General features: G+C 38.6%; 17 protein-coding genes across 22 annotated transcripts; 6 read left to right on the top strand and 11 right to left on the bottom strand.

Moving 5' to 3' along the window:
* Window positions 1-7,111: 7,111 nt before the first annotated feature.
* On the bottom strand, window positions 7,112-9,275 carry LOC6647558 (inactive hydroxysteroid dehydrogenase-like protein 1). The gene is made up of 5 exons (XM_002069498.1): window positions 9,110-9,275; window positions 8,005-8,127; window positions 7,828-7,938; window positions 7,281-7,729; window positions 7,112-7,207 (listed from the first exon to the last, which is right to left on the bottom strand). The coding sequence occupies exons 1-5, from the start codon at window positions 9,273-9,275 to the stop codon at window positions 7,112-7,114; spliced, it is 945 nt and encodes a 314-aa protein (XP_002069534.1).
* A 19,018-nt stretch (window positions 9,276-28,293) lies between these two features.
* On the bottom strand, window positions 28,294-37,315 carry LOC124459687. Its single transcript, XM_047009185.1, has 2 exons — window positions 37,089-37,315; window positions 28,294-29,267 (listed from the first exon to the last, which is right to left on the bottom strand). Exon 2 carries the CDS (start codon window positions 29,231-29,233, stop codon window positions 28,367-28,369), a length of 867 nt encoding a protein of 288 aa, XP_046865141.1. The 5' UTR covers window positions 29,234-29,267; window positions 37,089-37,315; the 3' UTR covers window positions 28,294-28,366.
* Window positions 37,316-38,371: 1,056 nt separating this feature from the next.
* Window positions 38,372-39,397, bottom strand: LOC6647559. Its single transcript, XM_002069499.3, has 3 exons — window positions 38,894-39,397; window positions 38,726-38,833; window positions 38,372-38,667 (listed from the first exon to the last, which is right to left on the bottom strand). The coding sequence occupies exons 1-3, from the start codon at window positions 39,251-39,253 to the stop codon at window positions 38,476-38,478; spliced, it is 660 nt and encodes a 219-aa protein (XP_002069535.1). The 5' UTR covers window positions 39,254-39,397; the 3' UTR covers window positions 38,372-38,475.
* A 1,019-nt stretch (window positions 39,398-40,416) lies between these two features.
* On the top strand, window positions 40,417-41,334 carry LOC6647560. The gene is made up of 3 exons (XM_002069500.4): window positions 40,417-40,855; window positions 40,919-41,026; window positions 41,082-41,334. The coding sequence occupies exons 1-3, from the start codon at window positions 40,496-40,498 to the stop codon at window positions 41,274-41,276; spliced, it is 663 nt and encodes a 220-aa protein (XP_002069536.2). The 5' UTR covers window positions 40,417-40,495; the 3' UTR covers window positions 41,277-41,334.
* Window positions 41,335-55,056: 13,722 nt separating this feature from the next.
* LOC6647561 (glutamate dehydrogenase, mitochondrial) lies at window positions 55,057-57,046 on the top strand. The gene is made up of 4 exons (XM_002069501.4): window positions 55,057-55,498; window positions 55,556-56,148; window positions 56,199-56,606; window positions 56,669-57,046. The coding sequence occupies exons 1-4, from the start codon at window positions 55,120-55,122 to the stop codon at window positions 56,891-56,893; spliced, it is 1,605 nt and encodes a 534-aa protein (XP_002069537.3). The 5' UTR covers window positions 55,057-55,119; the 3' UTR covers window positions 56,894-57,046.
* Window positions 57,047-57,186: 140 nt separating this feature from the next.
* LOC6647562 (hatching enzyme 1.2) lies at window positions 57,187-58,522 on the bottom strand. Its single transcript, XM_002069502.3, has 2 exons — window positions 57,600-58,522; window positions 57,187-57,536 (listed from the first exon to the last, which is right to left on the bottom strand). The coding sequence occupies exons 1-2, from the start codon at window positions 58,416-58,418 to the stop codon at window positions 57,267-57,269; spliced, it is 1,089 nt and encodes a 362-aa protein (XP_002069538.1). The 5' UTR covers window positions 58,419-58,522; the 3' UTR covers window positions 57,187-57,266.
* Window positions 58,523-59,116: 594 nt separating this feature from the next.
* Window positions 59,117-62,024, bottom strand: LOC6647563 (cell division cycle protein 16 homolog). Its single transcript, XM_002069503.3, has 6 exons — window positions 61,828-62,024; window positions 61,243-61,753; window positions 60,896-61,184; window positions 60,577-60,834; window positions 59,865-60,513; window positions 59,117-59,803 (listed from the first exon to the last, which is right to left on the bottom strand). Exons 1-6 carry the CDS (start codon window positions 61,921-61,923, stop codon window positions 59,444-59,446), a joined length of 2,163 nt encoding a protein of 720 aa, XP_002069539.1. The 5' UTR covers window positions 61,924-62,024; the 3' UTR covers window positions 59,117-59,443.
* A 2,710-nt stretch (window positions 62,025-64,734) lies between these two features.
* LOC6647564 (cytoplasmic polyadenylation element-binding protein) lies at window positions 64,735-78,741 on the top strand. Of its 3 annotated transcripts, XM_023178691.2 has the most exons (9): window positions 64,735-65,363; window positions 73,464-73,656; window positions 75,059-75,465; window positions 75,948-76,084; window positions 76,203-76,476; window positions 76,536-77,260; window positions 77,332-77,512; window positions 77,572-77,957; window positions 78,014-78,741. In XM_023178691.2, the coding sequence occupies exons 1-9, from the start codon at window positions 65,346-65,348 to the stop codon at window positions 78,420-78,422; spliced, it is 2,730 nt and encodes a 909-aa protein (XP_023034459.1). In that variant the 5' UTR covers window positions 64,735-65,345; the 3' UTR covers window positions 78,423-78,741. The 3 variants fall into 3 exon arrangements, with proteins under 3 accessions (XP_023034459.1, XP_023034458.1, XP_046865140.1); XM_023178690.2 differs by lacking the exons at window positions 64,735-65,363; window positions 73,464-73,656 and adding an exon at window positions 73,871-74,803; XM_047009184.1 differs by lacking the exons at window positions 64,735-65,363; window positions 73,464-73,656 and adding an exon at window positions 73,872-74,803 and having other exon boundaries at window positions 75,059-75,174.
* A 5,939-nt stretch (window positions 78,742-84,680) lies between these two features.
* Window positions 84,681-87,117, bottom strand: LOC6647565 (peroxisomal membrane protein 11C). The gene is made up of 4 exons (XM_002069505.4): window positions 86,967-87,117; window positions 85,396-85,760; window positions 85,281-85,340; window positions 84,681-85,219 (listed from the first exon to the last, which is right to left on the bottom strand). Exons 1-4 carry the CDS (start codon window positions 87,033-87,035, stop codon window positions 85,003-85,005), a joined length of 711 nt encoding a protein of 236 aa, XP_002069541.2. The 5' UTR covers window positions 87,036-87,117; the 3' UTR covers window positions 84,681-85,002.
* A 1,410-nt stretch (window positions 87,118-88,527) lies between these two features.
* On the top strand, window positions 88,528-96,437 carry LOC6647996 (jmjC domain-containing histone demethylation protein 1). Its single transcript, XM_047009180.1, has 5 exons — window positions 88,528-88,710; window positions 88,785-89,057; window positions 91,260-91,420; window positions 92,215-93,635; window positions 93,701-96,437. Exons 2-5 carry the CDS (start codon window positions 88,941-88,943, stop codon window positions 96,061-96,063), a joined length of 4,062 nt encoding a protein of 1,353 aa, XP_046865136.1. The 5' UTR covers window positions 88,528-88,710; window positions 88,785-88,940; the 3' UTR covers window positions 96,064-96,437.
* Window positions 96,438-97,126: 689 nt separating this feature from the next.
* Window positions 97,127-99,087, bottom strand: LOC6647997 (protein Red). Its single transcript, XM_002069507.4, has 2 exons — window positions 97,444-99,087; window positions 97,127-97,379 (listed from the first exon to the last, which is right to left on the bottom strand). Exons 1-2 carry the CDS (start codon window positions 99,013-99,015, stop codon window positions 97,269-97,271), a joined length of 1,683 nt encoding a protein of 560 aa, XP_002069543.1. The 5' UTR covers window positions 99,016-99,087; the 3' UTR covers window positions 97,127-97,268.
* Window positions 99,088-99,188: 101 nt separating this feature from the next.
* Window positions 99,189-103,375, top strand: LOC111519170 (adenosine deaminase-like protein). Of its 3 annotated transcripts, none has more exons than XM_047009182.1 (5): window positions 99,189-100,754; window positions 100,813-101,880; window positions 101,943-102,114; window positions 102,189-102,785; window positions 102,849-103,375. In XM_047009182.1, exon 1 carries the CDS (start codon window positions 99,257-99,259, stop codon window positions 100,271-100,273), a length of 1,017 nt encoding a protein of 338 aa, XP_046865138.1. In that variant the 5' UTR covers window positions 99,189-99,256; the 3' UTR covers window positions 100,274-100,754; window positions 100,813-101,880; window positions 101,943-102,114; window positions 102,189-102,785; window positions 102,849-103,375. The 3 variants fall into 3 exon arrangements, with proteins under 3 accessions (XP_046865138.1, XP_046865137.1, XP_023034308.2); XM_047009181.1 differs by having other exon boundaries at window positions 100,279-100,754; window positions 100,813-101,804; XM_023178540.2 differs by having other exon boundaries at window positions 100,279-100,754.
* Window positions 103,376-103,840: 465 nt separating this feature from the next.
* On the bottom strand, window positions 103,841-105,671 carry LOC6648000. The gene has a single exon (XM_002069510.3). The coding sequence runs from the start codon at window positions 105,138-105,140 to the stop codon at window positions 104,244-104,246; it is 897 nt and encodes a 298-aa protein (XP_002069546.2). The 5' UTR covers window positions 105,141-105,671; the 3' UTR covers window positions 103,841-104,243.
* A 1,406-nt stretch (window positions 105,672-107,077) lies between these two features.
* LOC6648002 (irregular chiasm C-roughest protein) lies at window positions 107,078-182,040 on the bottom strand. Its single transcript, XM_023178369.2, is given in 15 exon segments — window positions 107,078-108,637; window positions 131,065-131,314; window positions 132,314-132,347; window positions 134,347-134,460; window positions 135,034-135,207; window positions 136,429-136,587; window positions 138,139-138,302; window positions 140,533-140,653; window positions 140,755-140,866; window positions 141,072-141,220; window positions 141,611-141,805; window positions 141,862-142,005; window positions 142,107-142,347; window positions 145,721-145,848; window positions 181,363-182,040. Coding segments are annotated over 15 exon segments (3,282 nt in total). The 5' UTR covers window positions 181,526-182,040; the 3' UTR covers window positions 107,078-107,503.
* On the bottom strand, window positions 126,803-131,024 carry LOC124459686. Of its 2 annotated transcripts, XM_047009178.1 has the most exons (2): window positions 130,230-131,024; window positions 126,804-130,160 (listed from the first exon to the last, which is right to left on the bottom strand). In XM_047009178.1, exons 1-2 carry the CDS (start codon window positions 130,630-130,632, stop codon window positions 127,285-127,287), a joined length of 3,279 nt encoding a protein of 1,092 aa, XP_046865134.1. In that variant the 5' UTR covers window positions 130,633-131,024; the 3' UTR covers window positions 126,804-127,284. The 2 variants fall into 2 exon arrangements, with proteins under 2 accessions (XP_046865135.1, XP_046865134.1); XM_047009179.1 differs by having other exon boundaries at window positions 126,803-131,008.
* Window positions 153,608-154,723, bottom strand: LOC26530115. The gene is made up of 4 exons (XM_015177525.1): window positions 154,652-154,723; window positions 154,509-154,580; window positions 154,064-154,192; window positions 153,608-153,985 (listed from the first exon to the last, which is right to left on the bottom strand). The coding sequence occupies exons 1-4, from the start codon at window positions 154,721-154,723 to the stop codon at window positions 153,608-153,610; spliced, it is 651 nt and encodes a 216-aa protein (XP_015033011.1).
* A 30,981-nt stretch (window positions 182,041-213,021) lies between the features above and the next one.
* Window positions 213,022-213,730, top strand: LOC6647842 (caltractin). The gene has a single exon (XM_002069515.3). It carries the CDS (start codon window positions 213,135-213,137, stop codon window positions 213,612-213,614), a length of 480 nt encoding a protein of 159 aa, XP_002069551.1. The 5' UTR covers window positions 213,022-213,134; the 3' UTR covers window positions 213,615-213,730.
* The last annotated feature ends 24,081 nt before the right edge of the window (window positions 213,731-237,811 follow it).

Here is a 237,811-nt window from a genome sequence, read left to right as displayed (position 1 = left end):
TTTTTTGGGCGTAAGCCCCTTTCGTTTATGTGTGTGTGTGTGTGTGTGAGTAAGTTTAGTTTGTTTAACTGCAAAGAACGAAAAGAAGAAAAAAATGTAAAATAATAATAAAAACAACTTCCTAATTGCAAAAATAAAAATCAACAACTGCCACAACACAAACGATAACATAACAACAACAACAACAACCAATGCCAATGTTGGGCATCAACAGTGGAATAACATCAGCAAAATTCTTGACCAGTAAACCAAATACAGATTATACAAAAATCTAAATAAAAAAGTTTTATATTGGCCAAAATGATAAAAAAAAAAAAATCATGGAAGAAGTTTATATATTAGAGCAAATAAAATAGAAAGTAATTCATAAAGATCTGTAGCAAGTTGAAGTATTTCAGTATATTTCTGATCCTTTTAGACCCGATTTCCTACTGACCATTGTGAGCACTGCGAGGCAGAAGCGTCAACGATTGAGGCACAGAAAAGAGAAAGCATCGCAATGCTACCGAGTCAGCAGACTGGGCATAAATTTAACGGAACGCAACACACAGCTCGGACTCGGATTTCCGTTTTGACCAAACCGCCATGTTGTTATGCAGCCTGTGCCTTTCTCTCTCTCTCTCTCTCTTGGGTGGGTGTGGGTGTGTGTGGATCATAGTGGTGGTGGTGGGGGGTCTGCGTAAAAATATAGTATAACAAAATGTAAAGAGGACCGACATTCGGCTGGTACAGAGGCCCAACGAGAGGCAAACAAACAAACAAAATGAAGTTATACAAATGCTGATAGCGAAACGCGATGTTAGCCTAGAGCTGCCAGCTATAGCAACAGCAAACAAACAAAAATGGCGGCTCATATTAATTTCTGCTATCTCAGTGACGTTTTACATGCGTACTGACTTTTGTTACTGCAGTTTTTGTTGTTGTTGTTGTTGCTGCTGCTTGCAACTCTTTGTAATAAATTTGATTTGTTTAGCAATTTGTTGCATATCGCATTGCGCATACGCCCCGTACATTTGTATGTATGGACATACATCTCCACCCAGTCACGTCTATCGTCATCATCCCGGTCACTGTCCCTGCTATATCCCTTGTTCTGTTGCTTTAACGATGAATAACGTGTTTTCAGTCTTTTTCCCTCCATTTTGATTTCTTTGTTCCTTCTTTGCTCTCTGTTTTTTGTTTTGCCTCCATCTGGCACACTTTATGCGACATTTACAATTTCATTCTTTAAAACGGCAAAATTTCTTCTAATTTTCTAAAATTAAGTAAAGGACAAAATCTTAGCAATGGCCAATGAAAGTTAAAGGGGTAAATGTATAAAGCCTTTAGCTGATTATAACTTAACGATCAGGAAACTCAAATAATATGATATACAAGATATAAATTCATATAAAATAATCAGTTTATTTGAAAGTTTTTGTCTGATTTAAAAGCTTAAAAGAAACTCGTAGTTGACTATCTTTTCAAATTTAACATCTTTATTATTTAAAATACATTTTCAAAAAAATGTAACCTCCGAAATGAAAAGCAAACTCATTATTCATTTGAGATTCCACACTTTTGCGGATGCGAATACTGATGGTGGTGATGCCATCATCACTTCATCTAGTACTTCAGTGGGGGAGAAGCTGGTAAACGAGGTGGCCAGAAGAAGGTCGAGGGGCCTTTGCGACACTTCGTCAACTATTTATAACTTCAACTTGGTCGTAAAATTTATGTACATCGTAAACACGCGCAAATCGAGGCGAAACACTGACAAAATGTTATGAAATCAAATTTCCACACAAAGCGTCCCTAATGACGTCTTCGTAGCCGTCGCCGTCGCCGTCGCCGTTCCCGAAACGGAAAAGCGCCCATCGTAGTATGGGTGTGGAGTAAAAGAACAGTGCTGGAAAATTGTTTAATTATCTCAACGCTCGCTGGGTGCTTAAATTGTAATGGCGCTGACCTAATTGAGTAATAATTAAAATTAAGTGCATGCTAAATTGTTATTAATTATTAAAATGCAAGCGGGCTAAACCATAAAGTGAACCAGAAGACTTCCCATTTTCCAAATTTCCAATGATTGTCTTTCCCTGTTTTTTTTTCTTTTGCTCCTATTTTATGGTTTCTTATTGCTCTCTCGCTTTCTCCCTTACTGTTGTCGAATAATTTGTTGCAAGTGTTGCCAATTGCCACAGACAACATTTGTTTTCTGGGAGGAAAGTTATGAAACAGAATCCAAGCCAAATTACAATTGCATTGCATTTGCCACTCCGGGAATTATATCTAATGGAAATCTATGGGGCAAAACTACGAAATAATTGTCGTGTGATTTTGCAATTTCGTTTCTAATTAGTATCTAATTAACTTGCCACCGTGACTATAATCAAGCGGAGTAAATACTCTAAAATTAATCTTATTACTTTTTCTAGAACTTGATTCGTTTTCGGCAAGATTAGAGCAGGATTCTCTATAGCAACCCATACTTTGTTATACCCCCTACAAAACTCTCAATTTCTATGAAGAGAGATGGTGATGACATGTAACAATTCGAGTCCAATAGTTGTCAGTTAATTTTCCAAACCCTTTACGATATCCTAACTAGTCCTAATCGAAGTCTGTGTTTCTGTTATTTCGTTTATGAATAACCAGCCAACCATCATTTGTTTCAGTGCATAGACCAATAAATGGTAAAAGTTCAGGAATTGCAATCTGATAAACACTCGTTGAGAGACCTCTGCAACTTTGCTTGTAGTTGATTAGTTTCCATTCTGTTATGTCAAATTTTGAAGAACTTTGTAGTTTGCAGATATTTCATTTCGCTCGAGTGGCAATAGGAAGCTTTTTCGGCCTCTACTATGTTGCAAAACTACGAACAAAAATTTATAAACCTAAATTCATTTACCTGAATTCAACATTTAAGGTTTTACTTACCACATGATTTTTCAAGCACAACAAATCTATTGCAGAATAATAAAAGAAACGATTTGTAAATCAAACTCATTACAATTTAAACAATTTCTTTAATACCTACCATCATTTCCCCTTTTATAGCAGAATTCTGTAAAACGATTTAATGAATCAAATTGCTTAAAAATCTCTCATTGAATACCGACTAATTCTTTTCTGTCGTTGATGAACTTGACACATACTAAAATAAGAAAATATTAATCAGACAAACCTAAAACCAATCAGTTATATTACGAGTTACCTGATTTACATCTTATGTCTATCATGTCCCCTCTGTAAAAAAAAAATGCTTATTTATCAGACTTTTTTGAATTAACATCTAAAGTTTCTACATATCAAGCAATTCTCTTTAGTCGCTGAATATGCCTAGAATAGAGAAACATGATTTATTTATCTAAAATCAAATCTGTTGGTTGTCAACTTAAAAATCAGTAGGTTTTTAGACTTCACTTCTTAAGTTGTTACCGAGTTATTCTGTTTAATCGATGAAGAGTTTGAAGGAGCATTTCTACTGGCCTTGTGTAACTTATTTTTTAAAGGAGTCGAGAAGTTCTACGAATAAATGATTTATGTATAAAAAAGAGTTATAGAAAATGGATTTTTTGTATTTGAGTTAAATACTATCCCACTTACCTGCACTGATACAGGACAACTGTTGCTGGTACAACAAGACAATTTCAAGAGCCACGAGCACCAAAATGATAATAATGAACACAATCTCGTATTTAACTCATAGGTTTTTGTTTTATTTACATGTGTTAAGCAGAAGCACAATTATTTCTTAGCAGCTGCATACGATTTTATAATCCAAACTATTTTTCATTATTAAAATATAGTCGGTTGCTTTATTTTTCGGTCTTTGGTGTAAAGTGAAACTGGGTTTGTGCTTATCAAAAAAGGTTTCAATGATTAACTTTCTAATTTCTTTGTTTTCTTCATTTGTTGTTGTTTCTTGAATATAAATTTTAGCATACCACAGAAGTGTTTCATGCTTATCGCATTTAACTGTTTTGTTATACATTCATTTGAAAAAATATGTTTTCGTTTTAAAACCATAGACATTATCCGTATAATGTTGGCAACCAACTAACAGGGGAATTTCTTTAACCATGAAAGATACTCACAATTCCATTAATTTATTTAACGTGCTCAAATTGAAATTGGGCGGAAATGGAAACAATTTGAATGTCATTAGGAGCCACACAAAAAACACAACGCACAACAATCCGCACACGGTACACATTCGGTACACTCACATACAGGAAACATAAACAGACTTGCAAAAAAAAAAATAAAGAAAATAAATAAAACTTCATATCTGATTGAATAATAATGTGTGCTTAAGGATTTAATGCGCTGCTGTGGCAGCTGCTCGACCCCCGCACCACAGTCCACAGTGACTTCTGTTTGGAGACCTTTTTTTCTTCTAACGCTCTCGGGGAAAACGGCGGACAAACAAGGACAAAAAAAAACAGCCAAATGCAAAATTACAAAAGCAACATCATTTGAAGCCCATGTCGACGACACCAACTCAGGCCATAAGGGAATTTGTGTTTTGCCTGATGCTGATTGCCAAAAGGAAGCCAAATCTAAAGAAAAAAGCGACAGAACGAAAGAAAAACTCAAAACACATTTCACTACTCTCTCTCTCTCTCTCGCCTAGAAATTCGGTTGAACTACAATACTCTTGCTTCCCCAAACAATGAGGTGAAAAAGAGAGAGATAGAGAGAGAGAGAGAGAGGTGGGAGAAATGGAGGTGGATAAAAATTGAATTTTCTTATCTCACGTTTTCAAATTAACCCAACAGTGCCACAAACCTCATACACACACAAGTCTGGGCCACCCCTCCTGTTGACTTGTCACGCTTATTTGAATTTCAAATACAATTTTTCCCTTTTTGCCCTTTTTTCCGTTTTGTTTTATTTTGCTTATGGGTTTGCTAGGGTTTTTTCTTTGCGGACTATCATCATTAGCAGCACATTTAGATAGACACTCAAATCCACACATATGTGAGCGAGTTAGCTCGGGAAAAAACCATATCACATTAGCCGCTTAAGTCTGATTTTTACTATCAATTTTTCGGCTTGCTTCTTTTTTCCCCTTCTTCAGCTTCATGGTGTTAAATGTCATGACATTAATGACAATTTACTGCTAAGTGAGACGGCAATCTTTTTTACAACCAAATCATTCTAAACTCTTAGAATCTTGCTCAATCTCTTCTGTAGTTACAATATGCCAACAATTGCCCATTTTAGAGGCTTTTTGCATTGATGTAATGATTCTTAGACTAATATGTAAGTATGTTAAACTAATTTTCCATTTTAATTAGTTCTCCTTCATTATATGTAACATTTCTATATAAGATCACTTTAGTGTTAAGCGATTATAGTAGTTTTAGTTGTTAATCATTTCCGGAAGTAACCTGAACCATATTACTTTTCGTGTTATTTAAAAGTATGCCTTTACAGAAAACCAATATTATGTTTTCCTAAGTCCACCTTTTCCCGACTTTCTTTTCTTTTTATAAACAAAAAGAAGAAAATATTTCTTTTTTTAAGTTTGCATTTGAAGCGAGAGTTTTTTCTTCAGCAATACTAAACTTTACAAACCTAAACTCAAATCAAATATATGTATAATTACTAATTATTTTAGTAAATTTTTTTGTATCTTTCAAGTTCATTTTGTAATAAGTCTAAACAACTACATTCTCTTGGACTGCAATTTCTAGAAGTATAAGTATTTAATTCCACTTGCAGTAAAAATATTTTTATGCTGTTTCTTTTTTTATCTAGCTATTTAACTTAAGTTGCAGACAAACTTGGCCAATCTGAACTGCAAGTCCGCTTCAAAATAAAGTCATTTCGGTGTAAATTGTTTCTTGTGTTGTGTATTCATCTATTTTTAAGATTTCTCTTCACACTTTTCATTGAGCAAATGCATAATAAAAATAATCTGCTGCCGACTCATAAAAAAAAACACTGCAATACATAAAGATAGGAAAAGGCAGCAGCAAAGAGAAAGTTGCCAGCAACACCAAAAAAACAGACAGCAACAGAAAATCGGTAAACTTTTTTCAAAATGAAGAAGTTGAAATTTTCTCATTAAGAGTCAGACAGTTTCAGTTACTGTTGCAATTGTCATGGACGTAGCCGAGTCCAAGTCCCCTATAAAAAGGATGAAATGAAATTCAATTTTATTAACTATTCGATTTTTGAATGGCTAAGTATAAGGAAAAACATATTTCAAAGTATTTAATTTAATTTAAGAAACATTTGGCCACAAAATTTTTAGATGCTGAATAAAAATTCCTTTTGAGAAATTTGAAATAACTAATTTGCCTTAATTTTTCAGTTCTCAGCAATAAAAGTTTTAAAAAGTAATATTAAAATGAATTTCCCATGAATTAAATCAAGACAACTGAACATACAAAAAATTCTAAAAAATTTGTTGATTCAATAAAATAATATTTCGATAGAAAGACTTTTCGAAAACTTAGTGACTACGACCATGGAAAAATGCCACTCCTTTTTGTTGTTGTTGTTGTTACGTTAAACGGAAATGCATCAGTGTCAGTTATGTCCGTCGTTGTCGTCGTTGTCTACGTCATCGTTTTCTTGCAATTTCGTTAAGAAGTGCGCAAAAGTTGTTAAATTTTACGATTTAATTGCAAAACTATTAAAAATTACGTTGCCACGCTGCTCAGTTTCGCTGGGCTCGGTTTGGGCTCTCAGCCATTTTCAAAATGTCGCAAAGTTTTAAGTATCCAAAATGGCGTACTTAATGATGCCACACACACACACACACACACTCAAGAGATGACTTGAACTGGTATCTGTGCTGCACATTCACTCTGAACGATGATGGCAAGCGGCAACCGCGCCAGCTGTCAATTTCTCCTTTTTTCCAAAGTCTGCACAATTTTTGTTGGCAGTCGTAAATATAATTTGCTTTACTTAAAAAAAAAAAAAAACAGTTTATTAAAGTTAACAATTTTTAATGTGATTTTTTCTTTTTAATATTCCTTCCCAACTATTGCAATGAAGTTATTTAATGTTGATGAGCGTAAAAAAAGTACGGGAAGAGGGTCAACTTATTTAAATGACTAGGTTTAACTATATTTACGTGTGACACTTGAAATAAAATTAAGTTTAATTAAAATTATTTCGGCACCAGTGCTTCCTTTCGAAGTTTGCCCAAGACATATTGTGATACCCTCATTAGTATACGCCACGGTACCATTTTCATAACGAAATACTGAAAAAGTAAAAGTTTGACAAAGAATTTTAAATTCAATTCGGTGAGTGAAAAAGTCGAATTTGCTTATTACCTGCATTGAATGTACCCAAAAGGCGTTTGTATCATTAGTTTTGCCAATTGTGCAAACTGCTGCCCGGGCATATGAACGAGCATCGGCCATGAAGAAGCCGCCCTCCATTACCGTCTTTGAATAGGCATTCATATTGGTCTTGACAAAATTGGGCTTAACCAATTGCACTGTAACATTCGTCTTGGCCACTTCCCTTTGCAAGGCGTAGGTGAAGGAACTTACATACTTTTTACTGGCCGCATATGTGGAAAGTAAGGGTTGAGGAGTCATCTCGGAGCCGGAACCCACATTGATAATGGCCCCCTTATTAGAGGCTTTCATTTTGGGTAGAATTTTACGCGTTAATATGGTCAATGAGGCCATGTTAACATTTATGATGTCCCACAGTTTTGACTCTGGTATCAAATCAAAATAATCCGGATGATCGGTGACGACACCCACATTGTTAACTATTAAATAATCAAGATGGGGATATGAAATGAGTAAAATAATAAATAATCAAAATGGGGATATAAAATAAGTAAAATACTATTATCAATCTGCTTACCCAAAATGCCAACATCAATATCAGCCAACTCATTTTCAATATGCTCATAGATTTCACGTCCCTTGGTGAAGTCAACAATAATCACTTTCGTTTGAACTTTTGTTTCGTTCTCTAAGTAAATTTAAAATAATTTTCATAAATTTCTATTCAGTATGTATTCAATTATGTGTTACCCACCAATTTCACTGGCCACCAATTCTAGTTTAGCTTGAGTACGTGATACAAGGACTATATTCAGACCCTGACGTGCCAACTCTTTGGCATATTCCTTGCCAATGCCATCAGTGGCTCCAGTCACAACTGAAAAAAAAAATATAATCAAACGTAAACTCAAAAGATCATTCAAGAAAATGTCATGGGGTATTTTGTTTATCACTTAACTACTAAACAAAAAATGCACTTTGGACCTTTCATTCTCCGTCTACTACGTCACATCTTATCAAAAATGCAAAACGAAATTATTTCTTATCACAATTTTCATGCTTTCGGCAATTCATGATTAACATTAACAATAAAATATAAATTCATGATGAGATTTCAGAAAGAAAGAATGATTATGGAATCATGTTCTGTTAAAGTATTTAATGAGATTACATACATACATATATATTCGTTATTAGTTTTGAATACAAAATATAGTTGACTATATACCAAAGATGGCGAGGCGCCCTAAGTAATTCCCTAATTAAATTATATATCTGACAATTTATTGTGTTAAACGCAATTTAACAATAAAATATAAATAGCTCTTTAATTTGTCCAAAAATCAACAAAAATTGATGCCACACGCAAATGAACTTCTACTTGTTAAACAAACCCAGTTAATTTGATATCAATGTTTGAGGCAATCGAAATTTCAACTCATGCTGAATTGAAAATGTTAATAATGAATGAAACTTAAGTCAGTAATTGCGCTCTGATAATATCGAGTTTCATTCAATTCAATGTTTGAGGCAATCCCAAAACACACATAAATGCAAGTCATGTTTAATTGAAAGGGTATCAGTTGTACACATTTCTTATCAGCTTAAAATTTAACAATTCTATTTAAAGCTAATCGAGTTGTGAATTTGCTATAAATTGAGCTTTTCATCTTAATTTTCGTTCCTTATATAGCCGATTTCAGACTTCATTCAAATATTTGAATTTATATATATGTATATACATTCTTATAATTAAGCAAGTGTGGAAAACTTTTCGCTAATAACTTAAGTAAATAATCAATATTAGAAGTCTCTTAAATCATTTTTCTTTTAATTAAATTTCAATTTTTAATACTTACCAGCCCATTTGCCATATTTTTCAACCAAACCTTTCGGTGATTTAGGTATAAAATAAGGTTTTAATGAAGCAAAAATTATACAAAATAAGGAAATGAAATTATCATATAGAAAATTGAGAATGGCTAAAGCGCCAATATAGAAAACAATTGAATAAATGACCGACATTGTAAAAAAACAGGAGAGCTATTATTATTATTATTGAACTAAACATTAACTATGAATGCGCAAAGAGTAGTCTCTCTTATATATGCCGACAGAGTGAGAACCTAAGCGATACGCTGTGGATCGTAATTGGTGTGGACTCTATTGCTTATCAAAGAGAAGTCACCTGTTGGTTGAATGACCATTTGAAGAGAATAACGGTTTAAGGTAAACAAAACATAGTTAAATATCAAACTAAGTAAAGAGATTAGTCATGTTTAAAGATAATAAGTAGATAAGTTTTAAATAGTTTCAAATTACTTTAATTTCTATTCCAATTCTTAAAGTGAAATTGAGATATTCAATTTGATATCAGTTGTTTGCAGGAATAATATCAATAATGCTAGACCATCAAAGATAGTTGATATTTTATAGTTGTTTCTAATCCAACATGTCTCGGTGTCTGATCAACTCTGAGTTGTGTTTTACTTTGGGCATTCTCGACTATTAAATCTTATTGCAAGCTGAAGTTGCTGTATAAGATTATAGTATTCATAATTATAATATAACTTCATAGAAATAGAAATGTTTGTGGATATGTTAGTTAGACTACTAATGTGTTTAATACAAAGGAACAAATGGAAAAATTTTAGAGTATATTGACAGAACAATAATGACAGTTGGCATTAATTATTATAATTTTAACTTTTATATTTAAAAAATGTACTTTCTTTTTATTAATTTAGCTATTTTTCCTTAGCTTCATATAAGATGATCTTGAGAGTTAGTACATGATGCAATCGGGAAACTATATACTACATGTGCATAGATAAATATTATGCATTTTTTTCCAAGTGCGAAATATAGAAAAACCAACAAATAAAAGGCCAACAAGTACTTGTCTGCGGTAGATTATGTGCAGTGCACTCATGTATATCGTCATATTGTAGATAAACAATAATTACGCACATTTAAACACAGGCAAATTAACTTGAACCCAAGCGCTTGTGTATGTGGCTCACACACACACACACACACATGGTGGCACACTGTCTGTCGGTCGAGGTCAGAGTTGATGTTGCTACTGGTGTTGCTGTCGCTGTTGGCGTTGGGTCTCTTCTGGTCATTACAGATTTATCGCAGCGCAATGCCAAACATAATGTAGGTGAGCAACGATTTATGCACAGTTTGCTGAGAGCGACAACAGTAACGATGCCAACAAATCACAGCCAGTAGCCAACAACAATACAAACAAAATGGCCCAACGGCAATAAGTATCTTTGTATGTGTCTGTGTCTATGGATTATGTGTGTGCGTGAGTGTGTCTGCTGATTGCCTCCCATATATGTACATATGTATGTATATATGGTACCCGGAATAGGATGTCCACGAGTCGTTGATGTCTGCTTTGGTTTTCAGTTCAGTAGCATATCACACTTAATGTGTGGTGGCGTTTCGGTTAAACCCAAATGCGGAACCGGAAACGCCCCACAAATCGTGTCCTAATGATCTGCATCTTATTTAATTAATTGTTGATAACAGTTTCATGCCCAACGGATATGCGTCACAGATTCTGATGACCTGGTCTTTGGTATGAAGATGACGTAAGTAAATTTTAGGTTTCATGAACTCTATAAAATTTATTCCAAATGATTGTAAGAGTGAAACCAAATGCACCTATAAAACCAGAGGGCCGGGGCTAACTTTGACCGCGTCAAAGCTTGTACACCCTTGCTAGTTTTTTGTGTAAAAGGTCTGAAATTTGCGAAAGAACGGCTTAGGAAATAACGAAGATATTGATCAAAGTCACTGTTCACCACCGATTGTTCCTATGGAAGCTATATGGTATAGTCGCCCGATCTTAATCAAATTTGGCACAGTCATTAATAGTTATGCTAAACTGAGAAATATAAATGTTTATGACAATTGCTTCAAAAGTAACGAAGTTATTGACAAAAGTCACTGTTTTCAACCGATCGTTCCTATGGGAGCTATATGATATAGTCACCCGATCTTGATCAAATTTGGCACAGTCGTTTATATGTGTAATTAACTCACCAATATTAAATTTCACGACAATAGCTCAGAAAATAAATAGTCACTGTTCGTGACTTTGTCATTTGTATGGGAGCTATATGATATAGTGATCCGATCCGGCTGAATTCGAAATATACAACGCCTGCAGTATATACAAGCTTACATGCAAAATTTCAGCTCTGTAGCTCTTACGGTCTATGAGGAGTTTGCGTTGATCCAGACGGACGGACAGACGGTCAGACGGACAGACGGACGGACGGACGGACGGACGGACGGACGGACGGACATGGCTATATGAACTCGTCTCGTCATGCTGATCAAGAATATATATACTTTATATGGTCGGAAATGCTTCCTTCTATGCGTTGCACACTTCTGACCAAAATTAATATACCCTTTTTGCAAGGGTATAAAAAGGCAGATATTTGAATGTTTCTCCATTTTACAACAACATAAAACTTATTACTACTAAAAACATTTGAAGTAACATTAACAATTAAATTAAACGTTAATGCTGCAAAGGATTTGTTTTGTTTAATGAAAAATCGTTTATATGCATAAGCGACTTTTATAGTGCAGCATACTTTTGGGTGCACTTACCAATCAGTAGATGCTTGAATCAATAGTCAGTCATATATGTTTGCAAAGCATTATTAATTTTTTGCTACAATGATTCAGAGATTTCTGCTTCATATTTGCATAAAAATTTCACCCAAAATGGTAACCGCCCCGGTATCTCAATTCAATATGGTTCAACGCAAAAGCCATCAACGCTATCATCATCATCATCAAGCCCACTCTCACACACACACACACACACCCACACACACACAATGAGGATAATTAAAATGCTCGAAATGTCAGCTTAACCCACATGTGACGATAGCAAACCAAAACGTTCGCGACCTGAACTCAAAAGATTCGCACATCGACATTTATACATACATTATATATATATGTATTCCCATTCATATCCCTATCCGGATACGCAACGGTAACCAGGGCAAGCCAATGTCATTACATTGCAATTATCAGTTACAATAAAAAGCGGCCACAACTCAAAAATTTAATTGAAGCCTCCGGCCGAGGGCGTAATTGTTAAGTTTCATTACGTGAAATCGTTTCATGGCCTTGTCCCCGCCGCTCCCCATTTGACTCTGGCTCCAGTTTCTCATCCATTGGGGGATTATGGAAAACAGCAAAAAAAAAGCTGAAAAATGGCAAAAACTGCAACGCTTTCATTACGCATATTTGTTTCGCTGGCTTCTGTTTGGTTCCCCGTCGAAGCAATTACGCATGAACACATACGCAAGCTTATGTCTATATATGTGTATACATAAATACACACACACATTTACATCTGTACGTGTCTGTGTGTGTGTGTGTGTGTGAGCATGTATCAATTAATTACTTTTATCATTCCGTAAAATCCAACAAAAAGCCTTTGACCATTGTAACGGCAAAGGTAAATATTTGAAACTCTGGGAAAACTCTTAAAATCAAATACACAAACAGATGTTCAGGTCAAAAAGCAAACATTTTGAATTAAAATTAATATTGTAATATAAATTGAAATAATCTTTTCATTGGTATGAAAATAGCAATGCCATAAATATATTAATAACAAAATGACAATCTACAAAAAAGGTTTACAGTTGAAAATGATGAAAATTCTTCCAGACCAGAACAAACATTTAGACATAATGTTATTTTAGTTCATACAACTTTCATCTTGAAATCGTAAACAATAATAAAATCTATTCCTTAAAAATTTTAAATTTAATTTAAATAAAAATCATCAAGTTTTATAAACTATAGGTTTTTTAACAAATTATGAAGAGCAGTAATCAAAGTTTAATAATGTTTTCTGAGAAGACTCTATTCGGCAGTTGTAAATCTACAAATAAAACAATCTATTCATAAGAATTTAAAAATTCTCTTTATGTTTTTTAATGCGGAAAAAACATGAAGCAAAGTAATTTATATTTTAAAACTTTCTAACATTGCAAAAATAAAAAATTTTCAAATATTTCCTCAACTAAAACTAACTAGGTCTAGTCCTAAGCTGGATTTCATTTGCATATGTATGTGTAAGTATGTACATATTTGTGTCTGTGCTCTTCACCTATATTCATTTCGTTAGCACATACTTGAAATATACACAATGGCACAAACACACACACACACACACACTCACTGATGTATATGTATTTTAGGGTAACACATTCACAAATATCCCCGCCCATATGCAATACGATATATTGTACTTACGTATGTATAGGACATTGTTTGGAAGCAGCAACGATAACAACAATAACAACAGCAACTAGTGCACTAATGAATATTTATAATGCAGACACCGCCACTTCACATCTCACCTCTGGCTTTGCCCTCGCCATCACCACTATTTTCTATCTCTATCATCTTGGTTTTCCTCCATTCCATTTCTCTTTTGGTCCCGGTCAAAGAAAACTCATTTTAATTTATTCCTTCGCACGACTTTCATTTGTTTCACTTTTCATCATGGAATTTTCCTAACTCAATGGGGTGCGGAGGCTGTGGAAAAACTTCTCCAGCAAAATATATGTATTTAGTTTAGGTATACACAGGAAAAAGGGAAAACAAAAACAAATGGACATACAAATATCGTTAAATATATTTTAAATAGCTTAAAATACATTTGCATAGGAATTTAATTTCACTTTCTGAAATTCTTTCTTTTAAATAGAAGTTAACCAAGTAACAATTGCATTTAACGACTGATTATTTTTGTTGTTTTCGATATTGATAGACAAATACCAATTAAAGATATGCCAACTCACGTATTAATTTTATGATTTTTAATTGGAAATCTAATAAACTGACATATTTCTATTGTTTATTTTGCCTGTCTCAATAAACAAAATTGTATTTTCTTACCAAAATGGCAATTCTGTTGTGTTGTATGTACATACATATATTTGATTTACATCTTTCCCCAATAGTGAAAGATTCTATGTAATTTTACTCAATTTACATTAAGATTTGATTTCATGCAATCTGAATCACACGCTGTGTTTGGTATTTGTTTTTGTTCTCGGTGAGAAATCAATTTCACTTAAACAATTATCAATGGTAAAAGGAATTTTAATTAAATTTTAAGACCATTTAATATTATTTACGCATTCTGCAAACAAAAGTATTTATGTGATAATTACAATAAAATCAATTTTCGGGGAAATATGCAAAATGTCTAGGAATAAATTAAAAAAAAATTAAAATGTTTGCCAATGTAAATAATTTTAATTGATTTAGTTATTTTATTTTTCTATATTACACATATTCTTAAAGGTGTTTGAAAAGTTAGCAGAGGAAATGTCGATAATTTTAAAAGTATTTCAAATACTTTAACTCCAACTTTCAACTTGGCATCAGAAATTGTTGAGATATCTGGCGCAAAATAAATAAATACATAAAAATGTTTCAAGATTATAAATTTTATGCAGTTGTAAACAATTTGAGACAAGCGGCCAGACCGCAGACATAGACGCCGAGTTTCGTAGGCGGCCAAAAGGATCTGTGCAACTGGAGCATGGAGGATGTGCCACAGTTGCATAAAATTGTATACGGAAAACTGAGACACCACAAAATGGTACGGGAGGCAAGAGGGAGACGTTGCGAAACGGAACGCATCCTTGCATCCTTGGCGGACATTTCGGTTGCGAGGCACGTTTTAAAGGCTTGATTTATGCGCACTAACTTGGATTTTACAGCGCGTACTCCCACGCCCTCACGCCCCCCCTCCCCCTACACACATATATCTATCTTGCTTTCTCATGGTGCTCGTTGCATTTGTGGTTGCCGCTGCTGCTTCTTGTAGGTTTTTTTTTGTTTTCTCTTAGCTTCTCTCTCTCGTACACGCTGGCGCCTGTCAGTGTCGTAGAGAAAGGATTATTTAGAGTCAGCAGCGGCTTGCTAACGTCTCAGCGATAAGAACGCAGGACGAACAACGACAATGGCAGGACGACGGCCGCCTCCTGATGACGGCAAAAGCGTTCCCGATCAACGAAGCGAAGGCAATGTGATGGCCCCAGACCAGCAAAGTGGAGGCCATGTAACAGAACTTCAAACTACTATGAGCACAGTGGGCTAAAATTTGATTGATTACCGCTTAATAAACAACAACTAAGCTAGTAATCTGAATCTGAACAAATTTTAACTCTTAGATTTTATTTTTATATGAAAATAAATGAGGAACAAAAGCAAGGACTGAGATTTATATGGATCCTATGTTGGATCAACCTAATGCAAGGATTCGGATCACTTAGATCAGAGATCATTAGCCTTTCAATAGGAGATTTGGTATATCATATTGTCCCAGTGTGCTAGATGTGTGGCTGTGTGTCAGCTGTGCGCCATTTCCACAAAAAAAAAAATATCAGCCACTTTAGCCGCAGATAAAGCTATTCCCGCTTCAAATACCCAACGATGCCACACAACCACACACACACACTCACACACACACACACACAGCTTCTCTTCACTAAGAGAGAAGGCATTTGGACGAAGGAGAATAAAGGCAACATCATAAAATGCACCTCAATAGATGGACGAGGGAAAACGTAATGCAGACAAAGATAGGGCAGATTTGGGAGTCAGTGCGTCGCCTTTATAAATTTTTGTCATTTAAGGCAAGTGTGCGTGTGTGTGTGTGTGCACCCCTATGCGCTTGGATAAACAATTTTATAAGCATTTTCTTTTCATATGCCAAATGAACATCCGCTAAACCAACAAGCACGTTGTGGCAATTCTATTTCCGCTGGCTTGGCTTGGAGTGATTCACGTATAGAAGGGAAAAGAAAGTGCATAAGCAAAAGATAAATAGATTAATAATCTAATAAAAAGAAAAGTAAATTTCATGTTGATTGACTCAAAAGGCAGCAGAAAAATATAAAGAAAGAGAGCGCAGGAAAACTAAGAAAGTAATTGAGTAACTTGTCATCCTCAGACAAATCAGCCCAAAGTCCATAAAGGCAGATAGAAGAGTATCTTTCAGCCAGTGACTGACTTCCTCTGCATCAAAAAATATGAAAATTAATTAAAAACTTTCTTTTTGCTGCAAAACAAAGCAACAAAACAGAGTAAAAGCAAAAAGAATATATGTAGAGATGATGATGTTACTGTTGTTGTTGTTGTTGTTGTTGTTGTTCCTGGTGTTGATGCTGAGGCCAAAGGTAGGGAAGACAGTTGCAAATAGAGTGTCAGCAGTGGCATGAGAGAAGGATAGGAGAAGGCAGAGCAGAACTTTCGGGTCAACGCGTGCGCCAGACGTTCCAGCCATTAATCCATCCGCAATGCACACACACACATACACACCCACAACTAAAAGAGGAGAAGGGAAGTCGGAGTCAAGTTCATAACGCGAATATAAAAACGCTGCAGGATATCGCTACAACAACAGACAATTTCCGGACAACTTATACTTGAAGACATCCAGGCCACACCACACCACACCGAGCCACGCCCCATTCCCATGCTACCCTTGCGCCTCTTTTCTCCCATGCATCCGGTTTTGTTTGGCAAAGTTTTCTGCTTGGATGATTCTCAATGCTGACCAGCAGTAGCAGTAACAGCAGCAGGATGCCTGCTGGCTCAGCTGTCCCCAATGGGATGACGAAAGACGCAAAGGCTCAGTCGCGTGTTATAGCCAAAAGAAAAAGAAAGAAAAAAAGTAACCAAAGAAAGAAGAGAAAAGAAAAGTGCAAAGAAAAAATTAAATTATTAAAACATCACCGGATGTCCATTGAGTAAACCAAGGGAAAAAAGGAGCTCTGAAAACGAAAGGAAAACTCAAAGGAATCTCTGCCAGCTGTTGCCAGAGCTTGACTTGGCCTGTCTTGGCTTGACTCTCTCATTGGAGGACACTCTACTACATAATCTAAAAATGAGCAAAAAGAAAATTGCAAGCCTAGCCTAATTTCCGGTATAATCATGCCAAACATCACACCTCTATGATTCATATCGACTTATGCTAATTTTTTCCATCATGACTGGGCAAATAAATATGCTTTTCAAATTTCATGACATTTTATCAGCAAATTTAATGCCCACTAAGAACAAAACGAGACTGTCGAAACTAATGTAAGCTTAATCAAGAAATGAGAATGTTGATAAATTTTATATATATATAGGTACATATAAGTATGTACATATGTGTGTAGATATTATTATATTATTATTAGTCATTATAACTATTAGTAATATTAGTATTATAGTATTATTAGTCACACGATCTGATTATTCCAAAACTTATGCAGACTGTTGTGAAGTTTAAATTTATTCGATGATTCCATATATTCATTATAAAACATTGTTTAGATTTTAAAAATAAAACAGCCAATTAGATCATCACTTCATTCCAACTTACCTATGACTTTAAAAGGTAATCAGATGACAAGTCCAAGATAATTTCAAAGATATGTTTGCAATAATTGCTGCACAGTGTAAACATTTCATAACTCTCGATAATTTTGTTTAAAATCATCAAATACTAAGCGTAAATATGGAAAATAGAACCATCAAAGCACCCAACAAGAACACATTTCTCCACCATAAAAGCAGCTCCACAAAGTTAATGTCGACAGGTGTCGAGTCGTGTACACTCTTGGAGCTTGTTAGGAGGAGTCAATACTTTAAGCAAATATGAGATTACAAATACAGATTCAAACCTATACACACATACATACATAGATATCAGTAATATCCTTGAGGGCAACTTGGTGGTACTGCTGAGCTGAAAGTAAACACAGATGCGAAATCCATGCGAGCATCCATTATGTTCAGGATTATGGGAACTTTGAGTGTCACCTGGTGGGCTATCAGCCGCAACATTTGCAGGAGACATAAATATGAATTGTAGGAGGGGGGGCAGATATATACATTCATTTAAATTGATCATCCTTTTATTTTATTTGATTTTTCTTAGCTGCACTTTGTGTTTTAGTACGATATCAAATATTCTTATATGGTTATCTCAGCGGTTAAGGTTTTCTCAATTTTTACTTAAGAAATAAAGGATAAGAAAAGAAAAGGAGCAACATTCTCACATGGTAGCCTAACTTGGCCAAATAATTTGTGCGTTCTGAGCTGCTTCTGAGCACAAACCACATGAAAAGTTTTTTAGACAACAATTTTGCAAAGTTTCACACAAGTGTAAGCCATGGCAAAGTAAGGAATAGAGTGCGGGGAGTAAACTGTGAAGTCTGAAGGGAATAGGAATAGGTAGACCAAAATACCAAATGGCAATGTCGAAGATGTGGATGCGGATGCGAATGCAGTTGTGCCCCATTTTGTATTTGCCCACTTAGACAACGTGAACGAGTTAAAATTTATAGGTATTTCGGCTAAAATCTAGCCAAAAGTATAAACCACTTAGGCAGAAAAAGAGGCGGCAACCAGTAGACCCCACGCCTCTCAAACCATTTTCTTTTTTGTGTCCTTTTTGTTTCGTTGGAAAACTGCTGCACTTGGAGTACTTGCAACATAAATCAGCTAGGGGGAACACAGACAAATGCCAAGTTTTTTGGTGGTTCTTGTTAAACATGAGCTGTGTGTGTGTGCACATTTGTATGTGGGAGTTAAAAAATCTAAATAAATGACTAAAATGTTACCCATAGAAAAATAATGTTCTGAGAAAAAATCTGAAGCATCTATATATTAAATTCTCATTCTAAAATCACGTCACTCATATGTATCACAAAATAATATACAACAATTCTGACTAAACACATTTTCGATAGAAAGCCTAATCTTAAATCAAACCACCAAGACGCAGAAGGCAAACATATAAATTATAAAGCACATTGTACGGAAACCATTACTTACTGAGTACTTATCGCCGAAGCACGTGCCAAGTGAATTCCAAATATTTGAAAGAGCATTTAAAAAATGAGTCCCACAAAAATAGTCTCATTTTTATTCGCTTTGTCGTTTATATTAGTTTGTGTAATCATTCTACTTCTAGTACATCTTCAAGGACTATCAACCAAATCATTAAAAAAGCTGGAAAATTCTACAACATCTACTTCTAATGATGGATTCATGGAAGAGGAAATTTCTACGGTCAAAAACGATATATTACGCCCACGGTTTCTGTCTTCATTAAAGGTAAGTGTGAAAAATAAAATATATAAAATTCGAAACTAATTTAATTTAATTTAATTTCTCTTTTTAGCTTTCCAAAATCGACTGCAAAGGTCTGGTAACGGGTGTTTATCCCAATGAAATTCCTGGTCTTAATGTAGACTCTATTCTTTGTAATGGAGATATAGATGGTGGTGGCTGGATAGTTCTTCAAAAACGATTTGACGGCAGTGAAAACTTTAATAGAAGTTGGATTGATTATCGTAATGGTTTTGGTAAAAAAGATGCTGAATTTTTTATTGGTCTCCAACTAATGTGGGATTCAGCTTTATCCCGGACGAGCCTCTCAAGCTGTGGAGATTCAACCTTCACCAAGTCGAAGAGATTTAATTCGCACACACTGGGTTTTATTTTCATCAGCTTTATTGTACTTTATTATTATTAGTTTATTAGCTTAGTAGTAAAATTATTAATTACTTCACAATGCTTCTCTTTATTTTTTGATTTCACTGCTCACACTTCGAGACGCAACTTTACCGGCTTGCTCTATTCGACTCCTCTCTTCGGACTGACTGACCACTCCTCACCATCGTATATCGTTTTTAATCGATATTACATCGATACCCGTTCTCACTCGAAATCACCTCTACCATACCGCGATCCTACACTAATACATCGCATCACCAAAGAATCATCTCATCAACTCTATATACAAATGGAAGAATTCGATGAAACTTTTCAATTTGCAAGTTATAATGATTTTCGTATTGGTGATGAAAACACAATGTATAAGTTGGAATCATTAAACGAATTCAATGGAACAACTTATGATGAAATGGTATATAATATTAAAGAAAAGTTCTCTACTTACGATCGAGATAATGATAGAGAACAAAACTATAATTTTGCTTCAATGTATAATGGTGGCTGGTGGTTTTATAAATCTGAAGGGCCGTAAGTAATCAATGGTTAATTTATTGATTTATTTTAATATAAACATTATGTGTCATTTCTTAATTGGATTTATAGCAACCTCAATGGAAAATATTATACCGAGGCAGTGAGTCAAGATGACAGAATGAGATGGAATGGAAAAGATTCTATCAAATCAGTCCAGATGCTAATTAGACCAAAGTCTTAAGAATTATAGACAATTTATGTACTAAACTTAACTTATAAAACTTGTTGATCAATGCAAAAAAAGTAAATAAATAATAAACTAATCTTAAGAATGTCTCTGCCAACTGAAGGGTCAATCAATAGACAAAAAACGACTCAATAGTTTGTTAGACTATAAATTACAGCAAGACCTTAATTACGAATTCAACAACATTTGCCTACAAGGAAAGTCCCAAGTATTAAGCTCCAATTATACATCCTAATCTTAAACGAAAGGACTTGCCTAGTATAAATATATGTATCTCATACGCTTTGAAAATACACCATCAATTATTTATCATTATCTAACCTTATTGTCTTCACTGTGATGTGATTCTATTTTTCTTGTGTTTATTTTCAGATTTTCATCCAAGCATCATTGGCTTTTAAACGGTTTGAAAATTGAAAGAAAAAAAGAATACAAATGGGAAATACAAAAACATTAACTCATACATGGTGGAGTGGCTTTCAGAACCATAGGCTGCCATGCCCACCCCGCCCACAGGTGGAAAACAACAGCAAGCTGAAAAATGAGAAAGTAAAAAAGGATTGCATTTAATTCCTGTGGTCATCCACATGGAGTGGTCTGGCTCGCCTTTTAAACACACGAGTGGCGAGAGAAAAAAAAAACACCAACAATATACAAAAAAAAAAAAGGAAAAATGTAAGCTACAACCTGGAAACTTCATTGTGAAATGGTGAAACAGGTGAGGATAGTTGAAGGGGCGCTTAAGAGAGACAGAGAGAGAGAGAGAGAGAGAGAAAGAGAGACAGTTGGTGCAACCATTTGCAAGTGGATGCAGTGAATCCAACATGAGTTGCATATTTGCATACAAAAAGCTTTTGTGCTACTTTTACTTCTGCTGATGTCATCTCATTGAAACAAAATAAGTCTAGAGACCACATTGATGCATATTTTTTTATACGCTAGCCATTTAAAAATTTATATATACATAGATCAAAAAGTCACTAGATAGGAACTAAAATATAATATACACATATATTTGTTTACAAATTTTTGAAGAAACCTTATAGATATACCCAGATATCGATTGACTTCGATATTTAGCTTTCGTTAGAACTATACCTCGAATTATAACTTGATTGATTTCGATTTTATCAATTATTAGACAATTTTTATTTGTTTTTATATTATTGAGATCCAAACATTGTTTTGTGTTTGATTTTATGTTGATTTAATGTTTAATCAAATGTTTTTTTACCTTAAGTTGGAAATTCCAAGCACCTAAAAACAAAATGGAAACTATATAACTGAAAGATGCATCTATAAAGGGTAATTGATTCAAAATTTGATTCCAAAATCTAAAAAAATACATAATCTAAAATACATAGTTGAATTATAAATACTTATGTAGATATTATGAATTTTTGTTTTGTTTTAAATTAGAAATTGTCTGTGCAGATTTTTTTATACTTTTACGTTAACCACATAATCAGGCCAAGGGACTTTATGTTGTCAATTTGTGGTTAAAAAGAAAAATACCCAAAAACGGAGCAGAAAATTGAAGACTACCGCAGATAATCCCCTGTAATTATACCTCAAATCGCTTAATTTTGCAAATCCACCACGATAATTAACGGAAAGTGTCATTAAGTTTTAAGCAGAAAATAACAGCAACAATGTCCAACTCTCAGACTTTGAGGGGAAATTGGAGCACGTGGACTTTGTCAACAATAACAAGCAACGTAATTACGTTCCACAAAAAACACAAACAACAACCTCAAAACACAGAAGGACTTAAATACGAAAAAAAGGAACACGAAACAAGGATGTGCGGCAATATAGCAACTGAGCTGGGACTTTGAACAAAAGGACAACAAGGACGACACCGACAACGACGAGGACGATTCTGGCGACTTACACTAAACATCCATTTGGGTATTAGCCGACGAGGCGGAAGCCGCACAAAGCGCGCAACCATTTGGCGCCCAAGTGTTTTCCACAGGGACACACGGCACGGCACGGCAATGCTCCAAGGGCCACGGGCTATGGACTATGGACTACTGTCTCCTTTTGGCTTTGGCTCCGGCTTCGTGTCCGTGTCTCTGACTGAAATGACCACACTAAGTGCAGGTTTACACAGGCCAATGATTATATAGGCGACTGGCAATAGCCATTGCGATGGCGATGGCAATGGTGATGGCGATCCTTATTACAGACTCCGCTAATTCCCGCTGGAAACTAAACTGTCACCCACATTGTTGCTACTCTTCTGTTGTCCCTGAGACTGGCAAAAGCGCATGTAAAAGGGCATCAAAAGCAGTAACAAACAACAACAACAAAAACAACAAAAGAAAACGCGATGATAAATACGGATGCCAGTGAAGAGAGAAGAACCAACAGCAAAAAAAGAAAAGGAAGTGAAAACAACTAAACAAGGAAACAATGTGAGTGAGTTAAAGAACAGAGAGAAAGAGTGGTTTAGGGGGAAAAAAAAAGAAAGAAAATTTCTGAGAAAAGTAGCTTAAATTGCTTCTCGAACTGCCTCCGGTTTATTGTTGTCATTGTCAATTGTGTGAACGAAGTTTCAGGATATGATAAAGATATGGCAAACAATGCAATTGCCAAATGGTTAAAGATACTTTCTCCTAATTGATTCAAGGGGGGAATTACAAAAAACTAATCAAAAAATGGTGAGTTTTCTTTTTCGATTCTTTATTAATGGAGGACATATTCAAAAACTCTTTCAAGTTTTTCTTTCTCGTATGTCAGACATCCTACTCAGTAAGCAAAAAATCAGTAAATTAAGATCACGTGACATAACTTTTAGTTTCAAACTATTCTCTGTCAGAAAAGAGTTCCAAAATAATTGGAGGTTTAATCATTATCGATTACTCTTCTACATTAAAAGTCCACCCTACAAGTTTAACATGTTGAATATGACAATATACACAAATTCAACTTGACAGCCAGACATAATAAACAAGATTTCCAATTTATTTATCAAGATTTTAATAAAATTGAAAACAAAATACGCTTTGAAAGCAGAAATATATAAATTAGATATGCATAAGTCGTTCTGCACAAAATTTAGTTCTGCTGAGGTAAATAAACATTATCAGATAGCTTAAGCAAATGGTAAAGAGCAACTTTAATGGACATATAGTTACCTCCTTTCAAACTGGTTTTTTTTTGCCTTCAATCTAGGTTTCGTGATAGCTCCTGTATGGATACTTTTGCAGCTCTTGTGGGTCAGCTTAGGAAGCCATTAAACTTAGTTAAAGAATTTTCTTTTCATTTTCTTTATTCTGGGTTGTTAAGAGGAGCTAACAAACGTCAACATCAGAGTCAGACTCAGAGTCAGCAGTTCCGACACCAAACCCAAACAAGTTCAACTTGCAGCAGCAAAGGAACGTAAATAAGTAACAAGAATATCCAATTATTTCACTTCTCCTTCTATTGCTCTCTCACTCTCTCAGTTTCTCTCTCTCTATCTGTATCACTATGTCTTTTAACTCAAGGATGTCAACAGCAATGATGGCAAAAGTAGCAAGGACATATTTTCTTTAAGAAGCATAAACAGAAAACGATTAAAATCCTTTTCGTCTTAGCTGTTTGAGAGCCCAAAGGCTTTAATAAATTTCCACATAATAAAATGAAATCTTTTTGCCCAAACTTGCTGGCTATTAATACATTCACACATAGACACCCCTGCACACACACACACACACACACACACACACACACACACATATGAGGTTAAGACAAGGATGGAACAAAGTTTATATTCAATTCCCAGGATAAAATGCGCAAAATGCCTAGAAATCCATTTACCTAAATCCTCTATTTAGCATGCATTCAGGGCATTTTCATTGTTTTTTATACGGTTTTTTTTTCCTTCCATATTCTTGTCTCTCTTTCTCGCTGTCTTACTGTCACACTGTATGTCCGTTTCTGTCTCTTTTTCTTTGGTTTTCCCCTTCGTCATCAAATTTCAAAGCTAAGCATTTAGGAGCGAAGGTTTGCCTGCAGTTTATTTTGATGGGTTTCCACATTTTAGTTTTTTTTTGGGCATCGATTGCTGACCCATTTGTGTGCCCAGAGGGTTCTTGCTCTGGTTTCCATCCTTATCGCTTATTTTGTTGAATATTATCGAATTTCGATTGTCTTATACTCAAGCCTCAAGCGAATCAACTTTGTGTATGTTGGCTTTTTTTTGGCCCAAAATTATGCTTAGATTTCTGAGCCATAAATGGACATCCCAGCTCATTCTCTTCTTGTTGCTGGCAAACTTTAACCTACAATTTTTGTGGTTGAAGAGTTTTCCTTCCTATCTTAACCTTGAATTGGCCATGTATTGAAGATGTTTATCTTAGAAAAGTTATTAAAGCTTCTAAAGTACAGTATAAAAATGCAATTAGAAAAATAATTTTAATGCTTTAGTGCTCGAATTGCAGTATATAGTATATATATATATGTTTGTGTGTGTGTGTGTACCTGTATCATTCTTCAACTCTCATATTTTTCTTGGAAGTGAAGGAGTAGGAATTAGTTAGGGGAGAGTGAATAAGAATTGATTGAATAATTGGTACTGCCCTTTTGGTCCTTAAGGTTTTCATGTTTAGATAATTATTAGCATCTAATTAATTCTACCAATAAATAGAAACATAACAATTAAGTTCACCAAAAAGATTCAATTGTACTCTTGAGTCTTTAAAGTATAAAAAATTGTTAATTCAGCTTTTTTCCCTCCTAAAAGTCTTAAGTTTTTTAATTCAAGTCATTATATTTTGTGAAGTAGTCAATCATTGTTCAAACTGTCGTCTGGTAGAATGCATATCGAAAACTTTTGGTAATTAATAATACAATTTTTGTTTTGTTTTCAATCTTGTTGCAATTTCCCTTCGGTGTGTCTTAATTGTATCTCCTGCTTCTGCTCACTACTTTTTGACATTTGCTGCTCAACTTGTCTGACATCAAAAGAGCTCAAAGTGGCTTTTACTTTGCAACATTTTCCATTATTCGGTTGACTGAGCTCATCAAAGTAGCTCGCCACGGAAATGCAATTTTTTTCTTCCACTTTGATGATGGGCTTGCCATTGGTCTTATCTTGGCCAGTGGGAAACTGCTCTTAATTGCACATCTCATTTAATTATGCAAGCAGAATTTATACTCTTACTCATTTTTTTTTTTACTTCTCGCTCATTATGCTATAAACTTTAAGGGGGAAATGTATTTCGTCGACCTTTTGAGAGACAACGAAACGAAAGGAAAAGTTTTCTTTTGTTCCAGAGTCCAGAGCTAACTAATAATGCCCTAATCCGATTTGGGATTGAAAATTCATAGAATTTTCATAAAACCAACAGTAACAACTGAGCATAACAAAGATGTGGAAAAAAAAACAATGCAAAAAGCAAAAACAAAAAATAAAAATGAATGGTCACAGGACGTGGTAAAAAATAAGAAGGACTGAACTCAGCAGCTCGGACGTGATCATCGACAGAAAACAAAAGCGGAAGCGACCCAAGCGAAAAATCCGCATAAATTTCAACTAATTACAATTTCAGTGTCCGGCATGGTGCACACATCCACACCCACTCTCACACACACACACATACACAGAGGGAGAGAGAGCTTGGCATTTTTACAATCGATATGAAAACCATAACAATTACCAATACAAATGCCATATACAAATAAAGGGAACCAACAACAAAAAAGTAAACTCAGGAACTGACCCACACACAATGCAAAAAAACGAAAAGAAAACTATAAAGTCGAATATGAATGCTCTATATATAATTCATTCTGTCTTCCTTATTAGCTCAATTGAAATGAATTATGCAAATTATAAAAAATTTAAGAGAACAGCAGTAATCTAATTTATAGTTTGAATTAAAAATAGAAATTAACATGTATAAACATTAAGCAAAGTTTTTTTAAGAGTATACAAGAAGAAAATGTGGAAAAAACTAAACAGATTAACTTTATGGCGAATGAGCGTAATGGCTGCGTATCTCGAGCAAGAGAGGAACAGGACCATTTTGTGGTCAGGGCCATGGCCATGGCTAACAATGAAGGAGAAGTTGCTCCCACACCAACTACTCTCTCTTCCGGCTCCTCTTGTCTACATATATCTCCAGTCTCGGTATGTGTATTTGTACTTTTGGCTTTCTGTTGTTAAACCCATTTTCGGTGGCCACCAAACGCCAGCGAACATAGTCGACCACAGTGAAAACTCATTAATTTATTCTTCTTTCGTTTGCTGAACTTAAAATAACAGCGTTAATCCGCTTAGCGGCTGTGCCATACGACTAAAACAACACCAGGCTCAGTTGTCGTCAAGCCTCAGTCCTAACCATTCCAGGGCCATGATGGAGCCATGAGGGCAGGCGGGTTGGCGGGTTGGCGGGCTGGAGCTCTTGCTCTTTATGGCAATCAGAAAACTGTGGTTACCATTGTGGATCCTGCTTGCTGACAATGACAATGCGAGTGTCGCGCCGCCAAACAAACAAAATGAATTAAGGAAAACCGCAATGACATAGTTACAGTGGCAAACACACACACACACACACACACACACTCACAGAGATAGAGAGAGAGAGGGAGAGCTTGTGTCTATGAGAGACTAGTTTTAGGATACGCATATCCCTTATGAATTCAAATTGTGTGCAATTGTCAAAAGTGCTCAAGTTGTAAACTTATGTAGCTACCAAAATTGTTAGACAAGATGAAGGCACAAAAGTCAGAGGCAAACTACTAACACTGACCTTTGGGCTAATAGTTCTGACTTAAAAGCTTAAAGTCTCAAATGAGTGAAGGATAAGTAAACTTCTATGAATTGGTAATGTGTGAGAAAAAACTTTCACCTAGTCCAAGGAAGTAAATATTCTAAAGTCATGCCCTTTACAGGAGTAAACTGAAAAAGGTCTCTAGATTATATTCCATTCTATTGTCAAAGTCTATTAATATTTGATATGCTTCATTAGAATTCATGTGTACTTAGTGCATAGGAAAAAGGGCAAAAAAAAGGATATTAAATTCCGCTGAAATTGCTACAAGAAATTAACCCGCTTCACATCAAAGTCAAAGGCAAATGCCTAAAAGAGAGAGAGAAAAAGCAAGCAAACTTTGATTTAGTCATTTTCTTTTTCGCTCCTTTTTCTTGCCGTCTTTTTCATCTGGATGGTTTTCATTATTTTTTTTTTCTAGGGCAATCTCGTGTAGTTACTTCAGCTATCCATTTATCACAGTTTAGACGTGCTGCTGTCAAAAAAGAACACCCGATTGGGCGGCCAAAATGGTGGCCAAAATGTCCTTTTAATTAGTGTTTAATTGAAATGCAAACTGGAATTTTAATCGAAAATAGCTGCTTGACAAAAGTTTAGTTTGACTTTTCAGCACATTAAACAGTTTGCATTGTAAGTGAGTTGCCTGAATAATTGAATTGCTAATCAAGAGAATCTAAGAATTCATATATTCAGCTCTCGAAATCCTATTAAAAACTGTATTCGTAGGGGGGTTGAATTTCCTAAGTAGGCAGCTAAATGAATTTTTTCCTTAAAATGTCTTCCTTCAAGAAATTGGGCACTGCAGCAATCTCACTTCAATGTTCTTTTTTATTCACTTGTAAGTTTGACACTAAAACTAGCTTAATTAAGAGCAGGGCACCAAGCCCCGCTTGGAGCGAAGTGTGGGGAGTTCTTTCGTGGGGAGAGCGATGGGCACCATCGGGAGAGCGGCGCGAGGTGAAAGCTTCCGCCTCCTTTAACCCTTGTGTTGCCCGGTTGGGCATAAACATGCTCCCCCCCTTGCAGGAGTGCAAGACCCAGGCAGTTTAATGGCACGCTCCGGACAGGGTCCAGCCAAAAACTGTGCGCATCGCAATCGGCCGCCCGCCAACCCCAGGTAGACTCCCTTCTAGCATGACCTCCGTGATCACATCCGCGCCCAGGACCAGAGACACTGACGACGGTCGGTAGAACGTCTCATCCGCCAGGACGATGCCCTCAAACTTTTTGGCGATCTGTGGGTCCACCGGAGCGCTTGGAGTGCGGCAGCACAAGCCATCGACCACCTTCAGGATCGCCTCCAATCGCCATCCTTCACTGATTGGGGACCGGATCACTGCTGCCACCGCTTTCTCTGCCCCTATATTGACGGCTGTCAACTTGAAGGCCGTGGCCAATGACGTCGCCATCGACGATACCGCAGAACAAGGGTCCACCAGGGCCTTCACGTCGAAGGTTTTTCCCTCCGTCTCAATGCGCACCATCGCCGTGGGCATCAGATGCGGATTGCGGTGCTGCAGCAGTGTGGTCAAGGTCAGTTTCGGATCGGAGGCTGGCGTTGGCGCGACCCTTCGTCTGGAGGACTCGGGGGTGACTCGGCGTACGACGGAGCTTGGAGTGCGTCGACGTGGCTGTTCATGGAAGTGAAGCAGCGTGTGGTGATCCTCCTCACAGATTCGGCACTTATCACCGCTTAAGCAGCTTCCTCCGGAATGTTGGTGGGCCAGGCAATTGGCGCAGTACTTATTCGCCAGCACTGCCCTCATCCTCTTCTCCACGTTCAGCCGCAGGAAGCGACGGCATCGCTTCAGAGGATGGATTCCGCGACAGACTCGGCAACGGAAGGACTCAGTTCCTCGCGAACATCTGCGCTCCTCTTTCGATGCCTGTACTGAACGCGGTCTCGGAGCCATGGAAACGGGATCTAGGTTGACGAATATCAGGAAGCTGCCGGGACAAATAATGAAGAAAGCGGATTAATGTAGGACGATAAAACACATATTACTACTGGCAGCTCGGCCCTTCTTCCTTGGGAGGAAGGACCAAGTGCTGGACGCTACTGTAGTTTTACGTAATGGGTTTGAATTCTTTCTTCTGGAGGAAGAAAGATCAACTTTGCGACGGGACGCTTCACAATACCGCGAGCGGTAAGCAGTTCGACGACGCGGACATTGCCGTCACTGCCAGGGTGTGTCTGGTGGATTCGCCCGAGACGCCATTCATTAAATGGAAGATTGTCGTCTTTGAGTACCACCAGATCGCCCACTTCAAGATTTTTAGAAGGGAATCGCCACTTATTGCGCTTATGTAGCTCCTTCAGATACTCGTCTTTCCATCGGGTGCAGAAATGCTGACTCACGGCCTTCAGACGCTGCCACCGGTTAATGATAGACGGTACCTGATCCTTGATTTCAGGTTCCGTCACGGATAGCAATGGACCGCCAACTAGGAAATGGCCTGGGGTCAAAGCTAAAGAGTCGGTGGGGTCTTCAGACATAGGAGAAATCGGCCGCGAGTTCAAACACGCCTCTACCTTAGCCAGCAGCGTAGAGAACTCTTCAAAAGTATACCTTTGGTTGGAAGTGGCCTTGTAGAACAGAGTTTTAAAACTCTTAACTCCAGCCTCCCACAACCCTCCCATGTGTGGTGCCCCGGGAGGGATGAAATGCCAGGACAGATTCTGATGGCTGTAGTGGGATAATATTTTCTGCTGGGTAGAATTTAGGAAATCTTTTTCAAGCACTCTGGATGCACCTACGAAGTTTTTCCCGTTGTCGGACTGCACTTGCTGGGGACACCCTCGCCTCGATACAAAGCGAGCGAATGCTGCCAGAAATGCTTCGGTACTCAAATCCGAAGTTGCCTCAAGGTGAATGGCTTTGGTGGAAAAGCAAACAAAGACACACACATATCCCTTTGATATGCGGCAAGCGCGGCCGGTGAAACTCTTGATGTCGAAAGGACCTGCAAAATCTATACCGGTGGTCGTGAAAGGACGTGCGAAAGTAGTTCGCTGGGCCGGAAGGGTGCCCATTAGCTGTGATTGCAGCCTTCTTTTATAAATCACACAGACTTTGCATGAATTGACCACCGATTTTACTAGATTCCGCAGTCTTGGAATCCAGTATCTCTGTCGGATGAGACGGACTACCAGTTGGCTGCCCCCATGGAGAGAGATCTGATGCGTGAAAAGCACCAACAGCCGGGACAACGGACTTACTACTGGCAACAGAATGGGGTTACGCTCATCGTAACTAAGGGCCGCTGCTTGTTGCACGCGCCCACATGCTCGGATCACACCTGATGCGTCAATGAAAGGATTCAAATTGAGAATGGTGCTAGACGTGGGCAGAGATTTCTTCTGCTGTAGACACCGATGTTCCGTCGGAAAGTAATCACGCTGAGTGACTCGGATCAACGCCTGGAGTACTTGATTGATCTCGCTAGAGGTCACCTCCCCGGAGTAATCGTTTGGCAGTTTACGACACCTTCTGCCGAAACGGATCACATATGCTATCACTCGTAAGGCACGTGCCAGATTGGAAAAACGAGATAATATCTCGTTGGCTGGCTTAGCGATCGCGACGTGGACCTTCACTACCCGCTTCTCCAAGGCAGTGTCTAGTGGGAGTGGTGTCGCTCGCTGCCAGGACTCTTGTGGTTCCCGTAGCCATGGTGGGCCGTGCCACCACAAATCCTTGTGTACCAATTCCTGCGCACTCAGGCCGCGGCTAGGGAGATCTGCTGGGTTGTCCTCTGAACGAACGTGATTCCATGGGGCGTCATTTGTTGCCGTCACAATCTTTGCTACCCGATTTGCGACAAACGTTGTCCATGTGCAGGGTGGCTTGTTTAACCACGACAGTACGACGGTGGAATCTGACCAATAAAAAGCCTCCGCATTATCAACTGGAAGTTGCGGAAGAACTGCAGCTGCCAGTTCCGCTAAAAGTGTAGCTCCGCATAATTCAAGGCGGGGCAATGAAACCGTTTTAACCGGGGCGACTCTAGATTTCGCTGCAAGAAGGCAGCATGATATGCCTTGGTCATTGCTAACGCGCACGTAAATTGCGGCACCATAAGCCCGCTGTGACGCATCGCAAAAACAATGGAATTGGATGTCGGAATTTGGGTCATGAAGAACCCATCGTGGAATTCGGATCTGGTCAAGGAAGGAGTAGCTCTTTGTAAAATCCTGCCACCTGTGATGGAGTTCACTGGGCAATTGATCATCCCACCCTAGCTCTTGTAACCAGAGCTCTTGCATAAACACCTTGGCTTGAATCACAAAGGGAGCCAGCCAGCCAGCGGGATCGAATAGCTTGGCGATCTGCCCGAGGACTTCTCGCTTAGTATAAGCTGACTTGACATCTTGGGGTGAGATGACAAAATAAAACTCATCCGTAGTCGCTTTCCATCGGATTCCCAGTGTTTTCGCTGTGCTGGCCTCTTCGATGTCGAGGAAATCAGCATTCAGTAAATGACTCTTTGGAATACAACTGAGCACGCTCTTCACATTCGATGTCCACTTGCGCAAGGGAAAGCCAGCTGAACCAAGAGCGTCTTGAAGTTCATTGACCATTGCGATTGCCGTTGTTTCATTATGAGCCCCTGCCAGGACATCATCGACATACATATAGGACTTGATAATATCGCTAGCCAAAGGAAATTTGGATTGTACATCACTTGCGAGTTGCTGAAGTACTCGGATGGCTAAGAACGGAGCACAGTTAATGCCAAACGTGACGGTATTCAGCTCGTAATCACCAAGTTGCCCCTCTTTATTTCGGAACAGGATCCTCTGAAATGGCGTGTGGATTGGATCGACCATAATTTGGCGGTACATTTTTGTGATGTCGGCATTGAAAACTACTCGGAAAAAACGCCACTTGAGAATCTGAGTAGTGAGATCGGACTGAAGTACCGGACCAGGGTAAAGTATGTCGTTGAGACTTACTCCGTTGGTGGACTTGCTAGAGGCGTTAAAAACTACCCGTACCTTTGTTGTGGTGCTGTCGGGCTTGAAAACCGCATGGTGTGGCAAATAAAAATTGTTATTAGTGCCGTCAAATGGAACCTGACGCATGTGGCCCAAGTCCAAATATTCTTGGATGACGGCGTCATACTCAGTTTTTGCCGGAATATTTTTAAGGAGTCGGCTTTCGTTTTTTAGGAACTGAGCCAATGCCCCTGGTCTGGAATGACCAAGGTTGATGTTGGTTGGATCTCGAAACGGAAGTGAGACCGTATATCTCCCCGCAACATCTCTTCTTGTGGTCTTCTGGAAATTGACCTCGCAAACAGAGTCAGAATCTTCTACCGGTTTGCCCGGTAGATCCTCCACCTCCCAAAACCTTGTGAGAAGAGTTTCAAGTCCCTCCTCTCTGCTAACTGCGACCCTCGTGGTGAACGCGGCACATGAACTGACGGGGACCCCTTGCAACGGGCCTGAAATGACCCAACCGAATCTCGTCTCTTGAGCCATTAAAGATCCGCACACTTCGGTCTGGATGCCGGAAAGAGTCACCGCTGGTATTACATCAATGCCAAGGAGTAGATCGATCTTTGCCTTTAATCTGAAGGAGGGGTCGGCTAGAGGAATATTGGGCATTCCTTCCAGTGTGGCTTGGGCTATCGTACATGACGGCAAATCATCAGCAACTTGGGACAAGACAAACGCTTCTATCTCGATCTGGACTGGAGGTCCATGCGATGACCGAATGCTTATGTGACAGACCTTCAAGGTTCTATTGACCTTTCCGTTAATGCCTGTCACTTCGGCCCTGACAGTTTGGAATGGTAACTTCATGAGTCGGAACATTCTTTCGGATATGAAATTGGCTTCAGAAGCCGGGTCTAATAGCGCCCGTGAAGCATAAGTAGTGCCCTTGTGCCAAAAGTCCACGATCGCTGTACCTAGCAACTTATCTCGTGAGGACCTTGCCTCAGAGGTAAAGTAAGTCCGGACAATATTGTGCGAACTGGGCTGAGCTGGGACCGACGTTGGATTATTCTCCGGTCGGGCGTCCTTGTGCAAGAGCGTATTGTGACGCCCCTTGCACGTGAAGCAATTGTGCTGACTCGGACAATCTTTTACTTGATGTCCTCTTGCGAAACAGTTCAGACAAAGGGACTTTTTCTTTATGTATGCCACCCTCTCTGGCACCGTCATCTGAAGGAAGCGGGGACATCGACGCACCGGGTGATTCTCCTTCATACAGAGATCACAGGATTTTGGTTTGGTGGTCACCTTGGCTTCAAATGTATTAGCCTTTCGGGTGGCTGGAATCGGATTTCGTGGAGGTTTCGATGTGGGAACCGAAATAGCCATTGCAGTTGTATTTTCCACCGCTTCGAGCGTACGGAACCGCTCAGTGAGGAAATCGTCCATCATTTGCCACTCTGGAATGGCAGTCTTGTCTCCCAGAGATTGCTCCCATAATGAAAGGGTATTCTTTGGCAATTTGATGGAACAGAAAAATACGAACATGCCTCCCCAAGTGGTTACTGGCAGGCCACAGTGCTCAAAAGCGCGAATGGATGCCTGCAGAGCATTCTGATGATCCTGTAATGCTTTTCCGGACTCATGGGAAATTTGAGGCAGGTCAAGAAGTGCTCGGAATTGGCTGTTCACGATAAGTCGCTTATTTTCGAAACGCTGTTTAAGTGCATTCCATGCCGTTTCAAAACCATCATTTGTAAGCGGGAATTTTGCTACAATGAGGTTGGCTTCACCCCTCGTTTTCGCTAGGAGATGGTACAGCTTTTCAACAGGGGAAATTCGCGAATCGCTTATGTAGATGGCTGTAAACAAGTCACGGAACGTGGGCCATTTTAAATAATCTCCCGTAAAGACTTCTGTGTCAATGGGTGGCAATCGACAGCCTCGTTCTGCTGGTGCAGAGGTAGGCGCATGACGGTTCGGAGGAGTCGGAGCAGACCTTTCATGGATAAGCTCGTTTAATCGAGCCGTGCATCGCTCGTAAACTTGATAGCATTTGTCATATTTAGCTTGGATGGCTAAATCTTCAGAGTTATCGTCTTTACCATCTATGAGTGCCTCGCATTTCTCATATTCCTGCTCGACCTTCTCCCACAACGCTTGAACTCGATCACGACGGACTTGGAGCGTAAATACGCTGACCTCGGACAGTGACGTGACGTGGTTGTCGACTTCAAACTGACTTAGTTTATCGCAAATGGAACCAAACTTCTTCAAAGCCATGGTGGAAGCAGCTAAAACCCTTTTGGTCTCGGACCGAGTGACTCTTGGGGCGGTTACCAAAATCTGTGGAAGTGGTACCAATGATTTGACCTCTTTTTGGCTTGCTCGTCGTGGCTCTGACGTGGCTTGCTGAAAGGTCGTGCTCGATGGTGCGGACTTGAGAGTTAGTGGACTAGAGAGGGTCTGAAATGCTCGGGAAGGAGGAGTAGTAGGGCTGGTACTCCTCTGGCGCTGACCTGGAGCAGCAATTGAGGATTTGCTCGGGGCTGCAGTGTTCTCAGCTGCTTTCTCGTCTTTTGACGGGCTCGTGCTCATAACCCCAGAGAGTGGCGGTTATAAAGTGGTGAGCTGGCTTGGCACGGCTTGAAAATTAGCCAAAAAGACGAACTGGAACGTTTGGGAAAAACTGGAACACTACCAAACCACTTGAAGAACGGCTTTGAAACGCCTTGAAATAGATTGAAAAAAAAACCAGAAAACGAGCTGGTACGTTTGGAATGACTTGGAACACTGCCAAAAAACCCTAGGAACGGCTTGGAACACCTTGGAATTCAAATATAACTACAAAGATGCGACTTGGAGCGGGTGGAAACACTTTGGAATTGAAATCGAACCAAAGATAAGACTTGAAACGCTTGGAAACACTTTGTAATTGGAATCTAACTCCAAAGATACGACTTGGAACGTGTGGGAATACTTTGGAATTGCAATATAACTCCAAAGATGCGACTTGGAACGTGTGGGAATACTTTGGAATTGCAATAGAACCAAAGATACGACTTGAAACGCTTGGAAACACTTTGGAATTGGAATCTAACTCCAAAGATACGACTTGGAACACGTGGGAATACTTTGGAATTGAAATATAACTCCAAAAAAATACGACTTGGAACACGTGGGAATATTTTGGACTTGAAATGTAACTCCAAAAATACGACTTGGAATACGTGGGAATACTTTGGAATTGAAATATAACTCCAAAAATACGACTTGGAACACGTGGGAATATTTTGGACTTGAAATGTAACTCCAAAAATACGACTTGGAATACGTGGGAATATTTTGGACTTGAAATGTAACTCCAAAAATACGACTTGGAGCACGTGGGAATATTTTGGAATTGAAATATAACTCCAAAAAATACGACTTGGAACGCGTGGGAATAGAATAAACAAAAACGCGGAACACAAATTTTTACCAATTAAATATTATTCGATTTTTTCCTCAACGTGACCCTTCAACCTATATACCCCACAAAGTGCCTGCCAACCTAGGGTATACAGCACAGCTACTTTTGGTCGTTTGCTTTGTGCCGGTCTTTGGCACATGAGCTTGCAGCTGTGCTGGTATACTGCAGTTAAGCGGTACTTATGTATGCTCGTATGTATGTATGTATATAGGCTGCAAGGGATAGCGGGATTTGTTCGCGGTGGTGGAAAAATATATTTGTGTGCGAAAAAATTAGAAATTTTGTGGAATGTATGTATGTATGGATATGTATATGGGAATCAATATGTAAAATTTTATGTATGGAAAAAATATGTATATGTATATGGATATGAATATATATATGTAAAATTTTATGTATGGAAAAATATGTATATATATGTATGTGTATGGATATGTATATATATATGTAAAATTTTATGTATGGAAAAATATGTATATATATGTATGTGTATGGATATGTAAAATGTTGGAGTATATATATATGTATTTAAAAATTTCTTTTTCTCTTTTTTCTTTTTTTTTAAATATGAAAATATGGAATGGCGATATGCAGAGGTGTGAATGGATCGGATTTCTTTATATAAATTAATGTTTTTTTTTTTTTTTTTTTTAATATGATTTCTTTTGCTGTGTCTAACCGATATGCCCCCAACTTTATAGGGTGTCTGGTCACCAGAAATGTCTAAGTGTGGCTTTTATATGTGAGAGGGTGGTTCACTTTCGTTTTTTTTTTTTTAAAAATCTTTATTATTTGTATTGAAAATTTTCTTCTCTTCGTTGAAAACCACCTTTCACTGCGCGCACACTTTTCCCAGGAGTGGACTGTATTTGCACAAAACCTTTATTTTTGGATTTAATGTAGCACTGGATATGTTTGTAATTTTTGTCACATTCACACACTCTGCTTGCATATACATATATATCTTATATGTAGGAGATCACTTTTTTCGTAGGTTTGATTCACTGCATACATACATATGTGTTAATATTTTTTTGAAATTGCGAAAAAATATATATTGGAAATAGGCAAATAAAATATGGCGCCTTATATACTTGGCCTATATATGCCAAAGTGCGAGGAAAAAACTTGAAGTGGGCGAACCAATATGGCGCCTTATGTACTGGACACATATATATGTATGAAAATTTGGGGACCAAAATTTTCTCTCCTTTGAGGAGGAAAAATTTGCGCGAAAGTAATTTTTACTTGGATTAGGAGAATCAATGGCAACAATTATATGTATGTGAGTATGGGTACGGATGCTGGAGGCATGTACATGTACTCATATACCTATAATTTGCAAAAAAATTACTTAGCTTGAAATATGGATGAAATTCCACCGATGCTAGTGGTTCGAGAGGATCTTAGTATCCGGCTCGAAGGACCAAATGTATTCGTAGGGGGGTTGAATTTCCTAAGTAGGCAGCTAAATGAATTTTTTCCTTAAAATGTCTTCCTTCAAGAAATTGGGCACTGCAGCAATCTCACTTCAATGTTCTTTTTTATTCACTTGTAAGTTTGACACTAAAACTAGCTTAATTAAGAGCAGGGCACCAAGCCCCGCTTGGAGCGAAGTGTGGGGAGTTCTTTCGTGGGGAGAGCGATGGGCACCATCGGGAGAGCGGCGCGAGGTGAAAGCTTCCGCCTCCTTTAACCCTTGTGTTGCCCGGTTGGGCATAAACAAAAACTAATGTTAAGTTTATAATTTTTTTAGCCAATATTTAACATGTTTCCTTTTAAGGAAGAATTATTGCAAAACGAATCAAAATAGCATTAAAATAATCACAAAACTTTATGCAATTTTAAATTTTAATCAATCTTTAATCAAAAGAAATCTTTATCGAAAAATGTTTTTATTTTAATTCAAATTTCTCAAATAAGAAATGACCAAAAAACTGGTCAGTTTATTTATCAACTGATTTTGACTTTGATATTGGACAGGGGCAAGACAGATATCCTTATGCCTCTTTGAGGATGAAAATTTAAATAGTTTACGATGTTAATCTAGTCAATTTTGAGAAACCCACAAATTTGTTGTACATTGGCCCTAAAATGCCACCTAAAGTGAAAACTGAATACATATTCAAATGAATCGATATACATACCTTCATATATGTATGTAAGTCAAATATGCATTTGAGAAATTATTTTGGCTCGAATGCCGAGTTAATCGCAATGCCAATGAAATTCATTCAAGTTAATAAGCTACTTAACCGACTTTTCATCACCAGCACTGCACAGAGTAAGAGACTGAGTGTGTGTGTGTGTAAATGTGGTGTATGTGTGGTAGCCATGGAATGCATATAATTATTTCCTATAGCAAGTGCATATTATTGATATAAAGTGGAGAGACGGCTGAGCATATTCTGCATAATTAGGTTGAGTGCCATATGCACTGACCACAAAATGGAATAATTAAAGGTCTACCAAAGGTACAGAGAGGTTAAAGTGAGTGTGGGAATGGTGAAATGCAATTAAAATGGGATTATATATTATTCTCTTGGTATATTAGCCAAGTAGAGAACTACTTATACTTAAGCATAGTTCAATAGACTTTGAATGACTTTGAACTTAAAATTCAATAAAATTAAACAATTTCTAGATCAAAATAGCTAGCCATATATTCGTAGAAATCGATGTATTACAAATTTTAAAATATATATACGATTTCCATCGATTTCTTATTAATTCCATTCGATCTATGCATTTTTCCAGAGTGTTGATAGATTGATGCAATGTGCAATCGTATCATTAACATCGACTGATGGAAATATCAAGCCCAAGAACTCCAATAGGCAAGGCTGTTCCGATACAACAGCAGAATAATCTTCATATGAAATGAGTCCATCTTTGTCTACATCGAATTTTCTGATGATAAACTCACACATATCCTAATAGGAAATGAAAATAATTACATGTTAGAGATATTGAGCTTAATTCTAAACTAACCGCTCTAAGTTCATTGATTTCATCTTCATCGTCGCCACTGAAAAAATGCTCCACTGCATTGACAACTTGTTCGCGATCGATATAGCCAGTTCCCTTGGTATTATAGACCTAATGAAATCGATAAAAAACTCCTTGACCTAATTCAATTATTTAATTAATAACATTTACCTCGAAAGCAAATTGCATTTTGGTAGACAAATCCTTGGTTGTATATAAAGTAAACAATTTTATCCATGCCTGGGCACTCACATATTTCACATCGGTGGTAATGGCCAGCAATATACGATCTATAAGCTTCACATTCGATATATTGAATAGAACCAAAAACAGATGATAGAATTGCTTTTTTTTCATCATTTTGGCTGTCGGTCCATTCCTCAAAACGAATTTGTAATAGACAATCAGCAGACAAGTGACATCGGTGTGTGTTAGATGCGTGTTGACCGAACACTCTTTGGCCAAGCCAGCGTATAAAGCAGCAAAACGGCTATTCTGCATGCTATCGATAGTCCCATCTAAATAATCCATTTTCTCTTCCAAACGAATAATAAATTCAAATATTAAGTGTATCTTGCAATTGATATTTGAAAAATGTGCCCGATGAAATTGATGTTAAGCAAGTTTTCTACTTAAGATTTAATTGAAAAGTCAAGGAAATATTGATGAAATGAGAATTTCTAATTTTCTGATATGTCTGAAATTTCTGATAACGAATTTGGTTTATTTTATAAATTTTTCAATATTAAGCTCGACAAGTTTCTCCAATTTGGACAAATGAAATAATTGGAACTGCTATTCTTCAAGGCCGAAATACCTCGTAAAAGACCTAGAAGACAAGTTGGGATGGGATCAAATCGAAATATGGGTGATCCAAAAATGAGAAGAGGTCATTTATGTGTTTAGAATTCAGTTGATCGATTTGAAATTATAACTCCATACCTTCTTTTAGTAAGGATATCATAGACTCAACTGCCTGGAAATGTGTTAATTGGATTTAATAGCAATCTAACTAAACTTAAACGTTCAAACTCATCTTTAATACGCCCAAAATTCTTGTCCAGTTAAACAGATTTCAATTTGATGTATTGCCACATCTTGTTTCGCCTTTTTAATATCAAAATTTTTATGCGAATTAAATTGTTACAAATCGTCCTACTCAACATTTGCAGATTTAAGTGTCTTTTGAATACCAAAATGCTAAAATGAATCAATCAAAAAATAAGGCGAAAAATGTGGAAATCTCTTTCTCTTTAAAGGCCCTGTGCAAATCCGTTAATACTTGTTGGTATATTTCTTTTTATTTTCTTTTCTTTTTGGAGGGGTTGTGTCAACTTGCCGACATTAAGGATCTTGTGAGTTTTCCTCCCCTTTCGTTTTGTCTGGGAGTGTGTGTAATGGAATGTGTGGGTGTGGGGGGGTGGATGGGTGTGTCGGTTGTTCGTGTGTGTATTTGTGGATTTTTTCCGCTTGAAAGGTCTTAACACCCAGCTCGGCACTTTTGTTTGGATTATTATATTCGCATTTCTCACATGTGCTCAAGCTGATGTAATTTTTATGTTTCATTTTATTTTGTTAAATTTTGCTCTTGTTTTGTTATGGCTTTTAAATTGCTCAAGTAGGCTTTACATTGAATTTCAGTCAAATGCAAATTTCAGTGAACAAAAAACCGAAAGACGAAAGCAAAACAAAACAAAAACAAAAAAACCCAAAAAAAAAAACAAAAAAAAAACCAAAACAAAAAAAAAAGCGTTAGTTAACAAATTTACCAAAATGAATCGAATTGACTGTAGTATGGATGATATGGCCAATACCAAGTTTCTAACAGCCTATGGTAGCCTGATCAAACAGTTTTGCACATCAACAGATTTTAATTATAATGAAGTTCTTGGCCTTATGGTTGTCTATTATAAATTTGTCAAGTTCAATGGGCCAACAGCGAAAAAGATGACCAAAAAGCAATTCTATGAGCTGTTCTTGGTGCTATTCCGTATTTGCGATATGTCAATTATCGATCGTGTATTATTGTGTATTACAAACGATGTGCGTTTCGTGATTCCAGAAGCCTGGATGCAATTATTTTCGGTTTTTCTTTCCAAGGACACGAAACTTCGTTCTCAATTCGCCTATAATGTAAGTTTATTTATGGCGGCATATTCTAGTCCACAAATCAAACGATTTGGTCATATATTCTAGGTTTATACGTATTCCGGCACTACTAAATTGAATCGTGAGGCTGTTTGCTTAGCTGTGGAGAAATTTTTCGAAGGTGACGATGATGATGAAGTCAATGAGTTAAGAGCGGTATGTAACTTTCTCTTCGATTCGTTTTATTATGTAATAATCGTATGCCTTGCAGGACATGGTTGAATTTGTTTTTAATAAGTTTGATTTGGACAAGGATGGCATTATATCTTATAGTGAATATGCAGAAGTCGTACAGAATCAGCCACCATTAATAGAATTCCTAGGACAAATCTTTCCCGACGATAATGATCTTACCTTAGTAGCTTTATGTACTAATATAGAGTCTAAGTTTAGAAGTGATGATTGAGAGTCATTATAAACTCTAACAATGTGAAACCGAAACTAAATCTTTGTTATGATGATAACTTTGCTTGCATTTCTTTGGTTTTAATTGTTCATTTTCAGTTGGTTTCTGTGCCTTGTTGTTAACATTTTTACGGTTCAGTTTATTAATTTTAATGCCAACGGCTAATTTTATGCTCCACAACGAGAGAGAGACCGAGAGGATGAGGAAATGGTGGGGTGGGGAGGGGTATAGGGGACAACATATGCTGTTTAGCCCACTTACACAAAAGAGTCGCAAGTGTTGAAAATAGGCGCTTACAAGGATTTCGCTGTAAGTTGAGCAAAGCTTTACAATGAAGTAATTTTCTATTAAGTACACACAAAAGTTGAAATTGCCTTTCGAGTGGCGGAGGCGGCGGCGGCTGCTGCTGCTGCGGGTCCTGTATCTTCTGGCATTATGTTTTGTTTCACTTTCAGTTCTCATTCTTCCTTTTATTGTTGGTATTTTTTTTTCTGCTGCTGCTGCAAATCTGTGCGAATGTAATTGTCTGTGTCGTTTTTGTGTGTTGCCAGTTTGTGTTGTTTTTGTTGTTGTTGTTCGTGTTTAACTCTTTCTTCTTGGCTAGTAAGTAAGGATATACAATCCCTAGGCCCTAGGCAAAAACTTGTTGTTGCTGCTACTCGTGTTGTTTCTACTGCTTGTTTGTTGACGGCAAAGCATTTATTTTGCGGCTTTGTAAAGCAATTAAATATCCTATTTCTCTTTCTCTCTCTCTCCCGCCTTGCTTGTATCCTTTTAGCCATCTTTACCCCATCCCGTAACATATGCGGGCATACATTTTCATCCCATCCATTTTATTCCCACACTTTTGTTTGCGAAGCCAACATGAAATTTTCTAATTAAATTGCCCAAATTATATGTTACATGGAATTCACATATGTGTAAGTATGTATGTATGTATTTACCACATGCACATACATAAGTGTAAATACATGCAGATATTTTGTTGATTTTTAGTTAAACTATCTTATCTCTCACCTAAAGCAAAACACTTTAATTATGAATTTCATTTTAATACTAAACTAGTAATTTTATGAGCCGTTTCTGTCAGTGATTGAGGCTTTTGTTTGACAGAATCCATCTCCACAAAGGCTTGACCCATGGAATGTGTGACAAAAGAAGTTGTCCTAGTGGAGACTAATAGAAGTAATTTTTGGGTTCCATGGTGTCTTTCTTATCATCTATGTTCCATGCATAAAGAGGTTGTTCTTTCTATTTTGTAATGCCACAACACAACTTTCTCTTAGAAGCTTTTTTGGTGTCTTCCTTATCATACTTGGCCGATATAGAGCTCAAACTGTATGACTACCTCACGTGTCACAAATTTCTCCTTTATTGAGGTAACAATCAGTTAAAAAGAACAGTGGAAAACCAGTTTCAGTTAGCCCCTATTATAATTTAGGTCATTAAAGATTCCAAATTCAAAATTTAATAAAACTTTCATCGAGTTTATAATTCAAAACTCTCAAGCTTTTACTTAAGAAGATAAATTTTCTGTATATAGCATATCCCTTTAACTTGTCCAACTATTTCATTAATTGTTAAACATTTTTAGTCTATAAACTACCAAGTATTTTGTTTGTATTCGAATGTTTCGAATGTGTGACATATTCATCAGTATTAAGCTAATTGAAATATATATTTTTTTGCACCACCAATTGTGTGTTAATTTCGTTTGGCCATTTGGAAAATGCACAATTTGCATTTAACCAAGTGTTAATGCACTGTGTGACTACATAAAATGCCAACATGCTGCGAGTGCAACAAGATTTACTGTAGGAAAAAGGAAAAAAATAAGAGGAAAAACACATTCTGCAGGCGATAAATGGACTGACGAATGCAAAAGGATACAGAAATGACCAGCACCACTGACTATCAGTGTGTTAGTGTTTGTGTGTGTATATTTTTCTTTCATTTTTTTTTTTTGTGTATGTGTGTGTATGACAACATAACATAAATGCGAGGAAAAAGCCTGGAAAACAAACATAGCAGTCCGCTAAAGGGGCAAGTTAACAATGAAAAGAAGAAAAAAATGAAATTCCAGCAACTCAGTTAAAACGTCGACATTTTTTTTTAACAGTCAATGCAACAGGAGAGACGCCTCGCGCAAGGAATACACAAATAGCAAAAGGACAACAACAAGTGAGAAAGGGAGACCCCTTTTTTTCTGTTGGCATTTGGTTGAGGCCTAGGCTAGCAAAGGGTCAAGTCCGTGACGTGGTCACTTTTCATGTTTCTGCCCCCCATTTCGACCCTTGTCGTCTGGCAATGCGAAAGTCACGCGTTCAACTTTTTATGCCCGGCGGACAACTAGCCATGTCATTGACTGGGTCGCCACCAGTCGATGGCCAATCCGATTTCTGACATCTTTCAGAATAAGAAGAAAAAAAAGGCCAATACAAAAAATTGAAAAACATAGCTGGCTTATATATTTGTTACCCATACGCTCTGTTGCACGCAAACGAATTTATTTCCTTTCATTCCCATCCATGAGAAAGAACTTTGCTTTTTGAGCCACAGAAACCGCACAGAGAAAATTTGTTAAGTGTTTCAACAGTTTTGAGTTGCTGAAAATGTATTTACACACACTGATACACTCACTCACTAGCACACACAGAACTACAGGCATTACTTTTTCCTTCTGCATTGAAAAGTGGAAATGCCGCAAATTGTGAAATGCCATGTTGTCATGTGGTTAAGACCAGAAAACTTTTGGCTCCGTGTATTCTTCTTTAAATTGCATGAATATTGCTATCCTAACTAGAATTTGAATAAAAAATTCTTCAGATTTCTAATTTTTAGCTGTGTGCTAAACTTGGAAATCCAAACAAATTAATCATTGAATTTAATATGTATTCAAGTTATTAGAACCCCAAAATATAATCTTCTATTTACTTATTTCAGACAATTATAAGCTCCGGAGCCAAAAATTGAATACCTTACTTATATTTCAACAGCTTTTTTATCTAATTGAAGTCTTGGGAACATTAGGATCATGAAAAGTTATTCGTTTCTATGTTAGGGTCTTGTATGTTTTCCTTATTATATTGTCTTCCCGTCATATTTTAAAACGTCATATACAAATTCGAAAATGCATTGCAACTGCAATGAATGAAGACTTAAGTCTAGTGTACTACAGTGTATCTTGATTTGTACTTTACTCTTTATGGTCTTTCTCACTTTAATAATGTAAAAATATATAAAAATTACCAAGGAGACAATAGAGATTACTGCGGTAATAGAAACTTTACCAGCAATTTTATGATTTTCATTTCATTGCAGAAATAACGTATTGAAATTCATTTTAACGGCAACAAATTGCCATCTGTTTTTTTTTGTGGAGAAGCCATTGAAAAAGTACCTACTAAAAAATCCTTAATGCCTTTATGCCTGAAATGAAAGGAAAATCTGTGTAACAAAATGTTAAAAAAAAAAAACCAAAAACGAAAAGGATATCCGCGCATAACATCTAACGATAACAATGATAACAATAATAATAATCATCATCATCGTCGACGTCGTCGTCCTTCTCATCCTCCTTAAGAAAAGAGAGAGCGGTGGAAGAGTTGGAGATGGGAGCTGGGAATTCCTGTTGTTATATCAGTGTAGAAAAGGATACAAGGAATGAAATGTGTGCAATATTTACATCTATTGAGATTTCTCTCAAGCGACCTGGAATCGTTTTGATTGTCACATTGTCATCATCTGCATATTAAGTACAAGTGATTACACTTCTCTCTGTATGAGTGTACATACATGTGTGTGTGTGAGGGGTGTATTTGTGTGTGTGAGGATTTGGTGGTGCTGCTGGCAACGTGATGTGTGCGGCATTGAAATTTCGGCATTTAAATCTAACCAAGCAAAAAACGAGGCACGGACACACAACACAGAGAACACACAGAGAACACACAGAGACACTCACTCACACACACACACACCCACCGACAGTGAAAATACAAAAGCCATTGAATAACGATACATATGTATCTCTTGTTAACGAGCACAGCACGAGTACACGAATGTAAATGCTTTTTTTATTTCGCTTTCTTCTCTCTTTTTTTTTGTTGTTTTGTTTTGTTCTGTTCTAAAAGTGGATTGGTTGGAAATCAAATCAGTTTGGTATAGAAGCGGAAACGGAATCCATTTCAGGCACGTGAAGTCCTTTTGATTATCCTGGTTTTTGTATTCAAACGCGGCACAACCTCAAAGAGAATAAAAAAAAAACCCAAAATGTCATTCAATGTGAGAAATGAGCTAAAAAGGAAAAAAAACAGTTGGCTTAATGCATTGAAAAGTTAACTAAATTTTCAACTTTTTGCGAGATTTACGCCAATTTTCATTTGATCAACAAACATTTTTGAAGGGACAACTTTATTTAGGTTTTAAAACTTTTCAAACATATGTGGAGAACTTAAAAAAAAACTGAAATGAAGTTAGGAGGACTCATTACTATTTTATGTTGGGAAAATCCAAAACAAAATTGTTGTGTTTTTTATTAATCAATCCTTGACCGGCTAAATTAATGACCTATGTTAAATTTCATTTATTATAATTCCAATTCTGACTGATTCCAATGGGAAATCATGAGATAAAACATAACAAGTTAGGTTTATTACCATTATTCTACTTTTTGTCTGGTTTGTTTAAGTTGTTATTAGGTAAAAAATGTTTAATTTTGAAAATATGGGCAATACTCAGATCAATTTCCATCGCCTTGGAATAAAAATATGTTGATTAAATGTCCCCTATATGTTTATTATTCTAAGAGAGGCCTTTTGGATAACATTTCGTTGTTTTTTGTCAAATATTTGTGGTAGATGAGATATTTTCTTCAAAACTGCTGTGAAAGTCGTTAAAAAATATAGAAAAAATTTGAGGTTGCTCTACACTTTTTCTAGTTCTTAGCCAAATTAGCAGCGTTACGGGGAAAAAATAATATAAAACAAGGAAAAGGAATATTGTGGAATTCTGAGGCATCTAAAGTTAAGATTATAGATCTATTGGTTTAATCACTCTCAAGAAATACTCAAATTTGCATAATCGATCAGTAAATTAATCGTGAAACTTGAAGTTGGCATAGGTGTAGCTTTGCCATCTACAAATGGATCAGTAGAAAATACAAACATAAAATATATAAGTCTACAAAATAAATGTCGCTTTCAATTTAGAGTCTCACGTTTTGCTTAAACTTTTTGGCATATATGGCCATACAAAACGTATTAAAGCTATTTTGTTAACTAAGTTAAGAAGGAGTTGGTTTGCACTTGAGGTAGACCAGCCAAGTAACTACAGTTGATTAAGGTAATTATAAAACTACTAAACTGCCTTTTACCACTGAAATTTCTTCTTAAGTTCAAACTCTATATATTCTGTGCGAGAATCGCAAGCCATTCAAGTAAAACATTAACTTTGAAAAGAACTAACCACTAATTAAGTAAATACTTCAGTATTTGCCACTCATAAGAAGTAAGTAATTTGATAGCCACACACATGCACACATGCACACACACACACAGAGACACTTCTAGACACAATGAGTATGAGTTTGTTGCTGCTGGCATTGCATTCAATGCTCTACTTTCTTGGTTTTTCATTGTTTCTCGCTCTAGAATTAAAACTAAGCACTTCAGAGCACACAATTCGCATAAACAAGGGGAAAAAAAGAGAAAGAGAGACACACACACAGCAAGCAGGGGGAGAGAATGAGAAAGGAAACAAAAATGGTAGCACTTGAAAAATCGTAAAATTGAAATTATAATTGCCACTGCAACTGACTCGAGAGAGAAAAGGTTTTTTTCCGCCCCTCTTCCCCTTCTTTCTTTCTCTTCTTTGTGTTGCACCGCGAAAATTGTCCGGGCTTTGGTTCGGTTCGTCTCTGTCTTGTTGTTCTCTTGTATTTTCTGACCTGCCAAAGATGGTCTAATTGCGTTTTCAACTGATCGCTGGTATCGTTAAAATGCTTGTCAAATAATAATTACACCAGACCAGGCATTTCTCCCCCCTCAGCTGTATATACGTATGGCAATAAAATACAAAGAATGCCAAGCAATTTGCTTTTTAATTGCACTTGCCATATCACGTTCACTTGCCAGAGCTATGCAATGTTATGCCTAAGCTGCTCCCATTTGACATACAAATATGTTTAATATACGAGTATGCACATATACATATGTATGTATATGTGTATATGTATATGGGATGTCTATATAAATAAGGCAAAAGGAATTTCAAAGCTTGTAATCTACCCTCTTCTGGTTTAACCTTTCGTATCAACCTTTTTTGTGTGCCAAAAAGTGCATGTGGCAAGCCGGATGTGTTGCGACATTTTTCGTAGCAAAAAGCGCTAAAATATTTCCACACATATTCTCTGAAAAGGGAACAACATTGAAAAGCAGCTCCCGCTGTCTCCCTCTCTCTCTCTCTTCCGCACAACTAACCCCTTCATCCAAGTAACAATGCCCTAGGAATGGCACTTGGTGTTTGCTACATTTGTGCAACAAACTGTAGTTTGTCTGTTACGGATTTGGTCAGTTTTTTTTTCCACTCTTTTCCTTTCATGCTGCATGATATTCAAAAAGTTGGAGTTTCCATTTTTTCGGGTAGAATTTTTATTCCATTTCCGTTTGTCCGTAGGTGTTGTTGTTGCCCGGGATTTCAGGATTGAGAAGGCGGCTTAACAATTTGTCGATAATTCCACTTTTTGAGGTCGCTCATTGAAAATCAATAGTTTTAGGTTCTTCTTAATCCAAGCAGAGTTCATATGAAATTAAATATCAATAGATTGCATGATGCCCAAAAATGTATGCTATGTTTTTTTGAGCTAGTCGAATTTATAGTTTTACTTCATTTTAAACACTTTTCAACTTAATTTGTGGTCTTTTTAATAGCACACATGAATTTTCCATCACACTCTCTCTCTCTCTCTCTGCCTCACTCTCTCTCTCTAATATTTTCACACTCTTTCATTGGGTCAATTTCTTGCAGTTATTGAAAATGCAACACAAAATGCTGCACTTGAAATTGCAAATTATTTTTAAGTACGAAGAAAACTGTAAATTGCACAAAAGCCAATTGTGAGTATTAGGAAATTGGTTTGTGTGAGTCTTTCGATGTGTGTGTGTTTTAGTAAACAGGACAAACAGGACGATAACAGCATTGAGAAAGAGGAGAATTTGCCAATCTATAGCAGAGGACAGGAGCAAACTCTGATGAGTATATGTGGTCTTTTCCTACAGAAGCTCCTCAGGACACTTTTTGCTTATTGAACTTACGTAAACAACAACAACAAAAAAGAAACAATTTTAGAATGTCTATAGATGGGTACACTAATAAAAAAAGACACAATAGTATCGAAACTATTTCAATTCCACCATTATCCAATCAGAGATGCAAGCACAAAATTATCAAATTGAAAGTAAATTTAATAAAAACTTGGAAAATCTTTACTGAACTTTAAGTTACCCATTTTTAGCTAAACAGTGATTCATTCTATGAGAAAGAAAGAGATAATAATTTAGTTCTTATTTATCTTTGAATGATTTCTTCAAGTGTATTTTGCTTTTTGTTGTAGTAGTAACGTGAACCAAAGTGTTTGCTGCATGCAACTGATTGCAAAGGATTTTATGGTTGTTGCTGCTTTAGATGTTGTTCCTGATGTTACTGTTGTTGTTGTTGTTGTTTCGCCTGGCAATTGCAATGGCAATGCAAAAATACACAACAGCAGCAGCAGCTACAGCAACCGAAGCAGCAACAAGAGCAACAGCAGCCGCTGCCGATCGCATGAGATGCAACGTTTAAGTGCAGTTGCTTCGTTCTGTTGTCTGTTGCCTGTGAAAATTGTGGAAACAAGGAGCTTACCCCAATGTGGCAACGGGCTGGGGGTTACAATCTATCGATGGAGCCTTGTTGCCACAGAAGGTGTCGCTCGTTTTCTGTCTATTTGAGTGTGCCAGTGTGCCTGTGTGTGTGTGTGTGTGTGTGTGTCAAAAACAAGAGGAGGCCACACCAAGTGGAGTCCGCACCAATGTTGCCATGGCAGTAGCTGTAAAATGTCGACATCAGCATTACATGCGACAATTGCTCCAACTGCGGATTTTTAGTTTAATGCCAATGCAAACGCAAACGCAAATGCAACAACACGCCAATACCAAACTAAATGCAATCGGTGACGGGAAATATGTTCCTCGAAAACATAGAAAAACCCCCAAAACGGAAGTTCCGTTTTCTGCTAGTCTAATTAAGCAGAGAAAAGTCAATTAGTGAAAAACCTGAACAAACTCGGTTAGCTTTAAAACTTGCCCCCCAGTTGACATTTTTCAAATACCAAAGAACTCTTCTAAAAGGTTGTATCAATGTATACTCCAAATTAATAACTTTTCTTAGTCTTAATAATTATTTTCACATTATTTTCTGTTTTTCTTCTTCCCCATTGATTCAACAAAAAACTATTACACCTATAAGCCCTCTCGGTTACAACAGATCTCAACTTTTTCAATACACAACGACCTCTACAATTTTTTTAGTATATATAGTTCTCTTGTTCAATTCAAAAATAGCAAAAAACAAACTCCACAAGCTCGTGCTAGAAACAAAGAATAAAACTTACTCAAGTTTTCCAATAAAATTAAAAGTTTGGCTGCATGCGCAGATTTTGTTACGATTTTTGCTTGTTTTTGGTTTATTTTATTTATTTATTAAAAGTAGAAAAATACAACTACAAAACATTGAATTGCGGACAGGCGTTTTAGCCAAGGGGAGAGCTAAAAAAGTTTTGATTGCCAATAAAGATTTGCAGGTGATAATATAGCATAATCTGGGCACGTTTCAAAGTTGCAGGAAAAAACACAAAAGAAAAACAATGTTTAAAGTGCTTTACACAAAAACGCTAAAACAGAAACTGAGTAAAATAATAATTTATAAGCAAAAAAAATAGGTTTTTCCTCTCCCCTCTTAGAAGAGGGGAGATTTAGAACTCACACTGTGAGAATGCACAAACTGTATCTTTACCTTGTTGACAAATGAACTAATTAATTTCCTTTTTGGACCTGGCAAACTCAACCATTAGCTGCAGCTGCTACTTGCTAAACTTTTCCATCTCTTTTTGTTTTTTTTTGCTGGCAAAGGTTACTTAAGAAAATCTTTGACAAGTGCTAAAAAGAAGGCAAGAAATTATATTCCAAAAATTTAGTTGATATACCCTTTAGATATATCTATATATACGTAAGGTCATAATGTGGCCTTTGACCTGGTTTTTTGTATAAGAAGTTTGCCTGCATTTAATTACAAAAAATAGAGGGGAAAATGTCACGCGCCACTTTGCAACTCCCTCCCCCTCTGTCTCTGTCTCTATCCCTCTCTGAGCGTGAACAAAAGCAAACAAAATTTCAATAATAAAATTTTCAACATTTTGGCGCCATGAAGACGCAGACAAACAACTAAACACCAGGGCCAGGACTCTATCCAAAGAGCTGGCTACAATTGCAGCAGAATCATAATTACAGTCACGTTGCTAATGAATTTTGACAAAGAAAGTGCAAAAGAAAATGCCATGAAAATGGAAATGTAATGGAAATGCATTTAGAAAAAGCTTTGACCTTTTCATTTCAAATCAAGTCAATGTCAATGACTATATAGAATATTCAAGAAATGGAAATCCATCAACTTTGTCCAAGTAATACAGATCAAGAACAAATTGACTGAAGTAAGACATTGTTTCAGAGATTATTAAAGGCCAATTTGGACTTATATGATTTCTCCTAAGCCTGAAGAATTTGCCACCTCAGAGAATGTAAATGTAAATATATTATCCTATACACAAACACCCATTGAATTCTAGGGAATTTCTAGTCTACTTTTTCTACGAAAATTTAATTTCCAACTCTGTTGTTTCGCTCGAAAATTGATTTAGATGAAGCAGCAAGAAGCAGGCCAGAAGAGGGGCGAAAGAAAGTCAAAAATAACTCATAGCCAAACAATGTAAAGTCCAAAATGGATGATAAAATAGAAATTCGTAGCAATTCGTGTAATTGCAAAAAGCGTGTTTTCTACATCTATGTTGAATGTTGTTCGTAGAAAGCTACCATTTCGCTATCACCGACGAGTTGGTAAGAGTCAGAGACGAGTCAAGTCTCTGTCCGGAACAACAACAACAATAAGAACAACCATGAAATTTATGGGGCAACTGTGGAGAAGACCAGGGAGCCGTGGCAACCACGCCCAATACTTCAGTAAACATAAATTTATTTATGAGCATGTGTCCGTGTTCCGTTGTGCTCCACACACACACACACACACACACACACGTAGAACGAGTCCAAGTCCACCTCCATCTACTTCCGCTAGCTAGCTCCACCTCTCTCTTACAATGTTCCTGCTGCGTTACCAACTTCCGCCAAGCTTACAAATTGTTTGAGGGCGAATTTTAATTATTCCTCATTGTTTTGATAGCAAACGCGTGTCGTGTGCCTGCTGCTGTTGGAGAGAAAAGGACTTGGACCTGAGACCAACACAGCCTGTAGCAATGACAGGCTCTCCCCAGTGACCCCAACCCACTAGCCCACCACGCCCACCCATCATCATCTTTCACCCAGCCCCCATAGTGGCTCGTTCGTTTGGATTTGGATTTAGCTTTAGCTTCGTCTGCTCTGCACTCTCTGACAACTGAAAATGAAGATGATTTTGGTTTTGGGTGACCTAGTCACAAAAACAATTGTCACTGGGACTAGTTCTGAGTTTTGTCTCTCTCTCTCTCTATCTCTCTGCGTTGCTGTCTCTCTCTCTTTTTGTCTCTTACTACTTGCAACTAACCTTACACTGTTCCACTTCAATTGTTACTTTGTGGCCCTTTTTTTTAAGGGGGAAGCTTAATTGAGGTTGGTTTTTGCTAGAATTTAAACGAAAATGAATGAAACTAGTTTTTGGAACTAGAAAATAGAAAATTAAACCACTGCCACTCACTAAAAATAAATAATTGAAACCGAAAAAACAAGTAATTAATTGTCACAATATTCAATCATCATGTTAAAAGAATTTTAAAGGTTCGAATGGAAAGGAAAACTATTATCTAATTGAGTATAAATCCATTTTTTGAACAGTAAATTTAGACATTTTCAAAAAGTTGTAGAATGTTTTCAGTTTTTTACAGTTTTTGCAAAAATTAAGTTTGATTTTTTAGCTTTAAACACTTGTTTAGTTACTTAGTTTTAGTTTAGCTGTTACCTGAAATTATTTTAGACTAATATCTTTTAATTTAAGTTAGGACTGAGAATATTTTGGAATTAATAATTGTAATTATAATAACAACACAATAAAAGACAAAACCAAACACCAATTTAATTAATTAATATAAATCAACTGTAAATACTAAATAATTACAGAAAATCATTTAAAAACAATGAGAAGAAGCAATGAGATTTAGAAATTGAACTAATCCTACTCTAACAGCAAAAAAAAACCATAAAAATCAAAATTTTAAACAATTTTCATAACAAAATAAGTTTGTTTTGATTCAATTTACATATATGTCTAGATATAAAGAAACAAAAAACTCCAAAACAAAAGTTGCGCCTGCGAGAGCGCTCTGCAGAGCAAAGGACAACGACATCCTTTTTGGAACTCACCAATAAACCCGCAAAAACCAAGAGCTTAACTTTTTTCCAACATTTATGCGGGTCGTCGTTGCTTTTTTTTGTTTTTTGTGTGTTTTTGCCTTTTCAACAAATTTAGTTTCATGTTTTTTTTTTTTGCGTTATTGTTAAAGGAAAAGCCTTTTAGCAATTTTACAGTTTAACACAAAAGTTAAAATGTCAACGCCGTCTGATGTCGATCTTATGTATGTATATATATAAATGCGACGGATGATGAATGGATGGGTAGAAAAGTGACCAAGGAAATGTGAGAAATGTGAGGGCTGAAAGAATATTTTATGATGGCTATTTAGTTGAAAATTCGTTACTTAAAGTTTTAGTTAATGTTAAGCATTCAAAATAGTTATAAAGTCCACAATTTGGCAGCTCAATATTATGAATTTAGGCAAAGATTTTTATCCTGGGAAGAATATGTAAGATTAATGCTTTTAATTTTTATTAGTATTTTTAAATGACTAACATTTTTGTTTAATTTCAAATAGAATCTTGGTATTTTATAAACAATATCAGCTAATTGAAATCTAAAACCCTTTGTAGATTAACTTTCGATTTATAATATAATTTTCCATATTTTTTTACTTAATGCATGCGAAAGGATCTAAAAAAAAAGGTAAAATTGGTTAGTATATTATACAAAAAAGTAAATTTCTTCTATAATTTGACAAGTCTAATGCAAAATCTGTTCCCATTTAAATATATCTACCTATTTGAGACTGGTTTTTCCTTTAATTTCAATTCAATACAATTTCCTTTCTTTTTTTTATTCAATTTGTTTCTTGTCTTAGAATATTCAGTCGCCTTTAATAGTTTTTCCCCTACTCACTTTTGAATTAGCTAAAAGGATTCAAGCTTCTTATTAAAAATTTCTTGCAACATTCCAAAATATTATAAATAATTTAATAATTATGAATTGGGAAAAATAACAGGGCATAAAAAGACATCTCACTGCTGCGTATTACAATTTGTATTATAAATGTGGCTTTGTCGTCTCGAAGAGATATCATTTCAATTTTGGCCTGGCTTATTTCATTCATCAGGCTGTCAATGAGTAAACAAACAAAAAGAGGCCAACAAACAGGAGTGGAATTGGCAAATTTGGTGGCTTCTTTTCTTCGTTGAGTATTGAATTCAATGAAAAACTCAATGGAACTACATATGTAATAAATAACATAATTTATAACTGTGTGTTTAGTTTAGTTTCGGATTCAAGTGAATCATAAATTTCATAAAATCCATCTAAAATTTTAAATAAGTCTTAAGCCATTTCTATAGATTGAATGAAATGTAAGGATAAACAATTTAAAAACAACAAACAATTTTAATTCCAACTCAAATTCTGTTACCTTTTTCTTCGAATCCTTGACAAATCCAGTCCTGCTGATGGTCAACACATATCTAGTGAGAGAAAAACAGACAAACTGCCGGAATCACAGCTGCTGCTATTGGAATTTTGTATGTTTATTTGCTGTAATAATATTAGTATTTGCATTTATTTGCTGCTACAGGAGGAGAAAATCAACAAAACACCAAAAACAAAAAACAAAAAAAAAGAAAAGTCCTTTTGTTCTTGTGTCGATACTTCTGGTCCAAGAGTCAGGACAGCTTTCTGGGCATGTCTGCCCAATGATTGTTGTTCAGGAAATAAGATTAATGCAATTGGGAAATCGAACATTGGGAATTTTGTCTTGGCTATTGCTTGTTTTTGATATCTTCTTTTACTTTCTCGCTCTCTCTCTCTCTCTTCCTCTGTTACCTTTCTCCTTGCCCTGTATTCAAATATTGGAAATAATATGTATATATATTTGATTCATATAAATTGTTGTGCCATTTCCATTGCAAAAGTCAAAGAAAAACTTATTAAATAAACAAAGAATTGATTGCTTGTATAATCAGAAACCAATGCACATTATTCCAGACTTAAACTAGAAGTTAAATATTTCTATGAGTTTATATAAGAAGTTACCAACTTGATTTGGAGTATTGAAGTATTGAAAATACTTGAAAGTGGACATGAATTTTAGGCCATTTCTGGCAACTGTTTTGGGGCCAAGAGATAGTTGTTAAAAATTCTATTTGGAAAAAACAATTTTCCAAATACGTTTGCTGAACATAGTAATATTTTCAGTTTTTATCAAAACTTTTCCAAAATTTTGCCCAGAATGTTGCGTAGTTTTGGAAATGCTTTGCTTAAGCAAAACTATCGGGTATGGCTCCAGCAAAAATGCATGGAACACAAGATGCCCGAGGATTTGAAAAATGTGGAAACGGACAAGGATCCGGAATTCTCATCGATGGTCCTATATTACTATCACAAGGCGGCACAAATAATGGAAAACGAACTGATCAAGGATATGGATGTATATACATACATGAAGCCCGAAGAGAAAAAGGCACGAGTTAGTGCCATATTGAATCTGATGGGTAGTGTAACCACATCGGTTGAAGTTAATTTTCCAATTATTAAAAGCAATGGCACCTATGAAATAATATCGGGTTATCGATCACATCATATAAGGAATCGTCTGCCCTTGAAAGGAGGTGAGTGATCCCAAGCAGGGGAGATAACCCAGTTTACAATTTTTCCATATGCTTAAGGTATACGCTATGCCATGGATGTCGATAGTTCTGAAGTCAAGGCCTTGGCCACACTCATGACCTTCAAGTGTGCCAGTGTCAATCTGCCCTATGGTGGCTCCAAAGGAGGTGTTCGCATTGATCCCAAGAATTATTCGGTCAGTGAACTGCAAACTATTACACGTCGCTACACCATGGAGTTGCTGAAGAGGAATATGATTGGACCAGGCATCGATGTGCCGGCCCCAGATGTGAATACTGGTCCACGTGAAATGAGCTGGATAGTCGATCAATATCAGAAGACCTTTGGGTACAAGGATATCAATGCGGCGGCCATTTGTACGGGCAAACCAGTTCATATTGGTGGCATCAATGGACGACATGCGGCCACGGGGCGTGGTGTGTGGAAGGCAGGCGATATGTTTCTTCAGGACAAAGAATGGATGGATATGCTTAAATGGCAAACGGGCTGGAGGGATAAAAAGGTTATTGTCCAGGGTTTTGGCAATGTCGGCTCATTTGCGGCCAAATATGTTCATGATGCCGGTGCCAAGGTAATTGGCATCAAAGAGTTTAATATTTCTCTGATCAATCAGGATGGAATCGATATCAATGTAAGTATACATTTCTATTTCAAAACTAATTATTAGCTTTTTCTCCATAGGATTTGTTAACCTTCAGGCAAGAGAAGAAGACCATCAAGGGCTATCCAAAGGCCACAGAGACTACAGAGGATCTATTATTGGCCGAGTGTGACATTTTGATGCCTTGTGCTACGCAAAAGGTAATTACCAGCGAAAATGCGGCATCTATTAAGGCCAAAATGATTCTGGAGGGTGCCAATGGTCCCACCACACCGGCTGGCGAAAAGATTCTCCTTGAAAAGGGTGTCCTTATTGTGCCCGATCTCTATTGCAATGCTGGTGGTGTAACAGTCTCCTATTTCGAATATCTGAAAAATATCAATCATGTATCATATGGCAAAATGAACTCAAAGACCACCTCCCAGCTGATTCACGAGGTGATCAACTCCATAAATGAGTCTCTTACTCGCTGTGGTGAATCTCTAGTGGTAAGCTAAAAGAAGCCTCAACCCTGAGTCAATGAAGAAGAGTCTTCATTCTTTTCTTATAGCCTCCAATCGAGCCCAATGTTAATCTCAAGAAGATTCGTGATTGCACCAAAGAGGCTGACATAGTGGATGCAGCCCTACAAACAGTCATGGAAGCCGCTGCCGAGGGCATCAAGATCACGGCCAATAAATTTGAGCTTTGCAATGATCTGCGAACCGCCACCTACATTTGGTCAGTTTTTAAAATCTTTCGTGCCTTGGAAAGCTCTGGAATATCTCAACAATAGAAAATTGTGGGGAATTCTGTATTTTAAAATCGAAAAATTCAAAATGATATTATCAATCATATTTTTATTTCGCCAGTATCTATAATTGATTTAATCAGAAATATTTCGAGTAATCAAATCAATTCATTAAATATAACTTCCTTTTTATCATAACCAATCAAAAGGATTATTTAGTGGCTCGGAAGTTCGGAACTGGGAGAAACAAGTTCAATCAAATTTTAGCTAATATTTGTTTACTTTTCATTTAAAACTTAAAGGAAAATTCTTTCTAAACTTAATACTTTAGAGACGTGATGATGGATAATGAATTAAATAAATTGACATATTCGGCATGAGGTAGAGACGAGTTAGAATCCTTTGGGGCAAATGTGATCTAGGAACTTGTTGTGGTGCTGTTCGAATGCTCCTCTTCGCCTAGACCTAGGCCGCTTATGAGACCACCCAGAAAACTATCGACAATGGGATTGCCGCTGCCAGCAGGAGCAGGAGCAGCAGGTGCTGGGGCTGGAGCTGGAGCAGCAGGAGCAGGAGCTAAAGGGGGATTACCACCCACATAACCACAGTCGTACATGCGATTCAACTTTTCCACATCAAAGTCTGAGAAGCCAACACGTTGACCCATTTTATCAGCTCCATTGGCTTGCTGTGATCATAGGAAACGAATTGAATGGGTTTTCTGTGTTGTAAAGGATTCAATTGTACTCACCATGGCAACAATGGTTGGCTGTCCATTGGTTGAGAAGGCATTCTTCGAATAGTGCATAACACTGCCATAATCGTAGGGTACACCGAAAGCCTCAGTTTTCGCTGCCTTTTCAAAGTTATTCATAGCCGATGATTGAATGTTTCGGAATTGAATGGCCACATAGGAATCCCGTTCCATGCGATTCTGTTCGTGCAAAAAGCCCAAGGCATGCATCAGCTCATGCATGGCAGTGCCAGGACGACTAAGGCAACCAGGCGATTGAAGGTTGACTTCCTGTTTGCCACCCACACGTCCCACCGAGGACCAGCAACCCGAACTACCGCTGACAATGGAGATGTAGTCCCGCTCAGTGCTGCGTGGCACGAATCGTATACACGTGCGCTTATGGTACTCGGCAATGGCATTCTGAACGGTGGCCATGTCGCGGGAATTGAAATTGCCGCGAATCTCATAGGGCACCACACCTTTGGGCCAACGCGAGGACTGTGTGGTTAGGCCATTCTTCATGGTAATGTCCGTTTGCGGGACTAGAATATCGCCCTCCAGATAGCTGCCCAGTTCCTCGGGATTCATTTCATTTGTCTCAGCACTGTAATTTGCCACCAAATTGGCCGTCAATTCTTGATCTGGCCTACCAAACAAGGCACTTCCATACGAGCTTAGATCAATGATGTCCTTGTTGACACCCGGTGGTCCCTCTAGGCCATTTTCAGGCAACTCAATGACTTCTGTGTCGTCTATGTCATCATCATAGGAGATTAAAGGCACTGCTTGGCTGAGGCTCACACCCAAAGCTAAGAGGAGAAGCAAGCGACTCATGGTGGGGTAAATTATTTGTTTCTTTTTTTTGGCTTCCAATGTTGGACTGTGTTGCAGATTTGAATTCGCGCAACTTATATATCCAATTCCGGCCAATGGTTGGTGTTGACGTGACCGTCTTTTTGTTTCCACTTTACTTTTTTTTTTGTTTTTATCAGACGCCGGTTGTTCTTATGTACATAAACATGATTTCGCCGGCAACCTTCAAATGGGACATCCGAATCGTCATCGTCTTGGACTCTCTTAACACGCTTTCTGCTGCTTGGTAAATATTTGGGCAACGTTGAACGCTAGTTATTACCATAAACTGTATCAGTAGTTTGTTTGCATATTCAAAGTTTAATGACATTTTCATTTCTCATTTTCAACGCCCCCAAACAATAACCGATAAGAACTTATCTGGGCAACCTTTTTCGCTTTATGGATTCTTATGCGGAGTCGTAGGCGACAAATGCCTGTGATTTAGAGTGGAAATATCACTAAGCAGACTGGTATACATAAATATTTAATTCTCAAGGAGCCACAATTAAATGACGGAAGAAAACAATCCAAAATGAGCGTCAGTTTACAATTCATAAATTCAAGTCATTAATCTAAATATAGAAATTGGCTAAGTCTAGGGCTTTTTCCCTTTCTTATGCTACTTTTAAATGTTTTGCATACTTGCCTGCTAAAAATTTAAATATTCCAAGTAAGAATCCTTTTAGGAGATTTAATTTCTTAAATAAATTCAAGTTTCTTTTTGTGATCGTTAGACAGATCTTTCAGATTCCAACACAACTATAAGTAATATAAACTAAATGATAAAAACTCGCACGCTTAAATACTTCAAAAGCCGCCAAAACTTCATAGACGGCAAGTTCAAATATACATGGTATGGGAAAAAACATATGAAAAAATCCCAAAGACTTGGCTCATTAGTTAAAACAGCTGTGTATGCTGTGTTCACATGGAATTAAGTTCAAGTGCAGTCAGCATATACACAGTATATAAGAGCGAGATGAGCCTAATGTGTGTTTTTTGTTTTACGTATCGAAGCTCATGTCAACAGCCATATTTGAATCTGTATTGGTAAATTCCTCTTCTTCATCGAACTTGAGTTTCATGCCATTGAACTTATCTGAGTTAAGAACTCGTCGACTACTATCCGTAATGGACTTGGTGACATCTGCCAATGCGGCACCACAAATTTCATCAATCGTGGCCGGATCATCCATAAGATCCTCAATGCAGGTTTTCAGTATTGTCGATGTTACAATGCAATCACGATTTAATGATAAACTCTTATGGAAATACTCTATGGCCGGATCCAGATAGCCAAGCAGAGCATGTATAAACCCAATCGAAGTGTATGTGGTAGCCGTTTGGGGTTTCAACAGAAGAGCCTAAACACAATGACCAAATGTTAATAGTTTAAAAAGGTAGAACCATATCGTTAGAACTTACAAATTTAAAATTAACCAAGGCCTCTTCATATTTCTGCACTTTTCGGCAAGCATGTCCTAGATTTATATAGAGTGGCTCCCAGCGTGATGAAATCTCCTCTCCATTTGTTTTGGCTCGTTGTTTTACAATGTCTACCGTGCATTGGAAGATCGCTTCCGCTCCCTCATAATATTCATATTCATATTTGATTACGCCCAACTCGTGTAGGACACAAACATCCAGCGGAGCTATGGTCATTGCTTGTAAAAAGAACTTTTCGGCCAATTCCAAATTCTTGGTCAGACCGCACTCCACTCCAATATAGAGCAGGGGCAAATGGCAGCCACGCATCAGTTGTGTGGCCTTGAAATAGGCCGCCATAGCTTGCTCGTGCTCATTCTCATTGGCAAATGAATGACCATATGCCAACCAGGCCGGCCCATAGAGACGATCCAAGGCAGTGGCTTTCGATAGATAACGTCTGGCTGGATCACTCTTGCCAATCATGTCGTAGTAACAGCCCACAGCATACCAAGCAATGGCCTTATCCGGATACCGATCCACCAGTTTGTGGGCCACATAGAAGAGACGATTGAAATCGCCGTGTTCCACCAGGCAGGCAATTTGTATGGTCAATGCATTATTGTGGAACGGATCCATTTTAAGCAGGCTAAGTGATAATACAGTTTAGTTATACAAAAGTCAAAGTCATACAAATGACCATATAACATACTCATTTAAGATTTTAAGGCACTGTTTGTAATCGCAGTCATAGAAGCATTTCTCTGCTTCGGCAGCCATAAGATCTGTACTTCGCTGAATTCGATTCAAGCAATCTCCCAGAGACATGAGCAATGTGTTTTCCATGTCTCGTGAACGCCTTCGACTTGAGGAATCAAAGAGGGAACGGTGTGAGGCATCCATCATAGAGGATGCACGCGATAAACTAGTTTGCAACGAGAATGTAGGAGCTTTCAGATCTTCGAGAACTCTAAAAAAGAATCGTAAGTTAAAAAACCATTCAAGGTGATAAAAACACGGTGGTTACTGACTTCTGAGCTGGCGACATAAACTGAAATAGTGGAGCTTTTGGGACACCAGTCTTTGGAGCAGCTGGTGGTTCCTTTTCTGGTTCTTTGTTTTTTTGCTGAATTCGCACCGTAAACTCATTGATAAACTGTAGAACGTCCGGATTAACAATGGGCGAAATCTCATCAGCAGTGCGAGCAGTTATCAACTCGTAATATTTCTTTAATTTGGATTCATACAGTTTAAGAATAAGTTTGGCATCTGTTTCGCTGGATTGTTGTGCCAGTGGCAAGTGTTGCATTAGCTCAAACTCTGAAATAGCAAAAAGAGATTAAAATTACAATTGATTATGCTTAATCGAGCAACTAACCCTCCCAGGCCATTAGCATTTCATGCTGGACCAACGCTTCGAGAGCTTCAAAGCAATAAACTGATTTGTGTAGGGCTTGAATATAGAAATCCATAGCCATGCCACGATTATCCATAGCCTCGTAGACCTTTCCCTTCATCAAATAAATAGAAGAGAGCAGCTCGTTGCGATAGTTTTCCTCGCCACCAAAGACACTGTTGCTCTCCATATAGTAGCCGCTGCCTGCTTCCACGGGTTGATTGATTAGTGAGATGGTCATAAGTTCCACCTCCACGGTTTGGATCACATTGACAGCCTCGTTGAACTCTTTGGCTGCATATAAACTCTCGAGCAGCAGATTGAAGCAGGGTAATGAGCTCTTCTCCAGCTTATGGTGGTGGATTGTGTGGGCTGCTCGATGAAATTCACCCAACAGAAACATACACTGAGCCTGATAGTAAATATCTCGCGGTTCCTGATTACTTAATACGGCAACCTTTTCAGCCCAAAATAAAGCCGTTCCATATCGCCGCTAAAATACCAATTGGCAAATAAGAAAACATGTTTAATTTTTAGCGCATTTTGTTTTGATGATGGTGCACTTACCATTTCTATGAATTGTTTGACCAGTTTCCTGTAAACCGACAGATCAATCTGATCGCTTGTTGTATCCGAACTACTGTTTTCTGTGTCTCCGGCCATTCCAGATAAATTTAATTTAATTTTTTGTTTAAATATCCGACGAATAAAATGTTTGGTTGATTTTGTTCTTGCTGTTGCACTATTTTGCCCCCTATTTTAATTCGCTTTTTCCCGTTTTTTTCAATCGGACAATTGCCAACACTGGAAATATATTGCAAACAATTTATCGATAGTTTTGTCTTGGCGGGAATTTACCTATCGATTAATTTAAAAAGCGTTACAATTTCAACAAACATTGCCGCCAAGGAGTGAGGTAAAAAGCATAAAAATAATTAAGAAACGATTGCTGAATCATTTGAATGGCCTTTCATCAATAAAACTGGTTCATAAGAATGAGCTGCCTCTATCTTTGATTGCAAAACAGTTTGGCACAAAGCTTGCGGAAGTGATGAGCCAAAAAAAGCAACAAAAACGGAATCAACGGATGAAGAAGAAACACTGAATAAAATACCAATAGCAAATTTTTGGTTCAGAAACAGAAATTTCTAAAATTGATGTTAAAGCTAAGTCATTTACTGCCACTAAGTTTATAAATTATTGATGGTGTTGTTCAGAAAAAGGTATTGATATTTGGATTCTAAAAAAAATACAGACTTTGTCCTGGTCGTCCCATTGTGCGTGCGCGGAAAACATAAGGGATGTCCAAATAATGGTTCTCTTTGCTCTCAAATACTGGGACAGTGGGTCAACAGTGAGAAGTTTTATGTTAAAATAGTGGAATATTTTGTTTTTTTCTTATTTGTTTTCGTCAACATGTGAAATTTGAAATTTCCTTGCGCACCCGGTTTCAACTGCTCGATAGGTGAGGTTTGCTTTTTACGGCTCGGACGGCGAAAGCAAACCACCGTAAAATAAAAAATAAATAAAGTAAAGTTTAAATCGAAATAAAAATATATTCTTAATTAAACAAATACATAGAAATGTCATTTGCCAATTGAGTAAGCAATTCATACCAGTGTAATGAAAGAAACTGCGAAAAGAAACAGTAGTACGACGAGAACAGCAACAATAAACGGAATTTGGAAGTAACGGTTAAAGCGTGGGCAAAAATGTGCTTGGCATGCTTGGAGGAGGAGAACGACCGAAACAGAAACGGCAACAGCGATTCAATGCAAAATTAAAATTAAAATTCGGTACAAAAAAATTTATGTGAAAGGCGCGTGGCAAAATAAAAGGCAAACAGCAACAAATTCAAGAAAGTTTTGTGTGTGTGTTTTTTGGGTATGTATTGTTAGAGAAGAGGAAATGAAATTGGGGAAAAGGCCGAGCCGCAAATGCAGCCGGCTCACAACAAGAACAAATTCGAAATTTGTAGCAAAAAACGGCAATGAATGTGACTTAAATGTAGTGCGAAAAAAAACAGTTGAGAACTGAGAGGAAGAAAGTCTTGGCTTCAGCCTCCTATTTAAGTCTCAGTCTTGTTTCCCTTGAACGTTTTACGTCGCTCACGTCATCTCAGCAGCAGCAGCAACAACAAATACTACTGTTGCTATCGCTGGCTCAACCACACACTTCTTCTTCTACTACTACTACTATTACTACTACTGACCCCCTCCCCCCTGCCCCCGTTACAAATACGCACGCAGAGAGTACATAGACATGGCAAAAGGCATCTCCGACTTCTCCATTCTAGTGACGGGCATAGGCGTAACGAAAAGGAGCTAGCAAAAAAAAAAATATTCAGTTATCTCCTGAAAAGAAACCAAGAAAGATCAAATGTAACGGTATTTTAGATTTTTTATTAAAACAAAAAAGCAAAATTTAACGTCGTTTTAAGTAATCTCAATTTGGTTTAGGAAAATCTTTTTGTGGACTAGATAAAGAGGAGCCTGGCTACGCCTTTGACTGTCCTTCCTAGCCCCATTACAGCAGCCTAGGAGGAATACGCACAGTGAAGAAGAGAGACGGAGAAAGAGAGAGAGTGTGTGTGTGTAGACAAGGCAAGGCAGGCAGCTCCAACTCCATTGTTGTAGTTGCTGTTGTTGTTGGTTCTGCGGCGTTCTGCTCATTTCATGCTGATTTATGGTTCTAATAATAGTTTCGCTCAACACACAACTTCCTGTTTCTGTAAAAGGATTACACTCGTTCGCACTCGCGCAGGACACACGCCCACCGAGCAGCAAGTAGCAACAATTTTTTTGGGAACCCAGACCGGGTCCCTGCCCCAAAGGGAGGATACTTAATAGTTAGTGCCATAAAAAGAATTTAAATTTAATGACAGGCAACGACAAAATTATGAAGTAACTAATTTTTGAACAATTTACGTATATGTATAATAGATTGCATAGGGTAGATTCTCGGAAATTGGTTAATTACAGTTATTTACATACATTCATGACGATGAAGGGGGTCCTGCCCCAGGGGGGGTGAATATGCCTTGAGCATTTAACGCTCAAGTAAACCGATTTGAGATGGCTCAACGGTTTTAAAATTTTTCATTGGATTTGTATTAGTTAAACGATTAAGACAGGAAAGTACTCTGGGTCCAATGAAATTTATAAATAATTTAGATCAAAAGAAACTAATTCAAGTGGATATTCGTCTTATGGCTTAAACGTAAATAATCTACTTTAAAGCGGGTTTTTTCCTTGGGGTCAATTGGGTGAGATTCGTTTTCCTTTTATTGATGCAGTAAATGGGTAACAAATCTCAGTATGTTTATTACCATCCACATCCTTGACACAAAATTCAATATACATATCCTTTTAACTACTTTATCAAATGATGTAAAAGAAAGAAGAAAAAAACAGCAATATAAATTGTTTAATGTTTCTTTTCTCTCTCTCTTTTCGAAATAAACTTTATCCTTAGTGTAAGGCCTGGGCCAAACGACTACAATTTGCATCATTGATGGCGAGTATTGCGTGAATGAGATGACTATTTGCTGCCGCATCAACGTCAGCTGTTGTCTGTCCAGTCAAGTGCCATCCGAAATTCCAGCGGCAGCACCAACACCAACAACATTACCACCATCAACAACAACAACACCAATAAACATTACAAAACCAGCAAACATGTTTGCCTGAGGCAACCGAAACCAAAAGACCAAACCAATCCCGTTAAAAAAAGGAGACGTTGCGCACAGCTCCCCAACTATTGAGAGTGCATTGAAATAGAGAGAGAGCGGGAGAGAGAGCAAGTCACGAGAGAGCAAAGTGCGCGTCTACGTTTATATATATATATATAGGATTTGGCCACGCCGTTAGCTTCCACTACAAGTAACGTTGCGGGATATAGGAGACGTTTGCCATAGCCGGTGGAGAGCACACGGAAGTGGTGACATCTGTTTTGCCGCTGCCGAAGCCGAAGACTAACGACGACCACCAACAGGAGCAACACTAGCACCACCACATCAACAGCAATAGCAACAGAAACGTGGACACACACAAGTGTGGAAATTGGAATTTTTTTTATTCAAAACAATGCCCCTGCTGCAACAGGTATGTAAATAATAATAAAAATAACCCCAAAACCCATTCGCACGCCAAAAAGGGCGGTAATTGAAATGCTCACATACAACTGGCAAATGGCTCGGAAATGTCCACCAAAATCCCAACTTTTGATATCAGAGAGGGAGATAGAGAGAGAGAGAGTGAATGAGTACCGGCAACTATTGCTGCTGCATCAGCTGTAAAGAACCTTAACCGAAACTCTTGGCCAAAAAAAAAAAAAAAAGCTTTTTGTATGCGGCTGATGCCTGCTGCTTGATACCAGATGCCGGCTGCCTGTTGGCTGATCCTAATAAGATTACTCTGCCTAACTTTATATTACGCCTCCAGCCATCACGAATCCTGTGTCTCTTAGTCTGTGTGGGCGAATCCTCGCCCTCCCACGGACTCGACTCGACACGACGACTAGAGTCGACTCAACTCAACTCGACTCGACTCGACTCTTGTTGTCTGTTGCACATTATGAGTAGTTAAATTCGATTAAACTTGTGGCGTTTGTTCGCTAGACACACAATGCACACACGGCTTTTGTCCTTGTATGTGTGTGTGTGAGTGTGTGTGTGTGTGCGGGAGTGCTGTGTGTATTGGTATTATGTATGGGCGTGTAATTTGTACTCTTTGTTGCGCAAAATAGTTGCGTGATTTAATTTCCTGAGCTTTTATATATTTTTAATTCATTTAAATAAGGATAATTCGATTAGGCCGTATACAGCGAAAAAGCAAGAGAAAAAGAGGCAGTGGAAGCGAAACCAACTGGGATATTGCGAGTTAGTTGGCAAAACTTTCATCAAAAATAGAAATTGCTAAAACGTAAAAAGACGACAGAGAGTGGAACTTTTAAGTGCATTTTACTGCATCCCTTTTATGTCGAAAGTGCACTATTCAGCACAAAATATTGGAAAAATAAAAAAACCTTTGAGGTTGGTTTTCTAGATAGATAGATAGATATATTTTGTTAAAAAAAAAGTATTGTACGCCCTGGTGAATGTAAAAAACCATTTGCCTGACCTTTTCTTGCTTTTAATATATGAGGTGTAATATTTCAGCTATAAACCCGCTCATTAATCATTAGTAAATCTGCCAATTGATGCTGGCTATATCTTCAATTCACAAATATTGGGAACACTTTGAGCCCTAATTCGCAGCATGTGACATATAAATAATAATAAATACATTGCAACGGCTCATTGAATTGCCCAGCATGTGTTTAATGGTTGTGATGGGTAAAGGGGGAGGGGGGGATGGGATTTGAGGATACGGTTTAGTCAAGTGACACACATGTAATCATTATTATATGCCACTGGCTTAGCCAACGCACTGCCTCCTGTTTCTGTCTCGTGGCAGCTGACGCCCTCGGGTCTAGATTTAAACGCTTCTAAAGCGGCTGTCAATATGTGTGACAGTCCTTTCCCCCCCTCTATCTCTCTCTCTCACTCTCTATTTGTAAGACGAAAGCATTTACCATTGTTGCATGCGTTTGTTAGAGGCATCCTTCATCTGTGTATCCTACGTAATACTCCTGCTGCTGGGGCTGCTGCCAAAGCTAAAAAGTTGCTCATTGTCGACTGTGTGATGTTCCCGTCTATTGCTCATCATTCAAGCATTCGACGACGATGGCGAGAATGGGAATGCTAGGGGAAGGAGGCAATAGTCATAGTCTACGTCAATGGGGCTGCCTTGCATGTCCTTACAATGGCGCTGCGCATTTGTTACAATGTTTACACAAATATTTAAGGATAATCCGACGATTTCAAATGGGTTATTATGCAATTTTTCTTCTCATTTTATTGTGAAGGATGGAAAAAAAAAGAAAGAAAATCAAAATAGACAAAATAAGTAAATGCAAAATGTCAATTTTATGCCGTAAGCAGAGAGCAAAAGCTGCCAGACGAGACAGATTCTGGCCCAAAGTAGGCAATTGTATATATACTATATACATTTACTGGTAATGTCTAAAATGCGTCTACAACTATTACTACAATGAGACTACTTTATTCCTGGAAATGACAATGTGGCGTATACTTTATATAAATATAAAATATCCTTTATATGTATATAGTGCATTCAGTTGTATTTCGCTGCGCCCGCTGTTTCAAATCTGTCTCATAAATAATATAAATTGCTCGTGTCTATGGCGAGGAAATGTTAAACACATCCTTTCGACTCTAGCCAGCTGTGACACGATTCCTTTTCTTGCACAATTTGTTTGATTTTTTTTTTCTTGTTTGCTTTTGCTTAAAGCTCCCAATTAAAATGGTTTTAGATTTCGTTAGCTGCCTCTGCAATTGCCAGTTATTAGCCATCAAGCGCCAAATCATTGGCATTATTCAAAGAGCAAAATGAGATGAATAAGTGAATGAATGAATGAAAAAATAAAAAATGGAAAAAGAAAATCATTTTTGATGCAAATGCAAATCATTCTGCCGGGGCATTTACAGTTAGTTATGTATACTTAAGTATATGCCACACCGCAGGCGTGCAAGCAGCTTAGCGGCGACAGACGGCGGTCCCAAGCAGGAGAAGAAGGACAAAGACGATGGACGACAACAACGATGAGGACGCCACCGTCTCTTGGAATGTCTCGACATCGCGCAAATGCCAAAAGTACAAGGCGGTTGGACGGACGGACGGACGGACACAAGGCGTACTTGGAACTTGGGACACTCAGCAGTCGGGAATAGAAGGGGGAGGAGAGTCAGAAGAGACGTAAGACGGGCGTAAGCGCCCCGAGGCACATCATTAAAATGTCGATACCAAGCAAATCACACGCCCGCCGCCAGCCAGCCAGCCAGCCAGAAGGATAAAAAATGCGACGCTTTTCTGCGGTGGAGTCTGAATGAAACGCATGGAAGGGGCTGGGGAGGAGGTGCTCCATTGATAGCTTGGTGCATAAGGGCGTCGCCCAGTGTCGTTGCAATATGAGCCGATGGCATTTAACAAAAAAAAGGAGAAAAGACGTAAATAATAATAATAAAACGAAAAGACTGCAGAATTCAATTGAATTTGTTTTGCACAGAGACGTTCGCACATTCAACTAGCATTTAATGCATTGGCATGCGTGGGTTGAAGTTCATCCCAGTTGGCCAACACCCACACAACAAACACACACACACACCACACACAGACAGAGATTGGTATGGCATGGCATGCAAGTCTGTTGCGTTATCATTAAAAGCCAAACAAAAATGCGGCGAAAAGAAAATAGAAGCAACAGCAGCGGCATCGCCCACCAACAACTTTTTTGAAATGAGCTACAACAAAAAGGCAACCACAAAAGGCCAACAACGTAGCGGGAGTTACATTTTATACATATGGATACCTAGTAAAAGGACATAGGTCCAAAAAGGATCGCGTCAGTTGCAAGAGATACTTTCTATCATTGATCGATTGGGCTAAGAAAAGAAGAAGGGAATTTGCTGTTAGGATGAGAGATATGAAAAGCATTTAAAGGGTATCAAAAATTCGTATCTGCTGTTAAATGAAACTCTTACTTTTGTATATTGTGTAGGCAGAAGAAGATAAAACATTGTATACGCCTAAAAAAAAATATGCTTCATACGCCCCGTTGTGCTCTATACCATAACAGTTTCAGATATTCAACGAGAGATAATACACAGTGCGGAAAAAGCGCGTGTTTTATTTCCACTTAGCACTCACACACACCCATGCGCCTGTTGACGGCTGTTTAAAGGGAACGAACAAGAAAAAAATAGAAACGGGTGCCATGCAACCCAATGCAATGGACCTTTTTCTTTTCCTCCCTTTTCGAGGAGAAACAATAACACAACGGCACAACAAAGCGCATAGAATCGGAAATGTTGCCGTTGAAACTGAAATGTCGCTACGCTTCTCGTTTGTTTGTCGTAGTCCGTAGTCGTCGTCGTCGTCCTCTTAGTTTGCAGATTGTAAATGGGTGTCAGGTCTACGCCCATGTTAAGAGTGCAGTGTAGAGGGAGTTGGCCCTGTCAGTGACTTGCTTGAATTACGATATTGTTGTTATTAATAAATGGATACATATACGAGAACAAGAAGAGTGGAGAGTGGGACTTAAGAAAGGATGCTGCATCCTCGCTCCCACACACATTTGTATTGATAGTTTGAGTTTTGAACCAGAAAGGCATTTAATGTCTTGTTTTCATATATCGATACATCGTGTCAAAGCTCAAATCAACTGCAGCAACTGCAACTGGCTTGTGTTTAAATGAAATGAAATGAAATGACATTCAACATGCAACTCAATAAAATTCATCAAAGTCCTAGAAGGCAGCCATCCAACCAACCATCTCAAGCATTGGCATTTAATGAAATGTACAAGAGATGCACACAGACACAGACACATACATAGACATGGATTACATGCACATAGGATGAAAGGAGTCAAGAGTAAGGAGCTGCTGGAAGCATTGTCACCTTGCCCAGTCATTTTGGTAGGCGTATCAATTACGTGACGTTAACTCGACATCATCATGTCCTGCAGACATTTGCATCGTATCGAACTTTGCCCATGGATATAAATGTTTTTGGGTTTGGCTATATTCTCCATCCTTCTATATACACATAAATCAGCCCAAGGATATAAACATAAATTTACCAACAGCTAAAAAATATTTTATGAGAACATAATAAATTAAATGGAAGCAATTGACAATCAAACTTAAATTTATTAAATCTCAAAGGAATTTCTTATTGTCATTTAAAATTTGTTGGTTTTTAGCAGCTTTAGAAAGATTGTTTTAATACAAATCCTCTTAATAGGTCCATTTGTGGCTTAAAGATTGTTAAGGAAAATGAATCCCGCTCGATTAAACGTTAAAAACAATGACTTAAAAAGGAAACGAAAGTTATTTCAAGAAGGGCTTAGAAGCAATTCATCAAAAGAAAGAAGTCATTTATGAAGCGGAAACGAGATCTTTTAAGACAATTTCAATCAGAAAGACGATTCGGCAAACAGAAATTTTAATAAATTGATATTTCCCAACTAATTTTCAAATTAATTAATGGGCTTTCAACTCTTTGTTGATTTTAGAGTGAGAAATTTAATTATTTTCAACTGTAAAAAGAGAGAAAATTGCAAACATTTGACGATGTTAATATGCAAACACTCAATTTACTAAAAAATTGAAATGCATTCAGTCAATAACTCTTATCCTTTATGGACAAACAAAACAGAAACCACCTAGTAGCCAGCTTGATCTCTATGGCTTGGTCTTGAGGGTTTTTGGTCCAGAGCTGTTGAAGTTGGCAACATGTAATCGGCCATAAAAAATTACAACTGTGCATTAACCTTTTGCGGTCATTTGGATCGGATGGGGCGGGGCGGGGGAGAGGAAATTGAATGGAGAAAAATCGAATCGTAATGGCGACGACAAGGACGACAGCAGCATCGCCATTGAACGCTTATCACTACATGGCCATCAAATTTTAATGTTGTGAACCCTTTGGGCAAAAGGACTCGCTGGACTGAAGCGTTTCTTGCTGCTGTTACAGAAGGGAGCAACATCTAATAAGTGTTGTAAACGATGCAAACATAATAATTTGTATGACTTTTGAAAGCAGAAACTTGTAATTTTCCAGAAGGCCCCCCCACAGGCTGCCAGGCTATGTATAGCCCCCCCTCCTCCGGCATCTGGTTACCATCTCCGGCCGGGAGAATTGCATATGTGTGTGCACTTAAATGCAGGCCAGGACATCGAAAATCCCAAAGCAAATGCTTGCCAAAAAGAAGAAAAAGCAAAATGGCAAACCAAAGAATGTTGCTGAAGAGGCGAAGAAAATGCCAAAGGAGCTTCTATATATAATACATACATATATCTAGTATCTGGTGTGTGTATCTCTCTCTCTATCTGTGTGTGTGTGTGTGTGTGTGTGTGTGTGTGTGTGTGTCGACAAGCAAATGCACAAAAGCCAAGTCAAATGGACATTGGATAAATAACTACTGAGTTATGGGGTGGCCTGTCTACTACTTGGCTAGTTGGGGTGCCTGCCTTAGCGTACACTTTCCTAAACGCCAAAAGAGATTTCGAATATCTTCATGTAGCAATCAGATGGAAGTAAAGTAAAAGCCAAGGATGTGGGGTGAAGAAAAAAGAAAGAGAGAGAAGAAAAAAAAATGGAATCCCTAGCAGCCATTGAATCAAATTTTGAAAATCCACAACGACAAAGCAGCAGCAGGAGCTGGAGCAGGAGCACTCCTAGACCCGGAGTCGATAGCAATGCGGCGATATCTTATGGGGAGTGGGTTAGTTTTGTCGTATGCGTCAAAGAGTAGTTAAGATTTTTTGCCGTATTCAATTTCTTTGTTTATGGCTTATTTGCTTCTATTTTGAAAGGAGGGGGGAGGTTTTGTCTTTGAATTTATTGTCACAGGGTATAAAATATTTTTGAATTTTTAAAAAAAAATTTGAAATTTTATTAATATAAACCAATGCCATTTCTTTGGAGCTCAATTTCCTATGCTTTCTAAAGGAGAATTCAATATGAGTTGAGATTCTCTTGTCTTTATAAAGAGTATTGCGTATTCGTTTTGAGTCTATTCCAAATGGTGGTGACTTTTGCTATTTCCGTCAGCGAAAGCTTTTAGCATTTGGACTCTTTTGTAAGTCGGATACGGATGCGGATGTGGACGCGGCCTCGGCATTACAAAATAGCTTCCAAGACTATTTGTAATTTGCATTCATTGACGCCGTTCGTCTTTTTTTTTCTTATTTTTTCTTTATGGTGTGTGGGTGACTTGACGTTGCTGGGCTAGAAACAAAGTCTAAAATCTCCTGCCACACACACACACACACGCACACTGTTCGCTATATATATATGTGTCAACAGGCTACAATGCCGTCTTTAACTATTGTAGGATGTAGAGTCGTCCGGCTCCGGCCATTGCCGACGCGCCTACATATAACTAACATTGACTGCGTGTTGGTAGTGTCGGAAGCCGGCAGATGGCTAGAAGTGGGTGGGGGTGGAGTGTGGTGGGCTATATGAGTGCGTACGTGTAGATGTTCGTGCCATTTCCGACTTTTCACGTACCTTCATCAAGTTGTCATTCAATTTTTAAATCCATAGCAAGTTTTGTACTTAACATAGTTGTGACAAGTTGACAAAAAGTAAAGGAGATGCACTCCGCCCCTCACCTCCCCACCCCAACGTCTTGTCTGGGCTTTGAATGGGCTCTGAGCACGACGGCATTCAAAACTTGTCACCGAACAACCGACCGACCGACGGACCGTCCGACACATACATAAGTTTTTTCCCCTTGTCTTACCTTTTAGAAAAGATTGAATGTTAAGGCATATGGAGTATCTATTATTTAACAATAAATAGAATCTATTTAAAAGGTTTCTTTAACTTTAAATTCAATGATTAAATTGCCAGAATTGATTTGTGGTTGTATGAGATCAAAGAAAAAAAAACTGTTTCCTTTCTCATCATTGATTTTCTCGATTCTCGACAATTTGCTATTGTTTGGCCTTTATCGTCATGGTTCATTTTGCCTTACTTTTCTGTCTTATCCTGCTGGCTTTTTGCTGCATTAATCCTACGTAATGAGTTGTACGCCATTTTGCGCTAAATTGTTTGGTGAGTGCCTGATAACAATATTTGCACTAATTTGGCATTTTTAAGTGTGCTCCACTGACACTTGATGCGCTTTTAATTGCGCCAAGCGCTCGAGAGTGCTTCTGACGAGCCAGAAGCCATAAGGTGGAGCCAGGAGCTGGTTGGTTGGTTGGTTAGTTGGGTTGCTTCGTTGGTTGGTTGCTCCGCATTGTTACTTCCATCTTGCGGTGGCTGCTGCTGTCCTTGTGCGGTTGTCTCGCCAACTTTGCTACATTGTTGCATGCTGCCGGCAAGAAATGTGAAAGATAAACGATTCATTAGTTGCAACAATCGTTGAGTGTGCCTGTAAGTGTGTGTGTGTGTGTACCTGCTTTATGAAGAAAGACAATAAAAGTTTTACCAGCTGACGCCATTTCTTCTTGTATGACGCCCTTCTTTTTTTTTTTTTTTATTACTATTACTATTGCTACTATTCAAAATCTGTGTCTCTATTTCATTCCCACTCTCTTCTCTTTCTCTCTTTCTTTCTATATGTAGTACGAGACACCGGATTGCTCTGGCACCATGCGCTCCTTAAACGATGGCAATCCCAGCGATTTACTGCAGAAACATTCAATTAATTCCTTGCTAGAACATCAGTATCATCAGCAGCAACAGCAGCAGCAGCAGCAACAGCATCACGATCTGCTGGGCAGACGCAACGATGATGAAACCATAACGTTTATAAATGGTAAGTTATTTATTTATTTAAACAGTTTTTAGTTAGGGTCAAAAGGGCTTTTATTATTGCCAATTTTTAGGGCCAGTGTTGCCTATAGAGAGAGCGAAATCGGTTCTAATGGGCTTAAGGTGTTTTTTTTGTCGATCACAGTTGCCGTGCAAATTTGATTCTGGTTTTTTTTCCTTGTATGGGTTGCCTGGCTTCTAATGTCACCATAGACTGTAACTGTCCGTTGTTACACACAACGAATTCGTATACACATATTTCAATCGTTTTTTACTTTTAAAAGTCGGCACACATACATAAATCTTCCTAGATATAATATTATTTATTTATTTACTTTCAAGTAGTTTCAACTAGGATAATAATAGTCCTTGACCAAAAATTTCAATTGCACAAACCCACAAAACATTCAAAAACAACAAATCAAGTAAAAAAACGCATTAGTTAGAAAGAAATAAAGAATAGCGAGTAGTGTGTGCAGTCGGAAGCGAAAGAAAATTTTCAAGTGATAATCAAATTTTAAATATAATCAACTAAATTCGTGTGTACCAAATACTCTACTCGAGATAGAGGGTATATACCAAATACTCTCACATTGTGAACGAGAAGAAACAAGAAGAAGAATAAGCACAACGAAATATACAAGAGAGATACAAGAGAGAGAAGTGCAGTAGCTTCCACATAATCAGAATGTTGGGCATTGAGGAATTGTTTATCAGAAAGCCGCCAACTGTGCTGCCAAGTATGTCACCCACGCAGGAGTCATACGAATTTGGCATAAATGGCAGCGATGGCGGCGACGGCAATCGTCATAGCGGAGATGGTAGCAGTGGCTTTGGTAGCGGTGGCAGCGGCGGCGTCGTCGGCGGCGGCGGCAACAACCACTCGTCCTCCGTCAGTAATAGTATCAGCAGCAGTAGCAGCAACAGCATTGGCAATTGCACTACTACCATTGCCAATGGCGGCAATGGCGGCAGCAGCAGCAACAACAACTTACAAAATGAAAGTCTTGGCATGATGGCAGCCGGCGGGGATGGTGCTCAGATCTTGGCCTACGACAACAACAGTCAACATCAACATCAGCAACATGCAAGCAATAACGGCAATGGCCACCAATGCAATGGCAATAGCAACAACACAAATGGCAACTGCAGTAAGTTTTCAAACTCTGCCAAAAAAGAAAAGAGTAACATCATCGAGACTCGAGAGAGTCTTGGGGAGAAACACACACATATTTGCGCTTAATTTATTAGCAGTTTTTGAATATTTGCAAAATGCTTGAGAAACAGAAAAGTGGGTGGGACTCCCAGTTGGTATAGCTTTTGATTTATTTGAGGGCTGCGCAAACTTTACGATAATTGTTGACATTTATGTGACTCTCTCTCTCTCTCTTATTGCTTGCTTGCAGATCCAATCACATTGAACGATCTACTTGGACTATGCGGTGGCGGAGGCGGGTCCGGTGGCGGCAATGGCTCTCAAGCAGCAGGCAGCCAGGCAACATCGGTAACGGGAATTCAGCAAGTAAATAACAACAACAACAACACTGTTACCAACAACCAGGCCGGCACGGGCACAGGCACAGGCAACAACAATATGACCAACAGTAGCGTCTGCGTCAGCGGCAACGGCAGCAGCAGCGGCGGAGTCAACAACTTGCTGCTCGCCAGTGCGGCTGCTGCTGCCGCTGCCGCCGCCGCTGCTGGAGACGGCGTCCAATTGTCCGCCAATGCGTCGGTCTATGCTCCGCTCACACCAAATTCCACGCAATCGTCAGCTTCACCAGGCAATAAATCGAATTTCGATTATTTTCAGGTAAGCCCTGCTCCAAGTTTTTCTAACTTTCCAACTTTCCATCTATAATAATTGCACTTAATTTGCACCAAGAAGAAATGTTTAAAAAAGAATTCTTCAAGTTTTTGCTTGTATATCCTATAAATATGTATGTATAATCCTTAAATTTTGTCTCCCTCTCTCTCTCTCTAACTGTCGCTCGTGGACTGTCCATCTAGTTATGATTTACTCTCTCTCTTTCTCTCTGTCTCTCTCTATTTATATCTCTGTGTCTGTGTGTGTGTGTATTTTGATGGGCTATATCCTTGCATTTTGGTCTGTATTGATCCTGTTTCCAAAAGCCTAATTGTTGTGCAAGGATATATGTTATATAGTTTTCGGTTGACCGAATATGAATATTTATTTTAATTGGATTTGGTTGTTGTGAATATTTATATTTGATTTCCTATTTCTTTTCTTCCTTATGATTCTTTCTTTTTATGGGTAAAAATTGGCGAACTTAGTTTGAAAATGTTGCACAAAGTAACCCACTTAAGGCTTTCCAAAGAACAAACATCAGCTTCGATTGCTCTGCACCTTTATCGCCAAGTACGCCTACATCTATTTACAATCGCTCCTTTCACAGTTCACCTTTAGTCAGGTAACGTTTAATATGCGGCGCACTCTACTTGTCCACCTAGTTTTCATAAAAACTAGGTTGTTCACCCATGCTAAACATGTATCCCTTTCTATCTACTCCCATTGCATGCCATTTGCAGTGATAGCAGCAATTCGTCAAGCGGTAATAGTCTATCTATGGACTCCATCAATATGCTGTATCATCAGCAGCAGCAGCAACATCAACAACAGGTGCAGCAGCAACGCCATCAGCAACACCAGCAGCCGCAACAGCAGGGCTATGCTAGTTTAAGCAACTCTGTTGGCAGCGGAAATTATGTTTTGAATCTACCGAATGCCTCAACACGTTCCAATTCACCGGAGAGTCAGAATAGCAATCAATCGATCAATGAGACCAATTTATTGGACATGATTGTAAGTGAAAATGAAATCGAGTTTTGGGGTTCCTAAGCGTAAGTTCGTTTCCTTTGTAGAATTTGCTATCGGTGAGCAGCAACAAGCTGGCCTCCATGCAGCAGCAGCAGCAACAACAGCAGCAACAATTTCAACAGCAACACGTGCAACAGCAACTGCAGCAGCAATATGCCAGCCTGAATCGTAATTTTGAGCAACAAATGGTTTCGAATGGAACCCAGCAGCAGCATAACTTTGATCTCACGGCGGCTAACTCCGTCAATGATCCGTCTTGCATCACCCAATGTGGCTTGGAGAACTTTGCCAGTGTAGACATGGAACTGGCCAAGTTGCAGAATCTGCAGCGTCTTAATACGCTGAAACTGCTGCAAGCTCAGACTCAGCAAATGCCGCTGCTTAATCACCTCCTCCAGAGCTATGCGGGCAATCTGCCGGCAACTGGCCCAGGCGGCGTTGGCGGCGTTAACAATATGGCTAATAGTATTGCTGGAAACAGTTTAACCAATTTGGTGGGCGTCGGCGGATCCGGCAGCAATATGGCCCTTACGGCCAATGGCGGTATGGCAAATGATAACTCGAGTGATGGCCACCATTTGGATCGTGTGGCCAAATTCCATAGGAGTTCGGCTGCCCTTTGTGATGCCACTTGCACATGGAGCGGGCAATTGCCGCCACGTTCGCATCGTATGCTAAATTACTCACCCAAAGTATTCCTTGGAGGCATTCCCTGGGATATTAGTGAGCAATCTCTAATACAGATATTCAAACCATTTGGTTCTATCAAGTGAGTGTAATGAAAGAAACTTGTGTAGATTGAGTAAATTATTGTTAAATTTCGTTCCTTCCTTACAACAGAGTTGAATGGCCTGGCAAGGAGCAGCAAGCTGCTCAACCCAAGGGCTATGTTTACATTATATTCGAATCGGATAAACAGGTGAAAGCCCTGCTATCGGCTTGTGTAGTCCAGGTTGATGATATGCATACCGGAAGTAATTACTTCTTTAAAATCTCCTCTCGTCGTATCAAGTCCAAAGACGTAAGGCATTATCTATGGCCCAATCTCGTTTATATTGCTAATCACAATCTAATTTTCAGGTTGAGGTCATCCCTTGGATTATAGCCGATTCAAACTTTGTACGATCTAGCTCACAGAAATTGGATCCAACGAAAACGGTATTTGTGGGCGCCTTGCATGGCAAATTGACAGCCGAAGGCTTGGGCAAGATAATGGATGATTTATTCGATGGTGTTCTCTATGCTGGCATCGATACGGACAAATACAAGTATCCTATTGGATCGGGTCGTGTGACATTTAGCAATTTTCGCTCGTACATGAAAGCCGTTTCAGCTGCTTTCATTGAAATACGCACCACAAAGTTCACCAAGAAAGTTCAGGTGGATCCGTATTTGGAAGATGCCTTGTGTTCCATATGCGGAGTGCAACACGGTCCCTATTATTGTCGGGAATTGTCTTGTTTCCGGTGAGTTTTAAATCCTAATTTTGTGTTCCTTCCAATATTGTAATATTTAATTGCAGTTACTTCTGTCGGAGCTGTTGGCAATGGCAGCACAGTTGCGATATTGTTAAGCATCACAAACCTTTGACTCGCAACTCCAAGTCGCAGACTTTGGTGGGCATTGGTCCATCGTCTTCAACGCTATCCTTAGCGCCATCAAATAGCAGCATGAGTGCTCAGCATAATCTGCAACAGCAGCAGCAGCGGCAGCAACATCAGATGCAGCAGCAGCAGCAGCAGCAACATCAGCTACAGCAGCAACAAAAGCAGCAGCAGCAGCATCATCAGTTCCAACAGTCGCAGTCGAGCAACTTGTGCCTTCTGAACAAATCAGGAGCTGCCAATGCCACTGCCGCATCATTGTACAATTATCAACAGCAACAGAAACATCAGCAGCAGCAGCAGCAGCACCAGCGTCAGGCTATCTAAAGACTGGCGTACAAATCCAGAGCTGCGTATATATATACAATAATTTTTTTTTAAACGTACCGCTTTAATTTAATTGCAAGACCAGCATTATTGGATCGAAAGAAATTTTTCAATATCAAGAGTGCTGAGCAATCAGTTGACACACTTTTTAGAAAAATTTCATGCTCCTCCATGGTGGAGAATATTCTTTTGAGTCGAAGTTAATGGTGCATTCCCCAGATATTATCATCATTATCATCATGATTGATTCTGATTCTGAATTATTGTAAATCACATAGTTTTATATTATTGTGTGTATACAGTTACGGTACGATATTAAGTGAACGTGTGTTGCATTATTCTTATAGGTTATAGATAGAAGAGACACCCCCAACATATACTTAACATACACACACACAACACACACACTTACACGACACATTCATATATAATATTTTTTGATAATCATGCTTACATATCAGCATTTGAAGCTGGCATTCGAATGCTAAACACAAAGTAATGAACAAAAAGGGACATCCAAGGAAATGAACGATTTCATATTAAGTTAAACGCATTTCTAATTAAGTAATTTAGACATTTTTCGGCTAAGAAAGCTATTTAAAAATTTCATTATATTTTTTTTTCTTTTCGTATTATGTGTACTTTTAAGTAAGAAGAAGATAGTGATCAAAAACTGTCGGGATAAAAGACAATATTTTTTTTTGTTTTTGTTAGACATTCTTTATATATTTTTTGTTTTGCGCTATTAATGAGGAATTTTACGGTTTCTTTTTATTAAGCCATGAGCATATATGTATCATATATATATATATATATAAATATATATATCACATTTGGATTTGTCTGTGAAACGTTTCTTAGGGAATTTCAATTTTTAAGAGTCAATTTTAAAAATTGTAAATTCATTTATAGGATTAAACTTTATTTTGGTTTTGTTTCTTTATTTGTCACACCATGAATTGTTTATGAACTTTAGTTAATTACTATATACTCGTATATATATATATTTAATATAACTTACATTTTTTGTTTATATTGTTTAGTTGTTTTTCCTTTTTTTTGCTTTTTGTTAAACACACATCTACTCAATGCCTGATTGTTAAATCTTGTTTTAAGCTAATGTTTTTCAATTTGGCTTTTTTGGCTGTTTTGAGTTTTTTTTTTTTAGGGCTTATAATTTCTGTCTTACATTATATTTCATGTATTTTGAGAAAGGATCTCTCTTAGCCTTATATATAATACATATATAGAAGAGGAAAAAGTATCACCTTACCTATGCCTACATATTATATTGTATTAAACTTAACACGCTTTAATTTAATAGTTATGAATTTTGTATAAAAAAAAAACAAACAAAAACCAAAAAGAATAACACAAAAAAAAAAAACAACCAATCTAACCACAAAACTATACGAAAATATATAGAAATCATTCTTTTGATCCTTTAGTTTGCTTACTTTACTTCATTTTTGATTTCTTTCTTTCCACTAGCCCAGTAACTAAAACTAAACTAAACTATATATGAACTAATCTATGCTTAATCAAAACCAAACTTAACCTTGCGCTTCCTAATGCTTATACTTTGTATTTAAGTCTAGTCGTATATCAAATGTTAAATTCAAACGAATTTAAGCATAAAAACAATCAAATTACTTTAACAGGCAACTGAAATACTCCAAATACCAGCAACTAATCTAAAAGAAAGACGAAAAGTGAATATGATCAAGCGATTATTCATTGAAGTAATGTGTCATTTTTATTTGAAAGAACAGAAAAACAGAATATGCTGTTTTTTGGTTTATTAATTTTATCATCACGAACACACACATACAAAGACACACATACACATGCATCTATAAGAGAACCTACAGGGATTTTATGGTAGTCTTTGAAAACAAAAACAAAAAACTAATTATACAAAAAACAAATGAAAAGAAAACAAATACCAATTGTTAGATTAGTTGCAACTAGTTGAATTGGTTTAATTTTTATACAATATGTGAATTTTGCAAAAACCAGAAGTAATAAGCAATTTTTAATTACAAAAACAAAAAAAGAAAATAGAATGAACGCGGGTTTTAGGGTAAACACGGATGCCTCTTAGTGTAATGGTTTCTGTTAAACTGTTGAGTCTCGAGTAGCATTGCCTAGTTTCTTTGCCTTTACCGAGTGTAGTTAGTTGATCTGCAGCCGCTACATTACATATAATATTATATGTGTACGTATGTATATCCTAAATGTGTTGAAACATTCAATTTGACAACAGAGAAGACAGTGTTTAAGTATATAGCAATAAACAAAACTACAAAACGCTAGACAATTATGCATAGTTATAGCAAAAACACAAACACATACACAACTAATGCTTACCTTAACTATATCAATACCTATGTATACCTATATATATATATACCTAAACCTATACCAATACCTACCCATACCTATCACATACATAAATTAATGCCTTCAATATTGAGAATACCCTGCTTAAGATTTAAAAGAAAACCAAAATGACGCTTTACAGCAAACCACAAATCAAAAAGAAAAAAGCTTATTAACTACTTTTAGTACTATCTACCTACATATATATATATATATATATATATATATATTATATACTGATGTATACATTACAAAAACAAACCCTAGTTGTAGGATAATGTGAATGGATATCAAAGGTAACCTGGAATTATTCAGCCTACTTACATAAATCTAAATCTATATGTATATGAAATGACCTAAGTGTATATATTTTGAACCGAAAATTGAATACCCTAACTGTTAAGGGAGGGAAGAATTAAGCTTAGACAAGAATATACATACTTTAGGTTAGTTAACAAAGTGTATATACTCTTAAGGACACACACACACATAAAAAATGGTGCTTTAGCTGAATTATTATAAATTGTAAGACTTAATAGCATATATAGAAGAGCTATATCTACTATATATGTGCATTATATATACATATATATATATATTAATCTAATCAACTGCAAGGCAACTCTTTAAACTTGTTCACTGATTCACCCGTTTGAATTTCATTTTACTTTTCATTCTTTCTCTAGTTTTTTATTTTTTTAACCAAACTAAACAAAGACTCGAAACGTTAACTCTTTTTTATAACTCCAATTGGATCTGAAGCGTTTTTACTAAAACTCACACACATACAAATTTTAAATAATTATACTTTTTACCTCTAACTAAATTTAACAAAAGAAAAATTTTAAGAAAACATTTTTAAGAATTGGCATTCAAAACTAACTCACTATGCAACTTTTAATTTAAAGTTTTTAAATGCTTTTACAAAGCTAAACCAAAAAACAAAAAGAAGAGACGTTTTTAAATTTCACAAAAACAAAAAACCTAAAAAAAAAATGATATCGACAACAGTTTTAAACATTTTCCACTGAAAAAGCTTTTCGTACTAACAATTTTTTGTTTGTTTTTAATATTTTCACTTTATTTTTCAAGAGCAGCGAGCAGAAAATTATTATGAATGATAAGAAAATGTTAAAAGGTATTAAAAAAAACAAAAGAAAATATATGAGAAAAACGAAATGTAAAGGAACCAAAATCGAACGCTTCCCACGCAAAAACCGATAATATTAAATTTTAGCCAAAAGAAAAGAAACAAATTTAAAACATCTTCACACGAAACAGAAAAAGCATACTAAAATTGCAACTAAGTATTACTTATATACATACAATATATATATATATACAAAATATTTTACAATAGATAATAGAAATCAATATGTTTATCTATACACAACCTATATAAGAAACTAAATATTGTATTTTTTAAACTCTGCTAAGGTGAAAAAAAACAGACAACAAGGACAAGAAGGATACATTAAATACTCTTATACTCGTTTAGGCCAATATCTTCAACAAAAAAATAAAACTTAATGCATTAACTGACTCTAACTAACTCTAACAACTAACTAACACACACACACACACACACTCGAATACGCTACTAACATATTTTTAATATAAACATTATATACTGGAAGTATCTATTAGTCGAAACATCTAAGAAAAACAACAAAAAAAAACAAAAAACACAAGCAACATGTGAGACACATTTTTGGGGGAACATTAGCAAAACAAAATTGTTTGCGAATTGAATTTTAAACTATAATAAACTAAACTAAACAACTAAAACATTTGCACGGCAAAAATGAAATGAAATAATGCAATAAGAAACGGTTTTTAAAAAGACTCTATTATACAAGAACAACAACAACAAAAGAAGCAAGAAGAAATATAAATAATAAACAATTCAAGCAAAAACAAAATATATCTTTAAAAATAAAAATATATGAACTAAGCTTTTAATGCAATAATCAGATATACCAAAACATACGATTAATATACATACACATAAACAAATGCATACATATACACACACACACATACATACATACATATATATTTTAATAACTCATGGAATGAATGAATGAAAATATGTATTGAAAATACTGTTATTAACCTAATGGTATATAGGACAAAAAAACAAGTATTAGAAATGAATTTTTTGGAAAGCTTCGTTTCTTCGGTCAGTAAGTTGAATTCAATTTTTGAAATGAATTTGACAACTTTTGAAAACGATAAAAATAAAGATTTGCTGCATCCTAGCAAATTGATTTTCCCACCTTATATAGGAATATAAATAAAAACAAGAAAAAACAACAACAACAAAATACTGCAGTGCCATTTTAAATAGCTTCCGATAAGTAAATATAATATATATATATATATACATAAAAGACACACACACACATTCACACGAGGAATATTTAAGTGGAAATAATGACATAAAGACATAAGAAATTTCCTTCATTTTCTATACATTTTTCGGATTGAAATTGCTAAACTGTTGAGGAAAATAATTGTTAATTACTTTTCTTTTAAGTCTTTTATGAATAGACTTCTTTATGGACTCGTCTAATTACTTTTCTTTTAAGTCTTTTATAAATAGACTTCTTTATGGACTCGTCTGCCCTTTTTTTTGGTTCGATCTTTATGTCGTATAAGCCACAAAGACAAAAAAACAATACGTACATGGATACATACCTAGTATATAATTACATACAATACATCTAATAACAACTATTTATGTATTTATTAATAAAAAACTAAAAAAAAACAATATTGTTATGAGCAAAGTTCAAATTGCATTACGCAGTTACAAATCAAATTTAAAAAACAAAAAAAAAAAAAACAAAAGTTAAAGCAAATGGAACAAAGTTGAACATATTTTTTGTGTGCATAAACATTTTTGTGAACATTTTTGAAGCGTTTTGTTTTTGTTTTTTGGTAAGACATTTGGAAAATGTCACACACTTACACACACACACAAACAAACACAACCAAAATACTCATTATATATACCAAAATATATATTAACCATAAAACAAATAGACATACATAAATGCAAAAACAAAAATGAAATGAAATTGAAAATGTAGTTAGGCATATTTATTATTGACTAATTAAACAAACCCCAATATCTATTTATAGACATACATACAATATATCAAACTAAAGAGAATTTTAAATGAATGAACAACAACAACAATGTAAGAAAATGAACAAAAATTTAAGCGCTAAATTACAAATTTGCAGGCTAACATCATAATAATAACAATAATAATAATAATAGCTAATAAATTTCATTCATTCTTACATGTAATGAGCTTACAATAAAAAAAAACAAAATAATTAAAGCAATTGGATACAAATCCAATAATTGTTAATAATATTTACATGCTTTAAAGTGTAAAAAATGTGGAAAACAAATTTATTTACCAAAAAAACATATTTAATTGAATTTTAAAAACCAAATGCCACTCATAATCAATGCATGGGACATTCAATAAACAAAACAAACAAATCCCAATTATAATCGTATAATATCATACATATGAGTATTTTAAATATGAATATAAGGGACTGGCTAAACTGACAAATCGTATAATCCGAAATATAGAACTATAGGAAAGAAATACAAACACACACACACACACACAAAAAAAACAAAACGACAATATAAGAAAATTGCCTGTACATTGAATATGCAAATGATGAAAAAAAAAATGTATTGCCCTACACAATAAACACAACTCAATAAAATGAAATAACAGATAATAAAGGACACTGAGACCAAACAATTTAAAGGACTTTTTAATAACTTACTTGAATGGGCGAATCTTTTCCATTTCTCTTTTGTAAATGCAAAGTTTTTTTCAATTGAATGGTTTGTATATATTTGTGCCTCACAATTGTGATCTTATATTCTAATTACAATACAAAAAATATAGATATATCATCTGTTTAGTGCCCAATCACAAAAAAAAAACATCGAGTTTAATAGAAACGTTTGTTGAATTTCCATATAAATAAAAAATGGACTCAGACGTTTCCACATTAAATGAGTTTAAAATTTTTGCCAAAAGCAATACAAACTGTTCAAAAGTTTTGTAAACAATTTACCGACTAGCTTTCGTTTTCTGTTCAACAAATATTGCATATACATTAACATTTAAATTACATATACATATATAGAGGTGAGTTATTTGTTTAGTCTTCGCTTAGCAAAGATTTGATAGATTCCCAAGCCAGCAGATAGAGTTCCAATGGCACCAACTTGGAATGTAGTTAGTTTTCCTCCCCAGAGATAGCCCTTGGGTAATGTGCTTACAGCATGAACAAAATCCAAAGAGATACGCACAATTGACATCAATTCGAGGCGATGTTTGGCCAAAGATTTAGTATCAATGCTATTGGGACTGTAAATATATAGGATTCAATTAGTTTGTAGTTAAACAAAACACAAATTATTTCACTTACTCGCATAGTTTATGACTGCGATTGAGCTTTTCCTGATTTAAAGTGAAATTTCGCATTGTTCTGCAATAAATAAAAATGAAATCAAAGTAGATCTTGCTTTTTTGAGAGTTCAAACCTCATTAGATTTAGATAGACTGATAGCACCCAGAATATAGAGTTCAGGTTATCCCAACCATCTGCATGTTTTACATCCACAATCTTATGCTCTGATAGCCAGCAAATCTTTTCAATGGGATAGTACAGTAGATCGACAATGTTGGCCGTTACACCCAAGATGGCCATAATCTTATCCGGTTCGTTTTCACCCAAACCATACTCCAAAGCATATTGTATCATGGGTATATCATCGATCAGACGAAGTGTGGCTCTAGCTCCAGAGATTTTTGAACTAGCTATGGCATACCGCTTAGCCAACTCCGGATTCCTCTTGGCATGATAACCGGCCACAAGTTTTGCACTATAGCATAATGCTTTCATCACCTGTAAGAGAAATATGAATTAGAATAAAGTCTTTTTCAAAATCAGACAACAGATTAGATTTAAATCTAAAATTTTATATTTGAAACGTGACCTATGCGCCATGAACGTAAATAATATAACTTTAGCACGACATAAGTTTATTTTTATCAGTTTTTCATCTTACATTTAATGGCCATTTGTGGAATTGCCTTGTTGACACAAAAAGATAAAAAATACAGTGAAACCTCGATATAACGAATCTGAGGGGGATCGCAAAATTATTCGTTATATCTATTGATTCGCTATAGGTACTGAAATGTAAAACCTTAGTCCTTTCAAGGGACTTAACAAAAAATTCGTTATATTGGGTTTTTCGTTATAACGAAGTTCGTTATATCGAGGTTTCACTGTACATACATAGATATATGTGTATGTATAAACGATAAAGGGAACACAACAATTGCGACACAAAGTTCGGAATTAAAGTTGTTAAGAATCTTTAACCAGAGGGAATTCCTTTAATGGCTGGTAATTTACACTCTTTAACTTTGCTTAAGGAGGAGGAAACGAATATTCCATAGAAGCCTATCGTTAACACTTTTGCTCATTGGTATCTCTTACACTATAACACTTTCCATTTTCTTGCTTAGAGAATAACAACTTCGTCATTAGGATAGGTTCACTTAGTATATTATATTTGTTTTCGTTTCGGGTTTCCATCGACAGCAATCAATATCGTTAGCTACCTACAATAGTTATGAATTATTAAGCCAACAACACTTAATGGTTATTTGTTTACTTTCCCTGTTACACCCACTAACCTTTCTCTCGTAACGTATAATTTTCTTTATCTGACAGCGATTTAAACGTTTGCCGGCTATAATTTGAAACATTGTAATCTTAACTTGATTGTTGGACGTAGCCGATTGTTGGTATGTCTGAGCAGAACATTGTGCGAGTCTGATAAGCCATTGAGAGATTGGCCAAAAGTAAGGCAAGTTCAACTTCACTTCCTAGCCCTGCCAAACGATGCCAATCCCAATGTCGGCAACAATCAAAACCAGTTGGTTCGGTTTAAACCAAGCCCCCAAAATCAACTGCCACGCTGCATTTTGAAATATGCGTATATGTTTCACTAAATTCGTATGCAAATATATGTATAAAGACAATTTTAATAATGTTTAAACAATTGTGAGTTCACAGGCAGATGGTTTTCATTTTACTCACCTTATCACGACCTCCATAAGAGTCAATAATATCACAGAATTCAATTACAAATTTGCTGGTATCGCTCATTTTATGGTCGCAGTACCGTTGTAATTCAGACTAAACAAGGAAATAAACAAAAACAGAAATGAAACTCGCACAACAAGTGGGTTCAAAGAGAGGTGTATAAATAGTGGTTTTTAGCTCATTTTGAGTTAACATTTTCTCATTTAACTTAACTTTGCTCATGTTGCGTTAACATGTGCTCGTTTCATAAAGAGAGTAATTATAGAGAGAGAGAGAGAAAGAGAGCGAGTTTAAAAATTGCGCGCCAATTCACTTATTAATTTTTATTGCATTGGTTACATCTATAATTTAAATAAAATATAGAAAACAGTAATACATAATGTGTTTTATTTTGTCAGCATATACAAACATCTAAATTATGTTAATAATAAACAATTATATATTTTCCTCATCCTTCCGGATAAAACGACATAAAATCGTCTTGAATGTGTGCATAATTGTGGGTGTGTGTGTGTATGTAAGGTGTATGTACGACCATTCCGCAGTGTATATGTATTAATTATAATTAAAATTTATTTCATGGCGCAAGCGAAAAAAAAATGTAATTTGTGAATAAATGAACGGGGCATCGACAGCAGCAGCGGCTACTTCGCTTACGGGGCAGAACCACCACCACCACCACTAACACAAAGACAAAGCCTAGGCAAAAAAAAAAAATATGAATCTGAATCTGACGAAAACTAGATACGACAGATTCCACACTTTTTATAGGCAAGTGCAATGTAGAGTATTTGCGTATTTTCGCTTGGGTTGAGGTGGAGCCAAACAAACTGTGGCAATGTGATAAGTAAACTGTTGTTGTTGTTGTTTCAAATTCAAATGACAAAACAAAACGCCAAATGCAAGGCAACAACAAAGCAACACACACAGTCAGTCAAACAGACAGACATTCAGGCAGCGCAGGTACAATCCCAGAGAGTCACCATCCATCGCCATGGTCTTCTCATAGTCATAGATTCATATTGTGTTTTTCTTGTTGTTGTTTTTGTACATACATACATATGTATATGTATTTCAAATGAACTGAGATGAAAACATACAATTTGAAGACAGCAGAGGCACACGTGGGCATGGGGCATGGCTATACAAATCCCCCATTAGATCCAAGCCACTGGCCGAGAGGCAGAACTTGACTCGTGGTGAATTAAGTATTTCTCTCGCTCTCGCCTACAACAAAAAAAGTTGCCCTCACCCGGTTGTGTCCCCAGAGAATGTGCAGCCAGTTATAGCCAAAAAAAAAAGGCCATCGATAAAAATACAGGCAAGTATCTATTAAATGATTTAAAAAAAACTAATCAAGTAACCATCACTAACAATTGGTAGAAGATTATGTGCCAACAGGAACAACAAAAGAATTTTATATTCAAAAATTATCTACAAAGTTGCCCCCCAAATGAGCATCTCTAATTTTAGGCCATTTTAGCTTTTTTTTTCTGCCAGTTCTATTATTGAAATGGCGTTATACTACACGAGCTGGCATCACTGGTGTGTTGGGTATCAGTCTTCATCGTGGTGTGTGGGAGTCAGCAAGCAAGCGGACCGAAATTTTTTCTTGGTCGAGCGTCACAAGTTTCCGTAATTTACACAAAACGTCTTCTATTTGTGTGTACATATATATACATATATATTTTATAGTGTGCTGTGTGTCTGTGTGTGCTGGCCATTCAATTTGTATGAAGTAATAAACGTAATTAGTTTGTTTCGATGTTTAGACGAGAAAATCTGACGCATCTTTTGATTAAATTTTTACAGCCAACGGAAAAGTCAAGATAGAAGTGCAAAAAAAAAAGCAGCTAAATCAAAAACCTATTTAAAACGTATTGTGGGTGAAGGCCCAATCCCTCCACACCAATTTATCATATCCAAGTGCAAGTGAATTTTTACGTTAAACGATTTAGTACTCCGGCGATGTCCACCGCCGCTGAAACGGGGTCGTCGCCTGGCAAAAGCAACAGCAGCAGCAACAACAATAATGGTAATCCCACTGCTACCAATCATCCGAAAGGTGTGCAGCGCCGTCAATTGGTGAGTACCTCCCATTAACTGATATCGAAAGGAAAAGAGAGAGAGACAGAGAGCGAGAGAGGGAGGGAGGGAATTGCTTCCCTAATATAAAAACAAATATATACATATGTATATATATATTTCTTGATATTGATAAGGCCATTTCCAAATAGAAGTCATTGTCATTTAGTTTGAAGAACACATTGCGAGAATCATCATTAATCTTCATAAATACGTACGGGTGACCAATTGCTTTCAAATTTTTTTTTTCACCTGTAAAACATATTGGCCTAAAGAGTAGGAACCATCCATCGCCTGCTGAGCAATGGAGCCCAACTGATGCCGCATGACCAAAAGTAGTGAGCTTTATTTGCCATATTTTGTCGTTATTTCGTTATATTGTTATTTTTCTTGGTATGTTGTTGTTCGTTGTAGACGCGAGGCGCGTTCATTCGTCGTTTGTTCGTGGTGGATTTTCAGCAGCCACTTCGGTCTCTGTTTTCGTATCGTAGATAACAAAAAAAAAAAAACAAGAAAAAAACCAGCGCAGCGCAGCGACCCTCTCCCTCCCCCTTCCACATATTTACATACTACATACAGGCCGTTGAGAACTAAATGCTGACGTTGACAACACACTGATGAGTATAAACAGTGTGTGAGAGAGAAAGAGGGAGAGAGAAAATAGAGTGAGTAGGGAGGGGGGATGTAGTGACATTTCCACCAACAGCTCTAGTTAATGGGATCAGCAGCTGTTACCGAGATCTCCCAATTTACCTGTCTCTCCTCCCCCCATCTAGCGACTTCTCTGTTTATGCCATGAATATTTCAGTGTGACCTTATGGAAAATGTATGACTAAATTCAAAGTTAATTAAAGTGGAGAGGGGAATGGAGGGGACCAACTACTTCACCTCCTTGGTAGGGCAATTAGCACCTTAATAGAATATATTAAATCACCCAGGTGGGCTTCTGATAGAGCGGGGTGGTGGTTGTGATGGTGAACCACTTGACTGGATTTTAGGTTCGTATCTTACCGACTCACGCACTTTTTTATGCTGTTGTCGTTGTTGTTGTTGTTAATATTATTACTTCTACCTGCCCAGACACCAAAACAAGCTTTAAGAACACGCCAAACAAGTTTCCAACATTTTTTTTTTTTTGGTTTTGTGGAGAGACCGACAGACAGACAGACAGAGATGCTCAAAAAAGGATATACTTCACTTTACCCAAGTGTTTGTGTGTGTGTGTTTATATTCCACCATACGTTTGTTTGTTTGGCTGTATGTGTATAAACGAGGGCAGTTGCATTTTATAGATTTTTGTTTTTGGTCGGTCCAAAATAACACACAATGCAGGAGACCATGAACTGATTGCACTGAGAGAACTAAAAATGGCATCGATTTAATCAGAGTCTCTCCGGTAAATCCCCTCAAAAACGACTATCAATATCAAACTTGCATCCTTTTCGAAAATAAACTAGATTTTTGTCTAATTTGCATAAGGAGCTTTTGCCTAATAGTATTACGTCACGCTCCTTTTTGGATTTTTTCTTTTTTTGAAGTGTACGTATGTATATAATCTATAGCTTTTTCTAGTTGGAGCAACAGCCGTTACGGCTTCTTTACCCAACCGGCGGCGGATGCATTATAAGTGCATGCGCATAGAAAGGAGACAGCAACAGGAGCTCTCTTTTGGCTATCGATAATAGCCTAGCCTAGCCTAGCTAGCTGCTTGCTGTCCACAACAAAATTTCCATTGCCCTTAACACGCCAAAACGCGAGAATTGGAGCTACTTGAAACAATCAATGCGAGGAGCTCTTCCTGCCTGTTCCGGCCAACTATTGGCCAACAAATGAAAACGAAATCGTTTAAAGACGCAATTTTATATAAAGTTGGAGGCTTGTTGTTTGCCTGCTTCGTGCTCGTCGTTGTCGTCGTCCGAGAGAGACCGTAACCGGGTTGTCGTGTGGTGAATAGAGCGGCGCCTTCTTCTCTTCTTCGTCTCTCAATGTGAATCATTCACTTGATGGCGTCAGCAGCGATGCCGCCCTCTGGTTTGCTTCGGTTCGGATCGGGTCGGGTCGGGGTTTTATGTATTTTTAGGCTTTCCGGCTTTACCTCCACTCAACTCACTATCTCTCTCTCTTTCTCTGCCTCTCATTCACTTAAATATGGTTGAAATCATTTGCCTTTATATTTTCCTTGCCTTCTTCCTCATTTTATAGCGCGAGCGCAAACAGCGCAAACTCTATCTGGAGGAATGGTCGCTGGGTGATGACGATGCGGAGGGTGCTCGAGGCTTCAGTGTAGCCGAGAAGCTAGAATCGTCGAAATTCGCACAGACCGGCATGGTGCGAGAGATGCGCGGCAGTGATCTGACCGTGGCGTAAGTAAAATAATTCATTAGCATAACTAATTTAAGCATTTAATCATAAGATCACCAAGGTAATTTGTCAACTATTAATCCAGTTTGTCAATTGGTAATAAATCATACAAGGGCTAACTAAAGTACTTTAAGTTCCTACTGACCCATTTCTGAAGTTTTATGGATTTACATCTAATCCGGAACTTCTAATGAATCAACAAAGTCATGTCACCTGACTATGGAAGGGTCTATTATATTGAAACAATTGACTGAAAAATTGATTTGCTAAATTTTTGATAACATTTTTTCACCTAAAAGTCAATAGAAAAGTTTATTTATTTAAGATTAAAATGTTATTGCAGAATAGATAACAATGAAAAGCATTAGCTCTGGGAAACTTATCAAACAAAACGATTAGATCATTCTATGTTAAGTAAATAAACCCTTTAAAATAATGAATTCCCTATTATTAAAGTAATTATGACCTGGTTTGTATAATGAAATTACCAGATAGTTATCAAACAACATTCTATGATCGTGTTATCTACTTATATTCCGAAAATACATTCAAAAAATATATAAAATAAGGACACAGAGTCCAAAAAATTCTTCATAAAACTTACCTTAGACTAGCCCTAAGCCCTACAATTAATTGAAGTCTCTTAATCACTGCAATTTTAAAGCAATAGATTCCTTCCTAATACATTTTAAATCTTCCTTAGTTTAGCTTTAAAGTTTTAACTTTTTACTCAATAAAAATAGTAGTTTGTTCTCTTTTTTTCGTATTAACACGATGTTTTGTTTTGTAATTTCAGATTTCTGCAACAGCATGGCTTCAATATACCGTTACTATTTAGGGATAAGGGCGGTCTGGGTCTTCGTATGCCAGATCCTCAGGAATTCACAGTGAACGATGTACGGCTGTGTGTGGGATCACGTCGCCTGCTGGACGTTATGGATGTAAATACACAAAAGAATCTGCAAATGACAATGAAGGAGTGGCAACAGTACTACGATAGTCCACAAAAGGATCGACTGTTGAATGTGATCTCATTGGAGTTTTCGCACACACGACTTGATCATTTTGTACAGAGTCCCGAGATTGTGCGGCAAATCGACTGGGTGGATGTGGTGTGGCCGAAACAGTTGAAGGATGCTCAGAAGGAGGGCACGAATCTATTGGGCGGCATGATGTATCCGAAAGTGCAAAAGTATTGTCTGATGTCGGTGAAGAATTGTTATACAGATTTTCACATTGATTTTGGAGGCACCTCGGTGTGGTATCACATACTGAAGGGAAGTAAAGTCTTCTGGCTTATACCGCCCACCGATCGCAATCTTCAGCTGTACGAGAAGTGGGTGCTGTCGGGCAAACAGGCGGATATTTTCTTTGGCGACACGGTGGAGAAGTGTGCTCGTGTCTATCTAACGGCGGGAAATACGTTCTTTATACCCACAGGATGGATTCATGCTGTCTACACGCCGACACAGTCTCTGGTCTTTGGTGGCAATTTTCTGCACTCTTTTGGCATTGTGAAGCAGTTGAAGACGGCCAGCGTCGAGGATAATACGAAAGTGCCGCAGAAGTTTCGCTATCCCTTCTTCACGGAGATGCTTTGGTATGTCCTGGCGCGTTATGTGTACACTTTGCTGGGTCATTCGCATCTCGTGGGAGAGTCATCGGTCGGTGAGACGGAAATGTCAGCACGTCCTCACACCCATTTGACCCACTACGAATTGTTTGGGCTCAAGGAAATTGTCATGTATTTGTATGATTTACCGCCGCAAAAGAAAAATGTGCCCAGTTTGGTGCTAGATCCGGTGGCTCTTATCAAGGATGTGCGAACTCTGGTGGAACGCCATTGCAAAGATCAGCAGGATATGGCCGTAACTGGCTTCTCTGTGTTGAGAACATCAATAGAAGATCCGACACAATTCCTGCTCTATGATCGAACGCGGGTTAAGCAGGAGATTAAACAAGAGATTGCCCGTAAAAATGCCGAAGTGATCCGTGAACAACAGCAACTGGAGGCAGGCAGAGCCAAGGAGGCTGAATCGGAATCTGCGGTGACTCCCGGCATCGGACCCCATAGCAATAATAACAGTTATGCCAATGCTGCAGTCGCTGGCATTGAATATAGTAATGGAGTTATGAAGAAGGAGCAGGTGGAGAATGGTTCATCAGTCACAACGTCAACGGCAACAGCAACAACCACAACTCATGGATCTCAGCCAGGTTAGTGAATGTTGTTTTAGCCCTTTTCTAGCCTCCACTTCATTTGATTCCCTTTTGTTTTCCAGAAGCCACTTTTGTGCTGCCAACGGACACTCTTAAATATCGACCACCAAAAAAGATGCATTTGGCCAATGCTGTGGCAGCTGCTGCCAGTAGTAGCACAACCAATTCCAGCACCAACACCAGCCCCACCAATAGTGGAGCAGGTGTAGCAGCTGCCTCGTGTAACAGCCCAACGGGTGGAACCTCCAGCAATGCCATTAGTGTAATAGCCACCTGCTCCTCCAGCTACAACAACATGGACGGGATCTCATCACCGTTGGACAACTGCTCATCTCCGGGGGGCGATGGGGCAAAGCTTTCGCCCCATTTGACTGGCACAGGACAGCCGAGACGTCGGCGCACACGCTGCAAGAATTGTGCGGCCTGTCAGCGATCCGATTGCGGCACATGTCCCTTCTGCATGGACATGGTGAAGTTTGGGGGACCGGGACGGGCCAAGCAAACATGTATGATGCGCCAGTGCTTGTCGCCCATGTTGCCAGTGACGGCGCAGTGCGTCTACTGCCAATTGGATGGCTGGCGACAGACACCAGTGTCGCCGCAGACCAAGCAATTGGCCCCTGCGGATGGACCCTCTGCGTTGATGGAATGCTCCGTATGCTATGAGATTGCCCATCCGGACTGCGCCCTGTCGCAGCTCGATGGCACCGAAGATGCTGCCGATGCCAAAGGCATTGTCAATGAGGATTTACCCAATAGCTGGGAGTGTCCCAGCTGCTGTCGATCGGGAAAGAATTACGACTACAAGCCGCGTCATTTTCGAGCACGACAGAAATCCTCTGAGGTGCGTCGGGTTTCCGTTTCCCATGGCGGGACAACGGGAGAGGGTCATGAGACTCCCAATCCGCTGCCGCCACCTGTCGGGCAGTATAATGACTTTGTTTTCACCAGCGAGTCGGAGATGGAGGGATCGGCGGGATCCACGGGTGGCCACATGACCCACTGGAAGCACGGCATGAAGCGCCACCATCAGCTGGAGATCAAAACGGAGCGGAATAACAGCTGCGACACACCCTCGCCGGGTGTCTCACCCACAGCTGGGGACAAGGTGAAACGGCGGAAGAGTGACGATGGGGTCAGCGTTAGCAGCAGCATGCAGGAGAGCAATGATGCGGCATGCAGCAATTCCATGGATGGTCCACCCACCACGGGTGGAGGTGGAGGCAGCACAGCCACTGGCGGCGGTGGAAGTGGTGGCAGTCATGTTGGAGGCAGCGGAGGAGGATCACGCAAAAAGAACTCAATACGCACACAACTGGCCCAGCAGATGCTCAACTCATCGTCGCGGGTGCTGAAGAAACCCCAGTATGTAGTGCGACCAGCGGGAACGATATCCTCGAGTGGTTCCGGCTCTGCAGCAACCACAACCAATGGCATCAGCAATGGCAACGGCTCAGCAAGTGGAACCAACAACAATAGTGGATCCCACGCGGCGGAGAGGGGAGCTAATGGCAGTGGTGGTGGCTCTAGCAGTGCCACCAATGGAGTCAGCAATAGCAATCATAGCGCACAAAATCTCTCCCTCGATCCCACAGTGCTGAAGATCATCTTTCGATATCTGCCCCCCGAAACACTGGTCACATGCTGCTCTGTGTGCAAAGTATGGTCCACAGCAGCCGTCGATCCTGATCTCTGGAAGCGAATGAATTGTTCCGAATTGAAAATGTCCGCTTCATTGCTAACTGCGATTGTGCGTCGTCAGCCGGAACATTTGATTCTGGATTGGACGCAAATAGCCAAAAGGCAGTTGGCTTGGCTCGTGGCCCGTCTGCCGGCCTTGAAAAATCTCTCGCTACAGAATTGTCCCATCCAGGCGGTGCTGGCACTGCACACCTGTCTCTGTCCACCGCTGCAGACGCTCGACTTGAGTTTTGTACGCGGCCTCAACGATGCAGCCATTCGGGACATTCTGTCACCTCCAAAGGATTCACGGCCAGGACTAAGTGACTCGAAAACTCGTTTGCGCGATCTCAAGATCCTCAAACTGGCCGGCACCGATATCTCCGATGTGGCTGTGCGTTACATCATGCAGTCGCTTCCCAATCTCAAGCATCTGGATCTCTCATCGTGTCAGCGCATCACGGACGCTGGTGTGGCTCAAATCGGTACCTCCAATACGGCAATTGCTCGCCTTGCCGAGTTAAATCTAAGCGCCTGCCGTCTGGTGTCCGAGAACTCGCTGGATCATCTGTCCAAGTGTGAGAGCCTCATCTGGTTGGATCTCAGACATGTGCCGCAGGTCAGCACACAGTCGGTGATACGCTTTGCGAGCAACTCCAAGCACGATCTGTGTGTGAAGGATATCAAGCTGGTGGAGCGGAGGCGTCTACTGACCACAACAGCTCTGCGTAATTGGAATGACTGAGAGGAGCGAGCTCGGATACTGCACTCGCTGGGCATAGGAGGAAGATTTGAAATGAAGCGCTAGTGTTTCTCTTATTAGTTTTAAGTCAACAGAAAAAATGCAACAAAGCCAATTTATTTGTTAGGTATTTATCGATAGCAAGCACTGTCCCTGTCCCCTCTCATGTCCAACCCACCCACCCACCTTCTTCTCCGCAATGCAACCAAAGAGAATAGCCCTTTACAAGTTCTAGTCAAAAGCATAAGATTTTTTTGAAGCCACAATTCTCTGTCCGTTTGTCAAAAGTTTTAAGGATGTTTGTCCTCTATTTTTTTTGTTTTCAAAGGTCACTGATGAGAATGTTTGGCAACATTCGAAATATATTTTAATCTATTTGACCAGCCAGCAATTTTCTTGTAAAGGGCATTTTAAATGAATATCGGCTATGCCAATAGCTCCGATATTAAGAAAAAGTCTTTAGTTTTCTTCTTTTTTTTTTTTTAAATGTGTGTGTAGTCATAAATAAATATAAGCATTCCCAAGGGTAAATTTTATGCACAACAAATATTTGATAGATGGATGGATCCAGTGTCATATATATAAATACTACACATAATTAAGCAGAGCCCCACCCCCAAAGGAAGGATGTTTTAAGGACGGTTTCCAGCTTAGTATATCTATCAAAGATAATGCCGCTTCAGCACTACAATTAACACAAAGATCTGGTTTACTGGGATCTGTTGATATTCAACAATGAAATGGTTACAAATTTTTAATGTTTTTTTTTCTTAGTTTAATTTTATTTTGGGACAAAGTGTAATTTCTATATTTGGTCTTTACGAAATCGATTTTTGGCCTACATTATGTGATAAATAAGTGAGAAAAAGTATTCACTTATTGGAAAAATGTTGCAATTTCTTTCGTAACAGTTTAATATTAATGAAATATCAACACGATCCTAGAAACCTATCGATCTGTCACTTTCTATATGTTTATCTAAAGCCATCCAATACCTGGCCTGTCCTTGTCCCTCGCCCCACACCCCCATGAATTGTCCAAGTTAATGAATCAGATATAAACAAGATTATAGTGATAAAGCAATATAAGAATTCTATATATAAATCTATATATAGATATATATATTATACAAGTACATGGCATACTTATATATATTTAGAGTTTTACAGCATTACAATAAAATTATAAAATAATGTTTCAAGAGAATTCTAATATTTCGCTGATTTGTATTCAGGCTCATCACTACCACCACCACCACCTCCTCCTCCACCGCCTCCACCACCACCATCTTTGGGCAACTTTCGCTTTTGTATGATGGTCTGAAAGAGAATATTGAGAAAATGAGTGAGAAACAAATTAGAGGAGATTCACTATCAATCTCACCTGAATTTTCTGCCACTCCCGATCCAACTCGGCCTTTTCATTCTTCTCCGTTTTGTTTTTGCGAGTCTTACGGCCATCCTGCATCTTGACGCCATACTGAAAGGCTGCCTTGGGCAAGGCCTCCTTGGTGCTCATATAATCGGAATACTCTTCCTGTGTATCAAAGTCCCAGCGGCCAATTGGTCCTTTCTTATTGCCCAAATCCATTTTAGTGTAATCCACCTCATCGTCCGAGTCATCAATGGCATCGTTCATTTCCTCCAATCCTGGATAGCATTCAGCGTAGCCCTCTGGCTCGTTGGCAAACCTGGAAGCCATGGCCTTGGATATTTTTGGTGGCGGCGGTATGCTCGTGATGACTGGTTCAGCGGCTTCGGGCGGTGCATCACCAAAGTAAGATTGTGGGGCATGTGTCTTGGATGTCTGATCGTTGTTTCGATCTCTTCGTGATGCCGAAGGCTGATAGTCGCCCACATCATCGTAGATACTGTCACCCAAGGCTTCTGGTTTACTAGCGACCTGTTTGCTGGCAGCATTGCTACTGCTGCTGGACTGATGACGGCCACGGATGTGCTCAATTTCCTTCTCGTAGAAGAGTGGCTTATCCTTGTCTCGCTTCTTGTTCTTCTTATTGCGTCCGCCGGCACGGAGATAGCTTAAGATTTGCGATAGTTTGTTAATTACAATGTCATTGGTGGTCAGAGTGGCTATATCTTCGCGAGCCACTGGCACCTCGAACTTGGAACGCTTCAGCGTTGTCGGTATATCCGACTCGCCCAGTTCGTCATCCAGATCGATGACATAAGCCATGCGTCCGGGGGCAAAGAGTTCATTGCGCGGCACCTCCTTGGAGCGACGAGCCTGAATTTGATTGTAGATGCTACGTGCCATGGAACTGTTGATGGCATTTATATCTTCGGATTCCCGGCGCTCTGCCTCCAGTTGCTCGGCAGCTGCTGCCGCCTCTGCCAGTTTCTCGCGGGCTACTGCAGCAGCAATTTCCTCCTCCTCCGCCTCTTTCGAGTGCAGTTCGGAACGCACCTTCTGCAGCAGTGCGTAATCCAAACCCTTCACCAAATGGGTGTGCTCCATGTCACCACCCAAGAACTTGGATTCCTGAATGATGCGGCGCCTACGTTCGGCGGCATCGATGCCCGACTTCATGTCCGGGGCTACGGCTCGGTATGCATTGGTACTGCTGCCATGACCGGGAGTACTGGCGCCTACATAATCAGGATTAGCTCCGTCACGTCGTTCTCGAGCACGATCCCTGTACTTTTCGGATAGCTCCTGCAGCTTGACATCCTCTTGCTTCTTAAGCGCTGCATAGAAGTTCTTTTTCTTTCTCCTCAAATCGTTCCTCTCGCTGCTGCTGCTGCTTTTCTTTTTCTCTCCGACCGACGCGGGAGTCGCAAACTGGGCTGTGGCTAGGGATCCGGATGCTCCAGCGCCAGCGGTCGATGTGCTTCCACCGCTGCTGGCTGGCGGTGCACGAGGTGTGGCCAATAGTTTACGGAAGTCATCGTTGGTCAGCCGCACCGAAGGTGGCGCTTCCAAGTGTGCGTCGGACATGGAAAACTAATTTTTCTCCGATTCTTAAAAAAACAAAACTGGTTGCGGGTTGCGGTGGGGGTGTAAACCAGAGTGGCCAACTTATTTAATTTTTCGATAAATATTGGAATCGAGACATAAACTATCGATGTTTTAATATATCGATAGTTATCGACTTACCCGCGTAATCGGTTTCGCAGAGTAAACAAAAACAAACAACATCTGATTTTTTGCAAGACATAAATTTGAAGAAGATTGCAAAATGTTGGATTTCTTAAAAGAATTACCCAAAGTCGAACTACATGCTCATCTCAATGGCTCGCTAAGCATTTCCACTTTGCGAGATCTCGGAGAAAAGGTTTACGGAGAGAATACGGAAGAGTTCCTAGAACTTTGTGCTCGCTTTATCAAATTTGATCGAAACTCCAAATTGGAAGAATGTTTCGAAAAATTCGCCTTTGTACACGAGCTAACTTCAACGGAGAAAGGTCTGAGATATGCCACCGAGTTTGCCATACGAGACTTTGCCCAGGATAATGTACAATATGTGGAGTTGAGGACGACACCAAAGGCTAACAGCCATTACACTAGAAGAGAATATCTCCACTATGTGGTGGAGTCCATTAGGAGTGCACAAACAAAGTATCCCAAGATTATGGTAAAACTATTGGCCTCTATTAACCGGGCGGAGCCGGTGGCAGTGGCTGAAGAAACTGTGTCCCTGGCTTTGGAATTTGCCAAGACTGATGGAGATATTGTTGTGGGAATCGATCTAAGTGGTAACCCTGCTCGGGGCAAGTTTAGTGACTTCATTCCAGCATTGCGATCGGCAAGGGAACAGGGCCTGAAACTTGCCATCCATTGTGCTGAGATTGAAAACCCCTCTGAGATCAAGGAAATGCTGGCATTTGGTATGTCACGATGTGGACATGGCACCTATCTTTCCAAAGATGATTTGACTCACATGAAACGGCATAACATTCCCGTCGAGTGTTGTCTCACCAGCAATGTGAAGTCCGGCACAGTGTCCAGCTATGAGGAGCATCATCTTAAACAGCTTATGGAAGCTGAAGCCCCGAAAGTCTTGTGCACAGACGATAGCGGAGTCTTTGATACCACACTGTCAATGGAATTTCACTTGGCCACTCAAACATTTGGCTTAAACCGAAGTCAATGCATTGAACTAACCAAAGAAGCAGTGCACCATTCATTTGCTAGCTCTGAAGAGAAGCAGAAGATGCTCATAAAACTGGAGGAGTTCCTGAAGAGGAACCCATAAAATGATTTCGATTGTTATTTTAATTTTTTGTATCAATTTTGTGCCAACTTTGTTCAATAGAAGATTCCAATGATTGTGGTATCAATTAAATCCAAATGTGGAATTCTCTGGAATCCTCTCCCACTAGCAATTTCTGAAATTCTATTAATCATTTAAATTACTGCATCAACAGGTTTCGTATCTAATCAGCATGAACATATTTAAAACCCGCGCGCTCGAAATTTGACAACAGCTGTTGTTGAGCAGATGATTGCACATCGTGATAATACTGGTTTTGGTGTGTCAACAAAAGGAACGGAAAAACGTTTTCATACGCTTATTTATTAATTTGTTAAGGATGACAACGATGCAATTAAACGAACTGCTCTGCCGGGTTTGCCTGCAGCAAGACGAGCTAATGGTGGATATCTATGAGAAGGTAGAGGAGCTTCAAATGGACTTGTCTTCTTTACTGGACAAGATTGGCAGCATTGATATTAAGGTGACACAAGGGTTTTCAGATTTAAAGAGCATTTCTTAATACTTTCTGTCTCTCCTAGCTTGATCCAACGGATGCCTATCCCAAATACTTGTGCCAGGAATGTACCAATGAGCTACTCATCTCGGCCAGATTTCAAAAGAAATGCTTGGAAACGAAGCAAATGCTTAGCAAGCTTAAAGGCCAAAAGCCCATGGAAGTTGAACCTGATGTAAATCATCTCTTGGCAGAGGAAATAATTGAATTCGATCCCATTGACTATGCAGAAAGCTTTGAGCCGTGTCAACAAGATGAGCAAGAAGCCACCACCAAGCAGTCTAAGCCAATTTACAGCTGTGATAAATGTGGTGCTGTTTTCCAATTGACTTTGACTCTCCATAGACATTTGGAAAAATGTCATTCGGATGCCAAAATTTACGAATGCCAAAAGTGTGGTCATGCCTACACGGATAATGAGAATTTCCAGAGGCACTGCTGCAAAGATTCCATTGCTGATTCTAGTTCTAGACAGGCGCATCGTTGCTCACTTTGTGGCAAGTGCCTGAAATCACCATCTAGTCTGGTCATGCATATGAGATTACATAATGGCGAGCGGCCTTTTGCCTGTGCTAACTGTCCCAAAAGTTTCAAGACCAATGGAGCTCTGGTTAGCCATCAGAAACGTCATCAACAATTGCCGTGCCATGTGTGTCCCCACTGTGATCGAGGCTTTGTAGAGTCAAGCAATCTAAGGCGTCACATTCAGTCCTTGCACACGGATGAACGTCCTCACACATGCACCATTTGCCAAAGAAAATTCTCCCGAGTCTATTTGCTACAGTTGCATAGCCGGACCCATACAGGAGAGCGTCCTTATGCCTGCTCGCAGTGCGATCGTCGATTTGCCCAGTTGGCAGTGCTGCGAAACCATGAGACTACACATTCCCAGCAAAGACCGCATCGTTGTGCCATGTGCCCGAAAACATTTGGCCGGACAAGCCAACTCAAAAAGCATGAACTTAGTCATATCAGTGCAATGAACCCAGATAAGCACTAAATTTGCATTGGGTCAAGGTATTTATTTGGTACTATCAGTTATTTTTGGCAGTTTTTTATTAATTTTCTTCTGTCAAATTTGCATTGGGTCAAGGTATTTATTTGGTATTATCAGTTATTTTTGGCAGTTTTTTATTAATTTTCTTCTGTCTACAGGTTTCTTTCGGACACAATTGTTTGATTCATTTCACTTGGAGAGAAATTGTCAAGGTGAAATCATGGAGATTTTCAAAGTTATTGCCAGCATCGCTTGCATCTTGATGATGGACTCTTGCTGGGCAAATCCGGCAAGGGAAAGCCGAAGTGTTCATCTCACAGTTCCTAAGGGGTAAACAAGAAATAAATCTAATCCTTATATTTTATTTCCTTAGATTTTTAATATTTTCTCTTATCTTTTTATAGTACTGGCAATTCGGCTGCAGTGGCCAGTGCTGTGCGTAGCCTAAACACCAAGATGGACAAACAAAACGAAGCTCTGAATCGTCTAGCCGATGCCACTGAACAACTGGCAACTAAAACTGCTCCGCCAAGCTGCATAATGACTGAAAAATATGGTTATACTCGTATCCAGTTGGAGCCCACAAGCAAACCCTTTGATGTCTTTTGTGAGCAAGCCATTAACGAAGGTGGCTGGACATTGGTTCTCCAGAGATTCAATGGCACTTCGCGTACTGCTCAAGAGTATCGTAATGGTTATAACAGCATTCAGGCCGGCGAATATTTTCTGGGCACGGATAAACTTTATGCTTTGACACATTCTCGCCTGCATGAGCTGCTCTTTGTTATGGAGTTTAATAATTTGACTAACTCCATATTCCAAGCGCCTCGATTTGTCTTGAAAAATCCCGAAGCATATTCGTTGTGGGCTCAGGAACGTGAAACAAGTCGCTACAGTTGGACGCAATGGCAAAATGATGCTGCACGTTTAAAAGCTGAAGAATCATGGATCAGTTATGAACTGTGTCAACCAGGCGAAGCTTTGTGCGGTTTGGAGCGTTTGTAAGTACAAATGTGTATGTATATATGTAGATTTCTAGATCTGATTCTATTTTATCATTTAAGTTTGGTCTTCTTATTGAAATGGAACTTCACGCAAGATACTTACAATCCGCTGTCTGAACACCTGCCCATCAGACTGTTTAAGCTACTAGTGCGACCAAGCAATGCATACTGGACTGTACCTGTATAGGGGAGAATGCTAATCGAAAAGGACTCAAAGGACTGGATGTAAAGAAACAGGAGAATTGTTCTTGTAGTCACGTTTGCAATCCTTGGACCATACACTAAATTTCCTTTCCTGCCTTTGAAAACTTGTTTAACATAGTAAAACACAAATTTTTCAGTCCAATCTATAAATGGATATATAACAAATTGTTAACCTCTTAAATTTAAAAGAAAAAGACACCAAGATAATTCATTTTTCAAATTGTTTATTGCATGCACGTAAAGATTTAGTAAGTTTTTACTTCTGGTAATTGGTTTACATTTGTTTTTTTGTGTTTTGTGTGTTCTTTTGCGATTAGCCTACAAGTTACAACAAATTACGTAGTTATATATATGCTTGTATATATATATCCATATATTATTTATATCGATTGTATATTTGTATTCATCGAAATGAAAAGTAACTTATAAATTTTACTTTGTGTATACATATATATGTATATATAAACATGCAATTAGTTTTCTGGGAGCACAAATTTCTTTTTGATTTCATTTAAGAATCTCGACATTAACTCGATTTGTACATTAACATTTATATATATATATACGTCTATATATAAACAGAGATTGTTGATATACTTTGAATGAACACTTTGAAGAATTTTATTTGTTGAATTTATGAAAATTTAATAATCTTTAGAAAGAATTTGTATTTTAATATCAGCAATCTCAAAAATTTGTTAGTAAATTATTTTGGTTGTCTCTTTTTTTTTTGTTGTTTCCTTTAAGTTTTATTTTGATTTTCATGCAATAAGTTTTTGACTTAATTTAATTTACATTTAATATTTATTAGTAATTATAATTAGTTTTTTGTTTTTGTTTTTTTTTTTTTGGTAAGTGCTGCTTTCTATCCCAATTAATGTATGGCTCAATTCTCTTTGGGTTTACATCTCGAGCCACTCTGTTTCAGTGTCTTCCGATATATGGCGGCGGGTTAACTTGGCTCGTTCCATTTGTTTGCCAGTTTTCAATTTGTGGGGTTGTCAGGGGTCGGTCGGGGGTTGGTTGGACTCATGGGAGAAGGGACTCGGTTTCACTTAGCCTATAAAAGCGTTGCTTCTGCACACACACACACACACACACACATACAGGCACACACACACACACAATAACAATTAATCAGTAAATTGGATAATTCTGGGCATTAAGTTAGTTAGGAGAACAGCAAAATGGGTGAAGGGTTCGATATAATGGTGCATAAATCTGGTGCCGGATGCTCCTCGCTTTAATCCTTTACAAGGCCACACTTTGCTCCGATTTGCGATAATACTTACGTGCCTGGACATTGAGATCATCGAGTGGCAGTTCATTGGAGGACTTTGAGCGCTTGGGAAAGATCAAAGCATTGCGCAATGGTGTCACATGGGCTATGGCCACATGAGAACGTGTTTGTTGGGGTTTTGGTGGTGGCTTTGGTGCCCGTTTTTGTTTGTGCGAGGGTCGCTTTAGCTGTTGCACAAATGACTTACTAATGGTTGAGCCCCGATTGAAATCGGCCTGATTAAGCTGCTGCTCGGCGGGATATTTTTGCAACTTATGCTCCGGCTTCAAACGCTCGAAGAGATTGGTCAGAGTGCGTGAACGTGGCGGTGCCGGTGCTGGATATTTGTTTAGATTCAATTGCGGTGTACTATGCTTGGGCGTTCGTCCTGCCGCCATTGTTGTTGGCGTTGTGGAAGCTGTGTGCGATTTGGTAGCGAATACATCATCATCGAGTTCACTCAGACTGACCAGCATGTGCTCATCCTCGAAGAGATCATCGGTATTGGTGAGGGTATTCGTTGGCTGATCCAGCGATGAGTTACCCTCATCGTCATCGTCATACCTTGAGAATATCTCATCGAAGGCGGCATTCACAATGAAACTCTCATCCTGCAGTTCCTCCTCGCTGCAGCGACGCGTTAAAGTGCCCCCGAAGAGATTCTTGCGATAATCCTCGAAATGGGACGCGGGCAACTGCTCGGTGGAACGCGCCAGACGCGGCATGGCCAGGGATTTGAATGTTTGGGTGCTGCAGCTGTTTGTTAGTTTACTGTGCGGCTGTGATTGTGCCCGGTTACGTGCCTGGAGCTGTTGTTGTTGCTGTTGCAGCTTTTGCCGGTGCATTTGCTGCATTAGACGCTGACGCATCTCCTGCGATTTGCGTTTCAGCTGATTGTATTTGCTTTGACTGGTGCCTATGCTTTGGTTCGCTATGCTTGCTGGGTCGTACTTACTCAACTCACGATCCTGTTCCGCCTCGGCCAGGCGCCGTTGCAGGGCCAATGTCTCAAAGGTGTGTACCACACTGCCCACATGTGTGTTGATCTCTGGTATGCCCAAATCTCCGCTAAATAGATCGGCATTCCGCTTACTCAGTGTGGAATGGGCGTGGGATGCACATGTCCTCAGGGGTGGCACGGGACAGCTGCGTCTTTGCTGCAGTGAATCTGTGGGGAATTGTTCAACAAATTCGGCTGCTTCCTGTTGCCAGAGCAAATTGCCCAGCTCATCATGGCCGCTGGAGGTGGCATGTGTTGTCGACTGGTATTGTTGTGTGTTGTTGTACGTGTTGTTGTATTCGATGATGTTGTTGTTGTTGTTGGTGTGGTGTAATTCGAGTTGTTGGCAGAAATGTTCAAGCAAAATTTGTTTAATGAAACAAAATAAATAGAAGCTGATTAGCTAAAGGGGGCAACTTGGTGACTGGTGAGCTTAGCCGAAGGGTGAAAAGTTGTGGTGGAGGTGTTGGACAGGGGGGGCTGGGGGTCTAGAGCGGGGGGACAATTCTTATAATCTACCATAACTTTATATAGATACTTAAATATATATGTATTTTTGTGTATATATATATCATAAGCTTAGTCTTTCTTATAAATATGTACAATAAGTTTACCTTTTTCTTGTTTTTGTTTTTTTGTTTTTAATTGTGTTTGTTTTCTGCTTGAACTAAGTTAAGTATTGTATTTTGTTTCATATTTTAAACTATTTAGACTAGTCATAAATATCATATATGTATGTATGTATATAATATATCAATCAATGAAACAACAACAACACAAATAGCTGTCAATAGACGAGATACCACGAGATAGAGAATTAGAGATAGAAAAACGATCTCCATTATGAATGAATGAATTGTATGCATTTGTGTGTGTAAATATATGTGTGTAAATATGTGTGTGTGTTGGTTTTGTGACTGAATTGGATTCTTAGAACGTTTGAATCTGTTGTACAGACAGTTTAACCAAAAAGAAGCCCAAAAAATATAGCTAAGCCTCATACAAAACTATTTCCCAATTGATTAATCAAAGGCAGTTCTAAATTTGCCCCATAAAGTATGCTATAGGTAGTTGAAAAAGTAATTTTTGAAAACTATAAATCACTTTTCCAATATCTTGTGGGAAGAAACAATTACATCAACGATTACATCAATCAATTACATTCAAAAAATTCATTAAACCTTTCAAGAAGTCAATTTGTTGACTGTCCATTGCATACTTTGTGGGGCGCAAAGGCCCACCACAGCAGTGCAATTGGCATACTTTTTTGGGCAAAATACGGTTTTTTGATCGTGGAGGCGAGATGCCACGCCCAATTTCTCTAAAAATAATTGCAAAATATATTTATTACCTCACGCAATGCAATGAGACTGAAAATTATTGTTGAACATACATTTTTGAATTAATTGATCAAAAAACGGCTCCGCTCCCCTATGTGCAGTGCTGCACTGTGGATAAAAGTATCTGCGGTGAAATTGAGAAACTTTTCCCCTTAAAGTATGCCATAGACTGCAAAAGTATTAATTGTTTTTCAAAAATTTATAACTTTTCCAATCCTATGTAACTTGAAAATGTTTAAGAAACATTCAATAGTTTGTTTATAGTTTCAAAAAGCGAATCCTTACACTGTTTATTGCATAATTTAGAGGGCATTTCATAACTCTACACAATATGCTTATAAGTGTTTATTTAAACAAGTGTTTTTCAATAAAATAATGATGAGGGGAAAATAAACGGTACTAGACTTTTGGTGACTATAAAAGTTTCTACCCTTTAATACATATCTTTAGTAATCTTCAAGATCATCTAACAAGTTTTTAATCATTGACCTCTAACTTTCTGTTATTTATCTTTTAAAATGGGGCTTTAATTCTTTTCTTGTCTTCCATTTCTTATCCTCTAAATTTATAGTTCTCTCTAGGGAAACACATTTTTAGGACATTTCCACTGACTTGTTGAGATTATTTTAACCTTTAAAGAGCAATATCCCAAACTAAAATATTTAAAGTTATGTAAATAAACATTTTCAGCATACCAATTTGTGTTCAAGTGTCAGTGCATCTGTGAGATTGAGTTGGTTGGTTGGTTGGTTAAGTGTAAGCATACGTTTGATTATTGGGTTAGAAGATGCCATTACATTATAACATACACCAAGAAATAGTCAGCAACAATATAGAAGAGATAGAGAGTGTGTGTGTATGAATTAGTATGTGTATTTGAGTGGGCGCCAATCTAATAATAGTTATTATCAAATGGCAGACTATCGCTGGAGCTGCTATAATGCTGATGTGGCGGCGGCAACATTTGATTGTTGCTACTGCCATTGCGTTTTTGCATTTGTTGCTTGTGGGCAGAAGTGGATTTCTGTTGCTGCTGCTTGTGCATGGCCTTAAAATCATCTTGGGATTTACTATTCTTTGAGCTATGCTTATTTTTGTGACCCTTGCTGTGTTTGGTATGCTTCAGACTATGATGTTGCTGGTGTATTGGCTGCTGTTGCAACTGCTGCTGCTGCTGCTGCACATGGGGATGACTGTAACGATCACTGTTGCAACTGTTGCTGCTATTTGGCTGCGAATGATAGTGATGCTCAATATGGGCTATATTACTGCTGCTATGGTATTGGGGATGTGTCTGCTGATTGGAATTATCGCTGGCAGTGCCACTGCTGCCATAGCTATAGATTTGTGACTTAGAGTGACTGCGATGAGGCTGCTGCTGCTGATTCGCCACACTATAATGATCGAGGCTATCGAATGTTTGCAAATAATGTGGATTGATTTGAGTGCAATAGTCGCCGCCGCTGCCATTGGCCGTATGTTTGCGATCGAGTGTATTGCGTGTGGAATGTTGTTGCTGTTGCTGTTGGTGATGATCGAGTGAATTGAAGTGTTGCAATTGTGTTGTATTGTAGCTAAGGTGTTGGTAATGCGATTCGTTTGTGTGATGTTTGGTACCATTTTTCATTGGTAATGGCGGTGGTTGTTGTTGTGGGGATTTACGATTTGTGTTGCTGTTGTTGCCATTGGACTTAAAACTGTTGTTGCCGCTGTGCAAACTGAGGCTGTTGCTGTTGTTGCTGATGCTGTTGATGTTGTTGTTGCCCGTGCTGCCGTCTGATTTCGTTTTGATGGCTATAAATGAATTGGGCAGCGGTGGCAATGGTGGAGTGCCTGTTGGTGTGGTTGTTGAAGAACAAGTGGTGGCTGTTGTTGTTGTTGGCTGTAGTTGTTGTTGTTGTTGTGATGGTACTGATGGTAATGGTGGTTGTGGTACTGTTACCGTGGTGCTGGCCACAGCAAAGTCCCTTTCCCGATCCCGCTACGCTATGTGATGACCGCCAAATGTGCGCAGAACTGGCACGCTCTTTATTATCATTTTTTTTTTTTTTTTGTGATTGTTAGATTCGGGTTTGGTTTTTGGTGGTGTGGAAACGGTATCAACGGTAACAGATTTGGTTTGGTGGTGTTGGTTATTTGTGTGGTGTGCGTGTTATAGTTGTTTGTTGTTGTTGTAGGTGGTGATGGTTATAATGCGCATTTGTTTTCGGTTTTCGGGTGGTTTTTTTTTTTTATTTTGGTTTTTGGAAAATGAAATGTCAGAGCGTAAAAAGAGACGAAAAAAAAGGAAAAAAGAGTAGACACTTATCATATAAGTTGTGTATGATATAGGTATATAAATATTGCTTTCAAAAAGAGTATACTTAGGAGTCAGTTGTTTGTAATATGTATGTATGTATGTTGTGTGTGTGTGTGTGTGTGTTGATTTGGTTTATGTGTTATAGAATGTTTACGTTTTTCAAGGACTAGAAGGTGCGTCGGCTGTGGGGACTCGCCATATTTTGTCTATATGTCACATTTAAGGCTACAATTTTCAATAAGTTTACAAGTGCTTCTGATTAGAATTGAGTTAAAATATTTGCATATATATAAATTAAAAAGAAACTTCAACTAAAGACTACTAAAAATGATTAAAGTAAATTTTATACAAGTTGTTAGTTAATATGTACAAACACTTTACACACACAAGTACACAGGAGGCTCACACACACACCGACAGAGACAGATGCACACAGAGACATACATCTATTAGGTTAAAGCCTTGTGAGCATTTTAAAGTTTCTCTATCTCCAGGCAAAGGATATTTCATGCATGAATGCAGGCAAGTCACAAAAGGAATAAAAAATAACAGCCAGAAATTAAGAATGACTTCTTTCTCTCTCACTCTATCCAGAAAAGCTAATTAGCTAGGGTAATTTGAAGTATACGTACATATATATAACCAGAGGGCCGGGGCTAACTTCGACCGCGTCAAAGTTTGTATACCCTTGCAACTTTTTTGGTAACTCTTTCCTTACCTATAGCCATCAAAATAGAAAAACGTTTTATCTAAAAAGGCTAATCTTTGCGAAAGAACGGCCTACAATCTTAGCATAGGAAATAACGAAGATATTGATCAAAGTCACTGTTTTCCACCGATCGTTCTTATGGGAGCTATATGATATAGTTACCCGATCTTGATCAAATTCGGCACAGTCATTAACAGATATATTAAACTAACAAATGTTTAATTTGAAAGCAATTGCGTCAAAAGTAACGAAGTTATTGACAAAAGTCACTGTTTTCGAAAGATCGTTCCTATGGGAGCTATATGATATAGTCACCCGATCTTGATCATATTTGGCACAGTCGTTTATATGTGTAATTAATTCACCAATATGAAATTTCATGAGCTCAGAAAATAACAAAGTTATTGAGAAAAGTCACTGTTCGTGACTTTGCCATTTGTATGGGAGCTATATGATATAGTGATCCGATCCGGCTGAATCCGAGATATACAACGCCTGCAGTATATACAAGCCTACATGCAAAATTTCAGCTCTGTAGCTCTTACGGTCTAGGAGGAGTTTGCGTTGATCCAGACGGACGGACAGACGGACGGACGGACGGACGGACATGGCGATTTGAACTCGTCTCGTCGTGCTGATCAAGAATATATATACTTTATATGGTCGGAAATGCTTCCTTCTATGCGTTGCACACTTCTGACCAAAATTAATATACCCTTTTTGCAAGGGTATAAAAAAAGGAAGAAGGAAAAGTGAGCACAAGTTTTTGGGCGGGGCCAAGAAGTTGTTGCATTTAAGTTGCACAAGCTGCGTTGTTTGTGGTGTGGTTGGGTCGCCGAGGAGAGGGGAGTTCAATATTGTGGGAGGGGGAGACTCGCCTAAATGACTTTGGGTGGGGGTTTTTTTTTTTTTTTGGGGGGGGGGGTGCGTAAGTTGTGTTTGAGGCTTGGTAATTTTTACATTAAATTAAAAAAGTTTCATCTACTGTCACTTTATTTTTTTCTTCTCGGTGTTCCTATTTACATGGCACATCATACCCATGTGTGTGTGCATTTATTTGCATATGTGTGTCCCATAGAGAAGAAAGTTTCCATTCATTCACTCAATGCACTCTCAAAAGACACTACAGGGTGTACTTGAGAAAGAACTTGTCTTCCCTTTCTTTCTTTTTTTCGCCGCTTTCTCTCAACATAAAAGTTGACAAGCGTTGACATAATTTTACGCGCAATGACAAGTTGAAGGAGCCGCAGGATGTGCCATTGCCATGCTGAAGTGCAGGCAAATAAGCGAGTAAGTAAGTGCCATCTCTCCTCCTCTTTGGCCTCCTCCTTTTATGTAAAGAGTAAGTAACATTTTCTGCATCATTTACTTATGCACATTTGATGATGGAAATTTAATAGACTTGCCACATAATATTTGTGGTTGTATATACTTATTTAGCTAATGATTGATACATGTATATAGATAGATGAATGGATAATGCACTGGATGCACTTAATGTAAAAATATCATAAGAATGTCCATGCTGGGTAGGGATGGGTGAGCAACATCATCAACAGCCGGAAGCAGTGACTACTGGAGGCCACAACGGGAAGTTCAACTCAGTGCCACAAAAATTTGAAAACTTTGTAAACAAAACTTTGCCAGCTAGTTGCCCTGCACTTTGCTGTTTGGGGCGCGAAAAACGAAAAACATCAAGACCTTCAGCAATAACAAGAAGATAAAAAAAGGAGAAGAAAGAGAATGCCAAGAGAAGGTCTCCTGCCTGCCAGCCAGCCAGCCAGCCTGGCTGACTGTCAACGGCACAAAGTTTTCCACACGGCAAATGGTAGCCTGAACTTACACTAAACTTGGCCAAATAAAGATGAAGGGGTGGATGCCGCGAGGCGAAAGGGTGAAACTTGGTCTCCACTTTGCATACAACAACAAAAGCTTTCATCAATTGTCCAGCGGATGTTTGGCTCAGCTTTTGGCACGACAGTCGCTCCACTAACACAAGCACAACTACAGCATCCGCCCCGTGCTACATCCGGCAGATGGATCCGCCCCCCTCTCAAAACATCGCACAGATCAAAGCTAACTGCACTTCAAAAATGGCTTCTATATACTACAAACTACTACTACTACTACAAAAAAATAAAAGAAAAGTGAAAGAAAAACCTAAAAAGATACAAGATAAAAAAAAAGTAGAAGAAAATGCTTTGGTAAATACTTTTCAGTGATGTGACGTTAGGCGGGGAGAACGTGGACGAGAAAAGTTGCTTGCTTGCTTGCTCGCTTTGCATTTCATTTGAAGAAACTGTTACAAGTTTTCTTATCACCCCTCTCCCTCCCTCATCCGCCTACTTACCTATTTCCCTGCCAAAACCCCCTCGAGTAATGTTGCTTTGTGTACAATTGTAATAACTATCTCAGCGAGTGTTTGAAATGCGTTTACTGAAAACTTTCACTACAAAGAATGTTGATGGTTGTTTTGCGCTTCTTTTGTTAACTTATTCTTATTTTCGAGGGTAAATTTATAGAGTAAATGAAATGGCCCAAAACCTCTAATGACTAGCATGGTGAAACATAAATTACACTATTTTAATTTCACATGCGTTTGGCGCCCCACGTTGGGCGCCAGAATGTAAAATTGGTGCGTAATACTGTTGGCGTGCTTAAATTAAATGATTAACACAGATATTTACAACATGGCCAACCAGAAAACTGACCACCACACTGCGGGGATACACCTTTCACACACACACATCTGTGTAACCACCCCGCTCGATGTAAAAGTAAACAGGGAACAGGGAACGTATTGTAGGTATTGCAACACCCGTACATTGGTCTACACGTACACGAAAAGTGTACGGTATACAGTTTGTGGTCATGTCCTGTGTCTTGCTTTCAGGTGCCTGGACAACGGTCAATTGCTTTGCTTAAACAGACGACTGGGCATGACGCTTGTTTTGTTTGCTGATTGCGCAAATATTTGCGCAGGCATTAAACTCAGAATTGATGGGACTTTGCCGTCTCTTTCTCTCGCCGTGGCTCCTGCTCCTTGGCGGGCTCATCGCTTGGCTTGGCGGCTGCTCGTGTCTGAGGGCTGGTGTCTGGTCTGGCCACAATATAAATTTAAATATTAACGCGCTTCGCTTTCAATGACGATGAGTCTGTAGCTTTTGTTTCAGCCGCGTTGCCCTGACTTCTTGACCAACACGAAGTGAAAGGCAAACGTTTGCCTTAATGTTAACAGCCTCGTTACTTTTTATGGCACGCACAGCATTGCCAAAGAAACAAAAAAAAAAAACCAAAAAGAAACAAAAACATACACCAAAAAAGGAATATTCCGTACGGTCATTACCAGCCAAAAAACGTAGAAGAAAAACGGAATGAGAGAGCAAAAAAAAAAGGTACGAAAATTGTGATTATGAACACAAATTTGTGCTTAAATTGTGGGCGTTCACTTAGTTTTTGTGGCCACACAATTTTTATATTAAAAAAAAAAACCAAAAAAACCGCCTAGTCATTAAATTTTATTACAAGTTTAATTTTTCAATAAGCCAAGGCGGCCAGAAAAGGTGTAATGACCTTCAATTTAGTCGTATTTGAGCAAATTAAACAAGCTGGAAATTCATCAGGACTAAATATTCACTAAAAGCATTAAGTATACGCCACATAGCCCTAAAAAAATTATTGCCCCCAACAAAAGTGTTGACTTGCAAGAATGTATAATTTAATGGAATTTGCATTTGCTCATTTTCTTGGCCAAATTTAATAAGCAGGAAATTAATCTAAATAAATTTAGCCAACAACAAAAAAGTATATATTTATTATGTAAACGCGGCATTAAAGTCAAATGGCTGATAGTAAATCAAAAGAGACATATATATCATAAACACATTAACTCAATTCACTTGATATGCAAATAAATTTTTGTTTATTTGGCGCCTTGAAAACTATAATTTGGTATTTAAAGGAAAGTCTTGAGTTTGGAAGGTTTAAAGACTTACTAAAGTGAAGTCTTTTGTTGAGAAAATAATGTTGGAATTGGTTAAATTATGGCAACAGTATGTAAAATAAGAAGAAGCTTTTTTTGGCATAACTTTCCAGCTCTTGCCATCATTGAGCATTAATTCTCATGGGCTCTCGTTTTAGGCTCTTCTTTATGCCATCTAAATAAATGAGTCTCAAAAAATGACTAATATTGCCTGGATAATAATTATGAAATCACGTTTCTTCGCCGATAAGCTTAAAAGCTTACGTTCTTAGGTAACATTATCATTATAGATAAAAAATAATAACAAAACCCTCCAAAATTTTCATTGAGACTAAAGAATTTCATTATGGATTTTTTAAATTGTTGGCTTATTTGTCGGCCAATTCTTGTAATATATTGTATTAGAACCGAACATAGATTTTCCAACAAATCGTGTCTGATCTTTTAGTTTAATACCTTAATGAGCATATTGTTATTGGGTTGATTTCCTTCTAAGAAGTATGGCTTATAGAATGCCAAATTTACACAATTCCACAAAAGTCAAAATTCTTTAAAAATTGGTTATTTCAATGAAATATGTAACGATTTCTATATGGTATTTAGCCAATTCTGGCAACTTTCTAGGTTCACCCAAGTGAAACTTAAATACAAAGCATTTGTACTTCTCAAGTAGCTCAATTTCAACTAAAAGACTACAACTAAAAGACCACTAAGCAATTTTATTATACCCCGTGCAACATTATAATGAAGGCAATTATCACGTATAAGCTATTAGGTTTATATTCTTAAATATGGCAATAAATTATACTGCATTTAAAGGTGGCAAAATGTGAAATGTAAATCATATGAAAATAGTCTTAGATTATAATAAAATTTATAGGTAGAAGGGGCGGTCATCCCTTTGGGCCAACAGCTGACGAAAAATACACTACAAATTTGGTATTTATTAGTGACTTTATATAAATATGAAATATACGTAACGAAAATAGTGTTCAGGGAAGCATATAAAATTCAAATATTTGTTGTGTTGACTTTAAGTATATTAAAATATAAAATGCACCTGTATACATAGACAGAAGCTTTCATAATTTACATTTATAGTGGCAATGGCAGCCGAAACTTTAACGTGCACACACACACACACACACACACATATATATACACATACACATGAAGTATGCCATTTATGACATCCGCGCCATGCCAAAAAGAAAAGGATAGAAAATGTATGCAAGAAGTAAGCAAAAGAAAGAAAGAGACCAAAAGATATGGCAAGGCATAAAAAGCATATTAAATGCCTTGCCGCTTCTTATGCTACTTCTACTTCTTATTTTTAGTCTTTGTTCCCTGTAACTCCTGTTGTTGTTGTTGTTGTTGTTGTTGTTGCTGGTGTCATTTTGTCTCTCTGAGGCTGCGGCGAAGGTTTGGCTTTCCTTTTTTTTCTTTTTCGTTTTTGTTTGTCATCTTTTAATGGCGCAATTAGAGCACACAGAATGCGTTTACTGGAAATTTGAGAGCGGGCTGGCGCGTCATAAAGGATTTTTAATAATAGCACCATATTACAATAGACACAGACTCACAAATACATAGATTGTATGTGTATGTGTGTGTGTGTGTGTGTGAGCTAACAAATTGCGTATACGCCATGGCACTTTGAAACAAAAGCCACACAAAAAACAATGCAAAAGTTGCGTGTGGGTGTGGCAAACGGTTGGTCCTGTTGCTGTTCTTGTTGTTGTTGTTGCTTCTTGTTTTATTTCTGGATTGTTTGTTTGTCTGTTTGTTTGGTTTCTGCTTTTGTACTGTAATTTGATGCAGCATTGTTTTTAGCCTCCTCTTGCTTTCTCATCTATTTCCACCTCCTAACTCCTGACTGCATTTACCCATATCTACTTCATTTTAGTGTCAGTTGAGATTTGTGCAGGCGTTTTTCTCGCCATTTCTATGCGAAATTGGTATCTGTCTTTTTTTGTTTTTCGTTTGTTTTTTGGGCATAATTTATGCGCACATTGTTTCTTCATTTTGTGCGGCTTGTCATTAGGCACAACCACAGACTGTTCAGGTTATTCTAGGGGTTCTAGTCTGCAACTAGCAGCAGCAGCAACAGCAACAGCAGCTGTATGAATTTATGGGTAATTTTTCTTGTGTTGTGTTTTATTTTTCCTTTTGACTGGCCAAAAAAAGTAAAACTTTCCTGCCGCAAGTTCATTTTTTGGTATGAAACTTTTTCTTGTTGCATTGAAATTGTTTTTTGACGACCAGAAAGTTGTGGTTGTAGTTGTTCTTGTTGTTACTGTCGGAACACAAAGACAATTTAAAGACGTTAAAGTCTCATTGAGTTGCCGGAGTTGTTGGAGCCGCTCAATGAACTCGAAGCGGAAATGCTCAAGCCATAAATTATGGCGTATGCCGAAGGAAAGATGCGTTGTTGCAGTTGTTGCTGCTGCTGCTGCTGCTGCTGTTGCTGCAATATAAATCCTTTTTGAAAATTTATGGTACGTTGAACTTAAAATGAAAATACAATAAAATCTACCGACTGAAACAGAGACCAAGAGATGTAAGCCGCATCAGCAAAGAGACAGTACGTTGTGAAACAAAAAGCGCATAACAATAATACAATTTATTAACGTTGAACAATTTTTACATTTCACTGGCATACAAACGGCCCTCGACTATATATGTACACTGTATATATGGGTATATATTCTCAGTGCTGGATCTACCATATCAAATTGTTAAAAAAAGGGGTTAAGTAGGGCTATGCAAAGAAGATTTAACCTCATGAATTAATTGGGAATCGACAATCAACAGAAACAGAAAAGGAGCGAAATTCATAACATCAAATGAAAACAATCAGGAAAAATTTCGATTGGGCAACTCTTCAAGACAGTCTGGGAAATCCCTTTTGAAAGAACTCTTCTAAACCCCCTTTAAGCTACGTCACTGTGCCCTGTCTATATGCAGAAATAAGAAAGGCGCCTGGACCTCAAGATGTAATAAAATTAATGCCCCTGCATTATATGCTCTGTGTGCAATGGGGCATTAAAACAGTCCGATGACATGAGAATTGCGTATTGAGAGAGAGAGAGAGAAAGAGAGAGATGGAGAATATGAAAAATCATATCAATATTTATGGGAACATTCTCAGCATAAGTATACTTACGTTTGTGTACAATTTTTGCTTTGTTTTATTATCTGCTTTGAAAGAGTTTTACATCATTTCAACTTTTTGTTAGTAACTCTAACTACCTCACACAAGGCATACAAGATGCAATTATTTGTTGCTGGTTCTTATGCATTTTAGTTTTAGTTCTAGTGCAAAATTCATTTGGTGCTTTCAAATTATAATTTAACTAGCAAAAAACTTATAATTAGTGCCAGAAAAACAAACAAAAAAAACGAAAGGGGCAAGCTTAACTAACTAGAGCAAGGGTGTAAGGTGGGCAAAGTGAGTTCCCTCGACAGAGAGGTGGAAAATACAAGCATATAAGAATTATATAATTTATATAGAATTTTTGTAGTTTTACTGCTGCAGGTGAAATGCTTAATTAAATTTTTTTGCCAGTTTTGTGAAGCGAGGAAGGGTGGGGGGGTGAACAAAAGTTATCTCAAAACTAGTTAAAAAATAAAATTAACGATAAATGAAGGTAAAACAAAAAAAAAAAAAAGTGGAAACGAACAAACGGAATTCAACTTTGTTGTTGTCGTATGCAAATTACTTGTGGGTTTGGTAAACGGAGACGAGGGCGGGTGGTGCTGAGGCGGGGGTGGTGCACATTAGAAACAACGTTTTGGGGTGTTACATTTCACGGGTAGTTATGCTGGCTTCAACAACTACACCACAAGCGATAAACATAAAAAAGTATGTACATATATATGTAAGATGGATACGACTATATACTTTGTGCTATATCTAACTTGCTATATATATATAGAGAAGGTAAGTTGAAAAAAAAGGGGAAAACAAACTGTTTGCAGGCGTGTAAGGTCTCTCTTTAGGGACACATTTCATTCATTTGCAAACTTAAATTGAACGTGAAATTATTAATTGCTGGGGCTTAATTAATTTATAATGAGTTTGAAGCGGCGGCAGCTGTGCCATGTCAGAACGCGGTCGCGTTGGTGTGTGTGTGTGTGAGATAGAAAGAGAAGGAGCATCAAATATTGCTGGTGGTGGTGGTGGTGCAAGGTGGTGCATTGCAGTGATGTTCAGTGCTGTGCATTGCAGTGCGGTGTGTTGCATACATAATGATGAATGATCAGATAATGGAAAAAAATTCTCAACATACGTGCTGACCATTATATAAGTGTGTGTGTGTGTGAGTGTGTGAGTGTGTAATAAAATGACTAATACAAAGAGTACATAGAAAGTTGAGTTGAGTAAAGTTCAGTTTTGTTGTGGTTATTGTTTTTGAGTTTTGCGTGTGGTGCGCATTAATGTTTTGTGTGTAGCCTACTTATTGGGGCTAGTGTATTTTTGAATTCAATGTTTCGTGGTTGCGAGTGTGTGTGTGTGGATCAGTGTTTTGTTGAGAATCTCTTCTCATCATTGGTTATCACAAGAACATTCAGTATAAAATTACAATACAATATGCATTGAATGATGCTTTTACACTATAGACTATTGGGGTTCGTATGTAATTTGTCTTTTTTGGTATTAGATTATCAAAGGCAATATATAAGATATTATAATGGTTTATAAATATATATATATATCGGTTTAGGTATACAAATATATGTAAGGTAAAAACGTTCGTATTCCGCTTGCACCACATTTCAAAACAAATCAGTTAGTAATTGGCAAATCACGATCATCACATCATCACAGCAGAACGAACGAGGAACGAATGGCAGCAACTTCCGGAGATGTACAGTGTGTGTGTGTGTGTGTGTGTGAGTATGTGTGTGTGTATATATATGCTTGATTATAAATATGTATATATATTATGATATATTTATATAATTTATAGTAAATGTCATATTCAGGTACATATCAAAGTAAAAATTCAATCAATTCAATCAGTCCATTCGCTTAGTATTATTATTATTAGTATACATCATCAAAGGTCATCAAAAGTAAGAAAAATAATCGATCTGTTACATATAAATATTATATTTTATATATGTATTTTAAAAATATATAAATATATATATATATAATTGTGTATATATATATATATATATATATATATATGTATATTAATGGTGGTATATATGTATGTAGGTCAATTCATCAATCAATCAATCCATATCAATTAAACAATTTACATGTATGCGTATATATAAATATATATATATATATAGAGAGAGAGACAAGAGACAATAGTTAGAAGAGAGATATAGAGAGATAATTTGGAACGATAAGAGGGTTCGGGCGCTCACCAAGTTCACGTAATGCAAATAATAACTCAAAAATATTCAACAAAAGTGTATATATATATTTCTAAGGAAGGGTATTTTCTTTAATTAAAAAATATTTCTCTTATTTTCTCCTACAATTTGTTTTAACTAATAAAAGTGTTAAGTAATTTCGCTCAGTCTGTAATCTCATAGATGATATAAATACATGAAGAATGACAGTTTATATCTGTCAAGTTCTGAATTAGCTATTAAGCAGCCTAAATTGGAAAGCAAAGTTTATCATATTGAATCTTTGGCTGGATATTTGGAATTTTTGAAAAGAGACTGGCTAATATGTTTGTATGAACTAAAAGCCAATTTAAGATCAAAATTTAAATGATTTCATTCACTTTCAACTCAACTTTCTTTGCTTACTCATTTTGTTATTACTTTCTCTTTTGGTTTTATTGGTGCAGTGAATACTTTCTGTATTTTGTTGTTTGTTTGGTCTTGCTTCAGGTGTAATTAACTTTAAACTTGCTTGCAGGAACTTTTTTACACGCAAACCTTTCGTACAGGTGAAACGGAATCTTATTTCATATATGTATGTATGTGGAAAGGGCTAAGTAAGAAGGAATAACGTTCAAATTATACACACTAAGATTTTTCGTTTTCTTATAAGTTTCAATAAGTAGAAGAAGCATATGCAAGATAGGACATTTGCCAAGGTGTTGCTGGGTATAGTGTGTGTGTGTGTGTGTGTGTATAATGGAAAGGATTCTAATAGTAAGGTACTGCTTTTTACATGGTGAGTGTTTGTTTTGATCTGTTTTTTGATTGAATTCTAGTATTAACTAACAGTGAGCGGAGCAGAGTTTATTAAAAAATTCATAACAAACCGGAGGACAAAAAGGGGTTGTTGATAGGAGACGAGCATATAATGCTCATTCATGAATAAATCAGAACTGAAAGCGAAAAATATTTGATTTTACTTTATGTATGTATATATGCAATTATGGATATCTGTTATATGTATGTGTGTGTGTGTGTAGTATATTGTTGAACGCATTGTTCGCATCATACAAAGAGAAAATTGTCCAAACGTTTGCACAAGGCACACAGCGGCAAAGTGGAATACAATGAACAAAATCAATATTAATAATAATGCTCAATGCAATATTAATGGAAAACTCAACTGAAAAGTTTGTGTTTTTTTTTTTGTTTTTGTTGTTTTTGTTTTTTAAGGCACACAAAACTGAATATGAATATAAATATTAACAGACACACACACGCATTCGCAATTAAATTGTTTGTTGTTTTATTATTATTCGTTATAAATTTGTTGTTCATGGCATTAATGTATTTTGTTACTCATCATCATCATCATCATCATCATCATTGTTTTAATTATCATCATGGTTAACCCCACTACTCAACGTAATCATTAACTGATTCCATTTTCATTTCTCATTTCTTGTTTCAGTTTGTAATTGTTTTACTCTTTTCTGTTTTCTTTTTTTTATATAAATTACTTTTGCTTTGCATTGTTAATATTAATTATATAAATATTTATATAACTTATTTGGTTTTCCCTTTCACTGGTTTTTTTTTTCTTATCTTTGCCTCCTTTACAATACCATTTTGCATTAACAAGAGGAATAATTAAGCAGGATAATGCCACAAACATGATCAAAGTGTGTGGAAAATGAAACAATGCAATACAATAAGACGATAATAACTAAAAATGAACAAAGGAATATAGTTCACTAGAATGGAATTGAGCCAAGTTTATGGCCAGCAAAGCTCCTGAATGGCTCCTACCTACACAAGTGTTAAGTATTGGGTGAGACGATCCTTTATGATCAGATTAACATTGTCTAAATTATAATAATAGATAAAACATATAACTTAATTTTATAGTTATGCTTGCAAACGGAATAAAAAGAAATTGATATTTGAAAAAAAAACTCAAGTTCAGGTGTATGAATTTTTGTTTGCTTGTTAGGTCCTTGAAAAACAAATGAAAAACAAATGAAACAAATAAAAATAGTAATAATATACGTACGTACTGCATTATATAATTCATTTATTGGTTGCAAAAATAAATTAGGCATATTAATAATAATTCTGTTTATTTATACACTTAAAATAATAAATAATTAAATACAAGGTGCATACATTTACATTGCATTTTCGTTCTCATTTCTAATATTGTAATGCTTCTTAATGCTTTTGTGAGATTCATCGCCACGCCCACATTATGCCCCACATACATTGCCCCAACATCCATTCATTCTAAAGGAATTCGGGTCTTGGGGGGCGGCGGGTTGGGGGCTTTGCAATTTCAATTCTGATGGGCTTTTGCAAACGCGGCGTTTCATATATCTTTACTTTTAACTAAAAGGTATAAATGGGTGTTACTTAGAATCAATCATCAATTAGTTTGGTGTAAAGTAAAGTAAACATAAATCCAAACAAATAACCAAGCAGAGCGCCACTAAACCAAATAAAGAAATTTATCATGTCAAAGAACAAACACATACATACACAACATATGGGACACATAAAATTGTTATTACTGTAGATCATCATCAAATTCAATTAATTTTTATAAACAATTTGTTGCCAACACACGCAAACACACACACACATATCACTTACACACACGCACAAACAATTATCGGACATAACATTAATAAAAAAATATGAAAAACAGAAAAAAATTCAACAAAATAAACGTGCTGTGAAATTGTATCACAAAAATTGCAATCAAGTCCACTGGCTAATAATTTTCATTAATTTTATTAATTAAATGAACGACAGTCTGTCCCTTTGATTAATACTGTAGTATTTTTTTTGACCTCTAGTCGAATGCTTTTTGGTTAATTAATTTTATACGATTTTTAACTTTTTCATAGTTTTTTTTTCGCTTTAATATTTTAATGGTTTTCAATTAAGAACAAATTTTTTTCTGTATTCTTTAAAATTATTTAATATTTTTCAAAATGAAGGCCAAATTCTTTATGAAAAAAATTTATTGGAATGATTTAAATATTGTTTCTTAAATTTTTGTTAGTTGGCTAAGGACGAAAAGTCCTTAAGATATTATTTCTTAATAGAATGGAATGGAAATTTCATAGAAATTTCAGAAGAGAACTTAAAAGAGTATTTACACTTCGTTAAGTTGAAGTTGAACTGTTGGCTTTGGTTTTTGAAAGTTCGATCGACGATGAATTTTTTTTGTTTTTTTGAGGATGAAATTAAATTATTATAATTGCGCTTTATGTTTGATTGTTTTGTTGTTGTTGTTGTTGTTATTGCACTTGATTTCTTTGTTTGTTTTGCATTTGTATGTGTGGCTTATACATATTTTCCTGTCAATTTTTTCCCTTTTAATGTGTTGTATTTCCGAGTTATCCGCTTTGGGCTTTAATTGGTTGTAATTAAGAGTTATAATTGTCAGCGGAGTTGTTTTATTTTTTCAGTTGCCAGTGCATGAAATGAATAATTTAAATAAACAACAAAAAAAATCCCTACATAAATGTAATACAAAAATATATTTATGAAAGTACATTTACATGTACCCCTAAAATGGGAATTGAATATGAGAGAGTTCTTAAAATTAGCACAGAAAAAATTAATTTCATTTGTAATGGATAATCATAAATTGTGAACTTGCAAGAGTGTGAGTGTGTACGTGTGTGTGTGTGTGTGTGGATTTTGTGGTATGTGAATGTATTGAGGCAAACATGCTATGTGACTTTTATGTGTTTTTTTGGTGGTGTTTTTTTGGTGGTGTGCTCGGCCATAATATGCATCAAATTGTGCTTTTCAGTTTAAAGTTCAAAGTTGTTTTTGGGTTGGATTTTAGCTCTTAACTCTCGTTAGCATACTTTATAGCCACTTGCATAATAATAATAATTTGCAGCTACCTTGAGTCAAATTATTTATGCATTTTCGCTTTTGCTCCTGACCGAATGAAACTTAACAAAATTTTATTGCGGTTAAGCACTAACTTTTCAACCTCGGCTGCCAACTAATTGGATTATGTGATTAGCATTCTACTCAAAGGATTGTATTGTGTGTGTCCTGGCTAGATCTACCATTGGCAGCTGCAATTGTGGAAGTTGTTTTGCATTTAGGCCACCATAGAGGCGGCTTACATTGACATAGGCAAAGTTGTCTAAATTCTCTTAAATATCTCTTAAATGTGATTAAATCTCGCCTATTTAACTAAGAATAATTGAACATTTATCTAGTTAGTTTGACAGTATTTATGCAAAGAAAATCTATTTAGAAAAACTGTTTTTTGTTTATCATAAATGGAAATATTTCAAATGAAAATGCATTACAAACAATTTTCGATTTTGAGAGATTTTTGGGAAAATTCTTTTCATAATTAAAATGAATTGTTGAATTTATATGTTGATTCATGAAGATTATTGCATTGAGCAAAAATATTTAGGCTATGTAGGGGAAAACTTTTTGGCATCTTGTAGGGCCATTCCTTTTCATTTTCTTTTCTGTCTTGTTGCCAGTTCTTCAAGAACTTGAGAAGAAACTTTTGATTTATGCACTGGCAGTTTTGTGGTGCGTGTCTTGGCCTTTATTATTTATGAGTTTTGCTCATATATATTTTTGATTTGTATGTTAAGTTAAGCAAGCACAGTAATACAATACAAATAAAAAATGTAACTGAAATAACAATTGTTTACTAAAAGTCTTTAAGTCTCCAATGCATGTATGTAGCTCGTCTGGACGTTTATGTTTATTTAAAAAACTATTCAAAGGGTTTTTCATTTTATGATTAAACAAATAAAGTCTAAACTTAGACACACGAACAGACATGCCAAAAAAATAAATGCCCGAATGGTAAAACAATTAAAGTAAATAAAAGTAGAATAAGAAAACATATTTATTCACACCATGATGCCTGACTTGTCTGATGGAATAGAGAACATGAATATATATATATTTAATATTTTTTTTTTGTTTTTTTGGGCTCAATGCAGTAACTAGGGTAAGGTGAGAGCTTGTGTGTGTGTGTGTTTTTATGTTTATGTTTTTGTTTGCTGTCTGTTTGGAGTTTAGTTGCTTTTTCCTTTTCATGGCTCATAAAACATGCCTCAATTCACCACATGGGACACAAAACTTTGAGAGAGAGAGACACACAAAAACACAAAAAAATGTAATATCTCAACGAAAAAATACAAAAAAATTAAATAACAGATTGTTAGTCTTTGTTAAACAAACAAGTAAAGGACAACAAGCATATTGCATGTGATACACAGAAAAAACGAACAAAATAAATATGTAAATCGAAAGTTTTCATACCCTTGTTTATATAGATCATTTAGTTAAAATGTTTTTCAATTAATTTTGAGAATGAGATTACCTATTATCTTCATATTACGTCTTTGATTAATGCTAAAGGGTATTCAAACTCATACAAAAAAAAAAACAAGTAAATTGATTGAGTGTAAAAACGCGTACAACAGGCAATAAAACATCGTGGACAAGGGGCAGATAAAATAATAATAATTTAGCTAGTTCGATTCAATTCGAAGATATGCACAAAATGCTTAGATGAAGAGAAAGAGCACAGATATATGGATACTGATTTACTGATTACTTGGTTGTTTGGTTGTTTGGTTATTTGCTTTGATTTAATGCTTTTTACATGGTTTATATAAGGGTTAAAAAGAGAAGGGGCACACATTCCTTTGTTTTCATTTCATTTTGTTTATAGAGTATTATTACAATTTTGGGCTGGTTTTTTTTTTTTTTTGGGTGGTAAAATCTCAGCGAATCTCATATGGAAATCAAATAAAACACTTAACCAATTTAAATGAAAATTATGAAGAAAATTCGTCAGTAACATTAACATATACAATATATGGAAAAAAATAAACTAAATCGGAGCATTAGCAAATAAATAAATGAGAAAGATAATTAGATATAGAGAGAGACAGAGAGAGAGATAGAGTTGTATGCGATAAAGATGACCTACAATTAATATTATTTATATTATTTGTATTTATGTACGTAAAAAAATGCTAAAGTCGTAGTTACTTAAATAAATGTGTTTTTGTTGTGCAGCTTTAGCCGCTCATATTTGGTTGCCATTTTATGTTGCTATTTGTTGTTTTTTTTTTCTGAAGTTTCTGTTTTTTGTTTTTTTTTTCTTGCATACTTAAACCAAACGTTAACACACGAACATAGGCTTGGGGCAATTTATAATAAATTAGTTATAGAAAATGGTTTGATAAACATAAAAGAACTTGGAATTTGATTAATTTCAATGCAAAAATTGCACGCTTGGCGGCAGTTTCAATTGGATCGTTGATATTAGTTATGGTAATTGGTAAATATAGTTAAGATGCGAGTAAAAAGTGGTTAAGAGAATTCGATTTTGTTATTGGTGAGGAGGGCGAGTCATGGTCATGTTCGAGTGTGAGTGTGAGATTGTGTGTATTTGTGTCAATTGTTGTTAGTCATGGTTAAGGTTTGTGTATGTGGATATATGTAGGTGAAAAAGTGTGGCTGTAATCAGTCTGCTTCTTCTATAGTTCTAGCTAGTTATTGTGGTCTGGAAATGGAAAAGCAAAATCCAATTTCCCTTCACCATATTTCCCATTTTCATTTTCATTTTGTGTCTTTGCTTTGCTCGTTTTTATATTAATTTATGTATGTATGTATATGTTCTCATTCTCCATGCTTGCCGATAAGTTGATGGTCAGCCATAAAGTAGGCAATGAATTATTGTTGTTCGGCGGTCGGCAGATGTCTCGGTGTGTGTGTGTGTGTATATGCAGATTTACATTGACGACAGCCCGGCTGTTGATGGTGGCATGCATTATACAGCAATTGCTGTTGTCAACTGACATTGCATAACAGCAACAGAGTTTCGTCTTCCCCCCCATATGCATAAGGACGGGAACTGGGGATGAAGTAGCCGTAGCCGTAGCCGTAGCTGTAGCTGTAGCATCTGCCTGACAGTAAATTAAGCGGAAAAGTGTGTTGTATGACCGGCCGACTGACTGACTGACCGACCAACCAACATACCATGTGGCAACAATCGTGGAGTACGAAATGGGGTCCTGGGTCTCTCTCTCCTTTTCAAAAGAGGCTTTGGGTCTGTGCATTATTTGCTTGCAGTCGGAAATAACTCAACCGCAAATGAGATAAATTGCTCGCACACAGATAATTGCATGGGGCCATGAAGCATGGCCAGGAATTGCGCCTGGTTCTTGGTTTTGACCTTTTTTTTTTGTGTTTTTCCTTCTCTCTGTTTTTGTTGTAGTTGTATTTACAAATTTTTTGGTGGCTTTTAAATTTATATATATGTATGTATGTAGTTCTCTATATGTATATGTATTTGATATTAACACAATTGCATTTCGTATTTAGACAAGCTTCATGTTTTTTGTTAAGGAATGATGCAGCATTTCATCTCAAACATTCCCAAAAAGAAACTGGAAGCTCTAAAACGTGTGTATAGATATATTTATATTCTTTACAAATTTATGCTTAGGATCTTCGAGAAACTTTCTAAAAAGTTACCCCCATAAGGGAAAGCAATATAAAAATGATATTCTGATGAGTCTCTCTAGTGGAATTAATTTTGTGACATGACGAAATTCCCTGTGTTTTTAAGCTGTAACAACATTTTTGAAAAGGCTAAACTTAACATTGATATTTAAACGTATTGCATAGTGATAATGTTGCGGAAAATTCGTTTTTTTTAATTGTTAATTACATTTACATAGATGGTTTTTTATTTGAGTATAGGAATACGAGTAGGTAAATGCTTTGTGAATCCATCAATTGAACTATATATATATCTATAAATTTGATTTATTTCAGAGTTTTCTTTTCACATTGTATTTTTGTTTGTTTCAATTGCTAATAAAGTGACTAATAGATTTATGTTTTTATGCATTGTATCAATGGTAATTGAATTGCATTTATTGTCAGAAGTTTACGTTCTAATTCATAATCTTATACACAACATTGAACGATGCATGACATATATGTATAACTATAATTCTAGATATCTGTTTATATACTCGTATGAATATTTGCAATTTTCTAGCCTAACCTTTGATATGGATGCGAGTAATTGCCTATTTCAGTTTTGCTCCACATCTATCTCTCCTCCTCTCTGTACTCTATTCGTTAATCCAATCAGCAGGCTATGCCAACAATTTGTAATTGTAATTTTGGCCAAACGAATAGATTGGGCAATAACAAACAATTCGCAGGTAAACTGCGGGCCGTTTCTCCTTCACAATGCTCTGCCCATTCCCCCTTGAATTCGATCGATAACAATTTAATCAGGCGCTAACATTCATATTCCAGTATAAAGGATTCGCTTTCGCTTGTTCCTGCTCCTCCTGCTCCTCCTGCCCCTGATGTAGCCTGCTGTCGAGGATGTGAATGTGGCTGATGCAGTGAGGATGATGTTGTAGATGGCATTGCCCTGCCTAAATTTACTTGTGACAACATTGCGGTTGCCGATAATTTTCCATTGTATGTCAGAGCAGGCGTTTGTGTGGGCGTGTTTGGGACGGGTGTACCGTGGCCATAATAGTTAAGGGCCGAGGTGAGCGGTCCGGCACGACGTTGCTGTTTCTGTTTGGCCATGTAATCCGTTGCCGGTTGCGTGGCATTGCGCAATGCTATAAAGGTGTCGAAGTTGTCGTTTGTTGAGGAAGCATTCGAAGTGCTCGAGTTGCGACGCAGTCCTAAATGTTGTTGTTGTTGTTGTTGCTGATGCTGTTGCGGCTGCGGCTGATGCTTGGGAACGGTGGGTAGATTTAGTTTCAGTTGCTGCGACATTGAAGAGTTCGATGATGACGAATTCGACAATGAGGATGAGTTGACCGAATGAGCAGGCGGATGCTGCTGCTGGGTGGCATAGTATTTGCGTAGATTGTCCATCATATATCGATTTGTGTTTGAACTGGTGGAGGAGGCAGCCCCTCCCATAGACGGTGGTGGCTGCAACTGCTTGCTACTAGTGGCATAGACTACATCGGTGGTTGTACTCGTTGGCATAGTCAAATTAATGACACTGCCGGTGGCCATTGGTGTGGCCGTAGTTGTTCCTGCCGCCGCTGTCGCTGTTGCTGGCAGTGCCGTCAGTGGTGCACGTCTTTCCTCTTGCATGTGTTGCTGCTGCTGCTGTGTTTCATTCGTGCAACTGCTGGACACAAAATAAGTTGGCAATGCCACCGCCTTATTCGAACTGCGTGAATAGCGAGCTTCAATGAGATCTGTCTGATGTTGTTTTGCGGCATACAGTTCCTGGGTCTCATCTTCTCCAGCAAGACCACCAAAGCCATAATACTCACTACGATTGCACAGAGACGAGGGCGTTGATGCCCGCTCAAAATCATTGCGGCTGCGTTGACGTTGAAAGTGGGCCAGGTAACTCTCACCAGTGCCCAGGAGAAACTGCTCGGCACTGGCATCCATATCCCCATCCACATCGACATCAACATCTGCATTCTCCTCAATGCCCCGGACTCCGGCATTGGCTTGTCGTTGCAAATGCTGATTGAGAGATTGATAGAATGTGCTCTCGGCAAGATTCTCATTATAGGATGTCGCCGTCGTTGTCGTTGTCGCTGTTCCTGTTGCCGTTGCCGTTGCCATTGCCGTTCCCGTTGACGACAGCAGTCGCTGCTGGCGTTGGTACCAATCAGTCCTGTCCTCGCATTCATTGACTTTGACGCGAATGCGAATATCGCGGGCCATATAATCAGGCTGTGGACCATTCCGTTGTTGTAACTCCTCTGCTCCTCCTTCAATTGCCTCAACCTCATCGTCGTCGTCGTCGTCGTCATCATCATAGAAAAATCTTGCTGATTTAGCGCTTTCCGCTAAAAGCAAATCCTCGCTCTCCTCCAATGCCAAGCCATAGCTTGTTAGGTTATCGAAATAATATTCACACATTTTATCTGGATGCTCGTAACGCAATTTATAGTCAGATTCATTGCTTGTCGGCAAATCAATTGCAACATTATTTGGAATATCCAAATCCCGTTTTGTTGCTGTTGTTATTGTAGTCGTCGGACCACTAAATACTGAGGCATAGTCCGAGCTGCTCATTGAATCCGAGTGGAGCCCATTTCCCTTACTCGTCATCGTTGCTGGTGTCCTAGAAGCCATTGGTAAAGTGCCAAGATTCTCATAGTTGGTGGGAAAACCATTTTGAGCCTGCGATTGACTACGTTTATGTCGACGACGCGGTGTTCCCATTTGCTCCTGTTGCTGCTGCTGCTGCTGCTGCTGCTTGGCAAAGGATCGTCGTTGTGCCCCACTGACCCGACCCACCGAGTGAGCCGATTGTTTGCTTGTGCTCAATTGTTGTTCAAAATTCTGCTCTAGATAGGCATCCAGATAATGCAGATTTTTGCTGAGATCAATCTCAGACTTGTAGCTCTTATATATGGTGGCCTGCTTGCAGCGAGATTCATAGTTGGAAATGTGAGCTCGATCGCTAATGAATCGAAAACTCTCATCCTTGGCCAGGGTATGAAAGCCGCTGAATTCCCCACCGCCGGAACAGCTGCTATCATGTCCCGATTTGAAATTGCGACACTTGTCACGTATCTTCTGAATGCCTTGACGCGTCTTGGCCTGCAGTCGCTCAAAGTAATTGGACTTGGGCGTGGCTGTGGGATGATAGGATGTGTGCTGTATGTCATAGCCACCGCTACCCGATGCACGCATACTCTGTATACTCTGGGTTCGATTGGGATAGCTCAGCTTGAGTTTGGGCAGTGACGGAGGCTCTTCGGCGCGGTGGTGCAGTTTCCGCAATGACAACTGCTTGAAAATGGCCTTCGAACGTTTCGAACTCTTGCTGTGCACGGTGGACGTCTCAGTTGGGGTCACTGAATCAAAATCCTGGCGTTCGAAACGGCAAATCGGAACGCCATGCAGATAATGATGATCAGTGGCGGATGCAGCAGCGGTGGCTGCGGTGGGGGCAGCCGTTGACCTAGATGGCTCAAATAGGCGACGAAGACCACGACCACCGCCGCGCTGTACCTGAACACCGCTGGCCGAACGGCTGACACTTCTCATAGCTGCCGTCGCACTGGTGGCCGAGCGTAAACGAGTGTTCACACTTAGTGTGAGTATTTCATCGTCATGGAATATGGAGAACGGATTTGTGATCACCGTGGAGTTGTCGCCACCAGTCGTTGCTGTGGTGGGGGGCGTTAAGCTGCTTATGGATCTAGTCTTAATATTATGTGCACTATTTCTAGACTTACTTATGGCTACGGCTTCCTGTTGCTGCTGCTGCTGCTGTTCTTTACTATCTAATACAACTACAACTTTGGCTTCATGATGTTGGTTCGGTTTACATATCCTAACCAGATCCGCTTCAGATCTGCAACGTATACGTCGTGTTTGCCGACGCAAACGTCGCAGTTCTTTCAGCGAGTTGCTTTGCTTACGAAAGCGATAGAACGGATTGTTGATACTTAGTTTCTGGAGCAACATTTGTGTCTCCTCTGCACTCAGTTGCATTTCATCTAACTTAATGTCAGCACCTATAGAGTTCGAGTTTGAATGCCCCTCCTCCTGCTGATGATGCTCGAGCATTTCATCTTTGGTCACATTCAAATTGAGTAACTTGCCTGTGGCCTGGGGCTTTAAATCACTATTGTTCATATTGTTCTCCACCTGGCCAATGGTGGTGGTTGGTGGCTTACTTTTGTGACTATTTAGGGAACTATCAGTCGAGGAACTGTTACCCTCGCTGCTGTTGCTGCTGCTGTTGCTGCTAGAGCTACTACTACTATTAGTGTTGCTTTTGCTTTTGCTATTGCTGCTTGTCTTGGCTACCTCAATGGTATTGTTATTATTGCTATTGCTATTGGTCGTTGTTGTAGCCGTATTGTCTTTACTGTCGTTGTTGTTGTTTTGTGTATGGTTGGGATGGGTATTTGTGTTAGTATTGTTGTTGTTGTTGTTGTTGGTGGTGGTGCTGCTGACATTGCTATCAACATGATGGTCTTGGTGTTCATGTTCCGTACTTTCGTTACTATCAATTGCCTGCTAGACTCTAGTGGGCGGTTGTAATATCATAGCAGCCATGCGTACCTTCATTGCCTCCGGCGATCCATGGCCCGGATACTGCTGTTGCGGATGCTGTGAGGCAGCATGTAGTGCCGATGCCGATGCTGCTGCTGCTGCTGCTGCTGCCGCTGCCTGCGCTTGCTGTTGCTGCTGCTGCTGTTGTTGTTGTTGTTGCTGCTGCTGGTGATGATGGAAGCCGGCGGGCGTTGTATAAATCGAATCACCTTGAGGGCCACTCGTGCTATCGGAGCGTGATTTCAAATCGGCTTTCTCGCTGCAGGGAAAGAAACGAGATAAAAATTTTGTTATCGAAAATTTGTTGTTTGCCAAAGTGACAATTGTGTATATGGTTAGGGGGCAATTTCGCTGATGGTGATGATGGTGGTCGAGGGTTGTGGGTCTAATTCGCTATCATTGATTGCCAAATTTTATGCCTGTCGCATATCTGAATATCTATTTAGTTTTTCTCGGCCCACGACCCCTGCGGGCAATTGTTTACTTTGGGTTTTCGGAAATTGTCTTCTAACCTACCAGCACCCCCTTGGCCCCTTCCCCATCATTCCTCACTAAATCAGTGTGGCGCGTGCTTTAATGCTATGATTGATATGAAAGTTTTAGGGCATACAAACTTGTACATATTTATATTTGGCCCTTGTAGGGAATTGTTATTGAATATGGCGGAAATTCAAAATCCATTTCCGCAACCTCGAAAGTATACCATGAAATTTTCACCGCACATTGTGCAATGCAAAATATGGTAATTTCCAAATATGAAATAAGACAAAAGAGGGGGAGGAAGGGAGAAGGCAAGGAAAAACTACAGCCGCCAATGCCTCATAATTCATGTTGGGGGCTTGGCCAACAAAGTGGAATCAACAATGACCGATTGTTCATAGGCAGATGCCGGGTTCTACCCTTCTTCTGGTTGTTGTTCGCTTGGCAAAAGGCGAAACTCGGCAATATTGAATATATGAAATATGTAAAATATTTTCTACAATACACACACATACACACACGCACGACGGGGAACAACATTTTTCATGATGTATGTATGCGTGCGAGTAGGTGTGAGTGTGTGTGTGTGTGTGGCCAGTTGGGGAGCATAAATTGGCACGACAGCACCACCTGTTGGCTGTGTTCTCCTGCATAAAATTTGTATCAAAACGGCCATTTATCTCAGTGTATGGTATGTGTGTCTATGTGTGGGTGTGTGTGTGTGTGTGTGTGTGTGTATGTGTGTGTGAGTGGGGTGAACTAGTATACTTCAACTTACCTGTCTTTATCCGATGATTTATAACCCGTGGAACCTGCAATACGTTAAGAAGGAAATGAAAAAGAGAAATTTATATTAGAAATTGTTTTTGCCATACATTTCTTTAGTTAGAATGAAAACAATTTTAAATTAACTCAGCCACTCTTAAATAGACTATTTCAATATGAGGTATGAAGAACGTATCTGGGAAAGTTTAATGTCTGTTTCTATATTACTCACATTTTTCTATATTTAATACATATGTATATTTCTATACAAAAGTTTAATTTGAAGAATATTCTGTCGTTAACTGAAAACCTCTTTCTAGTCTAAATGGTCAACATATTTGGTTATCAATTTGGCAGAGCATACAAAATTCGTTACACTGATAATCCTTTTAACTACCTGTCTTCTTCCTATACACATTTTACAAAACAAAACGAAAAATTAGTTGTCTGAATAACTTGAAGACAGACAATCGTTTGTATATCTATGTACATACATAGCTCTAGTAATTTTGATGGATATCATCAGATGGTTAAAATTTCATGTTCTGTCGCAAGATCTGTCAAATGGTATTTGACAGCTTGGAAACAGCTGCTGCAGGTCGAAAATTGACAACTTGATTGACAATTGAGTAATTGCCCAAACCCAGTCACTCAACTTCATAAGAAATTTTTACAAAAAATGTAAGTATAAAATGAAAGAATAGAATTTCAGAGCAATTGTCCTGGGGGCGCAGCAAACAGAAAGCATTTGGCAAAAAAAAATATACAAAAGTTTCGTTTCTTTAAATTGTTTTAATGTGGCCCTTTTTTTTTTTTTTCTTTTTGGTTACTTCTTTTTCGTAAATTGTTTTGCAATTGTGCATTTTAATTGCGTGCCAAGGCAAAAGTTTTCCGCTTTGCGGCTGGATTTTGATTTCTAATTAGGCAAGAGGCAAAAGTTGGCTCAAGTTTCAAACATTTGGCCAGTTTTAAAGCTGTTGCTATCAGCGCTTTAAAAGAAAAAAAAAAGTTAGTATGCTAGATGGAACAACGACCATGAAATACCCTGCCAATGAATGCATATTCAAAGTGAATAAATGCCAATTATTGTTTTTAAATCATTTATCTATTAGCCTAGAACAAATTCTGTGTAAATCCTTTATGGAGTTTTCAACTCTCTATCTACTTTAATGTACCCTTACTTTGCCCTCTGGCTAAAGGGTATTGAAAAAAATAGAAATAGAATGGAATTATCCACTACGGGGTATGTAAAAAAAATGTTGTTGGGGAACTGAAAAAAACTGGCACTGCTGGCTATGCCTTTTTGCATAGCCATTGCGTTACTTAGAAGACTTTAACCCTTTTGTTCTGCCGGGGCTTCTGTTCGACAGGAGTGACGACAGAGGGGCCGAGGGGAAAGAAAAACAAGAGAGACAGAGACAGAGACGGAGACTGACTGCCTGGCTGACTGACTGACCGCAGGCATTGGAGGCGGCGTAAAACGCGCTAATGAATATTTTATGAGATTTATTTGAGTTTCGAGTTTCAAGTATGAAAATAGGAAAATAAAGAACACAGAACAGAACAAAAAAAAAAGGAAGAATGGCGCCACATCCTGGCCAGCCATTTTTTTCTCCTTTATACCCTCCACTCATATTTCTATGCTTTGTTGGCAGCATTTGCTTTGTGTGTGCGATTTTTTCTTCCTTTATTTTTTTTTTGATATTTTTTTGCAGTAAGTTGTGTTTTTTGCAATTAGTGTGACAGCGGCGGGAAAAGTTGCTGTTGTTTCTGTTGACCACCGATCCCTCCGCAAAACCCTCCCTTTACTTATTTTCTTTCTGCGAAATTGGGAGGGGGTGGGGGAGTAACAAAAGTAATGAAGAAATGTTTTAATTGTGGCGGCCTTGACGAGGCGTCTGTAATTAATATGCAAGCCCAGTGTTTGAGTTGGTAATTGTCTGCCTCATCACATTGTTTGGCTTCAACACAACATTTTCACTTTAATGAGCATTTATTTTTTGTCTGATGATGATAATGATTTTACCGATCTGTTGATATACTTACTCTTGAAGCAACACTTTTTGCTCTTAATGGCATAAATGCAGAGACAAACGAGCAATAAGATGGCTGCCATGCAGCCGCCAGCGACTCCAAGTAGATAGCTCATTTCATAAGGTTCTGCTCAGTCCCAGGAGCAAAAATAATCCACACGAATGTAATGAGATATATATATAAGGATGTTGAAATGGAATTGTCCATGTTGAGGTTATTTTTGTTGTTGTTGTTGTTGTTGTGGCGGATGTTGATTATGCAAGCATAAAAGGAATTTAATTTTCATATGGATGTAATGCTTGCATTTGAAATTAATTAAAATTATTGGAATATGTATGTATGTCATGTAAGGATGTATGTGTGTGGGCTGTTGATGATTGTTGAATGAGTTATTCTTGTGTTATTTTTATGCAATTTTTGTTGGTATGTTGCATGTGCTAAATGAATCTCCAATGAATGCACTTAGAACAATTAATTAATTTACATGGAAAAGTGTTTAAAACACTTCAAACATTTTTCTAGTCTCATTTACCAAAATGATAAATATAATTAATGAAATAATTTATAAACTTAGTATGAGAATTATAACAGCATTTATAAATGTGATGGGCAACCATTTTAAGTGCATTCGAATGGCATTTTTGGTGTTTTTTGGTAATCGTGGTGTGAAAAAATAATAAGAAAAAAATTTCTATGCACCTGCAAACGTACCCTCCACAATCAAATGAATGGCATGTCGATCGGTACCCCGTTCATTCTCCACAACAAGGTAATAGGGACGCGAATCATGCTCATCTGTCTCATGGATATGCAGGGTGGATAGGTAGCAATCTTCTCGCGAATCCTGTATCATGTCATCGGCACGGAAGCGCTCTGAAATGATGGGAAACGGAAATTACAAAAAAAATGCTCATTGACTTTTTAAATGAACTAATAAATTATATATGGGAATTCGTGTTTAAATGTTGCCATTGTCCAGTTTTAATTGTTGAGTTTAATTGCTCTAAAATTACGCAAACAATTTGTCGATGGATTTTGTGTGAGTGTGTATGTGTGTGTGTTTGTGTGTGTGTGTGTGTGTGTGTGTGTGCTTTCAAGACCACTTGAACCGTTAGAATGAATGTGTGTGAAACTAAGGGGCGGCATTGCAATGCAATTCGCATCGTTTGATTTCTGTCAGTGGCAAGCATGCTGGATTACACGCACGATGGCGAAACGGACAGAGGAGCGGACCTACGGGACATACGCAGACAAGCTGAAAATGAAGAGTAATACGAGAAAGGAGCCGGAGCCAGAACCAGAGCCAAAAACCAAAACCAGATTCGATGCAGTTTAAAGTGAAAAACGAGCAGCGTTTCCATGTGCAGAGCGCCGCGGTGTGTGGCTGGCCCGGTTGCCTGTCTGTCGGTCTGTCGGTCTGTCTGTCCGTCTGTTGTAACAGGGATTACCGGTGGCTGACAGGCATGAGAATGAAGAAGCAAGCCATCCCAATGCCACTGGTAGGGAAGCGTACCATTGTCACGGGATCTACGCGACTGGAGCCAGCTGGAGCTGATGGTCTAGCTACTGGTTGGTTCGGTTCTGGTGCAGCTGCCTGCCAACGGCAGACGCGCGGACATGACAGCGGCATTTTCTTCCTACGACTGATTTTTGGATGCCTGCGATGGCCATGTAATTTGTCTTGATTTGCTTTCGACCAGCAAAACAGCGGCACGTACCATGGAATGCCCTTTCGTTGCTCCTTAACGCCTTATTCAATGCCAAATTTGTGTAAAAGGTTTGTTAATGAGCACTGAAGCGTGCATTGGACAGGACCATGGTAAAGTCGAATCAGCTAAAGGAGAGCCGATCCGTATAACTGTGCGTGACATGTAATACGTTTGATGCGTAGTCTATTCCCCTCCCCCCTTTCTACTCTACAGTGCTAATTGAGTTGCGGCTTATTGATATAGAAAAATGAGGAAAAAGAAAATAACCCAAGAACTAAGCACTTAATTGCATTTTCATTAGCTGCCCAATGAAGCGCACTGCAAAGGGTAAAGGCGAGAGTGTATATGTGTGTGTGTGTGTGTGTGTGGTTGTGGGCATACGCACCTATACCCGAGCCAGCCTCCAGGCGTAGAGAACCCCATTCCCAGGCGACACGCTGTGGTCGCGGATCGGCGCAAACGACCATCGTTAGGCTAGCTGACTCGCCCCGTTTCACAGCGACCGTGTGCATCGAGGGATGCAGACGCAGCACTTGTGGGGCACCTGGAAAAAAAAGTGAAAGAAAATGAAAGAATATTTAGCTTAAAGGTTGGCCAGCTAGAAACAAAGAGTGAGAGAGTGAGAGACAGACAGACAGAGAGAGTGAAAGAACGATGACTGCATAGTTAATCGAGTTGCTGTGGCTGAGGCAGATACAAAGGCAAATAGCTAAAGAATTTACTGCGACTTGAATGCTATGAAAAAATCTTAAAGAAATATGAATTTCTCAAGGACTCACTATTTTCCCTTGATGTTGTCCTTAATATCCTTGATATTTTGCATTCAATTTCTTCTTCAGTTAAACTTGTTGGCAAATGAGATAAACATACCCGAGTATAAATGCTGAACAACTTTACTTTAGGAGAAATCATTCTGAAGACCTCTAAACGATCCGCCCAGTAGTTAGCCAAAAGGATTGACAAATTTTTTATACACTTTTCGTTTTTCTGCTTTACTGATTTCACTGCAGAGCAACATGCAAACACATGAGATAGATGTTGCTGCTGTTGTTGCTGTTGCAGCTGCAGTTGCAACATATAATGAGCAACTCTTTTGTTTCCCTTCTTTTTTTTTAAGTCATACTGTTGATGTTGTTATTGCTGTTTTACGTAGTTAGTTCGTTAGTCACTTTACACACTTACATAGAAACACACACACATACACAAAGACACAGAGAGTGTGGTATGCATTTTTTGCACCATATATAATAGCCGTGGCATTTTTTTCGCTTTTCTACTTTTGCTGGCTCTGCTAAATTGCTCGTGTCCTTGGTCGGTCATAAATTATGTACGTGCTGTGGTATTCAGCACTAAATTTAAATATTTCTTTTTTTTTTTTTCGTTGCTCGTCCTGAACGCTCTTTGCCCGTGGGCAGTGGCCATGGCAGTTTTTTGCATGTTGTTTTTTTTTGCCTTTGTGCGCTGCGGTCATAAGTTCATTTTGATTTTCTGTTACGTTTCGGTTTTAGTTGCTGTGTGTTGCAACTTCACATCGCAGCCACCGCGAAATTGTGTGGGGAGCATGAGGCGAAATCGCAAGCGCTTAAAATGTTTTGCCGGCTTTTTCCAATGTTGCAGTGGTAATTTTTTCGTTGTTGTATTGTGTTGTGTGTTTCCTTTTGTTTAATGGAGTTTTGTGTTTTGTTTTAAGTGTGCATTAGTTGCACAGGGAGATGGCGACTTAAATGAGTTGCTCGAAGCGAGAAAAGCTTGGGGTGTTTCTATCATTGGGACACAGTTGCATGATAAGCTTCGTTTATAGCTTACAAATGGATATTGTAAAATGTAAAAACTTTGAAAATAGGATTTTAATATTATAGTTGGAATGATTTCCAATCCAATTGTTACTGCAATCAAAAAATGTACATTTAAATCGCATATTATAAATTCTCTGCCATCGGCAACAGCTGCTGCTGCTGTAGTTTACAGTGTTGCGGTTTAACAATGACCACAGACAGTAAAGGAAAAAAATACTTCATCATGATAACTTTCTGTCTCTATTGCTCTTGCTCTCTCTATCTCTTTTGCTCTCTGTTATCCTTTATTTGTTACTTACCAACTACTTGCAGCGATACTGGATCAGAAACGGCTACACGTTCCTGGCCATTGATATAACTGGTGGCTCGGCATTCATAATCGCCTTGGTATTCATAGGTGACATTATCAATAACCAATCTTGGCTCATTGCCTCGCTCCACATACTTGGATCCATGAGAGATTCTGAAAATTACAAAAGAAAACAACAAATATTATACAATTATCACAGATGATGGGATTGGGTTTAAAATGTTGGGTGGATTTGAAATTAAAATCAACAAACACAATTTCAAAAGTCTATAAACTTTCGTTATCGTTTATTTGTTGCACTGGCTTTGATTACATTGACTTTGTGTGCAAGTGAATGCAGAAAATATTGAAAGAGAAACCCCTTTGAAGCCTCCTGTCGAAATATCCAGGCCTTCTGCCGATTCCTATCCCTTTATATACCATCCCCATACTCATTCCTGCTTCGGCAATATTGAACGTTGCGTATGAGTTATTTTTGTAAGAGAGAACGCTTGCAGAAAAAAAATATTTGATACATTTTTAATATGAGAAATGCCTTTTATGCTGCAAAATGCTTTGCCGCATCCTTCAGCTTGCGTCCACACGAAATTCCTTTGATAGTAAGGGCCCTGTGTTCTCTGTTCGTTGATACGTTTCCATTGAATTTTAAGTAAAAACTCTTGATTTTATTTAAAGGTGAATAGCCATCAAAAGCAAACTCCGTTTAAAAAAAAGGATAAGAAAAAAAACACAAAATCACGTAAATCAAAGTGACATCTTAGGGCCGGTTAAATGCATTTGCATTTAAAAGTGAATCCAAAGTTTAGTTGGCCAAAAACTTAAGCCTGTCTGTCGACACGAATGTTACGGTTGTAGGCCATTGATTTATTGTCTTACAACATTGGAAATTTTAAGTAAGTACTTTTGTTGATTTTGACACGGCACGCGCCATTTAATGTGCCAGAGAGCATGATGTGATGTGGGGATATGCGTGGAAATTAGTTTTCAACAATTGACATTTAATTTCTGATAAACACGCGCGCGTTCTCGTACGCTTCATTAAGTCAACACGTCAATGCATTGCATGTGGTATTTGTGTTATTAGAATCCTGAGAATCACGTTTATATAGATGTACATGTATTTATGTGTGTACATTAGAGTGGATATTGGCTATAACAGAAATGTGTTAAGATCCTTGCTACAAAAAGTGAAGTATTTGAAAAGAACAAATCACCAGGGAATAAAAGTTCATTAACTGATCCTAAGTGTGGATATTTTTTAAGTATTCTCTCATTCCTTATTTCATTTAAATTTCAAAAACCATAAATGAGATTATATTTTTCCTTCAAAAGATCCTTTAATTGAAAGGTTTTAATTATATATTGAACTGGTTCTTTTGAGTAGATATTTATAAAAAATTGTAAAATGTTCTCATCGACAACATGTCGTATGATTAATATTTTATAATTTTTATTCAGTTAATATAATATTTTAATACTCATAAGTATATTATGAGAAGCCACTCTAATATGCATACATATATATTAATAAACGTACATACATACATAGAATTGTGTGAATGTATGATTTCGTTTGTGGGGTAAGTGCAAACAAATGAAATCACAAAAATCACGTCCGATCTAGGCAAAGCCAGAAAGAAGCAAGACCAAACGACGTGCATGAGAGTGTTTCGAATTTTTCTCTTTCCTTTCCTTATTTTTTTTTTTTTTTTTTTGCCTCCGGCTTTGCATTATTCCTGCTTTGCATACTAATTTTGCTTTCAAAGGAGACTGTGAAGAGGAAACTGGGGTTTTGCCTATAGCAATAGCATATACACAGTTTTCTTGCCATCTTTGTCGATGTTGTTGTTGTTGCTGTTACTTGTTGTCGTTATTGTTGCTTGCACACAATTTCCGCTGTGCAGCTAATTAAAATGACGCAAAACATCAGCAATTGTGTATGTGGTGGTGGTGCTGGTGGGCGTTGAGGATGAGACTTAACGCGCAACAGGAAACGTTCTCACATACGGGAAATGTTTTCTTTTTTCTCTCTATGTACAAGCATAGCCACAGAGCATAGATAGACACACACACACACTAACATACAGGAATTATAAATATGTATGTGGCTGCAATTCATTAGAGCTAGAAAAGAAATAACAAGTTTACGCTCTGAAAACTCAAAGGACCTCAAACATTGATTCCAAGTATGTTCTCTTTGACAGAGAATTATGTATAATTTGCATTTATTCTCAGAATATATCTGACGAAAACTAAACAATCAATTAGAATTTGATCAAGTTCAAGTGGCTAACAAAGTAATGGAAGTTTTTATGAAAGCGAAGTGAAAAATCTTTTACATTTTTCAGTTAAATGATTATTATTGTTGTTCGATTTGGCTTACCTTTGTACCCATTTATAAGATGGTAGAGGATTGCCATCAGCCACGCATTCGAAGGCAGCTGGAGTGAAAAGTGGAGCTGTAGTGAGACGATCCGGGCCAGCTGAAACAATTTTCGGTGAATCTAAAATGGAGCAAGGATGAGAATAAATACGGCATTAGTGAAAAAGTTAGCCAAGCAAACTGAGAGAGAGACTTGAAGATAAATACTCCAAGAGTACTCACATTTCACGTCCAACTGCACCGACAGCTGCTCTGAGGTGCCCACCGAGTTTTGCGCCTGACAGGTATACAAGCCGGTGTCGCGGCGTCCAACGGGACGCAATTGCAACGTTTCCTGCGTAGACGAATCGAGAGAGAGACAGAGAGAGAGAGATGGAGTGAAGACAGAGTGGGTTGGCAATTTAATACAATTACAAATTTCTGCTACACTTAAGATAAATACACGGCAAGGAGCAGCACTACCCACCAACAAGAACAACATAAACAAGGAATGGATATGTAGCAAAAGTTGGAGGTGGCATCTTCAAAATGAAACTTACCTGCAAGCTGGCTATCTCGGAACGTCCGGCCCTACGCCAAACGATGCTGGCCGGTGGATTGGCATCAGCCACGCAGCGTAGTACAAGCGCATCCTTATCCTCTTCCAAGTCGATTTCCGGTGAGCCAATTAGACGAATGGTTGGCGCGTCTGTAAGCAACAGAGAACCAGAAGTTGGGTAAGCAAAATAAGTAGAGCAAACAACAAGTCAACAACGACCAAGCCGACCAAGTTGTACTTCTTTGGTCAGGGGTGGTTGTGTTGGGTGTTTGCCTGCTTGACTGCCTGCCTGGTTGGTTGGTTGGTTAGACTTGGACGTTGTGAAAGGACACAGAATCTGAACTCTTGAAATTGCTCAACAAAACAGGAAATTGCAGCAAATTGTTGTTAATTTAATTGTTACAGTTGTCTGTTTAGTTTTTGACTTTCAGACTAAATCAAATGACGGCACTTAGACCTTCTACATACAAACAATTTAAAACTATATGCGAGGTTTTCTCTGTAAGTGGGAATATGTGTCAGGGCTAGTTTGATACTCACATCTCACATCGATACGGGCCTCGACGGGCACAGACTTTGCCGAGTAGGACTCATGGAAGGCCAAACAGCGTAGCATATCGCCATGACGTTCGCGCATCGCGGACACTTGCACCTCTGAGGTGGCCGACCAGGTGCGTGGATTATCCGGTTCGGTGATATTCGTTTGCGGGTGTATGGCTGGGATTTCTTGGTCGCCTGCAATGAAAAGTTTCAATAACACCAATCAGAGGAAGAACTGGGTGAACACTTACCCAAATACCATTTAAGTGTGGCCGGTGGATTACCATAATGCGAGACACATTTGACTGTCGCCATGGAACCAGCATCCACTGTAATATTGTGTCCTGGCGGCACGTGTACGCCTTCATATTCGAGACGTGGTCGTTGTGGCGCCACTGCAAATAAATGTGAAATGCACTCGGATTAGTTAGCGTTAGTTTAACTTGCTGCTGCTGTGTGTGTGTGGGTTGTCGATTTAATTAAAACCTTTACTTACCACGCACAACCAGACGAACTGGTTGACTGGTCAACGCATCCTGTGTGGTAAAATCACTAGCTGTTACTTGGCACTCCCACGCTCCGTCATCAAAGTCCAGTGTGGCCGAGCGTATCCACAGGGAGCAATCGCCACCGATTTGCATGGGCGGCGGATGAAGATCCAGATGTAAGACATTGCCATTGTCATTCGTTGGCAGACGTGAGGCCCATTCGTATTTCTTTGTATAAATGCCAACGGGCTGAGGAGAGAGAGAGAGAGAGAGAGAGGGCATTGCATTAGTAGTACAACAGCTAGGAAAATTGTTCGGGCAGGATGAGATGAGGCCAATAGTCTGGGCGTAGTGGACATGTTTAGCATGTTTAACTTTTCGATGTAGTCAGGCGTGTAATTTCATCTACGATTTTGCAAAGACATGCAGGTCCAGGATACGCCCTATCCCCCTCTACCACCACAGCCACAGTCTCCTATTAACTACGTGTCCTTTAACTACATTTGCAGTTGGCAGTGTCGTCATCCTCATCATCATCATCATCATCGTCATTATCAGTATCAGTCGTCGGCGTCGTCGTCGTCTCTGTCCGGTTGTTGTTTCTGTCTCTAAATTGGCATTAGTTTGTTTGCTAATTGGAAATTAAATTACAATTAGTGATCTTTGAGCGTGGCCCGGACTCGCCTTTAAGTATTTATGTCTCTGTCCCTGTTGCTTTTTGTATGCTTCCTAATTGCATTTGGGTTTGGTGATTCGACTGTTGAATGGGTTAAATTAATTATGACTTTGCATCTTTTTTTTCCTCCCTTTAAATGATACCTCAAAAATACTAAAATTCAATGCCTCATTGCAGATGAAACCATCTGATAACAATTTAGCTTTTGTCATTTCAGTAATTTCATTTATTTTTCAATTTATTTTCTCAAAAGTCTCACGGAAATTGCTAGAAATGAGTTTTTATTTAATAAATGTGCAATAGAGTGTAGTCATAAATATTATTTGACATGTGTCAAATAGTTTTCTAACTTTTGGTATGTACACATATGAGAACACGAGCGTCTTGTTGAAATTGTTTCAAAAAAGGGGTAAACTAATAGATATTAAGTTTGGAATTTTAAAAAACTTATTAATCACTGTTTGACCACGCCACTGATATCAAGTATACGTACATTGTATCTATGGCATCTGTACACATTTTGTTAAATATATTCTGCATAGCTTGCGGTGAATGTATGTAGTTGATATTGTAAATATATATGTAGATATATGTAGGTGGTATATATAAGCAAATATGATTTCATATAACTGGGAATTGTCCAGCCTCTATCTTGTCATTCATTCTATTTATTTTTGGTTTTTTTTTTTTGGTTTGATAACAATAGTTTTCTATTTCAAACATTTTTGTGTCCTATCTGTGGCAAGGCATCGTCTGGCCATGTGACCAAGGGTTAAGCGACTGTCAAACACGTATGGATGTGTGTGTGTGTGAGACGGCACAAACTCTGCCAAACTGCCAGAATAACAATTTGGGTGCCACAAAAAAAGAAAAAACCCCACCCCAACAAATATTTGCCTCTCATTGTTGTTGCTGTTTGCCATCAAGGCAAAAGCCAAACTATTTCTGAATCGATATTCATATGGATATAATTTTCTATATTTTCCCATTTTTGGCCAAAAAGGAAATGCATATGCAAAAAAGAGAAAGATACAGAGAAGAGAGTGGAGGAGGAGCGAGAGAGGGAAAGTTGGCAGTTCGTTATGTTTGTTGTTTACGTTTACGGTTCGAACCGAAAATTACATTTACACAAATGACCAACAAATCGATGTTTGAAATTTTCATCTTGAAAATTATTCGTCTAACTAATGCCAGGAAGTGCAGTCACAGAAATTTCGATGAGGTGACTCGACCTCATAAAATTTCAAATTGGTCATCTTTTCATTTAAATTTTGGCATATTTAGGTGAGTAGTGTCTGGCCAAACTGTGTATATGTATATAAATTTCACATACACTTCAGAGATATCCAAATTGTCTACTTATGATAACTATATGCAAAATACATGGAAAACTACACAAACGGCATGCAAAAATGGAAACGAAAGGCAACGTACACGAAAAATGGGATAAATATGCAAAACTAAGAAGAATTTTAAATGAAAGCCAAACACACTTGTGCGAGAGTGTGTTTCCATGTGTGTGTGTGTGTGTATGTGTGCTTATGTATGAGTATGGAAAAAGGACACACGATGCATGCAAATGCTGTTGGAGACACAAAGCATGTAAACATTTAAGTATGGAATGCAAAAGGCGTATCGAAGACGAAATATGTAGACGAAGAGGCGATGCGCAGCATATGAAAAACTACATTTGAAAATGCTTTGTGATTTCTATTGTGTCCTGCGATCCACTATACAAAACCATTTTCAAAGGAGTTGGTTGGTGGAGAGTAAGCAAATAAAAGTTATGCTTCAAACGCATACAATTGCCATGAATAACAAAACAAGCAGCAGTGGAAAAAGCAACTCCTCCGACAATCTAAAGTATCCCAAAGATGAGCCAAAAATTCGTCTGCATAATGAGGTTTGGCCTCTATGGAATGGCATATCCTACCCCAAATAAACTCACTTATACATAGCAGTATGCAAATTAACGCTGTTATGTTTTGGTCCTGGCAATAACAATAATAACCTATGAGCAGAGAATACTTTGTGGGTTAAGAAATTCCAACATTATCTTTTCCTTTTCTTTTTGCACTCGAAAGTTAAAACTAGCAAATATTTCTTTAAAAATAAATTTGGGTTTTATGTCAGGTAACAGAAACAAAAAGTTAATTGAGTTAAATGAAAAAAAAAGAAAAGAAAAATCATTTCTATGCTTCTTTTAATTTGAAGTGAGAGAAAAATGTTGTATTCAATTTCAACAAAAATAAAATAAAAAGAAATATTTTTGAATGAAATTTTTACGAGAAATTCAATTTGTTAAAAACTACACTACAACTCTTTTTTTTTTTAAGAAACGAGAGTAATATTTTCTATTCTCTTTTATTGAATTTACAATGAGATGAAAATGAATTTGACACAAGTTGAGAAAATATTTTATGTAGTTGCCATTATTGGCTTTAAAACATATTTATATACTAATGTTGAAAGTGGTGTGATTCGTTTTGGGAAATCTAATTTAGTTTGTTTTCTATTTACTTTTTTTTTGGACCTGGGTCACGGAGTTTCGATTAAAACTTCAGCTGCCAAACGGCACCTAATCAAAGACCAGGCGGCTCTCTTTTACGACAAAAGAACTCCCTTAACTCCACAACTTTCATTATTGGGTTCGTTCTGGCCAGGGTGTAAATTACTTTTTTGCACACACACACACACACTGATACAAGATACAAGCACACATGCCATGTTGGTTGGGCTGGCAAAACAACACTTAATTGAACCGCAGGATGCGCCTAGCATACGAAATGACTTGCTTTGCTAGCTTGCTTGCTTGTGTCCAGGACAAGCAGGACCAAAGCACGTATGTGCCAGAGTTTTTCCAAGTTATAACTTTAATCAAAATATTTATAAACTATAGAGGGACGAAAGTTATCGTCGATATGCATTGTGAGATGATATAATTACCTTGTTATCCTTTTGCCAAGAGCATGTGCCACGTTTATCGATTACTTTGCATGAGAGCAACGTATCCTGTCCAGGATTGACTTCCGTGTATTTGGGTTGTTCCGAAAATCTTTGATAGCCTTCAATTCCTGCAAACAAAAAAAAAAAAGTTAGAGAAATTCTTACAAGGAAATGCTAATATGTAAGAAAGTCAGTCTCAGCGCATTTTATTGCGTTGAAGCACATTTATCTAGCCTGTGTGTGTGAGTGTTTTCCTGTCGTTATCATAAACTACTTCCGACGGCGCATGTAAGTATGCTATACTTTTTTAATATCTCTCGTTGCATTTGTCACGCTCTCACAGAATGCTGGCAATTATGAACGCTTCGCGCAGCATGGCCGCAATTTGCTTATCTTGCCAGGCAACATACATATATAGAGAGAGACAGTGAGCCAGTCAGTGGCGGAGCTGGAATGGTTTTCGGTGGGGGTGTGTGTATACTACTTTCATTATCATTTGGGGGGGATTCACAGAAAATTTATGTTAATTGCTGGCATGTTGAATATTTTCTCCGCACTTGCACTCAATTACACCAATTACAGGTAGAAATTACATGCGCTGCTTGCTCACGATAATGGCAATGAGGTAGAGCAGTTTGGCTTGCCAGTAAGCAGATGGTAAACAAGTATTTAGTTCGAGTACAAATACGAAGCTCTAGTAAATGTCAAGAGTTAATCAAAGCAGTTGGCTTTTTAATTACCACAATGGAACTGCTGCTGAGACACTTGCTGCTAAGACTTTAGCTTTTCAATGACAAACTTTTGTTCTTTTTCTGGCCAATAAATATGGGTATAAACAAACAATCGCAAGTTTTTGTATATGTTAAGCTGATTTCGTTGCGTGTATGCTGACAACACGTGACCAGTCGGGACCAGCTACGTCATATTTGACATGCCAAGCATTATGTACGCACACACACACAACAAAACCACACCTACAACACACACACACACACACTCGCTGGGGGATTCGTTCACGCAATGATTTATTACGCGTGATTGGCGTGATTGCCACTTTGCTGCCTTATTTCATCTTCTCGTTATTCGCTCGGTGTCGTCAACCATATAACACTTGGAAAAATGATTTTCAATAATACTTTTTCCCATAAGCCTTTTTAATTTTTAATATTCTAGTATCCATAGTTCTGAATATAGAATTATATAGATCAATTGATTTCATTTAAGTAAGCTTTACCTAATTCCATTATTATGTTTTTTTTTTTGTTAATTTTGTTCAGTGTATTTATGTAGGACTTTGGCATTTTATCGCTTGTTTTGTGTATAAATTGGCTTTGTATTTCAATTAGGATGCGTATCCGGAACATGCAACATGCAATCGTAGGCCATTTGATTTATTTTTGCCACAAACCTAATAGAAGTTGGCTCAAGTTTCATGTTGTTTCGTTACGCTGGGCAACTTAATTGAAACGCATTGAAATGTAAAGATTTGCTTGGCCAAAAACCGCAGGGGAATAAATAAAGCTATGAAAAGAATAAAAGCAAACACAAAAGCAACGAAGAAGGACGCAGAAGGCAACATAGAAGACGGCAAACGCCTATTTGCATGCGGCAAATAAAAATATTAAAAATAAATAAGCAAAGCAACGAAAAATTTGAGTTGCCAGCTGCGGCACGGCCATACAAAAAGGCAAACACACAAACAGAGACAGATAGACAGGGAAAAGAACGGCGACGTCGACGGCAATGGCAATGGCAACATCTGTGGGCCATATCTAACGCCCAGATGCGATTGCAGTTTTGCTGACTCCTCTGACTGTGATGTTGGTCCTGTAAATGGTTCTGTTGCTGCTGCTGCTGCCGCTGCTTTTCATCCAGGCTTCAAGTGCGTGTTGCTGAGTGCTGCTTACAGAGTGTAGTTGTTGGTGTTGGTGTTGGTGTTGCTGCTGTTGCTGTTGTTTCGCTCGTGCCATGAAGTGGCATTGGCTTAGTCTGTTCCACCACTCCACTCCACTACACTCGCACTCCACTCTACACCATTCTACTCCACGTTTTCGAGAGTTCTACGTGCCTGTGCACTGCCAACAAGGATAACAATTACTCTAGTAGCATGTCCGGCATGCCGCTGCTGTCTCATCTATTCTGTTGCTGTTGCTGTTGCTGCTGCTGTTTGTTGTGTTTTCTTCTTTATATTTATTTTCAATTGTTTAGCGCTTAAATACTTTGAACGCCTGTTTAAATAAGAAATAATTTTTCGTTTTCGTTTTTGTATTTTTTTCGGTTTTTTTTTTGCTTAAGCGCTATATTTTGCGTGTGCCTGGCTGAATTTATTGCTGCTGCCGCTCTTCAACATGTCAGACGCACACTTTGCCCAAAAGCTCCACCTACTACTCCCTAGATTCATTTTCCCCAATACTCCTAGCTCCTGGTTTCTCGTTCCTGTCTCTGTTTCTGTTCCTGTTCGTGCTGTTTACTTTTGATGATGCATTGCAGCGTAATAATTTCACGTATATGTCCAAGCCACAAACACACACACATACACAACAGCAACAGCGCAAAAGCCAGTATAAATAGCGTATGCGGTTCACAGTTGAACTCCTCTTAGCGTCTCTGGTCAGTTATAAAATGCCTGAAACATCCAAGTGTTTGGCCAAGTGACATTACTCATACGCCATATAGTCCTCGTCCACACAAAAGTATGTATCTATATTTATGTAATTCGTATGGGCGAGGAAGAAAATTTAAGAAAATTCCTATTAGGGCAAGTCTTCTCTGTTGTTAGCTTCTATTCAAACACAGACAGTTCGAAAACTGTCTTGACACCATACACCTCCTTCCACCCGCCGCGCTTCTGTTTTGTCGGCAATCAATGAAAGCAATTTATGAATCTCTTGTGCAATTCTTGCCAAAATACAAACGAGCTCAAGGACAGTGTATAGAAAAAAAAATAGAAAAGGTATTGCCAGATACATACAAACGATAACATAAAGATGAATAAAATTCTATGCAAATCAAATATGCACGATGATTTGTAAATTTTCAAATTTATTACATATACCTGTTAAACCTACATATATATATATATATACGTCGTGTATATGTATGTATCGTCTGTTTATAAATATAAACCTCTTTTCACCAAAGCTCGTCTTACAAGGTGCTAAGCAAACATGCAAGCCGTGAGGATTATAAGCAGTGCTGAGAGAGAACCCCACACAATCAAATGTGAAAAAAGGAAAGAAAAAAAGAATATGGGAGGGGGAAAAAAATATGAAGAAAGAAAAAAAGCCAAACCCGCCCTAAACAACAACAGCAACACGCAAAATACAACAAAAGCAAAGCGCGCAAAAACGTTTACATCTCCAAAAGGAAAGTTGCCGCCTCATGTTGGTAGGAGGTTTGTATGAACGATGTTACGTATGTGTGCTTGGCGCTCTTGCCTTGGGATCCTTTTGAATGTCCTTAGCCAGGCCACGCCTTCAACCTACTTAAGCATAATGATATATTTAGCTTGCCAAGTGATTGTTATTTGATATTCAACAGATTTCTCTTTTGCCTTTGTTAGGTTAAATCGATGCGTGTTGTTATTATTTCATAAGCTTTGGTCGCCCTTGTGCCAGAGCACTGAGTATCCTTAGAATCTCTCTCTGTGTGCGTGTGTGTGTGTGTGTGCATTAGTCACAAACTCGAGAAGCTCTTTGGGCAACAGTGCGTATGCATTATCTATGCCAAGCATCTTTTAAATAAATAAATATAGAAATATGCACTAAAATTCATGCTTTACCCAGAATCGAAAAGTATTTCTAAAAAATGGAAATGAATTTGAAATGGAATCGAATTTTGGGGAAAGTTTAACCAGGCAAGGTGACTGTAATTGGATTAAATCTAAATCTAAATCTAGTTATGTGAGTTTATATATGTATATACCTTTCTATTGTTCGAACCACTTGTATGAAGAGCCAAAATGATGTATCACTTTGTTCACAAAAGAAAATATGACAAGTGATTTGCAAATTGGCTTAAAACACTTGCATAAACACATAGTCGTAAATACACTCATCGCATCACCCACCGCCCACCGTCCACCACCCACCGCTCTTGCCCGCCCGCCCATTCGCTTTACACTTAGACAATAAACGACAGTTTCTGTTGTTCACATATTTCATATTTTCATAGCTCATTGAATCGAACGAGAAATGGGATGGAACGGTTTTCTACCGTCGCTTAGTCGACACCTTCTCCCCATCCTCCCTCTTCCATCTTTCAATCTCTCGGATTCCGACTCTGATTCCGACCTTCATTGTTGTTTGACACTCAAAGTTTATGCATTTATTTGTATGTAATAGCAGCAACAAGAGGGCCTTCTGTGCTCCTTGATTTATTGTATTGTACTTTTGTATTGTAATATTTTGTGTTCGAGTGCACGCCAAAGAGGCAGGCTCTTCAATGGCGTGTATCCACTCTATCCCGCCTTCGCTTTTTTAGCTTCTCCTTTGGTGTTGAAATTCATGTGCCAGTCAAGTAGCTACTTGAGCCTGTCATTTCTTTTATTTCTTGAGTGGAGAGTGTTAAAATTCTGTTTTAGGTCAAAGTTTCGTTTAGTTTCACAAAACTTTTACAACTCGCAAACTAAAAACCTTTTTCGATTATAAATACACACACACACACACACACACACACAATTTAAATCTCCTCTTTTTGTCAGAAAAATAAAAATGGGACTAATGTAATATGTCATGTCAGAAACACGCTAATCCTGCCCCTTTACCCCTGCACTCCTTACACTCAAACACATGCACACTCTCATGTCCATACAACGGCGACTATCTCACTTAATATGCAAAAAGGAATTTCTGTGCGGCGAGTTTCACCTATGGCCAATTCATTACAATTAAAACACCCGCAGTGTCAAGGTGTATGTGTATCTGTGTGTGTGTGCGGATTGGATGGCATGGCAACCCGTAGAAATTGTGACAAATAAGGGTAATAACAATTAATTTAGATAAATCTAACTCATACTCCGTCTATTCGTATAAAGAAATGGCCGCGAAAAACGAAACCATTACGGTTTATTTTCGACCTGTTCCTCTGACACGCAACTTTTAACCGATTAACCCGTGTTTGTGTGTGTCCTTTTTCGCTGATAATCATAAATAAGTCAATTATATTATAGGGCTTATGGTAACTTTTCATATTGCAGCAATCACAGTTTTCCTCTCCACAGCAATTCAATTGAATGAATGCAAATGATAACCAATGACAGGCAAATTGCTGGTCTTAACATATCCTGATTCCAAGCTAGTTGACGACAACTTTGTTGCTTATTGATAAAAACTGATTAAATTGCACTTTATTATTCGTGTATGTGTATCGATGAGTGTGTGTGTGTGTTTGTTGATGTTTGCGTGTTAACTGATTGGCTCTATAGAAAGAGAGAGAGAGGGGATGGGAGATGGCGATAAAGCCAGGCAAATTGAGCCATATTAATCCAGCAATGGCAGGGGGCAGGGGGGTAGGGACGAAGGACGACTTTTTGTTTGTTTTACAAGGGCCACTGGCCGCAAAACACTTTTGCCCAAATTAGTATAGTTTGCCAAAGTTATTATTACCCTTAATAATCATTATAATAATATCAAAAGCAAATAATAGTCCAATTGAATTAATTTATACCATGGTGGGAGGTTACTACTTTTGATTTGGCATTTGATTGACTGATTTGATTGATTAGATATGCCTAAAGTGGGCTTGCCTCTAATTGAGTATGCATATGGATTTTGGAGTTTCAACACACTCTCAGGAGTGGATTAAACAAATAAAAGGGACAAATAAAAGGGACTCATTCTATTCCCTTCTCTTTGACGAGCAGCAAGTGTAACAGAACAAAAGAATCCAAAACTAAGTCTGCCCTTAACTCATGAACAAATTGATCCTTCCCTGGTAAGCCACATCATTACAGTACCTCTGCAGTTACTTGGGTTGCATTTAATTACAACATCTTGGCACACATTAACGGGTATTTGAATGCCTACTTCAGCCATTCATCGTTCCCCCCTTATGTATGTCCACCTACCACTCCGATGCTCTCAGACTTGTTAGCACTTGAGCACGTTACGCCGTCTTTTGCAGGCACTTAATGTGACTTCTCACTCCTTTGTTGTACGCCGTTGCCTAAAAACAATGCAACGTCAACACAGACAAGCAAATTCTGCAGCACGGAAGCGGAAGTCATTGTTGTCGCACAATGGCGAACGCGTCGCAATTATAATAATTTTGATTGCGCTCGTGCCATAGGAAGGGGGGACAGTTGGCCAACCAACCGACGGTTGGTCCCCATGACGATGGATACTGCAGCCAAAGGCAGACGCAACTGCATGTGCATTCAATTTGCTGTTGTTTCGTCTGGTTTTGCTTTTTATTTTTCTACCTTTCTATGGAAGGACTCACCTAGCTAGATGGCTGTCAAGAGATGACTATTAAGTGGTACAAGTAGTGCACATGTTTGTTTTCAATATATATATACTAAAACTAATTAGCTGCACAAACAAACCAATTAAATAGGGTAAGTTTCTTGTGGGAGAGAGAGAGATAGAGCGGTCATTTAATTACACAAATTATTTGCCACAAAAACCTCTGATATACACACACCCATACACATAGAGAATGCCCTTAAGGACATGCTCGTGGGTGGGGGGGAGGTGAGTGGGTATTTGTCGATGTTAGTCATCCTTGGATTTAAAAACAATTTTCTTGAAAGCTTCCAGACATTGGCTTTGATTTGACTAAGTAAACTGCCCTAGACCAAAAAAGTCCAAAAGATAGTCTAAGAAAGAGAGAAGAAGAAGCAAAATAAACTAAAATAAAGAATAGGGAAAAACTGAGAGAGAATTGCTTACTTAGGGCTGTTGCCTCTTGGTCATTGGGGGAAACTCTTAGTCATTTGCTTTTAATTTGACTCGAGGGCGTAATTAAAGAAAAATGCCAAGCCAAAGCCCTTTGATTGTGTCTAGCCAAGAGGAGGAGAGTAGAAATGCAAATCACAGCAAATAGAATGAAATGCAAGGCATAGTCAGAGTCAGAGACAGAAACAGAGAGAAAAGAGACAAAGTAAGTAATGTGATAATTGTTTTAAGAAACTAACTCTATCTCTATCTATGGAAAAAGACTGTAACGACATATATACATACATAAATCCCGTTTAACCTGACGTTGCAAAGCCAAAGCGTTGACTTTGTGAGGCTCTGGACTAACACATAAATTTGCCTTTGTTTCCACTTACATAACATGTCCTGACGTGTTATATATAACGGCAACTTTTACTGCTGACTCGCTGCCAGGGCTAACATAGAACAAGAGTGCAAGAGAGCGAGACAAGCATACACAGAAAGAGAGAGAGAGAGAGAAAACGAATGAGACAGACAAGTTAGCACAAAAAAAAAAGTGCCAAAAAGCTTGCAAGTTTGAAGCAGACGAAGTTATGCAAAGTCAGCAGCGGACATTGACATGAATGTGTGTGTGTGTGTGTGTGTGTGTATGTAGGTGGCCTGGGAATGGGCGTGGCTGTGACTTAGACTGTGAATGTGAATGCTGGGTGATTCAATTTGCAGTTGTGACACTGCACACAGCACTCCCAACGTAAAGTCAAATTGCCATATTTCATCTATGACTTTTATGACTTTTTCTTTTATTTTCCTCCCAAAAAAAGAAAACCCCACACCACTCTCTCCCTCCCCCGGTTTAGTTAGTTTTCAATGTTTTCCTTTTTTGCGTTGCAATGAATTTATATGCACACAGCAGCATCACTTTATGAACTTTCACACACATTTCATTTACACGTATTGCTTCACGGTTGATTTTTTTGTTTGTTGTTCGTTTTTGCTTTATTGAAGGATCTTAAACATTCGATTCAACATCGACCACGCATTGCAAAAAATAGCTTCTGGCCATTTTACAATTGTCAGTGTTCACCTGGAACTGTAGGGGACATCTCTGCATGGCAAGGATACGCACACAGATGGTTATCTGTAAGGCAAAGGGATTGCATTGCTCTTCGATGAATTCAATATCCGGCAGATGAAGTGTATAGCGTGAAGAGTGCCTCATGCGAAATATCTCACATTTCTTATAGGCATCCATCATAAATGTTGTAGCATTATCTTTGGGTTCCGGCATAAACTTGTCAAGATTTGTTTGGATATTTGCCATGTCCAGTCTATACGGTGGATCGGCATCGATATAACCAGAGCCAACATAATTGCATTCCTCAATGCACTAATGTAAATGTAAAACGATGATTGGGTAACAACAGAATTGATTATAACTACATAACTCCCATTCATCCATCCATACCATGTTGATGGTGTAGAGTTCGGCAAACGTGAATTGTCTTCCATGAGGTAAATTCAGAGTTGCTCTGCACTCAGCGTTTCCTTTGTCCAAGCTGGGATGGGTCAATTCACAACAGGATAAGGATAGAAGCTGGTCGAGAAATACGATATACTCTGGTATATAATTGATGTGTGTGAGAAAGAAATTCAGCATGAAATTAAAGTCGATTAAATTTCAAGTGATTAGGTTTAACTTTGTTCAGACTATGGAATATGGTTCTTTCATTCCTTTTCCATTGTTGACCCCAGTTAATTAAGGCCAAAATCATTCATTATCACCTTATGGCCAATCGCTTTAGTAATAATGCGTTGGTACACTTTGGCCATGCATTTTAATTAGAATTTTCTCGTTTTGAATTTCAATTTCACATACTTGCAGAGAAATATTCCAATAAGTTTTCACTTACACTGGCATTTTTCTTAAAGGCCTTGCAATTTATATCACCCACTATGATGGCAAAGCGGAAACAAATCAAAAGCTATGAAAATTAATGAGAGAATTGTGAATTTCAATTGAAAATTTCTTGCATTGCCATTCAATATGACTTACCAACCAAAGGCTGAGAAGGCCATGATGTTGTTGTTGTTGGTATTGCTGCTGCTGCTGCTTTAGCCCAGCCATATTGACGTCTATGCTAAGAATAACTGACTAACAGAGCAAGCAATTCGGTTCAGTTGAGTTCATTTCAGTTACAAATGAAACGCTACATTACATTTTGGCAATTAAAATAAATTGAATTATCTGTTTTTGTCTGGCCAATTAGCGTTGCCAATGGCAGTCAGTTGACTGACTTTAGGAATTTATGTGGATGTGGGCCTGCAAATCAAATAAACACCTTTGTACAAAGAAGAGAAGAGCTTGGCCCCAAAAAGCAAGTGTGCAAGTGGCCAGCTGGCAGGATATGGTGATTAATTACATTGACACTGGCACGCAATCAGACGACAATAGCAACGAGCAGGCAGCCAGGCAGGCAGGCAGGCATTACGTATACGTCACGTTGCTCAAGTTGCTCTTGCCATTGCTCTTGCCATTGCCTCAAGGTCAGTTAATAAATTGTTTGGCGTTGTTAACTAAATTTTGATTACCACAGTCAGTCAGAGGCGGTGGGCAATGGACGATGGGGCGGGTTATGAAACACTTTTACTTGATTTATTGATATGCTAATTGAGTGTTTGCACGTTGGACCTTTTTCTTTGCTCCTGCTGTTCGCCTTTCTTTTTTTTGGAATTGCGATGTCGTTCGTGTATGTGATGTTGTGAGGGGGGTGTTTCGAAAGGGGGGAGGATTTGGAAATTATGAGCCATGGCACGCCATTTGCCTGGTAACTTTGCTTGTTGTTGCTGTTGCTGAAATTAATTGTAAATGGTTGTAATTTGCTGTTGCCAACGCTGTTCTCCATTCAACGTTCAACGTTCACCGTTCAGTGTTCGCTTTTACAGTTTAATTGCAGCTTACGATCCTGAACTGTGCAGACCTTGAAACGGACAAACGGTCTTGTGATAGGGGGTGCGGGTTATGGAGGGGAGACCTGCCTTAATTAATTTATGGCCATGGCCAGGACTCTCGTTAAATACACGTCATTTGAAGTTCGAGCGTGTTTAATGTGACGTATGACTGATTTATGTTGATGGAGCGAAGCAGTTTAACTACCAAAAGAGGCGCCAATTGACTTGAATTGTGGCCCAATCGAATCGAGGAGGGGGGAGGAATAAAAGGGTACATCCAAAATGTAATGAAAAAACGAGGGAGATGATAAAAAAACAACCAAACTCATAAATGACAATATAAATTTGATTGCTTTGCTCTTTTTCGCTCAGATTGTTGTCTTTATATTGCGTTCGCCATTTTGGGAATTCGCTCTGCATAATTACTTCCAGACAAGTGGGAATTTTTCAGCATGGCTAACCTTTTGCTGCCTTCATCTCGTATCCCCCTTATCTTCATCCTCCTCTCCCTTTGCCTCTTTAATTCTCTATCTGTTTTGGGGCTTTCCCGCCGTCTCTTACTTAATGCAATTATTTGTGATTATGTTTTTGCTGTTGCTATCTTTTATCCCAGTGAGCTTACTTTAGTTAGTTTTGCACGCAATTTAATTATATTTACTGCCTTTTTTTTGTTGCCTCCATACAAGAGGGAGAGCGGGAGTGCCGAAATTAGTAGGAAATTGTTAATGCGATAACAGATTCACACAAACCGTGGTGTGTGTGAGTGTGTGTGTGTGTGTGTGTGTGTGTTGGCGGAATGGTGGTTGCTCGGCCGCACATGTAGAGCTTCTACTTTGGCTTCGTAAAGTCGCCTCGTTTTTCTCGAAATTAAAGCTAGAGCTGAAAAAGATTCACGGCGTACACATAAATCGTTGCTTGTGGTTATAGAAGCTTGCTCTTCTATACGGGATACCACACACCTATGTATGTGAGTAAGTGAGAAATTCATTGAAAATGCATTTGCGGTTAACTTAGAGGTGGTGGTGCTGGTTAGAAGGAGGGAGCAGGATAATGGGCACCATGGCTTGGCAGCTAAATTAAAGACGCATCTCACGCGGTTGCTCCTTGGACCAAGTGAGCGAACGAGCTAGAGTACCGAGTACCATAAATCAGTTTTAAATGCGTATAAATAAATTGAACAGCAGCAGCAGCAGCAGACATCACAGGTAAGCAGTGGAGAGTTGGGGGAGAGTCGTTGTTGCCCGTATAACTAGAGCTAAGTGAACAGAGGTCACACACTGAGAAACCCAAGCAGAGCGTAATCCATTGCCTTAGTTTTGACAATTTATGCGAAGGTAGAGAAGCTGTGCGCAATGCCAAAGGGATTCGAAATGGAACTGGGACAGAGACAGAGACTGGGGACATGATGTCCCCCTACAAAGTGGGCAAGATATATCTATATATATGTATATGTGAGGCGGTTGGTTGTTGGCAAACGACATTCCCTCCCACCTAGATAAAGATGAAGCCGGAGCATGCTAATATGTCATCATGTTTGTCTTGTCCCTGCGTTTACTTAACTGTGGAGTTTGGTTGTTATTTATTTAAGCGGGTGTACACCCACTGTCAATCCCTGCCTACCACTTGACAGTGCTTAATCAAAGGATTTTCGCTTTAAATTTCAACTAATTTATCTTGTATTCTTGCTGTTTGATTTTTATCCACAGTGTTTGCTTTAACATACACCATATAAACACACATACGTACACTCACCCCCCCACACACACACACACACATACACGCGTTTGCAATTGCTTTGGTCTTGCAGCATCGCTCTTTACTCAAATTTCATAGTCTAATTTTGGGCACAAAATTAAATTTTAATTATCCAGCCCTTTTTTGGGCTCGATTGGCCTAATTGGAAACGCCAAGTGCCTGAGTGTAAAATGTCCGTGTGTGTGTGTATGTGTGTGTGTGTGTGTGGGAGTGTGGATATGTGTGAGGCCTTTGAACAAATTCTAAGGTATGAGAAGCTAAATTCAACTGGAATGGCGTTATTAATTTTTTACTCTGTCTAAAAGCAAAAAAAAAAGAACATTTACCCCTACATAAGGAGTATGTTGATATTTGCTATCCGCAGGCTGCCTAAATGTATTAATACATTTATGAAAAGCCTATTTAACACAGAGGAAAATAACACAAAACTATGAAAAAGGCAATACATATAAAGGAAAACACTCATTAATATGCCAGCCGCACTTGTCGACTCTCTAATAATAGAACTATTTAATATAACTATAATTGAAATTTCTATTTCTATTTCCTTTTTTTTTTTTGAGTACAGAACACATGTGACTGCGAAATAGTTTGCCAGAGTTAGACTTCTATAAATAACTGCTCAATCCTTTTTCTCTCGGTGCTTTTAATCAACTTTTTTTATTGAATTAGAACAAATTTGCTTTTAATTTGGTAACTTGATGAAAATCCTAGCAGTCATTGCTTGGCAGCTGTTGGATCTGTTCTAGGCTATATGTACATATATTGGCAATGCTTTATTTGCATAGCAGCTGCAAGGACATGTCACAGCAAACGAACTGCAATTAACAAATTAAATCTTTACCAAGCGTTGCCAATAGCTAAGCGCTGCTAGGATGAAAAGGTGCTTGAAAACTGTATCTAAGAATCGCGAATAATGAAAAGACATTTGGAACATTTAAATTGCTCATGTTTTTACAACATTTTAAACGACAATTTCATCTTAAACAAATGTTCAATATTTTCGTACCAAACTTCAACTTTTCAACCAAACTGTAATGGCTATAGAAGTGCGAAAAAGTTATCAATTTGTTATATTTTTGTTTGCTTCTGCATGAGAATTTTCAATTTCCAACACTGCGGTTGTCCTGTCACTCATAATACATAACATACAAACAGTCTCGCATGCACTCATATATTGATAGAATCGCAGAATTCGTTTATATGTCAGATGCACTTCATTACGTATGCCAAAAGTAAAAGAAAAATGAAACAAAAATAAAAATGTATATAGAGCAAATTCAATAATAATTTGTGCGAAAAAAAACTTTTTTAATTTACAACTAATGAATTTCAATGAATATATATATATAATATATGCTGATAGATGGCTTGCCTTGCCATTCGATGCCATTGCATCGATCCATGTTATGCTAGAGAGTCAGTCTATCGCGTTGTTGACACTGACAAGTTGGCAGGCGAAGCGGCATGTAATCAATATGCAATATTTACATGTCCCATTCTTTGCTGGTAAATTGAAATGCAACTGCAACAAATAAAATAGACATCAATTTTGCTCAATTGACAACGAAACGAATTGCAAAATGGGAAATGACTTGGGAATAATAGGGAGGAGCTACTATGTTTTAAGGGTTGTGAATTTCAATTCATAACCCTTTTTGCTTCCTTCCTTCCTTCCATCGTTTGTTTCATTTCTTTCTAATTGTAATCAGGCAAAACGCAAAACGTGCCTAAAAGTTTACAATGCGTTGCACTAGAGTTATATACAATGTTGTGTAGTGCAACTTAATTTCAGCCTACCCCAACCACCCACTTGGCTACTATTTTTTGACCCTACAACGTGTTTGTATGTATGTGCTTGTAGAGAGTGGGGGAGAAGAGAAAAATTCTACAACAGGAAAAACAACGACATCAGCTTCAACATAAAATTTTACGAGTCGTTTACACAAATAGCAACACTGTTGCCAATAAACGACAGCAGAGAACCTTCAACTGCCCCCATATTCCACCACCACCCCCACAATTCCCAGCTCCACCACCCCTCCCTCCAACACCCCTTTTGGTTGTGCTTCATTCTGTTCCGCTTTTTTTGCAATTTTTATATTGTACCAAAATGTTTTCGTTTCAACGCTTTTATATTTATTTTGTGCTATCCCTCCTCTTCTATCCTATCCACCCGGTTCGCTGTTGCACATTGCCATTGTGCTGGGATCCACGGCCCCATCCTCCCCCTTCGCCATCACATGCCAACAACAACACATGCATGTCTACGAGTGTGTGTGTGTGTGTGTGTTTGCTAAAATAATGGATTTTTATGCGCATTTGTTTGCACTGAGTCGGGCGACGACTACATGGAAGGCGGCGGCCCTGGCATTGTTCTTGGTCGCGTATTCGTGAAAATGATTGGAAAAATCAGTAAAGTGAAATATAAGAAACAAATAATAAAAGAAACCAGAGGGCCGGGGCTAACTTCGACCGCGTCAAAGTTTGTATACCCTTGCAACTTTTATGGTAACTCTTTCCTTACCTATAGCCATTAAAGTAGAAAAACGTTCAAGCTAAAAAGGCTAATATTGCGAAAGAACGGCCTACAATCTTAGTATAGGAAATAACGAAGATATTGATCTGACTCACTGTTTTGCACTGATCGTTCCTATGGGAGCTATGTATATGATATAGTAACCCGATCTTTATCAAATTCGGCACAGTCATTAACAGATATATTAAACTAACAAATGTTTAATTTGAAAGCAATCGCGTCAAAAGTAACGAAGTTATTGACAAAAGTCACTGTTTTCGAAAGATCGTTCCTATGGGAGCTATATGATATAGTCACCCGATCTTGATCAAATTTGGCATAGTCGTTTATATGTGTAATTAACTCACCACTATTAAATTTCACGACAATAGCTCAGAAAATAACGAAGTTATTGAGAAAAGTCACTGTTCGTGACTTTGCAATTTGTATGGGAGCTATATGATATAGTGATCCGATCCGGCTGAATCCGAGATATACAACGCCTGCAGTATATACAAGCCTACATGCAAAATTTCAGCTCTGTAGCTCTTACGGTCTAGGAGGAGTTTGCGTTGATCCAGACGGACGGACAGACGGACGGACGGACGGACGGACGGACGGACGGACGGACATGGCGATTTGAACTCGTCTCGTCGTGCTGATCAAGAATATATATACTTTATATGGTCGGAAATGCTTCCTTCTATGCGTTGCACACTTCTGACCAAAATTAATATACCCTTTTTGCAAGGGTATAAAAAAAAATAGAAAAACGAAATGCGAGAATGTTGTAAAAACGAATACAAATGATATTTATGTGTGTGTTGTGCGTATGTGTTGCAACAAACAATTGAAAGCTTATAGCATTGACTTTTGATTGGCAATATGAGTTGTGGTTTGGGCCATGTGGTGCTGTGGCCTCTTGCAAATACAATGGCAATGAATTTCAATGAATTTGAGTTATTGAAAATTCTCAAATTATGCTGAATGCCAATTAAGATGCTCATACGCACCGTGTTCCCTAGAAAAAAATACAACCCGAAAGTCGTTAACCAAACAGAAACTAGGAACTTTAGAGAAAACATCCTTCGACAAAATTGATTTTCATTAAACATAAGAAGAAAATGATTAAAACTTATTGAATGTGTGTCGATTTTCCCACACTTTAGAAACGAAACATCTGTCAATTTATAGAGAGAGTGGGTAACATTTATCTTTCTTTTCATTGATAGAGGTACAAAACATGGGACAGAAAAAATAGCAAGGGAACTACTATTGGTTGTTAGGTAAAGAAAAACAGGACTACAACAATAACAATGATTCCAAAAACGAAAATCCTCTCTAAGTGCACCCAGGCTCCACTTGAGAGTTGTGCAAATGCTTATGGCAAAAGGAAGCGAGTGCACTTCTTCACTTTCTGTTAACACTCCCACTCCCAGCAGCAGTCTGAAAAATTGCTCACGTAGTGAAGCGAATGTAAAATAAATTTCTATTCTAGTTTTTTTCTTTTTTTTTTTGCACTCTTAACTTGTGCAGCAGTTGGTTGAGGCAAAACAAATTTACGTGTAAGCTCACACTTGTCTTAAGCCGGGATCTTCATTTCTTGACGTTGGTATTTTGTTTTAGTAGTAGTAGTAGTAGTTAACTAGATGGTACATACCTGTAACGATATAGAAAAGAAGAGAAGAAAAAACAAATCAGATTTACAACTCATGTGCACAACTTATTGCAACAAATGGGAATTTTTGTTTTTTGTGTTTGTTTTCACATAAATTAACTGAGTGGGCTTAGACTTTAGAGGAATAAAATGAAAAGAGTTGTTGGCCAAGAACAAGAGGCAAAGGCAAATGGGCAAGGCAGATCATAAAATCATATTTTATGGTTTTTTTCGGTTGCTTATGAGAGAGCAGGGCACAAAGTGATAACGGGGACATATATATTTTGTAACTACGAACTACAAATGGCTGCACAGCACATAAAAGACATCCACCTCAACACCCCACCAAAACCCAAACACTCTCTCACACACACACATGGCTTCACTTTTTGGCATTTTTAGGGATACCTTTTCGTTCCGCCTCCTTTTTTCTCGGTGCTACTCTCTCCACTTTTCTTTCTGTATCTCCTAACTATGTATGCTGCCTCTGCCTTTGTCAACGACGTCGTTTTGTGCGGCTTTCACCTAGTTTAACTCGCTGTCTCCTCTCTTCTAACCCTCTTCTTTTCTAGCAAGCGGCACTTTGTTAAAGGTTTGCCCTAGGGGGAGCAATTCACATTTTCCTCCCCCCTGACCTGGGTGTGGTGGGGGGTGCAGACGACCACAGTGGCGCTCTATCATCTCACGTTTTTCTACTGTTTTTATGGGCATTCGCGCGCCTTTTGCTGGCTTCTCGTTTAGTACAATTTTTATATGAATTTTTGTGTCACATTTTGTTTTTATTATTTTTATTTTCTTGACATTTTTAGTGGGTTGCCGCCATCTTCTCTTCGATGACGACGTCGTCGACACTGACTAGGGGAAGGAAAAGTGCGTGTGTGTCATTTTGTCACATACTTTTTATGTTTTATTTAGCAACAGGAGCAGCAGCAAGAGAGTAGAACGAGTAGTAGTTGTTGTATCAAGTCTTTTCAGTGACTTCATACTTTAGCACTTTGTGGTCCTGATGTTGCCTTTTTCATATACACTTTGATGATTTCGCATTGGTCGCTTGTTAGTCCTTGGATATACGTAGTCTTTTGGCTCGTTCTTCTTTTAATTACTTATCGCTTCGCTTGGCCATTGTCAAGTTTTAAATGTCCGCTTTTGACACTTAACTGCCTTTTATTGGCTTACTCACTCCTTGACCCAAAACTCCAACAACTCCCACTCGTCGCTTCTTGTTATTGTTTGTCTAGGCAATTCCATTTGTTGTTTTATGTTCTATTGTTCCGCTCTGCTACATTCTGTCATAAAAATATTTATGTTCTTGGCGTAAAATGCTTTTAATGGTCTTCGGGTCTAGGGACTGTCCAAGATTACGCTGATATTTATACGTCTAATTAAATGTTAATTTCAATTGATTGTTCTGATTTTCTTTTTGCCTTAAAAGCAGCCAGGCCAAAATGTGTTTGTGTCTTGTGTCAACGGAAAGAGAAACGAACTTGAAACAGAGAAATAGAATAACATATCGTTGTGTAGTCATTGTCGTTGTTTTGTGTGTATGTATTTAAAAGGATTATGCACTTGTGTGCTACTCAAACTCAGACACTGGCACGAAAATCCATTTTAAGGAGTCGCGTTATTTCGTTTCCTTTTCTCAGCTGTGTGATAAATTGCCCCTTAAGTGCAAAACAATTGAACAGACATTGCAGAGCCAAAGAGAGAGAGATAGAGAAAGAAGAAGGTAAAAGCAGTGTTCGGAGTCAGGATCACAGCTGAGCAAGAAGGCGGAGCATACGACACTTTGTACTGCTGCACTTGAGCATCTTGTTAGGTGCCACAACAAGAGGGGCAAAAAAAAAGTGAGTGGAGCAGAGTAGAGTGTGCCAGCGGCAAAAAGACAATTGCACTAAGAAAAAGTTTTATTGAAAAACATTTGAAATGTATGACAGTTTTTGTTGTACATACATATTGTAGTTTTCTACCAAGCACCATCCCCCGCACATTCTTGCAGCATGTTGGCACAATTTCCAATTGGTCTGTGGCCAGCCCTCAAAAAGTTTTTGTCCTTGCACCAAAGATGACCAGGTTAAACGAAATTTCTATACTCTTGCCAAAATTATGATAGCTTGATACCACTTAAAATATTAAGTGAAGGTTAAGGATTTGAAAATATAGTTAGAATTATTTTAAAGTCCTTGTCGATTATTAAACTAGAGTTTCTTAAGCCTTTTATACTAAATCAGAGTACAACAAAATACGAATGAACATTACAGAATGTTCACATAGGAATGTCGGTTATCTGGATTCGATTCGGCTCCAGAACTCATCCCATTATAGTATTGCATGTTTGTCAAATGTATGTTGTGTGTTGTCTTGCTGCAGTTTTCTTGTTTTCTGATTTATATATAATTTGATTTGATTTTCTATTTTTATGCTGACTTATGACATTTGCCATTTGTCATGGAGTCAGGAGTCAGGGATCAGGCATCCGGATTGAGGGTAGAATATTATGTAATTTTAATAAAATTAATTTTTGCATTTGAAGCAGTTTCGCTCTGGCAACTTTTCACAAATGGAATTTAATTTATGTATTCGATTATGTACGGAAATTGTTATTTTATGCTGAAATTTATGTAAATGACCGTTGTGTGTGTGTGTGTGTGTGTGGCTATAAATTCGAATTTGTTGCCAGCTGCTGCATCATTATTAATGCGATTTGTATCAGTGTGTGTATCTGTGTTTTTACATTCTTTGTTTGTCACTTGTCGGCAATTTGTAGGCTAAAATCAAAACACTGATCAACATGAACTACTTTGAATTCACACGACCGGCTACTTGGCTAATCCAGCAACCACAAAGTGAGACAGAAAGAGAGGAAGTGAACCACAACCAGGACTATCCCCAGGACCAACTGTCAGCATGTCTGTTGTTTCCACATTTACATTGGGAATCTCTCACTCTACTTCTCTCGCTCTCTCCCTCTCTCTCTCTCTCTCTCTCTCTCTCTCTATTCAGTTACCAGATACCAACTGGCGGTTGCGGCCCTGTTTGCCAAACCATTTTTGTGTTTTTGTCTCACTTTACTTTTCAGTTGGTGTCCCCTAAACTTGGTCATGGCATTTGGCCAATTGTCTGTGGCATCGGAACTTTCCGAGTTGGTACGTACGTATAACAAAGAATAGCACAGAAAAATGAAGACCAAAAATGGCTCTTTCAACTGTGTTTCGCTTACGTAGAGACTTTCTTCGTTTATGTACTTGCCATTCTCTTTGCAAATTAGACCATCATTTGAATGCATATCGATGGGGATGCTTTGAGCGGCTTTTGCACCATTAATGTGGCTAAAACGGAATTGCATTAAAATTTACTTACTGACTTAATCGACCATAAACTGAATCAGACCTACTGTAGCTTACTTTACGGCTGACATTTTGTAGACAGCAGGTGAGAATAGAAAAGAAAGACCAAGAAAAAATACCAAAAAGGTGAACACATAGAAATCCTTTTTTAATACTTGTGTGTGTACAAAAACAGAAACGAAAACGTAAATGAGATTACACATTATACACACACACACAGAGAGATAGAAACCTGTATATATTTACATTCACACTGGCACATATGAAGTTAATGCCTTGGACTCGGACTGGTCAGCAAGTCCATTTGCTCGGCGATAAATTAAAGGGGAACTACAAACAGCACCAGCACCAAAACAAAAACATGGCACACTGCATTGAATATATGGCAAAATGGCAGACAAAATTGCAAACTAAAGAAGTTGGAGAAGTTAGTTAAGAAAGGTAGTAACTTTTACTAAGTATATCTTAGGGTAATATAAGCCTTATCGGCCCATTGCCCTATTGTAAATCTTTCTTGATCTGTTTTATAATTTTTAATGAATAATTTAATTTTTAATGCGTCGTTAGTTAACCTTATATATATGCAATTCTAGGTAGCAATTATTATTTTATTCTTGAATAGAGTTGTAAAGTTTTGGAAAACTTTCGTTTTATTACACTGTTGTTAATTCAGTTGTTGGACGAGTCAGTCGTTTAGTCAGTGGGCCAGTTAGTCAATGAATGAAGTGAAATTACTTAATGGTACGAAATTCTACTTTGCTTAATTACTTGGCCACTGATACCACATACATTCTCTCTCACATACACGCACACTTACACACAGTGGGCGGCACACACACTCAAACACATTTAACCAACACACGCGCATACATGTCATTCATACGCCGTGGGTGCCGTAAAAATAACCTTCTTTGCTCTCCCTCATCTCTCACTCTCTGAATGCTCGTAAACTTAAGGATGTTTGTGTGTGTGTGTGTGTTGGCCTTGTTTATGGCTTGTTTCTTTTGAGTTTGCTTGGTTTGGTTGGTTTTTGGTTTTATTTTTGTTTTGTTTTTGTTTTTTGGCTCTCTACTTAAATAATTTTCTTCTTGCTCCCTCGTTTAATTTGCGCCGCCTTCTTTCATTACGTATACGCAATATATGACATTTTAAATTGTTTATGAGTTTCAAAGGGCAAAGAACAACATTACAAATTGTGGCCCCAAACACTAACACATCGGACTGTCACGAATTGGCTAATAGAATTGAATAGAATATGTACGCGTGTGGTTTTTGAGTTAATTGTTAAGAGAATTGGCAATTGACGCGACAGACAAGGACTGATTTGCTTGGGGGCGTTTTTGGGTTTTAAGTGGTTTCTGGTTAATTGGTAAAGTTGTTGTTGTTGACGTCGTTTTTTTTGCCTAGGAGTTCCTGTTTTTTTTTTTGTAGGTTTTGTTTTTGTCTACATTTAGCGGCGATTTCCGACTGACTGCCTGCTTCCTAAACACAGAGCCATAGCCAATGTGCAAATATTTGTTTGCTCGACTTTTAACATGGCCAGAACCTGGCTGCTGAATCCGGCCTGCGTCATGTGCTTCCGGCTCAACGCACAGGCGCGCCCACCCACCCACACTCCCAACCACTTTACTCATATACATCCTATATGTATGTGTATTTGTGTGTTTGTGAATACGATGGGCCAGCAGCAGATAGGAAGGTAGACTTTAGGTAGCTCGATGGGTGGTCAGGTAAATGGTTATATGTAGGTGTTGTTGTGACATTGTTTGTACATGATTTGTTATACGAAATGTACACATAAGAGGCACGCACATTGTCATAGTTGACCTCTCCCTTGCTGTCAACCTGCCTTCATTCGCAGTAGTTGTTTACTTAACGCCAACTGGTCTCCCTCGCTCACTCCCTCTCTCTCTGTTGGTCCTGCGTATCCAAAAATATTTTAATAATCAAGTTGTGCATTAACTTTTGACTGCCTGCTGCTGCTGCTGGTGCAATTGTAATTGCATAATAACAATGTTGTATGCTGTTGTTGCCGAATGGCCTCGAATCATTTGATGTGTAAATGCGTTGAACAAACAAGGCCAACGATCTATCCATATACCCACACGCACTCACACACTCACACACACGCACACACACTCAAAAGCTGGCTGGCTGGTTGCTTGTTTGCCAAATTTGTGTTTTCAGTAAATTATTTAGGCCTCATGGCATTTCAGTTGCCTCTGTTGTTGCAGCTATTTTATAAGTTTTTCAATATTCGGGTTAATTAAAAATGTATTTTAGAAATTCCAGAATGGTCACATTCCAATTGTACATGTGTAACTATAACACAAATGACAAATGAGTATACACTAATGGATGTCCTGCTGCTTTACTGTAGAGCCTGGTATTCCTGAATAGTAATAGTACCCGCACACACACACACACACACACACGCACACACAGACACGGTAATATTGGAAGTGCAATCGATTTTGCATTTGTCCAAAATGTATATCTGCCATATTGAAATTACTGTCATGTTCATTATAAAACCACCTCCCCCCAAAATGACCACTCTAGTTCCTCTTAGTGACCCTCTTATCGTTGTAATTAATAGGAATTCATTGCAAGTGTACAGAATACATAAAGGCTGCCAGTACGATGTGCATGTGCTTATTTATGTCATCAATTTACTTGGCAACAATGGGCCAAGAAGACCGAAATAGAGAGAGATAGAGAGAGACAGAATGAGAATGAATAAGTGAGAGTCAGGCAAATGCAAATCCCCCTATGATAATATTTTCCAACAAATATCACAAATCGACAATGCCAAAAGTAAACGGCTAACAAATATTTATAGTATTTGAATGAACGAGCCAAGAAAGAGCGAACGAAGGAGCAAAACTTAGCAGTCTAAGCGTCATGTGGAGAGGGAGGCAAGGAAGAGTTGTTAGTTGGGTGGGGCTGGAAGGCAAGCTCCTGCAATATTTATTACAAGTTGCATTCAAGACAACGTCGCAGTCGACAATGGGCTGCCAGGCGAAAAAAAAACAGCTGAAAGGCAGCGCCAGAGTCAATGCCAGATGGCAGTCTATTGCCATTCAAGGATACCCATCCGTCCCCACCACCACCACCCAATGCAACTAAGGACTATATAGAGGCAATGGAAATCATTTAAATAAAAGTCAATGTCATGCCATGTAAAGAAGACAGCGAATAAATAGGCGAAGTCAGCAGCAAAATTGCCTGGCACGAAGACTAAAACTTTCAAGGAAAATATGCCAAGCATATGTCTGTAGTATATGACTCTTGTTTCTTTTTATTTACCCATAGTTATAATAAATAAAGTGTGCGATACATAAGTATAAATGACATCCACATAAAGACGAAACCATGGCCAAATAAATACTTTCCATTCCCCCCAAAACACAAGGCAACCCAGGGATGACAGGCACAACAAAGAGGAGGCACAAATCTCGGCGGCAGCTTCAATACATTTAATTTGGCATCAAAACGGAGGCTGACAGATGGTCCGACGTTGCAGGTAGACAGCAAAAGAGCCAACAACAATGTGGCTTCTAATGTATTTTCGTTTTATGGGCTCATTAAATTACGCTTTATTGCCGTTAAAATAAAATATTATGTGATAAAAATGACGGGCAGATTTTAAGTACGCTAATAAAAGTGACTAGTGACAAGGGAAGCGAAGGACTCAAGTTCTTGCTGTGCTTGCATCTTAAAAAGGCGTCACTTGTTACTTAAGAAAATTGGCTAACCCGTTAACAAACATCATTTGCCAACGTTAAGTTGAGGTGACGATATCAAAATATCCTGTCCAAATTAAAGACATTAAGCACAGCTATAGAGAAATACTTAAATCATTAGAGTTTTCTTCTTTTCTGCCTTGAGTGCTGAAAAGTATGCTATAAATTAAACTTTTCTTATGTGAGAATGTTACATTATTTAAAATTACTATAGATAAATTCCAATTTACAAGGCATTGGTTTCCCACTTTTGTAAATCGGCAGACTATATCCTTATATACCCTTTTTACCACATATGCAGGGTATACCAAGCATACAAGTAAAAAAAAGATATAAAAATGTATCCAAATTGAGTTTATATGTTGGCCCATTTTGGTTAACTGGCATACAAAAAGAGAAAACCCGTCTTTTACTTGGTGAGAGGGATACCATTTATTTGTATGCTTCCATGCTTTTTCGTTGTTTTTAATTATTTCATTTTTTTGTGTTTTATTTTGCGACTTGTCGTATTTGAATAAACCGAATGAATGAGCTGAGCAGGCCTGAGCAGGAGGAGGAGGAGGAGAAAAGAAGAGGGAGACAAGGAGATGGGGCTTGGCTCTTCTCACACTGTGTTACGTTGCACTTTGCCAGCAGAAAATGTCAGTTGAACTAATCGGATTAGTGTGTCAGTAGTCTTTACAGGCAAACTCAGTGTGTATCTCTCTTCTGTGTGTTTGTGTGTGTGTGTGTGTGTGCGTCTATGACGGATGGCTGTTAGACGACTATAGAAGGAGATGGCCCGTTCGTTAGCCCAAGTGACCTCCATTCGGGACAGCGGCACGTTTTAGTGTAATTAAAAAGATATGTCTGCATGTATGATATATGCATATGAATGTGTGACTTACCGACGCAGACATATCTCACTGACACCTTTTCGTATAAAGCCTCCCATCCCATAACCCTCCACGTCATCACAAAACAAGCATTTCTCACTTTAAATAACTTTTGGGGATATCAATTCAAAATTTAAGAGATTTCCCTCAAAAGCTTAGCTCGAGGATATGGATATGAATATGGGGAATGTGATGTCAGCATGACATATCATATCAAAATAAAAAGAACATAATTCTGACGTATGCGATTACACACTCGCACACATCAGGGAAGGCGCGCAGGAAGCATGTTGTTGTATACAGGACTCATGGTTTGCCAGTTCAGTTCAACAAAGGACAAAACGAAACAAAACAAAACAGCGTTGAGCAATAAAATGAGAAAGCGCGCCAAGCCAAACCAAAAGCACATCAATCAACAGTAGGAACGGGGCACAGTGGACAAGGATAGAGGGAAAGTGTGTAAGAATAAACGTATTGTGCGATGGAAAATGTTGTCTTCTCTTTTACTATATATCTCTGTCTCTCCTTTCTTATGGGTATTAGTTGCAATGCACTTGGAAAATGGTTCAACATATTAAAAATTTTAATCAAAATTGAAACCTATTTCATTTGAATTAAACACGAAAAATGTATTTAAAAGAAAGGTTTTTGCTTTTCCCAATTTTCTCTAACTTTTTTCCTTTATTAGGGACTTGAGAGTTCATAATTTTAGGGAGGATTATTAAAAGAAACATTTGACTTATAAGAAGTTATCTAATAAGTCAAATCCTTTATTAAGTTTTGGTCATTTGTAAGCATCTTTCTTCTATTAAACATTTTGAACAATGAATTTTGATTTTTCTGAGTGTAACCGAGTTTTGGTATGTTAGTTTGTTGTAGTTTTATGCCCCACCGACAACCGCAACATACCTTTAAGTCATCACAGTAGATGGGAGGCAAAAAGGACTGGCTCCAGCAGTCAGTCAGTTTAGACAGACAAAAACATGAGCATAAATATAAAATATGTGAGTGCGTGCTGTGTGCGCTTCTTTTGTTTTTTCGTGTGCAGGGCAACAAGATTAAAAGTGCTGCCCGGGGTAAGGACACACCGACACACACACAGACTCATACACACACAAGTGTATGAAGTGAAACCATAACCCCAGAATAAAATACTACAACTTGAAAATAGCAAAAAAAAAAAGAAACAACAAAACTTGACTCACTTTGGCCCACGCAATTAAAGGTAACATTTCATATTTAATTTGTTCATGTTAAAGCGGATGGCTGATTAAGTTGGCAAGCAGCAAGAGTTGGCATAGAGTTTGGCTGGCCCATATAGCTGCCAGCTCATTGCACAATTAATCTTGGGACCGCATACAACTGGACATACATATATACATCTACTTGCGTGTGTGTGTATACTACGCATATTTATATATGTACATGTGTATTATTTTATGGTTCATGGTAATTACAGGTGTCGCTATAATAAATTACCTTTAAATTTACTGTTTGTCGTTCTCATCGTTGTCCTTGCTGTTGTCCTTTTTGTTGTTGTTGTTGTCATGTTGCCTGTTTTTGTCAGCAGTGAGAAGCTGTTTGTCGGAGTAGGGCAGCAGCGAAGGTGCGGTGGGGTGGGGTGGGGCTTGGTATCGAATCAGACTGGACCCATGGCCAGCCAGGATAGTTTGTGGGGATAATTGGCTACTCTGCCCTGGCTATGGTTTGCTACTGCTGTTGCTGGCAGCTCGCATGTCCCGCCATTGATAAGCTTTATTAAAAAGGATAATGAGCCTGTGGGTGTCAGCGTCGGCCTGCCGTGTGTGTGTGTGTGTGTGTAAGTATCTGTGTCTGTGTGTGTGTGTAATGCGGTTTTGTAGTCTCGTATGTGTTCGTGTTCGTTCTCCTGTACATGTGTCCATTATAACTTTCGTTGTTGTTTACGAGTTGTTCTGTGCCGCTTCTGTAGTTGTTAATAGTTATGAGTTAATGGTTTTTTGTTTTCATGTTATTATTGCTGTTGGTTGTTGTTGGTTGTTGTCGGTAGTTGTTGTTTGCTTTTCCGTTTCCATTATGATTTTCGGATTATTATGATTACTTTTGTTTGGCCGCATAATCAAATTAACTCAATGCTAGCAATTTTAACTGCCACTGACACATTCAGGTTTTGCTTTATTATTGGCATTTCTTTTTTTTCGGTTAGCTGATTGTATTTTCTGGTTTTCGAGGGGGACAGGTGGTAAAACACTCGAGTAATTGCATAATCGACACGTGAAATCTTTCGACTTTCCAATAACTATAACGATAACTTTTGTCGACTTTTTTTTTTTTTGCTACTTTTTGTGTTCGCATGGCTCCTTTTTTCCCCCATATAGAGGAAAACTTGCGTCAAATGACTTTTTGATTTTTGCTGATTCAGTTTTGATTAGCTTTCTCTTACCCTTAACGGGCCAAAGGCAACTCTCGTCAAAGGCTCTGTGTATCGTTTGCAAGAAATGTTTTTTATGTATTTCTTTTTCCCATATTTTTCTTCCTTTTCTTTTTTTTTTTAGTGATTTTCAGCTTTGCCTCATGCCTGAGTGCAGTTTTTCAAGCTTTAAGCTCCATTGCACATTGGCCATTTGCACTATGCGGAGCTCTATGGGAGCGTGTGCTACTCCCAAATGGGAAGCCTATGAAAATACCTCAAAGCTTGCCGGCCCCATTTGGAGCTACATATGTGTGTGTATTTTTTGGGGCACTGCCACTATTGATTTGGGCTAAAAGAAGAACAAACTTTACTTTGGTAGTGTAAAAAAGAAAATTGCCAAACGATAAAAATATTTTGCCATAGAATTTTCTTCACATTTTCAAATTGAAATGGACTAAAAGTTGGTTGAAAAAATATATGTATGGGTACTTATATGATGATTTGCTACTCAATGATTTTTAAATAAGAAACATAAAAAAATTTCAATAAAAGAATATTGAAAATTTAAAGCTTTAAGTTTTTCCCATTGTTTTCGATCAGAAGCAACTTTCATACCAATAATTATAAATCTAAGCTTGTTGTTGATTGTGAATGTTGTTTTCTAGCACGCGAATTTTAGTTTCATATTTTCAAGTATCCTTGGGCTAACTAACAAGTTCTGTCATGTTGTGCATTTGTTTCGCTTAGTTAGTCATGGGTGACAACTACATGAATTCATCGGCCTGTTCATATCTTGTTTTTGCATGTCGTTGAAATGTTTGGCAACTTAATGAACGCCTTTGGTTCTATACATACATACATACATACGTGTACATACATACATATATTTGCATATGTATGTAGGTAGCTACAGCTACTCCGGGGGGTCCTTGCCTGCCACTTGAAGCTAAGCAGGAAACGGAAATTACTTTGCAAACACTTTGCACCAGCCCAAAGTCGCGTGGCGAAACGTGGCGTATACGTAACGGCAAAGGCAACAGCACGGCAAAAACGCTGTAAAAGTCAAGTGAAGTCAGGTTAAGGTGAAGGCGTCCCAGGGCCTTCTTGCGTCATTTTCTTATACTATTCTTGGCATTTACTTCGTTGCTGTTGCTGCTTCTGCTGCTGCCTTTTATGGCCATAAGCAATATGAAATATGAATTGCGGTTGCTTGAAAATCTCTATGGCAAAACCAAGTGAAGGGGGGCGCAAGGGAACAACCTCAAACTGGTAAGCCCAGTATCTGGGGTCTGACCACACTGACTGCTGGCTATTTGAGTGAAAACAAAAACAACAACAACAACAAAAAACATCAACTGCATTTAACTTTGTTGTGCTTTTTTTTAGTTCGTTGCCGTCATCGTCGTCGTGGCACATTGCCATTTTATGGCTAAATCCACTTTAGCTGCGCACATAGAAAGCAGCATGTGTAAGGGAAGAGACTGAAGGGTAAAGAATAGACGATGGGGTAATGTAATTCACCTGACTCTGCCTACGTTTGTCCCCCTCACTCACTCTGCTTCTCTCTCCCTCTCTCTCTTTCTCCTGGTATTGAATGTTGTTGTAAGTTAAATTATGACCAAAATGCTGTTGGCTGCTGTTGCCGGAGCCTGTTTTGTCCCTCCAATACAAGCAAGTCTCATGTGAGTGTGTGTGGGTTAAAATTACCTTTAAATTGAAAATTATTGTATGTGCGCGCGCGCTCGATTCGCATTTGCTCGCTGCCTCGCAGCTAGATCCCTACATCAGGTCGGTCTTCTTGCTTATTGCACTAAAAACATAAATTTCTGTGGTTTCTGCTGAAAATTGCGCCAGTGAAGGCACTGAAGCAGCTTAAAACGTTGTCGAGCTTTGAGAATTACTTTTTCAATTTGAGGTACTCACGGCACACAGCCGAGAAGCCGCTCTCTACTCACTCACGAGAGCACAGCAGGTAAATGAATTAATGTGGGATGGTGAAAACCCAGCGAAAGAGACTCTTAATTTATGTACATTTCTCATATAATATGCGGATGAAGTGAATGGTTGAGATTTGAGACGAATGTCAATTTAGAAAATTTTCCGTAGCATACTTTTTAGAGCACGACTCACAGCCCAAAATGAGAGTGAATGGGTGGGTTTATATGTGTTTGTATCTGTGTGTGTGAGTGGGACAGGCAGCAACAATTGTTTGCTTTTGTGTCCATTCTGAATGGGCTTTTAAAATGATTAAATTTCATTTCAGAAATATTTCTTTCCATTGGACAACATCTGCTTCAACATCAAATGGACAATATTGACGAGTTTGCTATCAATTTCCATTTTGATATGGCAAACATTTGACATGTTTATTAATAAATTGAAGTTGACTTTAAATCTATCTATAGAAATTGGCCACTTTAAGAGATAAAGAAGTGCGATAGAGAGAGAGAGAGAAAGAGGGAGGAGAGCGTTGAACAGAACTTTTGGCCAGAGACAAGACATACGCCTTTGGGCCATAATTCTTGTTACTTGTCCTGCCTGTCGCCTGGCCAAATGTGTGGTCTCTGTGGCCTTCAAGTTGGCGTTGAACTCAAGGGGGTTTTGGGTTCAACAGTTTTGAACTTGTGTCTCTGTGTCTCACAATCAGTAGTGCTTGCCTTCTACGACAACTTGGCAAATTGTCGTACCCCAACCCCCATCATGTGATCCTCCCCAACCCTAACCCCCCCACTACTACCCCAACCCACTTTACTGTATCATACCCTGCCGTCGTTCAGCTCTGAATCAGTCGCCAAGCTGGCTTGTTTGTTTGCCTAACGGGGTCGTAAATAAATCATTTGATAACTTGACGCCGCCTCCACCTCTGCCAAAAAACGATACACCCACATAGCCACATATACACATACACATACACATACACTCACACACACACAAGCCCTTTGGAGTTGTAGATCCTGCGGTTTGCCAATGGTCAAGGGCTTACCTAAGCGACGTCAACTTGGCTGTCCACTGTTACAAGATTTTGTGATTTATATGCTTTCGGTTTGACGTGACGCGACACGATATCGATTTGGCTCCGTTTGCTGGTTTACGAGCTCAATTCCTGTAGCCACTTTGTTGCTGGCACGGGCCACCAGTCTTATCTGTGGCCCTTCGGCAGCAGAGCAAACTTTGGCCAAAAATGAAATGGCGTCGTTAATTTTTACTGTCCACCAGGCCACCAGGACACCAGAATAGCACAGATACAGTCAGTCAGAACCACAACCATGGCCAGGGAGTCACAGCCACAGTCATGCCAAGGCAGAAAAGAAGTTGGACAACAGTTTCAATTATCTAGCAGCACTTTCATGTGGCTTGCTGCACCATGCCAACATCAAACTCTTCTATACAAACAATTCACACCAAATTTTGGGGTCGTCCTCAAAGTCAAATAGTTGGGACAAAAGTTACGAAATTGATTTTCTTTGTTAGGTAACAACCTAACACCAGCCGAAAATCCTTCTATGCAAATCGCCTCATTTTGTAATCTGAGAGATTCAAGCAGAAGTAAATCTTTTTCAATTACAAACCGCAAAAAGTTTCGACCAAAAAAGAAAAAGGTGTCCTTCAATCAAGCTTAGCCATGTTTTCTGTTTGAGCCTCATAAAAACTCAAAAAAAAAAAAAAAAAGAAAGCTGAAATCTTGCTTGTCGGGAAACAAGAAATTCGAAAAATACAATACATTGACATAAACACGATTTACCACTTAGTCCATTGTTCCCTGGCGCTAAAAGAGATTCATTTGACCTACATTAAATAAGCATTGAAGCATTATGTGAACCAACCAGGGCATACGATGCCTGTCATAACCGGAGCTGGAGCTGGAGCCATATGACTTTCTATTTAAGGATTTGCTGTCAGAATCAATTTGTGGCTGCCTTTTCCACATCTCATTCCAATCAACTATTAATAGACCATATGAGTCCGAGCCAATTGCTAGCTGAAAGCGGGAAAATCAGCTTAAATGTCTCACGAGAAGCAGACCAGACTTATGACAAACCGTTCAAGATTAAACCGTTTTTCCAACCCGAAGAAGAAAATGGAGAAAAAAAAGGAGAGAAATGTTATTTATAATCAGATTCGCATGAGAAACTAAGCCTCTGCCAGCGTGTTGCTGGCTTAAAGCTGCTTCAGCTAGTGCTACAGCTTCTATGTTTCCTACCATGCATGAGGATTAGGTATTTCAAAAGTTTTTGACCCAAAAGGATTTAGCTTTCTCTCCCTTTCTGTCTCTATCTCTTGGCTAGTGTGGTGTTTGTAAGTGTGTGTGTGTGTGGGGATAGCAGACTGGTGGCCGGGTCTTTGTTTGCTTGACTTTGTTGCCACTTGGCAACAATGGGAACGTGTCTACTACATATTTGTGTGCCGCTTTTGACTCTTTTGCCTATTTGCCTGAATGGCCATTATCTTCATCTACAACAACAACAACGAAAACAACAACAACAACCACAATTTGATCCTAAACCCCTTTGCGTTTTTGATCTATGCCACATAAAAGTTACCAAGCGCCACAAACTACATAGTCTGTGGGTCGTCATCATCATTTCAATCCTCAGTTGTCGTGGCAATTCAATTTGCTTTGCCTACTCATAATACTTGCAAAACAGTTTCAAGTCTGCCATCAGTCGTCGGTATCAACTAATTTGCTCAAATTATCCCACAAAAAGGATTGAGTCATTTAAGTAGACAGAAGAAGACTTTGTAAATTGACATCAAACGAAAAGAGTCATAATCATAATCACAATCTTGGCAAAAGTTTGCCAACAAAAGACAATCGAAATTGACCAATAGACAATGTGTAAGTCTTTAATTACACAAGTCAAGTTCATAAATTACTTGCACATTTTGTATGCCAAAATTTATTGCAACTCGATGACTGTCATCATGTATTGTGTTTGCTGTTGTCAGGCAATTAAATTTATACACACAAAGCTGACATTGAGAAGAAGCTACCTAAAAAATTGGGTGAACTCTGAAAATAGGCCATAAAAAATTCCAACAATATCGTAAAGCTCATAAGGCAGCATCAGCAGGTCTTAGCCTGGTCCTGAGCTTTCTTAACTTCTACAGCAATAACATTAACAACAACCACAAAAGTAGGAGCTGCATCAAATTCGAAGTGAAATTTACAATTTAAAATGCATGCATAATGAATGACCAAAAAGTCCTTGAGCATGCTGCATGCCACAGAATTAGGAAAGCTGCAGGCCATGGCAAAACGAGAAACAACAAAAAAGCATTGCATTTTGACGAGGAATTGAGGAAATTCTTAATCTCTACAAGAGAAAAGCAGATATTGTTGTCTAAAAGAGAAAACGAGTAAAAGGCAACCAAATAAATGCAAACCGATTGGTTTTATTATTGCCTTATTTTTGAATAAGCAAAATAAGTACCAATGTGGATTTATAGTTGTTGTTAACATACCCAAAATAACGAGCCAGTTACCCTTTACTTTATTCTTAATCACCCCTTTCTCCCTCCTTTATCGAGCACATTTTTGTGCCCCGTTGTGTGCCTGCTGTTTGTTTGAAACATTTTTGCATAATTTTTTGTTTTTCTGTTGTTTGTGAAAAATATGCTTTTGTCTTTGCCCTGGCATCGATGGTTGAATTTCTTTCTTAAGCTCCCCCACAGGTGGGCTATCAACCTTTGTTTGTTTTTGGATTAAAACAGGGGCAGAAAAAAAGGTGCACACGTGCTCATCTCAACGCCCAACCGGAAGCTCTCTTTCAGTTGAAAGCCGACACCGACTCATGCTCGAATTTCCGTTTTTAATTTAATTAGGCGCATGCCAACGCGTTTACCTATGCTCACAACCGGGCCTAACAATATATATTTCCTGCTAATCCACCTACCACTCCTCACACACGACAATAACACTATGTTTGTGTGTGTGTGAGTGTGCGGCGTGTGTGAAATTTGAAATAAATTTTTATTTATCTTTGATTTTTAAACATGTTTTACCCCTGCAGAGTGAATATATCGCTGCCTAGACAACTAACAGGTGTTTTTTTTTTCTATATTTTATCAAAGTATCATATCACCATTTTTCCAGGATTTTCAGGCAATCATTATATATATTTCATTTAATTGTTAGTTGTGGCAATTAGTTTTAAATGCAATATTAGAATATTAATTAGAGGTTTTGGTCATGGTTTTTGTTGTTTGGCACAGTTTTTGTTCAAGTTTCATATTTTAATATCAAATTGAAAGTTTCATTTATTTTATACAATTTTTATTTTATTTGTGGGTGCAAAGAGGATAAATTTAAAATGTTGCCAAGCACTTAGCAAATATTAAATTTCGATTGTTTCAGACGAAATGAACATTTTGTATGTGAAGGTACATACATATATATGTATGCACTTGTTTGTAATCTATATATATATATATATATCGGATTCATTATTGAGCATCTCTCAAATTGAAAACTCATGCTGTTTTGCTTTCTAAACCTTTTTGCCATCTCATAGGGTTTGCCTAATGTTTAACATAAATTTGACTTTGAATAGAAAACTTTTGGCAAATCATCATCTTCAGCTTGGTTTGTTGCGTTGCTTAAACTTTTACTTTGATTACTTTAAAATGTGGCCATAAAGTCAAAACCAGAAGCAAAGCCAAATAGTTGCAAGTGTGAGAATTGTTTCAACATATCGCTCATCAAATGCGGCTACACCACACACGCACACACGTCATAAATTTTGAGTTGGTTTCAACAAATTCTATGCCTACACACACACATACGCATATCCACACACACACACATATACACACACACTGACATTCGAATAGCTAGCGGAAGAGACGCCATCATAATGGCCTGACCATTATCCTGCATATAAAGTTGTTCATTTCCTTGTTGTTTTTTGGTCATTTCTGCTTTGATTTGACCGTCGTCTCCATTGTCCTTCTCGTCTCGTACTTGATGTCTACGACTTTCGCCATGCACGTCCATTTGGCTGACTGGGTGGCTGGCCCTTAAGGCCATTGTATTGCATACATAATAAATTTTATGAAACGTAAATTTTTATTGAAACCAATTTTTGGCACTGCCATAAAACGACAAGTGGGTCACAAAAAGCCCAACTTTTTTGTTGTTGTTGCTCCATCCACCGATGAGTTCTCAAAGCATTTATAATAAAAGTCCAAATGTTTTATTTATATGCTGTATTCGATTTGTATAGATTTGTAGCGAAAACATTTCTAGCCTCTACAGATTTGGCAAATTAATTTCACATTACCGAAAACTATTTCCAAATTCAACATAACAAAAAAAGATAGATAATCATAGATAATCTTAGAAGTCATTATAAATTCATCAAAGTATATTAATATTAACCATAAAAGAAATTAAACTACTTCTGCCTACATATTTGGTGCAAATAATATACCCTTTATCTAGGTATACAGGGTATACAAATAGCATACTATCACCAAAATCCGTCATTGTTTCTATTTTTTGTTGTTTTCTTTTCGTTGACTAAAGAGAGGGCACATACATACACACTCACACACACACTGAAAAGGTGGGGTAGGCAATTGGCAGTTATTTCCAATATATTATTCGACAGGAAATGCAAAAAATGTTTACAAATCAGTGAACCAAAAAATTTCAGCAATTTTATTTTCGGGGTGTGGCACACAATGTACGTAAATCTCGTGTGAACTTGGTTGCTACATACATACATATATAAACTATAGATGTTAAAAAAAGAATAGTCACTAAGCACATATGTATGTGAAAATGTAAGGGATAAGATTTTATATGCTTTTTGTTGTTTTTTCGTGTTTGATGAGCAAATTCTCTCATTCATACATCAATTAGGATTTTCAACAACTTTTTGAAGGTAAAAAGTGCTCTAAGGCCTTTAAGTTCATAGATCAGCTTACATAACTAATTGTATGTAGAATGTAGATTTAGACTTAGAATGGACAAAAATATAATTAAGATTGCCTTTTTTTTAACACTGACCTAAATCGGATTAGACACTTAATTCATAAGACCCTTAAAAGTATTGCCTTTAAATCAACTTTTAATAACAATGTGGTTAAAATTGTATTTACATATTTGAAACAAACAAAACAAATTAAAAAAAATTGGCTTATAATTGGAAAAAACAAAAAAAAACTGTTTCTCAATGACATTGATTTCCGGTTTGGGATTGAACCTTTTCCTTTATTTTTTTGTTTGTTTTTTCATTTAATACCTCTCAGGATAGCGTATAATTGCATTATGTGGAGCAGCATTACACAGGCAATACAATTACGAATATGCAGATTATATATGTAGGTATATGTATTTGTAAATGTCTGATGCAGGACCCGATACAAATAGATTATGCTTGTTGAATGCTTTTCGACTCACAACCGACTCTCTCTCTCTCTCTCTCTCTGTCTCTCTGTCTCTCTCTTATGGATATTAATATCCAATGTATGCATATTTATTTATAACACGCAAAAATATTTATTGAACATTCTTGTTCAGCCGGTGAATGAGTCATTAAAAATTCATAAGCGACCAATGCAAAAATCCATGAAATTTTAATGAAATAATTAATTTATACATATTTATATTTATATGTATGTAGGTATGTATGGGGGATATTCAGAGGAATTCATTAGTGCATACGAAATATCTAGTAAGTTTGTACGTAATTATATTTCAATTATGGGTTGCACTTTGATGGACCTTTTGTTATCTAATTGCTGAGAGGGAGGAGGAGCAAAAGGAGCAGCAAGGCAAGACAAAATGACAGCCACTTGACTTAATGGGCAAGAGGGAGAGAGAGAACAACAACTGACCCAGATGACTTGGTGCACCTCAAGTATGGCAAGCTATGCTTAACCTGACAAACGCAAGGAAGTCGCTGTGCATTGTCAAAACGTCATAACGTCGGGACCGACTCATCAAAGTACGGCTCATTAACACGCTTCTGGAAATGCCAAGAAGAGATGTAATGGCATGGAATGGAATGGCACAAGGAGCAGACAACTTGATTGAACTTCAATGGCTGCAGCTGCTGCTGCTCCTTCTGTTTGGTGTCGCTCGTTCGTCTTGGGTTGGTTGGGCGCCCACCGCCCACCACATCGAGATTAATGCTAATGTGACAACTTAATCGAAAGCCATTTATAAGTCATGTCAAGTGGAGGAGCCTTCGTCGCCCACTTGTCAACATTATGACTACGCCATAATATGGATGTCAATGATAATGATGACGATGGCTAAATGTAGCTAGGCTACCCATAGCCATACCCATACCCATTCTCATACCCATCCATGACAACGACAAATCCATAAAAAGCACGTTAAATATTTGCATTAATTCTATGTTTTTGGACCAGAAGCTGTGCCGTAGTAGTAACACTGTTGGCAGGGACAAAGGAGACGAAAAACAAACTGATAAGTCAGAGCCAAAAAGGGAAGACACAGGAAACAGGAGGCCAACCAGGATGTGTACATACATATTTTTCGTGAGCTTCGGTACTTACCCGGTAAGCATGATGCCAATGCGATGCTGATAAAGAGCAATAGTTGTGCTATCTTTGCCGTGTTGATGCTCCTCCTACGGCTGTTGCTCCCACTGTTCCACCAGCTTCTGCTCCTGCCGCTGCTGCTTCTGTTGTTGTTCTTGTTGTTGCTGTAGCTGCTCATTTTCTCGTTTATCGGTAGTCGTTTGGCTGCTGCTGCTGGTGTTGCTCCTCCTTCTATTCGTTCTTATCGTACAATGCGTTACTTTGTCAACGACTCGACTAGACTCGACTCGACTCTGTCTCTCCGTCTGTCTGTCTGTCTATGTGTCTCTCCGGCTCGCTAAGTGGACGTTAAGTGGCGCACACTTGACTTTTATTGCACGGCACGATTCTTGTCACTATTTTAGTATTTCTTGTTTTTGCCCGCTTTTTTGTTTTTTTGGTATAAACTCACTTTCTACTGCACTTTACGTTGTTTTAGCCGTTGCAGCAGGCAAAATTTTATGTATTTTATTATTCAAAAATTTTAGTGTTACGATCTTTCCTTTTTTTTTTTTTTTAATCACATCAAATATATCGGACTATTGCCGCACTTGCCGATCTTATGGATGTGTATAAACAACATTAACAAAAAATATATATGGGAAAATGCATGAAGAATTACTGTCATGACAACGAATAAATAAATCAATGATGGAAATTTGATATATTTCGCACAGTATCGTTTGATGGAAATCAACTTTGAAATATAACAAATTACAAGAACCAATGTTACAATTACAATATGTATATGAAATATATTTGCAATAATTTTTGTTGCTCGTTTCGGTTTTTATTCTTTTTATCTATATTGTCTGCATTTGTTTATTATTTCACTTTGCACCTCGGGATAGTTTTTCGGATTTTTTTTTTTTTTTTGTTTGTGGTGTTTTAATCAGAAATTTACACAGTCAACCGTCAATGGTGAACAGAAGGCGAGACGATGGGGCCAGAAGGTGCACGGGATCGGCATGCGGATGCGGATGCGGATGCGGATGTAGAGGAATCCGAATCGTGGAGGCGGTGAGCAACAAATTGGCAACGTTGCAGCCAAATGAAAGCACAATGAAAATTTTCAATCAAAACTTTTTACTCCTTTTGTTTTTTGCCTTTCGCCTGGCTTTTTTTTTCGGGTTGGTTTTTTATTTCTTTATTTTTCAGTTATGCTTTTTGTTGCTTTTTAGCGCTCGTTAACTCTGGCGATTCTTTTTGCCAGGTTCTTTTGTTGCTTGTTGTTTCCTTTTTTCAATTTTTAATGCAATTTCCACGCTTAACTGCACTTTTTGCCATTTCTCTTTCTCTTGTTATTTCTGTGTGTTGGTTTTTGCTTTTGTTTCGGTTTGCCCGTTTTTGTATTGCATTTATTTACACGAACAGAAACAAACACACACACAATGAAAGAGAGCGAGGGACAACAAAATATGTACACAATTTGTTTTTGGTTGTCGTCTCTTCTTCCCTTCGTGTCTATATCCTCTGTCTTAGACACAAATTCAAATAACTTTTTCCTTTGCCTTTTCCGCTTAACGTTATTGTTGCGCGTTCGTTTTCCTCAAATCAGTTGGCCATCAGTTTTTGCTGTTACTGTACCAAAGAACATGGCCCAGTTCTGGATAGCTTTGGTTTTGATTTTCTTGGGCTTGGGTTTGGGCCTTGCCTTTGGCATCTTCACATACTCCTCGCCAGAATCTGCAAAAAAAAGAGAGAGAGAAAAAAGACGAAAGTCTGATGAGTGAATTGTCTGGGGAGTCTTTAAGGGGGAGGAGGGCTAAGCTTAAGGTTATTATGACCTGAAATGCAAAACTCATGTAATCTGGGGGTAACTAATTTAAAATTTCCTTTGAAGCTCTGTTTTCTTTCGTCGCTCTTCATATTTATTTTTCATAATTTATTAGTTCAGTTTAGCTTTCATTTCTGCATTTTATGTTAAACTTTTCGCTCGTGCTTTGTGATCAACTTTTCCTTTCTTTCTTTTTTTTCTCTCCTAGCCAGGATATATGACTTAGCCGGTACCGGATAATGCGTCAGGTGGCAAAAGGAGATGGCATCATCTTTTACGCACTCCCGAAGGTCGACGGGCTGAGTGACGGACTGGTTGAGTGACGTGTGTCTAGGCTATGAGCCTGTCGGTGGTGTCCTGGCCGGGTCGCAGTCAACCTTTTGTTCTCCCTCACACTAAGTGCGAGGCTGCAACCATTATTATGCTTTATTTTCCGCTTGACACCTTTGGGCTGCGTTGCGCATTTCCTTTCACCAGGCAATGGCACTCGTTCTATGTGTGTGTGTGCACCCACTTGGCATTTATGCGCGACTTTTTCCCTCACTCGTCTGCTCGTTTGCTTTTTCTATATTTGCTACTCGCATAAGCCATTCTTTTTTTTTTGTCTTTTTGTAGGCCCTAGCCCAAAGGCTTGGCCTAGCCACCTGCATGGAAATGAGAAACCTGGAAAAGCTACCTCGCACAACGTTTTCTTATCAACACATGCACGTCGACGTGAAGCAGAGACGTCATGTCCTCGTCGTCTGAATTGAAATTTATTATTCTGCTTTGTCGTGCGTGTGTGTGAAACACTCTTTTCGTTTTTTTTTACCCTCCCTTCTGGTTGGTTTCTCTCCTTTTCGTTTAGTACTTTCCATTTGCCAAGCACCCCTTTTGGAGCATTTAATATTTTTATTTTCCACCATCTCCAGTCAGTTTTTCTTGCTTTTACTCTTGTTAATTGCTTTTCATCTGGTTATGGAAACAACGAAGAAAACTGGCTATGATGAAGTTGACTGGTTGAAGCATAAGCAAAAGGAGTAAGGAGTTGGAGGTGACCTTTGATGTGCGACCTTTTGCTTTGAGAATTGTTTTGCGCACTTAGGGATATTGTTCACATGTCTCAATTATCCTTTTTTGATTTCACACATATGTGCACTTCAACTTTTGCGCTTTTGTTGCTCCAATTTCAAAGTGAAATTGAACTTGATTTTGAGATCAAAGCGAAAACTGAACTTCTCTTCTGATTTCTTATTTCAAGATGCTGGTTATTAACTTGTTGGAAAACGAGACCTGTTAACTTAATGCTGCTGCTGCTGCTCCCACTACTTGCTGTTGACTATAAAAAAATCTTGCATAATTCCGTCATTTTTATACACGATTATGTAGACTAAATGTGTGTGCTAATTCGGTTCGCAGTGCCCGAAGAGATGACCATCCGATAGCAGGCAATTTGTTGAAGGTCCTTTTTATTTATACATCTTTTTTCCTCGTTTTTCTGTGAGCCCGCCACGAATGAGATACAAGCAAAAAAAAAAAAAAAAAACGGGAAACCCAAACTTGTTTGGTTTTTTTTTCTTTTCTGCTGACATTTGCCGTTTTCGCCGCTTAGCACGTTCGAAAGCGAACAAGAAGTTGGAAAAAAAAAAAAAACACAACTCCCAGCCACAAAATGGAAAGGAAAATGCTGAGTTGGAAATTATGCAAAGATTATGTGCACAACTTGAGACAGGACCGAGAACTAGAGCAAGAACTGGCAAGTTAACTTGTCCTCGGGCTGGACTCGAGGTGTGGTGAGGTCCAGTACCAACTTAAGTCGAGTGACATGTAAATCTGGCTCCAGGCAGTACGCCATTTTGTTGGAAAGAGTTGAACAAAAAAAAAAACGTAAACGAGATGATGATAATGTACCCGCTCATGCCCATTTGCCATTCTCTTCGTTTTTTTTTTTTAAGCCCATGCCCAGGAGCCACATTTTCTTTTCATGAAAATCAGTTAAATGAGTTTGTTTACATGTTTCGCTGTTACGGCTGTTGCGGTTTTTTGTTACAAAACCTACAGACACACACAACACAACACACACACACATCCTTTAAGTGTATGCAAAGCATAAGCAAACGGGGGAAACAGAGTGGCGGACAATGACGCGACATTGTCTGGACTCGGGGCTTTTTCTGCGGAAATAAGAAATGTAAGAAAAATCCCCATACAATTTACTTTTGAAACTTGATATGCCGTTGCGGCCTAAAAGTAGGCAGCATATAATTTGCGTTCGCCGCTTTGCCATTGCCAGACAGCAGCCGTTTGCTTTATGTAATTTGCATGTAAACATGTGTTTATTTTTATACCTCATGGCAACGTACATCGTACGTTATATGTACACACACACACTCACACACAATCCTCTCTCAACCACCATACCCCGGGTATTCGTTAAGACCGTGACGCGCGAAATTACTTCAAACATCAAATGATTTTGTTTAACATATTTTGTTATTAAGTGTGGAAATGTGCATATTTTGCTTACGGACTTCGCCTTAAGGTTCTTAGCAGTTCCAGCACCAATTCCGGCAACTTCTGGTCTCTGTTCTCAAACAGAGTTTCCACCAAAACCCCTTTTACCGTGTGCCTTTCTCTCTTTTAGCTTTCTCATTTTTAGCATTGAGTCGTTCGTGCCTGCAGTAAATTTCCGTTTGCCATCTTTTAGGGCGGGCAAGCAGGCATACTTTACTTGAACTTTGTGTAGCGTGAAGTTCTTAAATTATTGGCCTAGACTATAAACTGTTTGGAGTTCGTCTGACCTGCCCACACTACCCACACGAACCCATATATATATATACATATATATAGCAACATGCTTAACTTTGGCAGTCTTTGTTGCCAAGCGAATTATGTTTTTGTTAAGTTTAAGACAGTTTGACCTGCCCTATGACATTTCGACAGAAGTTTGAAGGCTAAAACTACTATATTTAATGTAGTTTCTTTGCCAATTAGTCGCGTTTTACAGTTTTCTATATCTTTTAAGTGCATGTCACGTCAGCTAGGGCGAAGTCTACCAATTTGTTTCTATACCTTTTTTTTGTTTTGTTCTCCCAACTGAAGCCAAAGATGAAGACGCACAAGTAGACGAGCACTTAGAGAGTTTGGGATAGTCAGACAGAGAGAGAAAGTTGGATAAATAGATACCCACTAACACAAGAACACGTTCACATGAACTGCACATGGACAGAACAATTTTCTTTCTGGCCGTGTAATACGTGGCCCCACTTTATAATGCCAACTGCATCGCTTTGATGCAACCCAATCAACATGGCCACGCCTTGTGCCATTCCAAATGTGAAAGACGTTGATCCACTTCTATTTCCACTTGTTTCCCCATCTTCTGTTTGGCAGTAGCGTAAACAGAAAGTGCTAAATGCCCAGGCCCTTTTGTTGTGGTGGGAGACGTTGGAGAGACTAAGCAAATACATCCGCATATTAAAACTCAACTCAATTCAAGTCAAGTCAGCGCGTCCGAACAAAGGCGTTGTATTTATTTCTTATTTAAAACTACCGCTTCTTACGGCACCTCCACATTGAAGATGGATCCGATTTGTGGTAAGAAGGGCTGGTTGGATGGATGGATGGATGAATGGATGGTTACGGTTTACTTCAGTTAGCACACACACACACACACACACACATACAAGGTTTATTTATTGAACTGTGAATAAATATTTTGCCGGGCATAAACTTGAAGCACCTTTACTATCGACTCTAGAGTGGGGCATCAAAGCTAAGCGAACCCGTTGGCTAAAGCTTTAGCTATATCCATTCAGGCGGAGTTCAAATCGATAGACACTTGAGGCGTAGACGCCGTGTTGACTTTGCAGTTTGCAGCTACGAGTATTGACTGTAATTATCTCAATGGGCGAGTACTGTATGTGAAGTTATGGCCGTGTGTATATGTGTTTTGTTTTTGTGTGTGTGCAACTGTAACCTAATTCCAAGGCTGGCTTAAATGGTCTTACAGGCTATTGACTTGCTGCGCCTCATTTTCGGGCTCATCCTAAAAGAAAAGCCCATAAAAATGAACCGAAGCTTTGGCGACTAACTACGTATTTCTATCCCCACCTCAATATCATTTTGAGTGGCGCAGCTGCTTTCATTAGAGCCAAACAGAAGATGGAAGGTGGAGATGAAGCAGCAATAAGGGGGAGTCACTCACTCACAGGCAAAAGGCTCTTCAGCTTTATCGCTGTAATCAATTGTCTGCATTTGAATAGTTGACAACCGATTTATGGACCATTGAGTGAGCAGCAGCAGCAGAAGCAGTAACAAGGACAGCTCCGGCAATGGGCTTGGAAGTGGGGAAGTTCATTTCTTTTGTGCTTGTGGTCGTCCGTCTCACCATCGTCTCTCTTTAGTGTACTTGTTTTCTTTTTGTGTTGTGTTTTTTGTTTTTTTTTTTCTTCTCTTGTATGGCCAGTATCCTTTTCGGAAATCAAGTGGAATGACCCGCACGGTCTGTGTTGGGTTTTTCTTGTCTTTCCTTTTGCCTCTTGGTTCTTTTAGTAACTTCTGTTTTTGTATGTTTTACGTAATTTCAGAGCAAAAGAAAAGCCGGAAATGGCTAGGAAATTGAGCCAACAATAACAACAACAACAACAACATCAGCCACAACCACAACTCACATCATGCACGAATAAGAATAATAACGAAAATGTCAGCCCATCGGCTCTCCAGTCGAAGAGAACGACTTCTCTCCACTGTCGTCATGTCCTTGTTTCTTTTTCGTCCGTCGTCAGTTGTCAGTTTGGTCAGCCATTCAGTCAGTGGCCCAGATAATGTACTGCCAAGTGTTTTTGACCTTTTTTTTTTGTTTTGCCATTTCATATTTTGTTTCTTCTGCTTGTCATAAGCTGAACTCCGACGACGCATCCTTTTGGCAGTTCTCCCAAACCAACAAACACACACACAAACATCCTAGCTAGCTGCCTGCGACCCTTTTGCAATTACTTACCAGCTGCTTTCGCTACTGATGCTATTGCTGCTGCTACTGCTGTTGTTGTCGCCCTTGTTTTTTGTTGGGTGTAATGTGACCCATTTGAGAATTATTTAAAACTCAATGCAAAGACCCCAAAAAGTATCCCCAAAATAGGGAGAAAGGATTTCAAGTTCAGCACCATTACCATTAATGCTAACTATGCGGCGCTTAGTCTTGGAAGATTGTTGGCTTTTGTTTTCAACAGATTAAATGTGGATCAGAGCGAGAATTCCTAGAACAGTTGGCAACGGGCATGGGCATATTAAAGCAGATGGTAGATTTAAATGGCAGCATTTCATCTGCATCTATATGTATACATATGAAAGGTATTTCACATACATGTGGATGGATACTTGTCCCATAGGCATTTGCTTGCCAGGCTCTTGGCACGGCTTTCCATTTGGGTTAATGTAGTATTTGTGTATTTGTGTCTCGTGCAGCAGCAGCAGCACGAGACAGATTGATGTCAACCCAAAACCCCAATCTCAGGCCCAAAACCCGTGCCAGCTCTGCTTTTCTCATCGTCATCGTCATTGCATTGCGGTAACGGGCACATTTTGTCAGCGGCCTGGAAAAATAAAAAAGAATACAAGAAATGCACTGCACGTTGCCAAGTAAAAATATGTCAACGTCTTCCTAGCTTTCGCTTAGATTGGCTTTGTCATAAAATGCCGTACGTACATCGCAACCACCGATTCCACCCACATCCACATTTACCCACTCCACCCACTCTAGGAACAAGAAATGTGCACATGACTGTGATTCAGCTGCCTCATGCAGTCAGTTTAGAGAATGAATTGCATTTTATTGTCGGTATTTCTCATCCTGCTGCCTGTTGGCTGCTTGGTATTTGCTTCTTGCTGCATGATGCATGCCGCCAGCCTTGGCACGTCTTCAACTTTAAATAGCTAAAATAGCCTCGAACGGGCAGTTGTATTCAAAAAAAAAAAATAAAACCAAAGTGTGAAAAGCCACAAACGAATTTCCTTTTGGAACGTGTTGCTATTTTCAACTTCCCTCCCCAGTATCACTACCTCCCACTGCAATTCAAACCAATGCCACAAAGTATGCAACACAAAATACAACAACAGCAGCAGCGGAAACAGAAGCTGCAGCAAATGAAGATGAAGGAGAAGAAGAAGATGAAGAAGCCAAAAGCGAAGTGAACGTTCTGAAAAATTCAATCAAAATTGTTGCCATTTAGTTTGACATTTCATTTTGATGGCTGGCAAAAATGATGATGAAGTGGACACACAATGATTGGGTGTGGCAGCATTTTTTGGTCGCATCCTAACTTCAGTTTGCCATTTTTATAGAGTGCCAACGGGGAAGGAGTAACGGAGAATGGCATGGAGAAAATGAAGCAAATTCCTTTTCTACTTACTGCAAATTGCATAGAAAAATCTAAAAACTGACCGCAAGCTGTGGGTGGTTGCTGGGTAGACCAAAATTGATTTTGTAGCTTTTGATCTGGTCTGGTCTGGTGTGGATGGAGTGGAGTGCGATAAGAAGTTGCCATTTCAGGGTTTACGCATAATTTGCCAGTCACAAAGATAGATAGAGAGAGTGAGAGATGGAAACGCTGCGAGTTATGTTATTGATATTTCCCGTTTCTAATCATTCGTTCATAAATCAACGCCAGAAATCGGAGTCGGAGAAGTTTGGTGGCTTTAAATTCTTTATAATGAAGTTATTCAAGCTTGAAACAGAAAACTTTCCACACTCTCATATATATGAATACGAATACTTTGAGTGGCGGGGCGTAAGGGGGGTTGGAGACAGGAATGGGGTTTGGGATGCCTTTATAAATTCTTTCACACGATGGCAGCGTTCGCTTGCCTTGTTTCAGCTCCTACGCTTGAAAGCACATGAAAATTCATAAAAGTCTGAGGCTGCCTACTCCCGCACACAAACACACACATGCACACATACAGAGACACATACACTTTGGAGACACACATACGAACGCCTGCCATAAGGAGCTATCAAGAAATCACAACAAATTTACAAGTGCCACACAAATGTTTGACAAAAACTTTCTGAAAAGCTTTTCTCCACTGATTTCGCAACGTCTCAACGATTTCTTCTGTCTGTTGGTTGGCTCCTTCTATGGCAAAAATAGGAGGAGGAGAGGCAGACATTTATGGCCCAAGATGCTATCGGGTTGACATAAGTTAAGCTGCTTTTGCTTTGCTTTTCGGCTAAAAACAACAACACCAGCAAACAACAATAACAACAACAACAACAAATATTGGCTTGTGTATATGTGGGTGTGTTTGTGTGAGTGTGTGGCTGTGTTTGTATATAGCAAACAGTTGAAAAGGGTATTCGAAGTGTGCCAACAATGCGTAAATTTTACTTGAAAATATTTTAAAAAGCAGCAACCACAAAACAACTGCGCGAATTCAAAAGTTTTTTGCCTGCGAGCGCCTGAGGGAGAGATGGGAGGAGCACAAAAACTGTTTTAGACTTGTCTGCTATTTAGTGTTGACACGCAAGGCAATTTGGCAAATGCAAACATTTTCAATGCTGCCTACACGACCATAGAACATAACGCATCACACGTCACACGTCGCGTCCTTCCGCTCTTCTTGGATATTAAATAAACTTGCGCCATTTCAGTTTCGCGCCTCGACAAACCGCAGAACCCATGCCGCGCCCCAACACCCCCGTCGCCCGTATGGTAACTGTTATTGCTTATTACATTGCTAGCGGGTTGTTGGCTTACAATTTTGCTTAGTTTGCCGTGCTCTGGTTAAATTGTAAATGCTTGTCTATGACAGTTACCAGCCCCGAAGCCCCGCCATTCCCTACAAAAAATCACAAAAGAAATGCTTCTAATGTTTTGCAGTATATGTCAGCTTACATGTGCTTAGAGTGTGAACGAAAGAATTTAAATAAATAGCGTAAAAATTTTGCACAGCAGATTTGCTGCTGCTGCTTTGAAAAAAGATCTAAAGAAGGGGAAAGACCCAAGTTTAGCTCAGCTCATGTATGTATATAATCAACTTCTATTCTAAGCTTTACACGCTTGCTTACGCCAGCTGCCAGCTTCAACTTGATGAAGTGTGCGAAATTGATATATGAAGTGTGTGTGTGTGTGGGAGAGAGAGGTTCTTAGATAATGATACAAAGGGAAAAAATGAGAGTGAGAGAAGCTTCAAAGAATTTCCAACTATGCGATATGCGGGGCGTATACTTAATGAAGCTCAAAAGAACATTTCACAAATGCCAACAGTCAAATCTCATTCCTTCATTTCCGATAATCTTCATAGTTCTTATTAGCAAATTTTTTGGTAGAATGAGACAAAACAAATCTCGATAAGCTTTTCTGATAACACTCACGAAAATTGGCTTCACGTGGCGTATACTTCTACCTCCCTCCCTCCCTCTCTGTCTCTGCTACTACACCCGCCAAGTTCTCACTCAGGGGAGTAAAACAGCCTGAGGACAAGCACCAAGGACGCCAAACAAAGAATGGAAGTGGCAACAACAACAACGCAAAGAGTGTCAAGGCAGAAAAAAAAGGCTAAGCGCTAAGCATTTAAATGCTAAATAGCTGGTAAAAGGATAACGCATATCCTTACTGCCACAGCAGAAGCCAAGCACCGCCAAACGGCCCATTCGGACTAGCTTTCATGCTGCGTGCGTCAAAAATTAAACTGTTACCAAAATAATAACAACAAATTGCCTTAGTACCACGACAACAGGCAATAGCAACACAAAATGTCGCGGTTCGCACAGCAGGACCATTAGAGGCACTTTTTAGCGACACCCAGCAGGCGGTCCCTGGAAGGGGTGTCAGCCACATGGTGCCACATTTATTTAAATTAAATAGAAAGGCCAAATGATAGCAGTTGGACATGCAATAGACCAAAAGGCTATACAACTGCAATTTTCATACCTTCGTACCCCAAACTAGCGAATGAGTAGGTCAATTTCTTAGTGCAGTCGTGAGTTCTGACCCAGTCAAAGGTCAATATTTACCCAGAGAATAGTAACCACACTCAGCGAAAAAGAGGCCTGACAACACTTTCTACTTAACAGTTGCAAAGAAAAAGGCTTATACCATGTCATTTCTCAGTGTCGCGTAATTGTTTTGGTCGTATTTCCACACTCAACTCGTTAGCTTTTTGAGTGAGAGCACACAACTCGTAACGCCTTCTCTTCTAGCCCTTTTTATTTCGCATTTTTCTGAGGCGCTGAAAATAAATTAAAGTGCAAAAGTGTTTCCTTTTTATGACCATTTCCATTTCTTTTGTGCGCGTTTCTTGTTTCAGTATTGTCGTTGAAGTTTTCTTTCCTTCTCTTTTCTTTTTTTTTTTACAATGTTTGAGCAGAAAAAAACGAAACAGAAGAGAAATCTGAAAGCTGCAACCCAAAGAAAAATGCGACTGGAACGTGAGCAACGTTCTACGGATATCCGTTTGCAAGGAAAGAAGTGAGTGAGAGAGACTGAATGAGTGAGGGGTTACAGGAGTAAAAGCGTTAACTCAACCGGAAGGTGGGCAGTAGCTGTGCTCCTTAAATGAAACCTAAATGCCCGGCAAGCGGATATGTCGCGTAAAATTACAAAATGCTCGAATGCTAAATAAGTAGGCCACCAGCCACCTGCCACCTGCCACTTGCCACTTGCGAGGCAATCCAACGAGGCAATTGTTATGCCGAAATATTTACGCAAGAAATTTGCACAAATATCTTTCGTCTAATTGCATGTTATCGTAAATGCTCACAGCTGCATTTGCTTTTGTGGCCGTTATCTTGGAAATAAGTGCATAAATTTATGAGAATTTATTGCACCAAACAAAACCAACAAACTGCGAGCAATATTATTGTATACTTGAACGTGTTCCAACAGCGTTTGCTTTGCCAAATGCGTACTGGGATCCAGCAACATCTGACGACGATACACAATTAGTTGAGCCGCATCAAAGCCAACACCAATACATATTATGCCCGGCGTGCACACGTACAGATGACAACTAAATAAACACACGGCAATAATGTGGAGCCAACAGCATTTGTACAAGATATGAATTTTAGGAGGCAACCGCCGTGGACCGCATCCCAGTTTCTGCTTCTGCATCTGTCCACACTCAACTCAGCCAAATGCGAATGGGGAAAATGGGATATGTGAATTCAAGCCAAACCCTTGGCAAACATGGGCGAATGCGTATGCTTAATATTGCATAACCCCGCATGCATGCCAAAAAGCACATTAACTGCACACGAACTGGCACACAAACATACACCGCATACATACATGCATATGTGTGTGTGTATATAGTGTACATATACTGCATAGACCTCCACCCACACCCACACACACACACACACACAGAAAAAGAGAGAGGCATTCGAATTGCAATTGCGGTTGGTGTGAAATTGTCATGCGCCATCTACTGTTAGAAAATTGAATTATGAATAATTACGTTTTGTTGGCAGTCACCTATATACACACACACACACACACACACACACACAGAGAGAGAGACCCTTACAGAGAATGCAAGATATGTGTTGCCTACTTTTCTGCGTTCATTTGCGGCAACTTTAACTATTTGAAATGCACGACATGTAACACACAGTGACTCAATTACAAGAAAATTATGCATTTTACTGGTTATCTAAATGAAATTCAATTTACCATCAATTTGTACACAAATTGTTATCGATACTTTCAAATACTTTAACTGAATTAGATCACTTATGTCTTCTGTGTAGGTTTATGTGAGTTTAGAAACTTTTATTTTAGTTGCAACTAAAAGAACTTTCTATAAGTCCCACTGTGCTAGAGCCCAGCGTGTTGCTCCACTGAGGATGAGTATGAATGTATATTTGTGTGTGTGTGTGTGTGTGTTTGCCTTGGCTTTTGCATTATAGTCGACCACATTGCACGTGCTTCGTGGTGCGGTTGACGATTGCATTTCAACAGCATTAGCATTGCCTGTATACCTTTCTAGGTGCGTATTTGTCTATGTGTGTGTGTGTGTGTGTGTGTGTGTATCTGTGTGTGTTTGTTTGTGTTGATGCAGTCAAACTCATTTAGCTTTTCGACAGAAGCCGTCAGACGAAGCGACTTTTGCTCAAAAGAGACATAAATGAAATTCATACAATTATATCCTTGGCCTGTGCTGGTAGGAAACTTAAAGAAAACTTCCCCCTGTAAAAGCACACTTACACACACACACACACACACATAGAAAGTGGCCAATGTCATTGGCCCTAATCTACTTAGTGTGCTATTTCATTCAAGCGAATGACACAATTCCAAAAGGACACACAATGAACCTCTGGCACTGAAGGCGTCTGCATTCATTCACATCCATTGTGTGGCCGTTTTGGCCATTTGGTCGTTGTTCTCGCTGTGCTAACAAGTCCAAGCAGTTGACTGACAAAATGAAGCGACAGCGCGACTAAGAAGGGCCAAAATCTAATTTAGCGCAAGTGGAAGGTACGAGATAGGTGGGTAAGCTAAGGTGGGTCGATGGTTGGTTGGGTTGGTTTGGTTTGGTTTCGTTTGTAAGAATCCTGCCGTCGGCAAGGTTCCGCTATGGCTTCTGCTTCTGCTGGTTCCTGCTCTACGGAGCGTGCGGCATTTGACAGTAATTTGGTAAATATATTTGCCGCTTAATTTTTATAAACTGCCTGGCAGGGCAATTTTCAAGGCTGGCTTACATTTTGCAATTTTTAAACAATTTTTCTGTTCGTTCGTTTGTTTGTTTGAGGAGGAAGGACAAGGCCGTGCTTTGCTGGCAGCTCTTATAATTTGTTCGGCATGGATGCTGCCATATGTGCGTCATGTTTGTCGTGTTATTATTAAATCGGCATACTCATTGTTGCTGTTGCTGGGTGTTTAACATTGTTATAAGGCAGCCAGCAGATGCTGCGGCCCACTCCTCATCACCGTCATCGTTATCGTGTAATCATGATGAGTATCATTATGGGGAAAGCGTCTTGACGTCCTTTGCCGTGCAAAAAGGCAATTGTTGCGCTTAATAGAGATTCAGGCAAGAGGGATTTGTGCTCTGCCAGTCTGTTCTGTTGGACAAAATGATACATATTTTATTATATTCGCATGGCATTCAATAAATTCACTGGGCCATGTGATTACGCGAACACACACAGGGTCACATATGGCACGACTCACATGCCATGTCATGTTGTCGCCCACCACTTCATTCTAATCAATTGTTATGCCACATTCACGTCATCTCCGTCATCATCATCATCAGCAGCAGCAGAAGCATCAGCATCATCAGCATCATCAGCATCAACATAAGTGCCATACAATTATGGCTTTTTCCATAGAAATCTCGTTTACCTACTTTTCTGAGTTAAGAATATGAGCGCTTAAAATTTAGCTACTTGACATTTCGAACTCTTCAACTGGATCTAGTTTCTATGCGAAATGAGTATTTTTAATTCGCTTAGTCTCATTAATTAGCCATTGTCATGGCTGAAATAATAAGACATAAAACAGAAATAGAATGAAATATGCGATAGAGGCACGCGAGCTTGGCAGAAAACAGAAAACTGACGTCCTGCAACAATGAACTTTGACACAAAGTGTCAAGTGTACTGACTCGCTGCTGCCTCGGCCAGATCGGAAGCTGACAGTGTCACTAAAATTTTGTACAAGAGAATCTACTTAGCAAAATTCAGAGCAAGACAGCACAACAATTAGGCAAGCACCTGCCCCCCGGGCTGGTCCCGTTGACTACTAAATGAAGTTGGCAGACTTTTTCGCTACCACTCAGTATGCACTAGGCAAAGACATAGAAAATGGCCAGCCAGAAAGAGGGTAACACGGCAAATGTCGCGCCCTCGACCTGAGGGGTGGATGAATCTTTTACTTTCTTGCTCACTGGTTTTCTTTTTTTTTTGCGAGTGCCAAAAAGTTTTTGCTGTTTCGCAATGATGTGATAAGCAAACTTAAAGACTTTTCTTTTTGCTTGGTTTTTAAAGTGACGCTTCGTCTAATTGAAATTTGTGTCGTTAGAGAGAGAGAGAGGGAGAAAGAGGGAATAGGGACTGACACAGCTGTTTGTCATTTGCCGTTTGTCGCGCTAACGCTTCGAGCTATAGAGGGCAATGGGAAGAGACGAGACACATGCACGAGCGCCTAAAAGTACACAGCATTGATATAGTAGATTACGTGCAACGCAACGGCATTGAGGGGTCATGGGCGGTGCAAAACTTTTACTCACGCACACATACACTCACTCACTTACACAAACAGAGAATAAGATAAGGGGGAAAAAAAGAAAGCAAAATATATATAAGAAATAACACTTGACATTGACAAATTAGTTCCAGAAGACAAGAGTAGCAGCAGAAGCAACAGCATCCCCTACTGCTGCGGTTAGGTCGGCATGTCAGTTCAGTTGGTTAAGCGGCAAAAACAACAACAACAACAACGACAATGGCAACGGCTGCGCCACAGTTGTGGGTATGAGGTTAAAAATAATAAAATACCTACTGACATGATAGACATGAAAGAGACTTTTCTTTTTATTTAGCGTAGATTGGAAAAGTTTCGACAGTCCACTCTCAACTTGACTTTGCCGCACTTGCACTTAAGTAGCTCAGTAACAAAAGCAGCTGTGATTTACCCAGAAACTGAACTGGACCCCACCAACGACCAACAAGCAACGAGCAACAGCAACAACCAACAATGCCACCAGCAGAACAACGAACATGTGTAGCTAATGCTGCTTATTATATAATATAAGCAACCCATCGGCGAATGTATTGTATCTATCTATGTGTGTGTGTGTGTGTGTGTGACTATTTGGGTCATGGCTATGTTTAGCTGCCATGAGAGAACGCAACAAAGTGAAGGGAGAGGAAAGAAATTTTGTTAAATTTATTGCATAGTTGCAGGCGCAAGAGTAGTTTAAGTAAATCTCAACAGTGTCCTGGCAGTTTATGCATTAAACTTTGCCTAATGAGTTATGCAACGAGCTTGGAGCGAAGAGTTGAATACTGTGGGAGGACTGGAATGGAAAACAATTATACGCGCGCCAAAAAGTATGCAAGCTATTTTTTTCAAGCGCCTGTTCAGTACATTACTTACAGTAGATGAGCGAAAACTTTGAGTCTGCCACGCCCCACCCCCCCCCACCCCGCACATCACGGTAGGAAAAACTTTTTGCTTTTCAATTTATTTTGCAAGTTTTCTGGAGTAGGACACACAGAGTAACGCAAGTAGCATCAGTGGCAACAACAACAACAAATGAAGGCCGCAGGATCAGATCAAGCACAAAATGGGCCAAGTATGTATTTACCCGCTGGCTGCATTAGTGCGGACTTCCACAGAAAGAAAATTAAGCCACAAATAAATCTGTGAGAATTAAACAACCGCAAGGCAAAAGCAGGCGAAACGACGGACGTCAATCAGGAGCAAGTTCAGTATATGCAAAAAGTTTACAGTTGACCGCCTTGGCGGGCCCAAGGACACTCGAAGCGAATGCCAGCCGCCAATCAACGACCACTGATTATTATTTACGAGTATTTCAATCTCGAGGATTGTTTTTATTTTTATTTTTATGTACTTTGTTTTTTTTTTTTTCATTCTTTTTTTGGCCCATAAGCGCATTAGAAGGCTCAACTCAACGGACACTTTTACTTAACAAAAATTGTTTTAAAATTTTGGTGTAAGAGTGCGAAAGAGAGGAAAACAATTTTTGTGAGTTGTTTGGCTGCCATAATTTTTATTTATTTTGTTTTGCCAAAACTTTGCAATTCCATAAGCTAAGCTGACCATAGAGTCAGAGATGGGCAGAAAGATGGGCTGAGGATGGGGCTGAGGCTGGGGTCAGGGAAAAGAAACGATTTTTGACATACTTTTTCTCCTTGTTGAAGTTTATTAAAATCGAGACGGTGGCACTTGGCCCCTGCTTTCTAATTTATCAGCAATTCTCAACATTTTTTCCCTTCATTCTCTCTCTCTCTCTCTTCATTCTCTCTGTGCTGCTCTTTCTCTCTATTTTTCACTTTACTGGTCGCTTAAGTGCGCCACTTCATTTGCATTTAAAATGTTTTCGCCTGCTCAGTTTCAGCCTCAACTTTGGCCATTCATTTGGCACATTTCTCATTGTTGGTTGAGTGGGTCAAGCGGTGGGTTCCTCACTCACCACAGTATCGGCTGGGATTTTCGCAACTTTATATATATATGTATATAGAACATATTCGTTTCGTTCCAGCTGCGGTTTTTATGTTCTTCGATTTTCTATGCGAAGATGGTTAAAATGTTACCATCTTCTTAACTCTAATTCACTCAAATTAAATTCTCTTGAATAATGACCAGGCATTTACTTTCGCTGTGGTGGGCTGGGCTGATGGGTTTTTCCAAGAAAACCGGCCCCTCTAAAGTATGCAATAAAAGTGTATAACAAAATACCTAATGAAATTTGCGTATTTAAATTATTGTGCAATAATACAAAGCATTAAGATAAAAAGCGAGCCTACCTTAAAAAAAAAACAGAATATGGAGAAAGCAGCAAAAAAGGGACCGAAAGCCTTTTAATTTATGACAAGGCCTATTCAGGGGCGTGTGCAGCTGAAATGTATTCAGAAAAGACAGATAGAGGGAAGCCCTAGCCCTGACCATCTCCCTTCTCTCTTCCTCCCCCCACCATTTGAATCCCTATGCCGCAAGGCTGAAAAAGAAATTTGTATTTGTTTGTCTTTTGCATAGCGACTTTTATATATAACACACAGTTAGGATCGTAAATTAAACGCTAATTGTACAACGGCGGATGCTGCCTTTGAAGATGATGAATTATACGGTAAGTAAAGAGAAGCATATTAAAAATTAATTTAAATTTTTAATTTATTCTCTGTATGTGTGTGCACAAGTTGATCAACTCAAAAGGAGCATATTATATGTATATGTGGCCGGTCCACTGAACCCAATTGAAGAGCAAAGACAGGCAACAAAAAAAAAAAGTCAGTCTAGTACCTGAAATAAATTTCATTTACACCGGAAATTTGTATACCCTACTAAAGGTTCAAACACTTTTTAAGCAGCCTTCCTATAGTCAAAAATAAGACAACAAAAAATTGGGTATTCGTTTACTTATCTGTACATATGTTTCATTTAGACGTTCGAATAACATTAATTTAGTTGTAAAGTGTATAATTAAAGGTCCCACAGCTCTGTGTTTGTCCTTGGCCCTTGGCCTTATTGCCTTAATATGGCGATTGGCCTCTTAGTGCAAAGAGAGAAAATTTCCGGGGACAGCCTCTGGGCCATAACCGCCGGCCACTTCCGGCTCTGTTGCGAGACGAGAAAGTTTCTGTTTTTTTTTGTTTTTTTTTTTTGTTTTTTGCATGGAGCAACTTTGACACTTCCCGAAAATTAATTACTTTAAAGTTATCGTTCATTCTCTTGCTGCCTCGCCTCACCTAACCGGCATTTCCCCCTGACTGTCCTGCTCATTTCCCTGGAATGGGCGAAAATTAAATAATAAATTATTATTGCTAGGCAAGCCAATGAAGTGTGCCAAATTTAATGGACGCCAGTTCTCATAGTTGGGCTAGTGCGCCACTTCAAAGTAATTGTAAAATATCCATGACATGGAGTGGAGTGGAGTCGTGGAGAGGGGCGGGGTGGGGAAGTATGCCGGAACTTCGGCTTCGACTGCGCCCGGATTCACACGAGCGAATGGCGCAAAATAAGTATAAATAAATTATAATAAATGACTTTAATCTTTCAGCATAATTTCAGTTGTGGCAATTATTGACGCCCGGCTGACTGTTCTCGCTCTTTTAAATTAGATTTTCATTTTATTTTATTACAGATTTAAGATTTATCAGACCGAGCAAGAGCACAGAGCAGATCTACCTTCCACCCCCCCACACACCGCATCGCGACGTCCTACTGGCCTACCTTGGCAATTCTAGTTGAAATGTTCATGGCCATTTCTTTCTTTTTTTGCCTCTTTTTTTTTTGCCCACGCACTCAGCCAAATTGCCATCCTCTTTCATTGCCCTTACCCTGCTAACTGTTCAGCATGGTGAAAATGCATATATATATATGTGTACGATTTCATACACAATTTTTTAATTTTCTCTTGTTGTTGATGTTGCTTTTCTTTTTATTTTCCGCCATATATAGCCATTTTTTTTGATAGCCAGGTGCAACGACTGGCTGGCAGACTTTACGTTACAGTGCACAGAATATTGTCAACAACGTCAACGACCAAAGAAATGACTGAAACCAGAAGCAGAGCCATCAACTTACCAGAAACTTTATTTTGATGTCATAACAGAAATATCTAACGCTTCTTTTGGGAGTATCTCAATTCAGTTTGCTTACCTGTAAAGAGAAAAGCGTTTAAAAATGAATTATTTAACAATTAAACTGTCGGTAAAGTTTAGTTTCTAAATTATAGAGTAAGCCAATGGCAATTGAGTTGTCAAGTAATGACAATGACGAGTTTTCAGTTAGACACAAAGATATTTAAAAGGCAGTAGAAAGAGACTAACTTTAATGTCTTATAAATTTCTTATTTGAGTCCAAAAATTGATTTCAATGCTAATGGCAACTAATTAAACTGATAAGATATCAGAATATATATACTAAATTGTCACTGATTTATGACCATTGAATGTATGTTTAAGCATATCCTCAGGTATTTCAACTTGGCGGAAACTCACAATGTTCTTTAGCATATTTCCCTGGAGTAAAAAAACCACTCACATGACAACACAAAAGAGGCAACCAAATGAGAATTGATTGCTTACTTTAAAGACAGAGACCTCGAGACTCATCGTCTCTCGTACCTTCAAACACTCAAGGATAATGTCATGTGTGACTGTATGGGTGTGTGTGAGTGTGTGTGGCATAAAAATCTTCTTAGAGCCCAATAATAATCAACACGAAATGTGTCAACACCTTTCATTGGTACCACTCCTCGAATTCTTTCAACCTGTCCTTGATATAAAAATTTACATACTTACATATATATATATACATATGTATGTATTTGCGTGCCTTTGCTTTTAGGCAACAACATGTTTTAGATTTTAGGTATACATATTTCTGCTCCTCTGCACAAACCCATACCACAGCAGGCAGTCGGTGGAAAAATCTATATTCATAGGACGCGCCCCACTGGCGGCCAAAAATAAAGCAATATTTTGCTTTTTTTTCTTCTCTTGTGTTGACTCGGTTTGGCTTGGCATGTAAACCAGAAACGGAAAACAAGTCGTCTGTATAAACACCAACGTTTTCCCCTCTCTGTAACCCTTTTTTTGGGCAACCCCCTTCTGCTGACAAGTCCATGCTGAAGTATGTATTTGCATTTAGTAGCAATTTGGTGAGCCTAAAAGCAGGCCACACAAAAAGGTTGCCCTTGCCATCGATAAGATGGTGCCCCGGGGTTCCGCTAAATCTAGCGACTGTCATAATTTGACACACGCACGAATGTGCTCACTATGGACGTGTGTGTGTATGTGTGTGTATGTGTGTGTGTGAACACAGTGAGGCGTAAAACATGCCGGCAGATTTTCAGATTCATCCTTCGACTGCTCGACAATGTCAAAGTCACCGTTCGGTCTTCTTCGTTGTCCTCATCTCTTGGCTCCGCGTTGATGTCAAGGTGTTGGCATGCCTCTTTATCGTTGCTCACTTTTATTTTATTTTCATTTTTCTTTTCTTTTTGTGTCTGTGTGTGTGTGTGTGCGAGTTTCTGCCTGCCGATTTGCGTAATTTTCAGGTTCATTTAGCGTTTAATGCTTGTAAAGCAATTTTAATTTTATGGCCAAGAGCCAAAGCCAAAAGGAAACCAAAAGCAGCCGCAACCAGAAAGGTGAAAACAAATTTCATAAAGGATTATGCGCGCTCCAGTGGCGCCTCACCAAAAAACCAGGCAACAAAAGAATGATGATGATGATGATGATGCTTATCGCAAACCAAAAAGGCGCTGGAAACTGGCAAAGAAGCAGCACGGAATAATCACTGTAATTGTTATCGGTCTACGTGCATCGCTCACATGGACAATGCCAACTGAAATGGAATCTCACTCTTCCATCCATCCATCCATCCATCCATCCAGCCATCCATCCCAAACACTCATACACATTTGACAAGAACAAACGAAGGGATATGTTTTTGTCAGGGAGGGCAAACTAACACATACATACAAGCGACATGCGGTAAAGTTTTCGTGTTAAGTTGACAAATTATTTTGGTAAATATTTGCGTGATTTCAATAATGATGTTGCTTTAGCTTCAGCTCAGTTCAGTTCAGTTCAGTTTTGGTTTGGCTTGGTTTGCTTCGCTTTGGTGGGCCGTTGCGGAATTGTTGTGGTCTCTGTGGTTTTTCTCGCGTGTGCCAGCGACTACAAACTTTATATATATACATATATACATACATAGATGTGTGTGTGTGTGACTTGTTGGAGAGAAGGGTGTGTAGTCAAGCCAACGCTATTAATTAGCCGATAGTCACTGGCTCACATATTGAATATTAATTACACTTTCTAATCCACCCACATGAACATGACTAAACGCACCGCAACTGCTTCCCACCCCATCTCCCTCTACACAAACTCATTTCGTAGGCTAATTAAGGACCGTAGGCAAATGTGACCAAATGCAAACACTCTAATGTGAAAAACACTTTAGGCCATCTAGATACTTGATAGGCCAAACAATTAACTTCAATCGTGCACGGACATTGAGGTGTAATTAACACTTGGCTTGGTTCGGCCAAGGATAGCTGCAGGCTTTTGTGGCAATTGTCTACATTTGCGATTAACTACAATCGATTCGGCAAGAAGGAGGTGAAATTGACTTTCCCAAAAGGGCTTATACAATTAGATAGAAAAGAAATTCAACTTGTTGTCCGTGACCATGATAGATTTGTCTGTGCATAGCCCGTATCATGAACTTCGGCAATGGAAAACCACACCAACAACAACAAAATACAACAGACAACACTTTCTAATGAACTTAACAAAAAACAAAAAAAAACCAACTGCCAACAATACCTGCAACAATTCTGAGGCAAATCTAAATTCAAATGGCATAAATGCGGTAAAAAAAAAGAAACAGGTGAATTATATGTCCATAGACCATAAACACAAAGAGAAATAGAGAGAAAAGAGAGAGAGAGAGAGAGCGCGAGAAAGAGAGAGAGAAAATGGAGAACGTCGAAAACTATTAGCCAGGCGTGACGATGACGCAAAATTTTGATTGCAAACTTTAAATCTACCACTTTCTGTTATTTCCTCTATTATGTATAGACTTACAAAATTTATATATGTATTTGTAGAAATTTGATAAAAAACAATTTTGAATTTAGCTGGCTTATTTAAATCTGCGCTTTCCTTTTTAGATCAACAACAAATAGTCAGAATTTATCTCTTCGAATTTATCGGATAACACTTTATAACTTTTTAGAAATTTTATAGAGATTTTCTCCAAATTCACTCTCTTACACTCAATCCAAGTAAAAGTGGAGGCGTGTCCCATCAACTTCTGAGAAACTCAAATTACAAAATCTGAAAAAAAGAAGCCCAAGTTATAGTTCCACTCAGTTTATAGCTTCAGGTCACAGGTGAGGAAGGATGACCAATGCTTTGGACTTGGCCGTAAATCATTTTGATTGCCCTTGAAATATGTGCACAGAGTCCAAGTGTTTGCCTCGGGGGATTTGCATCATTTTCTCGTTATTATGGCAGACAAAAACCAACATAAAGTCGCACAACCAATTGCCAATAAAATCCTCAATGTTAGGCAGAAAATGGAGGAGGAGAAGGAGGAGGCGAGGTCAGCATACGATGATATTCATGTGCCGCATGGGATAATTTCAGCAACTCCTGCAATTGGTGGCTTAGCCCTCTCCTTGCCGCATACAATCGAAGCTGATGTGTAGGTACTTGCATGTATCTTGTATGACTTCAATGCCTGAATTGATAATTGGCAATTATTGGCGCGCGCCTTTCCCATCGCCATGTACACTATCTTGTGTTTCTGACAAACTGACAACAGCTCCCCAAGGGCATTAATTATTTATAGACAACCAGTGCGAGCGCGCAAAAAGAAAACACTGAAATTCTGCCAGTCAAGGACAGGGTCGGGGCCGGGGCCAGGTTTATGAATATAATCATTTTGTTGTTTGTTTATTGTTAACGGTTTATATTGCCCATCATCATTTACGAACAGGGCTCTACAGGGTGAGTCAGCGCAAGTGTCTACCTGCCTGGGTCACCTGTGTTTATCAATAGCCATGCATTAAATGTCCATTAAGTGTGTCGCACCGGCGGCAGCGTCGGTTGTTGTGGCAGACTGCTATTTGTGCAACATTGGTCCTACCCTCGTGGCAACAAATAGATCAACCTTGTGATCGGTCGCATTGCCCTCCATTATCGCTAAAGGCATTTCCTCCTTATATATTGTCATTGTTTCAACAAATTCCGAGATTGCTGAGACCCATTTCCGTTGCACGTGTGCTCAGAGAGGCGTAAAACCAACCAAAAAATGCTGACAGTGCTTTCAGTTTGTGGCTTGTGTGTTGTATGTAGCATTCAAATCAGTGGACCTAGAACCTGTTGGAATGTTAAATTCAATAAACTGCTGAGCCAGCCATCGATAGACACCCGCTACAGAGTGAGATGTTGTTGGCAATGCTGGACCAGTCACGATGATGATGTTCCCACAGCAGAGGCAACAATTAAAAGTATTCACAAATCACAAACACAACTAATTTCGCGCCTTCTGACCCAACAGAGATCACCGCTGTTCTTTTGTTGGGTTTATGACGGGGCAGGAAACGGCAGACAATGACTCAAATCGGGTGGAATATGAAATAAGAAAGATTTTGTTTGTATACACACACAAGAGAGGCCCTTTTTTTTGTTAGTAATTTCGCACTTCATTTAGCGTTAAATTAAGAACCAAATATACATACAATTCTCAATATGAGACACAAAAATCCAAGTTGCAGACTTGGAATTGAAGACGGAGCACGAAATGTCCATAAAACCGACGGGGCAGAGTATCGCACGAAATGCCATTTAATCATTACTAAGCGAGGTCTCGTATTGCCATAGCAGAGAGAGAGAGACACAGAGAGAGTGAGAGAGATAGAGCTGGTGAGTAAGAGAATACGAGACGTGCCGATGCATAAATAAGAATGAGCACGCGGCTGCAACAGCAGCAACAGCAACAGCAGCAGCAGCGGTGATGCGCTTCAGTGCAGCGGAACGAACCACACAAAGCCAGTTCATTGTGTCTCCCCCTAAGCTACCAAAAAAAAGAAAAAAATCACTAAGAGTGGTAGAAAAAACCAGAGACAAAGTTTAGCGACATTAGAGTCCAGTCTCAGGCTGCTTCAACTTCAAACAAAACGAGTCATAAATGCGCAGTCGCAACACCATCGGCAGCAGCATCTCCGATTCGGATGGTGGTAAATGTGAAGGCCGCACCATCGGTTCGGGTAACCGAAAGAAATGCCAAACGTTGTTGTTATGTAGGCAGCCAGCTGCCTGCCTCCACCCCCTTCCCCCACCCACAACCATTGGCTATCCGCGTGCCTATGCTAACGATGCTACTTCGTCTTGGCAGCGCATTAAATGCTCAGATTTCTTGGCTATCCGCATAAAATTGAATTGAATAAAGAGTTGCCCATTGTTGAGGCATCTCTTGAGCATCTCTAGCCAGCGGCATCATAAAAATAAACGTTGTTGCTGCTGCTGCTGCTGCTGCTGGCCAGGCAGCCTTTCATAATCGCAAATTGATGCGCCAGCACAAGCAACATCTTCGTCTCACATTGCTTACAACCCCAACCCCAACCCCTCGCCTCTAGCACTATTACCATCATGTTGCTTGTCTCTACCATCTCCCCACTCCTCCAATGAGTCCCTCTGCTTGTGCAGTGGAGCGTGGGAGCGAGCTTGAAGCGAATGTGGAAACTGCGGGGCCGTATTGGCTAATGCCCCAAACATCGACATTGGCGTCGTCTGCTTTGCTGCTTTGGCCAGCTGTGCGTCGTCCAACGAAATTGATAACCGCGAAATAACAAAAAGCTTCTACAAAGAAGAAATGAATTCGTCTCATTCAATTTTATTTATGACTTCTTTGACTTGGCTTTCCTTTTTTTTCCCCCCCTCCTTCTCCATTTTCTTCTGTTTTTCCCATTTTCATCCATTTCTTTTTTCGATGTTCGTTTTCGCATTGATTTCTTATTAATTTTACATTTGCAGTTCGTTGGTTTTCTTTTCCCTCCCAATGTAGGCGACACTTGCCCTTTGTTTTTCTCTGGACCTTGGACCAAAAAAAAAAAAAAAATAAGAAAAACAAAAACTAGGTCCAACCACTGGCGCCAGTTCATGGCTTTTGTTTACGCTTTTCTTTTATGGCCCTTTTTGCTCATTTTGTTAGTGTTGTTGTTCATCTCCTGTCATGCCCCACCTTGGCAGGGGCGGGGGGTGGTGTTATTGTTTTAGTTAAGTTGACCATTTGTATACAATTCGGCCTGCCGCCGCCCAAAACGCTTATCTTTAAAATATGCGGCCACCATCACAATTCTCGTCCTTGCCCATGGTCAGGAGAGTTGGTCGATTCTGTTTGGGCCGCTTGGTCGGTCGGCCGTGTGCATTTGTGGCCTCATTTATTTTCATTTTCTTTGTCATAACAATCTTTTTGTGCGCTCGGTTGGTATTTATTGTCTGATGCTTTGAACGCATCTTAGTATTGTACTATAGTATTGTGTCTCTTTTCTTGGCGGTCGTTATATACGAATCTGTTTTTGTTGTTCTTCCTTTTCCATTCTTTTGTTTTATTTGCTTGTTTTGTTTTGGCCTCTTAATGCAATTGCCGCAACAAATTTGATTTGCTCATAAAAATGAAAATGAAATCAAATTAACATAATTGGCACAGATTTGTGACGACTAATACGGATTCCTTGAAGATTTCATTTCCTTAGTCCGCTTAATAAGTAGAGAACGCTATGCTATGTGGACATATAACTCAAATGGTAGCAATGGTCAAATTGTTCTCATAAGCTACTTAATATTTTGGTTTGGATTTCATCGATCTGTCAAAATTCATTAGCACCCCCCACAAATGAGGAAATCCAAGTCTAATTGTTAAATTCTACATTCACTTGCACGAAAACGAATGAAAGGTAAACTTAAGCTGCTTATGGCAAGTGACTGATGAGGGGAGCCGGGTAATGTGGGGAAGGTATGGGTAATAATAATTACGTTAAATAATGCCTCAAACAATAACTGACAATTGATGATTTATGTATTTGTATGTACGGGCCACTAAAACCCAAAATCAACAAGCAATTGGTGAGAGAGTGAGAGAGAGGGAACGAAGAAAAACCAGTTCGAAGAAGTTGCCAGAAGATGGTAAGACACGAAGTTGAAGTTGTTTTTTTTTTTTTTTTTTGGGGACTCATTACAACTTGCACGTTGCATGCTGGCCAAGGAATGCCGCATCAGCAAAAACAACAACAGCAACAAAATATTGCTAATTAGATTGCAGCCAAAGATGAGGATTTTGCTGTCTCTGACTTGGACTCTTTGTCAGTTTTGTAAAGAGCAACATCATGAATTTGCGGCTTATACACATGAAAGACGTGAGCAGTGAGCAACAGTGATCGCAGCAGCAGCCATGACAATCTGAGCAACAACATGAACAACGTGAGCAACATGAATGATGACAACCAAGCACGAAGAGTAAACTCGGCAATGAAGAGTCTACTTAGCCCAGAAATCATACTATGTAGGTATATGTGTAGGTACTAACTATAGATACATAGATAGATAGATAGAGTGTTGAGCTATGTAAATGTTAGTAACTGGCAAACTGTGTCAATGTCTGTGAACTGGAACTGGAGCGTTGGATTGCCGACTAAGAGTTAGTTTTCCTCTTTAGCTTTATTTTCGTTGCATTTTCGTATAATTTACAAAGCCAGGCCAATTTACTGCAAAAAACAAAATCGAGAGAGACCGAGAGGAGAAAGAAAGAGTGAGAGAGGGAGGGAGAAGTGAAGGGCCGACCATGAAATGCTGGCAGTTTCGCTTGCAGCAGTTGAAAGCTGTTTCTCTGCCTCTTTTGTAGTCGCTGTGATTCGCCAGGTTGTGTTGGCCAGGTGGGCGTGAGGCCTTAAATTGGCCATGTGTGGGTACATAGTAGTAGTAGGAGTAGTAACGAAGAGGCAGGCAGACAGGTGCAGGCAACGGAGCGCGTCCATTGCGAAGCTGACGGCGTGACCGAGGCAAATGATGGACATTCACTCTGCGTACCTTTAGTTACATATGTACATACATATGCCTCTCTACCCCCACTGTACTCCACACGATATGACCCCGAGGTCTTTAAATGACGATACGTTTTGGCCAACGAATCTTCACTGTTTATCCTCCAATCCCCCACCCCCCCCATCGCTTATATATCAGCCTTCCATCGTCATGTCGCTAATTAAAGTGGGCGTGAAAAGCAAACAGAGTGCAAATTTATCGTCATTGGCTCATTCTTCTCTCTTTTTTTTTTCCTCTGTCTTTTGGCCGATGCTCGATGCCATTTACCAAAATAATATGGCAAGTGGAACCATTAAGACGCCTCCTAAATTGCCTTGGGTCAAAGTGCCGGGGCGTGAAGGAATCCCCTTTGGCGTCTTTGGCGGACGAATTAACCCTTAAACAGCATTACACTCTCAGAAAACCACAAAATGTTTAAAATCAAAACACTTTACAGATACTTTATTACCATCGTAAAAACATTTTTGTCTATTTACTCAATTTTTACATTTAATCTAGTATGTGGTCGATATTGTGGTTTATATATGTATATAAATGAATTTTAATTCAATTTTTCTTGGCTTTTGCTGAGTGGAGACTTCCGCTCGAAGCACGTGCCAAGTGAGAAAGCAGCAAACAATCATCGAAATCATCTTCGATATGCACTCACATTTTGCACGGTGCGTAGCAAATTGCCCATAACAAGAAAATGTGAAAGTGTCGCTTCTCTTGTTATCCGATCCTCAGACAACATTATGTGGAATCATTTGGTTAATGGCCAAAAACGAGACAACAACTACATAATGCCATGGTATACGCATAATGCTCGGTCTCGGGAACCGAGACAGACAGTCAGATAGGCAGACAGGCAGACAAACTATCAAACTTTGGTGCTCGAACAATGCTCGCTGCCAAAACGCATTAAAACCCAATCAGAGTGTTTGGAGATGTCGAAGACAAAGAGAGCTACAAGTGAGGAGTTGGGGGAGACAGAGCGTGGCTTTGGTATCGCATCAAAGTCATCAGCTAATGAGACTTTGACTGCGTTTAGTTTTCGATTTGTTCAAGAAACGTAAGAGAAAAAAAACACAGAGAGAGAGAGATATAAAGAAAAAACAACAAAAAACTATGCCAGACAAACTGTCAACGCATGTCAAACGAAGGAAACATTTGACAGCGACCAACGCTCAATTAAAGCTTCACTTTGCTCCATCTCCATCCCGCCATCCCGCCATTCATTCCTTGAAACTCGGCAAAAGACAAAAGACATGCCAGCCAAGAAAGGGCATCAGTTTCTCTCCAAAAAGAAATCAATTAGTGCAAATTAGTGAGAAGGCAGCTGAATCAGCTGAGGCGCGAGACCAGACCATTTATTTTGGCTTAAGCTCTGTTGTATTTCTTGGTGCCGGTGCCTGGCTATTGGTTTGGCATTGTAAGTAAATTATTTTGGCTTTTTCATGGTCCATTGTGGTTGCCTTTGATATGGGTATATACGATTTGTATCTAATGAATTTTTAAGTACAAAATTATTAGACATTTGAGTGAAAAAAAAAATAAACAATAACTTGAATTTAATGGCCAAACGCCCGTTCAATAATAACTTAATCTTTAAGTGGTTTTGGCTTTTAGCCTGCCTGTCTGCCTGTCGAGTGTTAAATGGGGGAACCAAAATCATTCCCAGTGCACTTCATATACCCGCCCTCTCCGCCCTCCTCCCCCAACCCTTGGTTCCTTCCTTCGCTAATGTAGCCTAATTGCAGCTACTGTATCTGGTTCTGGATGCCAACTAATGTTCGTACTCGTAAAAAAAGAAATCCCCGCTTATCTGCCTGAACACACTCACACATACACTCGCAGTTGGATATATATATACGTACTTTAGGGTGGTTCAACAATGCATCGTTTGGGGGGAAAGCAAAAGGGAGCTGCATTATGCCACTTGACTATTTCCAAATTATTTCCTTCTCTAGTTTCTAAATGTTATAATTTCTTTCCCATTCAAAACATATTTTCAAGAGTTCAAAATTTTCTCTTAAGGAGAATTTCAAGCGAATAAAGACTGAAATTAGATGCCTAATAATTTAAAAAATATTTCAAATCTCTTGTGGAATATTTCAAATCTCTTGTGGAATTGATTCAATGATTTCTTTCCCATTCAAAACATAATTTTCAAGAATTACCAAATTTCTTTCAAATAATTATATTTCAAATAATAATTTGAAAAATATATCAAGTCACATGTGACAAATTACTCAATTGGTTCAATGATTTCTTTCCCATTCAAAAAAAGTCTTCAAGAGTTCAAAATTTCTCTTAAGTAGAATTTTAAGCGAATAAAAACTGAATAATTTAAAAATATATCAATTCTCTAGTGGAAAATTCCTCAATTGGTTCAATGATATATTGCCCATTCAAATCATATTTTTCAAGAATTTCCAAATTTCTCTTAATGAGAACTTCAAGCGAATAAAGACTGAAATTAGATGCCTAATAATTTGAAAACTATATCAATTCTCATGTGGAAAATTTCTCAATTGATCCACCCTAATATTTCTATATGTATAAAAGTGATATAGAGGATTTCCCGTTAGGGGTTAACAGCATAGCCACCCAATGTTCCCCGCACTCCACTACAATCGCATAAATCACAGTCGAGTGCATTTAATTAATTTGCCAGAAATGAAAACTTGTTGGCCCCATCACAGCAGCCAGAGCAAAAATTTCTAACCAACATACAAAAAAAAACGAAAAATGAAAAACCAACTATGTTGAATAAAAAGTTGGTTGCCATATGCAAAATTGTTTTTGTTTTAGAAAATATGATATGGAAATTCGAAGGCAGGTGGCGATGTGGTTCTGGCTTTTGTTCTTATTCTTTTTTTTCTGCATTTTCTCTCTGTTATTCGAATTCGCATTTGTTTGTTTGTTTTTATTTCTTATTATTTGCCAGTTTTGAATTTCCAATTACTCGATTTTATAGCAGCTTATTAGTCGAATTGCAACTGCCAGACCGTATGCAAATGCTCTGATTGGAAAGGGAGGAGGAGGAGGACGGCGAGGAGGAGGACACTAGAAAATACCATTTAATTGCAACGATTTCCACGAAAGCAAAATGCATTGATACATTTTGCATGCGTGCCTAATAGGGGAGGCAGATGGAAAATTATTCAAAGAAAAGCTCTGAGCGCGTTTAAAGGCAAAGAGAGGGAGAAAGTGAAACGAAGCCAATTGATTGATTCGAAATTCGCGGAAAATGGAAAGGACGGTCAGTAATTGCCGTGTCGTTTCAATAGAATCAAGTCAAGGACTCTACAAGTTAAAAAGCAGGACATTAATATGGAACTAGACTTATAAATAATGTGCGGCAATTGCATTGCAGACCATTCATCGACTATCTCAGGCAAAACAAAAGACAGTTAGAAGAAGGGACATGGACAGACAGGCAGACACATTTCCGTTTCCGGTCATTGGGGTTGGTACTTTGATAACTAACTTCTGTGCTCTATGCCTCAGTTGGCCAATTCTGGTTTAATATTTAAATTTTCTTGTTTCAACAATAGGTTTTCAGTCGTTTTTTTTTTTGCTTTTGGTTTTGGGGAGGATTGTTGCAGTGTTGTGTTGTTTGTTCAGGTTGCTGATGCAACATTCAATCCAGTGCTGCTTGTTACTTAGGTTTGTTTGAGTTTCTGTTTGCTGACTAGGTGGTTTGAATGGTCGGCAAATACATAGTGTGGTACAATTTCAGTTTTCTAAAGTTGCGCCACCAATGCAGGCAATTCGACGTTCTGCTTGGCTTGTTTCAACAACAGCCAGCAACAGTACACAAAAGGCAATGTGTTGTATAAAATCATAAACGGCCGAGTTTAACGAACTGGGCTCAGATCGGGCTTTGCTTTTGCCATTTTACTTTGCCTTTTGCTTTGAAAATACAAAAATTTCGCACTTCTTTTTGTTGTTGTTTTTGTCTTGTTCTTACATCATTTTGTTCTTACTCACCGCCCAGCAAAAGCCATGTGTTTGCCAAACTAAACGGTTCAACTAACCAGGGCAAACAAAAATTTGAAGTACTTTTTTGTGGCATCAATGGAAAACCAATTTATGGCTTAAATCTTTGTGATTTCTTTTTGTAATTCAATTAGTTGTAATCTTTTAACAATTCCAAAAACAAGACACCTGCCTTGGCAAAGCAAACTTTGTTTTATGTAATTAAAAACATATTAAATTAAATAAACAAATCCAAATATTAAAAGTCCTATCAAAAATTCTAGTTGCTTGCATTTGCAAAATTTAATTTCGCTCAGAGAGCTTAGAACTGTGAAATAATTTTCATCTTGCCATTTTCTGTTTGTCGCAAGGAAAAATCAACATTGCATGAGATTGAATAGCCTGGAAAATGTTGATTGGATTTTGTAGTTTCATTATATGGCCAGGATGCAAGAGTTCTTAAATATGTATATATAGAGACAGGAGCGGACACATGAAATTGGGGCCAGTTCCTTTCTATTAAATACTTGGAATATCAAGTAGGTTGAGACTTTGGACTATCAAATATATTTCAAAGCTGTCAATATCTTGAATACTGAATAAAATCATATATAGTCAGTATAAAAACATCAACTCGAATGATAACATCGTATTAAGTAAAGGAAAAATTCGTATTATTTTCAATATATTGTTATAATTTTAAGGAAAGCTACAAAAATGGATAACCCAAAGAAAGTACCCACATTCAATCTAACAACGGAACAGGAAATCGACATAAAGAAGGCATTCGATATATTCGATACTAAGCGCACTGGTTTCATTGAGTTTAAAAAGTTGCGTCTGGCCTTGTATTATTTGGATATTGATTGCACCATGGATGATATTCGTGACTTTATAGATCAAGTTGACAATAAGAAGACCGGACTCTTATCTTATCAGGATTTCTTTCAATTTATGCGTTTGAAAATGTCAGAAATGGGTATTTTGAATGTTTTCATGCAGTCGTTTTCATATTTCGACACTAACTGCACTGGATTAATATCATTTGATGATTTCAAACGTGTTGCCAAGGAGTTGGATATAAAAATAACCGATATTGAATTGCATGAGATAATTCGTACTGCCGATTTGGATGGCGATGGAAAAGTGGGTCGTGAAGATCTAATGGCTGTCATGAAGGCCAATAGATTGATTTAACAAGAAACTGGGAACTTCAAGCAGGCACAGGCGACTACTAACAGATTAATGAGTTTAAATTGTGTTTATGTTATTAAGATATTATCAGTTATATATATTTGAGACTTCACCATTTAGATACTGACTTTTAATCCAGGAGCTATCGTATCCGCTAACCACGAGCCCCTTAAAGTAACTTGCAATCCGACCCTGAAAGTATGCAAAATAGAGAATATCGAGTGAGATATTCTTTCTCGATTTTTGGCTATTTTAGCGCCTTGGCTGCCACACCACATGTGCAAGCACACACACACACACACTTCGGCAGGCACACCAGCAGTCACACACATTGCTATACAAATATAAAGGAGGCATAGATAAAACTCCGATATTCCTAGCGGTGCTGCAGCATTTTTCTTATTTACGAGCCACGTAGCCATAAAACGCATACATAAATTTTCCTTTCCAGTCAGGCTACCCCGGCAAAAAAAAAAAAAAATGCAAGCCCAAAACCGAAAGGAATAAAGAAATTGATATAAATGTTTGAGCAAACACACAGAGACACCAACCACCACATACCCACACAGACTTGTGTGTGTTTGTGTGTGTGTGTGTGTGTGTGTATAGGGCATCCTATGATAACGCGAAATGTTAGCAAATTCGTTGAAAATGCCAAACGTAAAGTGTCGTCGAGAATATTTAGATGGATGATGCCAAATGTGATTCAATTTTGAATCACATTGTGAGTGGGGTAAGTTTTCAAATAAAAGATGAGATTTCCTCCGACCCCTCCCCCTCAAGAAAAGGCAGATGGCCCCACTTAATTCTGTTTTGCTTCATCAAACAAAATAAAGCCTCTTCATTCATTCTCTCCCCTAAATCTGACTGAGATGATTCCTCAAAAAGATTAAAACAAGCAAAAGTAAATTGAAATATTTTTCTATATTATGGCAAAACAATTTTCGATTATTACAGAATTCTCCCAGGCACTCAATCCCCTCTCTCCTTTCTTTGCTTTGTTAAAGATGGTTCTTGGAAGCTTTTCCACTTTTCACTCACGGCAATAACCATTAATAAAAATGGCTGGCATTTAAAATTAAATGACTACGATGCCGCACGTGCCGCGCCTCCCCCTTCACTCTGTTTGTATGTGTGTAACCAGACTCTGCAGAACTTTGAAAAACAAAACTTTTAGGCAATTTCATTTCAATTCGAGTGTGGAATTTAAGGCCATTTGCATATCAAAACAAAATGGAATCGTCTTTGCCGTCGCCTAGCGCGGAGTCTGCAGCGAATTCTCTTTACAAACACACACCAAAAAACACAAACACACAAACACACCGAATACATATACATACACACAGCTGGCAACAAAAATTTTGCTTCTCATCTGGGCATTTGGTTTGGAGTGTTGACGGGCGCGAAACAATTAGCGGAAAATTTCACAAGTTTTGGCCAAAAGGAATTTCCATGCCGCCCGATTTGAGTTAATTGCAGATATTTTTTGGGGCACCAGCAGGGAGCGAACCTTCAGCAAAATATCATTAACATGAATTTATAAACAATAAAATGCCCAGCTTAATTAAATTTTATTCTGTGGCTGCCATCGGCAGGCTAGAAAGATAAGTGTGTATAGCTTGAGGCGGAGGGGCAGATCCTTAAAGGTTGCTTGAAAAATATTTCTCTTTAACGTAAGTTCCCAGAATTGGAATATTGATGCTGCTTTTGATGATGATGATGATGATGATGATGGCGATGTGCACTACTCAACAAAAGTTATAAAACATTCACAGGCCATAAATGTGCGCCATGACCGAACACTTTGTGAGAACTTTCAAGGAGGGCCAACAGCCAAATAGCAACACTGGCCAAGGGAAAAGGCAACGGCAATGGCAATGGCAATTTTTAAATAATCGTCCATAAATATAAGCGGACATAAAAAGGGCAACCAACCGTTTAATCCGTTGTCGCATTTAATATATTGGCCATTTCTTGGCCGAAGTCACGAAAGGAGTAAACTCTGAGTCCTTGGCTCGTAAAATATAAAGAAGATTTTTATTGATGAGCCAAAAGCGAACGACGACAATTCTTTTCAGGATTCTTGAGGTTTTGCTGCCCCCCTCCTATTCAGTGTTGCCCCTGCAGCTGCGGCTGCTATTATATGTCGATATTCCCTTTCTCTCTTGTTGTCGCTGTTCCTGGCGAGTTGTTGTAACTTTTTTTTCGAGGACACAACGCAGCCGAAAGTTCAGAATTTAGCACGAAGTAAAAGTGTGTCAAAGTATTTTCCGCCGTTGCTTCTACTACTTGCACATTTAATACACTTGTTCGGGTTAAAGGATCCAGAAGTGGGTTGGGGGGTGGGGTAGTAAATCCAAATATCATGGGCTAATGCAAACAACAAGAATAACAAACACACTTGCCACAATCGAATAAAGCCAACTCCTTCGGTGGGCGTTTGCCAAAAGTAGACAACCAACAACAACAACAAAAAAAAGCGCAAGGATAAACACAATTTTAGGGACACGTGATTTCTGTTTAGCTGGTTCACAATTTTTTTTACATTTATCCAAATGCTATATACCTTTTTCAATATTCGATACGATTCTATACGTATGTGAAATTGCACAGGTTTTTGGATTACTATATGCAAGTATTGGGTATTTGGTATTGGTCACGGTATCACTTGAATTCACTGTTCACGTTCATTCACTGATTCTTGTTATATCTTTATCTTTAAGCTGCTTACGGACAACTCGCGTGGGCCACAGAGCCAGGCGTTCGATCTGCACGATATTCCGATATGAACTGAACGCTCTCCGACGAATATGGAACTGAAACTGAAACTGAAACATTGGGCTAGTCGTTAACTTCGGATTCGGATGTCGGCTTTGAGTTCGTGTGAGAGTCGTTAAGACCCAGCCGAAAGACCTACGCCAATGCACTCAAACTTGTTACCACACTCGGCCGAGAGACTCTGCAACATGTTGTGTTTACGTTTTTTCTTGCCCATGTTGCGTGGGTGTACCGCTAAACCACTCAAACTGGTTTGAGCCATGTTGCAGGCATCATGTTCTTAAGTAAGCTTAGCAACATAAAGCAGTATAGAACTGATTTCGAAGAACAAAACCTTTTAACATATATTCTTAAAAAAGTAATAGTTTAATTTCACCTTTCTGACTTGGCAAATAAAAAAAAAACTGTTTATTCGTCTTGGGATTAGCTTAAACCTTTTATTGATTACGAAGCAAGCAAATTGGAATGACTTTAAAGAACTCGTAACCTCATATCTCTTCAAATTAATATCCTTAGTCGCGCTTACCTATCTTCTTCTAGTTAGGCCATCAAATCAAATGAAAACCTTTAAGGGTCGTGACTGAAGCCAAATTTAGAGTCATTGTTCTTCAATTCTGCCATCCCAAAACTCTTTCTTGCCCCCTCATGGAGACTTTAACGCTTCAATGGTTCATAATGATGTAAATGTAAGGTTATATACCCAACTTTGAGATATCTTGTGATTATATGTCTAACAAAATTGTACACACAACGCATCGTTAGGTTTGTCAACCGTTTGTTTGTCACACACAGTAAGTAATCCAAAATGTTCATGTTGGTCTTGGCTCTTCACATAGTTTTTGTTCTTCGGTTTCGTTTTTACTATTTGTGGTCTACAATTAGTTTTTACGCTCAAGTGATTCCGCGCCCAGTTGTTAAAGAGACAACGATTTAATTAACTACTTTAATATTTTTGGGGGGCTAAAACGATGTTGGGTCTGGGTCTCAGACTAAGCGGAGGTCATTTTGAAGATTTTGACAGGCAACGTGAACCCTTCGCTTGAATGAAATTAACCCAATTTTGATGCGCGATAAGCCGAATAACAAGTCACATGTGCAAACACAAACAGTTATCTGTGTCTTCCACATGAACGGAAGCTTGCAGGTGTCTCTAAGTATATTAACTGCCAAGATTTTGAACTATGCCAGGCGCCCTGATAACCCAACGAAATTTTCCATTAAAATCAAATGGAATTTCATAGAGAGTTGTCGAGAATGCCACTCAGCAAGGGCTTAAAACTAAGACAAGGCCGCAGCATCACCAGCAGCAGCAGCGGCAGCAACGTCAGACGATGGCATACTTAATGACTAATGGACTCTTAATGATCTAACAAGGTGTACTCACACTTACAACATCTATGTATAAGCAATGAAGCAAAGGATGCCGATGTCGCTGTTGTTCTTGCTGCTTCTGCTACTGTTTGGCGGATGCACGATGCTGGCAACAAAGTTCAAAACTTAATAATGGCACATTAGTTTCAACGATGGCACAAAATAACAACAACAACAGCAGCAGCAGCAGCAATAGCAACAGAACACTAGCGAACGAGCATTGCCAGGTACTTTATTTTGGTGGCATCGGTATTCAGGACGCGCTACGTGCAGCACGTCGCGATCTACATCTCGTCCAGGAAGTGAGTGCAGACTCCGGAGGGTGCATATGCAAAGCAACACGACAACAACAGTGCAAAAACTCAACAAAATTGCAAAAATTAAATTAGTAAATTTTGTTACAAACTTGCTGCAAAAGTTTTGGGGGCAAAGAATTCCATGGTTTACAGAAAGGTTGTTCCGGGGGTGGAGAGAGATTGGTCGGAGACCCTTGGCATAGGTCACTGGATTTTGTTGCTTGTTTGCCATTTTGTCGCTGCTGCATTTTGTGCCGTTCATTCGCTTCATTTATCACGCAGCTGTCAAGTTTCGCCAAGCCAGGCCAAGCCAAGCCACGAATACGTAGTCGAAGACCAAAGATTGGGTGTGAGACGTTGTTGGGAAGGTTAAAGCACTTTACGAGTGCCATGCTCCATCTTGGCGATGCCAAAAATTAACCTTCAGCAGGCCAAAAGAAGCGGCAAGACCAACCAGACTGGGACAGAGCAAAACCAAAACAGTTTTACACGCCGCCGCACAAAGCAAACAGCTTCAACATATGTCAAGTAATCAGCAGGGCAAGTTGGAATCTGGCATCTAGAATCTGAATCTGAGCAAACTTTACCTTCGCGGCACATGCCAAGCATAAAATTGAATATGTATCTAAAACTCGGCGAAATGAAGCACCAAAAAGGTAACTTTGCTAGACGACAAGCCCAAGCCCATGAGCTCTTTGCGTTAAGTAAACCTCACAAACAAATTTCAGTCAATTGATAGGCGAATCAAGTGGGAGGAGATGCCAAGGGGGGTGTCGGCATCGCCGTCGCCAGTTCACGCCTGAGTGCGTTTTGCGTTTGCGCGCCATCGTCATCGAAAATGTTGAGGGAAGAAGCAGGAGGTAGAATTCTGCCGCAAGGGCGAGGTATGTATATGAACGGACGGAACGACGCCGACAATTTTTGACTCGCCGTTGCGCTCGACTGGGCCTACGACGACTGGTAAACTGGCAAACGTTTCTGTTTACTTTGCTTCAGTCAACCACCAGCAGCAGGCTAACCCCAGACTCGGGAGACTAAGTAGGCCCATAAGGTACACGGTAACCGCATGAAATTTCTCTACTATCTACAAAAAACCGAGGGGGTGTGGTTGAAATATATTTAAAGTGTGTGCATGGGAATGTTTTTGGTTGCTAACCAAAAAAGTGATATGATAGTTGCCAAGAAATAGTAGATCCCACTCCAATTGCTGCACATGTACAGCACAAATTGTTTGTTTGTCTTTGTTGTTCTTAACCCGTTGTACAAAGGCTACACAATCCCGAGAACAAAGCTCATTGAGAATGATAGAGATGGAGAGATGGAGAGATGATGCTTGTCTATGCCAAAGCTGAGTGGCATTTCACTTTATTATGCGGCATAATCAACAAGGACAACACAACAACAACAACAACATCAGCAGCGGGAAAAAGTAAAGAGCCTGGTGACGATGACAACAAATATAAATGAATATGTGTATGTATGTGTGTGTTTGTATGTAGATACAGGCTAACCCTCAATGCGCCACTTTGGTTGTAACTGTTGGCAACGACTGTTTAACCTGCAGGCTTCATTCATTCAGCGTTTGCATTTTTGTTCTTCTTTTCGTTTTTCTTTTTTTTTTTTTTTGTGCATCTCTTTGTTGAGAGAGGATGGGGCCTGTTAAGTGCTTTCCACCTGCAGGGCAGACAAGCGTTCGTGTCCCTGTCCCTCCGGTCGACTGTCGGCTGCTGCTCCATACGTGGCATTCACCACTTTCAACATAGAACAGGAAGCTAGGTACAACATTTTTGCTCATTTGTTTGGCCTTTCTCATTTAACTAAGTGCGATGAAGTCGTCGTACGTTGGCCCCGGCCTGAGATTAGGCTGTCATATGACATAGCACGGCTCTGCTGGTTGGTTGGTTGGTAAATTTAATCAACTTTTACTACGGCCCGTTCACTTTTGCCCCGCACTGCTAAAACGCATTCGCCTCGGTGGGCGCCAAAGTCACAAATGAGCGAATTTGCGCAAAAAAAAAAAGCGATGCATACATCCAGGCGTCGCTCAGCTCAAAATAATTCACCCTGAATTGTTTTGGGTAACACCGAGAAGTCGTTGCACTCCGCACGAGATGCCACAGAGCGTCAAGTGTCCACATGTGGCGAAAAGTATTTGAAACTTTTTTTTTTTTTGCTTTTGCGGTGCACAGAATTTAAATGGCAGTCGCCTGACATCGCTTGACGGCTGGTCTGTCGCTTAGGTGAGCTCACAAGTGGTCGCTGGGGCTTGACACGAACGAACACAGACCCAGACCCAGACACACACACACAGGCACACACACACACACACACACACACACACAACATACACCACACAGATATATAGACACAGAACCAGGATTGCACTTTGTGCAGACCTCCCTGGGTTCCTTTTGCGCCACTGTGCCAACAACATCAACGCGCTTGAACACTTTAATATAAAAATATGTAAATTATGGTTTCCCACTACTCCTCCAGCTCCTGTTGCTGCCCCTTCTGCTGTTGCCCCTGCTGCTGTGGTATACTCTAAATGCCAACGGCGGCTATGACGCAATGGCACTTTAATTAAAATTAAATATTTTTCTGTCCCAATGCTTTTCCGAAAAGTGGTATGAACTGGTGCTACGGTGCCCTTTTTTTCGATGTATTTTAATGCAATTGAATGTCATGAGAATTACCACAGGCATTAAAAGTCATCTCTGCCAATTTGCCTACATACACACACACATACATATGTACTTGCAACACTATGTTATCTTTTAATGACACCGACGCTTGTGATAATTTTTGACGGCTCAACTCACTGAAATTTGAATAACAAAATAAAAATCATTGATTTCAGTATCTATACGTAAATTGTTATGACAGCAAATTATAATAAATGCGGGCAATGTATTTGTTCACTGAACCATTATCGATGTTTGATTTGTTTTTGCCCTCAAGTAAAATAAATGAGAAAAATTGCAGCCGACCTTTAATTTAAATTACATTAATTGTGTTAAAAATGGAAGTTACTTTCCCTAAACCAACCATCAAGCAAACTGATAGAATTGTTTAGAAAAATGTTCCAAAAATAGTTACAGATTGTTTAAAGACTTTGAGAATTTGGAAAATATATAAAATTGTACACCTTTTTCTTGAAATATTCATTTACAATTCTAAGAATTTATTTTATATTGGCAAAACTCTTGGTAAGAGATTTATTTCCAATTGTCATTATGTTTTTAGGGTTTAATAAAGGAAATATCAGTTCATCGTATAATGTTCTACCTATGTATTTGTCTCAACCAAACGAAGGGAACGAAGGTTTAGCTTGTTGCGAAATTAGTTTATTTGTTTAACATTTTCTTTGGAACTCCTTTCATAAATTGTATGTAAATCTCGATTAAGAATCTACATAGTTATTTAGAATTTTATAAATATTCATTTAGAATTCCAACAATTTATCTTTTAATAGCAAAACTCTTGATAAGAGATTGATTTCTAATTGGCATTATGTTTTTGAAGTTGAATAAAGGAAATATCAGTCCATCGTATAATGTTCTACCTATTTGTCTCAACCAAACGGAGTTCGTTCCCTTCGTTTTTTAGCTTAATGAGAAATCAGTTTATTTGTTTGACATTTTCTTTCAAAAACTCCTTTCATAAATTTTATATAAATCTCGATTAAGAATCTACATAGTTATTTAGAATTTTATAAAGCAACTTACAGTAGAAAAATGTTTTTAAAGACTAGAATAGATAATGATTTACTTTAAAAGTCTTCTTTACGTTCTTAAGAAAACTTTGTGCTTTTCTTTGCCTTTATTTGTGTTAATCTCGTTTGTTTGTTTATGCCTCTGTGTTTTTGTAGTTAAATTTATTAGCTCAGTTTTGTAAAACAAGAACAAATGCAGTATTTTGTCTGACTGCAATTAAAATACCCTCTCCCCCATTAGCCTTATCAGAGAAGGGTCACTCAATTCAGTCTTTACGAATTATAGCAACGAGTTTGCTTCTTTTTTTTTGTTGTGTTTCCATCTGCAATGGTCTATGCAATGGTCTTAAGAAAGATTGGTTGATAGCTGAAAATCCTTTTTAGTTTCGACTGCATTTTCACATTTACCCTAACCCTGAGGCACTCCCACCACCCTTCCCATCAGTTTTCTTAGCAAGGCAAAGTCGTTTTTCCATCTCTTTTCACATTGTTCACTGATTTGCTGTTTTAGTTGCTTGTTAAGCTGCTGCTGCTGCTGCTGCTGCATACTTCTTGGCGCTACTTATGGCTGTTGACTTTTACTTAGTTTATGCCTTGGTCTTGTGGCCCAGCAACCGTTTGTCACCAACTGAAAGAAAAGCAAAGACAACAAAAAAAAAAAAAAAGGCGAAAGATGGATGAAAAAACACAAAAACTAAACTAAACTGACAAACTCTTCATTAAGTTGGCACTGTAAGCAAATTTATCAAAACTTGGCGACTTTGACCGGATTTAATTTGCTGTCCAAGAAGAAATGAGAAAGTGCCACTGAGAGCAAAAGAGTAAAGCACCTTAAAGCCGCTTTGGATAAAGTAACTTTAAGGATTTTTCTTCTTTTTCTTTTTTTTTTTTGGTGGCAGCTGCAATAGCATTTTGACCATTGTCGCCACGCACAATTTCAGAGAAGTCAGAGTAAAACCAAATCGATTTAATTTCGCCAGTGAAGCGAAAGTAAACAATGGAATCAAATGGAGTGGGTAGGGTAGGGTAGGGTAGGGCAGACCGAAGATTTTGATAAAGTCCGAAATGGAGCAGCAACAGCGACAACAATGAGAGCCGCAGCAAAGTTGTTGACAGCTCACGTTCACATTGGCCAATAGATGATGGTCGAATGTCGCTTCCCATTCCCATTTCTAACACCAGCCAGCTTCTATGTAGTTCCAACCATTTGATCCCGCCTCCGTTTCGCATTGTATTCTTGATATTGTTGTTATGGCCTGGCAGCGAGTGTGCGTAATATTTCGCTGCACGCGTTACCCAACCAACCAAAATGGAAACCAAATTAATCACAAATATTACTTTTTCGCCAATGTCTGATTGTGTCAATGTGCCAGCAGCTCAGTTCAGAGTCAGTCTATTTTTGTATGTCCTGGCAAGGACTTTAACGAATGACTTCGATGCTTCGGCTCCTCGCTTCACTTGACACTTGCTCGATTATGTTTTCAGTTCATGTTTTCGGAATTATTTCATTTCATTTTTGAAGTTGCGACTCAGTTCCTTTGCCAACATCTTTATGCGGCACGTTCGTCCTGTCAGCCTGTCTGTCTGTCTATCTGTCTGTCTGTCATTCGTATGGCTTTTGTGTAATATGTGTCTCTCTGTGTGTGTGTGTGTGTGTGTGTGTGTGTGTATTTGTGGCTGCCTCGTTCTGAGGCACTGGCACTTCATCATCATTGTTCTTGTTTGTGTATATTTATTAAATTGACACATGCTGACAGTACCAAGATAACAGGAAGAAGAGAACCGAGAATGGACATAGTGTACCCTCCCAGATCTCAGCCAGCAAGTTAAAGTATAAATCACTCAACAGCAAATGCTCTCTACTCACATAATGAACACTCGCCTCCAGCTCAAGATACAATTCCAGATATATATATGTATTTACTCTCTTGCCAGTTGCAGAAGAATTTTAATTTCTCGCAAAATTAACTTTGCTGAAAATTATTACATAGTGCAATGCAAATGTTGAAAATTACTGGAGCACAACACTCACTCAGTTACACACACACACAAGCGCAGTCTTAACCTTTAGCCTCAACCCAAGGAGTAGAAAAAAATGGCGCCCAAGCTGAGCAGAGACTGCCAATTCACTTAAGTGGGAAGCTTAGCTGCTGCTGCTGCTGCAGCTAACAACTAAAACCGGCAAGCCATAAAACAATAATTGCAACATCAACAACAAGTAAGAGTGTGGGGTGGAGTGGGGTGGAGCGGAGTGGAGTGGGGGTTGATTGGGGCGTCAGCTGCCAAAGGGTTGGCTTAATTCTCCCACAGTTCCATTCTGCCTTCATCCATGTGGCGAGTTTTCGTTTTTTGTGTTCGGTCTGATTAATACAAATGAGCGGCGATTTGTCATGTCACTGCGTTTAAATTTATCATTTTCCTCGACAGGCGCAAGCGCCCTTGCAATTGTTGGAGCTACTCCCACCCCCTGCCGCCGCCGTTGCCGCTGCTGTTGTTTCCTACATGCCTTTTCGTATCGTAATTCCGCTTCTTCCTTTTTTTTTTAGTTGTTGTTCAGTTATTTCTGTTTTTTGCCCGCCTTACTTTTTTTTTCTTGCCTTGTATTGCCTTCAACAACATTTTCTTGTTTGCTTTTCCTGCTTCCGGTTGCGTTTCCTCTCTCACCCACCAAAAAGAAGAAAAAAAATGAAAGCGAAAATCGGACGCAATGGCGCCAAGATCGCAACCAGTGCACCATTTTTGGCATTCGACTCCAACGCTGAAGCCAGCAACGACTTCTGAGTCTGCTTCTGGCTGCCGAGCGAATTTTATGTGGCATATGCCCAGGCGCAACATTTTTGTTAATGGCTTGTACAATTTTTTCCATACACAAATCCCTGTTTGTTTTTTTTTCAGTAACTTTTTGCCGGAAACCCTCCGTCGCTCTCCCCCTCTCTCGTCGGTCGTTCGCAGTTCTGCTTGGCTGGCCGTTGACATGACTCCGCACATGACGTAAACCGGCAAATCTCCTCCCTCTACCCTCTTTATATCCTTTCCACATTGCGCCCTCGCATAATTGTTTGTTAGTTTTTGCTACCATTTTAACATTTGCCAAAAGCATAATTCGATTAGCTTTTATCGCAGCGTGTTGAACTGCAATCATTGCGGAAAAATGCCAATTAGAAAAGTTAGCGATTGTTCCATTTAAGCTCGGACTGTCAAATCTGTTTCTAGTTTTTTTTTTTACAGCTAAAATGTTGTTTCTTTCTCTTTCCGTTTTCATTATTTTTGCTTTTTTGGATTCCTCTGTTTTTTGTTTTTTGTTCATTTCTATTTTGATTTGCCTCTGCTATCAAAAACTTCAAGTAATGAGCAACATAAAGTCAATGAAACTTTTGCCACACAATGCCAGTACCCAAAAAAAAAGATATAAAGAACTTATGCTAAAGCAATATGCCAACTAAAAGATACTCTGTAATAAGCAATAGAATCTCAGAGGGAGTGTCAACAATTTCAGGGTTTTTTTATTGAAATTTAGTATTATTTATCATGAAGTTTCTTGGGCCTATGGTAAATGCTCTTAAGTTAGAATCACTTACTTTTCTAGTTAATTCTAATTTCAGTTGTATATTTCTTTCGACAACTGTTGCCTCTCTACAAATGTATTCTCCCATCTCCAATAAATGATGATATACCCTTTCTCTTAAAGGGTAAAGTTACAGATACAGAAATCTACCACATCTTTCATATACACAACACACACCGAAATTTTGCAGCAGAAGGCACAAAAATTTGCGCACAATAAATTTCATGTTGGCAGCAGACACCACCAACTGCAACAACAACAAAAACAACGACGACTGCCATGAAAATTGACAGGAAGACAGGATAGAAAGAAAGACAGAGAGGAAAAGGTGGCAAAGGTAACTGAAACTATCTAACAGTACATACAGGACCCACCTGGAATAACATAAAACACCGAGCAGCGAGCATGGTGAAACGTGCACATTGTACACCTACAATCTCTCTCACTCTATCTGCCTCTCTCTCTCTCCCTCTGTCTGTCTCTTTTCCTCTTCTCTTCGACTATTTACCAGCAAAAACTTAGCCGAGTTTCATTTTCACTTTAATCAAAAACTTTTTGCCACGCTACCAAAATTTGCATTCATTTTAATTTTACGCTAAATAAATTATTATCTAAGCAGAGTTTGAGTGTGTGTGTGGGTGTGTGTGTGTGTGGGTGTGCGGTTCTCTTGTAAACTTTTTAGCCCTATGTGGTAGGATACTTGTAACTTGATGCAGCTAGTGGAGTGAAGAGGAAGTGATGGAAAGATGCTTCCATCAGCAAATGCATCTTCACATATATGAGATGGTTGCACCTGAGTTAAAATTTTAACCAAGTGGTTGACGCTTGAAAATTGATTGATTTATGGTGAATTTAGCAAAAGTTGCCACAATTTGCAAGTAGAAAATGACTTGAAATATTTTTGCTACCCACAAAATTCCTTGCAATTAATAAACAGGCCACTCGACAGACAGACAGACAGAGAGAAAGACTACAACTGAGACTGAGATTAGTCGCTGCCACATGTTACTCCAATGAGTTACTCTTTCGCCTTCTCCGCACAGTTCCTCACATCCGTTGTTATTAGTGTTCCACTGTCATTTAAGTTGCATCGTCGTCTTCTTTTGCTTCTTCGCAAAAGCAGCCTGGCGCATTTGCGGTCTGCAAGCGGAAACTGCGTTTTTGATAACATTTTAATGAAAACTGTCAGTTGCAATGTGTCTGTGTGCGAGTTGGCATTGGTGTTGGTGTTGGTGTTGGCGTTGGTATTCTTGCAACCAACACGCCCTCGGGCCGCTGCCGCTGCCGCTGCTGCTTTGTCAAGTGTGAATTCAACACTTGTGACTTGACATTTTTAGGCGAAATGCGCGCAACATCAGCAACGGCAGCCGGCAATCTTCATAAGTTGCGCATACGCCCCAAAAAGTAAAACACCCTCTAGCAACACACACACACACACACACACAACCCGTCTCCAAACACTGATGGCAACCGCATCCCCTTTTTTTGGTCGCAGCTGCACTTGGCTGTGCATTAGGAGAAACTCTTTGCCGAAAAATGACTCAAAATGAATGCACGAAACAATTCAGCGGCTCTTTGTTTGCCCAACACTCCTAAAACCCCCCATCTTTCTACCCGCTTTCCCATTTTCATCTTGGCATCTCTTTGCCACGCCTGGCATTTGCTCATTTCGCTAGCTAAATTAAAATTGCATCCGAGCAAATGCGACGAGGTCATGGCTAAAATCAGGCCGGGTATACACTTATTTAGCTTGTGTGCCGCCGCCGCCGACGACGCCGATGCCACATCCAATATTTGCTTTGACTTTGGCTTAAGCAGCAGCATTCACCGAATTTTCATTTTAAATTTTCACTTAATTGTGAAATTTGATTTGCCTTTTTCAGACTATCAACTTAAACCCAACTTCTGGCTAAGTTTGTGCAATTTCCTTAGTAGCAAAACCATAATGCACCTGCAGCTGGCAGCGCAATGTCGCCATGATTAACATTTTAATTGTGGCAGCGGCACTCGCCGCAGCAGCAGCAGCAGCAGCAGCAACGGAAATGAGCTTCTCCAAGACGTTGCAGGCAATTAACGTTGACCCCCACATGGAAAGTAGAAGCAAAAAAAAAAACTTAATTTAACTAGCCAAACTTTGCAGAACTTAAGAACTCAAATCACTTTGCTTCACTAGCTCCACCGAATCCGCATTAGAGTATTGCCCCTGGGGGTTAATAAGAAGTTAAACCATTTAGTAGATTGGCAACAAAATTTAACTAATCAAGAAAAAATGAACCAATCTTTTCATTATAAAAGTCATATTAAAGAGTGTTAGGAAACTAGATTTTAAAAGAGAGTAATTTAAAAAAGAAATCCATATTTTTAAGCTCTACCCAGAGTTACCCACTTCTACTACCTACTTAAGAGATAAATAATTAACAACCGAATATACGAACCTATAGACCATAGAATCGACCAAGAGACTGACCAAAAGCTGTTAATACCTTACAAATGGATATCCCAATTTGAATGCAAACGTTTGGGGAATATGCTGCAGGAATATTTGGTGCCTCTGTAAAGTTTGTAGCAATTGGATTGGTCAGGTGGCTAGTTGGAATTTGTTTGTGCATCAAATTGCAATTGGATTTGTATGCATATATCAGCAAACTTTAACAACACCAGCAACAGCAGAGGCAACACGAACGGAAATAAAACCAAAAAAAGGATATGCTTACTAAGTACCCGTACACACCGAACTCATCCGGCCCAAAAGGCTTAAATGTATAAACATCAACACTAGAAACCAGGTCAATTCCAGCTAAAAGTGTAAAACTTTCATTTGGCATAATTATTAAAGCTTCTTTCATGAATTTTTGCCTCATTCAGCATCAGATGCAATGCAAATAAAGTTACCTGGGACAATTGGTAAACGCAAAATTTAACTACGCAAACTCTATCAAAGCCAAGTCAAGCAGCAGCAGCAGCAGCAGAAGTAGCAGTCAAAGCAAGATGTACTTTAACAAATTGCTACAAGTTTCTGCCCCATCGAAGCCGCAGCAGACCAAAGCCGAGTCGAGTAAAACTGGTCAATAAAGTCAACTAGTTCTTGGCAGTGGCAGTGGGTTGCACAGATTAAATGTCATAGAGAAAAGAAGAATATCATATGCCCGACAAGGACAACTGACAATGGCAAAGTTTTTGGGCTGCAGCAGCAACAGCAGCCGTTCGTTGGCAAAACTTGCGGTGTCCTCAAACTTCTAGGAAAACCAAAAAGGATGCCATCTTTGTTCTTGCTGCTGTTCCAGCTTGCATACAATTTTGTCTTTCGGTTGCATGTACTATACATACATACCTATGCACATGTATGCAAGCTATCTATTTTCCCCATATATAAATCACACCTTTGACACACGGACACACAGTAGAAACTGCAGCAACTGCTCCCTTTATAATTACACTGTGCTACACAGATTTTTTGTTGGTCTTTGTGAAAAGAAAAACATTTTTTTTAACAATTTATGTCTATAAACACTGAGAAATAGTTAAATATAGTAGAGATCATAAAGTATGATCCCTTAAAGTTCATTTGCCAACTACTTTTCTACATTCTAAAATGAAATTCTAACATAATTTAAATGAATTTCATGCCATGCCTTTCTAAAGGATACGAAATTTGTTGCATGCTGTTATTACGCGCTGACATAAAGAACACAGTGTCTCGGTGATTTTGTTCCCTTATCATATTGTTGACACTTTCTCGAGCTGGACCGTTAAATCGCCTTAGAATCAGCGCTTAAACAAATTAATCCCTTAAATGAGATTTTGAAAGACATTTACGAAGGTCCGGGACTCATTTCACGCTGCTTGCTTACAGTAAAGCCAGTGCTTTCTGCTTTTTGCTTTTGGCCACAGGGCGAATTAATAATTTGGCTATAAATTTATGTTGGTAGTATAAATATTATACATAAATTGAATATCATTTGTTTATACGCTCCGATGCGTTTGTCAAGTGACAACAAAGCATGTACTATGTGTATGTATGTGGGTTTATTTATGCATATCCTTGAATTTATGTAGAATGTAATAAAATGCGAGCAGTGCAGGTGTCATCCAAAGCGACGGGCAACTGTCAGGCCACACTTTTGCGGCCAAAATATGCGATACATATACACATACACGACCCATGCATGTATATATGCACACATACAATGGCATGCTCATATTTATGCAATTTAAAGTAAAACACAAAACTGTTGCCACTGTTGGTCAACATGGCGTATGAGCAATGTGCGGAGCCATCATGGGAAGCAGCAAGAGACGCCAGATCATGGGTGATAGTAGTAGTCGAATGCGTGATGGCATTTCTCTTTCCTTTTCTCTCTCTCTCTCGGTCTCACTCTCTCTGTGTGTCAGAGACACTTTGTGTGTTGGCTTTTTCAATTCTGGCCAAAAATGTCGAACGCGTTTAGTCTTAGCTCGGACGGCGCGCTTTGACACGAAACAAATTTAACTTTTTCATCTCGAGCGCACAGCCAAACAAACAAACAAACAAAACACACGCATCACACATATACGATGAGATGAGCAGATTGAGAGGCTATTGAAGTGGTCGCGAGAGGGTAGAATGGGGGCAAACCATCGGTGTGCCGCCCTTTCCCATGCTTCATGCACCGCTGCATACTTTCAGGCGCAAAGCGATTTTGCGTTTCTATTTTTTTCCTTTTTTTTTTTTGTTTTTTGTGTCTTTTCCCATAGTGTAGAGAGCTACCAAAACGTCGTTGTAGGAACAAAAGTGAAAAAATGGAAAACAAAAAAGTGAGCAGCGTTGGAAAAGTGCATAAAATATGCGCATATATAATTTTGACTAGGCGTACGGCCACCAGGTGGGATACATAACGTATCCAGGGTAGATCCAAGGTGTTGGATGTCGTACCCCCGTTTGCCTCTGCTGGTGCTGATGCTGATGCTGGTGCTGCCTGGCATTACTATCCACTACTATTTTCATAAATATGCATGCGGCAGTTTTGTACTTTTAATTAAAATGCAGCGCTATAACGAAAAAATATGAAAAGGCAAACTACAAAGCCAAAGCAAAGAGAAGTGCCCTTTTGTACATACATATATTTGTATATGGCTATATACAAAAATTTGGATTCGCCTTGAGATTGATTTAAGCCACTTTCTTCAGTGTCGTTTGTTCAATTACACAAAGTACTTTCGGCAATTGGTCAGTTTTGGTTCCCACTAATTTCTCAAGAAACTTTAACCAAAAAGATTGCTAATTAATTCATGCAAATGCTTTGCCCGAAAATTGTCAGAGTTTGAGGCTAATTATGCGGAGCGTCTTCATGGCGCCCCCCCCTACCATCCCATCCCATTCCATTCCAGCTCCAGTACCAGCCCCCCTCCATTTCCATTCCCATTCCCATTCCATTTCCCCAGAGCATTCGCAATAGCATTGACATTTTGTCAATGTTGTCGACATGAAATCCCTGGCAAAAGTGTCATAAACTTTGGACAACACCAAGAAAGCAGCATCGAGGGGCGGAGAGTGCTGAAGGACCCTGACTCTCTGTAAAATTAATTAAACAAAAATGTTAGAAAAGTACAAATAATTTTCTGGAGCGTGCTTGAAAGTCAGTGTTGCTTTCGCTCCCCCTCGCACTCTCGTTCGTTTTCGCTTCCGACCTTCCTATCATCAGTTGGCTTTCAACAAAGTCCAACTTAAATGAAATTTTCAGCAATTCTTTGAGAGGGGCGAATGATGACACCGCGGAGAGGGGAAAGGTGGCAGTATATGTACAAAAATTTATATCATACTACTGTTTGAAAACTTTTCATTGGCTCTAAGTTTTTCAACGAACAAAACTTGCACTTGTCACTTTTGGGCGCGAATATATTTATATCCAACTTGGGCATATATATTTCAAATGTTTAGAACAATCTTTTTCATTTTTGCTTTCAGAGCAATGATACACAGCAATAACCATATAATTCCCAACAAAAGATCTCCTACTCCCATGCCATCCCTGGGAGCAGCAAGAAGAGCAGCAAAAGCGTATCCGCCAAAATAAAGACGGTGAGGGCGAAAAAAAAGTACACAAAAACAATGGAAATTGCACTTAAGAAAATGAATTGCATGCAAATGAGGTGCAAGCGTGGTGAGAACAGAGCGAGGATGAGGTATGCCTGGCTACCGCAAAACAAAACCGCAAGTCAACTAACGAACAAACAGAGGAAGGAGGAGAAGCCCCCAGATGGTGTCCTGAAGGTGAGAGAGTTGGCCCAAACGAAGAGTTAAAATCGCGTTTACTGTGTCGAGCAAGCGATTTGTTGTTGCTGTTGTTACTTGCTGTTGCTTTTGCTTTTGTTGTTGTTGCCTCTGGCAGTTTGCAATAAATTTTCCATGGAGAATTTCGTACATTTGATTTTCACCAACTTTAACGACATTTTAATGTGCGTGCAAAAACAAACAGGAAAACAACTCGTACACACCATACATACACACAAACACACACACAAATACACACTCACCGAACAAATGGATGCATTTAGCTGCTTTTTCTGCCAAAAAACAGTGGGCTTTAACATTTTTTGAGTTACCATGTGAAGAATTGACTTTGAAGATAAATAACTGAAAAATGGAATATGAAAAGAATTATTAGAATATTTAAAACAAGCTTTATTGAGCTAAAGATCAGCATGAAATGGAGAGACTTACATATTTACGGTTAGGCAAAATGTCCGAAATTATATATGTATGTATGTATTTTACTTTTTTATACCGATCGGATCAATACACTGGAGCAATAGAAAGACCAGTCTAACTAACTAAAATAGTATGAGAAAAATTTGTTTCACAATTGCTTTAATAAATCAATTTTTAATTTAGACTTTTAATCAGAAGCAGAATAAGAAGTTTCAAACGTTTTCTTGTCTACTCTTTGCCTGAAGAAAAAAAAAACAATTTTACCACTATTTTTTCAATCCTACTCTACCGCTTCAACTCCCACACATATTCATACTCTCCACATCTTACACTCTCCCGATCCCGAAAATCATGTGAGAATGCACTCTCCATTCCACTCTCTCCCATTTCAACTCACTCTGCCGCTGCAACTTCTTATGCTAGCGAACGTTAGAGAGCTGCACTAAGTCGGAGAGAGAAAGTGCAGTGAGAGAGCGATATTTCCGCTCTTCGCTGTCGCAGAGGGCGCGCGCATTAGTTGTGGAGGCTGCGCTGCCGCGTTCGATTGCTCGCTGCAATGTGAGCGATATTTCCGCTCTTCGCTGTCGCAGAGGGCGCGCTCATTAGTTGTGGGGGCTGCGCTGCTGCGTTCGGTTGCTTGCATGCTTGTGAGTGTGTGAGAGAGAGAGTGAGCGAGATAAGTGTGTTCAGCAAGATGGCGCGCTCTTCGCTGTCGCAGAGGGTATATATACAGCTGCAGCTGAGGGCGCGCGCATCAGTGGGGGGTGCGTTGCCCCGTTCACACTAACCTAATATAATTTCAGCAATTGATCGTAAATACTTTTGAGTGTAAATAAAGAGAACTATTATTTTATTATATTGTTAATGTGTGTCCACTAATGTTTGCATTAAGCAAAGACGATTTCAACAACTGATCGTGCAGTTACAGAGTGAGTACATAATAACTATTATTATTTTATTTTCAAATACTCCATTTATTTTTCTGTCTAATTTTTTTCTAGATTCTCAACTGCTGAACCATGGATAACCTTTGCAACAGAAATTGAGGATTTGTGTCCATTGTGCTAGGGCACGGCCAGGATCGGTAGTAAAGTTTTGGACGCGTGTTTTGGTGGCAAATAAAAATGCGCACTTTTAATCAAATTAATAGTTTTCAGCGACTAACGACGAGGTCAAGCCAGGAGGAGGTGATGGCCCAATACTCGTCATCTCGGTACATTCGAGCACTCCACTAAAAATTCGTACAAATGGCTTTGGGGCAATCAAATGCGAAATCAAAATCCGAAATTGAAATACGCAAACAAAATTGTGAAGTGGATTTGATGTTGAAAGTGTTTAAAATTCGCTTGCACATTCGCCAGTTGAACCCATTCGAACAAAGTTTTTTCCACCAAATGTGAGCAAGTGTGTGTGTGTGTGTGTGTGTGGGGGAGAGAGGCGAGGCTTGGCCTGAACATTAAGTGCTAACTGCTAACGCTTAACTATGAGCAAAACTTTTGCACTTTTGACTCGACCAAACATACGGAAGGTTTCAGGCTGCAGGATGCAGACGGATGCAGGAATAAAATTGGTTGAGAATAGGAGCAATGCATGCAAGAATGGAGAATGTTTGTGGTGGTCAGGCACAATGCGGGACTGGCCACGTCTCTAATCAATCAGGCCACACACACACACTACTGCATAGGCATACACACACACTCACACACTGGAATCTACACTTGCATACATACACAGTTACCACAAATAAGAATTAGGCTCTCGTGGTAAATGGGCTCTAATTACTTTAAAAAGCCGCTTTGCACCGCAGATGTGGAATTTGCCAGCTTTGCGTTTTTATTGAATGTTGACCAAATGAGAGCATAAATAAATAATTCAATTCGAAATTACGTTTTGCACTATTTATTTCTTTTTTTTTGTATTTGCGGCCTAACCAATAAATCAGTCATTAAAGAGGCCAGCACGGCTAAATCGGCAAATGTGGCGCATAAATTAAAATTAACATTCGGTCGGACCGAGAATAGTTTCACAAATATATACATATATGATGTACATAAGAGTTTCAGTGTGTATATGACCATGTAGATGTATGTATGTATGTATATGTGTGAGCCATCATGTGAATTAGTAAAATTAAACCCCCAAATGCTTACCGCAAGCTGCCGCAACAGCAGCGCATGCAATTTAATGAGTTTTGGTTGCAATTGTCCTCAACCACATACTACATATGTATTTATACACACTCACACACCACACACACACACACACATACAAGGACAAAGCATGTTGTCAACGCAAATGGGAAAAACAGTGGGAGCAACATTAAGTGTGGAAAGAAAAGAAAAACAAAACAAACAAGAACCAAACAAGACCCAAAATGTTATAAATTATTTATGATAAACGTTTCACAGGGACATTCCGTTTGTTTTCACTCCTCGAGGCATATTTGGGAAGAACCCTTTTGCCCGGCTTACCTGCCCAAGCGGCAATTTTGGCCTCAAGGCGTTGAAAATTCTTTCTTATGAATAAATTATGCAAGTGCAAAAGATTGGTAAGAGGGAGAAAGACTTGGTTATGCCACTTGGGAGTGCTAACACCATTTTTGCCCCATTTTATGTGCCATGGTCTTTTTGCTGAAATTTTGATAGTTGTTGATGACAATAAGCCAAGCGAGCGTTCCTTTAATCGTTAATTCGAAAATATGTAAATAGGCAACAATTAATTTCCCTAATCGAAATCTAAATTGATTGACTGACCTATATAACTTATAATTGCATTAATCATAACAATTATAAATTATAATAAACATTTAAATTCATTAAAAATCAATTACTATTCAATCTTGCCAACCATCCAAAATAAGTTTTGTTTATTGAATTGTTTTAAGTAATTTATAATATATCAGGTGATCACCCAATACACTTTTTTCCCATATCAATCATAGATACCAAACGCATTTTTAATATTTTCCAAGTAGTTTCTACTTTCTAGACCTGTCGACTTTATAATCAATCTTTTCTGAGTTTGCTTTTTTGTTTGCTGCCAACTAAATTAGTCTTTTATTGTTTTTAGAAACGTTTTAATTTTTCGAATGACGAAACTAAGCAAATATTTGCATGCAAAAATGAAAACTTTTCGTATGGGGAAATGAAATATAAACATTGTTAAACATTTTAAATGTCATTAGGAGTTTTCTCTTAAATTTGCCAACGTTTTGGCTTTAATTGTCTCTCAATATATAGAAAAATTAAGTATCAGTCGCTTCTATACCCTTTAGACAAAGGATAAAGGGTAAACTATTGTTATTATAAACTTTTAATCTTTTTGCTATTCTGGCTATGGTTTTTCTCTTTTTTTTTTAGTATATAGGGTATCTGAGAGTTGGTCAAACACATTTGCTTGCAGAATTTTAATGCAAATTCAATCATTTGAAATGAATTTGGCAATTCTTGTATTATCAAAAATGTATATAGGTTTTTTTTTTTTTAAATTTTCACTTGTTTTTTTACTTTCACGATTTTTGATATATTCATTTAAAATCCATTTTGGCATTAAATGCAATTTCCTAAATTGCATTGATTCTGGTGGCCGAAACGAACAAGTAAACAAACAAATAAAACAAATTGCAAACATCAAAATTGATTTCGATGTCTATGCCATGAATTATGTATTGAAGCATTGCGCATTTATAATGCTAATTTAAGGGCATTTAATTGGATTTTTAGCTATTATTGTTGTTGTTGTTGTTGTTGTTGTTGTTCTAGGCAATTACTTTCATTAGGTTTGGCAATTCTTTTTAGGTGGCTTTATTGAATTGCTGTAGATGAAATAAGTTCACAAACAACTAGAGGGCATGAAATCGAGAAACGAAAAGTTTTGTAAACATATTGCAAGTTTCAGATCCCTTTTGCTGGTTGCCTTCTCCACTCACACACAAACAAACACACAAACACACACACATATGAAAGAGGATGATGAGAGGGCGGTAGAAAAATCAAACTGCCCTCAAGCCAAACATCAATCAATCAACAGGCCCACAAGCTCAAGCAGCTGTGGCTAGGGCCTGGGTCGAGTCCCGAAAGTATTTACAACATATGCAACTTGTACAACCGGGCGTATGATGAATACTTAAAGGCCACGGTTTGGGAGCATTCCGGCTACGGTAGAGGGATGAGAGTAAGGATTTCATTATTATTATTATGCAGGCCCAAAGCTTTTTGGACAAAATTGTATAGTTAGATAAATCCATAGGAAAAACTTTTTCCCCTTAACGTCACACCCTAACACGCACACACACACACAGACACACACAGAAGCCAAACCAAAGAAACGAACGGATAAAACTTTTGGCTTAGAAAAACTTTTCATCTTGGCTTTTATATTCGCCTTTTTATGCCGCCCTTTACCCATTCATGAATAATTAACGGCCAATTGTTGTTGTTCTTCGATATGTCTGCTCCCAGCCAAAGAAATGACTTTGAAATTTGCAACCGAAAAGTAGTTAAAAGAAATGCAACCTCAACTTCAATGTGTTTGTGTGACTATCTGAGTGTGTGTGTGTGTGCGGCTAAAGTTTTAACTGTCCCCCAGAGGAGGTATGTGGGGTATGCAACAGAAACGGGAACGCTTGAACTTGTCTCAGGCCGTAGAAGAAGATGAAGATGAAGCAAAAAGAAGTCGGTCGGAAAGTTGCACGGCTTATAAAATTTAATTGGATTTTCATGCTTCAAGCGGGGCGCCATGAATTGATTGCCACCAAGAGAGAGAGAGAGTGAGTGTGTGTGTGTATCCTCACCCTCGTCTTCATTCAACTCCATGACCGTTATATACCTTTCTATAAACGCACTTTACCACATTGTACGCGCCACTTAGCTAACTGCCGTTTATATTGCTTTTCATGCTGACCAACAACAAAATGGTTTAATTTAGTTGCATGCTCTTAGCTCCCCTTTCTCGTATACACCCGTCATCCCATCCCATCCCTCAGTTAATAGGATACTCCATTTAAATGCGCGCACGTGATTTTAGTTGCAATTGTGAGATTTCAGTTGAAAGAGGCAAGACCACCATAAAAGCCTTAGCCATGCATTCACATGACCATTTCAAATGGTTCTCCATTTTTCGGAGTTCACTAAACCCTTTCTTTCATGGAATCACATGGGACTCGCATAGAACTAAATACTCGACAAAAAAACAGAGTAAAAGAATTTAATTTACTCGTAGTAAAGCAAAACTATGGAAAATTTATCACATTTTCTTAAATATTAAAGTGAAGTTGAGTTTGACTTTTAGGGTCGTAAACAAACAAAAGCATTTCTTTAAGGATTTAACAAAATAAATTCTATAGAATCAATCATGTTGCAATATTGTTAAATCTAATCCTTTACATTACATTACACACACATACATAACTTTTTCATTATGTTTTCTATATTATTTGATTAAATAACTTCATTTTGCTCTAAGCTAAAAGTCCCTCAAGTGTAACTTGGCTTCCTTCATCTTATACATTGCTTCTGTTCATTCAGATCTCATTAATTTCCAGCGATTTTCACATAGCGCGAAATTTAACGCCTGTGTTGAGCTTCTTTACTAATTAAATGAACTCGCACAATGCCACGAACCGAACCGATGACAACGGGAGCAAGGACACTAGCAACAAGTTTCAATGGCAGCAGAGGCAAACTTCCATATCCGTTTCCGTTACGTTTCACTAACAATTACAATTTCGCGGCATTAAACAATTCAATTATGCAAAAGGCAAATCAACTTGCTTGCTACAAATAAAGG

Source organism: Drosophila willistoni, chromosome 3R, assembly GCF_018902025.1.
Source record: "Drosophila willistoni isolate 14030-0811.24 chromosome 3R, UCI_dwil_1.1, whole genome shotgun sequence".
Classification (NCBI taxonomy): domain Eukaryota; kingdom Metazoa; phylum Arthropoda; class Insecta; order Diptera; family Drosophilidae; genus Drosophila; species Drosophila willistoni.
The sequence above is the reverse complement of the archived record's forward strand: the minus strand, read 5'-3'. Positions and strand labels throughout refer to the sequence as shown.

Excerpts from the sequence above, each read along its gene's own strand:
- LOC6647560 (XM_002069500.4), top strand. The coding sequence starts at position 40,496 with ATGAATCGAATTGACTGTAGTATGGATGATATGGCCAATACCAAGTTT. Across the intron at positions 40,856-40,918 it reads GTTCTCAATTCGCCTATAAT|GTTTATACGTATTCCGGCAC; the intron begins GTAAGTTTATTT and ends CATATATTCTAG. Across the intron at positions 41,027-41,081 it reads AAGTCAATGAGTTAAGAGCG|GACATGGTTGAATTTGTTTT; the intron begins GTATGTAACTTT and ends TATGCCTTGCAG.
- LOC6647558 (XM_002069498.1), bottom strand. The coding sequence starts at position 9,275 with ATGTCGGTCATTTATTCAATTGTTTTCTATATTGGCGCTTTAGCCATT. Across the intron at positions 8,128-9,109 it reads AAAATATGGCAAATGGGCTG|TTGTGACTGGAGCCACTGAT; the intron begins GTAAGTATTAAA and ends TTTTTTTTTCAG. Across the intron at positions 7,939-8,004 it reads ATTGGTGGCCAGTGAAATTG|AGAACGAAACAAAAGTTCAA; the intron begins GTGGGTAACACA and ends AAATTTACTTAG.
- LOC111519170 (XM_047009181.1), top strand. The coding sequence starts at position 100,611 with ATGACAACGATGCAATTAAACGAACTGCTCTGCCGGGTTTGCCTGCAG. Across the intron at positions 100,755-100,812 it reads TTGGCAGCATTGATATTAAG|CTTGATCCAACGGATGCCTA; the intron begins GTGACACAAGGG and ends TGTCTCTCCTAG.
- LOC6648000 (XM_002069510.3), bottom strand. The coding sequence starts at position 105,140 with ATGCGTCAGCGTCTAATGCAGCAAATGCACCGGCAAAAGCTGCAACAG.
- LOC124459686 (XM_047009179.1), bottom strand. The coding sequence starts at position 130,632 with ATGAACAATAGTGATTTAAAGCCCCAGGCCACAGGCAAGTTACTCAAT.
- LOC6647842 (XM_002069515.3), top strand. The coding sequence starts at position 213,135 with ATGGATAACCCAAAGAAAGTACCCACATTCAATCTAACAACGGAACAG.
- LOC6647561 (XM_002069501.4), top strand. The coding sequence starts at position 55,120 with ATGTTGCGTAGTTTTGGAAATGCTTTGCTTAAGCAAAACTATCGGGTA. Across the intron at positions 55,499-55,555 it reads TCGTCTGCCCTTGAAAGGAG|GTATACGCTATGCCATGGAT; the intron begins GTGAGTGATCCC and ends CATATGCTTAAG. Across the intron at positions 56,149-56,198 it reads AGGATGGAATCGATATCAAT|GATTTGTTAACCTTCAGGCA; the intron begins GTAAGTATACAT and ends TTTTCTCCATAG.
- LOC6647997 (XM_002069507.4), bottom strand. The coding sequence starts at position 99,015 with ATGTCCGACGCACACTTGGAAGCGCCACCTTCGGTGCGGCTGACCAAC. Across the intron at positions 97,380-97,443 it reads GGGAGTGGCAGAAAATTCAG|ACCATCATACAAAAGCGAAA; the intron begins GTGAGATTGATA and ends ATTCTCTTTCAG.
- LOC6647996 (XM_047009180.1), top strand. The coding sequence starts at position 88,941 with ATGTCCACCGCCGCTGAAACGGGGTCGTCGCCTGGCAAAAGCAACAGC. Across the intron at positions 89,058-91,259 it reads GTGTGCAGCGCCGTCAATTG|CGCGAGCGCAAACAGCGCAA; the intron begins GTGAGTACCTCC and ends CTCATTTTATAG. Across the intron at positions 91,421-92,214 it reads GGCAGTGATCTGACCGTGGC|ATTTCTGCAACAGCATGGCT; the intron begins GTAAGTAAAATA and ends TTGTAATTTCAG.
- LOC6647564 (XM_023178690.2), top strand. The coding sequence starts at position 74,341 with ATGTTGGGCATTGAGGAATTGTTTATCAGAAAGCCGCCAACTGTGCTG. Across the intron at positions 76,477-76,535 it reads CCAATTTATTGGACATGATT|AATTTGCTATCGGTGAGCAG; the intron begins GTAAGTGAAAAT and ends TTTCCTTTGTAG. Across the intron at positions 77,513-77,571 it reads GTCGTATCAAGTCCAAAGAC|GTTGAGGTCATCCCTTGGAT; the intron begins GTAAGGCATTAT and ends TCTAATTTTCAG.
- LOC6647562 (XM_002069502.3), bottom strand. The coding sequence starts at position 58,418 with ATGAGTCGCTTGCTTCTCCTCTTAGCTTTGGGTGTGAGCCTCAGCCAA. Across the intron at positions 57,537-57,599 it reads AGCCAACCATTGTTGCCATG|CAAGCCAATGGAGCTGATAA; the intron begins GTGAGTACAATT and ends CTATGATCACAG.
- LOC124459687 (XM_047009185.1), bottom strand. The coding sequence starts at position 29,233 with ATGGCTCCGAGACCGCGTTCAGTACAGGCATCGAAAGAGGAGCGCAGA.
- LOC6647565 (XM_002069505.4), bottom strand. The coding sequence starts at position 87,035 with ATGAGCGATACCAGCAAATTTGTAATTGAATTCTGTGATATTATTGAC. Across the intron at positions 85,341-85,395 it reads GTCTATCTAAATCTAATGAG|AACAATGCGAAATTTCACTT; the intron begins GTTTGAACTCTC and ends TATTTATTGCAG. Across the intron at positions 85,220-85,280 it reads CGCAGTCATAAACTATGCGA|TCCCAATAGCATTGATACTA; the intron begins GTAAGTGAAATA and ends ATATATTTACAG.
- LOC6647563 (XM_002069503.3), bottom strand. The coding sequence starts at position 61,923 with ATGGCCGGAGACACAGAAAACAGTAGTTCGGATACAACAAGCGATCAG. Across the intron at positions 60,514-60,576 it reads TGCCTTAAAATCTTAAATGA|CCTGCTTAAAATGGATCCGT; the intron begins GTATGTTATATG and ends ATTATCACTTAG. Across the intron at positions 59,804-59,864 it reads CCTTGGTTAATTTTAAATTT|GCTCTTCTGTTGAAACCCCA; the intron begins GTAAGTTCTAAC and ends CATTGTGTTTAG.
- LOC26530115 (XM_015177525.1), bottom strand. The coding sequence starts at position 154,723 with ATGGCTGGGCTAAAGCAGCAGCAGCAGCAATACCAACAACAACAACAT. Across the intron at positions 154,581-154,651 it reads GCCTTCTCAGCCTTTGGTTG|CTTTTGATTTGTTTCCGCTT; the intron begins GTAAGTCATATT and ends TAATTTTCATAG. Across the intron at positions 153,986-154,063 it reads AACTCTACACCATCAACATG|TGCATTGAGGAATGCAATTA; the intron begins GTATGGATGGAT and ends CATTTACATTAG.
- LOC6647559 (XM_002069499.3), bottom strand. The coding sequence starts at position 39,253 with ATGGATTATTTAGATGGGACTATCGATAGCATGCAGAATAGCCGTTTT. Across the intron at positions 38,834-38,893 it reads AAATGCAATTTGCTTTCGAG|GTCTATAATACCAAGGGAAC; the intron begins GTAAATGTTATT and ends CGATTTCATTAG. Across the intron at positions 38,668-38,725 it reads AAATCAATGAACTTAGAGCG|GATATGTGTGAGTTTATCAT; the intron begins GTTAGTTTAGAA and ends ATTTCCTATTAG.